This window comes from Lagopus muta, chromosome 1 (genome assembly GCF_023343835.1).
Source record: "Lagopus muta isolate bLagMut1 chromosome 1, bLagMut1 primary, whole genome shotgun sequence".
NCBI classification, from domain to species: Eukaryota; Metazoa; Chordata; class Aves; order Galliformes; family Phasianidae; genus Lagopus; species Lagopus muta.
Genome location: NC_064433.1, coordinates 97,511,382 through 97,797,783, shown reverse-complemented (window position 1 = coordinate 97,797,783; position 286,402 = coordinate 97,511,382). Strand labels below are relative to the sequence as shown.

General features: G+C 38.6%; 5 protein-coding genes across 16 annotated transcripts; 3 read left to right on the top strand and 2 right to left on the bottom strand.

Moving 5' to 3' along the window:
- Positions 1–69,999: 69,999 nt before the first annotated feature.
- Positions 70,000–156,538, top strand: SAMSN1 (SAM domain, SH3 domain and nuclear localization signals 1). 5 transcript variants are annotated; one of them, XM_048966592.1, is made up of 17 exons: positions 70,000–70,100; positions 79,264–79,339; positions 80,176–80,313; positions 90,032–90,072; positions 94,799–94,836; positions 95,515–95,601; positions 99,422–99,489; positions 101,976–102,044; positions 105,825–105,948; positions 107,006–107,382; positions 139,767–139,838; positions 140,406–140,561; positions 142,585–142,705; positions 144,088–144,239; positions 145,809–146,015; positions 146,703–146,853; positions 154,502–156,538. In XM_048966592.1, the coding sequence occupies exons 2-17, from the start codon at positions 79,295–79,297 to the stop codon at positions 154,705–154,707; spliced, it is 2,052 nt and encodes a 683-aa protein (XP_048822549.1). In that variant the 5' UTR covers positions 70,000–70,100; positions 79,264–79,294; the 3' UTR covers positions 154,708–156,538. The 5 variants fall into 5 exon arrangements, with proteins under 5 accessions (XP_048822549.1, XP_048822558.1, XP_048822567.1 ...); XM_048966601.1 differs by lacking the exon at positions 79,264–79,339 and having other exon boundaries at positions 70,030–70,100; XM_048966610.1 differs by lacking the exons at positions 70,000–70,100; positions 95,515–95,601 and having other exon boundaries at positions 154,502–156,537.
- A 25,341-nt stretch (positions 156,539–181,879) lies between these two features.
- Positions 181,880–189,041, top strand: HSPA13 (heat shock protein family A (Hsp70) member 13). 2 transcript variants are annotated; one of them, XM_048943592.1, is made up of 5 exons: positions 181,880–181,942; positions 184,106–184,446; positions 185,164–185,377; positions 185,932–186,099; positions 187,508–189,041. In XM_048943592.1, the coding sequence occupies exons 2-5, from the start codon at positions 184,162–184,164 to the stop codon at positions 188,176–188,178; spliced, it is 1,338 nt and encodes a 445-aa protein (XP_048799549.1). In that variant the 5' UTR covers positions 181,880–181,942; positions 184,106–184,161; the 3' UTR covers positions 188,179–189,041. The 2 variants fall into 2 exon arrangements, with proteins under 2 accessions (XP_048799549.1, XP_048799541.1); XM_048943584.1 differs by lacking the exon at positions 181,880–181,942 and adding an exon at positions 183,476–183,557.
- A 10-nt stretch (positions 189,042–189,051) lies between these two features.
- Positions 189,052–228,651, bottom strand: LOC125692688 (multidrug resistance-associated protein 1-like). 7 transcript variants are annotated; one of them, XR_007376803.1, is made up of 29 exons: positions 227,710–228,651; positions 226,617–226,678; positions 223,187–223,328; positions 221,949–222,106; positions 220,691–220,868; positions 218,273–218,527; positions 216,762–216,827; positions 216,006–216,143; positions 214,515–214,661; positions 213,241–213,325; positions 213,062–213,128; positions 211,955–212,081; positions 211,248–211,424; positions 210,586–210,753; positions 208,998–209,184; positions 207,213–207,282; positions 206,256–206,313; positions 204,939–205,158; positions 204,363–204,517; positions 203,334–203,489; positions 202,255–202,454; positions 201,350–201,476; positions 199,943–200,044; positions 199,152–199,295; positions 198,157–198,315; positions 197,307–197,473; positions 196,176–196,370; positions 194,413–195,693; positions 189,052–194,309 (listed from the first exon to the last, which is right to left on the bottom strand). XR_007376803.1 is itself a non-coding variant. In XM_048943534.1 (29 exons), the coding sequence occupies exons 2-29, from the start codon at positions 227,749–227,751 to the stop codon at positions 195,582–195,584; spliced, it is 3,864 nt and encodes a 1,287-aa protein (XP_048799491.1). In that variant the 5' UTR covers positions 227,752–227,915; positions 228,528–228,651; the 3' UTR covers positions 189,052–195,581. The 7 variants fall into 7 exon arrangements, 4 of the variants coding, with proteins under 4 accessions (XP_048799491.1, XP_048799527.1, XP_048799516.1 ...); XR_007376804.1 differs by having other exon boundaries at positions 195,429–195,693; XR_007376805.1 differs by having other exon boundaries at positions 189,052–194,306; positions 195,429–195,693.
- Positions 228,652–228,693: 42 nt separating this feature from the next.
- RBM11 (RNA binding motif protein 11) lies at positions 228,694–235,258 on the bottom strand. The gene is made up of 5 exons (XM_048943621.1): positions 235,107–235,258; positions 231,455–231,617; positions 230,708–230,786; positions 229,906–230,002; positions 228,694–229,811 (listed from the first exon to the last, which is right to left on the bottom strand). Exons 1-5 carry the CDS (start codon positions 235,206–235,208, stop codon positions 229,479–229,481), a joined length of 774 nt encoding a protein of 257 aa, XP_048799578.1. The 5' UTR covers positions 235,209–235,258; the 3' UTR covers positions 228,694–229,478.
- A 3,614-nt stretch (positions 235,259–238,872) lies between these two features.
- On the top strand, positions 238,873–256,226 carry LIPI (lipase I). Its single transcript, XM_048943607.1, has 10 exons — positions 238,873–239,084; positions 242,229–242,605; positions 243,803–243,911; positions 244,738–244,839; positions 246,171–246,260; positions 247,391–247,558; positions 249,124–249,216; positions 251,737–251,848; positions 252,210–252,383; positions 255,900–256,226. The coding sequence occupies exons 1-10, from the start codon at positions 239,006–239,008 to the stop codon at positions 255,985–255,987; spliced, it is 1,392 nt and encodes a 463-aa protein (XP_048799564.1). The 5' UTR covers positions 238,873–239,005; the 3' UTR covers positions 255,988–256,226.
- Positions 256,227–286,402: the final 30,176 nt, after the last annotated feature.

The following is a 286,402-nucleotide window of genomic DNA, read 5'->3' as shown; positions in this document are numbered from 1 at the left end:
GCAGTGAACTTCTGCTTTCCCTCAGATTTCAGTGGTGGACAAACACTAGCCACTTCCCGTGGCAAGTCCTTCAGCTTGGCTGACCTGCGTTTGCTGTCCCTTAGAGCAAAGAGCAGACTCATCTGTTCTCGCAGACTTGCCTCTTGAGCATGGAGATATGTTCAGGTTTTATTGGAGATGGAGATGTCAGTAGGAAACAAAGCAGCAATAGAGATACATAGCACTCACAGAGAGCTTCCTTTGGAAGTTCGATTAATCCTCACAGTAACCATGTGATACAGGAATATATTGCTAAGACAAAAGTGTGCTGGTTTTTTTCCAGGATGGAGCATACAGGTGTGATGGGAAAATATATAAAATATAAACCTAACAATTATTTCCTCTTGCAGACAAATGGAGAGGGTTACTTAAGTGGTTTACATGCACTTCAGGAATAAACCTTGTCAGAATAAGGTTTGGATGACTTTTGTTCTCAGTCCTGCACCCTCCTGTGAAAAGGTTGTTTTTCTTTTCCTTGCATTCTACATAGGTGTGTAGTGGAAAGAATTTGTCAAAATTCAGCAGCAAAATTCTCACCTGGCTCTGCACAATGAACCATGAATAAAAGAGGAGCTCTGATAAATGTCACATCCCACACAATCTGCCCTTCAGTCCTTCAAATCTAAATGATTGAGCCTGAAACGTCTTGTGCAGAGAAAAGGAAGAGGAAAAGAAAACCTGTTCCAACTTGCAAAGAGATACTAAGGTGAAATAATTGAACTGCAATGCCAGCAAGTGCATTTAGGTGGAATACACCGTACCTACTGTGGCTGAGTGGTAAGATGTAGCTGTAAATAACATGCAGTTAATCAGGGTACCTCTTTCTCACTGCTGGAGAGAGTGGCTGAAATCCTGTGCCCATCACTGGCAAGATTCCCTGTCTTCAGGGAGGATACAGTTTCACCTGCCGTGAATTGACTGGTCTACTTAGCCATGCTGGGTGCACTTTTGAACCAGTCACACCACAGTAGTTTTAACATGATAGCTGTAAAAACTGGCAGGGAACATATCCATCCCTTCGCTATGTGGCTGTGTGCTGCCTGCAGCAGCTGCTGGCTGGTCTGAGCACAGCCATGGGTGTCTGACCGACACACTGAGTGCCAAACGCCAAATCTGTAGGTGGAACTGAATCGTGCTCAGAGTCCCCTGCAGCTCTTTTTTTGTACATGAGTCACTTTGTTCCTCACACTGTGGCCATAGAATCATACAATGGAATCACAGAATGGTTTGGGTTGCAAGGAATTTTAAAGCCCACCCAGTCCCACCCCCAACCCCTGCCATGAGCAGGGCTGCACCCCACCAGCTTAGGCTGCCTAGGGCCCCATCCAACCTCTCCTTGTATGCATCCATGGGGCACCACAGCTTCTTTGGGCAGCCTGTTGATGTCATGGGAAGATTCTAATTCAAAGTGCCAGACATGAGGGGTTTTTGCAATAAGGAAATCCTGCAACAAAAAGAGGTCGAGTGGTTGTTCAACAGCCTGAAATCAGTCTCCTCTGAAGGTGTGCATTTATACCCTCTCTGTGTTTCTCAAGGACGAGCTTGAAAATTTCCACCATGGATTTCTTCTTGTTCCTTCGCTGTTGTTTTCTTGGATTATACATAAGACTAATTACATGCAGAGCTGTCTATAGTGGATAGTACTTAGGCCAGGTTGGTTGATGGAATGTTTTTCATTCGTTGACTCTGCAGAGAAGATGTTGTAGTTTATACAGGGGTAAAAAGGACATGATGTCTGCTTAAAAAGCACTTGGAGTCAAATTTGAGACTTCATAGAGAAGGATGGCAAGACACATGGTGAATAGCTGTAAGCTGAACAGGCATTTTATTGGCAAAACAGACTGCATGCTGATCAGAGCCCACCTTCTTTAAGGTGAGCTGGAAAAGTCGTGTCATTTTTATTTTTTGAGTTAGGCCCATGGGATTGATCCCACTGAAAACACTGTGTTGTGAAATGGACAAGCAGATAGCTGCATGCAAATCAAAGAAAATGTTTAATTAAAGACCCAAGCTCATGCTCTATTGCTGTACTTCTTGTAAGCCAGCACCATGATAGAGAACACCTCACCTGTTTGCTTTTGCTTTTGTTGTGCCATGGCTGTCTCTCCAACAACTGAACTGAAGAGCCTCTCAGTCAGGTTGACAATCACATTGCAGACTTTGTTGGCTAAGCTGGCTACTGAGAGAGAAATCTTTCTCTCTTGGTATTGTCTTGTCAGAAAGTGATAACATATAACTCTATTATAGAATAGTCCTTCTCATCTTCATGTCAGAATTGCTTACTATTTGCTTATTATTTTTCTCTCAGCAGTGTGACTTCCTGCATAAGGAACAAAGAGTGCTCTTGTCTCATGCCTTGTGCCTAATCAAAGCCAGGTAATAAAATATATTACTCCTTATACTCCTTGGTGAAGAGCTGTGAGGCAAAAAATTTATATACACATATAATATATATATATATAATATATATATATATAAATAATATAAAAATGTATATATATATAAATATGCATATGTTTATAAGAAATATATACTGGTTTAAATCAGAGGTACTAATGAATAGGAAAAAGCAACAGGAGTGTTCTGGCTTCAATGTAAGACATACTAAATAGAAAATGAATGAATCATGAATGATCAGATTTTTATTTTTGTAAAATTTCCTTGATTGCACAGCTTCTTCAATTAGAAAAAATAATCTAATGTTTAAGAGCACAGCCTATTTGATCTGAGAATATGCTGCTTCTCTGACACATTTCAATCTGTCCACTGAGACAACAGAGGGTTTTTTTCTCAGATGTGTAATACCTTTTATTGGAATTTTATCTGATATTTTATCGGAAATATCCTTAAAACTTTTCCTCTGTCCACTGTACATTATTACATGAGGTAGATAGTGTTCCCAGTGTCAAGTATTAGAGCAAGGAACTGAAAATAATGTATAAAAAGTGACATTAATAAGAAGCTCATGTTGTTAAGGGTTTTAGTTTTGTTTGGCACCAGGAGCACAGGATGGTATTATGGAGGCAGTTCAGAAATTTATGTTGACTTAACATCTCAACCTCAAATCCTACCTTACTAGACATACAGCCATCAGGATTGCTGGGTACTGTGCCCAAGGAGTACTTCTTTGGACATTTTGAATATTTGTACTAGTACCCAAGATCTGATTTCTGGACGTGCCACAAAAGTCAAATCAAAACACAAAACAGTGATGTTTGACCTTGAAGATACAATAAAATAAGGGACCACAGGCACTATGGAAAAAAATATGGACTCCATAGTGCTGAAAAATCACTGATGGTAGCTCAGAAATGTATGCTTTACATCGCCTTGTAAAAGAATTTTATTATCCTGGTGGAATATATCACTATAGTGAGTTAATATTTGTTCACCATCATGTATAGTCCAAAAGAAAAAGAGACAGATTACAGAATTGGTGATCTTCATAACTTTTCATGACTGTTTAAGGAAATCAAAGTAAACTGTAGTAAGCATGTCAACAAAATCAGAAAGGGGAGCTGAGTCTGACCAAGTGAAGGAACAGCAAGAGTCATCATCTGATTTCTGATTTGTTTTCTGGCTGCTTCCCAGCTTTCCCCACCAAGAAAAGCAGATTTCCTTCTAAAGCATATTATCACCTAAGAGGAAAAATCCCTCCATATTTGTAGTCCCAATTGTAAATGTGACTTGCTTTCTTTATTAGCTGATGCGCACTACACTTAACAAGATGAGTTTATGTTATGACTTAAGATGTTCTTGTTTACAAGTGCCCTGTTCCCTGAAGAAGGGTAATTTTAATGTCATAAGAAACTTCATGCTTTGTTTCCAACACTGATAGCCCTAATGTAAACAGCCCTCCCTAAAGAGGAGATGAAAAAAGGAGGAATGCAAAAAGCTCTGCATAAAAGCTGGGTTAGGACCAGGCTGAGCTGCCCTTTCTTCCCAGTGGTGATGGGCACAGTGCAGTGCTTTCCTCCTGCCTCCTGCCATTTTCTCCTTTTAGGGTAGCAAATCCCAATCTGCAAAGTTCACGGTGGCACAGGAGCCACAGCCAGTTCCAGGAATTTGCTGCGGCTCCCCGGGTCAACTCAATGTTTCTTTCATCAGAAGTGTCACTGCGATGGAGAGAAGTTGTTAGAAAGAGTTTCAGGAGGCACTGACATAATCAGGTCAGCTGGAGGTGCATAAACAAGAGGGGGGGTTAAAAAAACCCATGGAGAAATGCATGTCTCTCCACCCTATCCCTGGGAGACACGAAGCAAAAAGGCTTTGCTTTCACCTGCTGGCATGGCATTTTTATTCCCTGCTTTTGTCTTTTTGACTGTAAGACGTTTTCTACTCTGCTGCCTGACAGACCCAAGGACGTTTTCATCTGTCTCATGGTTCTTAGGAAAATTTTCCCTTTCTTCTTATTATTATTATCAAGCCAGGCAGATAGTTTTTTAGCAGGCTGCTTTGTGGTGATGTGCTCCCTGCTGCCGGGATGTCTGTCACCGGGAGGGAGGGGACTGGGCTTCTCTGGAGGCTTTGGGGCCACTGGGGAGGGCAGAAAAGGGAACTTAAAGGAATGACATGTTTTGCAGGGACATCCAGGGAGCTTGTGCCTCTCTAACAATGAAAATGTTACCAGGCTTTTGTGTTTTCTCATCTTGTGAGCCCATTGAAACTACTTCCTGACAAACAGGATCTGAAGAGAGCTGGGAAAAATATCATGTTATGCAGTTTGCATCTGGAGATGGCACATGTGGAATGAAAAGTTTAGCAGCAGGCTGCTCTTACAAATGAGGCAGAAAAACATACTTTTTCGACTTGTCTTGTTTAAAAAATTAATGAAATTTACTGGAGAATCCACTTGCTTGATGTGATATCAGCAATATCTAAAGTAGGGCCTACAGTCCTGGCTGGGAGATAAAGCACCATGCGTTTGTCAGGCATTTAGAGTGCATACATGCTAACATACGGGCCAGTATTTCATAGAATCAAAGAATATCCCAAGTTGGAAGGGACCTATAGGGATCATGAAGTCTAACTCCTGGCTTCACACGGCACCACTGAAAAATCAGATCCTCTGTTTGAGAGCGTTGTCCAGACACTCCTTGAGCTCTGTCAGTCTTGGAGCCATGACCACTGCCCTGGAGAACCTGTTCCAGGGCCCAGCCACCCTCTGGTGAAGAACCTTTTCCTAACGCCCACCCCTGACCCTCCCCTGACACAGCTTGATGCCATTCCCTTGGGTCCTGTCACTGTCACCAGAGAGCAGAGCTCAGTGCTGCCCCTCTGCTTCCCTCATGAGGAACCCATAGGCTTTAAAGAAATCCCTAGCTATATTGTTTTAAGATAACTGATTTAATGGGGAAGAAAGACAGCAGATTTTCCCCTTTATGCTGTCACTGCTTCTGAACAATTTGTTTTCCTTTGGAGGGAGGAGGCTTGGAGAAGATGACAGAGTATCTCCATCAGCTAGGGCTACATCAAGCATCCAAATTAACCAAAATAGGAGGAGACTGCTTGAGAGAAAGGTGGGAAATGCCTTTTGTTCATCACAAGCTGCATCTTTATGATGCACAAAGCACTGAGCTGTGAGAACTCACAAATTAAAGGGGCTGGTTTAAGTAGTTAAGTTATCCTCACAGAATGCTGAAGTGCTCTGAGGATAAGATACAGTTCTCAGGTTGGCCACTGTGATCTTTTCTATCCACCAGTGCTGAGCTGATCACTGTCTGTGACATTAATGGGCAAAGATCTGCAGGAGTTTTGGATAAGGCTGATGCTTTTGTAAGTACAACCTCCCACTTCTGTCAAGAGAATGGCAGTGTATTACTCTCTGTATTTGGATTATTACTGTGCCATCTACCTACTTACACTTCACTTGCAATTTAGTATAAGTAGAGTCATCATCTTCATTTTATGCCCCAAGCCTTTGTCCGGTACAGCTGTGTGGTGTTAACAGCTGCTGGTTTTCATCACAGAAGTGGCTGCATTTTAGGAACAGGCAATGAGATTTCTGCTCTCCAGCTCGTTCAGCTGGCTTGTGAAGCACTTTGTAGATCCAGGTGTGTACATAGTACTTCATAATACTGATCTTCATTTGGTAAAAAGTGATGATGATCCACATTTTGATGTACAGTTTACTATTGGTTTATTACACAACTTTGGGTTTATGTTTCTGAGCCACACTGAGCAAAAACCTAGGCCTAAAAATTAGATTATTATTCTGTGTTTCAGACATTAAAATATAAGTACTCTATCACTTGTATTTACATTCTTGTTGCAAATCAGGTCACCCTGACCTCTGAGCTCTGTTTTCCACAGAATGGGCCAAATCCATTCCCAGTGTTACTCCCTTGACTCTAGCACAGTTGCACAAGAGATGACTTTAGCTTATTAAGTCTGTAGTAACTCTGTTTTGATTAGGGATAAAAAATAGTATTTGGGAGGAGTCTTTATCTTGCTGGCATAATATATGCTTTAATTTTTTTTTTTAATGGACATTAACAGGAGCTGGCATAAACATTGTTTATATTAGAAAGACTGAGAAAGAGAGAAAGAAGGAAATAAAAGATGAAAATGAAAAAGAAAAAGGCATACATTTCATCTACTTTCTATCAACTGTGCAGAACTAAGACTGTAAAGAATAGCAGTTTAGGAGGAAAAGCCTAAAGCAGAAGAAAAAATAAATATCACATCTTAGCAATGTAATTCTTTGGTGAAAGCACAGATTTATTTAGTTCTGCTGCAAACAGAAGAAAAGATCGGGTCCCTTTGGTTTAGTGCTCTCTCTCTGAGCCGGGAGCATGGGGTAGCCATTAGCATGGAGGGGGATATGCTCACCCCAGCACCCCCCAGAGAGAGTCCAAAGTATGAGCACCAACAGGCTGCTAGGGGCAGGGGGAGGAAGCAAAGGGAAACAAACCTTGTGTGCTTTGTGCAAGTGGGTCACAAGCAGGGAGCTGCCTGCCCTGTGTGGGAGGTGAAGGGGAAGCTGTGGGGAGAGAGCTGGGGCTGGCTGGGAAGACAAATAAAAGGAATTAGATTATTTATGGAGTGTGGGATTGAAAGAAAGGTCGGGTGAGGTGCCTGGGAAGAGGCTGTGGGACTTGGTGCAGAGAGGGGATGGCTGGAATCGCCCACGCCATGTAGCACGAAAGCTTGCAATGAACAACTGATTTAATTCCCTATCCCTACACGACAAAAACTGGCCGAGACAGAGCTGTCTTTCTGTTATCTTGTCTCCAATTACTTTGCCGTAGCCAGGGCGCTGCAGTGCCCCAGTCTGGGTCTGGTGGCAAATAAATAAATCTGATGGACTAGCCCTGTTAGCATTAATTCTCCGGGAGTAGCAGCAGAGTGGCATTGCCCTTTGTACATGCAAGGGCCAGGAAAAATATACTGTAGCAGTTTTCTTCCTGATGTTTAGCCTCAGCTCCTCCCTGCAGGTCATTAAGCCCCAGGAAATACCCTGTTACTCTGTCATTATTGCTTAATTATTTTCAGCTCTGTAATCTAATTTGCAGTTTGACTCTCTGTTGATTCTAGCTGGCGTATCATAACCTTTACAGTACAGGAAGTGCAAGGCAGAGCTGGCTGTACTGGCGTTTAAATCTCTTGGTGAAAAGGGCCTTTTTCTAAGCCTACAGCTTCAGGAAATAACTCATTTTCTGGAGAGTCTAAAACCTTTAACATTATTGAGATTTCACTTTCTCCTACTTTCTTTTTATGATATTTTATAGAGTTTACAGTGCAAAACTGAGTAATAAAGATTATTTTATTGAACATGTGCCACTACTCCTTAGCTTTAAAGGAGGATGCTAGAAAAATATGTCACACAGAGGTGCCGTTAACATATTCCCTTTATTTTAATTAAATATAACAGATACTTCAGGTGTTCTGAAAACAAGGACATCGTAAACTGATAGCTACACAGGGAAGCTCTCTGAATATAGAAATTACAAATGAGATAATTCAAGTAATTTAAAGGCTGATGTTTTATTAAATAGATGCAGTCTAAAGCAGATAGTTTCATTTCAACCAGAAATAACTGAGTTCACGTAATATCTCCTACCTCCTTGATTTCTTTAGAAATCTCCACAGGAAATTGGAGCTGCAGGGAGCCATCAGCTTTGAGATTCATCTCATCAAGTCTCCCATTCTTATGTCTGGAATTGTTTTGATAAGAAAATGACAAAATGCAGCTATAATATGTACAGTCTGATATATGGGGTGCTTTTGAGCTCAAAAGTTCTCATAGATGCCTACAGGTCATGCAAGCCTTCAGGAAAGCATTTAATCTGAAATGAAGCGAAAGGTGGAAGGATGGGAAGGGGTCTCTGAAGTCTCTAGGAAAAGCCATCAAAAATGGCACAGAAGGAAATCATCTAGACTAGCAGATGAGAATAGGGGAAGCTTGTGTCAATTAGTGATCAGGAGTCCAGGGACTACATTTTGGGTAAATATCTTAATGAAATATTGCAAACAAGCTTGTATTCTGTTTTTCCTGTAGCCTTTTTGTTTCCAGCCCTTGTATGCATACTTCTGAACCTTGGCTTTCATCCAGGTTAAATGAGCCTTACCATTTTTTTATGCGGGTCTGTTATGTGTTAAGAGGCACTGGGATGAAAGAGGGGGGCCTGATCCTGCATCCTGAGGAACTCGGAGTATTGGAGGTGCAGGGGAAGGATGGGAACATCTGTACTCTCTGAAGTGTAGGTCCATGAAGATGCTTTGAATTTATGCTAGATGGTTTCTTTTGAGAAATTGCCCATAGCTAATGCAGAAAATATTCTTTGTCTGCAGTATACAAGGGAATATAGGCAATTTATCAGGGTGTAGTTCCTATACTCTGTACAAAAACCGGGGTCCAGCCTTGCTGTCAGAATCTGGCAAAGAGATTTCCACGAAGTGAAGGTGGTATGCTCCTGTCTGTTGGACTCAGCTGTGTGGGGTGACTGTGAAAGACTGCATGCTGTTCAAATTTCCTTATATTAGGAATGTGGATTGTGAAAATGTACAGAAGAGTTATGAGAATGTACAGATGAGTTATTTCTGCTCCTCACTTCTCTGTCATATAGCTGAGCCTGCAAGCTCCAGCATCTCAGCTGCCAGGAGAACTGTTGTTATCACCACAGCAGGGCATTTTGGGGGCTGGTGTTAATACCCTGAAGTGACTGGTGCTCACTAAAAATTGCAGTGAAAAAATACAATACTCTTGAATTAACTCAAATTTGTTCAAATGCATGTGTGCAGAGAGGAAGGAAATTTGGGATTGGGATTGACATTTAGCCTCCCATACTCATATACAGAAAAAATATTTTTGTGGTGTCTAGATCACCGCCACTCCAATCCACAGCCCTGCGTCACCAATGTAAGTGAGCCTCCAGCAATATGGAATAGTCACAGCATTATAGTTGCACGACTTTTCCTCTCAAAAAGCTTTGTGGCAGCCAGGCCTGCCCTTTGAATTGAACAAGATATTCTGGTAACAGAGCTAAATGAATTAATACAGTGTAAATGGGGCTGGAATATTCCAGGGTGTGTAAATAAAAGTACACTGCTATTTAGTTGCATTATTCCAAGCTCTCTCTTCATAGGGAAAAACATTCTTCCAACAAACATCTTGAATATTGAACTCAGCTTGGCTGACTCCAAATATTATAGTAAGTTTTATGGTCTCAGCCTGTATGCATTTTTAGACTTAGAAATTCTGACTGAAGTCAGTAGAAGACCTTTGATCCATTAGTAATGCAGGATCAGATCCTCTCATAGGTAAAAGACATAACAAAGGCTAAGGAAATGGCAACTTCCCCTTTCTTCATCATGCCACATGGTGACTTTTTTCTGTGATCAGACACAAGTGCAATGATTGAGAAAGAAAAGTCTTAACACTTACAAGAAAGGCTGAAAATAGAAGATACTCTAATGACAGCTAGAAGAAGGGAATAATGCTGATATAATTGGAGTAGACAAAGGATGTTCACTTTGTGACACATTTTGAGAAGCATCCAGGAGCATTTGTTATGCCAAAGCAGGTTCATGGTTCAGTGAAAATGCCATCTTCTGTTGGAGAAGTAAGCATAAGAGGCAGCACTCCCTGAGCAGACAGGGGAACAAAAATAGTTCAAGGTTCCAGAGTAGATAATTGTATACAAGTATAGACATATTATTGTGATAATTATGCTATGCTAAGTGTGCATACCATTTTCCTTTAGTGGCTGATCCACTGAGGTATCATTTAGTACTATTGCTATTTTGTAATACAGGGATCTTTTAAAATCACTTGAAGACAGCAGTGTTAGGAGGACCTACCTCCTCCTCATGTAGTTGGTACGTAGGAGCTAGAGTATACTTGTGTGTTTATTTCTGTATTTAAAATATATGATAAGAAAGCATGGTGAAGCCTGTTTCTTCCTCAAGCAATGTTTGATGATACAGGAATAATTCAGATTTATTTACTCATATGCTGACAGATCTGCCATAGCAATCTCATTGTAACTCAGTGCTATAACAATTGAAATCTTTGGTTTAAAGAAAAGGAGTTTGGAGAATTTGTTAAAAACTATTTATTAGGAAACTTCTACCTTCCTCACTTAAACAACAACACTTGCTATGAAGTGTTGAGGTACAGGGAGCAAATTACAACACAGACCAACAACAGAAGCCAGAAGAAGCCCTTAGGCTTAAACCATTTTGTCTGACCTGAGGAATAAATTTCATATGTCTTATCTCGTGGCGCTCAAAAGTGTGTGTGTATGGAGATATATCTCTCTGTATATGCATACATATATTTATAGTAGTATATGTACCACTGAAGTAGTCTAATACCCATGTATATTTACATATATATATACTTGTTCAAAGATGAATTATGCTCCTTAAATTGATTAAATTGAAACCTTTGAGGAAAAAAAATGTGTTAGTCCTTGCTGTTATAAGGAATTGAACCTGCTTGGGGGGTGTGTGGTTTAAGGAAAGGAAAGGGCAGGTCATCTAGAGAGGGAAAATCTGCTGCGATATCCTCAGAGAAATAGAAACATCTTGCCATGTGCCACCAGGGCTGCACTGAGTTTGCACCACTAAAAAAATGACTGAGTAGCTCAAGACTAAAAGCAGGACCTGCCTGCCTGCAAGGACAGTGTGGGCAGAAGTGAGAGTGCTCTGTGAACACTTCTTGTGTTCTACTTGGCATGTGAGATTCTTACTTACCTAAAAGTTTAGTTATTTTTTTATATATGTATATATATGCTATTTTACTAATACCTTCATTTCTGAGCATTTTCAGTTTTCAGAACTGATTAGGTCCTATATCCTAAGTAAGGTGAGTACTTTCATGCTATTGTCTAGCTTAGACAATATAGTGTTCTTTGATGCAAGCCCAATAGTTTTTACTAAATGAAGAAAAGCTCCCATACACACAGCCAGTGTTTTCTCAAATGCCCCAGAAAGAGGAGAACCTACATATCCATATCCATGCACAGATTCCTATCTGATTTGACTTTTAACTATATGTTCCTTATTCCTAATAGGAATTACTTAGGCTTCAGACTCCCGCCTTTGTTTTTTTATTTTATTTTATTTTATTTTATTTTATTTTATTTTATTTTATTTTATTTTATTGTGATTTTCTTTGCTAAATCAGTGAGCTCCTTCCTTGCAGGTAAATTCTTCAGAGTAAGGGTCTTTAACTGAAATCAAATCAGCTCCTGAGCTTCAAGATAAGAAGAATAGATGACTTTAAGTCCCTCATTCTGAGACATCTTCTCTTTCCTTCAAATAATGTTTGGATTCTGACTTTAAAATGTAAGCACTAGATCTGCATGTAGCATCCAGGAATATATCTCATTGGTCTGATGTCACCGAGGTAAGTTTGTTGGCCATACTCCTGCTGAATGACCTCTGCTGGCTGCATACAAAAACTGTGTTAGTATTTCCAAGGAAATCGGGTTGAACTGCTCTATTACCTACTGTCATCCTTAACAGAGACACAAGCATGGTATGGCATCTCTAAGGGCTATGCGTGATTTTTATTTCTTGTTCCTCTGTCTCAAGGAATGAACGAATTGCTGTAAAAAGCTTCAACAGTTTAAGGATTATTTTAATTACATTTGTAGATTTGTCAGAAAAAATAATATTGTGGTAGGTCACCTGTTGTCAAGACCTTTGGTATGTTACTGTTGTTAGACAGAAACATGTTTTGGCAAAAAGAATTCAAAATGCAGTTTGAATTATTGCGGCACAGGTGAGCTAATCAGCTGTGGAGGGATCGCATTGTGTGGCGAAGCACGGAACGGCCTCAGCTGGCTGAGGGGCGGCCCTGCCAGGCGGCAGCTCCCGGCGCCATTGTCCTCCGCGTGGCGGCAGCGGTGTGGTGTCACAGAGGCACGTCAGAAGGGCGCAGAGCGGCAGTTTGCACGGGCAGCTCGCTCGGGTCAGGTAAGCAAGGTTGGTGAGGAGGGCGGAGTATCTCTGTCCACTCGGGAGACGGGCTCACCTATCGGCTGCCTCCCAGACAACGAATCCAGTCGTGGTCTCCACTAGGCAGAAAGCTCTGGCAAGGAAGAATGTGGTGACTGAGATGAGCGCCTGCCTGAACACGTGGCGGTTAGGTCCTGTGTTTGCAGTGCGTGCCTGAGCCTGTTGGTGCTGGTGAAGGGCGGTAGGGATTCCACCTGTGTGAGGAGTGAGCACGTGGATGATCTGCTCAGTGCGGTGGTGAAGCTCGAAGAGGGGTGGCGAGATTAAGGGGTATCAGAGAGTGTGAGTAAAAGCAGATGGATTGGTGGAGTAACTCTCCGTTGAACTTGCAAGAAGGACACCAGGGTGATACCCCCCAAATGGTGTTGGAACCTCTCCCCTGGCAGCATCAAGCAGAGGGAGGCAGTTTAAAGATGAGGAATGGAAAAAGGTCCCAGCTTGGCATCACAGGCAGCCTCCATTCTGACTCAGAGGGGAAAATGGATCCTAGCCCAGGGGGCAGGGCTCATTGAGAGGGCTTTAAACTAGATGTGAAGGGGGAAGGAGATAAAACCAGGCTCACTAGAGATGAGCCTAGGAGAACAATGATGGATTTGGGAGTGAAGCAAGGGGTGCAGCTGAAGTGCATCTACAGCAGTGTGTACAGCAAAGGCAACAAACAGGAGAAGCTGGCAGCCATTGTGCAGCAGGCAAACTGTGATTTAGTTGCCATTATGGAAACATGGTGGGATTGCTCCATCTGGAATACTGCAACAGATGGCTATAAGCTTTTCAGAAGGAACTAGCAAGGAAGAAGTGTTGGTGTCACAGCTCTCTGTTTTAGAGTGCTTTGATATTGTAGAGCTTGGGGATAGGAATTATAAGATAGAGTCTCTGTGAGTAAGGATGTGGAGGAGGGCCAGCAAGGCAGGCATCCTGGCGAGGGTCTGTTATAGACCCCCTAACCAGGATGAAGAGACAGATGAGGGTGCTGAGAGAGCTGGCAGAGGTGATAGCCAAGCTAGTTCCCACCATATATTAGCATTCCTGCTCAACTGGAGAGGTCCCAGAGGATTAAAGGCTTGCCAATGTGACTCTTATTTACAAAAAGGGTTGCAGAGAGGATCTTGGAAACTGCAGGCCTGTCAGCTTGACATCAGTGCCAGGAAAGGTTATGCTGCAGATCATATGTAGGGAGATCACATGGCATATGCAGGACAGCTGGGGGATCAGGACTAGCCAGCATGGATTCATGAAAAGCAGATGCCACTTGACCAACCCGATCTCCTTCTATGATCAAGTGACTTGCCTGGTGGATGAGAGAGAGGCTGTTGACATAATCTACCTAGACTTCAGCAAAGCCTTCAACACTGTCTTCCAAAGTATTCTCCTGGAGAAGTTGGCAGTCCATGGCTTGTACAGATACACTCTTTGTTGGGCAAAGAACTGGCTGGCTGGCCAGGCCCAGAGAGTGGTGGTAAATGGAGTCACATCCACCTGGCGACTGGTTGTAAGTGGTGTTCCCCAGAGGTTGATACTGGGGCCTGTCCTGTTCAGTATCTTTATTGATGACCTGAGTGAGGGCATTAAGCGCACCCTCGGTAAGTTTGCAGATGACACCAACTTGAGAGGAACTGTCAATTTGCCTGGGGGGTAGAAAGGCTCTCCAGAGGGATCTGGACAGGCTGGGAGTCGGGACCAAAGTCAATGGGATGAAGTTCAACAAGACAAAGTACTGGATCCCGCACTTGAGCCACAGTAACCCCAGGCTACAGGGTTGGGGCAGAGTGGCTGAAAGACTGTGTAGAGGAAACGGACCTGGTGGTATTGGTTGATGCTTGGCTGAACGTGAGCCAGCAGTATGCTGACATGGTCAAGGAGGCCAATGACATCCTGGCATGTATCAGAAATAGTGCTGCCAGCAGGAACAGGGAAGTGATCATGTATTCAGACCTGTATTCAGACCTCTGTATTCAGCCCTGGTGAGGCTGCACTTCAAGTACTGTGTTCAGTTTGGGGCCCCTCACTACAAGAAAGATGTTAAGGCCCTGGAGCATGTCCAGAGAACGGCAGCAAAGCTGCGAAGGGGTCTGGAGCACATGTCTTATGAGGAACGGCTGAGGGAGCTGGGGTTGTTCAGTCTGGAGAAGAGGAGGCTCAGGTGACCTTATCGCTCTCTATAACTACCTGAAGGGAGGTTATGATGAGGTAAGAGTCAGCCTCTTCTCTCAGGTAAGTAGCGATAGGACTAGAGGGAATGTCCTCAGGTTGCGTCAGGGGAGGTTCAGGTTGGATGTTAGGAAATACTACTTCTCTAAAAGAGTGGTCATGAGCTGGAATGGGCTGCCCAGGGAGGTGGTGGAGTCACCATCTCTGAAGGTGTTCAGGAAACCTTTAGATGTTGTACTGAGAGACATGGTTTAGTGGGAAGTATTGCTGATATGTGGACTGTTTGACTGGATGATGTTAAAGGTTTTTTCCAACCTTGGTGATTCTATGGTTCTATGATTTTCTAGATCTTAGAGAGACTTAGACGTTTGCTAGCTGTATATTCAGCTGGGCTGATCCTTTTGTGAGTTATTGAAGAAGAACTTTTGTGATCCTCTGAATCAGTTTACCCTTTATGACATAGGTAACGTGTTCTGGGTTGGAACTGTATCCTTACAACCTAATATTATGAGCTAATGAATGTTGTCCTGAGCTTCTGTGCTAAGGAGAGTTCTGTTGCCTGATGGGGCTCTTACTTTCTAATGCATCCTTCTGCAGGCTCTTTCCAGAAGCGGCTTCTCTTTCTTTTAAAGAGGAAAGCATTTCCTTCTGAACTTCCCATCTTTCACAAAATCTTAAACTATATAACAAGTAAGAGAGGCTTTAGCGTCCTGTAATAACTATTGGTTGCTTTGTAATAAATGGAAAACTTTTCAACATACTTCTCTTTTTCTAAGTACAAACAGCTGAAGCTTACAGCACTTTCAGTGTTTTAAGCTTTCCATTGTTTTTCTTCATGAAATCTGTATGAACATGTGGACCTACCGGATAGCTCTGTGCATGTGATTCTTAGACAAGTGAGTCCTTAGTAAGAAATGTTTAGCTCTGAGAGCATTAGAGCTGAAAAATTAAGTAAGTCAATGTATTCCTGGCTAAACAAAGAAATAACACTTTGAAAACAACACTTGTTCTTTTTTATTTGCACATTTGAAAATCAGCAATGCTGGTAGAAGATGATGCCAGTATGTAGGGCTATTTTTTATGATTACACTTCTCTAGGCTTCTGCCAACTGTGTTTCTTTATGGCAAGCCAAACTTACCCTTGGAGTTAAGACCACTTTAGTCAACGGATGCATTTGGCCCATTAACTTTAGCCTGCGATAAAGTCAAGGGCAAAAGAATATTCTTATGCAAAGCAGAATCACTGGAGATACATGACTAATCGCTTAGGATTAGAATGAGGATATCCCTGTCCTCGTAGCACCTCTGTATGGCTTTTTAGCCCTGTTTAAACAGCAGAATAACAAGGATTATTTTCTCTTGCTTATGAGAAGAAATCATAGTTTGGTCTATTACTGCAAAGTGGTGAAATGCAATTATGTTTCCTAAATCTTTTAGTACTTTTGTGAATGTGATTGCTAAGTAATAGTAACCCTAATTACAATTTCATAAGTTGCCTATGGGCAAAATGGTAAGCTGTAGGTGAACTTTCCAGTCTACCTGTTTAGGCTTGAATGTTCATATGAATTAATTTAAACCTTCATATTTCAAGGGAAAATAAGTTCAAAACATCTAGGACTGAAATGCTGTTCACCTCAGCTATGTAGAATTAGTCAGTGGAAGTTAGTGGGACCACTTGATTGAATATGATGCTGAATATGATATCTGTAGGCTCTCAAATTTTTAGTGGAATGTTATAATATACTTTTATATTATATACTTCTTTTTCAATCCAAATGCTACTACTGTTGTATCATTCCAGTATTCTGAATAGGCAAAAAAAAACCCCAAAAACAACAACAAAAAAAACCTACCAAACTCAGTATTCTGAATAGGCAAAAAAAAAAAATCAACCCAAAAAAACAAAAGAAAACCCAAACCCATAGTAAAGTATTTCGTTGACAGTGTTAAAGGGGTTTTTCATCAAATTGAAGGTTTCTTCCCAGAGGTCATTAGTGTAGTTTTATTTAGACTCATCATTTGATTTAAGCAGCAAACTCATTTTAGTGTTACATAGATATAGATATATGTATCTGTATATATGGGAACAAGAGGCTTCATTCATAAAGAAACATAGCTCATCACTGTATTTAATTACAATGTTCTGAACTGAAATACATAGCCAGTGGGAATAGGACTATTGATTAAAAACTAGAGTAGCTTCTGTTTAGTCTGTTGGAGACTCTTCTTTTTTCTCAATTAAAGTGTGAAGGAGAGGTCATTCTGATTGCATTATTAAATTAGGTTAGGAAACAGTGTTTCTATCATTGAGTTTCATGTGATCCATTTTCATAAGAAAATACACTGTAGAATACTTTCACTCTAAATTCAGAGCATTTGCTTTGCCTAGCACAAGAAGTTTTTATTTTACCCTTCAAGTTCACCACTACAAAAACAGAGATGCTTATAGGACAGAATACTACAAACTTGTTATTCATATGAGTGTAAATATTCTGTCTTCTGCTATGTATCTGCCTTCAAATTTAGGGAAATTTGTTGTGGTATTACAATGGATCTTACAGAGCATAAGCATATTCAAAGAGCCACACATTGATTTTATGGAAGGGGCTGTTTTAATAATATCTGAGAATTGTTGTGTTCACAGGGACAGCTCTTACCTGATTGCCTAGTTGAGCTGTCTGAGCATCCCCAGCAAGGAAACAAGCAGGTCAAGAGCTGTTGGGCTCTATGGGTATGAGCAGCTCTGTGTTCACCAGTCAGGTGGCTCCATTGTGGCAACAGCTTCATTTTGTGCTGCAGCCAGTTTTGTATATGTCTGATGAAATATGGTAATTAATGGATTGTGGTTATGTTGAAGCATGAATGGTTGGACTAGATGATCTTAGTGGGCTTTTCTAACCATGTTGATTCTATGAAAAACATTGTAAGAAAGACTTTTCAAGAAGGTAATCAAGCTTTGCCTAATGCTGGTTCTCAATGAGGTATGGATGAATACAGAGGAGAGGTGGGGTGGATCCTGAAGGGTTATTCCTTCTGCTTTGACACTGGATCAGCCCTACTTATACCAGCTCTGACAGATATTTGTCAGGCTCGTTCCTAAAAACTGCCAGCAGGAGATTCCATTGCCAGTCCAAGCAGTGTGGCTTTACACTTAGAAAAGGTTTTTCTAATGTCAAACTGAAATTTGCTTGGTGCAATTTAAGGCCATTATTTTTTGTCCTCTTCACAACGGATAAGAAGAATAGTTTATTTCCTTTCACTTCTGCACCAATCTTTTACGTATTTGAAAGCACTACTCTCTCAAAGGTCATATTTTTCGTGCTTCTGGTCATGCCAGAGTGTGTAGTTAAACTTCTAATTACTTTAGGAACGGAGATATATCTACATTATAAAAATCTTGGATTTACAATGCATCTAGATTTAATATAACTGTTCTCACACGTGCCATGTAATTGGCTCTTTATGTATAAATGTGTTTGTCTAAAGAATAACAGTAGTACATGTTAACAGTAACCTTGTGTACCCACACTGGTGGGAGCACTTGGCCTTTGACTTTTGTTTTAGAAACGTATGTGGGACAGATGGGTATACTCACGTGGCATAACATCTGCTGGTGAGTAAAAAGTGTTACAAGGACATAAAATTAATTACTGAAGGTGTTTATAACCCTTCAACCAGTGTAGCATATGCAGTAGTGTGCAGAGCTAGCTGATGGCCTAAAACAATTCCAGAAAATTTGTCCTTATTCTGCTTGAACAATTAAGATATTTCAAATGTTTCTGCCATCTCTTGGCAGCATATGCAAAGCTGAATGGAGAAATAATATAGAATTATAGAATGCCTTCAGTTGGAAGAGACCTCAGGGATTATCAAGTTCCAATCCACCTTCCACAGGCAGGGCCACCAATCTCCAGATCTGCTACTAGACCAGGCTGCCCAGAGCCCCATCCAACCTGGTCTTGAATACCTCCGGGGATGGAGCATCCACAGCCTGTCTGGGCAGCCTGTTTCAGCACCTCACCACTCTCTCTGTAAAGAACTTCCCCCTCACATCCAATCAGAACCTTCCCTTCTTGAGCTTAAAACCATCCCCCTTGTTCTGTCACTGTCTACCCTTGTGAAAAGCTGATTCCCTCCTTTTTATAATCCCCTTTTAAATACTGGAAGGCTGCAATGAAGTCTCCTTGTAGCCATCTCTTTTCCAGGCTGAACAAGCCCAGCTCCCTCAGCCTGTCTTCATAGGGGAGGTGCTCCAGACCTCCGATCATCTCAGTGGCCTTCCTCAGGGCTCTCTCCAACAGTTCCACATCTTTCCTGTATGGAGGCCCCAGACCTGGACACTGTATTCCAGATGGGGCCTCATGAGGGCAGAGTAGAGAGGGACAATCACCTCCCTGTCCTTGCTGGCCACCCCTCTTCTGATGGAGCTCAGAATATCATTGGCCTTCTGAGCTGCAAGAGCACACTGCTATGTGATATGAATAAGAATAATATGAAATAAGATCTTTGATCATCTTAAGAGGAAGATGCTGAAGATGGAGGCAGAGTGCTTGTTAACTTAGGGTTATTTTGGTTTCCATTCCTGTCACACATCTTTAAATGCATGCAATACTGAGGTATCCATCCAAAGTACCATGCCTTTTTTGAGTGGTAAACGAGTACTTTGGTGGTGCAAATAACCTCATCGTATTTAGGTATATATGCTTCTAGATGACAATGAATTTCTACTGAACCACTTATTTTTTTGCACCATTGATTTTAAATGAGTGACTAATTTAAATGGATGAGCTCTGCCTAAGTCACCAATCTTGTCTCTTAGTAGTCGGTTTTCTTTAGAGCTTCTAGAGTCTGAAGTACAGGGTTCATGTTGTGACCTCTTTATAGGAAAGTACTGAAAAGATGAGTAGAGCTCACTGGGAATTGAGTTGTATGACTCTAACGCTCAGGAAGAGGAAGAACTGATACTAGCGGGACACCAAGGGAAAGTCTGTCACGGATGAAACACAGTCACAAAGGGGAATTATACTATCTCTTTCCAAAGAGATAGTGACAAAAATGAGTGAGAGAGAAAACTTCAAAGACTCTCCAGAGAAAACAAATTAAGGAGGGGCTTTAGAAACAGCTTTGGTGGTGACAGTCAGTTGGAGAGATGTTCATAAAATAGCACTGGAAAGATAAATCCGGCCAAAACCATAGGAAGTGATCAACTTTATTTTACCACAGGTCCCAAGGCAGAAGAACCATAAAGAGAGGGAGGTAGGAATTTTCTTTGAACTGATGTTTTCTAGGGTGACCTCTGAGAATTAGCAGCAGACTAGACTAAATGGACTTCTGGAGTGTTGACAGTTGCTAGAAAGGAAGAGCTGGGACATAAACTCTGAACAAGGACACATACAAGGCACTTTGTTAGGGGACTCTGAGAGACAGCTGGGTTTGTACTTCAGCAACTGAAAAGGGTGAGAGGAGGCAAAGGATCTTCATGTTAGAGCTGGAGAGCTAATTAAATAAGTTCAGCTGAAAGTTAAGGAATGAAAGAAATAGAAGAAAATCACAGCAGGTTGCCTGGAGGGCTCTCCTATGCTGCACAAGGAACAACAGCCTGCAATAATACCTTTATCTTGAAGCCTGAGCTGCATAAATCATCTTCCCTTGGGAGCAGCATTGGAGCGTATGGGTTTCTGGGAGCTGACTTAAAGCATGATTCTTTCTATGTTTTCTTTTTCTTTCTTTCTCTCTGTATTACTGCTTACCTGTATTTCTAGCCAATTATATTTTAACTTGTCGTGGTTCAAATATACTAGTCATACATTCTGAACTGAAGGCAGACCTTTGCACGTTCCTTCATGCTGATATTCTCTGAAGAGACAGCAAATTCAAGAGCAATGATATATTTCTAGATGTGAGAGTAGATAACTGACAAAAGTCAGGTACTCTCATGCTTCTATTGAGTCAAACTGATGGTTTTTTCCCCTAAAAAAAAAATAGGACTGTCGCTTTTTGCTATGCGCAGGCTTTTATTAAGGAGTAATTAAAATGTTAATATGACAGACTGCTTAGATATCCCACTACATTACAGCTTTATTCAAATCTAATGGGTACTGGAAGAAAATTTTGTTCTGATTCTAGTTTGCCATTTTATTTTAATTAGTAAGGGTATAATAAAGAAATTTCTCAAAGTTTTGGATTGCAATCTAATGACTTACTTAGATGTCACAACCTAATCACTGACGAATACCTAATCCTCAGCAAAGTATGAATACAGAGTAAAGATTAATGAATTATTTAATGGTGCTCCCTGTCCAGGAAATCTTCAAGGAGGGGGAACTGTGGTTGACAGTACTACCTGTGCTTCAAGATACAGAAATGGGTAATAGAGCTGCTGTCTTCTCAGGCTTGCATTACATCAGGACTTTACTGTCTGGGGCAAATACTGGGCAGAAGCTAGTATTCAGATATTTTAGGTTGTATCTTATTTTCTTTTGGGTATGTATCTTATTCTTAAAGTTGAGCTAACGCCTGTTAGCTGAAGTCTTCTTTTGACAACATTTCTGCAACAAGCATTAAACTTTTGATGCTTAAGATCTAGCTTTACAAATACAGTCTTAGCTCCAGTTCCCACCTTTCTGTAGCTCTGTCTCAGTACTAAGTCCTCAGTGCAGCCAGGAGTGATGCTGCAGCAAAATGACTTCGGTTCTGGGTTAGAAGGGGTTTCAAAACACACCAGTGCATTAGCACGTCTCAGGAACCCAAGGAGCAGATAAAAAGTGGGGATGAAAGCAGCCAGTGGAAAGAGAGAGGTGGAAGCCGGCCTCATCACTGATATCCAAATTTCACAAAATCATACTTCCATCTGTTAGGATGTTTTTCATTGGGTAGGGTGCTTTTGTCTTTTGATTTCATTTTCATCCTACTTTTCTCAGTTTTTGATTTTTCATGCACTGATCTTCCTACAGATCTTCCTTTTCTTCATCACCAATTACAAATATTTCCTAACATTAAATAATAACGTTTATATTTTATGTTTCAGTGATGTGAAGAAGGGCTGATTAGATAGGTAAGCAAGGACAGCACAAGATTTCTCAGGGTATGTAGTTTGCAGTCTCCTCAATAGCAAGTTTCCCTTCAGATGTTTTACACAGTTCACTGATGCACATGGAAAATTATGTTGCTGTAGTTAATAACCTTATTTTTTTCTATTAAATTTATAGCCCTTACTGGGAATTAAATGTGAATAAGTCACTTGATGTTTTTGCTCTTATTATAAAATCCATATGTTTCCTGAGGTCTCCAAATCTCATCATCTGACTATAGTGATAATCGTTTTTTGAGAAAACGACTATCTGGTGAATAACCAAGAAATTTATTACTGCCTAAAACTATAGAGGACATACTTGTTTCTGTTGAAAGCTTAGCATTTTTCCCACATGCCTGTACTCAGTATTTTAAGCACAATCCATTTATGTCTGTTATTTGTTGTTTTTTACAAATCCTGACACTGTCATTTATCTTTATCACACCTGATCTGACATTAGTGATATTTGAGAGCATTAGGTTCAGGTCTTTTTCAGTCTCTCCCCTGAAACAATGATTGGAGAAACCTGGTATCTTTCAGCAATTCTTCCAAAGTAACAGCAATGCTGCCTTTCCAGCACTGAAATATCCTTGTTTAGTGGTACGTTCTTCTTTCATGTAATCAGTGGTGCAAAGTCTAACTTGAGGACAGTCCTTTGTGGTGCACTTCAGGGGTCAGTTATGGGTCCAGTGCTGTTTAGCATCTTTGTTAAGGACATGGATGATGGGGCAGCGTGCACTCTCAGCAAGTCTCTGTGTGTTGCATAGCTGGGAGGAGCTGTTGATAGACACGTTGTGCTGTCAGCCAGAGGGACCTCAGGTGTCTGGAGAAATGGGCAAACAGAAGTCTCAAAGTTCAGTAAAATCCTGCATTTCAGGCACCCATACAGTCCAGATTCCAATGAGGTGGAAAGCAGCTCTGAAGAAAGTTACCTTGGTGGATATCAAGCTGAACAGGAGATAGACCAGCAGTCTGTGCTACAGAGAAAGTCAACAGTCTCTTGGGTTTTGTTAGTAAAAGCATTGCCAGCTGGTGAAGGGGAGTGCTCAAGCATGATGAGGGATATATCTGGAGTGCTAGGTCCAGTGGTGGACTACCCAGTACAAGAGAAACTGGGACATATAGGAGTGAATCAACAAAGATGATTAAGGGACTGGAGCGTCTGTTTTCTGAGGGGCTGCTGAGTGAGCTGGGACTGTTGAGTCTGAAGGAGAGAAGGCTTTCAGATGCTCCCTGAGGGTTGGACAGATTTGGAAGATGTGTATATTTTATGAAAGAGGGAACCAAACTCTTCTTGGTGGTACTTCCTGACAAAGCAGGAGGCAGTTGAGCATATGCTGAAATGGAGGAAAATCCATTTAATGTTAGAAAGAAGTTTTCTACTGTGAGAGTAGTTAAATACTGGAAGAAGCTTTCCAGAGAGACGGCAATGTCATACAAAACCTGAAAACTTCCTGCAGATGACCCTGCTTTGAGCAGAAGGTTGGATTAGATGATTAGATTCTGTGATCTCCTGCCTTGGCTGTTCTGTGTGAGCCTGTGGTTCTTGTTCTTCTCAACAGAAGCCCTACAGTAGGCATTGTCTGAAGGCATTATCTGTGGTCAAAGCTGAGTGTTTTGTTTGTAATATTTCTTCTTCCAGCAAACTTGGATGTTTCCAGAGGCTTGTTGTGTTAATTTTCCAAATTTAATCCTAGTGTAAATGAGTCAATTATTTTCGTGTCCTCTTTGCTCTACTTGATTCTCAAAATGATTTCATGAGCCTATTAATAATTGTGCAATACACAAATTAAAGCTGTTCACATCCTGAACTTTGCCTGACATAACCCTTGGTTCTGCTTTCAGTAGTGCACCCTTAAAACCTGTGGATCGCACACAATTTGGGGTTAGCTGTGCTTGCAAAAGATGAGCTTGGGTCTCTCAAACACAGCAGAGCTTCTTGGTTAAAGGTCAAGGTAGATTCAGGATATTACTGTATGTATGTTTGTTAACCATGGTACAGCTCTGAGTAAACAGCTTATTCTTTAAGCTGCTGTCCTTGTGTGTTTCCAACAGTAGAGTCATATAAGGGCATTGGGGTTGGAGCACCAAATACTAAGCTAATTCTGGTGGAGCATCCTCATGCCATCTTGTGTACAATTTTTAAACTGCATCTTGAGCGTTGCTTTCGTGCATAATTCCAAATTGAATGGTGAGTGCAGCTACTAATTCCAGCTAATTCTTTTTTGCTTTCTGTTGTTAATTAATTACTCTAACGTAGAGAAAGTCCTCTAAGCCTAAAAACAAAACAACAAAATGCTTATATAATTAGAACAGTGATGTTTTCCCTTCCTCTTTTCCCTTCTCACTTAATTTAGAACAATTTTAGTAATACCATCTTCCCCTGGCTGATTTTCCTGCAAGCCTGATTCATTCTGGAACTGGGTGATTAACCTGATATGCTCTGTGGGTATTTTGTCTCAGTCTGCTGATGCTGAGACTGAGGTACCTCTGCGTTACATGGTGAAGAAAGTCTGTCACTACTTGACTTTGACAGGACTCCTATCAGCTACTGACAAAGGCGGTGTGCCTTGAAGATCCTTGTCAAATCTGTTCTTAAAAATCTCTGTTATGCTTTCTGGCTCCACTTGAGCCTACCCATATTTGGCTGAAATCCTTCTCATATTGTACATCCCCTTGACTTGTCTGTTCTTGAATCATGTCCATTTCTTGGCAAGTTTGACTTTGGATATCTTGTAGCTGTTTTTTATATTTCTGTTCCATGATTTAACCGGTCAAGGCAAAACTGTTTTCTCTGATACCTCAAGCAGAGACTGCTTTCATCTGTCATTTTCATAGCATTTGAGCACTCACTGAATTATTTTCCTTATTTACTGCTGGTAGAATCACTGTGTGAGAATGATGCTTAAGGGATGGCCCTGGCCAATGTTAATCAGTACAGACTCACTGAGTGAAGGACCAGGCTCATGTTACTTTCCTAACAACAACAACAACAACAAAAAGTGAATTTGAAGTTACCAATGTAATGGTTTCTACAGCTGCTACTGACCCCCGCTGATCTGCAGATGGGAAGGCAGGGGGAGAGGGAGATTTGCAGTAGTGAAAACAAGAAAAATAAGAATGCTTAGAGCAAATGCTTCTGGCAGAATTTACTCACTCCTCTTCACACCCCCATTTCATCTGCTGTTGTCCTGTGTATTAGCAGGCACAGAGTTTACATAAGGTCAACCCATTCACTTCTGCTGCTGACCTGTATCTTCCTCCTGTAACCTGTTACCCCTCCCTAAGTCTGCTGATAGGAGTGTTCACCAGCTTTAACTATGTTTTGATATTCTTCTCATTACTGCTTAAAATGTTACTCACTTACTGATTTGTTGCAAATGCTCTAAGTCACAGAAATCCAATGTTGAAAGTTTTCAGAAAGTACCAGTTCTAAAAATGGTTTTCCTTTTTTTCCTAAATGCAAGAAATAAAAAAAAGGCCATGATCTGACAACCATCCTTTATCAAGAAGTTTTTGCTTAAGGCTTCTCTATTGTGAACTTCCTGACACATAACCAGGAAAGTCTACTTCTTTAAGCATCAGAAGGTGGGGTGGTGGCATTTGTTTGGCAGTATTAAAACAACAAAACCAGTTAGCAAATATTACAGTAGCTTAACATTCCACCAGCTTTAAAAAAGAAAGCAAAGTCCTCAAGGGAGGAAAGATGTAACAACCAGTTTAGAAGAAATACCATTCCCCATCTGATCTGTAGTTCTGCAGGTCAGCAGTGCTCTCAACTGTGAATGGAGTTTTAACTTAAGTGATTGCATTGCAAATCAGTGGGACTCCCAGGACAAAATCCAGACTAATTCTTTGAAAATATATTCAAAAGTGATCAAAGATGCATATGCCTTACATTATTTGGCACGGAGGAATCTTTCAATAGCAACCAGATCAGTGTAGTTATGAACATGAGTATCTTTTGGCATCTGTCTCACATTCTCCTGAAATTATCACCCCTGAAACTGGTTTCAGAGTCACTTTTTAACTAAGTTCAGGTGCTGGAGAACAGCCATTTCATCTTCATCATTCATCCGGTAAAGCAGCCAAACATTCACCAGTGTGCAAGCAGTTGAGAAATGCAATTTGACTGGTATATTGAAGGTATTTGGTGATCTTTAATCTCAGCATAACTGCTGCCCATTAGGGGCGCAGCAATGTGCATGACAAAACACATGCGAGAAGACGAGATCCTTAATGAGTTTTGGCTGAGTTGGGTATGCTGTACACAGTGTTGTTCAAACTGTCTCAGGCTCCCTGTCAATTAACAAGGAAGAAAATGCCACAAAGTACACTAGCTGTCTGTCAACCCTGCAGAAAGTTTTCTCAAAGACTCTCTTTGATTTGTGAGTCAACCACTATTAAGCTATGGTTACAACCCAGTCTAGAAGCAACAACATGGAGCACCATTCTGCTGTTACTTTAAGTATGAAAACATTAATCTTGAACCTAAGGCTCTAGTATATCAGGATGTGGTTATGTATCTCTGAAAGCCAGAAAGTGTTGTAGAAACAGTTATGGAACTTGGTTTCTGAAGAGTGTTTGGAGTAGGTGCTGGTGAAAGAATACATGGAGAGGTTGTGACTGTATCTCATCTGACCTTATTCATAGAAATAAGAAGGGTTTTATTTTTAGAGGGCAGACTTCACCATATAGGTCTCTAACCTGACCCTTCCACTTAAACAGACTGGTACAAGCCAGTAACCCGTCTGGAAAATTTGCAGAGAAGTGACTTGACCTGTATTATACATGGTAAGCATGATAGGTAGTCTTGATTGGAATAGTGTGGCAATGGCATATCGGCTCTGTAGAAGGCCCATGGGTTTTGTGTTAAGTTGCTAGCAGAGAAATACCATTTGGAACAATTCTGTGCCTGAAAGAGCCTTGTGGGCAGGCACAATGATCAGCCTCAGATTGACAGTGTAGTGCCTTCTCCGTTGGAAGGCAAAATTGCCTATGTGTTTGATCTCAGAAAATATAAGAGAAGTCTGAATATGGGACAGTAATTTTTAGGGAAAATGCCAAGGAATCATGGCAACAGCTGTCCTACACAGCGCTCTCAGAGGTGCTGAGTAGTCATGACAACTGTAGTTACCAAGCATTAGCATGGGATAGTATTCCAGAACTGTTTGGCAGACCTTAAATCATGCTATGGGCTGACAATTGCAGAACTAGTAGATAACAAAGATACATCTGGAAGCCTCTAATCTACAGACGATAACTAAAGATTCAGCCTAATTGCTTAATGGTGTTATATGTAACAGCTGATTGCTGAGAAAATACAGTTACTCCACAGACTAAGCTGCCTCTATTCTAATAAACACTTGCTTGAGGTCTTCCGTGAGCCAAGATATAGACTGAAGATTTGCAGTGATAATGGCAGAAGATACACTTTCAAAAAGGCTGTCACACAAGTTTTTAAAATGTATTTTCTGGATATGGAAAAAATCAGAGCTCTGGCTTCTCTGGTTTGTATTGTTGTAAATATTTAAGCATGTATATGGTTTGAAGTAATAGGTTCAGAAATGAAGACATGAATTGTACTCTAGATTTATAGGGAAAAAAACAACCAGCAAATAGAAAATATGTTTTTAGGGGTGAACTGCTTCTGAGAGAGGTCCATATGAAGCTTCTAAGAAGTTTTCATCACTTACCCTGTTTATTTTTCTTAACACAGTATAGTTCTTTTCTTCCCTTTCCTCGTTTATCCCCGATTCCTGTTCTCACTCCTGTACCACTTTACTGCATATTTCCTTCATTCCCTGTAATCACTACAGTGCAAACTCATGATGAAGCTACTGTGGCTTGACAAGTGAAATGGCATCAGCTGTGCCATCACAGTACATGCCCCTGCCTCCCACCAAATGCAAAGGCAAAACACTGTCATCTGGCTGGGAACACACAAACCAGACTTTGCACCAGCACAGCTGTCATGCAGCAACTTGATCATAAGCTTAATCCTGGTTTTGTGTGGCAGATACAATAGTGTGCAATGTGGAAGTTAGCTCACTGAAAGCTCTAACCAGAGTGGCCACCACATCCATAATAACAAAGTTGACAAACTTCCCGTAGCCATGATGCTCTTTGAGCTAGTGGTCTCAGGTGGCGTGGATTTTGGGAGCATATTGAGGGTGAAGCTCTAGCTTCCAGGGAATGCTCACCAGAAATCTTCCTGTGTGGAAAGGTTAGCATGTGATAACAAAAAAGCTGAAATATTCCACAAGTCTCACAAGTACTTTTCTTACCATATGTGCTCTGCATGCTGCAGAACCAAAACCTGTCACTTCTTAAAGGTTATGCCAACACTATGTTGCTGTTGGAGTCCTGAGCTACAGAGAGTCAGTACTCCTTACTGGGCTAGCCTGGTACCAGGACAGTATAGCCCGGTCAAGATAGTGCTCTGTAGAACAGGCATTAGCTAGAAGTGCAAACTGCCCTGGTGGAATACAGGCTGAGCTGATGCATTTATATTTCTCCTGGTAGCTGAGCTGATTTGTTTGGAGCTGACTTAAAAAGAGTACAGTAGACTGCAACGTATCAGTGGAGAGAGCCTCTCAGTGTGCTTAGTCTCACAGTGTAGCTTTTTAACTATCCAGTTCTTAGGATGGGGGAAATTAGGCACAGCAAACTACCTGTGCCAGCTTGTCTGGGAGGCTCAAGATTAACTCCTGTCTGGAATCCCTCATCTCTTCTCACCTGCAGAATAAGCTTACAGAACCTGCTTAATACAGTTAAAATCCCAACTGCAATTTAGTCATTTATAAGGCTTTAAGAAATGTTATAATTTTGTATCCCCAGGATTTTATTCCTGACTTACGGTACAGTGAGATACACTTGCACATGTCCAGCCCAGTCGTGGGAGCCAGCTCCTTCAAGAACATTGGTGACAGTGTGATTTTACAGACCGGGCTCTGTAAAATAAAAAAATAAAATAAAATAAAAAAAAAAATAAAAAAAAAAAGGAGGAGAGAAATAAACACAAGATAAACACAAAGAAAGCAACTCTCCTCCACCCACCCTGTGCAAAAAAAGGAAAAAAAAAAAAAAAAAAAGAAAAAGAAAAAAAAAAAAAGCAAACTAATAGTGAAAAATAATAGGAAAAAAAAGAAAATCAGGAAGTATAACAACAGAAAACAAGATGAGTCTTTTCCAATTTTTTTTTTTTTTTTTTTTTTTTTTCTTGCTTGCTTGCTTGCTTTTGCCTCTCAGGGTAAGCAAGACTGCCTTAGGACTCTCCTTTTCTCCTTGTCTTGATATGATTAAAGTAGGAGTGGCAGTGTGTTTCCAGAGGACTGGAGAATGTTATGAAGATTGTGCTTGGAAGGGAGGGTCAGTGTCATGTTAATGTCAGTCTGTGGCACAACAAATATCTCATGCTCTGCGTAAGACAGAGGGTCTTACTTTAGCTACAGTTAGTAACCAACTGGAAAAACTAGACACTCGATAGTTCTTTCTGTGAAATGCAAGAAAATGCTTCTGAACTATTGCCAGTCTCATTTTCAGACTCAGTAATTGTCAGCTTCTCTCTGTATTTACTATTCCGCTGCCTTTTGAACTTGGCCTCAGAGGTTCACATAGTATGTATGCATCCAGGCCATTAGACCTCCATAGCAGAATTTCATCCCCTTCCCCCAGTCCCTCTTCCCACTTGTGACTTCCAGAAATTTTAAATGTGCATTTGGCATGCTTTCTAACCTTGACTTTTGAACATTCAGGCCAAGCTCTCGATCATTACCACATAAGCTCGTACCCTTGACATGCCATGAGTAATTGATCTCAACTCTCAATTATTATGTTAAGCTTATATGGATTTAGAAGGATGAGATCCTTCCTAATTAACCTCAAGTTTTTTTTTTATATAAGATTACACTCAAGATTGACATTGACAGTTTGTAATGTCTCTAAATTTCAAGGAAGCTCTTCATAAATTGTCAAGCTGAAACTTCAGATTTATTATAGAAACAGATTTCATAACCCCCAAAAAAATGATAAAATAGGAAAGAATTTTATTAGCAACTATAACAGGGATGGAATATGTGTTAGACTCTACAGGGACAATGTTTGAAAGAACAGTAATGAAAAACATGCAAGAAAGGTTGTTTTTCATGGTAATTAATATGAGCTAAGCTTCACTGATCAAAAAAATACTGACAAGATAGCATAAGAAGTGAGTTTGCAGGTGGTAAAACACATGAAGCCTGGCTTCCCTGTCTCTGGTGATTGGATTTGTTTGGATCTGAGAAGGTTTTTAATGAAGGACTTGTTCTGAGATGAACCATATATACTGTCTTGCAAGGGAATTCTGTGCTGTACTCTATGGTTAAATTCTGTTATGGCTCTCCCACTGTGGCAGTTGTCCCTCTAGCTCTCTCCATAATTTTTTTATTTTTATGTTTTTATTTTTATTCTTAAACTTAGGATGTACTACAGAGTGCTGCTCCTCTTAAAATGTGGTTCTGCAGCTTCCATAGGATTGTCTGGTCAGGGTCAGATTCCCAGTCAGCATTGTTCTGTAAGGGCCGTGATGGTTGAATTAACACAAAATCAGTCTTTTCTAATTCACCCAACTAAGGAGTTAGCTGTAAAAATGTAACTATTTTTTGCATTTCTATAATAATGGCTCTTCTCAGTGTTTCAAGGAAGTTATTTACTAAAAGTCTGAAAAACTAGGGGCCAACTATCTGCTGCTATACACTGACAGGATTGGATTCCTACAGGATAGGCTCACTGAAAATGGAGATGATGTTAGCAGTGTAACTGAAATGGATGACGTTATGATGTGTCACACTGCAAGCAGTGTGACATTTTGTATGGCATGGGATGAACAAGTACAGGCACTGAGCATACCTCATCAGCTGATTATAGGAGAGCTATTGCTGGAAACAGCAGTGAGACTTGTTTTGTGAGATGCGGACCTTAAGATCAGTGTTCAAATAGGGAGGAATGAATATGGATTCAGACAAAATAAGCATTTTCATGCAGAGTCATTTTTGTTTTAGATTGATTAACCTGATCTTCAGTATCTTTCTAGACAGGGCAGTTCTTCCTTCTCACTGAGATTAGAGCATGGACTGGCAGTGAGGCTGCCCTTGTGTGCCACAGGAAGAGGAGCAGAGAATATTAGTTTGTAAGCACTGAGAAAAGATGTTTAAACTCTTCCACAGAGATGTTGATAAGAAGAGCTGTTGATGGACAGCTGTTTCCAACATTATGGTCATACATTTGAAACCTAAGGGAATCAGATACCAAAGTCCTCATAACTGCTGGCATGGTAATTATATATGACAGTCTTATCACTTGGTGTTATCAGCATTTTGAAAGTATGTCTTAAAGATGGAGATACGATAGTCCCCTACAGTTCAGCAGCATACAGTGAAAATATTTAGCACAAAAGATAAATTTTGAGATTGCAAATATATAGGGTTAAGACCTCAATAATATAAAGCTAAGTAATTTTAAAAATGTTATATACCAAGAAAGATAAATGTATTAGAATTGTTATAATGGCTCTGTAATAGACCCAGACATCTTATAGTGATATTACCTTTAAAAGGTTGGTTGCTGTTCTTCATAGTTTTACTGATTAGTATCTTTATCAGTGAAGATTCCCACTGAAATTAATGGGATTAAATGTGTTGGTGGAGCCTGACCATTGAAGTTTTAAGAACATCTACAATATTGCCAGTTTCTGTCTGTTCAAGTGCTTATATGGTCCATTTCACTATCATATTTGAATGCATCAACAGTTTTTTTTTTCCCCAGCCAATTCTGGTTTTACCACTACAGTGTCTAAGTGAAAGCAGTTTAGAAAACCAAATATGTCATTTAGAGTGAAATAAAAATCAATAGCACACAAAATTCTGGGAAACCCATTCTCCAGGAACTATGCATATATATTTTATCTTCTTGATTATGTAGCTCAATAATAATCTATGCCAACTTGTGCTTGTGCTACTGAGATGCTTTCCTGGCTCCTCAACTCATTCCTCATCAATTCTTGATACTCTATTATAAATGACTGTGTAGTTCCCCTCCCTCCTACTTTCCAGACTATATTAACCCACTTAGATTTTGACACTCATTTTCATCCTTAGTTTTACTCTGCTCATAATGCACTGCCATTGTTTTTGATAGCAAAATACTGTGATTATCTCTATGTACATTGAATACATAACAATCCTTCCCATCAAGGATAAAACATTACTTAGCTGACTAAAGATATTTCTGCCTCACCAATTAAACTGTTGTATGTGAAAAACTGTGCACAGAAGCAGCTTCTTGGTCATAGCTGAACAAGAACTGGATTTCAACAGATTCTCTCGAGCTGCATTATGCAGTCTCAACAGGGTCGAAAACTATAACAAAGTTGGTACTTATTACCCAATTTTGAAGACAGCTGTAGGACAAACAGTATAATTTTTCCCCTTCTGATTTAATTCAAATGAATTAGCTCAACTGAAAACATAGCTGTGACAGTTACAGATGGATCAAAGCCTACTTTTTTTCTGGAATAGAACCTTAAATGGGTAAAGAAATAGAGTATCTCCCTTAGTGCTGTAGACTTGCACATACCTATAACTGCACAGGATCTGCTTTATTGCTGAAAGCCAAGGTGCCAAAATTATCCGTGACAGAGACCTAGATCAGCACTTTTTCATACCTGCAACCCAAATGTCTACTCCAGACTGGCAAAACATTTCTGAACTACTCAGAGACTGATGGTGATCTTCAAAAGTGACTGCCTGAGCTACTTTCTTTTTTTCAATATCTCTGATGAGTTTCTGATTTTAATTTAGCAGAAACATAATATTCAGAAGACTGGTGGAGCATGTCTAAGAATCTTGACATAGTCATCCTTTTTATCTCCTTCAGTTTTGGAGTTATTCATTTCCTCCTCAGAATTCCAAGCCCTCCTTCCAGAAGGGGTCTTGAAAAGGCAATAACTGTTATCAAAGATTTATCTGAAGAATAATATACTACACTGGCCTCAATTAGAGAATGAGCATCAGTTTAGCTTTCTTCAGATGAAGCATTTCTTCCACCTTTACTTATGAAAGGGAGCAAAATTGCTGTTTCATCTCCCTTGTGTTATCTGTGATATATAAGACATCTCAAAGGAAATTTACATCAGCCTGTTATGACTTTATACCTCCCCCATCAAATAATGGCCTTGAGTATGGAACAGAGACCTGAGGGAAATATGACAGAGAAGGAAGAGAGCCAAGTAATTAATAATATTTATAATACTTCCTACATGCAATAACCTATGATGAGGTTAGTTCTTTTTTTTTTTTTTTTTTCTCTCCAGTATTTCTTTGCATAGAAGTTGTTGCATCCATACACATACAAATATACATATAAAAGTGGTAAGGAGAGGATTCCTTGTTTCAATGCATTTGTTCAGATTTTGACAAAAATTTAAGGGTGCTTTTGGAGTATAGGAAGAAATAGAATCCATTTCATTTGCTACTGTGCGCTCTGCACAGGGAATCTCTGTGCTCAGTGATCTCTAGACCTTGCTCATCTATTAGTACACAGCAGAGAACTTGGCTGCTTTGCTAACGGCAAGCATACTTCCTTAAATACATCCAAAGAATTGAAAAAAATATATAATTACTACAACATTTATGTCAAAGATAAAAATAACTGAGGTAAAATATTTTGAGTGTAATTAATTAGTAGGTTACCAGACCATCACTTAGATAATACTGAAGGAAAAAATAGCAGAAAATGTAAGAGGGATCACTTGAGAAGAATATACACACTGAATAGCAGATCACTCTATTTGGGTAAGCTCTGTATTAAGGAGGGTACTGCTTAGCATAGAGGGGACAGTATCTGGCTTTGAGGACACAGCAACTGATGTAAAAAGTCAGTATGTCAAGTTATGCTAGTAAGTGGAGTTGATTTTATGGTAGGCTTTTCGCACAGGTGAGGTTACCTGGTTTTTAATTACTGCAGACAGAACGCCTTAACATGGATTCACTGGAGGACATATCAGTTGTCATTTTGCTGGTTTCTGTAAGTGCTCTGAGGTCTCAGTTGTTACTGTCTGCAAAACATGCATTGTAAATCTTATCCTATGTGAATATCCTTGGTTATTGATTCTTCTGTGAGCTTGGCAGGCCTGTCAATAAAGAAAGAAAAAATAAAAAGAAGACTTAAAAGAAAATTACTGTCCTTGCCTTATGCTGTAACCTGAACAGCTCTTGGGAAAGAGTCCAGTGTAGGCATAGCAGCATAGTTAATTAAAGCAGTAACATCATTAGTCTACTAGATGTTCAAGTGTTCAAGAGGCGTCTGGATGACGTGCTGCGTGATATGGTTTAGTACTAGCGGTGGCAATGGTGATGAGGAGACAGTTGGACTGGATGATCTTACAGGTCATTTCCAACCTTGTGATTCTATGATTCTATGATTGGTTCTATGTATACTAGAGAAACATTACTCTAGTTTGCTTCTGTTACTTGGTTTAAATTTTTCTGGGATTACATACAATCTGGGATAAAGGTAGGAATGCTAAGCCAGTCACCAAATGCCTGAATTAAACCTGAGCAATTTTTAGGGAAAATTATTCATACTGTCAGAAAGAACACACTGTTGTTACGTTACATAGGCACCAGAAGGAGGAAGCTGTTCTGAGAAGGGTCTTGAGTTCAGACTTCTACTAAAGAGATATTGGGATCCACGGCAAGGCAGAAGGATCTGAAAACTCCTTGCTCTCCTGGATCCACACAAACAGATTAATTTCTGTGGGTCAGGTTTCTCTATAGTCTGACACAGCACCCTGGTTTATTTATGTTGTAGTTTCATTAGGGAAGTGCACTGGCTTTTGAAGACTTCGTTCAGATGCAAACTGGGAATGTTAAGCAGAAGACCATTTTTTTTTCTTTTTCAGATATCATTAATTAAGTTTAAGATGCATGACATACAGAACCAAGCTATAGAATTATGCTGAACCTCTGCTCTAGTCTCTGCCCTAATTTGTATGGAGCAAGGTTCTCCCAATGCTTCTGCTTAGATGTCACAGAAAAAAAATGGTGCTGACTGAGAAATATAACATTTCTTTTTCAACGCTCTTAAAAACTGGAATAATGACATTTTCAACACCTAACCCAATGCTAGTGTAAACAAAATATCATTCACTGTGTCTTGTACTAACTGAGAATTTGAGAGAAGAATCTGAAAAATATATAGATATTAAATAGCATGGGTCGACATCTGCCTCACATGCATACAGTGATTGTGCTGAAAGACTCATAACTAAACAAGTATAAATTTTGGTCCTTAAGAAATTATTATAGAACCTAGAATAAAATTGGCAAGAATTCAATGCTGTGCAATCAGCAAATTTTTACCTTACTTGGATTTGAAAAAGCAAAATATCTAGACTGTAGCCTCATGCTTGCAATCTGATTTAATTAGCATTTTTATCACTTAGGACCTTATTGTCATGGTTCATCCACTGTGGTATAGGAAACATAAAAATAGCTATTGACACTGCAAACCTAATGTGAGCTCACTTTGCTGCTTCAAGAGTATGATATCCATTGTGAGCTTATGAAAGGAAATGAACTTTTGGATTTTCTCATCAAAAAGATTGCAAAACATCAATCAAAGCAAAATCCTAAGAGAGTCATCCCTTTACCTTTCAGAACTGAGATTGACTTGGGAGTTCTGCTGATGTACAAAGAAAGAAGCACCCCAGGTCTCTGGGAGAAGCTGTTAATATGCAGTCTGAAGCAGGGATGAAGATTATGGAACTCACAGGGAACTTAAGCCAATGAAAAGTGTCAGAGTAACATCTTTTTCAAACTTTATTTGAGGTTTCTCAGAGGTGTTATCCAGTCTCATATACCTCTAAGGCCATATTCAGGATTGATCCCCCTGAGTCCTCATATTTTGTGTATAGATACAATTACATTCAAGAACTGCCCCCTGCTTTGGGCAGACATTCAGCTCATGATTTCTTTCCATCAAAAAGCTGAGAACACTTCTCATATTCACTTCTCCTCAGAGGATCTAAGCTGCTTAGAAATTCATGTTGCTTCCCTCCCAGAGAAGAAGCTGTTATTGCTTATTATTTCTTACTAGAAATGGAAACCTGATTGGGGAGCTATGTAAGGGAAAATGTATTTCCTAGCTGTTCTTTATTTATGCATTTTCCACTGGAAAGCCTCCAGTGTTTTGGGCTGACCCTTCCTGACATTGAAGTGTTTCTGATGAAAAAAAAAAAATATTGTTAAGCAAAAATTTTACAAGGGTTTTGTCCAAGTTTTCCACTTACTTCTTTCGGTTATGCTTTGGAGGTCACCTTCTGCAGTCAAAGTGTGGAGCTGCGGCAGGACAGCAGAGGGAGGTAGTGCTCAAAAGAGGAAGAAAAGCTTGGACTGCCTCCACAGTGCAGCCGCCACCAGTAACCACCCAGTGATTAGCGTTCAGGCCAGCAGCAGCCCTCCATTGGAAAGAAGTAAAAATTATAACTAAATTAATTTGCTCCGTTATGTGTGGATAAGCACCGGTGTAAATAATTGGCAGCTCATCACCTCTCTGCACTTCTCCAATGGCCAACAGCAGCAGCGGCCTCCTGAAATGGGCCCTGCTAACTTTGCTGGTTATCCAGGCAGTAAGCCTGTTGTCTTGTTGGCAATTCTGCTCAGGTAGCGACCTTGCTGGGTTACAGAAGCATGCTGTACTGACTTTATTAAGGTGTGCCCTTTATTGAGAGTGTGTTTAGTTCATGTGTTGGGTCTCTAATTAAAATGCTAAAATATGGTTCCAGGAGAAAGTTTAACAGATTATTATCTTTCCCACACAGAAGAAAGAGAGTGCTAGGACGTATCTGCTTAAAGTAACTGTGCAAATGACATTTTGATGTTCCATATTTATAGTATTATCCGACAGCAACTTGCATATTAAGGGTTAGATTATACCAGAGCTGCCCCAGAAAGAGATCAGAGAATGAATATGAGTCATGACCACTCTCCTCAGCCATCAAGGCTGTACCCTCCTGTGCTTGCACTGGCCAGGGAGCCATTTTGACCAAGATAGCCACAATGCCACCATCTTCCATGCTGATCCCTGGCAGTACAGCTTTTAGCCCCTGCTTTTCACGTAAAGAGTAGGATCAGTAATGTCTGATCTAAAACCCAGGCTCTGGTTTTAACTTACCTGTCCCCGTGTGTTTTGCTCTTGAGGATGTTGTTAATGACATGAGAAGACCAACTCTTCCCTTTCCCACTGCAGCATGTGACTGTGTCATGAGTCATAAGCTCCTGGTTTTGTCAGCAGAGATTATGTGAGTCTCCCTGCATAATTTGTTTCTTGCATTTTATCTTTTAAACTTTCTTACAGAGATTTTTTGGGGAAAAAAAAAGTAATTAGAGATGTTCTGTAAGCTCTCTACATACTGCCAGTCAACTAACTGGCCAGAGGTGGCTGCAGCAGCTTCATTGCTGGTGCTAAATTTCCAACTGTCTTTCTGAAGTTGCCCTTGTTGGTGGCAGTTCTAATGATTTTCAGCTGATGGGTGAGAAAAAGAAAAAAGAAAAAAGAAAAAAAAAAAAAAAAGGAGTGAAAAGAAAGAAAGAATTCATTCCCTTGCTGTGTGAAACAAGTGGAACTTCTGACAATATGGATTTGCTGTCCTGTATCTTCTTTATCTGGTAGTGTTATTCAAGCATTAGCTTAAGTAGGACTACAATATTTGGAGGAATTGCTGCTTTGCAGCAGAAGAACCCAGTTGAGCTCAGTGTAGCAAGATAGAGGCAAACAGTTTAAATTTACAAACAAGTTCCTCTAGAAAGCAGCCGAAGAGTGAGTCTTTTAATGAACAATGTATTTTTGCCCCATATCTCTTCCTCACTTGAAAAAAGGAGTTCTCAGGTCTAAAGTCACAAGTGTATTGGATCAACATTCAACCTCAAATGACTCACCCTCTACCTCATGCTTTAGGAAACAGAGCGTCCTGTTTCTACAGCCTACAAAAAGGATTTTTCTCCTTGGACAAGTCTTTCCCTTTCAGAAGTTTAGACCTTTTTTCTCAGTATTCTCCCCTGATGTACCAGCAGTACTGGGTTTGTCTTCTGCCAGATCATCGGTTTTCATCTGTGAGAACAAGAATAAAAAATGTGAATGGCACCCTTATCCACCAATGAGTTGCTTCATCACAAAGATGGCAGTGTAAGTGTCTTTGGAACATTTTCTGACTATTGCAGGTTTTGCATAGTTCATGCTGATTTTTACCAGCAAGGACATTTTAAAAGTAGAAGACTGACTTTTATTTTAGCACCCAGAGTTTTTATTTATTTCAGTAGGAGAATGAATTTTCCCCATCATTTTTTTCACACAATGTATTTGCACTGTCTGGGAAGATAAGCAAAGAAGGAAGTGGCAATAAGGCAGCAAGAAGCTGGCAATGAGATACCATTGTGATAACTACATTTCTAAAGGCATATTTTTATGGATTAATAAGAGCTCTACCTTCCATGCTTCTGCTATACACTGGTTTATTAACATTTCAGAAAGTTAGTTTCTACTAGAAATTTTTGCATGTGTTTCCACAGGGGGAAAAACAAAAACAAACAAAACAAAACAAAACAGCTGACCTCTGTGTTGAAAGATCAAATTGACATAGTTAAAAAAGATTTAGTGCTCCAATCTTTTGTTGAATAATATTAGACAGTTTTTCTTTGCATTTTCTTACATTAAGCAATTTCTATTATAAAGAGGCAAAAAGGAAGGGTCTTAATAAGCAAGCACATTGCCATTTGAAAGAGATAGCACTCAGATTTGCAGTAAAGTCAGATTTTGGGTTATTTGTCCTAAAATAGATACTCTGATTGATGTTAGAAGGCCACTGAGTGAGAAAAAGAACTCCCAGGTACATCACTAGGTGTTAGAGAAAAATATCAAATTGTTGCAGTCCTATCTTTATCTAAGGTGTACTTTTTGTTTGTTTGTTTGTTTTCAGTAGGAATGTTTATTTAAAGAGAGAGTTAAAAGCAGCGAGGCAGTAGGAAAGATTGTTTTAGTAGGGCTTCTGTTTTGATAAAGTAACATCAGATGTGAATGCTCCTCTAAACACAAAACTTCAAGGAGTTTATTTAGCTTCAGGTAACTATTCAGTGGGCCACATCTGATTCTTCCAGAATCAGCGCTCACCCAACTTTGAACTAAACTTCATGTGGAGCTGAACAGAAAAGAGAGATGGTGCTTTTAGAGCTCCATTTTGGATCACATCATTGAAAGAATAAATCCACTGAAGGAAGGACAGAAAACAGTATTGCAGTGTTCTGTTATCTTTAGGAAAATACTGTAAGGTAGGGCTACTCTGAAAGCAATGCCTCCTATTTAATTATGTTGGCCCACGACGTCAGAGGTGGATGTTGGTGGTACAGCACTAGAGGTTGAACCCTCCTGACAATATTCCATTACTTTTTATTGCTGTGTAACAGAGGGCGGTAGGAGGGCAGTCTGACAAAATGACATCACATGAATGTGCAGATGAAGCAAAGGTGTGTCACTGAGTTCCTCCATGCAGAAAAAATGGCATCAATTGACATTCATCAATGCTTGCGGAATGTTGATGGAGACCAAACAGTGGATGTGAATACAGTGAGGCAGTGGGTAGTGTGTTTAAGCAGTGGTGACAGCAATGTGAAAGACATGCCATTTTCTGGATGGTCTTGCACAGCTATTGCACCACAAAATGAGCAGTGTTTTGATCATGAATCAGCAGAATATGACCAGGGAACCGTGCATGGAGGTGAATATCAGCTTCAGTGCATTGGAAACAGTGGTGGCATTGTTGGAATACAAATAACTTCACCCCAAATGGGTCCTGTGAATGCTCACACAGAAACACATAATGTGCAGTTTTGTCAGGACCTACTGAACCAATACAAGGCTAAAGGTGACAGTTTTCTGGATTGCACCATTAGCAGTGACAAGCTGTGATGTCACAACTGTGAGCCAGAGTCAAATCAACAATCAGTGGAGCATCAAGATGTGAACTGTCTGTTGAAGAAAAAAATCAAGAGACAGCCTTCAGCAGGTAAAGCAATGTGTAGTGTCTTCTGGGATAGGAGAGGGGGGATACTTCTGGATTTCCTGGTACCCAGAAAAAACATCATCTCTGACCACTACATCACAATTCTGACTAAACTAAAACCTTGAATATCCAGAGTTAAGAAAGAAGATGACAACCTCTCTCTTGTACCACAATAATTACATGTCCCATACTACTTTATAGACCAGGGAGCATCTTGTCAGTCTTAGCAGGACTGTCCTACCACAACCATCATATAGTCCAGATTTGAAACATTTTGACTTCTATCTGTTCAAGCCAATGAAAGACAGACTGCACGGGCAACGTTTTCCTGGCAATGATGCTATCATAGCAGTTGTGAAACGGTCACCTCTGCTGGTGCAAATTTGTATGAGCATAGAATACACTCTCTTGTTTACTGATGGTGACAATGCATAGCTGATGGTGGTGACTGAGATGAAGAAAATAATGCTTAGTAGCTAAGAATTTTCTCTATCAATTAGTGTTATTGTGCTCTTTGTTGCAGTTCCCATGGAAACAAACAGGAGGTATTACTTTCAGACTAACACACATTTTACTACTGTAAATGAGAGATGGCTTCAGAAATAGTTAAAATATGTAGGATGCTCATAATCCCTTGAGAATTTTTATCATTTAGTGGTGTTTTCAGTGGGTCTGACTAAGAAGAGATCTGTTTATTTTCTCAATTTTTCTGGTGTGATGTACTTAATTCAATGCCTTTTTTTTTTTTTTTTTTTTTTTTTTTTTTTTTTAAGACAACTTTATCCTAGGAGATATTAAAACAAAAACTAAAATTAAGTGAAGTAGAAAAAATATTTGTAACGCAATGGAAAGCGCAGCAATAATAGCAGGGTAGCAAAGTCCTAGGCTGCAGCAAGTGGGGATACACTCAAATTCAGCAACTGTAGTCACAGAAACAAAAAGAAAAAATTGCTTACCCATAGAAGGCCTCAGGTAGACAGGGATCTCCACTGCCAACCCTTAAATGAGGTCTGGGAAGAGGTGGATCCTGGCTCCACCCTTTCCGGTCACTCATCTGCATTGCTTGCAGCTGAGCTCCCCTGGGTTGGCCTTGCCTTTCCACTAGATGCTCAATCGCTGCTTCAGGCTGTGACTTAGTATTTCTGCTACAGTACTTTAGGAACATGAAACAAGAAATGAGAATGAAAGTTTCTGTGATGTTAAAGTGATGTGAGAACATGCCTGGCTATCCAGCTGAAGCATTGCATTAGAATACAGATGTAAATACAGTGCATGCTTCAGAATATTCATTTTTTCTTGGAATGTGTTGTTGTTGAGTAGAACCAAAACCACTGAAGCACAAATGGTGTAGGCAAATTAAAGCTTTCCTCTGGACTGTACTAACTCCAACCCATCCATTAGAGAAGACTGCAATTTCAGGAGACAGCAGACAGGACGACTGTACAAAGTGTTTCAAGATAACTGATAATTTCAAAGAAGAAAAGAGAAAAAAAGAATAATTCAGATGAGTAATAGTTTTAAGCAGTTGAAGTGAACACCTATTGGGTGCAGACAGTCTGAGAAGTATGAATGCAGGTTATTGAAAATACTAAAGTGAAAGAAACTGCAGCTCATATGTTGAAGAAGATAATGAGAAGCAAATATATGTGAAAATTTACAGCAGATAATGGGGGTGGAGAGAAAGACATGGGGAGAAGGGCAAAAGATGTGAATAAAGCTGACAGCGGCCTAAAGCATACCTGGCAAATCTGAGATCTAGTGCTGGAGAGAGCTTTCAGTGAGAAAAGGAGCAGCTGAGGGCAGGAAGAGAGTGGAAGCATGCAGATTGTAGAACAAACCAGGGGTGAGGCCAAAGGAAGGAGCCAGGGGAAGTGAGATAAAATGATAAAGGATTTGAAGAAGAGAAAGATTATCTGAGAAGTCAGAAAACATGGGAGAGCTTTAAGGAAATAGTGTCCTTAATTTTCATTCTACAACCCTGCAGCAAGTATTACAAAGGGGACAGGCCAGAAATCTTTATTCAGTGGTGATCTCTGTCATAATGGCCCCTTAGAGATTTTGGCAGGCTCCAATTTAAAATAGCTGTGAGATGCACTGACATGAACCAACTCAGCATAGCTTCAAGAGATCTTGAAGCTGCCCTACCTCAACGAGAAGTCTTCACCTTCCACTCTGGGTCTTGAACTCAGCTTTTTATTTCAGTTACTCCAAGCTGCTCCTGGTTGTATAACCTGTTAATCCAGTGATCCTCTTCCCTTAATAATGTCACCAAAGGTAATGCTGGAGGGGGAAAAAAATCCAGAAGGCACACTTCATGGATTTCAGTAGTTGTTGCAAGATCTATTGGCAGTGGGCTTACCAACACCTGATGATTTAGTGCCTTTCTGTCAGCAATGCAAATGTGTTAACAGGTCCTGTCCCTGGAGGTGTTCAAGGCCAGGTTGGATGGGGCTCTGGGCAGCCTGGTCTAGTATTAAATGTGGAGGTTGGTAGCCCTGCATGTAGCAGGGGGGTTGGAGATTCATGATCCTTGAGGTCCCTTCCAACCCTGGCCATTCTGTGATTCTGTGAAAAAGACTGTGGATAGTTATCTGACCTAAGTACAGGGTTGGCTCCTTAGTGTAATGGCCATCTTCTGGCCTCACCATTTAAGAACTTGAATGCTTAATCCTCTGGTACCTTTGGCTTCTTTGTGCATACAGGTTCATAGGACAGGCTTGTTTTCAGAGACTATAAGCAATGGATAATTCTCCTGCGAGAAAATGAAAAAAAATCCTGTCTTGCATAGTAATGTATATTAGGAGTTCTCTTTGCATCTGAAATTAAAAGGAAGGCAATCAGATGTTGCAGATGAAATGCATCTTAAGCTCACCTGATGGCACCTGGCTACATTTTACAGTTTTGAACTCAGGCTTCTGCGTGCTCCTTAGCGGCCAGGTAGCCCCTAAGAATGAGATGCTGGCAGAAATGGTGCTTATTTTGCAAATGTTGTATGTGCTGCACTCCTTCAGAGGAGAAGGGAAGTCCTGTAGGAGTAGTGACACTAGGACTGACTGACTTGCATGCATTTAGCGGATATCAGAGATACAGAGAGATAGTGAGATGAATCATGATTTTCAATGTACCATCATTTAGACATACTGAGATATCCACAAAGGTCAAAGTCTCTCATAAAATCTGCAAGGTCTCAAAGGACGCCTTTTCTCCTGAGTTCTTGGTGAATCTGAATGCATCCGCAAGCACAGCTGCCATCAGAGAAGAGCTGGATAAAGTGCAGAAGCAAACAAAACAAACCAAACAAACAAAAAAAGCGAGTTATATCTGTAAGAGATAAAAATATTGAACGAGAAAGTTGTAGTTATGGCATGTACTCTAGTGGCAATGAAGTGTAGGGAGCCTGCTTTGGCAGAGGGGTTGGACTCAATGATCTCTGGAGGTCCCTTCCAACCCCTACATTTCTGTGATTCTGTGATTCTGTGAATGAAGAAAGAAGTGAACTGTAGGAGTAAATTATTCATTAGTAATGTAATCAATGAATGTTTATTTTTCTGTTCATTTCTTCATGAATTATCTGTGGAAGACACTGCAGTTTTCTCAGTTGTTCCTCACCTTAAACTAATTGTCAAATTGCTCCTGTACATAATTCATACTTTAACTTGTCAGCAAGGTATGTAATGGAAAACTCCTTAATGTGTGTGTGAGTCTTTTAGGGTCTGTGTATCATCTTATTTTCCTTACATTATTGAGTTACCAGCATAAATGAAAAAGAGCCTTCATGAGCCTTGCTCATGAAGATCTGCACCAGTGGAGGTGACACATTGCTTCACAGCTGATCCAACAGTGTCACTGCTAGGAAAATGTTGCCTATACAGTCTCTTTTGTTGGTTCGAACAGACGGAAATCAGATGTCAAATCCAGGCTATCTGGGGTGTATGGTAGGACAGTCCAGCCAAGACGGGCAATGTACTCCAAGGTCTTCAAAGTGGTATGGGCCTCATGTTGCAAGAGAAAGGTTGCCTTCTTCTCTGGGCTGAATCTGGAAGTTTGAGGCTTCAACTTAGTCAGTGTTACAATGCAGTGGTCAGAGTTGATGGTTTGTCTGGGTTCCAGGAAATCAAGAATAACCCCTTTCCTATCCCAAAAGACAGTGTACGTAACTTTACACACTGAGGCATGCATCTTGAACTTTTTCTTTGATGGGAAGTTTTTAAGTCATAATAACAGAACATTCCCTGTAAGCCAAGTTCTATTCTTTTAATGTTAAAAAGAACAATACATTCACAACCACGAGTCCTTAATTTCTTTCTGTCTTAAGAAGGACCCATTCCCAAGAAGCCTGAGGTAGCCTAGCAATGCCTTTACTGAGGCAGCAGTGAGACTCTCTGTTTACTAAGAGAAAAAGAAAAGAATAATAGTTATGAGTGTATACATATATGACTGCATATAACAAGTGATGCACAAGCATCACTCTGATCGGTGCCCAGCTTACCTCCTGAGCGGCAGAAGAGAGAGAAATGAACTCCATCAACTATGAAACTCCTTCTATACAATGTCATATAGTATGGAATATCCCTTTGGCCAGTTTTTCAGCTCTCCCAATTCTGTTCCCTCCCAGCTCCTTGGGCCCTTTGCTGCAAACTGCTTTGGCTCTTACAATACTGTTTAGCAGCAACTATAAACATCTCTGTGTTACCAGCATTGCTTTTCTCTTAGAACCAGACACCGAAGAAAATAATTGTCTTAGCTGAAACTAAGACAATCTCTAAAACTAATATCAAAGCAACTAATTAAAAAACTCCACCCCAGTACAAATGAACAAATAAAAAATTAGACAAAATATTTTATGTATATTAAACCCAAAGATCTCAAAGCACTTGCTTGATAAGTGTGGTTGTTCTAAGCGTTCTTCATTTGTGTTTTGGTAGACATTTTTCTTCGAACATCAAGCATACAACTTATTCTGATTCAATACTGTGTTCATATTCCAACAGATACTTCAATATTTTTTAGTGTGTATGTGTTTGTTTGCTCCTTCTAGTGCAGATAATCCTGTACTTCTGAAGTTAGCAGCTGGTACTACTGAACAATATCCAGTATGTTGGAAATGGCAGGATACAGCTTCCCACAGCTGGTGAAATGAGGATGTAGTTAAGTGATGTACAGCTATATTAGTAGGAATTCTCCAAAAACACTTTGATGAAATCCTCTATTTCTTTGGATAGCTGCACAAGATTGTTGTGTGTGATTAGAAATAGGATAAAGCAGCATACAGTGTTTCTCTTTTAACAGTATGCTAGTGTGGGAAGATGTTTCCCATTGCAGTCTCACCGGTATTGGAAAAGATAGAAAATCTATTGATCTCTTTTCTTCTATCAGCAGGTGAACAACAGGTGTCCAGGGAATGGTACATTCATCATCGTAAGCTTTAGAAGCAATGTCTTATGATACTCTCAAATATACATACAAGTATATAATATTCCTAAGGGAAAGCACTTGCAGTTCTCCATAGAGACTAGAGATTGTGTAACTGTCTGAATCTACTCAGAGTAATACGGGAAAGCTGGAAAGGGAAATCACATTGCTGGTGGAGTGGGGTGGTATTTTCCTAATCACATGCTCTTAATGAAAATTACGTGGCAGGGTCACTGAAAATCAGGTTAGCCATATGGCAAACATGGTTGCTTTGTAATGCGTGGGGCTTGCTAAGGATTAGAAATCTATTAGGGAACAGATTTAGAATTCTATTGAAGAAAGTAATGAACTGCATTTCATTGTAGAGAAAGTAATCACAGATAAGCAGAAAGTACAGTCAGTTTGACAGTGTGCTGAAGAGGTTCAAGAGGTGAAGTAAAAGTCATGCAAAAGCACAAGGAGATACAAATAAAAGAACTTCACCTTAGTGTTTATTATACTGTAGATTTCTTGAGGAGGAGTCCTGCAAATGAAATGCATGCAAGATCAGATCTATTAAAAGCAGCTCTCAAAATACTGAACACAAAAGACTAAAGAAGTACTTGTCTAAAAAGCAGATTAAAAGTCTCAAAGATCATTCAAATAAAACTGATGATATTTTTCTAAATGTTCAGCAAATTATCAGTAAATCAAAATTATATGCAAAATGAATCCACAGGATACTCAGTCAGGATCTATAAAACTATATGACTAGATGATGAGATATTTTATACCTTCATAATCTGAAAGGAGTTAAAAAAAAAAAAAAAGCTTCCTAAATTATATTTTAAAACCAGATTTTGAACCCCAAAGCTACAGAAGGTGTCTCTCCCAGTTACATAATGAACTGCTGGGTGACAAACTGGTTACTCTAGCTGGTTTTCCTAATTTATTTGGATATGACACCTATGCTCCCCCTGAACTGCATATGTACAGCTTTTTTCAAACAAACAGCAATGCTGTGGAAATCAGTATGCAAACTGTATTGCTTCAGTATCACTAGCAGCCTGCCCTGGATTCCAGACTTGATGTGTCATAAGAATTTATTCTCTCTGCATAGCATGTATATTGTGCCTAAATTAACTGTCGGCATAGGTAGATATTTCACTAGTAGTGAATTTTTACCTTTTGTGTATACTATGGGAAGCTAAAACCTTTTCTCTCTGTAATGCTCCAAACTGTTACTCGGCCTTCATTCTTCTTGAAATATCAACTACTTTTGACAAAAATCTCTTTTTATTGAAAATATCCCCTAAATTCCTTGTTTCTTTTTACTTCTGGATTTCTGTAGGAGTCTTCAGTCATCTTATCAGCATGTGAACTTTCTGGTTATCTGGAACGTACACTGAAAAAGAGAGCATGCTCTCTTTCCCTCCATTCTTTGCACTCTCACAAAGTTTACCAGCAAATGCAGGTGCTACTGTTTCTAATAATTACCTTTCCATTTGCAGCCTATGTTGTCGATATGGAACTAAAATTTTGTCATAGTATGCAGCAAAAATGTCACCTTTTTCCTTTTTGCCATCTGTATTCCCCCTAGTCCTGTTGCTGATAGGCCTAGAGGGAATGGCCTCAAGCTGTGCCAGAGGAGATTCAGGTTGGATATTATGAAAAATTTCTTCTCTGAAAGAATGATTAGGTGCTGAAATGGGCTGCCCAGGGAGGTGATTGAGTCACTGCTTCTGGAGGTATTTAAGAAACGTGTGGATGTGGCACTGAGGGGCATGGTTGAGTGGGGAAATAATGGTGGTAGGTGAACAGTTGGAGATTAATGATCTTGGAGGTCTTTTTCTAACTTGGAGATTCTACAATTCTGTGCTATCAAATATAAGCTGCTTATCTTTACCTTGATTATTACTGAGATGCCCATGTTTGTTTCTAGCCAGTAGAAGTACCCAGCCTCCTCTGAACACTAATTACATTCTCAAAACTTTCTTGTGATTGTTCTCATCCTTGGGCAATGATCCCAATACATAAAAAAATTGATTCTATAATGCTTCAAATATTCCTTAAAGTTCGCTTTTTTAATGAAGGCACTGGTGGTCCAACTGCATTCTTTCAAGCTGACCTTAACTGTTCTACATTTTTCCTTATGTAGTTCTGTGTTAAGTATTAATGTCTCTCATACTGCTCTTTTGACAGTAAATGTCATTTACTCTAGGTTTGTGCAGCACATAGTAGCATCAGGCCGTGCTCTATAATTACACCTTTTGAGTACTGCAGCAATAATAATAATAACATTAATAGTAGATAGAGTCTTATTGACATTCAGTCCTGTAAGAACATTAGAAGTAGATAGAATCCTTTTGACATTCAATATTGTAATTAGCACCTTCAAAAATGCTTGTAAATACTGCAGGGATATGATTGGCAGGAAGGTCAAACATTTCCTAGGTTGTTTAAAAAAATAATTAAATATTCAAGTCCTCTTAATGAGCACGGTTTGAGTCTCATTCTCCTGTACTGATTCGGATTAACTCACTGAGCACCATGCGTAACTTAAGATCTTGAATCAATTATTTCTTTTCCTATAGCTAAAAGATGTTGCAGTCCTTCTTGTGTTGATTCTGTTTTCTTCATCAATGTTGAAAAGCAAGCATTCAAGAGAAGAGTTTGGTGAAAAGTTAGACATGTTGCTGATACCTGATTTTAGTGCTGAAACAGCAGCATGATAGCCAGAGATAGTGTGCTGACTCTCTCTCCTCTGTATATTTGCAGAAAGAGATGAGGACTGACTTATTAAAAAGGAGGAGACTTCTGGGAGGAGTCCTGAGAGACAAGGGTGGAAATACAGTTTTGTCTGGAGTATGGCCAAAGATTTTACTTTGAATATCACATTATGCAAACTGTGACTTACATGTGACAAGTGAATAGTCAAGACCTACCTTATATTCATTATTTACTGTTGTCTCATAAAGCAAAAAAAAAAAAAAAAAAATTGTGTATGTCTCCAAACATGTTTAAGTCTTGCAAAACATGTGCAGCATCCTCCCCATCCTTGCTTTGTATTGCTCCTTATAACATGTTCCACACTCCATCCAGTTTGTCATTAAATCAAAAAAAATGCTCATTCAGTGTAGCGCATTTAAACCATCACCAAAGCAGGTTTCTGTACAACAGTCAACTTCTTACCTAAGGCTTTCTAACTGCTAGTTGGCTTTGGATACTTCCTGATTTTATCCAGCCATCTCATGTTATTTCAGAGGCTTATCAACAGGAACTGGTTTTCACGCAACTCTCAACTCGTATACATTTCTGAACAGACTTACATGTTAAAATTTAAATGTTTCTAATCTGATAATCTCTTCATCAAATCCATAATTTACAAAGCCTAGACACAATATGTCTGTGAGTTAATCTTCTGTATCTCCCTGTTACCATCTGTATTTTCAGTGTACGTGTTTGCTCTCTAAGGTACAGTAAACCATAGTTTTAGAAACGAGTGGAGAGTTTTCACAGTTGTTTCTATCTTTCTTGTTTATGGACGTTACTGTATATCCAATATCAGAAAATAATGATAAATGGCGTTTTGGTAAATTAAAAATTTATCTATAGTTCACTATCTCAGCATGTGTGGAAAAGAAGGGAAGTATTGTCAAAATCAAGAAGAAATTCTGCCTTCAAACTTTTTTCCAATGTCTTCCAAGATATTTTCTTTGGATTTTGTCAGTGAGGCAGTCAAAATTTCCCTTTCCCACATTTTGCTGAAACTAACAAGAGAGTCACAGATAAAGTCATAGGACTCAAAGTTGAACTTGCCTTCAAGGGCTTTTGCATTTGCATCCTTTGTATGCATTCCTATGGTGGCTTGCCGTTCAGATAAATTCTTAGTTCCTTCTGTATAGATAACTTCTAGCTTTCAGCTTGTTTCTCAGACAGCCAGAACCTTTCAGTAAAGGCTTTGTCTTATCCAGACATCCCATTTTCAAAAATACAGGCTTTGTGTTAAATGGCACAAAGCTAATCACACAGTAATCATTACAAAAAATCTTGAATTTCTGCAAAACATATTCTGCCAACAAGGCTGTGACTGAAGGTTTAAACATTTCATTATAACATCTTTGAAATTAGTAAAGTCATGCAAAGACTTTACTATTTTTATTATTGACCTTTTGACCATAGTAAAGATTTAAAGACTTGACTGAAGTAAGGATGCAGTTTCCAAGCATGGCGTCTTGCTACTGAGACAGGACTGCCTAGGGACAGTACAGATCTTCAGACACTGAAAATGCACTTCAGTTCCTAACATCCATCACTGAATCTCCATCTCTAATGAACAGTGGCTTCGGGCAATATTTAATTGGGTAGTACAGTAATTTTTGTGATCAAGATATAAACTCATTACACTCTAGATTGCAACTGACAAACTCATTTCACCTATGACCTAAACTGATTATGAGCTCAACTCTTCTCAGGTAGGAAGCTGATGCATAAAATTGTTTTAAACTCATAGCAGGGGATTTAGAATTTTTTGTGATTTAATCTGGGATTTAAACCTGAAACCAGTTACTTGAAGAGCTGGCCAAAACCAAGCTATATGGGCGAAGCATATATTTTTCTACAAAATGGAATCATTTTATTGTTTAAAATAGCACATTTTATGGGGAAAGACAAGACAATATTTTTTTATTTTAGCATTGGTATACTTGGACACAATATCAGAAATGTGTGTCTATGCTATGTTCTTGAGCATCCATTAACATTACAGAAGCTAAACAAATATTATAGTGATCACAACATTCATAGTTTTGTGTGTTTTAAAAGATACTTTCCATTAAACAAAATACAGCCAGCCCTAATGGCAGGTGTTGGTCAATGTCTTTTGTAAAACAGATCCCTAAAAATTTGCCCCAGGTGGAGAACCCAACAGAAGGGGAAGAGAATGACTTTCTCAGACATTTCAGTACGTGGAAATTGGGCAAAGCAGAAATTACATTGCTGCTATTCAATTAATAACTTTTAATTGTCATTAGAAGTCTGTCTTTCTCAACAGAAATGGAAAGCTCCATGCCTAGGTGAACAGATTTTTCAAGAACATTTCACTGCTGTTTTGTAAGCTTACTATTTTAATAGATATTCCCATTGATCACTGTTTGCCTTCCATTTTTTCACTACATGTTAAAAATTGACATATATTTGAATACTTACCATTACACGGTCATTGGAGTTACTCATTTAGTAGGTCAAATAATCATTATATTTCACTGAGATGCTGGATTTTAATTCATTTAACATTTTAATCTTCCATCAGTTTTTTCTTTAAGAGGATTTCAGTGCATACACAGGATCTGTATAAATCTGTGCAGTAAATTTATTCTTTAACAGTTTAATTCTAACATCAGAAATTCATTTAAATGAATTCCAGTCTATATCATATTCACTGCCAGTGTAGCTTTAGGTCATGCTGTAATTGATGCACAAGCAGTGGGGTATTAAAAGAAAGGAAATATCTGAAGTTGGAAAGGGTTCAAAAAGTGAGCCACTTGTAAGGCTATGGCATCATTCATACATGATGGGGATAGGAGACAGTGCTAATAAACCATTCTGATCCAAATTGTAGTACAGTTGCTAATTTCAGTTTTCACTACAGTCAGAATGTGTGCTAAGGGAATGGTTGGCTTTAAAGTTTGAAGGGGCATGTCAATTCAAGAATGGCTTATCAGGGTATAAATATGGTCCCCTCTGTTGTGATAATAAGCCTAGAAGTAAAAGAACAGTGTAGAGATAGCGTTGTATTTGATTTTTCTTGAGCTTCATGCTATACATTTGACATATTCTGCTTTTTTGTTTTGATTATGTCAGTTGCTCTGTTGGTATGGGATACGCAGAACAGTAACAGTAACACATGCTGTTTTCTAAGATAGATTGCCAGTGACAAAGAATTACTGAAAAAAAATGAGACTGAAGTTAGTAAGCAATTTTATCTATGTATATATGAACAGAGAAAAAGGAGGTATGGACAAAAGGAGCATGATGTGAATCATGTAAGTATACTGAACCTTTCCAAGCAAGAAAGTAGGAAAAATATGTTTTCTACGTGTCTATGTATCTATTACCCTGTAATATAAGTAAATAAGGACATACTTTTTAGAATAATAAGTAATATTACTGTAACTGTGACCTTTTGACCAAGAAGTTGAGGTGTTTTACTATGAAGCTAGAGGTACAAGATCACAGCTTGTTCCAGATTCAGATCCTGTCTGTTGATAGCCTTAATGTGAATAGCTTCTTTATCATGTGCATGGAGAAGTCAGAGGCACGAGAAATGCAGCTGGTTGTATAACACTTTCAGAGCTACTAGTTGCAGAAGGTGGAGTGGTATAATCTGAAAACAAAGTGTCAGGAATATATGGGTAACCTATTGTATTGGTGCATTCAATCATTTAACTTCCATGCCCTGAAAGTAAATAGAAGAAAAAAAATCACAGAATCACCAAGGTTGGAAAAGACCACTAAGATCATCCAGTCCAATCATGCGCCTATGACTAATAGTTCTCACTAATCCACGGCCCTCAGTGCAACATCTAAATGCTTCTTGAACGCCTCCAGGGATGGTGACTCTACCCTGGGCAGCCCATTCCAGTACCTGACCACCTTCTCAGAGAAGTATTTCCTAACATCCAATCTGAACCTCCCCTGGTGCAACTTGAGGCCATTCCCCTCTAGTCCTACCACTAGTTACATGGCAAAAGAGACCAATGTTTTAAAACTGACAATAGGCATAAAATAGACAATAGACATTGGCCAAAAATGTGACGAAAAATGCTGGTGCTATGTTCGTATTTGTGAAAGAAAGACTACGTATCTTTATGCAAATAGTTTTATTAATTTCAGTGCCAATATTTATTTCCAGTAAAACAAATTTATGACCATATCTCTGTTTTCTAAAGGAAAAGCATATAGCTAGATCCTTTGTTTCATTTCAAAAGTATTCCCCATACAGTATATCATTGTCAATTTTTAAATTTAGACAAAGGGTTCTTTAAATTTAGACAAAGAGAGATCAGAGATCATTTTGGGGCTGTGGGTGGAGTGACTGCGTGGAGGATGCCAAGGGACGGGGAAGGCTACAGAAGGATATCTCCTGAAATATTTTTTTCACCTCAACCACAACTTGGGGGCCCACGTTACTTGATGAATAACACATTTTAGGCTTGTGATTAAAAGTGTGGCTAAGATTAGATTTAATGTTAAGAGACTGATGATGTCCAGATATTCAGCTGTAGTGCAGTTGCCAAAAGGCTGGTGAGAGCAGTATCCAGCTGAACAATTTATCCCAAGAGTTTTTTACCTGAGTGGTGGCTTGTGAGTGTGGGCCAAGCCTCAGCCCATGTTAGTGGTTAGGGTTAGGAGACAGCCTGCACTTTCTTTACTCAGCCCGATAATCAGTTTTTCTTTTCTGAGAGCACTGTATTCATAGAATATCTTTCTATCACATTTGGAGGTGCACCCTTAGGCTGGTGTGATGACTCTGTGTCTCAGGGAGTTTGTTCCTTCAGCTTGCTGCAGTCAATTTACTTTTGACAACCAAGAAATTTGATTTTTATAATGAGGCATAAATCACAGGAAAGGGTTGGCTATAATGGACTTCAGCAGAGTTAGCAGCAAGAGTGCAAGAGTGACATGAACAGGATTTTGTAATAGATAGTTGCACAGTAAAGGACATACTGTTCATGGGGAAGGAGAATTCAGAGAAATTTTGGGTAGCTAGTTAACAGTTATATACCTTGGAGGTTTAAAAGCCAGTATTGTTCCGGTGTGGTACCTTTTGTTTGCTATATAAGAATACTACTAAGCCAGGACGCTGGCTGAAAACAGAAAGATGGGGTGAAGTGCAGCATGCCTGCAACAGCTGCAGTATGTCTCGGTCGCATGTAAACAGAGCTGCATGTTTATTAAATTGAATTATACCTTTAAATTAATTCAATTGAATGTGAAGCAAATGAATCATAAATAATTCTCAGTGAGGCTATAAATACGGCTTGATAGAACCTACCATCACAAACAGGAAAAGCCTATAAAATATGTTTGCATGTTTACATATCATTCCCCTGTGGTAACTTAGTAAGCAGAAAGAATTCTAAAACCACAGGGGGAAGGTTTAAATAGGATGATGCAGACATTAGTGAATGATTAACAGTAATTTCACAAAGGTGGAGGGTAAGCTGCTCATTTTGGAGAATCTCACAAATGTGTTTTGAACGATTAACCAAATTTGCTCTGCAAAAGTTTAAATAAGGCTGGCACTGATTAACACAGTTCAATGTAGTGTCTAGACTGACTGTACCTGCTGTATAGAAAACACACTGTTAACCAACATGAAGATGTCCAAGACTTCTTTTGTCTGGGCTAGCTACCCCTTTGACACCTCTTCTCCAAAGAGCAGAGGTAGTCACTTGGAGAACATTACATAGTTCTCCTGAAAGCCCTCTAGCAGCCTGACAGAGTCTTCTTAATAGAGTATACCACGCACACACAGTATATATAAGTAGCTAGCTCTGCGGACCAGTGTGTGAGTGAATAGGGTCAAATCCCTGTCCCCTCTGGTGATGGATGCAGTTTTCAATGCTCTTGACATTTCTACAAAGCTGCAAAAAACAGACTGTCTCTTGAGTCTGTAAGTGAACTCAAGGCTGCAAACGATGGAGCTCTCTTGTATCCTCTGCCCCTGCTTCCTCTCCAGCCTGCTCTTCATGACCCAAGCATACACATCCCCTCCTTTCCATTCTTCTTGTGTCTTCATGAGCCTGACTGTAATCTGTCCCTGGCTGGCTACACTAATATTTTCAAATGCTGCTTACTGTCTTTCATGGGTGGTACTATTTTGGCACAGTTGGACTCATGAGAACAAGTGACATCTGTGTCATTTAATTGCTTTTCTTTGCTTTTCTGCCTCTTTGCTTTTCTGCCTCTTTGTCAGAGGCAGAAAAAAAAGACAGGGAAAAAAAAAAAAAAAAAAAAAGTGCCCTTAATAGCTTATGATTAAAGATGATTAGAAAATAAGTATTTCCTGAAATGCATTTTGAGAGGAAGCACAAATTTTCCATAATATATAAATAGATAAATAAATAAACAAATATTTCCATAGTTTTATCAAAACCTTTTTGCCAGTAATTTTACACTATTAAGCATTCTTCCTTTCAACTTTTCATGCCATACTTAATGGTTTCACAGTGAATTTTTGGTTGTCCCAAGCACTGGTGAAGAAGTGTGGATTGCTTGATAATGGTAGTCCAGGTAGATCTCTCTAACGGTTTTTGAATGCAATTCTTCCTTCTACAAAGTTACATGAATGCTATTTAAAATGTGTACACTTGGAAATATGGCACACTTTCATGGTAGATATAGCAACATATAGGTTAAAGAACATCAATAATAAACTATGTTTATTATTAAGTAGACCACTAAATTCCCAGTCAGAATTTCTGTTGTTTCCCAAGACATGACAGAAATGTCTCATAGAAACAGCTCCTTTTGTAACTGAACTGCCTGCTACCTTTATACTTACATCACAGAGTTGACTTGTGCTCCATCCATTGGCTTGGTTCCACACAATGTACTTTGAATGCAGTTTGAATTCACTTTGAATGTTTAATGATTCCAATATACTTACTATTTCACTTACATGCTTCCTATATCATGATGTTAGCAGTCACGGTGTTATTCAAACTGTGACTTTGTACTTCTCAGAAATTCTGACATTACTTTCTTCATTATTTGTGTGAATATCTAATTCTGAAATAGATCACTTGCCTTCTTCACAAAGATTTCCGAAATAACATTAATTAATTTCTAATTTCTTATTACTAAATTTCTGTTATACTAATTCTTTCATCAACAGATTATAAAACAAACAAAAGCATGTTTGGTTTCTGTTTGTATACTTTCGTATTATTATTGCACAAAGCAGTCCCATAAATTAGTCAATTGTCGTCACAGCCACAAAAATTCAAAAGTGGGGATTGGGAAGCACAAATTATGTTTGTTTGGATCAAGTTATTAAGAATGTTCAGTCTGCTTACCTGTTTTGTTTAGTAGCACTTTGTATATTCATGAATAACTATCCCTACTGTCATTGTTTTAAATAAAGGAATAGATGTGTCAGAACAGCTTGCTAAGGCTCTTTTAAAACATTCTGTAATCTACCTGTGTGGTTGTAAGAGCTTCTTAGGCTCAGAGTTGCTCATTAACTTGTTTCCAAAGATATCAGCTCTGAAGCAGACTAGAAAAGGATCTCAAAGATCATTTAACTCCAAACTCCTCTGCTGTGGGCAGTGCTGCCAACTATTGATCAAGGATCAGATCAGGATGCCCAGGGCCCCATCCAGCCTGGCCTTGAACTCTCCAGGCATAGGACATCCACAGCCTCTCTAGGCAATCTGTGCCTGTGCCTTACTGCCCTCTTAGTGAAAAACTTCCTCCAGACATCCAATCTAAATCTCTCTTCTTTTAGTTTTAAACTCTTTGCCCTTATCCTATCACTATCAGACTGTAAAAAGACAGTCTCACCCATGTTTATAAGCTCCGTTTAAGTATCAGAAGGCCGCAATGAGGTCTCCCCAGAGCCTCCTCTTCTCCTTCATAGGAGAGCTCTCCAACCTCTTGATCATCTTCATGGCCCTTTTCTGTACTCTTTCCAAAAACTCCATATCTTTCTTGAGTTGGGGAGACAGGGGCCCTCATGCAGCTGCTTTTTTTTTTTTTTGCTTCCCTATGCATATTTCCCTAGGACGTGGACCCATCATTTCTCTTTGCAGCAGATCAGGCTGCCTTCCAGACACATGCATATTTTTGACAACTAAGAGAAGAGGAATGGAGCCACAGCTGTGCAGCCTGACTGTATGTCTGGAGCTGCTCTGGATCCCAGTAAGCAGCTCACCTTCACGCAGATAATCCAGGGCTCCCAAATGTAGCTGAAAAAGGACATTGGGACAAAGATTTTTCTTCAGCCTGAGCTCAGGAGATTTAACTTAACTTTGATAACTTGGTAGTCTCAGAAACATCTATGATAACTCAAAGAAAGAGCAGGACTTCTGTAATCTGGTTGAGAGATGACATTTGTTTAGCTGGGTTTAGGTCATCAGGTTGTATGAGCTGTATTCTTCAGGTTAGTCCCAGAATATAAGACAGATCGTAAGATGTCTTTTTGGAATTCAAAATAATGAAAGTTACAGAGGAACTTCTTCTCTGGCAGTGTTTTGATGATTTATGGCTAACTAACTGCCCTGGATGTATAGATGCCTCACTGTGGCTGCACATTCTTCAAGGTATCTGCTGCTTCCTGTAAGTATAATCTCAGTTTTGTGAAGGATTAACATTAACCAACTGTTCCACAACCATTTGGTGACCTAACCAAGACACTGGATTGAATGAATTTCTGCGGTGTTACTGAATGTAGGTTCTTAGATGGATGCAAAGAAAAAAAAAAAAGCAACATAAACAGTTCATTGAAGCAGTTTCTTTCTATGCATTCACTTCTTCTCTTGGGAGCAGCTGCTTACGCTCACCCTCTGAACTGAGCAGTCAGTTTACTCCAACAGATATTAAATCAGTCCCTTTACCCGTAATGATTACAGAACAGGCAAAATGCACACCTGATAAAATGTGGAGAAATCAACACAAAACTTAAGCTTCCCTCACAGGTTAAAAAAAAATGAGCCCTAACCTGGGCAGGTTAATGGCTAACTGCACCAAGTAAATTCAATCTGCAGTATTAAAGCTGAATCAAAAATGTTAGGCATAATCAATGACATGTTTAAGGTAAAATTAGAAGAATGCCTCAAGCCATATTTGTCAGCAACTATTCCTGCATAAAAAGTGTCTCATAATTAACAGAAGATTACAAATGAGTTAAATCTTAACACTTTGCATTGCAGATTTTCTGTAAACAAAGTGATTAGTTTGGCTTAACTCACTGTTGTAAGCAACCCTTATGAAAGATCTATTTTCCTAGAAACTACCACCTATTTCCTAAATGCAGCAGTTCTATCTGACCTGCTTCCCTAAACATTCCACTTTTTTTTTTCTTCCACAAAGATTAAAAAATACACCATAGAATGAAATTATCTCAGCTTTGAAAATATGAAATTGCATCTGAAGCAATGATTCAGTATGTAGCAATTTACTATGGTAGCTCTAAAGCACAGATGGGAGAGTGCAGAAAGAGGATTAAACTGCTTTCCATATCCTAAACTTTATCAGGGATAACACAGAAAACTGTGTCATTCATTACTGCCTGGAGAGTTCTTAAGTGTTAACAATTTGTCTAGCTTATGCATTAGAAAAGCTAGCAAGTTTTATTTTTTTCATTAGCAATAGCAGACTGCAACTGAAATGAAAGCCAAAGTTGCAATGCAAGGTTTATGCACATGCCAAACAGAGGAAATGAATTGCTTCACCTGGAAATATTGATCACAGTGCTTCTAAGTGCATGGACCTACAAAATAGACTGCTGAGAAATGTATTCTTTCCAGCCTATGTTTCTAAAAAGGTTGTTTTTGCTGTATCAGAAATAAAGAATAATGAGGCACTATTTGTGGAACTTTATGTCGTACTGGGTTTGTCTCCATACACCATGCTTCACATTACAAAATAATGACTTACTGAACTAAATTATTTGCTTCAGGATTAAGTCCTGAACCTATTAAAATTGAAAGAAATACCCTCATTAACATTTAGCAGACTTTGGATCAGGCCTATCCAAAGATTCAGCTGGTAATACCGATACATGCAAGAGATTACATCCAAAGTCTTGTTATCCCTTGTAATTATATCCCCTTGTGTTTATTTTCACTTGCATGCTCTTGTATCTTTTCCAGACACTTCTGCTCAAGTTATGGATTTAGATTTTGCAGAGCTTCCAAACTCCATAGCTTCTCAATGATTTCTAAATTTCTACAAATCCAAAGTGATAATGTTCAAATGGCAGCTTTGCTGTGATTTTGGGTAGAACAGATGACATCACAGAGTTATTGTTCGGTTTGTCAATAAACCTATTAAGATAACATGCATTTTCATAAGACAGAGCAGCAGATCTATAATTTCAGGGTTTTCTAGTTGTTATTTTCAACTGCTTTACAGAATAAGAGTGTATAATTCAGTGTGTATACATATATATATACATATATATATATATACACATACTTCTCTGCCTCACAAGTATACCCTTCATCCTGAAAGAGAGAAGTTTATTTAGAAATTATCCGTAAGGTTTCTCTGTGAAATTCAAGTCAGACTTCTGTATGAAAGCTGGAAATACCATAGAGAGCTGCCTCAAATCTCATTATTACATGGGCTTTTTGCCTCAGCCCCCTTTGGAAATGTGTGCTACTAGATCTATTTCTCAGCTTCTACTTTCTGTGATATTCATCTTTGCTCCCACTGGCTTTTTGTAGGCTTATCTTTCTGTCTTATCTTTCACCAATAGAATTAATATAAAATCAATAGTTTATATGCAAGTGTAGGATACCTTCTGATGGCAGAAAAACATCTCTTGAATGCTAAGACCATGTCAGCAGACATAGTGCTAGGGTACACAGAGATGTGTGAACAAGAATGGATGAGGATCTGGTCTCCAACATTGACTGTAATTGTTATTTCTTATTAGTCATATTCAGAAAGATAATTCCAGCCCTCATATTGTGCTTTTTTTTTTTTTTTTTTTAGTTATCTAATCCCATAATAATGTATTATGCTTTGATTGTGATATGTGGGATAAAGAATACATCTTCTTTAAGTAAGTAAGCGTAAACTGACACCCAGCAGAGCTATGGCTTCAGATAGCACTGCTCTTAGTAGCAGTAGCAGTTTATGCCTCTGTGCTGGGACATATGCACATGTATTTATCCTCTCCTACTCAATTTGCTCATGGTATTGTTTTCTCTTAAGTAAGATTTCCCATATCCACTCAATCTGACTGGGATCCACGGCAGGGGATTGGAGCTCAGTGATCTTTAAGGTCTTCTCCTGTCTAGCCCATTCCATGATCCAGTGCTTCTGTAATGTAAAGGCAGTAGGAAGAGAAAGTCCCGTCCACACCCTTTCTTGTATTATCTACAAAGATTTTTGGGGTATGTTTGCTCTGAAGAAGGCAGCTGGATTAATTGCTGAAGTAATACAGAAACGTGAATACATAGATTACAGATCTTAATTTAATTGAAATGTAGGGTAGCTGTCTAAGTGCTAAACAATGTTAAGATTTCTAAGGAACTTCCTCACAGAGACATTTTACTTTTCTAAGTATGTTTCAGCCCTTAAAGAACAAGGAAGCCATTCAAACTGAATGTTTGAAAATGGGTGTTTTGGATTCAGGCATTCTGTGTTCAGTGACCTCTAGCAATGTGTCTGTTTATACCTTTCAGTGACACAGACAATAGGCTCAGCTGTGAGATATCATGGGAATATTACTACTTTCCTTGTCATAGGGATTTTCAAAGGGTAGGTATGCCCAAGTTTGTTAGGCTTTGGATGTGATAATAATGATACCATGTGTGAGTCAATGATGTACGTCTAGCAGAGCCATCTCTGAAGTTCTATTTGCACTATGAGTACATAGGGTAAAACCGCTGTAGAACTAAACGACTGTGTGTATGTGATTCAACAGTCTATTCCTGGTGAACATCTGTAGCTTATTTGTTGACATAAATTTCTGCATTCAGCAGTGGGTTATTTTTTTTGTGTGTGAGCTGTTAGAGTAACAGGGCAGTCACAGGGGGCTGGGTAATAACCTTTGAAAATAGGTCATTGATCTGAAACTGTACCTACTGTATGTACCCTTTTTGTAGGTCTCCAGATTGTTGCATTTTCCCATAGATTAAAAAAGCTTCAGTAGTCAGGTAGAAGTTTCTATGCAAACATAGCAGTAGTGCTGTGCATGACAATCTCTTCTCAGACTCTCAGTCCATCTATAATTCATTACTATGATAAAAAATGTTCCTGTTGAAAGACTCTGTTCTACCTAAAGCAGAATAACACTGAAAATACCTCGACAGGTCTTCTTCTGGATTGATTTTTCATGTATTTTCCAGTTTTCAAGTTTTTCAAGCTATCCATCTTGGGTTTTTGGTGGATTGTCCGGTGTAATCATGTTCTTCTAAGTTCGTTGGGGGGAGGGCTATAGGAGACTCAGTCCTTAATAAAGTTTCAGGAACTGCCATCTCCAAGTATGTTGTTTAACTAGAATGAATTTAAGTGTGTGATAATATCCAGTTACTATCTCTGAGACAATTTGGCAGTCTGAGGTACCATGAGGACTCAGCTACATCAAGGAAGGCAGTTCCCCCCTGAAAAGAATATATGCTGGTATGCTGCCAAGGTTATTCTAGGGCTGCAGATGGCATCTACGGTTCCCACTGTACAAGCCCAGTTTTAATGTGATTGGTGGGGACAGTGTGTAGCTGATGTCAGTTTTGCTGGCATGTGATAATCAAATTTAAATTTTGTTTTCCCCAAATATTTTAGAACACACTGATATCCTATGTGTAGTTCCTGTGATGTCTCCTGATGGCAGTGCACAGACTTCTTCCCCTTAGCATCCATCTTTTCTGCATACTCATTATCTTAATAAATCCCAGTAACTTGTACAAGAGTGGATACAGATAGAGCCTATTTTGCAGGAGCATAAAGGAGTGAATTGCCACAGGGAATGAGGGTTGACATTTGTTTTTCAAAAAGGGTCCTAAGTGGCAAAGAGAGTTCGTCTCTCACATGGCACAGTATGTTCGTAGAAATGAAAGTGCTATAACACATGGAGAGTCAGGAAGACAGTATACCAGGGTCATGAATAGTCAAAAATGAGGACACTCCAAGCTGGAGGCTCCGCAAATCACATGCACAAAGATGTAAACAGCTCAAATTGCCACTGCATCAGCTGATGTATTCTTGCCTCTAAAAAGCAGCACTGCTGTAAAAATTAGCTGCACAGCAATAACTGTTTGATGACACTGGGTAAGCTGACATGTGAAAACAAACACACTCATGTCAATCTACTAAGAATCTATTCAGGTTGTTTTCTGAAGACCATAAGAGTCTGTCCGAACAGTGGGTAGCTGTTGATGCATTGTGCAGCAGGGTGTATTTCTTTCTGATACATGAACAACTTTATGTGGTTAACTCCAACAAACAGGTGTATTTGCAGTAGTGAAGTGTTTTAGACAATTGTGATTTAAGCAAATTTTGTACTCCTTGATTCATTTGTACTCATGCTTTGTAACTGGTCTAGAACATTGGGTTTTATCATTCTATTTTACTAAATACAGATTGAAACCTAAGTTGCAGAAAGTTAGAGAAAAGCTTTATTTGGCACAAAAACAGCTGCATAGCCTTTAATGTATAACTAGTATGGATTGCTGGTCTTCTCTGACTGTAAAAAAGAAGAATTGTTCTTTATCAGGAGAATGGTTTTAAAAAGCTATTGAGCCAAACTTAGAGTTAGTGTGATCAAAATGCAATGCTTGTACAGCAGAATTTGTTTGGAATGATTTGTAGAAGAACTACTGCTACTGGCAGCAGGTGCATATCTCAGTCAGCTATGGAACCATGAAGTATTTGAAAACCAAATTAGGAATTTCTGAGTCTCTATTTTCTGTTCTCAAAAAGACAAAACTCACACAAACATGAAAATTAAAACACTTAGTAGGAGATCACCAATAAAATTGGTAAGCTTCAGTTTTTCTTTTGTTGATGCTATAGTGGTTTCATTGGCTTTCGGTGAATTCCTCCTGATTTGTATGAGTGAGAGCAGAGACAATACCAGAGACTCAGTATAGACTCCTTAAGGACAGAAAGGGATTTTTAATCTGGTGTTGTATCTACAGATACAGGCAGATGCAAGTTCAAATTGTCTGGCTATGAACCAGCTCCAGGCCAGAAAACTGCAGATGAGATGGTGGTGTGGACAAAATCATAGAATCAGAGAATCATTAAGATTGGAAAACACTAGTAGTTCTAACCCAGCCATCAATCCATCACCACCATGACCATTAACCATGTCATTCAGTGCCACATCTACCCTTTTCTTGAGCACCTACTGGACGGTGACTGTACAATTGTATATTCTGGTCCAAGGCTACTCATCTGGTTGGCTATGTAAGCCAGCTGGCTCTTTTCTATTTCACTTGGAGTTTGGATCTTTCAACAGCTGCCTGTGGGTATCTCCTGGAGGTCAGGCAATGTGTGAGAATAGGAGTAGGCTACAATGGGTGTAAGTTAAAGGCTCTCCTCAGGCTGCATCTGATTTAGCATGTACCCTCTAACTAGTAGAGGAACTCTACTCTATTTGAAGCTGCCAGAAGTACTCAGTCCAATAGATGGATTCCTTTTGGCTTCATTTAGCTTTGGATCAGTCCCTCAAGGAAGGAACAGATGATTAAAGTCCTTAACTTAAATTCTCTTAGGAAAAAGTGATGAGGCAATTTTTCTTGAGAGTGGATTAGAGAACCTTTCTTTGCTGGCCTTTCAAAATTCTGTTCTTAAATGCCTACACAAGGACTGGCTGGCTACAAACTCAGAGGGCAGTGATGACAAGAGCCAATTCTTGCAGGGTGATCTTGTTAAGGCAGTCATCTTCATCTTACAAGAAAACAACCAACCAACCAATCCAGTGCTAACCACAAAACAAATAAAGTAAAAGGGAAGTAAAGTCAAATGTTTACAAAATGATCTGTTTCTTTCAATTTTCTTACCCATTACATAACAAAAATGTATTAACTGTGTGATTAAGAATACTAAGTACAAAAACCAATTCTGTTTAGTGAGGGTTCAAATCCCCTTGAGGCTTTAAACTGTTTTTTAAGGTCTAAGGAGGTGGAGGGTTGACATCTCTTCTATAAATGCATAGAATTACTAAGCACAGGGGATTTATTTAACCAGGAAACTTACATTATTGAGATTAGACATCTCGTTTTCAAGGTGCTCCTGGAAGATAATGACTCCTATACCCATAATTCACCATAGACATCAGTTTTGTCTGGTAATGTATAAATTGACCTGAGGAGAGAAGCTAGCAGTTTTCACTCTAAATTTCAATATCAAGATAGCTATAAAGAATGTTTGGGCCTGATTCATGGAGTTTCAGTAAAATTATAGAGCAAAGGATCTGTCCCTCCCTTTTAGGAAATACACTTCTTCTCTCTCAAACAGTGATTTTTTTCTTTAATTAAAATATAACTGCTACAAAAAAAATATATATATAAATCTTCTGGGGCAGAGGAATGAACAATGTGATTGTTTATCCAAAAAGGAATCTTGGCTTCCAGATATCACAGAGTATTGTAATGAATACATGGGAAACACCATGTGCGTTTATAATGTTGTGACTAAATGTAATCTGTTAGCAGAAGGTACATGAAATTCTGATTGCACAGAATTTGGTGGGAATTTTGCCAGTGACTTCAATAGGCATAGACCTTCTGGAATTCTGGAAATGTGAAAGCATTCTACTTTGCCTCTTTGACTTACTGAATATTGGCTCTCTGTGTCTTATTTTGCTTGATTTTCTGAGCTGAAGTAAATGTTATGGCTATTTGTGCTGACTGAGCTTAAAATAATCTTTAACTGAGCTAAGCACTGTTGTAGATTCTTGTTGCAAATGTGTAAAAGCTGCTATGTTGAATCAATCATTTCATCTGTAAAACTGTATTTTCAAAGCAGAAAGGGAGGACTGCAATTTGGCAGGGGTAAGTGCAGTTGAGAAGCATTTTTCTTACCAATTTTTAATTATTTGCTGAATGTAAAGGGAGGAAATGAAGAAGCTGTCTCTAAATTGAAGGAGAGTCTAAAAGAAAAAAAAAATCAATAACATTTAAAGAATCGGATTTTTAGTTAGTACTTCATGAGACCCTTCCAAACTATTAAGTAGTTGTAATTTAGAGACAGTGATTGGAACACTGAAACATTTGATTCTGGAATATCAAATGTTAGTGTCAATTAGAGCTATTGTTGTGTTTGTGGTCTGAGATGGAGCTCTCTACCATTTGGAATACATTCAGAGGATGTTCATGGTAAAAACTTATTTTATAACAGCAGTTTCCAAAGATCAAAAAGTGGTTTATCAAAGAGCACTCAACATGCATAATGGGTCAACATGAAAAGTATTCTGCAAATAACTTAGTTATCTTCATGTTGAAAGAGGTAAAACAAGTCAGGGGATTTTACTCATTTTGTCAACACGAGGTTGCCTTCATATGTTAAAGAATATTGAGTAGACATTTGCTGAGTAGACACCTGTAGACCTTAGCAAAGCCTTTGACAGTGTCTCCCACACTGTTCTCCTGGAGAATCTGGAAGCCCATGGCTTGGATGAATACAGTCTGTGCTAGGTAAAAAACTGGCAGGACCAGAGAGTGCTGTTGAAGGGAGTTTCACTGGGAGTTCCACTGGTCATGAGTGTGTTCCCCGGCGGTCAGGACTGGAGCTTATTCAGTTTGGTATGTTTACTGATAACCTAGCTCAGATTGAGTGCACTCTCATCAGGCTGGGGGGAAGCATTCATCTACCTGAGGATAGGAAGGCCCTCCAGAGGGATCTGGACAGGCTGGATCAGATCCTGAACTGGTGAAGTTCAGGAAGACCAAGTGCTGGGTCCTGCACATGGGAGACAACTACTCTATGTAATGCTACAGGCCTGGGGCAGAGTGGCTGGAAAGCTGTGCAGAGGAGAAGGATCTAGAGGTATTGGTCAATGCTCATCTGAACATGAGCTGCTTCTGAGCTCAAGTGGCCAAGAAGGCCAATTGGTATCTTGGCTTGTGTCAGAAACAGTGTAGCCAGAAAGAGCAGGGAGGTGATCATTCCCCTGTACTTTGCCCTGATGAGGCCTCATCTTGAGTATTGTGTTCAGTTTTGAATACCTCACAATAAACAAGACATTAAGGCCCTGGAGTGTGTCCAGAAAAGAGCAACGAAGCTGGGGAGGAGGCTGGAACACAAGTCTTACAAAGAGCATCTGAGGCAGCTCGGATTGTTTAGTCTGGAGCAGAGGAGGCTCAGTGGAGACTTTACTGCTCTCTACAACTCCATGAAAGGAGTTGTGGCGAGGTGGGGGTCAGCCTCTTCTCCCCCATACCTTGCAATAGAACTAGTGGGAATGGCTTCAAGTTGTTTCAGGGGAAGTTCAGATTGGATATTAAGAAAAAAACTCTGCGAAAGAGTGGTTGGACATTGGAACAGGCTGCATAGAGGAGAGGTGGAGTTACCATCCCTGGTGGTGTTCAAGAAACATGTAGATGTGGTAGTAAGGGACTTGGTTTATTGGTTTATGGTTCTGTGATTCTATGATTTTGTGAACGTAAATACACAGCCCGTTTCCAAAGAAATGGCAGAACCAAGAGGAAGCCTATAATTGACTCATTATTTTTGAATTTCTTAATTTTTACCAACAGCCTCTGGAGCAAAGTAGTACTGCACAACATTTACTTACAACTCATAATGAAGTAGTAATTCACTTTTTTTATGTGGAGGAAATAAGGAAATGTGGATGCTTACCACCTGATTATATTTAACACTCATACTTTATCTGACAATAGTATGGTTAATCTTCATTTTAAATCTATGTGAAGAGACTTGGATAACAAATAGGTGATGATCAGAGAAGTAGATGCACATTTTCATTAAGAATAGGTGTGCTGTAGGAGGAAAAAGAGAAGGGGGAAGACAAAGGATAATTAGTTCCTGCTTACTGAAATGTGTCTGGGTTAACTATTATTGTATATATTATTCTAGGGGGTTTATTTGTCCAGAAAACCAAATAAATCTGTGAGTCACACAACTCTGCTGGTGGGTTCTCACAGTGACAGATGAAACTACACCAGTAGAATGGCTAGCATAAGTCTAGGAGCCTGCAGCCAAGACTGAATTTCAGGTATTTGATTCATAGCTTGACCTTGACTACTTGTATGACAGGCTAGATTATATGTTGCCACTTACTGTGAAACACAGCTGGTACCAAGCCTCCTGAAGAGGCCAGTGATACCCAGAGATCTCAACTGTGCAGTGTTTCCATTGTGCAGGAATAGAAACCTCAATATATGAAAATCTCAGTTTGTGGGCATTTTTTATTTTTTAGTGGTGTTTGAACAACTTGTGTAGATGTAAATCCCAACTGTTTAGAAACCATGGATTGGTGAATAAAGAGAATTAAATAACTGTAGTGCAAGATAAGAGTTAGAAAGTGAGGGTTTCACATGGTTCCTGTTTGGTGAAACTGATTTCTCTACCCCTCTTAACGTGTGATTTTACTGTTGCTGTGTGTTGCTGTGTGGGAATACACGAAAAACTGTTCAGAGCAGCAGCTGTGGAGCAAGATAAACAGCATGAGAACCAAGGACACCTCTAGAAGAAGAAAGAATATCTCACAGCTCTGATTGGATAAGCGCCTGTGTGAACGGTTGAAGAGTGTTTTGTAGAATGCTCTGTTGACACTTAACGGTGGATGAGAAAGTTGTAGGGGTGGATGGGAAAGCTAGAAAAAGAAAACTTGTGAAGGTATAGAAGTGATGTGAGAACTTGTAATAAACGATTTGGATCATTCACATCTGAGTCTGTGCATCAGACACTGCATTGCTGCTGCAGCAAATGGCTCTATTTATGCCAGATAAAATTAAAAACACTGATTTTACCTTCTAATTCGTTCTTTTTACTTTCTAGGTTTTGTTTGTTTGTTTTTTCTTTATAAAAATCAAATTCTCTACAGAGACAGCTGTGGTGTTGAGTATCATTAAAAACTCATGCTAAGTGTTTTTTTTTATATTATCCATCCTGACCAACAAAATTGTAAGGTACTGCACCTTATTTTAATTATCATAATAGATGATTCCTCACAGTTGCTAATTTATCCATTAGTTCAGCAAAGGAATCTGATGAGTAGTGCCATCTATAGTTTAGAAATATCAACTTGTCCCTCACAGATGGCTGTATGAGTGAATTAGTATAGGTCTAAAATGTTAACTTTTTGTAAGAGTCATCTATAATTACTTAAAACCTTTAATAATAAGTTTGCATCCTTTTGTTTAGGGGTCTTATTGGTTTAGTATCTAGAATATCTGTAGCTGTGCTTTGGCATCCCACTCGGAATCTTTATTGAAGGCTATTGGTTGTAAAACTTTACCACAATGGAATGGAAATTTGAAGTTTAGTTATCTCTGCTCCTTAAGCAGGATATTTGAACTTTTTTTTTTACAATAGTGAACAATATTTTACACCCAATTTGAATAACTTCAACTCAGTACTGCAGTGTTTTCAATATAGATATATAGAGATAGCTAGTACACTTGGAAACTGAAGGATTAATCCACCACCACATGAAATGAGACAAGTTGGAGATCTGCCTTTTAGAGAATGAAGAAAGGAATGAAGGAAGATAAGCCATCTGGGTCATCCACTCAGTAGGCATGTTTGCAGAATCTAAACCTGTATGACTTCTGGTTTCAGTCTCCAGCTCGCTTTTGAGTAAAGTCTGCTTCTGCTTTTCACATTTTACTTCAGTGGACTAGTGCCTAGCTCACATGATTTCAAGCTTAATGTGATGAATTGCACCTGTCCACATGGTTAATCAAGAACAACTGAAACAAGATTTGGCCCAATGCCTTAGAAAGTTACTAGATGAACATTTCTCTCTCTTTATAAAATATTTTCTTGTACAGCTCTGCATTTTTGCCTTGCTATAGTACTTCTTGCCATATATGTGTATGTCTGTAAGCATGGATACAGGCTGCTTTTTTATCTTTGTTTTTTTATCTTCAACTGTGCTCTTTTCAGTGTGTCTGCTCATACAAGCAAAATGTAAACTGAATAGCTCAGTTTAACATCCAGGCTCTTAGCAATGCTTATCTTGAGGATTTGTAGTATAAAATCTTCATCTTTAGTGCTTGCAAGTAAATATGCACAGCCCCTTCAAAACAAACAAACAAACAAACAAAAACCAAACACACACACACAAAACAAACAAAACAAAACCTCAATCCCAAATCCAGAGATTAAAGCAGTCTGAATGAAAAACACATCCCCCTGAGTTTCTTGGGGTTTGATTGCATAGTGTATCTTGTTATCTTACTAGCTTTCTAGTCTTCCTAGTGTTTTCCAGATAGCTGTTGCTATAATTGATGTTTTTTAGAAAAGTAATTCTCTATAATTGGGTCATGGTGCTTTTCATTATTACAGAATCACATAATTCTAGGGGTTGGAAGGGACCTCAGGGGATCATTAAGTCCAATTCCCCTGCTAAAGCATGTTCACCACTATAGATCACAATTCTTTCATAGTACTTTGCACATGAAGTTTTTGATATTATTTCATTTTTTTTTCACCTAAAGAAGCTGAGGAACAGGAATGATCAAAGTCTGTTAGTGTTCCTAAAATTATAAATGCAAAGAAGGCCTGGAAAAACCTTCAAGACTTATATACGTCACAGCAAACAGGCAAAGCACAAACTGAATATCTCATTTTGAAGTTGTGAATCTTATCTGCTTGTGTCTGCCTTCAGTGCCTTTATGTGAGTCTTGTTTGGGTTTTGTTCAGGATAGAGAATATGTTAAAATTTATTTATCTTGCTAAAATTGGGGGCTTTGAATTCACTGCAGTGCAGAATCAAACTGCAAAATGACTGGAACAAACCAATGTAGTGAGATGTATGAGCAATAAAAGAGATATTTGACATTTACAGATACGAATTTCTACAATAAGAAAAAGGAAATTGAGATCTTGGTCACAAAATGAGAGCATCTCAGAGTGTCTCTCATTTTGAGGAAAGTTCTGCTTGGCTCTTTGGTATCAGCTACTACTTATTCATGTATCCAAATAGCATCATGTTCACATATAAGCTGTGGGAAATTAACTGGGAGGGAACATTATTCCAAGAACAATATAATTCTATGTGTTTCGTAATCTGAAACAACTTGAGACTCACAGTCTATTTGTCTTTATTTCTTTCTCAGACTGTAGTTCTACTTCATATCAGAGAAATACATAGGAATTCCTTTGTATAGTGGTATTTTGTCAATTTATACAATGATATTTTTGTTGATTTAATCACATAGGCTACTGTTTTTATTTCTAATTTCTTATCTCTCATCTGCTTTCCTATATATACTATAATGCCTTTCATTATAACCCATAAATCAGCTTTGAATACGTTCAGTTTTTTAATTTTGTAGCAAATTTGTTTTAGTCCTAATCTGCATAATCAAGCAGTCAACACAGTAACAGGTTTGGTAATTATTCTGTCATATACAGCCCCAAATTGAATACTTTTTTTTTTTTTTTTGAATAATTTGATCATGGCAAGTAGGTTTATTTTTAAGGTATATAAGTAAGATGCTTCCATTCAAAATGCAGTCAACAATAGCTGCTGTATTTTATAAATTAGTTTATGTAGAAATGTAGCATTGTCCAAGAATTTTTGTGTCTGTGGAAAATACGAGCAAGATGAGAAGATCTGCTTTGGAGCTAGCTATATGTTCCAGTGGTCTTAAGCATAAGTAATTTTATTTCCGTTACATTAGAAACTAAATGGAAACAACAGCCTGCAAGAGAACATATCCCGAGTCCATCGTAATCATTCAGACCATGCTTTTGTTCCTGCAACTGTAAATGTTGTTCATTAATTCAGAAAACTGCTTGTACTGTCCTGAGAAAGCCTGTCTCATTTGATAATGGGCTCTGAATCCAGTGGATTATTGCAGGGATTTTATCTTGCAGTAATCTCCAGAGAGAAATGTACAAACAGCTGGGAGAGTAAGGAGGAACTGCATTGTGCAGCAGGAGTTCTCTGGAGCAGAATTTTGGGGTGCTGGAGTGGATCTCAGCAGCAACATGAATCTTTTCTGTTTTTCTCTGGTAAGTGTACCACCACACATTTTTCTTTACTGGGCTGCTGAATTGTTAATCTGAACTGGTGGGTGTGTATGGGAGGAAAAAAATCAAGGTTTTACATCATCAATTGTGCAAGGATTGTGTAATGACAGTGAGACCCTCTAGTATAGAGGAAAGACTTTATGTATGAGAAATTATACATAACAAATCATGATTCGGCGAAAATAAGATGAAGGAAAAAATTATTATAAATATGCTGTGTGCTGAGACTATTACAAAAATCTGCAGATTTAAACATGAAGCATTTGATCCAGCACAGTGAAAATCTCATTATGTGTCTTAAAATTGCTAGATATGTGTAAGCAAGAATTTGCTTTATGCTATTTTGTTTGAGATAGTGGTGTTTGATTTCCTTCTATAGTAGTCTGGGAAAACTGCTAGAACTTTTCAAGCCTTAGTTTTCTAATAGCCAGGTGTGAACACATAGCCATTTGGGCTGATCCAGGCATATGATGTTATGTACTCAAGGACAGAAGGGTTGATCTAAGAATCTAAGACCCTCTCCAGATTTTCTTTGTTTTTTTTCTTTCTTGCTTTCTTTCTTTTTTCTCTCTTTTTTTTTTTTTTTTTTTTTTTTTTTTTTAGTTGTCCTTTCTTACTCCAAGACAATTGCTCAGAATGAACAGGTAAATGAGGATAGGAAATCCTCAGAAACTGTTTCTGTTTTCAGAGCTTAACCATCTGCCAGTACCAATGCTCAGTATTAGTAGTGGTAATTAGGTGAGTGTATTTGCTGTATTTATACAGCAAAGGAGATCTTTTGGCCCCTTTTCTTATCTGTTGTACAGATGTTTAGTGTATCTTCCCCATGTGTTTAAAAAGAAAAATAAAAGTATTACAACCACACTGATACAAATTCAAATAAAGGAACCGTTTCGTGTACCATTGTTACTGGTTGCTAATGCTATCTAAGTGCAGAATATGGGTGCTCTCCAGATCATAAGGATTAAAAACTGTTTTGGAGTACTTAAAGTGCAGTGATATACTGAGATTCTGTGATGTGTCCCTTCATAAAAAATAATGCCATGTGAATTCAGGGATACATTTGATCACAGTTTAATGAGTCTGTGACTTTGTTCAAAGTTAGCTTTTTGGTACAGTCTGGAACAGCTTGAAAACAATCATTTCTGCAGTTCTTTGGGTCAGAATTATTCTATTAAATTTTTATTGTTCCATTGGGGCAGCTTCTTGCTTTCTGCATAGTTCATTTTTTAAGTATGTATTGCTCGCCGTATCAGCTGAGAAATCAGCTTATAGATACAATGTGGGATAGAGCAAGTGTGGGCGAGAGCAACTCGGGTCACAGTTTCCCTGTTCTATAGGTTGGGCAGCAACTAAAGTTTCTGTGAGTGACATGCTGAGTGCAGTAATTATGGATGGTTCAGACAAGTGAAAGCTACTGTCATGATAGTTTCTGTAATGAAATAATTAGTTCTGTTTAAAGATTGCTGCTAAGAAGATAACCTCCCTTCTTTACAAGCTTTCCATGGGAGCCATTCTGTCCGTTGCGGTAATCTCTGGAGCAGCTGGCAAAACATCTTACAAGTTATCGAGATCTAAAGATAATTCAGAAGTCACTAGCATGGATCTATATTTCATAAAAATCAGAGCCCCGTGTACTCCTCCCTGTGCATGCAACAAAAGCATGCAATTGCTGTCTGTAATCAGATTGTCTAGCTTGGAAATGAGCTAGTGACCCAAGTACGTACACACTGGCTACTTTTACCATGTCAGTCTGTGGCTGTGAAAAAGCTGGCAGCACAGGGTTGAGCTAGCAATCAAGATAAGATATTTTTCTCTTCGAGAAAGGCAAGTTAAAAATAACACATAATAACAAAATAATTAGGTTTAAAAGACGCTAGAGGAGCCAACTCTTTTGCAGATGTAAATGGACACCAATCAATTGAAATCACTTCTGATTTATACCAAGTGAATACCTGGAATAAATATTGAACCTGAAACCACAGAAGAGATTCTCTGACTGCTGGCAAATGGAACAGAAAGAGTTTTGCAAAAATGGTATCTCATGAATGTTTTCCTCACATAGATGGAGATTACTGCCTGCAGTGAGTGTGTGCTTGTGTGTGTGCATGTACACATGAATACTTATTTTAAAGACATTGTTTTATAGGTTGAACAATAATTTTCTCCCTTACTGAGCATAAAGTAAGCTATAATCTTAGGGAATGCCAAGAATGTTTTGTTTAAAGGTATGGTAGAAGCAGCTTTTGGCAGATTCGAAGTGGTGGAATAAGTGGTAATTAGAGGAACAAGATCGGTTTATACAGTCAGGTTTGACTTTCTTTGGATTTGCTTTTGGATCTGTAAAAACCTCTGAGAGAGATTTTTCACATCAGAAACCCAGTGTGACAGGCCAGTCCTGCAAGTGATGTCAAGGAGGCTGAAGAATACAGTGAAGATTCACAAGGTGGCTGTAAGCAGTTGGTCAGCCTGGATGGTGCTCTGCCCTAGCAGATAGAAATTATCCCTGCCTGTTGCTGTGGGAGTCCAATGATCTCCAGATCTTCTTATTATTATCATTGTTGTTTTTGTTGGTGGTGCTCCAGCATGGGTTGTTTCCTCAGCAGTACATCTTGTCCTGACAATTTCAGAGTGATTTGGCTTGTAAATTGAGATCAACTTTGCACTGGATTCCTTAACTTAGTCTAAGGAAATCTGCCGAAAAATTAAATTTTCCTTCAAAACCTTATGTCCCTTTTCCATTTTATGGAACAGTCTAAAGTATAACTGTCTCTGTTTTTGTAGACATATTATGTTTAAATATCAACCTTAGACTCCAAATTTGTAGTGTCTTTTACACCATAGGGTGCTTAGCATGTCAAATGATTAAATCAGAACAATATTGTTTGTTTCTGGACATTATATAGAGAGGTGCCCAAATCAAGTAGTGCTTTTGTATCAACTGCAAGATGTTATGTCTCCAAATTATCTGTTTTGATACCTTGTCTACTAAATTACAGCATCCTACAAATCTGAGAAAGATATTATTATAATCCTTCAATTAAGGTAGATATGCTTCATATAATACTTTCTCGTATCAAGTCTTTAATCATTGCTAAGAGAGGTACATCCAGATATGTTTCTGGTTCAAAGAAAAACTGAATTTCAGGAAAGTTTCCATATCCAGAAAGTGGATATGTGAGGAACAAAAAAAACCCCTTCTTATAGATGGTGATATTTAAAGGATAATTACAACCTCCTTTAACGGGGAACAGTATTACTAGCAATGGAAGTGATGAAAACAGGGAAGAATTTCCAATGCTGAAGTGCTGCCAACATCAAATATGTCAGAAACCTACAAAAGAAGGGAGCTAGGGAAAGTAAACAACACTCCTAAATTACATGGACTCGAATCAGATATTCAAGTTGAGCACCAATTTGGTGTAAGCCAAATAGGTTTCCTTACTTTTGTCTACTTCTCTTCCATACGGTAGCTTTCTAACTACCAGTTTTGCTAGTGAATCATAAAGTACTGAATGAAAGTCTAATAGTCTTAGTGATTTTCAGTAGCATAGAACTAGTTATGTGTTTTATTTTGATAGCTGATTGAAAGATGTGCTGACAACTCAGTAGAAAATGTATTATATTTAAAGTTATAAACTAAAACAGCTGTTATTCTCTGCGCCTTATGATCCATGCAGTCTCTGCACACGATGATACAAATAACATGCAAAGTAAAGAAATGCAGACAATTATTTTCCTCTAGCTCTGAATTAAGATCTTTTCTGCCATAAAGGAAAAATAGCAGGCACTACAGAATTGAGCTGTTTTTTTCCTGTTATCTCTCGCGTTGCCTTGTGCTGTTTAATGTGCTCAGAACTACTGAAGAGTTGAATAAATTCCAAGTCTGCATGAGCTCAAATCTGTAAATAATTTTCTCTCATTAATTTTGGGGGCAAAGGGCAGTCCTACAGTCCCTTTCTTGGAGGCCCTTGCTAACTCTGCCCAGCTCCTCACCATCTAGCTTTCCCTCTCTCAATTTCTCTCCCACATGAACTTGTACAGCCCCATGTATAACAATGCTCTTTCTAGTGCCCTTGTGTTTGCTTTCTTACCGATGCCATCTCTTCCTTTTGTCTCCTCACTCTTTCCTGCATAATCTTTCTTGCATGCTTTTCTCACGTGCTTTCTCATATGCTTTTCTCACATGCTTTCTCTTGCATACACACACTCTTCTCACATGCTTGTTATCTTGCTCTCTCTTGGCCACATTTGCGTGTTTTTACTCACTTTCTTGAGTGCTCTTGAGTGCTCCCCCTTATTGCAGCCTTGCTCCTTTCCATGTCCTCACCCTTTTTTTTTTTTGCACCCTCTTTCTCATGCTTTCTCATGCTGTCACTCTCCCTCCCATGTACTTGCTGTTTCTCACGCGCATGCTCTCAATCTCACACACTCATGTGTTCTCACAGGATTACACCTTTTCTTGCACCACTGTGCTCACCCTTTCTCATAGAAGCTTTCTCTCTCATCCCGTTTCTTCCTTTTGCCTTTTCTCAAGCACTTCCCAGTCACTGCTCATATCTCACACTCTTTCTCTCTCTGCTTTTCTCTCCCTTGCTCTTTCTCTCTTCTTCCTCTTCTTTACCTTCTCATAGAATCATGGATGGCTTGGGTTGGAAGTGATCCCAAGGATCATCAAGTTCCAACCCCGCTGCCACAGGCTGGGCCACCAACCTCTGGATTTTTCCTGCATGCATTCTTTCTTGAGCATTAACTTTCCCTTGCATTATTCCTTATGAACACTTGTTCTTGCTGGTATGCTCCACTCACACACTTTCTTTCTTATGTCCTCACTTTTTCAATACCTTCAGTTTTTTCAATCCCACATCTCACATGGAGATGATCTGAAGATGGTGAATGGGTGCAAGACAGAATGAAATAAGGATGTCCCTTACAGGAAAAGTAATTGTATATTCACACTGTACAGATTAATTTATGGAATAAAGGAGGTAAAGATTTAAAAAAAAAACTCACAAAAATAAATAGAAAATGAAACAAACAACAAGAACAAAACAAAAGAAAACAAAAAAAGAACCCAAAGCTTGGCTGAAGATGCTATGACTTAAATATGTATCCAAACTGGCATACTTTTTTTGTATGGTAGAATTTCTTTCTGAAGTAATGTGTAAGTCTGTAATTTAAGGAAAATAGTACATGTGTTATCTAAAAGACATTTGTGAATATCTAAGTAACTTTTAAAGATCTGGAAATTATATAGTGTGCATATATAACGTTAACGCTTTACAATATTGGTTGTTTTGTGCAGAGATTGGAATCCCATATTGTTCGTTTCCTTGATATTAGATCTGAAATGCAAATGTTCAATATATTTTGGAAGCAGTACTTTCATTGAGGATGTATGCCAGCATATTTGAGAATTACAGGTAATGCCATTTTCACCGACCACAAGACAGTGGTATTTTCAGTGAGTGTAACAGTGCAGGTAAAAGCAGTGAAATATTTTTCTAGATGTTGATACATTTAAGACTTGAAACTACTTTGAAAACAAAGTAAGTTTCATTCAGTGCAGTTACCTTCTTATACTGAGATTGCCGGAGACAAAAATATGCCCTTTTCTAATGAAATCATCAGAACTCTTTTTTCCCCTCCACATCTGTTTATTCACGTGATCAGCAGATCTATAAAAGTGACTATATTGGATGATGCTAATACATTTTGTATGCTTCCAACAGCTGCCTCATTTACTGTATTTTCACATATCTATCAAAAATATAGTAATAAATTCTTTCTTAAAAGCTGTGCTAAAATAATTTTAATGACTTGATTCACATGTGTGGTGTTTTATAATTTGTATCCAAGTTGAAAATATAAGAAGGATGTAAAACTACTGTAGATCATCCAAAGAAGGGTGAAATTAAGAAATCTATCTTCTTGTTTCACCTCTGCATTTCACTTCTCTTCCACTCAAATTCTCTCTTGCCAAACATTTGGTCACCAAGGCAGTGCTGATCCAGTGGTGTACTTGACGAAAGAAATGATCTGCTCTATAAACTAACTCCCCAAAAGCCTGGCCAGCTTTCAGCTTTCCTGCTCACTACGTGGATGTGCACAATCTAGGGCAGCAGTCAGTCTGTGGCAATGCTGCCTTATGCTTTCTTTAGTTGGTTATTTCTTGCACTGCTTTCTTGGTACAACACATAGGGTTTAGGTTGTTAAATAAGTGAGATTTAAAAATATAAGAGAGTTGCCAAATTTATATCTGTTATAATCTTTCTGTAACAAGAAAGGCCAAATATCTTCCCAGGTCTTCTGAACAGTGTTCTCTGATTTTCCAGAGAAGGCCTCCACAAAGCACTTGTTTTCTCAGACCCTTGGTAAATGTTAGCCCAGAAATTAAACCAAGAGTTACTGTTGCCTGACAGCGTGGAGCAGTATCTTGTGAGCAGTCGTACTACGAAGGTGGCATTCTCTTTCTGAGTCTTCAGTAATTAAAATGCTGCTGTTTAATTAGTCTCTATTTTCCCTCAGAAGTCAATAAGAAGAGCATTCTCTGTACATGCAGCATGCAAGCATCATCCAATCTTTTACTCTCTATGGCTAAGGGTCTAGAGCTTCACTGTTACAGAAAACTGTTAATTTGATGTTAGAGAACAATTGTTTCTGTTTCTTTTTGAAGACAAAATGAAAACGTGATCTTTCACCTGAATGAGTAAATGAAAAGGACGTGGCAAGAATTTTTATTATTCTATTATTTTATTATTCTAACCTCCTATTTCCAGAAATACCTGTCTGTGAAGTATGAAGTTATAAACCTATAAATGGGTGCTGCTCTTCTGCATCTGCTCTGTCAGAGCCACAGGTGCATGTTGGGCAATGCGGGGCTGCTTCATGGGAGCTGCAGGTGCATGTTGGGCAGTGTGGGACTGCCCAGGCCCCACAGTTAGCTGATGTTGCTGCCAACACGGCCATGGCAAAACACTGGCTGAAATAATGCACGGCAGCCCCAGGATCCTGCAGCTCAGATTCCTGTGGGGGCTGGGCAAATGCCTGCCACACTGAGTGAGGTGTAAAAGTCGGTGCCTTGAAGGGCAGAGTGTTGTAAGATGGAGGAGTTGAAACCGCACCCAAGATGGGGCTGCTGCTAAGTGGCAGCAGGGAGGGGGCCAGAGGCTGGCACTCTTCCCTCTCTGGTGCAGCAGCAGGCTCTGGTGGAGTTGCAGCACTGCCTGTTTGAGCTTGGGTAGGAGCTTTCTTCAATTGCTTGGCTGGAGGAGGCCCCATGGGTGGCACTGTCTGTGTGCCTGCTTGTGGATCTGCTGTCAGCAGGCTCTTCTCTGGCCCAGCAGCCGTTCCCTCCATGGGCTGGGCATCTGGGCTGCTCCTTGGAGGCCCCTCGTTCAGCTCTTCCTGTGGGTTGGGGGCAGCCACAGCTCTTCTCTTTTGGGCAACTCTGTGCTTGCAGAGTTCCAGCAGCTCTGGGTGATCTTTTCTGAAGTATGGGTTGTAGTACCAAAGTAACTGAAAATACAAAGGAGAAGAGCTGTGATTTGAAAGACAGCGAGATACAGAAACTTCAGCTTTTAATTGCTAAAGACAAACATGGATATTAAAATGTCTGTCATTTTAAACTTAGGCTGATTAAAGCAAGATATGTTGAAGTAACAGACTTTATGTTGAAGTAACATACTCTTCATACCCTCATTTATTTATCTTTCTGTTCTATGGGCTCAGACTCGCTGGATAAACCCCAAATATATTTTTCCCACATTTCTAGTAGTCAGCAATGCTACTTCTAAAATTCCTGCAAACAGCCAGAGGAAGAAATTAGGATCAGAATGTTTACTGTCATCCTCATCTCCTCTGTTACCAAGGCTTATTTTATTAGACACTCCCCCCCCATCTCTTCCAGGAGAATATTATGAGAGTTGGTTAGTGTGTGGAGCAGCTGATGTACATTCCTGTGAGTCACAAATGCCTCTTCCTCTGCCAGAAACTCAGGAAGCAAGGGAGATCTTTTGGAGTCACGCTGAGCTTTTGTGAATCTGTACACATTGAGCTGATGAATAAAGTTTTTCATGCATCCCAAACACTCTCAAAGATCCTTTCTTTCCCAGTACTTCAATCTGAAACATTTCTTGGTCAGTTACAATGCAGCTTCCATTCTGACCCCACCAAATGCTCTTAAATTGGTGACTTTCAATCAGTACCCAGAGTTTCTCAGGAAAAGTGAGAGCTGCAGAGATAATAGTGCCTCTGCATGTGCTCTCCTTGTAAGAAGCATGAGCTATACATTTGATTTCCTCCTGATGAGGATAAGTTAGGGCATCCTTTTCATCCATTTTTGATGCCCAGGCTGTTCCTCTATCCTGACCCAGAAGATCAGAAGGAGAGCCTGGGAACGCAGCCAGACCCTCTGGATCAGAACCGGAAGTTCCTACTGTAGACAGCTCCCTTTCAGTGTCTACTGTTCTTAGTATGTGGTTTGTGCTTGCAGCCAGTTCTGCAGGGAACTACAGGGAACTACCCTTTGCCCTGCCAGCTAGCAAGTGAAATCCCACAGAACTGTCAAGGGGTTACAGGGGGAGAGGCTCAAAAATCACCATGGTGCCCATGTGTCATCATGGTGACATCACTGCAGTGCTTATGGGCCCATCTGGTGCAGCAGCCAGAGCAGGCGTTGCTGACCTGCCCTTGTTGCTGGTCCTGCACAGAGCCATGGGTATTTTCACTTGAGTCAAGGAGCAAATAAAACTGTACCTGAAGGGGATCACTCCTTGTCCAGACCTTGCTTTCCCTTCCCTGTTTGGTCCCCTGAATCTCTCCCTTCTGGACTCCGTGGTGTCCCTTGGGTTCTACAGATGGGAGTGGAAATCATTTTCTGTGCAACATTAACAGAAGAAAATAGCAATCTCTTCTCAGTCTGACACAATTTCTTGCAAATGCTCTTTTATTTCAATTGCACAGCTTCTGTAAGGGAGTAGCTGTGTGCACAGGCAATGCTCTGCCATGTCAGTGGTCTCCCAGAAGCTGCTCTGTAGGTCCAACTAGAAAAAGTACAAAGTACATTTTGCTGTTTGAATAAACAGGAAATGTATGACTCCTCTGTTCTTCTAATTGGTTCCTGTGTTTTTATTTGATATTTTAGAAATTTAGAAAGCAGTCCCACCAAATCAGTGATGTTCTTGAAGCCATCTGAATTGCAGTCCTCGTTACAGGATCAAGTGCTGTATCTTTTATTCATCCTAACAAAGCTGATAAAGCATGGGATAGATGAGTAGATGAGTGGATTGAGAACTGTCTGACTGGCCAAGTTCAGAGTGTGATGGTCAGCAGTGCAGAGTCTGGTTGGACACCTGTGACTAGAAGTGCTCCCCAGGGGTTGGTGCTGGGTGCAGTCTTCTTCAGTGTCTTCACTGTCAACCTTGATGAGGGGATAGTGTTCACCCTCAGCAAATATACTGACAATACGAAGCTGGGAGGAGTGGCTGTCATGCCAGAAGGCTGTGCTACCATTCAGCAAGACCTGGACAGGCTGCAGAGCTGGGCAGTAAAAAATCAGATGGGGTTTAACAAAATCAAGAGTAGAGTCTTGCACCTGGGAAAGAATAACCACAAGTAGCAGTACAGGTTGAGGCATGATCTGCTGGAGAGGAGCTCTGTGCAGAAGGACCTGGAGGTCCTGGTGGATGACAGGTTGACCGTGAGCCAGCTGTGCCTTGGTGGCCAAGAAGGCCAATGGGATTCCGGAGTGCATTAAAAGGAGTGTGGCCAGCTTTGCTGATACATTATGTATCAGCAGCCTAGTTTTGAATGTGCATCTCTATTTATCTTCTGTACTAGAGTATAGTACATAGAATAAATGTTTTTATATAATATATCACATTAATTTCAATTGCATTATATGTTTTTTACAGACAGAGGAAATTAAGTTTTTTGAAAGATAATGGAGGAAAATCAGTCTTTACATTTTACAAATCACACAAAATGAATGTTTTTGTTTGTTTTTAAGTGGATTTACAAGTATTCATCTTTATAAGACTATTTCAATTTATTTTAGGAGGGTTCAATGGACAGCTTGTATGAGCCTGTCCCCGAACGTCAAGAACCCAACGATACAACCAGTACTTCCAGCCAGCCCAGCACTCCAGTGAGCACACGTGCAAACTGTGGACTGCCTGATAGGTCTATGTCTTTGGTAAGTAAACTGCAATTGTAAAGAATGAAGTGTACTTTGAAAAAAAAAAAAAGAAAAAAGAAAAAAAAAATTACTGTGTATCCAAATGCATGTGTGTTCAGCTGGCTTGGATTTAGTTTGAAATATTTAAGCTTTTTATAGCCAGCATTCAGCCATGGTCAAACCGAGAGAGCCAACTTGAGAAGAGAGGAGGAATGGCAGCAGGTCCTAATTCAGTGATGCAGGCAGCATCCATCCCAACCTACTTTGGTTCCTCAGGTGCCTCTATGTAATAGGTTTGAAGCCCTGAAACTAGAGGGTGAGGTGGCTGAGAATCAGGTGGAGGGATGGCCTCCAAGCTTTTCTAAGGAGAGGTGGTCGGCTCCATGCTTGAAGACTGCCTCCTCCAGTAAACAAAGGAGGGTGATAGTCATAAGTGACTCCCTTCTACAAGGAACTGAGGGCCCAATATGTTGGCCTGACTCCACCCATAGGGTAGTGTGCTGCCTCCCTAGGGCATGGGTCAAGGATATCTCTAGAAAGTTTTCTGGTCTTATTCTCCCATCTGATTACTCTCACGTATCGGTAGTTCAGGTCGGCAGTGATGATGCTGCTGAGAGAAGCCTGAGGGCTATCAAAAATGACTTCAAGGGACTGAGGAGGGTACTTGATGGAGCAGGCACGCAGTGGTTTTCTCTTCTATCCCTTCAGTGGCAGGGAAGGATACTGAGAGGATAAAAAAAAGCCCTCCTCATCAATAAATGGCTTAGAGGTTGGTGCAGACACAAGAATTTTGGTTTTTTTGACCATGGGGCAATTTACTCAGCACCTGGCATGATGGCTGCAGATGGAACTCACCTGTCTGCAAGGGGTAAAAGGATCCTAGCCCAGGAACTGGTGGGACTAACTGAAAAGTGTTTAAACTAGGTAAGAAGGGGGACAGGGACAAAGACAAAGACAAAATGAGGGCTGCTGGGTTGAGTGGGTAGTTCAAGGCTCAAAACAGAGCTTGATGGGTGATGAGGGTGGAGTTCAAAGGGATGGAGAGGGGCCAGGGGAATGCTGCTTCCCTAAAGTGCCTGTAAACTAATGCGCACTGTATGGGAAATAAACAGGAAGAGTTGGAGATCTGTGTGCAGTCACATGGCTATGATCTCATTGCAGTCACAGAGACATGGTGGGACATGTGACTTGTGTGACTGGAATGTTGTCATGGAGGGCTATGTGCTTTTTAGGAAAGATTGGCTGGCAAGGCGGGGTGGTGGAGTTGCTCTTTGTGTGAGAGTGCAGCTAGAATGTATTGAACTCCAGTTGGGGGAGAGTGGTGTAGCAGTGGAGAGCTTGTGGTGAGAATCAAGGGGCGGGCTGGTATGGATGACACTGTTGTGGGTGTGTACTACAGGCCCCCTGATCAGGAGGAGGAGGTTGATGAGGCCTTCCATAAGCAACTGAAAGTATCATCATGATCCCAGGCGCTGGTGCTTATGGGGACTTCAATTATCCAGATATTTGCTGGATGCAATATATTGGAAGCAATATGGCCAGGCACACATGGTCCAGACAGTTCCTACAATGTGTTGAAGACAACTTTCTGATGCAGGTAGTGGAGGAACTGACGAGGGGAGGGTGTTGCTGGACCTTATTCTCACTAATAAGGAAGGGCTTGTCAAGGAAGTAATGGTCAGGGGCAGCTTGGGTTGTAGTGACCATGAGAGGGTGGAGTTCAAGATCTTGAGTGGAAGAAGCAAAGCAAAAAGTAGGATTGCTACACTGAACTTTAGGAGCTATACATATTTGGAACTATCCCGTGGGCTAGGGTGTTAGAAGATAAGGAGGCCTGTGAAAGCTGGACAGCATTTAAACAGCTCTTCTTCCAAGCTCAGGATCAGTGCATCCCTATGAGCAAGAAATCAGGAAAGGGTGGCAGGAGATCTGTGTGGATGAGCAAGGAGCTCATGCACAAACTAAAAGGGAAGAAGAAGGTCCATGAGATGTGGAAAAAGGGTCTGACCACTTGGGAAGAATATAGAAATGTTGTCAGGGCCTGCAGGGATGCAACGAGGAAGGCTAAAGCCCACCTGGAATTGAATCTGGCAAAGGTGATAAAGGATAATAAAAAAGGCTTTTTTAAGTATGTTAACAGTAAAAGGAAGGCTAGGGAGAGTGTGGCTCCCCTACTAAGTGAGGGGGGTGTTCTGGTAACGGGGGATGCTGAGGAAGTGGAGATACTGAATGCTTTCTTCCATCTTCAGTGAAAAGGTTCTCTTAGGTTTCCCACGCCCTGGAGGTCAGTCTAGGGTCTAGGGAATGGAAGACTTCCCTTTAGTCAGGAAAGAGACAGTCCGAGAGCACCTAGGCAACACCAATGTTCATAAATCCATGGGACCCAATGGGATGCATCCATGGGTGCTGAGGGAGCTGGCAGAGGTGGTTGCTGAACTGCTCTCTGTCATCTTTGAGAGGTCTTGGAGAATGGGGGCGGTGCCTGAAGACTGGAGGGTAGCCAATGTCACTCTGGTCTTGAAAAAGGGCAAGAAGGAAGATCCAGGTAATTACAGGCCAGTCAGCCTCACCTCTGTCCCTGGAAAGGACAGCTTGTGCTGGATGCCATCTCCAGACAACTGGAAGAAAAGGAGGTCATCAGGAGTAGTCAGCATGGGTCATGCTTGACCAGCCTCTTAGCCTTCTACAATGTTGTCACTGGCTGGGTGGTTGGGGGGGAGAGCAGTGGACGTAGTCTTGATTTCAGCAAGGCATTTGATACTGTCTCCCACGACATCCTTATAACAAAGCTGAGGTGATGTGGGATAGATGAGTGGACAGTGAGGTGGGTTAAGAACTGGCAGAGCACAGAGGGTCGTCATTGGTGATGCAGAATCCGGTTAGAGGCCTGTAACCAGCGGTGTTCCTCAAGGGTTGGTACTGGATCCGGTTTTGTTCAACATCTTCATCAATGACCTTGATGAGGGGATAGTGGCCACCCTCAGCAAGTTTGCTGATGATACGAAGTTGGGAGGATTGGCTGACACGCCTGAAGGCTGTGCTGCCATTCAGCAAGACCTGGACAGGCTGGAGAGCTGGGCAGAAAAAAACCGGATGAGGTTTAACAAAAGCAAGTGTAGAGTCTTGCATCTGGGGAGGAATAATTGCATGCACTGGTACAGGCTGGGGATGACCTGCTGGAAAGGAGCTCTGCAGAGAGGGACTTGAGTGTTCTGGTGGACGACAGGTTGGCCATGAGCCAGCAGTGTGCCCTTGTGGCCAAAAAGGCCAATGGCTTACTGGGGTGCATTAAAAAGAGCGTGGCCAGCAGGTCGAGGGAGGTGATCCTCCCCCTCTACTCTGCCCTGGTAAGACCTCATCTGGAGTACTGCGTCCAGTTCTGGGCTCCCCAGTACAAAAAAGACAGGGATCTCTTGGAAAGAGTCCAGCGGAGGGCCACAAAGATGGTGAAGGGCCTGGAGCATCTCTCCTATGAAGAAAGGCTGAGTGAACTGGGTCTGTTCAGCCTTGAGAAAAGAAGACTGAGAGGGGACCTGATCCAGGTCTATAAATATCTAAGGTGTGGGGGGCAGAATGGCGAGGCCGGACTCTTTTCAGTGGTGAGTGGAGACAGGACAAGGGGAAACGGCCAGAAACTGCAGCATAGGAAGTTCTGCACAAACATGCGCAAGAACTTCTTTACAGTGAGGTGACGGAGCACTGGAACAGGCTGCCCAGGGAGGTGGTGGAGTCTCCTTCTCTGGAGATGTTCAAGACCTGCCTGGATGACTACCTGTGCGACCTGCTGTAGGGAACCTGCTTTGGCAGGGGGGTTGGACTCGATGATCTCAGGAGGTCCCTTCCAACCCCTGTGATTCTGTGATATCTCATCCCTGTACCTAATCACCTAGTTTCTGTGTTTGTCCAGCTAGTTTCTTTAGCTGTCCTTTTTATTAACGAAAACACATTTTTAATGAGTGAGTTGTATGAATTTTGTGAACATTAATAAATTTTGTAAAACTTTTGTGGGATAACCATTACATTTGATTAAAAAATCATTCAGCAAACATGAAGGAAATTGTCTTCTGTATTTTTTTTCTTCCTAAGTAGCAAGAATAATAGGGATAATATTACATTTCATAATCTCATTTATTTCATTAAATAATTTATTTTATTTCATTTAATAATCTTTTTCTTTTCTTCTGCTTAACGGTGCCTCCTTTATTTGTAATTACTGTCTCTAACTTTGCAAAATAGTGACATATGATGCAGTCTCGGGACAGAATAAAAAGAAAGAATAACAAGAAACCAGAATGTTCATTATTAAAGGAAGAGAGACTTCTGCCAGCACAAATTATGCCAGGCTTTACCCTTGTGTGCTGTGGTTTAGTTACCACGTACCTATATGTCTGTTGGGCCTACGGTGTTGCAGTGATGCGAAGCAGATTTGTGAATGGGACTTGTGTGGAGAGAGCATCTGAGCAAGTGGAACAGGAAAATGGCTGGGGAATTGTTGCATGTGTTTTTTGAATCCTAAAGGAATGGAAATAACTTATTCTTCCCGGACCCAACTTACTCTGTGCATGCTCTCTTCTGGATTATCGTCTCGATGCTTTGTGCAATGGTTTGGTTTTGAGAGCATAGTAGCGCTCAAGTAGAGTAGAGATCTCAAGAGGCCTCATCACATCAGCACAGATCTGTGAGCCTGGGCTGTGGGATGTGCCTGAGTTACAGTTTTGTTGGTAGAAGTTGGAGATGCTTTCTTGTGTGATAGGTTTGTCTCCATTATCTGGTTGTGACCTCGTTACTAGAAAAATGAGCCACTTCTACACCATTTCACCTAAGTGTTTTTAATCATGGTTGTGAAATATGGCTGTGACCTGATCCTAGTGTGCTTCCAGTATTTCAGATATGTAAGATCTAGCTTTTTTGGCTAGGGCTGTGGTATACAACAGCACTGAAGCATGCTGTTCTTCTAATGAATACGTGACATTCAGCTTCTACATCCATTCAGAATGTTTCTCTTTCTGTATGACGTCAAGCCAGCTGACCAACTAATGGCAGCTATGCTATTTCTTTGTCCCTTGCTTATCTGCTAGGAACTGGATTTAGATAAAGTGAAGAATAGAATTGTCCTTTGGTTGGTGGACAGAATGTGTACTTTGCAACAGATAACTACCGTGACTTGTTCTTTATCTTGCCAAGGTATGGGAGAGTCAGATCCATAACACTGTGCTCAGCACTAGGTTAATTACAGTGTGTAAGACTAAGAATTAAAGATGCAGTGACCTCATGCTTTTTATTTCTTACTTTTTTTCCTATTTTGCTCTGTTTTCTGATTCAGCAACTTTCCTTTACCTTTATATGAAGTGAAACTTCATAAATTTTAAACCCTATACAAGTAAACAACCTGTCCAATGCAGCTTTATTTTCATTGAGCCAGCCTAGAGAAGCAGATAAGTTGCGAGTGTAGGATTAGAAGATGCTAGATATCAATCTGAAAAAAAAATGAAGAAAGTTGTTCTTATATTACTCAGAGCTGTTTCTGTGGTATTGCCTAGACCACGAAGATATAAACAGCATTGAATAGAAGAATCCAGCGCTTTGTTTCTGCTATCTCTAATAATATATTTCTGTTTTCCTAAGGGAGATATTTTAGTGATGGCATATTTATTCATCGTAAATTTAAATTCATCATCAATAAAAGCAAGGGTAAGTGGGAAGCAATCTGTTGGCTCACTAAATATTAACAAGAAGCCCCGTAAGACTGGCTGTGAGCTTTATTTTTTATGTTTTGAGAGAATATTCAGCTCAGCACTTAACTAAAAATAACAGCTCAATGCTGTGTCACTGTGCAGGCTGTAGAATCAACGTGGTTATTTATAAAATACTCTCTAGAAATGGAAAACAAGATTAGTGATGACGTGTCAATGGTAAGACCTATGGAAAAATGCTGCTAGGGCCAAAGGACTATGTGTAATCTTATCTGCTATTTCTAGCATGTGAGTTATTAGACCTACACCTTGGATGAAGCCGTTAAGCTTATTAACTGAGCCCATTTGTACTTCTCTCCCATTTTTAATTCCGTCACTTAGTTCCATGCTGCAGGGCGGCCCCCATAGCATGATAAATTCAGCGCATTATTGGCTCCCTCAGGCCCTGATTCAACCATCTATCATTATTCAGTAATGCATATACTTAAGTGCATCACTAATGGGTATGGGCTTGAGAGTATGTTTAAATGATCGGCTGAGCCATGGCCATGTAGATTCCACAGAGCTTATATTTCCTCAGGATGGAGCAGCTTGACATGACACTTCTCTTTCTTGGGAGAATTTTCCCCCTTTCTTTTTTCCGTATTACAACATAGCAGGCATTCAAGTTCTGCTCCCCTCAATTCAGAAGATGGAAGTTAGACCTAGTGGAATTTTTTCCTCCTGCTGCAGCAAAGCAGTTATTTTCTTGCTGTTATCTTGTCTCTTGTGATTTGTCTCAGTCATAGTTGGGTTGTGACGTTCCACCAGAGGCGTGGAAAATACAGGGTGTTGTGGCAACTGGAGCTGTGCAGGACATAATTCAGAAAATACACTCACTGAACACCTTTTTGAGTGGTGATTATTTTTGCATCTGGCTGCATGCCATCACATTGTTTATAAAGAATAATCTTTCATGTACTCTTTTTTTATCTTATTTAGTATATGAAATGTTTTGCCTGAGGTGTTCCCAATCTGGATTCCTGTAGTAATGGCTTGTGCATGTTATACACACCTGTTTATTGATTTTAATTCTCACAGGGGCATGACTGTTAACTTCTGGGGTACTTTCTCAGTAGTTTTTCAGTTGACTTCTCAAATAGAGAGCAAAAATTAAATTTACGGAGCTCTTTCCGAATCTTAAGTTTAGCAATGTTGAAACAAGCCTTCCTCAGATACAGCTGGTAGCCAAAAGTGCATAATGAATCATATGGGTACAGTTTGTGTTCAACAGTGTTATTAACTGGGAAACTGAATTTCTTCATATTCTACCTCATGGCCTGTGTTAAGCTTCACAAGAAAAATCTTCTACATTAAAAATATTTTCATACATTTCCTGTCAGATTGAAATCACAGATGTCCACATATTTTTCAGCTGTTAATTGTGATATGATCAACTACCTTGTGTATCAGAAAAGTGCCAAATAATTTATCAGTCTTTCTAAGTTACTGTCATCAAAACCACAAGCAGTTACATTACCTACTTTATAATTGGCATTTGATACCACTGGGAGAAAGAAGAGGGCTGGTTACCTGAAGTCATTATTTGCCTGCTGAAGTCTAACAAACAGAGGAGCTCTAGCTTTTTCAGCTTACTTGTAAACACCAGAGGTACTCATTCCTTAATTCAGAGCTATTTGATGAAAGCAGGGAGGAAAGGACTTTATTGCAATTTCATAATGCTGAGTTTCCAAGTACAGTTAGTTTATTTTTAAGAAATAAATCATTTGTATTTGGGATAGGGAAACTTTTCTAATTTCCATTGAAAAGGTAATGACAAACTTCAGAGAATGTAAAGATGAGATTTTAGATGAAACTTTCTTTACAATTAAAGGTAAAACATGTTTGCAAAACTACTTAATTCTTAGTTACAGATCACAGTGGTAGGATTTTCTAGTGTATTCAAGTAATGTAAAAACTTTAAGTACTAAGAAGAATAATTTATTTTGTACTCCAATCAGACAGCTGATTCAGACATCACAAAAAGAGGTGCACTGAATAAAAGGAGCCATTTTAAATGCCCATAGAATCCCACCATCATATTCCATGGTGACACTGCATTCCATTATATCTAATGAATTCTTCATTATTGCCTCAACATGTGAAGCAGTGTGATACATGCATCTTTTACTGCATTTTAAGAAACAGATGGTGAAGCATTTGTTTGAAATTGTAGAGCAAATATTAAACCTACATGTTCCAAACCAGATATTTGGCATGTCCAGACTTGAATTAATCATGTTTCCAGGTATGAGGCCACACTGAACTTCAGAGAATGCCACATCTGCAGTTTTTTGCTTTGGTTTTCATAGAGATTCTAACTTAACAATGTTCTCTGTATGGTCTCTGACCTTCATGCATAGCATTTCCTTTAATGAGCCTTCTTGAGATAAAAAGGTTGATGTTTTTAAATGAGATGTTGATGCTACCCTTTTTAAAATCACTTTTTCAACATCTTTCAACCATTGAAAAGATTTGTCCCAAGACATGCTGAGAGGTTTGTTTTTTATGTCGGTAAGAACTTTTTCTTCCATTGCTTGCAGTATTTCAGGGTAAAAGGTATACTCTTTTGATCCACATCTAGTATCTGAGAGTGAAACTATACTTGCAAAGCTATTTTGTGGAAACTGCATACAATTATTAGCATTCACAGATTGTGTCCAGGTACTAGTGGGGCCTCCTGCACTCTGCTAAAATAAACTCAATGCAATAAAACAGCCTTTTCCTAATGGAAAAGCCTTTTCAGAAGAATGATGGATTATACTAAGAGAAGGAAAAAAATATAAAATTCTCAGTTATACACTTGCATCGTTTTGTGTAATATGTGTTCTGCCTTTTCATCCTGCAAGCTGATTGGTATTTTTTAAATTACTGTGGTCAGAGCTGTGTAGATGATATTACATAAAGGAAAAAAATTAAACATAAGAATATGAGAAATAGATCTATAAATTGATGTTTTCATATTTATTTTTTTAAATGTGTCTTGTTGCCCAGCAGATCTAAATGACATTCATCATGGATATTTTTACCCCGGTTTCTGTTTTCCAGGCTGGAAGAAATAGATATGAAAGTGATATATTGCTTTGATACTCTGTCTTAAGAAATATCACCTACAGTTCCCACTAAACCATGTCTCTTGGTACATCGCCTAAACATGTATCTAAACATTTCCTGAACACCTCCAGTATTGGTGACTCCACTACCTCCCTGAGCAGCCCATTCCAGTGCCTGACTACTCTTTTGGAGAAGTAGTATTTCCTAATGTCCAACCTGAATCTCCTGTTGCACAACCTGAGACTGTTCCCTCTATCCCTATTGTTAGTTACATGGGAGAAGAGGCCTCCTCCGGACTGAATAATCCTAGTTCCTTTCGCTGCTCCCCATAAGATTTGTGCTTCAGACCCCTCACCAGCTTCACTGCCCTTCTCTGAACATGTTCCAGGGCCTCACTATCTTTCTTGCAGTGAAGGGCCTGAAACTGAACACAGTACTCAGAGGTGTGGCCTCACCAGTGCTGAGTACAGGGGGATGATCACATCCTCTGCATGTAAGGGAATTAGAGAGTCTGCATCTTTCTGTGTCCATTAGAAAGATTCATCCCATTGTAATTTGTGAGCATTTTATCCTCATAAAATTTACATTATGGAGGCAGTATTAAAAAGAATCATATTATGCTGGAAATACCCATTTTTGATGTAAGAGTACTGTGCTCTGATTTTTTGTCCGTATTACAGCTGTCAGTGTCAACTTCTTGGGAGCCATTGATATTGAAATCTCTGAAAATCTAGGACACTTACTTATGTATATTCTCTCCTGCACTGTGTCCTCCATAGTTTCACTTGTTGAATATTAGTGGACATTAAAAACACATATCAAATGTGCATAAAGCCATCTTGCATTGTCCTTACAGTGGGGAAAATATTATATTTTGATTAAAAAATTATGATTTTCATATCTTTTCTCTGTTTTTTTTTTTGTTTGTTTGTTTTGTTTTGTTTTTTAAGGAATTTCCTGATTTTGAGAACACAGTGACCAAAAAGAGAAAGTAAGTTGAGACCAATTCAAGGTCTACACAGTGTCGCTATATTCATCTGTTTCTTTCACCCTTGTTGTTTTGTTAATGTGTTTGCCAATGTTACATTAATTTTCATAGCGTACATGTATTAATATTGCATTTGGGAGCCAAGTAACAGGCGTGTAATATTAGTAAAGCTTTCTTGCTGTGAATTTCTTTTCATATACGTAAATCTTACAAAATATTGGGACAGGATAGCTGAAATCAAATGCAGTTAATCTGAGCTTGTTTTAACCGTATGTCCACTTTTCTGAAAGACTGAAGTAACCTATTTTATGGAACGTTTGTACCATTGACCTGATAATCTTCTGAAGAGTTGTGTTTTTTAATCCAAATAAAAAATTAGTTTGCAAAATGATTCAGATTAAGCAGGACAAACCTTATTTAATCAAATACATTTGAGGCAGCAGCATACTTCATGTCAATTTGTTAAGGCACAATACCAGTTTGGACTAATCTATTAGCAAGCAGAGTTTATTTTGAAAATTTTCTTTTTTTGTCTTGAGATTAGCAGTTTTTGCATTACCGATGAAGTTCCCTTCAGATGAAATCCTGCCTAATGGAATGATAAACACAGATCTTATCTGTACAGCTGTGGCATGAAAATCCTTGGATGTCATTCTATTTTTTTTCTTTCTTAGGATGGGCATCATTAAATTCAGATCATCAGTGCCATCTCTCTATGTTGCTAATAAATTTCAAAATAGATAATAACTTCAGTGAAAATCTCATTTGTCTTAATAGACAGTTTTCATCTGTTTTTCGTTGTGAAAATGCTCTTCCTTTCCAAAATTTCATTTATCTAAGTACGGATATAACTCCATTATTCACATTTTTTTCTAATCATCATTTAATACTTTTAAGGAAGCTAAACTGCTGTGTATGCTGGCATCGAATTACCACAGCATAAATAATTTAAAGTAGCTCTACCAAATATGATGCAATCACCAAGCTACCTGAGACACCTGCTTAGTTCAGTACCAAGACTACCCTAGTGATAGGAATAGTAATCTCTGGCTCCACTCTCAAATCTTACAATGCAAATAATATTATTTTATTCTAAAACTAACTCCATTCCAATCAGAATCAGAATTTAGAAAGGTTGTCTTGATCACTTGAATAATCAATATAAATAATGAATAAGATTAAGACAATTTCTCCCAATGTGAATTGCATTCAAATCTTATTTTGCTGTTAATGTCCAGACATCACTGTGCTGCTTTCTTGATTCAATTTATAGGAGGGAGATGAGGTTCTTTTAATATCTGCATACCCGGTGTGAGATTAACAAACAACGGTTCAAATGTTGATCTGACCAGTTTATTATAAATCCTAATCAGGGAGACGGGGAAGGGAAGGAGGGCGATAGAAAAGATAGGAAAGAAGCAAGAATTGCGTAAAGTAGGGAGAGTCACCACCAGGATCCAGCAGCGTCCCATTGCACAACATTTTGAAGGTCTGAGGCAGAAGCAGCAGGGGGGAGCAGCAGTGTGGCGGGCCTTGGGCAGCAAGCAGGTAGCAGGAAGAATTCGCAGAGCCAATCCGGGAGGAAGCAGCAGGACTCAGGTAGCAGGCCCAGGAGAGTGTTAGCATGCAGGAATTCCATAGTGAGAAATCTGATGGCAGACATCTCGGTTCTTCTTCAGCATGCTGGTAGAGCGCAGAGCAAGTCCAGGAGGGAGAGAGGCAGGTCGTGAGGCTTCTCGTGGCAGAAACCTCTTCTTCATGAGGAATCTGTTGCCGGAAAACCTCAACTCATGGTTGTAGGTTCCCTTTTTATCCTTCTTCTTCTGCCAGTGTGGCATTTTGGGCACTTGAGCAAGAGTCACATGCAGCACCTCCTGAGATGGCCATCTTCCTTGTGATAAGCCCCCACAAAAGACCTCAGCCATTAAGCTTGTCTTATTTCTCTCTGCCCCTGGCCTTGTCCATCTGTGTCCCTCAGACAAAGGATTTCTCAACCCTTGCCCAGGACTTGCTTGGACTTGTCCATCTGTGTCCCCAGCAAGCTTTGAGACAATGATGTAAAAGAATAATCTCTTACAACTGGTATCAAACTTCTACTTGATAATGTAGAAATTTTTGATTGGCCTTTTCCATAGATATGGAGAAAGTCAGTGAGAAATCACAGAATCACAGAATCATAGAATAGTTTGGGTTAGAAAGCACCTTTAAGATCATCTAGTTCCATCTCCCCTGCTATAGGCAGGGATACCTCCCTCTAGACCAAGCCCCATTCAGCCTGACCTTGGATGCTTGTAGGGAGGAGGCATCCACAACCAAACTGGACATCCTATTCCAGTGTCTCACCACTCTCACATTAAAGAATTTCTTCCTGATATCTAGTCTACCCTCTTCCAGTTTAAAACCATTTCCCCTCATCTTCTCACTACATGCCCTTATAAAAAGCCCCTCCCCAGCTTTCCTATAGGCCTCCTTTAGGTACTGGAAGGTTGCTATAAGGTCTGCTCAAAGCCGCCTCTTCTCCAGGCTGAAGAGTCCCAGCTCTCTCAGCCTGTCCTCATAGGGGAGTTGCTCTAACCCTTTGCTCATCTTTGTAGCCCTCGTCTGGACCTGTTTGAACAACTACATGTTCTACTTCTGTTTAGGGCTCCAGAACTGGATGCAGTACTCCAGATGGGGTCTCAGAAGACGGGCAGAATCACCTCCCTCAACCTGCTGGTGACAATTCTCTTGATGAACCCAGGATACAGTTTGCTTTCTGGGCTGCAAGCACGCATTGCCCATTCATGTTGAATCTTTCATCAGTACCCTTAAATCCTTCTCCTCAGGGCTGCTCTCAAGCCATTCTTTCCCCAGCCTGTACCTGTGCTTGAGATTGCCCTGACTTAGATGCAGGACTTGGCCTTGTTGAACTTCATGAGGTTGGCATAGGCCCACCTCTCAAGACTGTCCAGATCCCTCTGGATGGCATCCCTTCCCTCTAATGTGTCAACTGCACCACTCAGCTTGGAGTCATCTGTAGACTTGCTGTGGTTGCACTCAATCCCACTGTCCATGCTGCCTAAAAAGATTTTAAATAACACCAGTCCCAATACCGTGAAGAATGTCACTCATCATCGGTTTCTACTTGGACACTGAGCCACTGGCTGCAATTCTCTGAGTGCAACCATCAAGCCAGTTCCTTATCCAGAGGATAATCCATCCATCAAATCCGTTTTTTTTTCCAGTTTGGTGACCATGATGTCATGTTGGACAGTGTCAAACACTTTGCACAAGTCCAGGTAGATGATATCAGTTGCTCTTCCTTAATCCGCTGACACTGTAACTCCACCATGAAAGGCCACCACATTGGTCAGACCTGACTTGCCCTTGGTGAAACCATGGTTACCACCAACCACCTTGTCTTTAATTTCCATGTGCCTTAGTAGAACCTTAAGGAGGATCTGCTCCATGATTGTGTCAGGCAGACAAGGTGTGCCAGGTGAAACTGACTGGCCTGTAGTTTCCTGGATCTTCTTTTTTTCCCTTCTTGACAATGGGGGTTATGTTTCTCCTTTTCCAAACAGTGGGAACTTCACCAGACTGCCATGACTTTTCAAATACGATGGCTTGGCAACTTTGTCAGTTCCCTCAGATCCCAGAGATGGATCTCATTGGGTCCCATGGGCTTGCGCACCTTCAGATTCTTTAGATGGTCTTGAAACTGATCTTCCCTTACAGCAGGCAAATGATCATTCTCTTCCTTACATCAGGGCAACAAGGAAGAGAACAATGAATATCAGTAGCAGAAGTAACAGAAGTATGCTTTCTTTAAACAGTAAAATAATAGTGAATCTCTGGAAATGAAAAAAATTTCTAAGCAGTTTCAAAAGGAGCTACTGTTCACAGACAAATCAATAGCTCAGTTGTATCCTCTCATTCAGAAAACCCTTTGCCACCTGCTTGAGTATGGGAGAGGGATCTCAATTTTTGTGCGCTTTCCCTTCTGCTTATTGTCATAGATTAAAGAGTCTATAGATAAAAGATAAAGACTTATAAAGTGTTGTCTTCTGGCTTCATCCTCTAGCTCAAAAATTACTATAAGTTGTTTTTGTTTTTGTTTTTGTTTTTAATGGGTAAAGTGAAACAAATTAATATACAGGATAAATCTGTCTTCATTCTGAGATTTTTTTTCTTCTATTAATGTGTTCTTTGTGTATGAATCTTTGAACCACTCACTGCACATGGAAGCATGAGTTAGCACTGTATCTTGGTATAAACATGCGAAGAGGTCAAGGTTTGTTGGAGCAATAAAATGTCCCCACATAGTTTGTGGGTTATGTATGTTCTTCTGTAGCTGTTTGGTTTAATTTATTATCATGTCACCAAACTTCAGATGGTAATTTCTGTAAGTTGCAGGACATTTCAGATCATGTCTAAAGAAATGTATCTCTTATTCTCCTTCTGATGGCCTCCCTGATTCAGTCATGAGATCCCTGTTACAAAAAGAAACTTGAATAAAACACTTCTACAAAGTGAAAACTCAAAAGATTTCAGAGCCCTCTGTGGCATGTGGAAGTAATGACTGGGTGAATGAAGTAAGACAACTAACTCCAATTGAAGCCAGTATGAATTGCACAGCCAAATCCCTGGGAATTGAAGAATTAGGTTGAAAATAACCATATTTGATTAAATGTGCTTTCATTTGTCATTCTGACTTTTAGCTAATGGTTAATTCTTTTAATTCTTTTAGATCCATCCAGAAGTCTCTGTCTGAAAATGAAGCGTTTGGTTAGTAACTATTTAAATCATTCACTATATGCTTATTAATCTCACAGAGCCAAATTTAATTAAGGGTCTGATTTGCTTTACAACCCTTGGAGCAAATGCAAAGGAAAGGAAGAATACACCTAAGATATCAATGTATTCCCCCTTCTTCCCCCTGCTTTCTACACATACATTGGTTGTTACATACTGGAACCAAAGCTATTTTAATTTCAGTTTAGTTCCTATACTCAAGAATCTATAATGGAACAGCATATGAAAATACTTAGCATGTTCAGTGACTCTTTAAACATTTAAATAAAAAAAATGTAAATCACTCTGATAGAATCAAATTCAGTCTTTTCAGTGCAATTCCTGGAAGCAAATAAAGGCACATGTGTTCTATGGGCTGCTAGGTATTAAAACCAAGGTTAAGATAAAAATCATTCTGATCAAATTTTAACAGTGTTAGATGAGGTCCTAGACAGGGACAAAAGACAACAAAACTTGAAGTCTGCCCAAATCTGTCAGATTTCCTATATTGCAAAATCATCTACTTATTTCCACTTACTATTGTTTGAGCAGATTCTACAGGATTCTGCAAGCCCATTTGGTTTACAATCTTATGCTATTTTTATAGACCTTCCTGTTATTTCACAGGTTTGCTATGAATTTAGGTGACTGCTCTCTGTGCTTTTACTTTAGACAGGAAAAATGTGAATGGCACACTTTGGCAGGGTTCCAGGAAGCTGGAGAATGATTCATACATCAGAAGGCCCTGTCAGCTTGAAGGTAATTGCTAAATGTATTTCAGCTGATTTTGCATTTTTTCACAAAGTATTTTAAAATGGCACCTAGGAAAATTTCTTGTTTTTCACAAATAATCAAACTAAATAATTTGTCAAATTCTTTTGAGATCTACTTTGTCCTAATGGGGGGAAAAAGTAGTTTAAATAAAGCTTACTTTAAAACTGGGAAGCTGAGAACATGCTATGTGAACAATTCTGTCTGTGGTCCATGGGCAAAAAAAGAATTCTCCTATGGTAAATTGTCATTTTTGGGTTGTACAGGACTTAGCAAATGTAATATTATCCTATGGTTCCCTGTGTACTTTACACTGCTCCAAGTGCTAGGTACAAATTTTCTAGGCTACTCTTATCCAGTTTGCTTTTTAAGGTGCATTTCAACTAACTTTAATTGAAGCAATCATACAGGGAATTTGCTAGTGATGCTGTAAGAACTGACCAGTATAAATTCATTAAATTAGAAAAAATAACATGTGAGCATTCACATTGTTTATTTAAACTACGCTTTAAAAAAATCAGAATGTTTTGACAACCTGCTTAATGTTGCTTCCAGGAATTGAATTTGTATTTGTACTTTCTAAAGCCAAGGTAGACCCAATACGGCGCTTATGAGGCTAAAGCAGTCAAAGTTCAACACTTGTATTAGCATAAACAGAATCTTTGATATGTGAGATAAAATTGGATGTATCTTTCATTCTCTACTTAAGCCAACACAGTGGCAAGAGGGGAAGTACATTTATTTTTAGTAATTCCTGTAAAAATGGTCCAGAAATCATCCATTGTTCAGTGATTCTGCTGTTAATAGGGTATGCCAAAGATAGCAAAGGACGAAGTGCCAGGTATCCCTCTGGATTTGCTTTACCACTTGAAGATGAATTCTTAAATGCTTGGAAAATAATGGATCTGAAATTGTAAACGCTATTGCATTTGCTTGTGTATGAGTAGGCTGGATTTCTACAAAGCAGAGCCAGAATGAAAAGATCACAAGAAAATTTACAGAATCAGAGAATTCCAGACTCGATTCAGATGGAAGGGACCCTTAAACACCATCTAGTCCAACTCCCTTGTAGTGAACAGGGACACCTACAGATAGATCAGGTTGCTTAGAGCCCCATCCAGCCTGAACTTGGATGTCTCCAGGCATAGGGCATCCACCACCTCTCTGGGCAACTTGTGCTAATGCTTCACTACCCTTGTCATAAAATACTTTTTCTCATATCCAAACTAAATCTCCCATCTTTTAGTTTGAAATAATTTCTCCTTGTGTTATCACAATAGACCCTTCTAAGGAGGAACTCTGCCCTTGTGATGAACTGACGGGCAGAAAAGGAGTCTCACTGGCTTCAAAGGGAAAGGATTCTAATGATAACTGAAAGAAAAATTAGAGTTTCTTTCCGAGCAGGTCTTACTTTTAGCAAAAAATATTTCAAAATTCTTCAACCTACTGTACAGATTGTCAGTTTGAAGGTGGAAAAAAGTTGAATCAGAGAAGAAACTTTTTGACCTTCCTCCAGTCCTTCCTACTCAAGACTTTTTTTTTACCCTTTTAAATATCCAAAGCATGCAAAAGAAGCAGTGCACATTTTAAAAGCTGACAAGTGTTGTAATTGAAGGGCAGGCGCCCAGAGGGAACAGGAAGCAAAGCTGGCAGCTAAATAAAAATCTCCCTTTCCCCCTCTGCAGTAAAATTATTAAAAGGGAAGTCCCCTTCACACAGTGGTGAAAACCATTACAAGGAGATTTAAAGTGTTTCACTATTGATCAAGATAATTTGTCACTATTGATTAAAACCTTCTCTTAAGAGAGATAATCCTTCAAGGTCTGCAGATCTATTGCATAATATGATTTTCTGTTAGATGCAATAGGCTGTGTGTGGTGGCCAGCATAGGCTCCTGTGCTTACTTCAGAACTATATTCATGGGCCTGATCCAAACCTGATCAATGAAAAGACATCCAATGACTCTGGTAGCCTTTGCATTAGGTCCCTAATGTGACTGTGTGCAAAATCTCTAAAATACCACTTATTCTTATAATAGTACAACATATATATCACATAAAGACCATATATATATCACAGACATAATAGTGGGAATACCTATCTTCACTTACAAGCCCAAATCCGAATCATCAGTACCAGATTTGCCAGCCTGAAAATGACATTGTTGAAAAAGTTGACTATGAGAGTCATAGTCATTGAGCTTCCATGCAAATGCATTCCTGAGACAAACAGAAAAGGGCTGACACCTTGCAGAAATAGTGGACATGACTCTCCCCTGCTCCTAATTCCCCCTACACTAAAGTGACCAAAAACTTCCCAGTTATGTTAATCTGACTGCATAAGCACTGCTTGACATGAGTTGCAATGCCTCTAGAAGTCTAACTAGCTCTGCATTCAAATAAATGGGTGGGTTATCAGACACCTGGCCCTCAGTCACTTCAAGGAGATTTGTAGGTGCTTGGGACATCTGGTCATGTTAGATTTTGGACTCTAATATGCTTATCAGAAAGTTGTTGGTACTGCTGTAACAATCAGGTATTCAGGAGAAAGATACTGTCTTCTAAGTTTATTTAAACTCTTATAGAAACCTCTAAAACTCACTAAAAAAAAAAAAGAAGTGACTAATTTTCCTTCTTACTTTTGATGCGTATGCTAAATAAAGGAAATTGCTTAATGGGGTTTCCTGTGCAACTGACCTATGGTTTGAGGGTGGAAATCATGTGTGAACTGAATTTTGCTCTTTTATGCCTGATGCTCAGATCATAGTTTGTGAATTTTAACTTAGACTTTACAATATCCAAGTAGCAAAATTACAGAAGCACTGAATGTTGTTTGTTTTATTTACAAAGGATTGTCTTTTAAGAAAATTAACAATACTAAGTATGTCTCTTGATGCAGAATTTTCTTTATAAATAACATAAAAATATAGGTGTTAACTTGCCTGTACAGTGATGCTTTGATTGTTTCACTGACATGAGTTTACAAGTTTTTTTGATCAGCTTTATTCACCTTCTGTTTTTGTTTAATTCCAACATAAGTATAGACATTTTGAGGACTGGGGTAATAATTATTACCAATATTGCAAGGCATTCCTCAGCAGCAAAAATAAGACCAAGTTAAGATTATTTTCTGTTAATTTTGGAAAGCCAAGGTAGCACTTAATTCTGTGATTAGAAAATCATAATCAGGCTGATATGTGTATTGATGGAATGTAATCACTAGGGTCACGCACTAGGTGATGGTGGATGCTTTGCCTTGACTTAAAAATGGAAGTGAGAGTAGATCTTTCGAAATAGTCTTATTAAAATGTAGACTTTTAAAGTCATTTGACTAATTATTGTGCATTGTTGTAATGAAAGTAAACATTCTTCCCAAACAAAGCATTAATTTCATGCTCATCCAACTATTTCAAAGATTGAAGTTAAACAGATCTCAACTGCAATGACCATTTTTGTCTAGGGAGTTCAAATTTTTATATAAACATTTCACATGCTTCTGCACTGAGATACTGGAGGAAGTGCTTGGTGGGATTCTGCATTAGTAAGCTGAGGACTAAGTTCAGATGAAGAAGTAAGCATGAATGAATTATATTTACGTACATCATCTTGTTCTTACTTCAAAGTACTTCAATCTTACTTCAAAGTAGTTTGAGATAAAAATGCATGTTTACATGATACAGGGTTAACTTCAGAGAGTCAAAATGTCAGCTCAAACTATCAAGTGCAATTCAAATGATATTCGTCAGAAAAAAACCTGAAAGCAGGACATTTGAAAGCATGTCTTTTGTTGCTTTTTTCATTATTCATAGAAGATAATATTGTTGGTGATGGGATACATTTCCTGCGAGGAAAGAAGATAGAAGAAACAACATGCCAGGTAAAAGAACTACTCTCGAGCTTCTAAAATTTCAATCAAACAAAAAGCATATTTCTTGCTTCCATTCTGTATGAATTTTCAAAGCATGCACTTCATGGTCAGTTTACCTGTATGTATTTCAGAAGTCAAGTTTAAAAGATCTTGGCTATCTGAGCTGTGCACCATTTTTATTATGCAGAACAAATAGGTTTTATCACTTAAAAAACTTCCTGTCTTCTTGAACAAACACATTTCTGTTAAATTGATGTGCTTGAATTGTAACAGCCAAGACCTATAGTAAGTGTTTGTATTAGTTTTGTGTGATCCATGTTGGCACATGTATTTCTAATGCTATCTTAATTTATATAAATGCATACTGTGTCTCTTCTGAATATATTAATTAGGCCACTACTATGAGCAATTAAAGAGTTCTGACCCCTGGGTTTGTATAATAATTGTAATATAAAAGTAGTTAACAACACATCAGCTGGTGAGAAGTGAGCAGCAGAGAGCCAGAAAAGAAAGTGATGTACCAGAGGGATTATGCTGCCCTTCAAAATGGACTTCAGCAGTTCTGAGAAATGGCCCAAAAAGAACCTCATCAAGTTCAATAAATGCAAGTGAAAGTATTGAACCTGGGGATGGATGACACCTTCTCCCAGTACAGGTTGAGGGGTAACTGATTGGAAAGCAGCTTTACAGGAAAGGACCAGTGTGTCCTGGTGTACACCAACTTCACCATGAGCCAGAAAAGTGTTCTTGGAGAAAAGAAGGTCAACAACCTCCGGGGCTGCATTGAGCAGAGCATTGCTAGCAGGCTGAAGAGGGTGATCCTTGCCCCATGTTCAGCATTAGTGAGCTGACCCACCTCTTGTGAGTGTTGGGTCCAATTATTGGCCCCCCAGTCCAAGAGAAGTAAATCCTCTTAAGGGCCACAAAAATAATAGAGATTGAAGCATATGTCATACATAGAGAAATTCAGAGACCTGAAGCAGAGAAGGCTCAGGGAGATCTGACCCAGGTGTACAAATACTTTCTGGGAGAGTAAAGAAAAGAGAGTCAGACTCCTGTCAGGGGTGGGGTACCCAAGAACAGTACAAGAGGCAATAGAAACAAACTGAAATATAGAAAATTCATTTTAGCATAAAGAAAGTGGGTGTTTTTTTTTGTTTGTTTTGCTACAAAATTGAACAAACACTGGAAGAGGTTGCTCAGACAATCTGTGGAATGTCTGTCATTGAAAATGATTGGAAATGATTCAAACCTTCCAGGACACAGACCTGGGCAACCTGTTCTAGCAGACTTGTTCTCGCTAGAAGTCCCCAGAGGTAACTTCCTGTCTCAGCCATCCCAAGTGCATCTGTGATTCTATGAAACATAAAAGAGCCAAGTTTACAAGAAAGAGCAATTAAAGAAATGAGCATTTTTGCACTCTGTCTCTCAGACAAACAGGCTTCTATAAGTGCTTCAGGAAAACTGAGATTCCCCATCCATTTCTCAAGTAGATGCTCATTCCATTCTGTTCTATTCAATTCCATCTTAAAGCACTTGCAAAAAGAGGCTTGGAGCAGAAGCACAGGTTGACTGACACAAGAGCAACGCTGTAATAGTTGAGCTTTACCATAAGAAAATAACTGTACCTTCTGAATTTATTTTTCTTTGCTCTTGTTTGTTCAAGTCTAGCAGGGCTCCCTCCATGGCTCAAACCCTTTGTAGCATATTGAGAAGGACATAAAATATGAAGTAATGCAGTCTTTGGGCTAATACATTTTCAAAAATGTTTCATGCCTCATTTCTCACGTAAATTCTTAGGTTGCATTCAGCCTTCAAAGTGTCATTCATATTCATGAAGAAAAAAAGGCTGGCATTCATTACTTTCACTGATAAGCTATAAGCACTGTCAGGCTTGCCCACCAGGGACTGCATCAGTGCCCCAGGGAAAGTGTATTCTCCTGATGTTCCTATCATGAGGACATTGTGACCAAGAAATGGATTATGAGCAGATGATGAAAGAGTATATAGTCTTGTCTTTGCTTAGTTCTGAAGATCCTCCCATTTTCTCTGCTTTGTTAATCCAAACCAAACTCACACCCCTGGGGCTCAGCATCAGAGGCAAAGTTAGGCAGACTGAATGAGGTTCTTTTTAGAACTGCATCAGTGACATTTGCTCCTCAGCTGAGGAGTTGATGCTGAAGAAAGAATTGGGGTTTTCCTGCTCGTAGAAAAAAAGAGGATGTAGAATGCGATTCAAGCATCCCATGGTATAATGTAGGCAGCATGATGCTTATAGGGCATCCCAGGCAGCTGATGAAATGAAGACAGCTTGGTTTCAAACTGATTTCAATGTGTGTCAGCCGGTGTCTATCAGCCATCACGTTTGTATGCACACAGTGTTTTGTTGAAAGACTGCTGATCTTTCAACCTTCATTTAATGACATGATAGTAACATGGTAATTTATACTTATCTTATTTACATTGGATTTCTTTTAACTTTTCTTACCATCTAGGTGATAAATTATGAGCAATGGATTCCACCACGAGTTTACAATCCAAGAGTGGCAAGTAATGGTGAAATGGTGAGTTGCCACGAATATTGTTCACTTTATTTCAACAGTGGCTGGCAGTCATATGAAGAACATGCTGTTTTAAAATGGTTTCCTTTACTGCATGTTGCTTTCCCAAAAGTTGAAAGATCTTTATCCAAAATCCATGCTTTTAATCATGACGTTTCTTTATCTTTTATAGAATAATTTATAATTGCTCTGTGGTTTCCCAAGGGAAAAACTATCTAAACTTCTACCAGACCGAAATGATGGGGATATTTAAAGGTCAGGCTGATATCTATGGCCAAGAGCATAAGAAAGAAGTTTCCACAGTACTTGTCTGTTTATTGGCTGACTGTGGCTTTACTGACATTTTTTAACATAAAGTTTATCCGAAATCAGTGCCTTTTACAGAGCTGACCCTTTGTATAAATAGAGCAGAATGTTCTCTATTCCAGTGTACTATTTTAATATTCATTATATGCAGCAGGGATATTACTGGTACTTTTGAAAAATTTCTGTGGTACTGTAACAGTAATACTACGGACGTGATAAACACATAGTAATTTTTCTTTTCTTGCTATTATACTATACTCTGAATATGAATGCATAACTAATCGTGATTAAATCATTGCAGTTTTTTAGGAAAGACAAACAGTTCAGGGAAAATCACAGAGACTTGGCTCTGCCGTGACTAAATTCTTTACACTGAGAAGTGACGTGCTGTGCAAGTACCTTTATTGAAATTAATGCAGTTAACCCAGGAAAAGGAGTGCTCAACAGGACTGAGATAGCTGGAGTCAGGCCAACAGTCTTTTTCATTAAGCTTTCAAATTGTTATATTTCTGTCACCAGGTTAATCCTCATAGCATCTCTGTGAGTAAAGATTTCTGAGGTATTTAGAAAGCATTAGGATAAACTACTGTTTGTCAGACACAATTTAGCTATTTCTGTCTGCAATCCATTTTTATAAGGACATTTTAAAATGTACACTTTTGACCATAACTGTTCATGTACACTTCATGCAAATTATTTTCAACTAAAATGCAGCTTGTTATTTATTTTCTTAGACAATTTTATTTTTTTAATTCATGTGACACCATTTTTCATGACTGAAATCCCTTAAGCATGGAAATAAAGAATATTCTTGTTCATGAAAGAATCCTTTGCTTACAGATACCTTTATCCACAAATTGTGTTGTAATCACAGAATTGCAGGGATTGAAAGGGACCATAAGAAATTATCGAATCAACCCCCTGCTAAAGCAGGTACCCTATTCTGACCCTAAAACTTGAAGGAAAAAGAAAGTTAAAAGTTCTTTAAATGTGTTTGAAATTAACAGTTTTTGCAAGTACAGTCTTATTGCTCTGTGAACTAGGTTTCACTATCCCCCCAGTACTGCTAAATATCATTCTCTTTCTATAGAGAAAGAAGGTACTGGAAAGTAGCATACTCCAAATTAGTAAAACAAATTACTTGTCCGGTCAGTAAAAATGTTCTTCCTTCTGTCATATTCTGTACAGTAGCAACCAAAGATGCTAGCTTCCAGATAACACAAACAGTGAGAAGAAAATTGCTTGAAATCACAGAATAAAATTTAAGTTTTTCTCACTTTTATGCATGTTTTCAAAAAGTCTGACTGAGGTTGGTCAAGACAACATACCAAAACAATGAGAACAAGGACAATCAGTACACCTATCTACAGAAAATGGTGTTTTACTTCATTTACCATATGAGTAGGCAGCTAAAATTCTGGATTTTGATACTTACGCAAAGCAAAATAAACTGTTTTAAATTTAAAAATTGTCCCATCAGTGATTCTGTATGAGATTATATTTTCTCTGTAAAAAGGGGAGTTGCTGTATTTCAGTACATAAGACTAGCTAACAGTGAATGCTCTTAAAGTAAAGAGGATTAGAGTTTGCCATTAATAAAATTATCTGAACAGATTATCGTTTGTTTATCTTCATGTCTCCGTGATGGAAATCCTAGATCATGTCATTGTGTTGCTTTTGTATCATTACTTACAAGTGAACAAATAATTATTTCTATGAGAGTTCTTATCTAACTGAGCCATATTAGCATTTTAAACCCATTGTGATTAATTTTGCAAAGACATCTCACAATAGGAGACTGAAAAATTACACCTCCATTTCTATCTTTAGATAAACTAAAACTGCAATCCTGCTCTCCTGAATTTGGAGGATGGAAGAAGAGGCTTTAAACAAGTCATGACTAATCTAAGGATGTTTGCATTTGGCCCACAGTTGATGATGAATATTCAGATATAAGCTGTAAAAGGACTGTAAGCTGACAAAGCTTAAAGGTGGATCTGCCTGGTCCTTATCCTACAAGATCCTTAAGAAGACAGAGATGGTTTGAAACTCAAAGACACTAGATCTTATTGGTCTGTGAAATAATTAATTCTTCAATTGCCAAAAAATTGAAGGAACCAGTTTTTGTCTGTTATCTAGCAGTGGGAAATATAGGTGTCAGACCAGCAGAACAGTCCATTCTGAGGACCTGATGCCCAGGGACTGGGTGTACCCTCACAAGTTTTCTGGTGACAGTAAGCTGAGATATGACAGAAAGAAGGGACAGAGTCCAGAGGACCTGGACAGGCTCGTGAAGTTCAGAATCTCTCAAGATCCACCCCTAAGTAGCCTACCTAATCTACATTAGACTGTACTGGCAAGCCTCCCTGATGACTTTGTCTCAAAAGATTATGTCTATGAGAAGCAGAAAGGAGCTAATGTGTGTGACCTAATTGTTGGGGAGAGTGCAATAAAGGTTTCTACATTCCTACCTTCTGGTGACATCAGCACTAGCACTTAATCACTCATAATATCAGTAAAGATATATTATTTAAAAAGGCCAAATTAATTACTGATGTAAATAGATGAATATACACGGCAGCCATTATAGTCATTGCTGAACTGTTTTTACGCACTTCTAGTACATTTACTTTTCCTTGTTTCTAATGAAAATCAGATATCCTATGTGAAACACAGCACATGGCTATGGAAGATAAGTTATTTGCTGTATGACATGTCTCTCTTAAAGAGAAGTTCACAGTCAGATTGGAAGAGAACTTGGAGTATTTCTAGACTGTTGGATTATTGCAGCCAGAGGGTTACGGTCAATGGCTCTATGTCCAGGTGGAGGCTGGTCACAAGTGTATCCCACAGGAGTCCATCTTGGGATAGGTGTTCTTTAACATCTTTATCAGTGATCCAGAGAGTGGAATTGGGTGCGTGCTCAGCAACTATAAGCTGAGATACAACAGAAAAAAGGGACAGCATCCAGAGGGACCTAGACAGGCTTGAAATGTGGGCCAACAAGAACCTAATGATATTTGAAAAGGCCAAGTGCAAGGTGCTGTCCTTGGATCAGGGAAATCCCAGATATGTATACAAACTGGGAGAAGAACTCATTGAGAACAGCTCTGTAGAGAAGGTTATGGAGGTTCTGGTGGACGAAAGGCTGGGCATAAGCCAGCAGTGTGCTACTGCAGCCTGGAAGGCCAATGGTATCCTGGGTTCCTTCAAAAGAGGGGTGGCCAGCAGACAGAAGGAGGTTATTGCCCCTTATATGTTGTTCTTCTAAGACAAAATCTGGAGTACTGCCTCCAGGCCTGTATCTCCCAGCAAAAGAAAGATGTGAAGTTGTTGGAACAGGTCCAGAGGAGGGCTACAAAGATAATCAAAAGGCTGGAGCACCTCTCTTATGAAGAAAGACTGAGGTAATTGGTACTTTTTTTCTATGAATTTTTAATAGTTACTTTTGTATCTTTGTTTTTTTTTTTTTGGCAGGGTGCAGAACCAAATGATAAAGCAGAGTCCATGGGAACATTAAAACGATTGCAGAAATTGGTCCGAACCAAAAAACCCAATACACAAAGCTTGGAGGATGTCAAACATGTTTTGATCCCCCTTAGTAAGTAAGACATCAGAGCAGCATTCTTTCCAATATGTGCCAAATGTCACTGTATTGAACATAACTATAAACAATCCTCTCCTGATCTGTCATTCACCACCCACGATTTTCAAATCCCAGCTGAGGTGTTACTGTGATAGCACTATGTGGTGACATCATCATAGTGTGAAAACCTGTTTGCTGTCACACTGGCTTGAGTTTTGTAACAGTATATCTTGCAAGTAGGAATTTCAGCTAAACAGTGGGGCCTCCATGCTAAGGACAGTGTCTCCAAAAGGAGTTTGTTGTTTTGTATCTCATTTCATATCAGGAAGGCAAAGCTTACAAAAGCAAAGTTAACAGTCAGTGTTCATCCATGAGTCAGTAGCAGCTGGGAGTGCAAGAAAGTTTGTTCCACCATTCAGTCTCTCATCATACCTGATTGCCTAAGATACAATGCCTAAGGTATGATGTTGGATGCCTAATGTATGATGTCAGATCCTACTGATCTGACTGTGCAGCAGTCCTTTATCTGAATTTATTTTGCCAACATTTATTTAACCATGCATGCATTTGGTATAGATGATATCTTTTAAACAAATACCAGTAAGTGACTTTTAGCGATCTAATTAATTACTACTCCAGTCAAATAATTGTGAAGAAATTTAGATGTGGGATAGATTCAGCAACTACTTTCTAATTCAAACATACGTAACAGAAAGGAGTAGGAGAGTAATTATCTAGAAAAACCCTCTGAACTTTTTCAGTATTTAAACTAAGCATATACTCTCTGCAACTATTGCAGTAATATGACATTAACTTAGTAAATTTTCGTATTCATTTCAAAAACAGTAAAAATTTCTAGGATTTTGAGGGAACACAAATAAGCCAAGAGGAGAATAAATCTTGGTGTTGGCTCAGATGTCTTTCTGTCTTTGTAATTATGATTTTTTTTTTTTAATGGAGTCTTCGGCTGTTTCATTACATAGAACGCAAAAGACAATATTTAAGAAAAGTATTATGCTATTTTCTGTATGTCTTGCAATATATCTTAACAGAAGTATTTGTATTTTTAAAGATACATTAGAAGATACTTATCTTTCAGAAGAGGATGAAGAGGCACTAACTTCCTGCATGAAACTGGCAAAACCTCAGGAAAAGAAAGCCTGGAAAGACAACGTGAGGAGAAAAGAAGAGACTGAGACTAGGGCAGAGTTTATTTCTGCATCTTTGGGCCGATCGTATACTTCCAAATTTAGTAACTTAGGAATGATTTCAATCCATTCAGAAACTGAATTTCATTTGTGGAGTGACTGGAAGCCATTTCCTGATAACCAGCTCTGTCCTTGTGATTTCTTGATTTCAAAAATAGAAGAATGGGAAAAATGTACTTGCACTTCTCATCAGCCACATCTTGCAAATTCCCTAACTGATATGGATCTGCAGTACTCTTGGGTAAGTGGAAGTGGTTCTTTTTGTACTGAAATGGGTAAAAAGTAGAAGCTTTTTGCTCTGGTTCAGCATTAAAAGCTGCTGTCATTTTACATATAGTTCAGAAATGCAATAAATCAGATCTGGATTTCAGGTAAATGGACGTGTCAGTCAAAGTAACACCGGGGGTTCCTTATCCTGAGGTCGTTCATTTTCTGTGCAGGCATTGGCAGCATTGAACCAGGCTTTAGATCATTTTGTTTCTCATCAGACACACTGGATTTTTCAGCTGTACATTAAATACTCATCCAGACTTAGAAAACTTTTTGAAAGTCTGGAGTAAACTGAAGTCAGTAAGGGTCAATGAAACAAGTGGTGTTGGATCAGGCCCCTAGAGGTCACTGCAATTCTAGTAAGGGACACTAGAGTTATTTGGAGAAAGGTCAGAGGCTGAAGAAGTATTGATGTATCTGTCTTCTTGGATCAGGTCAGCTGGTGAAACCTGTTTTTGCAATTACCTTTGTGGCAACAAGTTCTTAGAGATGGATGCAGGAGAGCAGAGTTCGATCTTGTTCTGAAACAGACTTTCTGAACAGCTATCTAGAGAAGGCTTTTCTATTTCAACTACTGTTGTTGGGTTTTTTTTTGTTGTTGTTGTTGGTTTTTTTTAAGTGCAATTTAAAACTAGAAAACAAACAAACATAAACTTTAGTTGGAGAGATATATAAACAGTGGACACTGCAATGAGGTTTTTCTGCCCCTTAATACTGGAAACAGCAGGTCTTCTGGTATTGCACATAGTGATTGTAAACACGTGGAAGGTGATCAACTGACTGAAAACTATCAGGAAAAAGCAAACAGCAGACTCCTTTGCCTTTTCATTCATTCTCTCATGCTATGCTCCAGGGACAGAGATGGTTCACGCTCTGCAGTAACACCAGCTCCCAGGAATGTGAATCTACATCACAGGAGTCAAGATAGCCACAGGCACCTGCGAGTTGGGTGTGCAAATGGAGACCTGAGTAACCAGAGCCTGATCTGAATCAGTTTCTGGCTCTGACTTGGTATATGCTGAAAACAGCATTTTCTTTAATGTGTGCTGTATATCATTAGGAAAGGTACACACACATACGCATCATTGCTGTGTAGTAGGTCAATATAGCAACCGTATTCCTGAATATATTAAAGTAGTCATTCAGATTTTTTTAAATGATGTAGTAGGCCAAACAACAAAAAGCAGTACCTGATATGTGGGATTTGAATAGCAAAATGTAGCATGGAAGATTTTCCTGGGATTTGGCACAGAAAACACAAAGGCCAAAGCGTTGATTGATGATTCCGTAATTAGGACAGAAAGAAAATTGTTCCCCCAAAAAAGATAATGAAGGTGCTGCAGTGAAGTCCTGGATGGCCTCAGCAGTGCTGACTCCCAGGGAGAGCCCTGTAAACAGACTTTTGGAACAGAGTTTTGGTAGAAATAGGATGGAAGCTGTGCACGAAAGACTGCTGTGCTGTGTGAGTCCCCGTCTACAAGTAAGCAGGATTCCCTGTAGAAACCAGATTGTGTGAGGAATGCCAGGCTCCATCATATGCTTTCTCCTAGTGAAAGAAACTCAGCATCTCAAGCTAAGACTGAATGAAACCCCAGGGCAAAATGCTAATAGTATTGATGTGTGGATCAGATTTATGAGAGCATAAATGTTGATTCAAATAATTCTATTTCGTTTTGCTGCAAACAGTCTGTTAACATTCTCTACAGTGGTGAGATTTATCCTACCCATTTTACTATTAAGTGCCAGCAAGAGCTTTAGTGCTTTTTTTTTTTTTTTTTTTTTTTCCTTCATTATTGTTTATTTTGCCATCTGCTTTCCTGATGGACAGTTTGTTTCCTGACTTTAATGTAACTCTCTGGGCTTAGTCTCTTCAGATTTAGATTACAGGCAATAGTAAGACATCTCATTCTTTGCATTTGCAGTCTACCAACTGGCTCAACTGAAGATTATGAAGACTGGATTTTCAGTTTTGCTTTTTAAGAATCAAAAAAGCCAGCACTGATGGTTTTGCTATGAGAGGATTAGGGACAGAGGATGATGCAGATGTTCTTTCTGATGTTGATTTATTTACTAGAGTAAACCCGATATTTTGCATAATACTCTTTCTGATTCTAAAAGTAAGGCAACATTTCATTTTCTTGGTTGATCTTGGCTTGGCTACTGCTCTGTTGTCTGTAGCATGATAGGGAGTAGATAGTCTGAGGTAATACTGAAATGCTAATAATTACATCCTAACTTAAGGAAAATTGTCAACACTGGTATATGTAAGACTAAGGTTCAAGACTTTCCTATTCTCTTAGCAAACTGTGGCTGATTTAATTTGGGGCAGAGGTAAATCTCTAGGATGCATATTATCTCGACTCATCTTGTTAACCCATACAAATCTAATGGAGCCTAGGATTTATAAAGCTTGGTGTATACATAGTAAATCATTAATGCTCTCCCATAATCATAAGAAAAAAAGGACCTGGATCTCTTAGAGAGAAACTGCTATTTAGAGAATAATTAATGATCTTAATTGCCTTCTCCTAGTTCCTTCCTCAGACTTCTTTCCTTTCTTACTCCCTTGCTCTTTACACAGCCTTCCTTATGGCGTTCTGTATTGCCAACGTTTGTTTCACCTAAATCAGCAAAAGGCTGGCAGAGGTCATCCAAACTGGTCACGTAAGCAAGAACTGTGAGAACTGGGCTGCACTGTCAGCTACAACACTCACCAAACTCCTCCAGCTAGTCTTCCTTCAGAGCACACATTAAATGCCTGTGTTAGCTCCTATCTCACCCATCCTGCCCACATGAAAACATTTTAGAAGTCTGTATTTCTGGCCTTTAATTAAATAATGAACCAAATGTGCTATGTTACCATTTTATAGCCACAGTGCCACCGTTAGCAGCTCTCTGAAAAGTTAGATTAGACATAGGTCATTTTTTTCCTGGATTGTTCAGCTGTTCACAATATAATTGGGGACTGGTCGCAATTGCGCTGAAGACATCACTGCTATTTTAGGTATAAAAAGTAACTTGTAAATAGTTCTTCCATGGAATGTAGATGAATATATTTAAGAAAATATTGAAAAAAGCAAAAAAGAGGCAATTTCTCCTAGATAAAGAAACTACTATGCTGCAGATTGTTTTATATTACCACAGTATACTGGAGAGAGAAATAGCCTTGTAATTACTGCTGTGGTTTTCTATTTCATTGACCACGTGGCTTTTTGCCCTTCTGTTCTGACTTGCTTGCTTTCCGGACAAACCATTTCTCATCATTACCCTCTGATCCTTAGTAGACATGCACATTCTGACACTAATTTCTTTGTTGAAGAAACACTTTTCTTCTCAGCTCTTTTTACTGACATTCAGACTTCTCCAAACATGGTCTACTTAATAGGCCCTGATTCCTGATCCCTTCTCACAGCTTTGGTTGCTTGGTATGATTGTTCACATCCTGCACTCTGTGCCATGACTGCTCTCCTGATCATCACGGCTCTCTAAGAGGTGCTGTGTAATGCCCAGAGGCCTAGGCAGGTTGTTGGATTTCTTGTGTACTAGGGATCATTATTTTCTAGGTTAGTGGAGTACGGAGGAAAGATACGAATGTATGGACAGCCAGTAATGACCAGGGACAGACAGTGCTCTTCTCCAGCAAAATGTGCTTCAAAATTGAAAACTGCATTTGACCCGTTCTGCTCAGAGAATAGCTGAGGGATTTCTTCTTCATTTCAGGCAGCAGTTTTTCCTGTGCCCTAGAACTACTGTTTTTAATGTGCTTTTTGTGTGTGTGTGTGCTCAGTTTTCTGAGGAAGTTTCACTGTTTTCTGATCGTATTTCTTTCAGTTTATGTCCTTCTGTTGAGGGAGGCCCATACAGATCTTAGCAAAGTTTTCTCAGTTATATGTAGAATCATTATTTGGTGCAAACATAATACCATAAGAATGCCTGGAATACATAAAATTGCATTTCTGAGACACCAGTTTTAAACAGTTCCAGTCTTTCTAGCTATTTCAGTACCACTAATAAGTGGTATTTTTCAAATCTGCAGCTCTTGTTCTATTTCAGTGGTGGAATAGGAAGCCAGAGCCTCACCTATTATGAATTCCTTGTTCTGTTGATGTTATGGAAGTCCAGTTCACTTGTACCTTTGTTGAGGCTCAAAGTCTTTGCCCTGAAAAGAAGCAAAGAGCTGCTGAAAGGTTGGCTGGAAAGCAGTCAGGACCATCATGGGTGTTCAGCTGGTAAGCTGTGGCTGAGACCTGAAAGAAAACAAGACTGGTTTTCTAAGAAATGTAACTGTCTCCAGCTGCTTCTCCGTCGTATCTTCACTTGTAAGCCCCCATCAAGTTTCCTGTTTCTTTTTTGACCTCCCCATCAGTGCACACAGCTCAGCCTTTTACCTTTTTTACTTCGCACCTCTCTTACAGGGCTGAGAGACAGCTAGAAACCCCTCGGTGTTTTTGGGGCTGATAGACAAAAGAGAATATTGCTACATCTAAATCTATCATGTGGTTAAATTCAAAGGCACTCAATGTTTACTGATTCAAACCCTGTCCCATAGCTCTGTTAAAGGTTATTTTGAATTTTAAGCCCCGTGAGTAGGATGGGGATTGAGATACATTTATATGTCTGTTAAAGGCAAATGCTTGTGAACTTGAAGTGGCACTGATTTTAAAATTGGAGAAAAGTCAAGATCCATGGCTGAAATTTCACCGTTTACTTTTCTTAGAAATATTAAGCAAAACATTAACTTACCTGAAAAGACATGAACACCAATGAAGTTGAGAGCTCTTATTTTTCCTAATGTCTGCAGTCTTTCCTGATGTCTGTAGATCTCTCATTTCCAGCATCTATGGAATCTTACTACATCTCCTATCATCGGGAGCTTTATTTAAGAAAATGTTATACCAGGAAGTTGTTAAATATTGTATGGATTGCTTCAGTACAATACACAGAGTGAAAATCACCTCTTAAAGTGAGAGGAGGACTCATCCCTCAGGCTTTGTATATGGGGAATGGGAGTTTGGGATGGCATTACTCAATATTCACTCTTCCGGCCTAGCTATAGTTGCATCACTGAGCTGTGCTGGTATGGCATGCCTGCTGCTGTCGTTCTGCTTCCCAAATGATTCTAGCCACCTTCTTACATAGCAGTATGAAAAATTTAGAAATGTAGTGTCTTTCTCTGCAATGACTTGAATATGCACTCTCAGAGCAGGATTTTAAAAACATGAAAAATTTGATGCTACAGCTCTTCACTATGGTAACTGTTGTCCTACTTTATATTTTTAATACCTTACTGAAATTTTCATAGCTATGTAGGGAATTATGCCACATTTTCTGTTAATCTTAGAAGTATATGTACCCAACTACTAAAAAGCTTAACAATTTCAAACTTCTCCTTCTAAATGTTGCTGGGCTGTTCTGTATGTTTTGATAGGTAGTACTTGCTAGAATATATATGGCTAAATGAGAATTAAGTGAATTTATTCACAGTAAAGATACTTTAAAATACCACAGCATCTTTAATATTGTTTCAGATAGCTGCAGAAGAGCATTTCACTTCACCTCAACTGATTTCATGGCGTTGCTTTCAATGTAGCTGTTATGTATTGCAGAGCTATAGCTGGAGAGAGAAATGAAAGGTTATTTTTGATTGCTGTTGTGCATAAAGTATGAAAGGAAATGTAATTGGTAAAAGTGCAGGGAAAATTGTGCATTTCAGATATTTATTATTTGTAAATTTCATATAAATTCATGATAGGAAAAAGAAATAGTACCTGCTTCATGAAACATGATTAAGAGTTAAAATATAATTAAGCTAAGTGCATTTTTTGATAACCAACTGTCTGATGAAAGGATTACTTCCTGTTAGCATTCTTTAGAATTGCCAAAATGATGCATTTTTGCATACCAAGAGAAAATTAGATGTATTGCCTGTCTGCTGCTTCATATACCTATGCTATGATAATATTATCTGTCTTGCAGATCGCTATCTTCAGTCAGTCCAGTATTTTATAAATGGCTTTTTTTTTTTTTAATACTAAAAGATATTAAAAGTTGTCCCTTCTTCCCATAGCAAAACAAAGTATATGTTACCCTGCTTGAGCAGTGTTCCTATTGAAATCAGCTGCTATAGGCTGTATTCTGGTCCTGTGCTGTGCTAATGCATTAGCTCCTGATGTTGGCAGGAACGTTCTGACCAATGAAGCCATCATGTGCCTTGAGATCTACCCAATACTGGAACTTTTTAAGTGCAATTTATCTCCTTACACAGCGTAATGAAGTTTTACTTCTGCATAGATTCACTTTTGAAACTTAAGTTTCGGCCCAATTTTCTGCTTACTAAATTGGTGAAAAACTTCCCTTCTGTAGTCAAAATATTAAATCTTTATTAATTCAGTATATCTTATTCTTGACAAACTTGGTAGGGATTTGACTGAATGTAGGACTAAGGAAGCCACAACCTAGGATGACTCAAGGATTCTTATTTGCCTTAATTTACAAGAATACATAAGTGGTAGGTGCATATAAAAATGTCTCATATTCCTTGTCTACTTCCCTGACTAAAGTAAATGACTCCATTTAGGGAATATTAATTTTCTGGAACTACTAAGTTGGCTCAGGAGATGATCATGTTTCCTGTCTTGTTTTGTGAGTGTTGATTAGGCTAGTTATTCTCTTTGGTAAGACACCTTTTTATACTTTAAAGTACTCTGCTAAAGGTTATTTGTGAAATAAGCTTTTCATAAATTAGAGGAAATTGGCTCTGATTTTGTCTCCCTCACATAGAAGTGTTGGTAATGTTGCATGATACTAGTTCTCATCAGCAGCATAAATGGATTAGCAAGGATTTTCAGTACCAGAAAGACATTAAGATTTCCAGGGCTGCTGTGTTATTAGAATAAAAGTACAGGGCTGCTTCAAAAGGAATGCCTCCTATTTTATTATGTCAGCCCACAACATCAGAGGTGGATGTTGGTGGTATGGCAGCAGAGGCTGAACCTTCCCACCAATATTCCATTATATTTTGTTGCCATCTGACAGGTGGCAGTAGAGGGGCAGTCTGACAAAATGGTGCCTGACATGGAAGTACGTTTGAAGCAAAGGTGTGTCACTGATTCCTCCATGTGAAACAGTGGCACCCACTGACATTCATCAATGCTTGCTGAACGTTTCTGGAGGCTAACTAGTGGATATGAGCGCAGTGATGCAAAGTGTGGTACATTTCAGCAGTGCTGATAGTGACAGTGGGTTACTTAACACTGGTACAGCTCTTCACAAGTGTGGCATGCAGGCTTTTGTTCACTGCTGGTGAAAATGCATAGCTAAAGGTGATGACTGTGTTGCAAAAATAGTGTTTTGTAGCTGAGAATTTGCTATATCAAATAGCATTATTGTACTCTTTGTATCTGCTGTTGTTTCCGTGGAAATAAATAAGAGGCATTACTTCTGGAGTGACCTACCTATTTTTGAGTCCAGCTGCAGAAATTCTTCTGTTGTGACACTGTCCAAAAACAGGGCATTTTTTGCATAATTTCAAACATCTTTTTAGAAACTGAAAATGGAATTTGAATACTGGTTTTTCATCCAGCTTTGAAAAAATAATTGTGAGTAAAATAAAGAACGGCTTCTAAATAATAAGATTTGAAATGAAATGTTGCTACACATTTCTAATTCTGTCTTTTAAATATGATCATTAAACGATAGAGCCTAGGTTTGTTTTTTTCAAAAACTACTAAAAACATAGTAAATTACTTCTATCTGAATATTATTTTGAAAGGAATTCATCTATAGTAATGAAATCTCTGGACTGACTTTCTGTAGATGTTTAATTGCTTGAAAAAGTTCTCCACTAATATACAGGGAAAATGAATTGGAAACTTTAAGATAGCATAATTCTTGTTGGAAGTGCTTACATTCTAATCCATTTAAAGAAATCTGGCTGACTATTTTTCACAAAAGAACCAAATAAATTAGGTAAGTGACATGAAAATTCTTTTTCACTTCTACTTACAACTTAGACTTAATAGCATACTATAAGAAATGACAACAAATAGTGTGTGGGAAGTGGGAAAATCAGGAGTTCAGATAGAGGCAGGCTATATTGTGTATCTTTATGGGCTTTCAATATTTAATTCAGGGTTCTGTAGGTGTTTTAAAACACAGTTTCTTTTCTCTCAAATGAACTGTGCTTCCTAATTACTCCTGTAAAAATTAATCAGTGTAACAATACAGGAGTACATGTGGCCTCGGTTATTGACTGTTGTGTTAGCCACTGCAGTGGTTCACATGACAGATCACAGATACACACAGACGATCGCTCACATCCTACAGATAGATTTATACAAGTGGAAAATGATGAAATCAATTGATATGGATGACATTTTAAAATAACCAATATGTTATTCAGATTTTTCAGTCCAAAAACCTTGAAGTCGAACACCTAAAACTTTGTTTGCAGTTATGTGCACTGAAATTTTCTGCATGTCCAACCACAGGGCCAAAAACTGAGGAGTACAGCAGTCAGTCAATGATAAATGGTGAGGTAAACAAGTAGGAACAAACTTTCTTAGCTTTTCATTGAAAAATAGTGATGAAATAAATATTCCGGTACTCCATAGCAGCACTCAGCTATCTTAACTCAGTGAATCAAGATCCAGTTATTAAGGATGTAGACAATGCCAATTCAATTCCCTGCACTTCTACGACCTCCTGTGTGATATTAGACAAATAACTTATCTGCCTCAGGCTTTGTTTGGCAAATGGAGACAGCATGTTATTTTACACATCAGATAGTTGTTGCACCAGCAAGAATGCACATTCCAACTTGTGGCATAGGCAGGAGTTCAGACTCTGACACCTCCATTCAGATTAGTCCTTTGCACTGAATCAAACAGCAGAGAAAGTATGGTAAATAATGACATTATTAAAACTTTATCATAGAACATGTGCAAAGGAGTGAAACTGAAGTATCACAGATAGCAATTAGTTCTGCTTTCCCTAAGTCCTGCATTCTTGGGTTTGATTTTTGTTTTTTCAATCTAATGGATTAATGTTACCTGAGAGTGCTATTTTTTTTTTTTTTATAATTTAGATTCGTCGGGGTGCTTGAACTCAAACTTGTTTAAAAGATTTCCTCTCCAGGAATTCCTGCTGTGTAGCTCAGGAAAGCTTGTAGCAAATTGTGGATCTGTTGGAGGGATAAGTTTCATCTCTTTTACATCAACTTCTGCTTTCATTGGCAGCAGCAAGGACAAGGAGATAGAAAACACACAGGACAATTTGTGTAGAAGAAATAACAGGAATCACATAAGTGAGAATAAGAAGTAATTAGAAGACTCCTGATTTGCAAGGATTGAGTTTAAAAGCTCATATTCTTTGTAGGAAAGTGAGAAGGGAAGGAGTGAATAATACTCTGAAAAAAATCAAGGTTGATAAAGGAAATCCTGAAGAAAAGTGGGGGGTTTGTGAAGGGGCAAAACATTCCATCTCTCTCTCCACAACACAGAGTTTTGGAGATATCCTCCCTTGCACATTCCCTTCTCTCCCCAAAGACAAGTTACTGACACGTAGGTCATTACCTGACAGCTACTGAGTACTATGACTGTCCCTTTGAGTGCTTTTAGCCAACAGACAGCCTCAGATAATACACATTATCTCAGATCTTAATGAAACAAATGTATGAGAATGTGTTTCATCCCACTGATGGGCTAAGACCATTTTTCTTCCCTGCCAGTGAGGCTCAGCTGGGCCGGGGCAAATTGCTCAATTGTGATCATTCAGCCTGAAGTATCCCATGAAGACCTGAGCAACACAAGCAGGGCAAAACCATGAGTGGCAAAGGGAGACATCACCTGGCAGAACTCCAGCAGGAAAAGATCCTCAGCTTCTGCATGGTGAAACTCAGCTGGCTACAGATTGCCCACCGTGTGTCAGCGTTCACTGGAGAGGTGGCTGACAGATTGGGTGAAACCTTTATGCCTGCCAGAGCAGAAGACAGAAACCCCTGCATTGAGATTCAGGCATTGAAGTGAGAGTCATGGACAGGACTGCCCCCATCAGCTCAGGCTGCCCAGGACCCAATCCAACCTGGCCTTGAGTGCCTGCAGGTATGGGGCACCACAGCTTCTATGGGTAGCCTGTGCCAGTGTCTCAGCACCCTCTGAGTAAAGAATTTCTTCCTAACAAATAACCTAAATTTCTCCTCTTCTAGTTTAAAGCCATTCCTCCTTGTCCCATCACTGTCAGATTGTGTGAAAAGTTGGTCCACCTCCTGCTCGTAAGATTTATATGTAAACCAAATTTGTCCCTCTCTTTCACTTTCAAATTTTATTTTCTCCCACTTTAAAACGTATTCAAGGAATAAAGGAGAAATAACCTTTTCTTTGGTTAACAAAATGAAAGTGAAGCCCTGCAAGTAAATGCCACCCTTTATTCCTTTTCATGTTAGCATCTAAAGAACCATCCTAATGCTGTGGTGGCACAGCATCTTGACATTCTGACATGAGTGAAGAAATTCAGCAGGAGGTGTTTACTAGTAAAAGATGGCTCAAACTACAGAGTTTCCTGACAGCAGGCTGCACAGTACAGTTAATCGGAATTTACTTTTGTTGATCTTGATTCTAATCAGAGATAGGCAGACATCATGTACATACCTTGAGAAAATCCCCTGCTGCACTGACAGTGTTGATGCATTAAGCCGGTCCTCTAAATGCTGAATGAAGCATGTCATGTTCTGTGTAAGAGATTAGAACAGAGAGCCTAAATTTATTGTTGTATCTGTTCCCTTTATCTCAAATCTCATATTTGAGCTTTCTGAATAGATACACAAGGCAACTGTCATTCTTTATCTGTAAATGGATTTCTGGGAGGCTAAACATCAGCTGAATAATTATAAAACAACAGTTGTATAAGCCTGCAAATTATGTGGAGTAAAATGTCCTTGTGTCTGATTAGTAATCTCAGTGTTCACTAACAGAATCCACTGAGATGTCCCAGGCACAAACACTGCAATGTAGCTTTGAGCTACAACTTAACATTCACTCTGAGAAACAGCATGCAATTCACCAGCATGCCTGATCCCACAGCAGCAGCGTCTCGCCACTTACTTTCTATAATTCACAGGCTGTAAACTGTGCTCTGCTTACAATAAATTGTACAAGAAAACCACCAGTGACGCACATATTTCTGCTGAAAATTACTACACAGATGCTGGGTAAGCCTGTGGCTGTTTTACAAGTTACCAACCTTGCTGACTCTGAGCTTTCCCACCAGGACTACCTGGAAGAGATAGATACAACTTTGGCTCTACTCTTAAAGACAATAAGAAAGGGATTTGTTCAATAGGTGAAACCCAATCTCCTTGAGAATCCATCTGTCAAAATAGTATAGATTTTTATGCTAAGTTGACATGGTGCAGATATGACTGATCTGTTCATCTACTGCTCATACAAGACAATGTGCTGGGATCAAAGTTTGAGATAAGTTCTTGGTGCTTCATTTTCCCTTTAGGCCAGGTAATGCTGGGAGCATGCCAAGGACATAGTTGGAGGGCCTGGCCTTGAAACATCTTTTTTTTTCTTACCCACTAGGCACAGCTTTTTGTACTAGACATGTCTTTCAATTCAGTGGAGCTTTGGTAGTGATGTTCTACAGCCTGTCCCTGCCATATTTCTTTGTGACTCCATTGACCTTAAAGGCAAAGGATTAGAATAAGAAAAGAAAGAATTGTGAAAATATTTTTTCAGGTAGAAAAGGAAGCCTGAGAGTCTCAGGAAAATTGAATTCACAATTCCCAAGACTCAACATGATGAGGATATTCCTGCTTCTCTGTGCCCTGTTTCTTAAACAGGTTTGGAGTCCACTCTGTTGTTCCCTGATGCTATTTCAGTAGGCATTAAGAAAAAAAGCCCTGTTTCTAACATTAATTATTTGGAGAAGACAAAGTGTTTGTAGCAAACTTCAGTTATTACGTGGGTCACTCCAAAAGCAATGCCTCTTACTTATTTCCATGGAAATTACAAGCACAATGACACTATTTGATAAATCAAATTCTCAGGTACAAAACACTATTTTTTGGCATTCTCACCACCACTAGCTATGCATTTTTTCCATCAATGAACAAAAGCCTGCATGCCACACTTGTGAAGAGCCGTACCAGTGGAAGTGCTCCTCTGTCGCTGTCACCACTGCTGAAAGGTACCTCTGCATCACTGTGCTCACACGCACTGGTTGGTCTCCAGAAACATTCAGCAAGCATAAATGAATGTCAGTGGCTACCTTTTTTTTTTTTTGCATGGAGGAATTCAATGACACACCTTTGCTTCAAATGCACTTCCATGTCAGATGTTGTTCTGTCACACTACCCCTCTGCTGCCATCTGTCTCACAGCAGCAACATGTAATGGAAAATTGGTGGGAAGGTCCAGCCTCTACTGCCATACTGCCAACATCCGCCTCTGATGTCGTGGGCTGACATAATAAAATAGGAGGTGTCACTTTCTGAACAGCCCTGTAGTTTGTTGAATAGCCACTTTATACAGGTTTCATAAGAATTATCATATTTAGTACAGGAAGTGAGTGTTCTTGATATAGTGTCAACCTTCTGCCACATTGAGAGCATAAGCCTAAAATATTTTTATCCTGTCTCGTCTCTCAAAGATTTTGAGTTTATATTACTTCATTTTTTCCTCATGACAAAAAGCACCGAGGAGCCTATTCACTAGGAAATTACAGACCTCATTTCATGAACAAAATCCTCTAGGCGTTATGGACCAATTTTCAGTACTGGGTGCTGACAGTGATGAGACTGCACTGAGTGCTGGATAGATACAAAGATGGAACTCCAACTCCATTCCCCAGAAGCTCAAGGAAAAGTCAGAGCTTCAAGGTTCAGTGTTTAATTTAAATACTTATACAATCAACGCAGGCAGCAGTATCTGGCTTTTTTCATGGGTTATTACTGTGGGTGGGAAGGCTCAACTCTGCTTTTTCACAATTGTTTCTTTACTTTCTGTTGCATCTTTGCTGTGGTGGTTCATGGAGAGAGCTGCACTGACAAGTAACAGTGGCTACAACCGTGACTGGCTCTTGCACAGATTAGACCAGGAGAGGGAAGTATCTAGCTGTGTTATGACCCATCATTAGTACATACACTTAAGGAAATTGTGTTCTGCTCCTGAACATTCCTTGAGGAAATAAAAAATTGTTAAGTAAATTATTCACTGCAAATTATTCTCTCAGTTCCATTTGCTATTCTGGGATTTTCTGCTATATCTAGGCAACCTAGGCCAGACACAGTATAGGCATGGACATAAAAGCAAAGGGTACATTACAGAAGCCCTGTGTTAACTGAAATAAATAGCCTAACACACTTTGGAATTGCTTAGCATAAGGGAAAGCAATGTAAGCTATCTAAGTCTCCATTTAAACTTGGGCCAGATTTCTGTGATGGACTGATACAAAATTTTCATCTTGTTTGCTTTTTGGCTACTGTGCTAAACTCTTTATTCTAATTTTGCTCTACTTTTTGGTAATACAAAAATAATCAAATACTGAAAGCATGAGCTTACAGTGTAGACTGTAGGTAGTTTCTTCTTTCAAGGTAAGATAACTGGATGGAGCCAGTGAGGACTTTGACACTGTTGTGGCATTTGATACTGTGTGGGTGGAAGACACATAAAGCACTCGAGTATCCAGGACTATTTATCATGGACCACTCATTAAAACTGAATAATGATAATAATAATAAGCGATAACGTATATTGCCTTTTATAAAAGGAATCATTCTCAAGGGGTCATCTTAATTACTAAGTGGAACACTTTTCTTCCCATTGGACTTTGCAGAGTGGAGAGCAGCATTACCTGGGTATTTCAGGATGGAGGACTCAAATCTGAGCCCAATAAAATTAATCTTCAAAACTTCTATTGATTTTGCTGCAGTTTGGATGAGGTCCAAAGACCAGCAAGGAAATGGAATAAGTTACGTGCAATCATGTCCAATAGAAAATTAGGTATGAGAAGTTTAATTGCTATTTTACGTAGGTTTTCATTCCTCTTCGAAAATACATCTTGAAATACAGAGAATACAAGCACCAAGCTTTTTATTATTTTTTAATAGAGAAGAGCCCTCTTTGAAATGTATTGGTTAACTTCCTGTTATACGTTTGTTTTTTTTTCACTTAGTTACTTTTTAAAACTAGTGTGGGTCAACCTTCCAAGGGCAAGAACATAATCAGGTCAGCTTTCAAGCTGCTATAATTTTTCTGATATGTGGATGAGGAAAGGAAATAGATATGGGTGGGCACTATATCTCTTGAAATGGCCTCTTTCTTCCTGTTTAACAATAAATATTCTACAGAAAGGAAGCTCATATATTACTCTTCAGATGAGTTCCCATTTTATTAATCATGAAGATTTTAATAGTGGCCTGAGACAGGAAATCACATTCTAATGATCTGCACAGTCTTATTTAATCCTCAGGTTTGGATCAGATAAAAAAGAAAAGCAATATACTGCAATGTACAGCTATGTAGATAAATAATAGGGTTTAATTACTGTAAAACATACGTACAGCATTTTTAATAACATATGGCTTTACTGAATTACTAAGGCTGATTAAATATCAATGGTAAAACCTCCTTAGGGTTAGAAACTTAAATAGACTTTGCAAGTGCTGTTATCAGATATATGAAAGAAAAATATACCTTAGAGTTAATAAACCTCATCGGTTTTATTAACAATTAATTATTATTAACAATAATGATGGATTATATATCCCTTGGAGTTTATAATAATTATTATTAATAATCAATATTTAATGAATAATAATGCTGATGAACTCTGAGGGATATCATATTGATAATAAAATTCAGCTCTATACAGAAGGAATGTAGTTCTAATGAAAATGTGAAGTAAAACATTTTGGGTGCTGGGCTAAGGTTCAATACATATACAGAAAAAACAGACAGGGCTTTACCAGGGTGTGTGCACTGAGTGTTTGGATCCACAAGGATTCATGAATTGCTATCTGATGGAAGACGTTTTCACAGGCTTTCTAAAAGAAGTTTTAACTGCAAAATGTATGAGGAAATTGCTTCAAATAGATCATCTTGAAAACTATTTTTTTTTCCTGAAAAAATGTCAGAAATTTTTGAAAAATATATATTTTTTTACCCAATTCTTCTTCACTTTTTCAGCTCTGCAACTTATTTAGAAATAGTTTTCTTTGTTCATCTGCAGCATTGAAACTCTGTGGGTGGCTCAAATGTTTTAAGTTTGAGATTTGCCTGAATCTTCAATAAAAAGGCAGTGGGTTTTTTTTCGTAGTTTCAGATTTTATACTCCATGATTCACAACAAACTAGTTTTCTGTAGGATACTCAATACTTGCTTGTTTGAATTTGGCAAATAATATCAAACAAGATGAAGCAGACAATCAGAGCTCACTTAGTATCTACTTTCATTGTAGCCTCTCTGCTGTAAACCTCCTGCTAGAGTTGTTCTTTCTCCCTTCTACTTTTCACCTAATCAGTGACAGCAGAGAACTGAAAAAGCTATTTCAGGATGTCCAAATTCTCTGGCAAAAAAAAAAAAAAAGGCAAAAAATTATTTGACCATGGAAAAGAAGACAGCCTTAGAAATTTTCTCTCCCACTTAGTGGTCTTTAACCTCGCTACATTTATTGAATGGCTGTAGAGCAGTGAGTGGGAGGAATTAGGAACCAGCTGGACCATGTGTCACAGCATAGCACACACCTGCTGGGGAATAAAATCCTTGGATGCTTATGAGTGCAGCACTCCTTCACATTCGAGTCTCAGCACAAGTTGAAATGAAGGGTGCTGTTAGTGCCATGAGGTTGAGTGGGATAAATGAGAGGGGAAAAGAGACTGATTTCTTGAGGTTGTGCAAAGTCTTCCTGAGGTCTGATGGTGACATAAAGGAGAATACATATGAAAGAGTTTCTCACTCTGCACTCTGTTCTCATTCTCAACTCGTCTTTAGTGCACCTCTCTCTCTGCAGTCACTTCCTCTCCTTCCTCACTCCCTCCCAAACTGCTATTTCAGCTTGCTTGCCTTTTCTACAAAGCAGCAGCACGGTCACATCCTGACTGAACAAGGAACTGCAGTGAGCGGTGTACCCTTGTGCGGTACGCGTTGTTATCTTTGTTAAGTTGCAAGCTTGTAGACTTTGCACATCAGTCAGACAATCTTAAATTTAAAATGTTGAAGAGAAAACCATCTAATGTGTCTGATAAGGAGAAAAGTCAAAAACCTAAGGTAAGAATGTTTAATTTTTATTGCCAGTAAATTATAAAAGGAATTCCTAAAAGGAGGGCTTAGGTACTTGAAAGGCCCAGGACTGGTTGTAATGCAGTGGAGCAATTCCTAAGGTTTTGCAGCTTCTACAGAAAATGTGAAGCTGAAAAATAAGACCTTGAATGCTTCAGGATTTCCTCAGCACTCTTTCAGTAATGCAACTTCAACAATCTATTTTTATATACTCACTTTATAAATGTAACGGTGCAATCCAAGAAATCATTACAAAGCTGATGTAGTGTTGTTGAAGAGCCTTGCTACGGGAGTTTGTTGTTCTTGCATGTTCTTTGCATGTTCTTCATCAGTCTTTTATCAGAGACACTCACAAAAATTTCCTCTACCCCCTGAATTTATGACAAACTGACGCTATCCTAAGAAATAAGTGAGAAATAGTTTACTGATCCTTCTTGTCTTTGTTTGGGAGCACACTTTTCAGTGTGACATCTGTATCCTGAGAGACTATTGCAGGCAGTTCTTCAGAAGGAATGTCATTTGGTTTTACATGACATTGGCTTTTATGTGTCCCACTTGCAGTTTTAGACTATGATTTGTTAACAATTAATGTTTTTAGTGTTTTTTTTTCATGGATATGAAACATACTTTAATTACTTTCTCCATAGATTTACATGCTTTTTAAGCATTAGGCTTGTTTGTGGTATGTATTTTCTTTTGTTCATATCTTAAAGGCAGGGAAGAAGTATAGTTAATATCTAGCTACGCTGTAGGTCAGGTGAAAAGATCACAATAGAGCCTGTAGATGAGCATTGTTTTCCTGCCCACTGAATACTTGCAAAATTAAGTTTTGGTTACTTTTTTCTTCCAGAATAACATCTTCCTTAACAAATGGTATGATTTGAGGGACATGGTATAGTAGGCATGGTGGTGATGAATTGATGGCTGGACTAGATGATGTTAGAGGTCTTTTCCAACCTTAATGATTCTATGATTTATTTTTTTTCCTTTCACACAGCTGGTTATTCATTCATGAATTCACTCCATGCTACTCAAATGCCAGTGTTATGGCTTCTCAAATCTGTGAATCTATGTGAATATAAAGTCTCTGAATATGGTGTATATATACATATATTGATTCACTGTGTGTATAAAGCAGGGATAAAAAGAGTCTAAACACTTGACTGATTGTCAGACTTGCATGATCTTGCTGCACTGACTTCTGGTAAATTTTTATGCAAAAAATGCAAGGTTTTGGTGAAGCAGATCAGGATTTCTTTCTGCCTTAGTAACATACTTTGAAACACTTCACCTACTGTAGTCCCATTTTTGCACAGAATTCTGTAAACTTTCCACAATTGCAGTCTTTTGCTGAATGTGCTATTGACAGAAATGTCATGGGAGGAAACAGTTTCCCCCTCCCATAGAAGAGAAATTTTAGTTTTTTGTTGCATGTTTGGAAATATGCACTGTGTAAGCAATGCAAATACCTAACTTGCTCAATACAGAATTGAGTAACATGGGGTGCAAGTCTTCACCTCCAAACAGAAATTACAAAATTTCACAACTGGGGCCCCTGGATGGTTTCCTGGCTACCACTGTTCTGCGTAGGCAGTATTTGACGTCTTCCTGTACGCACAGGGAGGGATGTCATCATCAGTGTGGAGGTCTTGGGCTGTCTCACCTCTTCTTCAGGTGGCTGTCCTGGATATAATACAGGAGAAAGTCATCAGTCTAGATTATCCAGTGAAAATCTGTATTGCTGCCAGAGACCTGCGAACAGAACAACCAAAATATCTTTTTAGGCAGCTGAGTTTTGCTGATAGTGACCACTGGTCTGTATCACGTTTGTGGCAAGTTCTGTGCATTATTCAAGTGTTACACCTAGATTTTATTTTTAATCCTCCTGTTCTTATTGTTTTCTAATGTGAAATTACTTAATGCCCATGAAGAGTATCTGGCATACAGTTATGCCTTTTGATAACGATGGAATACCATGTAAAGCTGATGCTGAAACCTTACCCCAGTCAATTCGCTGTCCCATGGTACAAAGCCACTGCTAGTGGTGGAAAGGTGGCCAGTGGAGCAATACAGATTCTCAGTATTTAACTGCCTGTTCTCTGTGTGCAGTGCATTTGCTTTATTATTGTGTTGCTTAAGAGACTTCTGCAGATGTGTAAGGTGCTACATAGGCAAAAAGAAACATCTTGAAACTCTTGGTGTTTATTATTAAAACTTCAATACCTGTCCACTGCCATGAAGAACTGGTGTTGCAGTTTTTCCTTACACAGCAAGGATTTCTGTAGCACCGCAATTGTGTTCATAATTTCTATGCACATCTTGCAGCTTTTATGTATGCATGTTTTTGCATACAGCTACTATATGATTTGTATGTAGCAGAAACTAAATAATATTCATTTGTGAGCAAAAAAAATCTACACCACTTGTCATTCCAGAGAAAATGGGGAGATAAATGCTTTCAAAAGAGGCACCAAAAGAGTGATCTTTGCTGATGTTTGTCCTTGTAGCTCCATGTACTGCTATGGGCCTGCACACACATATTTTACAGAAGCTGAGGCCCAGATAGCTGAATTATAAAGTAGAAGTACTGAGGCTTAAAAATACTCAGTCTAAAATAGAAGAAATTCAACCTTATCAAAGGGCTAACCTCTCTATTTCAAGCCTGTCCTCTCCCTAACACACCCCTGTCTGCCCAAGTCCTGAAATGACTTTATATCATGGTGCAAGCTGAGTGCTTCCCATCAGCCCATCCACCACAGCTCTCTCTTGGTGCTTCACTTCAGCCCTCACTGTCCTTTTCCATCAGCTGAGATGTGACTCAGTTTATACCGTGCGGCTCTCTGGGCTGCACAGTTAGCAGTGGGCAGCTGAGGTCATGCGCACAAGGTGGAGCACCTAGCCTTGCAGTCGGTGCCCACAGTGCTAGGTGGAGTGCTGTGGGCAAAGCATTCCTTCTGCACTGCTGCAGCATTGGTAGGAGAGGTCTGCAGCAACATATTGCTGCCAGATGTGTTTCAGCCAGGGCTTGGTACAGCCTGCCCCAGAGTGCTCACAAAGCTGGGGGAGAGGAGAGTGGCTCACTCAGAAGATGTCAAGGACCCCCACATCACCTGGATTGTATCTTCACTGCACTTATGGCACTACAGATCTCTGTGCATCTGGGGAATAGCACGAAGCAGGTTTAGAAGAAATTAAACATGGTCTCTTTGATGTACTTCAGGCAGCACTGTACAAAGAAAACAGTGCTAAAAGAAAAAAAGAAAAACATTTTGCAGCAAGGGTACATTCCACTTTGCGCTGTTTAACACTTTTGACCAGGTGTATATAAGAGTGAAAGGTGCAAATAATCTGCAAAACATCCCTGCACTGCACCGTGCACTTCACACAGTGTAATGTTCTGGGCAGCAGGTTTTCTTTTGTCTCTCTCTTTCAAATTCCTACACACTGAAAACTTGAGAACTGCCTGATGATTCTTGGCTTTACTTCAAGCTGAAGCAAATAAGATTTTTTGCTTTTTTTTTTTTTCTGGCTTGACTGAAGAAAGTCTTGTGTCATTATTTTACATGACAGATGATCTATGTTTATGCTAAAGGTTTGAGACGTTTTTGTTTCCTTATTCCACTTCCAGATGTGCTTGATGCTTGGAACTCAGCTTACTTCTGGTGTAAGACAATTCAGGGTCAATGCATGTGCATTTTGTTCAGGCAAAAATATGTCCAAGCTTCTAATTAAATCAATAATCTCTTACTGATGTGATAAACTATTACTCTCAGCCTCATAAGAAATTAGTGGCAAATCCAGTGGAAGGCAATTTTTACTTCCATTGTGTTTACACACATTACAATTTAAATGTGTAAACTGCACACATTTACTGTGCAACCTTATTCCCTAGTAGTATTTCATATCATTCATTTTCCTTTTTATAAGCTTCACACAAAACCTTGCTCCACAAAAATCCATGCACATTTTGGCCATAGACTTAATGAGTCCTGGATTTCACTTTTGTATATATTCGTCACAGAAAGCCTGATCTCCAAAACATGTAAATGAATAAATTAGCTGTGATCCTATTGATTTCTATGGGCTTTGTAATCTAAGTCATGTTTATCACATGTGTTTGGAGTCTGTACTGCAGACAGATGCTATAAGCAAGTTTTGTGGTGCAGCTTTCTGAGACAATGGCTTGTGCAGTACTCTGTGCTGGGAAATACTTGAAGAGACAATAGGAGATAGGTACAGCAAATCTAAAAGCCCAAAATAATTCAGCATATAATTATATCTTTTGTAGGACAAGATCTGCAGTGAATAGATTGCTCTTTGCTAATGAATATTAACTAGGTTTTATCTTTGAGTGGTAAAAGCTGAGGTTTTTAATTTTATTTCAAAGGTAAGGATGGGCAGAGTTCTGAAAACATAGCAAGTTTAAAATTCGTTTCTTTCTCCCTGAAATTTGGAGTGTATCATAAATGAACTACTGCTAATGTCACAGATGCTAATTTTCACAGCCATGACTAAAGTGATGTTCGTTTCCATTTGCGTTACATTCTAACAGCGATGCGAGGCGATGAGCTGTTTGCACCATACTGCCCGCTGTGCAAATTTATGCTCATAGGCAAAGATGACACGTAGTTCTGTCATTAAAGGTCTTTACTCCATTGCCTCTTGAAGAAGGAGTGTTTGTCAAAATCCATTTTAACATTGTTAAATAAGCAGAAGCAGATGACAACATCTGGGGAGTAGTTTTAAGAATCTGGTTTGTAGTGGAAATACCTGTGGGCCTTTCTCAGAAAGTGTTCAGAGAAAGAAAAAATGATACTGTTATAACCATGTATGAGCAGACGGGGAAAAAGGGATTGCACGTCACACGTCAGAAGGTGTTTCCTGTCTCCCTCAGACTTCAGAAAAACAAGAACAAGGTTAGAGTTAACCTTGGGGTATTTTTCTTGTGTGAGTGGAAAGTTCTCCAACCATACTGCAGCTCCTCTCATAACAGTTTTCTTTTTTTCCTTCTTTATATCCACATTTTATTTCGAAAAAAGAAAAATCTTTTGTCTTTGCTCAGCCATGGAAAGCTTTGTTTCAGACCTTTTCTGTCCTAGCATATACATTAACCTATCTCTTCTAATAAGAGTTTGAAATTCCTGGAATTTGATTTTCTCACTAAACATTAAGTAATGGTCCAGGGTCGTTGTGGTGAAACAACAGCCATCTCCCTCCTCTTTGTCGGGAAGCTGACCAGGATATACAGACCATATTTTGATGCTCAGATCAACATAAAGGTTCCTTTAGGACTCATGTAATTATTGAGTAACTCTCATATAAAATAACAGAAAAGGCATCTTTGGCCTGTTCTCATCCTGGCCTCTTTTGTGGCAGAGTTGCCTTACTGTGGCACCTATAATGTGAAATTTGCTTATAGTGAAAAACACTACAAGTTTTGTTTTGTTTTGTTTTGTTTTCCAACCAAGCAATAGCATTTTAAGAAGCTTGTCCAAAATTTCATTCTCCACATATTCCTGGAAACTCAACTCTGTCACAACTGTGACTGTACTCTCTGATAAGTGTGGTGGGATAAACACCAAGGTGATATAAATCAGTATTAGTTCCCTTCTAATTCTTTAATTATCTTTACTGAGCATTTGATTGCTTCAGTACTGTGTTTCTAGGAAACACAAAGTACTCCAAATGAAACACTGGTGAGGATACCCATCATCGCTTGTGAAAAGCAGTAGCTGTGTAAGGGCAGGATAGAGGATGTGCCCTAAAGTTCTTTGTAGGTTTCAATACTTCTAGTAATCTGTGTTTTGTATAAATCCACACTGAAGTAATTGTAAAGCTGCAGGTGTGAGCCATTTGGGGGTGGTTACAAACACTTAAGCCAGAAGAATCAACCCCTTGCTGTGAAAATCTCTGGCAATACAGAATCACAGAAACACCAAGGTTGGAAAAGACCTACAAGATCATCCGGTCCAACCATCCACCTATCACCAATAGTTCTTACTAAAGGAGTTCTCACTCACTCCAGGAAATGAAAATAAAAGTCTTCTGGGCCTCTGAAATCACCATGTCCCTTAACTTTTATCTTCTAAAAGCTTATAAGAGTGACAGTGGTTTTATTTCAGTAGTTAGAAATAGTTTTACTCACTTCCACAACTTAGCAATGTCAGTGGTTTTGCTCTAGTCATTTTTCTGCTTGGTACCAAGCTACAGATTACATGTGCTCTGAATAGTTAGCAAGTCACATGTCCTCAGAACCATCATAATGGAAACCTTTGCTTGTACTTCAGTGAAGGAAGGAATTTGTGTACATGTGTTTTGGTATTCCAGAGGAGGATGAACGATCTCTTACTTTTTTCCCAAGTGAAATCTTTCCTGTATTTGCTTGCTTATGCAATTCTAGCTGTTTATATCTTATTATATTGGCACAGTGGACATGCATAGACTTCTTTCTTTTTTTTTTTTTTTTTTTCCTCAAACTTGAGACTGAAATTCCAGTCCTGAAAATGTCTGGAGATTTTGAACTTCTGTGAAGCTGCTTCTTTGACAATATGTATTGTAAACCATACTGTCCCTTTTTATTTGGTTTATTCTATGGATGCACAAAAAATTGGATGATTTCACTTGTTTGCAGACTTCAGGCTGCTTAATTGCCAGTCCTAAGATCTACTGACTTATTTCTGGTTTGCTGAATGTCAGCAGTGAAAAGATCTTTCATCACTACCTTTGAGGCCAACAAGAAAGCCCTTCTCTGAGAAAAAGATCTAGAGATCCATCTAATGTTTGCACCTTTAGATCTTTTGAATGGAGTCTCAGTCCTTTCCCTACCCTTTTATGTCTTAATCTCTTGTCTTCACAAGAACAACCAAGTAACCCCACGCTTGATTTCCATGAGATGCTAAAAGGTTAATTACTGAGAACTGTAGGAAGTGGTGAGCTCCTCTACTTGGTCATGCTGATTACATTCAGAAGGTGTGGTAAGTTGGCTGTGCCTTCGTGTATGTTGACACACAAGCGAGAGCTGGGGCCGATACTACATTAGCTTAAGTTTTCCTGTCAGGTGTCTAATGGCTTCTTCAGGGATAAGAAAAGCTCTGTAGGAGCATTGCTTGACGAGAAAAGCATGGAAAAGCTATGGTGCTGTCTCATATTTTGCCTCTGCTGTTGTGTTTAAGATTGAGATGGATCTTTGTAACTGTCAGCCTGCGGTAATAAGATAAAGAAATCAGCTCTGCTTTGGCAGCACAGCCAAATACAGATGCATGAAGATGAGAAGACAAAGTAACCAGGACAGCTGAATGAGTTTACAAAGTTTGACTCTGCTGCTGTGCAAAAAGGATGTTGAGTATTACCACTCATGAACTGCTTTCATTTTCCACAGCTGCACTATTTCTCTCATTCTTCTGTGTGTCTGCCTCCTTTTAAAGATCATATGTTAACTCCAACAACTGCTTCACAAAGCTGAAAAGGGGATATGGTTCAGTGATGTATGAACAGCTCAGAGACTGTGTAGTGAGTGCTTGAAATGACTGATGGTGACAGAAAGGTCATTCAGCTCTATCCACAAGTACCTGGCAAGGCTCTGCTGACATTGTCTGTTGGTTGAATTTCCATGATTTTCTTTTTCTCTCTAATGGAGTTTATATTTACTTGATTACTGTCTCTTGCTAATTGTGTCTACATGTGTAAAAATTTGAAAACTATTTGTTTGGGATTTTGGTTATTGTATGAAGGCATGGAGAAAAGTAGATGTTCCTACCATTCGTGAAAGCTTGCAGCCTTGTAGCTAATGCAATTCACTTTACAGTGATAGGCTAGATTTGCAGAAGATTTCAAGCATAGCTTTGAATTTGGACTTCATATAACCCCAAAGCCTTTGCTGCTATCTGTGCCTTGGTATCTCTCAACTATGCATGGTTTTCCTGGAGGGTGCAGAAGATTAGCCTTAATTTTGTCCCACATCAGAATGAAAAAAAAAAAAAAGCAAAAACAAAAAAACCCACTCCAAATGTTTGGTGGATTTGTTTTTCATGCAACAAAATTTCAGTTTTCCACTGAACTGTGCTCACAATCACCCAACTGCCAGATACACCCAACAGAGATAACCAAATAGAGAAAGGGGAATTGATGATACTAGATGAGTACTATTTGCCATAACCAGTGCTCGCAATGAGCTGTTGATTCCATTCATTCCTATCTGGCATGAAAATGACCTGAACAGAATCATGATGCTATCTTGCCTTGAGAGACTAGACATTTTTACCCACCCCAGGACTGCAGTGACAGAACTTACGCTACAAAGAATACCCAGAACCTACGTATCTCATACACTAAGACAATGCTAAATCAATCGGAAAATCTAAGTTGGAAACAGTTTTTCAGCTTACTTACTGATTCAAAACAACAACAAAGTATTGAATTTATTTATTTACACTCAAAATTCTAGTAAGCATGCCACAGATTTGCAAGGATATTTTCTGCAAGCTTGTCTAGTTTTTGAAGCCTGTAAGGCTGTAATGAAATGCTAATCGTACTTTATTCAAGTGGACAATAAAAATAACTTTGGCCAATTGATGGCAATAAGCCAACACTGGAGTTCAGCCTTCTGACAAGGGAGGTTATATGAAGGGAAGAAAAAAAATTGGTGACACTGGTTATCATTTTAAAAGAGTGAAAAGGTAACCCACTGTAATGAGAAAAGTCTTTTCTCTGATTTTAATTGTTCTCCAAGATAAAACTAATATAAATAAATGGACATATAGTTTCGATGAAACAGTAAAATTCACAGTGACTGATGATAGATACTACACTATGTTTTGCTTCTCCACTGCACTGCATCTCCATTAAGGTAATTTCAGCTAATCTCACTGTGGGTTCATTAATCAAGTGTAGTCAGGATGTCTGAAGGGAGATAATGAGGGGGTATAGAAGTTGACCTACTGTTGGGATCTTATTCTTCAGCAGTTAGTTTGTTTCTCATGTCTCATAATACATGTATACCGATAAATAAGTTCAAGTTGCAATTAGTGGTCGTAACAGATGACTAAAATATCTTTATTTACTTGCAAGTTCAAAATGATTCTGTAAACACATCAATTAACTTTGTGTTCTCCTTTATGTTACATGCCTATACAAATTTCCAACTGGCAGCATCAGTTGACAATGAAATGGAAAGAAGCTGGACCAGAAACATTTTAAAATTTCCCCCCTTTTAGCCAAAGGTGGAAGCATTGATGGAGCCTAACTGCCAAAGTCCTTAATCTTTTCCTCTAAGCACTAGCATCCTAAATCCACACTGCAGTATCAGCAGTCTCTTAGTGACTTCCAAAATTTCTCCTCTAAAGAACCTAAGAAAAGATTTGTTCATTTTTTACTCATTTTTTACTCATTTAGGATTATATACTGTATATCTGCCTCACATAAAGCTGTCGCTGTATTACTCCAAAAAAAAGAAAAAGTTTAGGTTCCAAGAGCCCAGTGGGGCTGGAGTCTGCTGAAGATGGGAATGTTTATAAGCTCTGTGATATTAACTGCAGCACTCAACCTCAGGTGACATAAAGCATGCAAAAAAGAACTTTCTGTCAGTTTTATTATTTCTAAAAAGGTTCCCCTTGAAAGAGAAGAGTGACCTTGCTCTGCTGAGCTGACATATGCCACTGAATTAATGGCTAAGCTTTGCTGTAGGGAAGCTTGCAGAAACATTACAACTCCAATGGCTGACTTTGCTGTGAACATTAATCAGAGGAACCAACATGATGTATCAAACACTCATTTAAAAGTAATAAAAACTAACTCCCTTTCCTCCCTCCCTGCCCCCCAAGTTTCTTAGAATTAGCTTATTGTTGGTCATTACCTGTTGTCAAGGGTAAGGCTGCAGGACTGCAGTAAAACTTGTACAAGGGCTTTCAAAAGTTTGCTTACTCTTCAGAAAAACAAATGAGCTTTCGGGATGGTCAGATTTAACCGTAACTTAGAGGTCATTTTTTCATCTTGTTCCCCTTTGGAAGGTCATGTGAAGGAATACTCCAGCTGCAGGAGCTTTTGTGATCATTGCACATAGCAGACTCCTACCTCTGGGAGGGACACTAGCCAGCACCCACCCCACGTCATGTGCAGGACAGGCACAGGGCTCCCTCAGAGCTGGCCCCCTGGGTATTCTTTTGGCAGTTATATTTTCATACTCTCCTAAAGCCCGTCTTGCAAACATACATGTGAGTAATTCCTCTCACATGAGAAATCAAATGGAACACTGCAAGGTCAGGGCCTGGATAATGCACAGCATTAATAAAATCATGCTGTATATGGAAGTAGAGATGGGACTTAAATTGCAATAAGGTAATTTGTTTTTAAAATACAAAAATTTGCGTGTGAATTTCTCTGATTTGGGAGGAGGAAGGTTCAGGATAGGGAAAAAAAAAGTTATTTAAGGGATTATATTATTACATTATTTAAGGGATTACAGACCAAAGCCTGCCATGCTAACCCAGAGTTTAACCCCTCTTTGCTCAGACAGTGCTGCTCCCCTTTGCTGCAGTCAGGGCTTATGGAAGGTGGATTCCAGGCTTCGGTGTCTCTGCCCATGTGCAAGTGAAAGGTGGAAAGGGATAATAGTGCAGGAGAGGTGCACATCATGCCAAGTCCTTAACTGTCACTTTCATAGCTTCTCTGAGTTTGTCACACATCCTTAACCTTCTTTTAAAGTCATTTTCTTTTCATGGTTTTGTGTGCCACTGAAAGTCACTTTTAATTAAATGTCATATAAATAATAAAGTCTTAATTACATAATTATTGCAGATACCCATGTGCACGCTCCCAGGGTTGGACAGCTTGCCAGCAGAGCACTTGAAGTGCCTTTTCTCAATGGGATCTGAGAGCGCTCTGCAGCAGTGCTGCTGGTTAACATGCAGGGCCTGTGTGCATTTAAAGGAAGACGCAGGCCTCTTCACTTCCCCTTGCACATTTTGCAAAACTTGGCTGCAAACAGACCGTTCTTAGTGCTGCGATCGACATTTTTTAAATCGCTTCCTCATTTTGTTCCTCACAAACTAGTTTCACCAGCAGAACTGGTGAAAATCGCTCCTTTTTTGCTCAGCCTCTCCGTGCATCTTGCCCCTTCCCAAGGAAAACTTACAAGGACAGAGCTGACCCTGTGAACTGCTGCACTCTTGTTTACCCTCATGAACAGCAGCTCAGCCCCAGCTCTGTGTCCCATACCCACATCCTCAGGACCCGGCCTCTGATATCACTGGAGAGCTGGTGTTTGGGTAGAAGCCCTGACAAATGGATCACCAGCTGTGGTGCGCTGTCATTGCAGGCTGGAGAGGACAAGTACCCATCAGAGGTCTTGATAAAACAGCTGCTTGGTGTTTACTTCCAATGTGAAATGCTGGGAGAGCATTAAGTACGATTGATTTGTTGTTTTACACAGCTTTTATTTTCCAGTCATTTTCTGCCATTAAAATTAGGATTTTTGCTCTGAAGTTCCAAGGTAGCAGCCTTGCTCTAAAACCGCTCTGCTCTCTTTGCTCCCCACCTCTGCAGGAGCAGAATACCAGATCACATTAACAACCAGAGTCTTTTATGGAGTCGTTTTTAAGCCAGTTAAAAATGCCATTTCAGTAGATTGCCCTATTTGAGTTAGCAGGAACAAGCTGTATCTTTTTTATTGCTTTTGACTGGCCAAGTACAAGGTTTAGGCCATGTTTCGTGTTGACTATAAAGTTATATTAATAGCCTGGTTAGTGGTAAGATGTTCTATATGTGTAACTAATGTGTAAATAGGCAAAATGTCTGAGGTAGAGGGGTCATAATGTCTCTTTTTTTTACTTCTTTATTACACTTCTGAGTTACTAAATCTTGTATGCAAATTCCCGTTCTCTATAAAGAAGTGAGAAGGGCTCGTGATGGTGGTTTGTATTTTGTTGTGTTGTTTTTTTTTTTTTTCTTTTTCTTTAGAACATCCTGAAAGCAGAAATTTACATCCTTGCCTTCAGGGAATGTAGGAGATAATTTTCGTTGATTATCTGTGACAGAAGTAAGATGAGGTAGCATAGTGATTATATTCACCCCTATGTTGATGACTCTTAATTTCATTCCCAGCATAGTCCCCTGATTCTGAAGGGACTAGTAGCATGAGGGAACAGGTGAATTGAATCATATCCTGAGCTCCACTTATCTTCATTGATCCAAGAAGCAAGTGATTGTCCTCCTGGGAGCTGCTGTGTCTCCTTCTGAGCAGAGAGGGAAGAACACAGGTGTTTGAGGCAGGTGAGGAAACTTGCAACAGGCTGAAGTCTCTGTTACTCTCAGCAACTGCTTTTGCCCCTGTACAGCTTACGTGTTCTGAGTAGTCTAGGGATGAATGGAAGCTAAAAATGAAAATGTTTGCAGGAATCTGAAGAGACTTATTCATGTAAGAGGGTCAATACAAAACCATTGCATCATGCTGAACTTAAAATCTATTTTCAGTGAGATTGAAGCAAAAAATAACGAGCCAGAATTTCTCACAGCAGGGAACCAGATTTCTGAGCAGTGTAAATTGTCCAAAGGAAAATATGAGATGAATATTACCCATAATGATTACTTAGCATGATGTCTTCTGTCAGTTTTGGTTCGAAGGTTGTCCTTTGACAATAACTACCTGACTTCTGTGATGATTTGCTCTATAGTGGAAGGATGCATTCACAGAATCATAGAATCACAGAATTGTTTGAGTTGGAAGGGACCCTTAAAGGTCATCTAGTTCAATTCCACTGCAATGAATAGGGACACCTACAGCTAGATCAGGTTGCTCGGAGCCCCATCCTGCCTGGCCTTGAATGTTTTATAATTTGAAGAGATGGTTCTCAGAACCTCTTCTTGCTGCTGCTTTTCTATTTGTATACTGTACTGTTTTCTGGGGAAAATTATTAACTATTTGCAGAGAAAACAGATCACAAACTGCAGACTGTTCAAATTAAAATCAACAGCAATTAGATGCCATTTACCTCTTATTAGATGCTGTTTACCTCTTTTAAAATTATTATCTAAAGTTCCTGGATATCAGAGAAGTAAATATATTGGAAAGGACAGAAGACTGATTTGAAATATTGAAACACCTGTGACATTTTTCATTATGCTAACAAAATATACCAGAGAGACAAGGATAAGGATTAGAGCTTTGGCTTCTAGAAATCAGTTGATTGGTCATCGTGTGGAAAAATAAATATGTTCCTTCACCAGGTCCCTGGCCGTGTCTCCATTAGATTTTACTGAGCAAATTTGTATTTGCTTAATGTATCCATTGGTAGATCTTCCATGAATCCAGCCAGTTAAGTCAATTGATCTTATAGGATGCAGAACAGTGGTATCAAAAGTCAATGCATATTTTCTCCTCGTAGCTTTGCATTTACATTAAAAGCTTCCCTGCAATTGGAAATAAGGCCTGGTGGTATCTTCACAGGGTTGATGTTCCCTGACATTAATGCAGTGACTGAAACTACTGAAAGTCACTGTCCTGCTCCCCAGCAGCCCATAGCTTCTAAATCAGCCTTTTGTTATCAGTATAATGGGGTTGAATACATTTTTAAAAGGTGGTAGCTATTGATTACTTAATGGAAAAAGTTAGTATGGAGAAGTGCTGAAGCAGCCCTATTTCGTACTCTCCAGTGCAATGAGACCATTATCTAGAAGAGTGGAAATCATCCCGTAACCCTTATTAATATTTAATAGGGATGAAGCAACACTGAAGTATTCTACAAAATAGCCCCAGGCTTCTGCCCGTGTAGGATATAAGGTTGTTTCAAGGGTCAAAAAAAGAATAACTGATTTCCCTGTGCTCAGGCTGTTTATAGGTAAGATCAACAAAAAACAATGTTTTTCCTCTTGTTCCTTTTAAAGTATTTGCAGCACATCTGCACTTTAATATACAGTTATTCCTACTAGACATCTTCAAGTGATTGAATGCAACAGAAAGGTCAGTGTATGTTTAGAGATCACTGTGTGAGAGAGACGATTTTATACTTCCCCAATATTGCTGTGAATCCCAGCCTCTTGCTTCGTGCTTCAGGGCACATTTGGCTGGGTTGACAAGCCAGTGAAAGGTGTTAATCCTGTCTAATAGAACCATAATCCTTGGGGCTGGGTTTTCATATCATACTATTGAGCTAACCCCCTTGTCACAGGATATTGTTAATCTAGTGAATAGTAAAGTTCTACGTGGAAATTTTAGATGAAATTAAGGTGTACAGTCTAAATTGCCCTTTTCAATTTCATGGGGTAAAAACAAACAAACCACAGTGTTGAGCTAGCAGAGATTCCTTGGGAAATTGCAATCAATTAAGAGGAGAGCTGTGTGGTTTTCCTTTTTTCTTTTTTTTTTTTTCTCCACTCCAGTGAATAATAAATGCCATTTGTCCAAAAATATTCACAAATCTGGGTCAGCATCTACAAATAACCTTTGGCTTGAAATATTTTCCAGGTCAAATTGGCCCCAAAAATGTTAGTGAAAAAAAAAAAAAAAAAAAAAAAAAAACCCTACCATGAAAAAAAGAGATGTAAGGTATTATTTCTTTTTCTCTTAAACTCCAGTGGTTAAAACGTGGGCCCAAAATGTGGATCCTCTCCTATTTAGTTGTGCTCGGTTCTCTGCCCTTGCTATGTTCAAATGGCAACAGTGAGGATTTTTTACTTTCAGCTGTGCTTCAGGGGAGGCAAATTTTTTCCTCTCTAACAGAGACAAAATATTCTCACTTGGCTTCCCATAGCTTTCCTTCGTCTTATTGTTTTTCCCCTCTGGTAACTATTTTTAGTTTAAAAGTGACTGTGTGTAAGCGATAAAGAAGCTAATATGGCTAGTAACCCTGTGATTTATGAGCAGGGACAGAATAAGATGGAGTCCTTCCTGGCTGGAAATACCCAGGGGAGGTACGCGTGTGCTCTGCGTTGCCGGTATCATTTGGATGAACTCCTTCCTTAAGACCACAGTTGTGAAGCCTGAATGCCAGCTCATCACCCTGCACAGCATTGGGAGTATGACAGCGTTACCCATGAGGCCCTCAGAGGACTAACTGCTGCCAGAACAGAGAGTGTCAGGAGGCAGAGCAGCAAACAGCAGCTTGGTGTCTGTGGGCAGAGCTGGCACTCACAGAGCTGCCAGAAGCTGAAATTGTAACTTGCATGTCAGCTCAAAAAGGTCCCTTCCTTACAGGAAAGTCTGAAACCACAGTCTGAAACCACTTAACTAAATCTTTCAAGATACAGTCTGCTTGTGTATTACTGTGTAGTTTTTACCCCTAGAAGGCATTTTGAGTGTTCAGAAATAAACAGGAATGATATTGCATATTATAGGATAGTAAAGCCTCTTTGAGAAATCTGATGCTCCATTAAAAGCTGTTCATTTAGTATGCAAGAGTGAAGAGTTTTAAAAAATGGATTCATTCTAGATTTAGCTTTGACTATTAGTGAAGATGTAAAAACAAGCCGTTAAAACACTGTGTAGTTGGTAAATTCTGGCTATTATTAGGGGCACACTTAAATGGATTTCTGACATATCAGCAACAAAAGCGTGTGGCCCGATTATTCTGCTGCTCTCCCACAACATGTCTTTTGGCCAAAACACATTCCTGCTACTTAGCAGTCCTTGCCAATTCCTGTTGGTAAAGAAGCCTGGACGTTCTTCCCAGCCACAACCATAAACTTTAACAATGGTTTCCACCACCATAACCAGCTGTATGGCTCCTCTTTTACTTATGCAAGTAGGGATTTTTTCTGAGCTCACAGACAGCTATCTAACCCAGAGGCTTCTCAGAAATATCTGCATATAATTAATATGGAATGGATAAAAAGAACGCAAATCACACCCGTTATCTAATTTGTATTTGAAGTAATATTGTTCCTCTCGTTCATTTTTCTGCTTCCAGCAGTAAAGACATAATTCTTTTCCCTGCAGTCACCTCCTAGTTTGTTTTTGCTGGATGTAGCAGCTCATGGTTCACTGACTTGGGAGGAATTTTTAACAGTGACTTGGAGGTAGTATTTAAGTCTTCATAACAGAGCAAATTACCAACAGTGAGTCAAGGTTTGTCTTCTTTTCTTCACAGCGCACCAGTAGTTTTGGAAGCTTTGACCGTTTCAGATATCACTCAGTATCAAAGACAGATGATTCAGCTGAGGTCTGTATCAAACAAAATTTTGCTTTCTTCAGTTCTCTTTCCCCCCCCCCATGAAGACTGTACAAAAACTTTGGGTAACCACTGTGTGAATTTTACACTGGGAGTACTTTGCTGGTGTACCTAGGTCTGTCTGGATGATTGAGTTCTTGCCAAAATGAGCATGAGAATCACATTTTAACATTGCTGATTCAATGTGAATATCAGAAGCAACTTTTCAAAAAGGCAAAAGTGCTTTTCAGTCTGGTGTATTCCCAAATTAACCTGGATGCAGCCCACAAATGTGTCATTTTTGTTTTAATCAACCTGCATAAATCCCCACAATTGTTTGGATGAAAGACAATAAGCAAAAGGAAACAACATTTCCTGGCATAAAATGTATTTTCTTTCTGACATTCACAGTACAGTGGTATGCTGCAAACTTGTTTTAGTATTCCCCAGTAAAATGGCTGTGATTGACTTTTGTCATCTTAATTGCATTGGTGTCCTTAAATTTTTTCTGTCATTCTTGTTTTTCTGTGCCAAATTTAATTTTCATGGTATGTTGCATACATTTTTACTTCAAATCAGGTGTCTGAGTTGGAGACTGTAAGTGATATTGGAGATGCAGCACAAACCAAAGCAGCGTATAATGGAAGAAGCTTGGGAAAGAAGATGAGAGCCATTTCCCTTACCATGAAGAAAAAGATGGGTAAAAAGTACATCAAGGCACTCTCTGAGGAGATGGTAATTACAGCTTAAGAATCCTTAATAATACACACAAAATGAAAATGTTATGTGGATTTTACTTTTTTATGCTTCAGGCAGCTATCAGTCATGAGACTCCATGAAAACACTGTTACAAGTATTGAATTAAAATAGCTTTTAGTATATAGCTTTCCTTCCCCATGCATGCTTACGTACAAACACATGCACAGATACCATTACAGCATCACATGGTAAGAATCAAGTTAGACAAAGGATTTTTATATCATTGAATTTTGCTTTGTCATCATGGAACATTTGTGTAAGCACAAAAAAAATCTCTTAATATGGAAACAGGGAAATACTGGATGAACTTAGTTGTCAGTCTGATACTCAACCTGTACAAAACATTTCATTAGGAGAATTAATCTTCAAATACAGTTTTGGTTTTTTTTCCAAAGTCCATTTTATAGAGGTCAGCCAGCATCCTACAGCATGACAACTCATTTGACTTATCTGCTTTTTCCTTATTTAATCCAAGCGGAGCTATCTTCATTAAACATAAAAACATTGTCTATTTCACATATATCTTCTGTCTTTCAGTTCTGAATTTTGAAGCACATAAGGAAAAATGAAATGTCCCTAAAAAATCTAGCTGATCTGTATCCTATCTCATACACGTGTCAACATCAAATAACGAGGGAAAGCAAGCAAAAAACTTCAGAAATTGAAAAATACAAAGTGTTGAACAGGATTTTGTTAGGCAGTTTTAGAGGTCAAAGACAAGGGTTCACAATTCATTTGCTTAGTTGTTTTTTTTGTTTGTTTGTTTGTTTTCTAAAATTCTGCAGGGTGCAGTGCATGAATTTTATAGTATAGAAAAGAAAAATTAGAATTGTGACATTTAACTTGTGGGCATTTACAGCAACTATTCACATGACAGGAATTCAATGAATTGTATGGCCGGACACACATCTACTGTGATCTTCATTCCTGCAGTAGACGGTGGCAATCAATACTGGTCCACTGATTAATCGATGGCTTGTGCCGATGATTGGTGTAACAAACACTGCCCTTGCTGAAAACCATTAGTCTTTCATTTTAGTGCTATGCCTTGTATGTACCTGCACCTGTCTCTTCTTCATACCTGCTTGACTCCATGCAAAAGGACTCCACCAGTGAACTGATGAATGGTTAACATGTTTCGAGTATGATGTAACATTTTAAGTACTGCATGATCTTTCAGTTGCGTGAAGATATTACGCATGTTGACAATGTGATGCAATCTGCTAAAGAACGTCCTACTTTTGAAAGCTCATTATTAATTTCACTTAGCTGTTACATCATCCCTAACTCAGCTGTGATTGAAAAACAGACCTTCTTGTTTTAAATTCCTTAAGTGTATAAGCTGTGATTTCTGAAGCGTGATTTAATGTTACGAACTCCGGGGACCAATTTCATACATCATTAGATTTTGTAAGAGAAACACGCATCTGTTAATTCTGGAATGCCCTGGATTTTGAGGCAAGTGTAGAGGTTGAGCAAGGTAGGGAGCATGGTGCAAACACTGATGCTGTATGTGCGTGCAAACTGTCTCTGAAATGCCCTTGCTCAGGTGCCAGCACACCTCTAAGTGTGCACAATTTTCAGAAGTTCAACACAATCCATAGATGTCTCAGCTTGCCCTTCATTATGAGCTTACAGAATTAATCTTTATACTTCTTCTTCAGAGACAATTAGAAAAACCATCTTATCTGTCTACCTGTAAATTACTCATTATAAGCCTTTGTGTTGCTGTCATATATTGCATCTGCTGAGATGGAGAATTACTTGAACAGAAATGAAATTGAATGGGGTAGAGAAGAGACAAGTGCTGGTACTGGGCATCCTTGATTCTGGATAGATCGGTACTGGATAGATATCCAGACATCAACTTCTTAATAAAATGGTTCTTAATAAAATGTAATGATGATTAAATCCTCAAGTGCAGTGACGATTGAAAAGTAAAATAAAATTTTCTGAAATACATCTCTTGGTGGTTAACAACTGATTCTTTTTGTTACAGAATGAAGAAGGAAAAGATGACAGTGATCCTGGTGGTGGAATACACACTGAGAAGGTCTCCCTGAAAGCCAGTGACTCTATGGAAAGTCTCTATAGTCTAAACAGTGGCCAGAGCTCATCCAGTAAGTACAAGATATCCAGACTTCTTAGTCAGTCACAGCTTCAATATGGTTATTTCTGAATTCTGAGGTATAAGAGCCAGCGATTAAAAATGTGATACTAGTGCACTCTTCAGTCTGGCAGACAAAAGTATAATCTGATCAAATGGGTAAGGAAGAAATTCCTGAAATAAACTGAGTGTTTTTAAGAGTGGAGATATTATTATTATTTATTTTTTTTAACTACATGGAATATATTATAGGGAATGATACAGGTATATATGCCAGGAATGTTTTTGAGGGCTAGCACTGCTGGAGTGCTGGCACCCACAGAGTTACAAATCCTGAGTGTAGCCACAGAAGCATTTTCTCTAACAGTAGCGTCTACGAGTTCATTCTTCACTCTGAGGATTTGAGACTGACAGTGTGAGAAATAGTCTGAGTTGAAGAGTGATGAGAGCCTGAGCTGGTGGCTTCAGATCATGATGCTGACACAATCTGCTTCTCTGCAAATCCACTAAATCCCGTGCCCCAACAGAGCTGTTGGAACTTCTGATGAGAAGTGGAGTTCACCTCCACCAGTCTATTCATTGCTCAAATGTGGACAGTCATTGGGCAGCAAGTTACAGCAGTCCATGGTGACGTTGCTATGCCATCGCTGCAGGCTTCACGTGAGCCCTGAGTTGCAGTCCCAACCATTTGTACTTAGTCTTTTATCTGGCCCTGAGACAGAGCTGCACACTTAAGCAATCACTTCAGACAAAACCATTTTTATGATCATTTTATATGATGTGATTTGTGAAAATTGTATATGAGAGTTTACTTCCAACACACTGCTGCTCTTATCTAAAAACATATTTGGATGGGATATTGCAGAGCTTGCTCAAATTTGCTTGAATTACTATGCTGATATTTTATTGCTCAACTTGGATAAAGTGACGGGCAGAAATGTTGATAACATTAAGATTTCCCTCTGCAATGCAGGTTCCTTTGGTGCTCTAGCTCACTCTGTAGTGAAATAAAATAACTTCTACACTACTTGTTTTCATTCCTCTCAATAAACAGGAGAAGTTCAGCAGAATTAATTCCCTAAATTGCAAATTTAGAGTACATGATATTTATCTGCAGAGTGATATTTTTAAAAGTCTGTGTGTGTAAAATGTGTAATCTATTAGTATCATCACCAGAAAAAGATTATTGGATGGAAGATGTTAATGAATGATCTCCAACTAGTCTCTTACAGTATGGTTTTTTGCATGTATTTTGCCTGGAATGTGTCAAAACCATGTGAAGTATGTTCTTTTTAATTCTGTGCCTTTAAAAACCTCCCTCTCTGCTGCCATACAGAATGGAATGTCTGCACAGTTAGTGCAGGAGATCTCAATTTCCACTTGAATCTCTTTAAGGTGGGGTGACCAGCTGCTCTGATGGAACAAGCAACAGGGATAGCCTCCGGTTTGATGATGAAGTCCCTTACAGTGGGCCATTCTGCGGCCGAGCCAAAGTGCACACTGACTTCACACCAAGTCCTTATGACACGGACTCTCTGAAAATTAAGGTAAGACAACCATCAGGATTTCTCCTTTTCTGGTGAGAACATCAGAGATGCACGTTTTATGTCTGAGAACACGTTAACAAAAACATTTTTAACCGGTAAACACACGTACCACTCTAAAAGCAGAACAGATCTGCTTCTGCTGAGCTTCCATAATGACTGAGTTCTGACTGCACGTTTTTAAGGCATAGGTTCAGCAGGCACCTCACCGTGGCTTTCCTTGCGTAAAATTCATGTTGCTCCCTACACACTAGGAGATCTGGAGGAAGAAAAGCATGAGTCTCATGGGATGTGAAGTTTCTTCCCCAGCTAGGATGTCTCAAAATCGTGGTGGTACTCATTGATTTTAATGCAAACAGCCCATCTTTCCACTAGGCCTTCATTTAAGCATACTTTTGAATTATGGATTTTCTCTGGCTCTGATATCATGGCAGAGGTGTCCAGAATGAGGGAGTGAGAAAAAGGAGATCCAGATACATGAACAGTACTAAGAAGATCCAGCTTTTTTCTTCTTCATCCGTGCACAGATATGATCAGTAATATTATTGTTCAAACTGTGCACAGCTATGTAATCTGAACAACTTTCTTTTCTCTCTGTAAACACCTTCCTACCAAGACTGCATCCACACTTCAACATCTTTTTCTCTTCTTCATAGCCTCTTCTCATCCAGATCCTCATTCATATCTCACTGCAGTCTTCTTCTTTTCCTCTCAGGCCTGTACTACAACAATTGCTCAGTGAATAATTGCAGTTTTCACCACATGCCCTCCACTTCCACACATGCCCATGGCCTTTCTTTCAGGACAATCCAATTCCCACATCTTGGTGCGAACACTTTTAGGAACAAGCCTTTCTGAAGTTGCTGTATTGTTACTCATCTTTTTCCCTTGCCTTTTTGAGTGCATGAACAAACTTGGAGAACTGAAGTTTTTAGGTCTGTCTGCTGAGGTATTTTCCTTATTTTCCCACTCATTTTCAGTCCTTTGGGAAGCATTCTCTTGAAGATATTAAGATATTTAGAGAGTTAAATGTTCTTTATTGCCTTTGAGAAAAGTAGCTGGTGTTTCTTACCAAAAAATGGGTAAGAGTCCATCTTTCATCTACTTCAGCTATTAGTTTTAGAAGATCCCTGGGACAATGGATATTAAGATAATTGCATAAGTGGATTAGGGTAAAAGAACTAGGTGAGTAACTGCGTAAAGCATTTGGAAAGTAACTTCACTGTGCTCCCCTGCTTTTTGCCAAAGCTATGCCCATTATTGATGGCAAAAGTTGCTTTCTGGATGCAATGCTATGCCTTTTCAGGGACAAAGTGGAGCACAAAAGGTTGAAAGGTGTTGCTTATGCTCTCTTCTCCTTCACAGAGCTCTGGAGATAAGGACTGGCTCTATTTCCTGTAACGCTTTGCTGGGATTTTATAAAAGCAAATAAACTACATGCAGATAATTTTAAAAAGCTACTTCACAATGCTTAGTTAAGATTCTGTGCTGCCTGTGTGCATTTTGGTCTACAGAGGAAATGTCACATAAACCAGGAGTTAAGCAGTGGTGTGTTTATTTCTGTTGTTCTAGAAAGGAGACATTATAGATATCATCTGTAAAACGCCCATGGGGATATGGACAGGCATGCTGAACAACAAAGTAGGAAACTTTAAGTTCATTTATGTGGATATTATTATGGAAGAGGAAACTGCACCCAGGAAGATAAAACCGCATAGAGGAAGCAAAAGGAACAAGCCTAAAACACTGCAAGAACTCTTGGAACGTGTCCATCTGCAGGTCAGCAAACATTGCCCTCTTGTATCTGAAATCTTTAATTTCTGTGCGCTTGGGTTGGATGTAATTTACAGGCAGAAGTAGAATGGGAATGGCGGATTTCAGCAGTTTTTCAGGCAGCCATGCAAAGAAGCTTTGTCTCTGATATGTGGCATATATAACAACATTTTATCACAAGATTTTGCAAAGCTAAAATACTCCATGCAGGGAGACACAATGATGACTTGCTAAATCATCGTTAACTTGCCTGTGACTGTGTGCCTTAGGGCAGGAGACCTGTGACTATGTGGAAATCTTGGGCAGAACTGCAGTGCAACTCAGCTGCTAATTTAGAATTTAAGTTTCCAATTTTGCATGAACTGTGGGAGCAGTAGGTTTTTTTTGCGCTATGCTCTTGTTGTGCCTTTCTCCCTCAGTGACTCCCCAGGTCCAGACCCTATCTTGATCCAATCTGCTGCCAGGCTCTGGTAGATAACTCAGATGCAGGTGAAGGATGGTCAAGAGGATCTCAAGACATCTCTGCCTCTGTCCTCTCACTCTCAATCTCTAATTTTGTTCGAAAGACATTTTCAACTGGCTGAAAAGTAGAGCCCATTTCAACCTGATGAAGAGGAAAAGAAAAATTGTGCCTATTCGTCTACTAAACATAGTGCTTGTTTAAGTGATGGATTTGCTCATTTCTTTTTGTAGGAATACACCTCAACTCTCTTGCTAAATGGCTATGAAACTCTTGAGGATTTAAAAGATCTACACGAGAGTCACCTGATTGAATTGAATATTTCAAACCCAGAGGACAGGGCAAGATTGTTATCAGCAATTGAAAATCTACAGGACAATGACAGTAAGTGTTTAAGCATTAAGAGTCATGTGCCCATTTTATCTGAAGAAAGACAAAGAAATAGTGATTCTCACATTGATCTATTTAATGATTTTTCTTTTAAATGTGAAAAATCGAGTTGAATAGTTTCCTTATTTGTCCTGATGGATAACTACATCTCTTCTAGATATATACATGATTGCTATCCTAGTAACACATAAATGATTTAAGATTTTCCGTTGATAGGTCCTAATCTAAAGGTTGACAGCAACTGCTGCTTGAAAGCAATTCTTTTTCTAATGGGGAAACCAAACCCAAGAGAGGTTAAATGATTTCCCCAAAGTCAAAAGATCTCTGCAACTGCAGAAAATCAAACTTTCCAAACTCTGAGTTTAGTACTTAACAAGTACAATAAAGAATTTATGACAATGGCTAGAAACTTCAGCTTAACTAGATACTCAGCCAAAAAATTGTTTTCTTAATCTTTGTGCATACTCACCTCCATCATGAGCAGTTCTTTTATTCTATGTTCTTCTCAACTGAGAAGCATCTGAAAGAGGAAAAAAGGATACCTTTCCTTCCTGGGATGTTTTAATATTAGTTCTTGTTTACTGCTTGGTTTTTCTGTCCTCAGTATTGGTGGCTTTCCATTTCTCACTCCAGAACATGTGCAATACATGTGTACATACCTGAAGACACAGATATATTCAAATTCTTCTGTACATTAATCTTTCTGAATTTCTAAGAATACTTCTGGCTGCCTCATCCATTCAACTTCCCTCATAGATTTTCTCTAATTTTCTTGGTTTCTTTGCTGACCATGTTTTTCATTCTACATTGGGGTCTTTCTTTTCCCCATTTCTACATCATATTTCAGCATCCACAGAAATATAAGTTTCTTGAAAAAAACATTTGAGAAGCATTTAAATGGTGTTCTTTGCCCAGCAGGATCAGTACTACTTTCTGGTCTATAGCTTTGTGAGACGTGTGGCTAGAAGAGAACTCTTGAAGGTCTGTCTACATAGAGGCTCTGATAGAATGAATGTGGGAAAGAAAAGGTTAAATTTCCCAAGTATTGTGTTGCAGAGGTTGAGCTGGAAATCATGTAAAAATACATTAATTTCCTTAGTTTGCCCTTGAATAGTATGTACTTCTCGTTAGTTACAGCTTTACCACATTTTCTGCACCTTTTACTGCAGGTGCTTCTATATCAGTGTTTAACAAAAAGAATTACAGAAAAATGCTCATTTGTGAATTTACAGAGTTCTGTATCAGTGTGAAAAACAAAAACAAAACATATGATTTTTAACAGACAACCAAAGTGTCAAACTATTCTGGGACTCTGAGGATGTGGTTTACTATTTATACTCCCTGTAGAGCAAAAAGTGTTGCAAGCAGGCATGTTGCATTTTTAAAAGATGACACCAAGGTTTTCCTCTTTTGAAAATGTCTTAACCATTTAATATTCTACATACACTCATGCAAGGAGCACATTTTAGAACGTCCTTATGTATCCTGTACATTGAACATTAGCAAATTTACCTTAGTTATCAAAATAGAGTTCTTACAAATTGGGAGCATGGGATTAAGTCACTTTTCTCCAGCAAGCAAACAAACAACAACAACATTTAACAGCTTGCTCTAAAAAAAGAAGATATTAAAGACTAAAGTTGATGGAAGCCATCTGTCAGGTAGTTATAATGAAAGATGGAGAGTCAAGATGATCTTGGGCAAAAGCTCAGCATGTGTCTGACCTTGTCCAAATCATTTGACCTCTTTGTGCTTCTGTCAGTCCAATTGGAAAATTGAGTTGAAAGAGCTGAGTGTTACTGTGAAAGTGAATTCTGCATCTGAACTGAACTTTCCTAGGTCAATATTTTTTTTCCTAAATGGGCATGACTGAGTCCAGCATAAATGATTTCTTAATTAAAATTGATTTTCTGCACTGCTTAGAAGTGAGCAGCATAATTACACACAGCTACAAGGTAATCTGTTTACTGGCCTAGAGTGTTCTGGATAGAAGTTCTGCACTTTTCCAGGCAAAAGTTGATTTTTCTAATGAGCTTTGTTTAAGAAAATAATTCTAAGGTCATCATAGATCATAAGATCATATGATCTGTGACCTTAGAATTATTATTACTATCCTAATCCCATCTTTCTCACAGAACTTGGAACAGTTCCATGTCTTTGGACTATATCTGTGCTTCCATGAAGCATGTGTTTAATTCATGGATGGAGTCTCATCCATGAAGGTACGCTCCAGATTTGAAATGCAAGGTTTATGAGTTTTTGTGACTCTATTACTATTCATAAAGGCTAAGTATGGAGGAAGGTAGCCTCATTTTTCCTGATTCTACTATAAATGTAATTGAACATGATTTAGTATTTCTTCAATGCAATACCTGATGTAGTGAAAATGGACAGTTGTTTTTACAGGCCTATTCATTTTTTTTTTCCCTTTTTTGTCTTTTTTTTTTTTCTTGACATTTATTGTATGTTATACTAAGTAGTTTCCTTATGTTGTAGGCTTGGAACTGTAGAATTCATATTGCAGAATAAAGTTACAGTGTTTTCCAGCAACAGTACTTGCACAAATAGTTTCCATATTATGTGCTTCTTAAGACTGTTCAAAACACAGTATTCTGGGCAGTAAGAATTTTTCATCTTACATTTGGTTTAGATCCAAATGAATTTGAGAGTAGTAAGTTTGCTCGTCTCACAACAGGAGTTAAAAACTAACTTTTATTTAGAAAATGCCACTACTCTGTGTGTTTTTAAAACAGTTTTTTTCTTCCTGATACTGCACTGCCTGCTTTTTACCTTTCCTATGAGACAAGAACCAAATTTACCATCTTCAAGTATGTCATATAGCAAGATTACTGTAAAACTGCAAGGTCTTTTGAGCTCCTCTTGACCTTCCCCCACCCCCACAGATCTCTTTTTAGATCTGCCATAAGTTGATCAGACCTTATATATTTGGCACAAAGTGGTTGGCTTCCATGAATTCATGTCTGGAGAAGAAAAAAAAAAGTTCTTTTTCATAAAGTATTTCTTAATAGCTTTTCATTCTTCTCCCAGATGGCTTCTAGACAGGAGATGGATGTCTGTGCTTTTGTAGGATGCTATTTTTAAAGTGAAGCAGTTGCTGAATGGTTAATGAGTAAAGTAATAAAAGAAGTTTGCAACTTTTTATTTTCTTGACTGCTTCCCAAGACGCACATTTTTGTGTGTGTAAAATAGACTTGATTCCTTTGGATATATGCATGCAGTTCATATATAGAAAGAAAAAAAAAAGATATGTACATGCAATCTTGGGGATAATTATTTTACTCTTATCTCCCTAAATCCACCTCCATATTATCCTGTTCAATTTTAAGTCTCTGATCATACTCCAGATCCCGCTGCCAGTGTCATATAAGAATTGTTTCTTATTTATTGTATTTGAACAGCAAGTTAGCTGGTAACACAACATTCAGTTCTCAGCTGCTTTCCTTACACGAAGACCTTAGATTTTCCCAGGAAAAGCAGCCTTGTATGAATATTAGTGTTTTTCACCTTTTTCCAGACATGTCTGTTTGATTCCTGAATTTAGAGAAAAAGAAGCTTCTCACCTCTGTTTCCACCATAGGCTCTCCCCTCATATCAGTTCAGTATCCCTCCCACATGTACTCTGAATGCTGCAGAATCTTTGCCAGTGGGAAGAGAAGGGCCAACTGATGCCAGAGCAACCTCTGCTACTGAAAGCAGAGAATCATCATAAATCACAAAGTCATAGAGTAGCCTGTTGGAAGGAACCCCCAAAAGTCATAAAATCCAACTCCTGGATGTGACATTGACTTCACAAGGTGGTTCTTTTCACCTTGTTTGTCCGTAATTACCAAAGGTTTATTCCCTTGATTCTCTGAAGTACTGCATGTTTATACGGTCCCACTTCACATTTCTCTCCTTCAGGTACACTTACTACTTTAAAATGATCCTTTCTGAGTTTGGTGCTTTATTAGTTTTTGTTTCATCCTAACATCGAGTGGTCTCAGTGTCACAGGCTTTGCAGGTTGGTATGTGTTCTTCATACCTCACTAGGAGGTCTAACTTCTGCCTTAATGAAATGTATCATTCTAGTTATTCTGTTGTGCTGCTCAATAGGTCACTACTGCACCATCCAGGAAGGCAACTCATCCTAAAGTATCATGCTCATAGCCCCTTTCACCTTCTGGGCTAAGCTCATAAATGCAAACTCTCAGAGGGCATGGCCATGAAATACAGCTTAATGCAGGCTGACCTTCTTATTTCTCCAAGACAAAATCTAAGCCTCCCACCACTCATCTGGTTTAAACTGACATAATAATGGCACTGGAGTTAGTGTGACCTCAATATATTCTTGAGCAGCATTGACTTACTCCTAAGCTTAAAGTGCTTTCAGAACCAGGACTCTAACCTGATTTTAAGAAGTGGGAAAAGCTGATGAAGGAAAAGGGAAATTGTCATCATACACTGCTGTGCCACTGGATAATAAATGTTAATTTCCAAAATCTTAATAGCAAGGAAGATACACATGTGTCACGTATTCATTATCAAGTCTAGAGCCCTAACATTTTTTTCACGAGTCTGCATATAATCCTGCAGTCAGAAGCAGTATTAGAAAATACGTATCAAAATGATGCATATTTTGGACACTTTTGTAAAATATCATTGATAACAGTGACTGAAAGCTACTTATCTTCTACGAAACTGCTTTACTGTAGAAAAATACCAGGGCTTCCATTTGTTGATAAGGTAGTGGTTTCTGATGATTCTTCAGCTTTTAACGGCAGTTTAATTTTATCAATTCCTGTTTCCTGTGCGTTATATCTTTTTTCTGATGTCCAAATGATTAAGACAGTAAACTTACCTTTACTAGTGAGGGACTTGAGCACGTATTTGCTAGGGAAAGGAGTTAAATAGAACTGAATGTAGAAGCCAAAAGCAGCTGTTTTTCTCAGAACACCTAAAGCTGTACGCTACACATATTTATAATACTCAGTATCCTTTTTAGTTGTTTAGCAGTTGCTATGCTATATTTAAGTCCAGTCATTAAAAGAATGAAAAGCCAAGAAAAAAGCTGAAGAGTGATTTCAGTCCTTTCTTCTGAAATATGTTCTTTTTCTTCAACATTTTCTGTGTGTAATGAAAAGCAAAAATACAACATTTTCACTTTCTCAAACACCTGAACATTTTTGGTTTTCAGTTTTTGATGTTAAAAAAAAAATCTGATAGTATTTTGGGAGGAGACAGAAGTTTTACATGCCTGCATGTTTCTTAAATATACATTCTCCTGAATATTATTTAAACTTAGATTTTAAAAAATCTAAGTTCCATATGAAGCCTCTGTCTTTTTCCCTGGAACGCAGAAGGAAAAGCATTGCTAAAAAATAAGACAGTCTGTTCTTCATGTAGGAAACTACTTAGATGACTGCAGCTCCTTGCAGGCTACTAATATACTGACAGCAGCAGATGAGTTACTTGGTCTTCTTTTCCACTGCAAAACAAACAAAGTGAATGGAGATTCCACTTTGACCTTGAAAATGTAAACAGGATTAACTCTTTTTAGGTCACTGCTTTCCAGGGCAGCAGATGATGCCCCAGAAGCTGATCAAAGTCCTAGCAAGCAGCATTAGGGCTGATCGGGGATTACAGCAGGGGGAAGGGGAGCCCTGCCTGCAGCCACCACCTGAGCTCTGTCAGCCCACAGTGACCGCGGCCTGGGACCTGTTGGCACTGGTGGAATGGGAGCAAGGGGCTAATGACACAGTTTAGAAGGGCTTTAGTGGGGCATCTGCTGTTGTTTGTGCTAAACTGTTGGTGTTGCTACTAATAGCAGCAGTAATACCTTCAGTGGTGTCATTCATTTTGTAATTCTTTTCTGACTTAAATCAGAAATCGGTCGGGGCCTATCTCATCACGTATTTTCCCTACAAAGATAGGTAGCATTTGATGTGGTGGGCTACGGTCCCTATGTTGAGAAGGAGATCAAATAGTTACAGACATCTATTGAATTTGCTGAAATGTGTACTTGTATGTGCAAGTGCAATTAACCATTAATTTATGTGGGGAGAAAGTAGGACTTTTATTCCTTGGAAAATATTTAAAGCAATCAGAAATCATTTTTTAAAATACGTAAGGCTATGCTGTAACCTCAGACTTAATGCAAAAATGACTACATTGAGACTTTGCATTCTCTTCTTCAAAATTTGGATTAGTTTATTAACTTAATTAGGTAATTAAAATGTAGAAAATATTAAACAGAATTGATAAGTCCTAACAAATCTACCAGAGTAGGTTCATGAGGACCTGCAAGTGTTCTCAAATATATCAGAATGCCTTGTAAAATGATTTCTCTGGGATCTCGTGGACACGACAAAGAAAGGCCCCATCTATTCCATTTCAACATTTTCAGAGCAGGTTTTAATTTTTTTTAATTTCTAATTTATTCTTAATTACACAATATTTAAAACAAACAAATCACAGTGAAAACCCTTCTCATGTTGTAATTACTAACAGTTTAAACGAATGTTTAGACACTTTCCTTTCAGAAATGTAATAATTTTAGGCTGTTATCCTGGAACTGAACTAGATCTAGATTTTCAGGAGGGATAAAATCCTTCCTCAGCTAGGACTTCCATACTGCCTGCACTTGAATTGAAACAACTTAAATTTGACCAAAGATTCAAAACTAACTGCATAGCCATGAAGGAACAAGTTGGCTGAAATAAAAGGCCTTTTTTTTTCCCAAATAAAAAAGGTACCATTTTCTTGAGGCTTGAAATCTGAGGTGAAGCAATCTATTCCTGTATTACCTGGTTCTCTTTCTTTGATTGGAAAGTAAGACGCAGCTTGAAGTAAAAACACAGTTACAGGAGAGCCATAGGGAATGAAAGAGAATGGGAGAGAGAGATGTAACATTTTATAGCTTGTTTTCTGAAGAAATTTACTGTGACTGAACATCACGTGTTTTACAGAAGATATGAGCGTGAATTTTAACCACGAGATACATTTGATACATGATACACAGGGATATCCTGTCCACAAAATGCCGGCTCACTGAGCTCTTCCTGAGGTGCAGATTGTTGTGTCTGAGCAGATTAGACATGCAGCAGTTAAACAAGGACAAATTATTTGCAAGTTTATCTGCTTCTACTTAGTTTTGGGACAGTGTTCAAAAAACATGCAGCAAGAATTAAGTATCTTGGATTTCTCTGAGGACTTTGTGTTTTGGAAAATATCTTTTTGGACACCAAAAACGAAATTTCTAGGAAGTTCCTATCAGCCATGCATTCCTATTGAGAAGTCAAGTGCTTTTGAAGATCCAATTGCCACACACCTTCAGACTGTGCATGGTGACTGGCGCACCTGGGCACAGCCTGAAGGATGCAGGCCAAGCCTCAGGCATTCACATCTGAGCAGCATAGCACAGGATCAAAGCCAACCTCAACAGCAACTTAGGTGCTTGTGTCATCACATTTTTAGTTCTTTGATGCTGTTTTCTGTTTCCAGTAGACAGAAGATATCGATCTAGTGTGTGTATACTACTAACTCTGTTTCTATGGTTCTTCAAGATCAGCCACATTGCTGTCTCAAACTGTTTTACAGGATACTTATTCTGACGCTTCTTTCTTTCTTATTTTGTTCTTTCCAGATGAACAAGAGCAGATAAGCGAGGGTGGTCAGGAGACACAGAGCTTAAGCCCTCAGCACAGTTTTGACAAATCACAGTTAAACGACTGCCCAAGAGATTCCGGCTGTTACATCTCATCAGAAAATTCAGATAATGGTAAAGAAGAAGTAGACCCAGAAACCCTGTCTGACATGGTGCAGTCAATAACAATCACTGAGTCAAACTGATTCTGTTAAGCTGTTTCTGCAGATGCTCAGAAAAGACAATCAGATAAGTGAAGTTGATTTGCTGGTACAGAAGCAGAACACAAAATATTTCTCAACACCGAAAATCTACTTCTGTCTGATATATAATGCTCTAGACTGCTTAATATGCGGACATTTGAGAACTAAATCTTAGCTGATAATAACAGTATCTCATGCTTTTCAGCGAATCCACCGACATTTCACTGAAAAAGTTCATGCATATATATTTATATATATTTGTACAGCAAATGCATTTTGTATAATGATAGGGAATTGTTTTGGATAGCGATACATTGTCTAAATATTAAGCTGTAGAACTCTCCAAAATGTAAATACTGTATATATTTATTTTTAAAAGATTGATTAATCGTATTGTCTCTTTTTTCAGATGGGTTTTGCTGAGATTTGTACAGAAAATATTTGCATTGATGTACCATCATAATAAAAAACTGGATGCATTCACATCCTACTTTGAAAAGTACTAACCTAATTCCTGTTAGTATTAAAGCCTTTTAATGCTATTCTTCTCCAAAATGGTCTCTGAAGAGGCTGTCTTACATTTTATCCTGGATGAACAAAAGCACTGTCGTGTCAGTCTGAATCAAGCTCTTTGTGTTTGTCACCTTCTAGAGAGTGTAGCCATCTGAATTCCTCATGCACTGCCAATTTGTATATTGTAACTTTCACAACTGTTCTCATTTCTTTCCAAGCATTCTGAAGACAATGCAGGCTTGGAACAACAACAAACAAACAAACAAACACAGTGGTTTCAATGCTATGCTTTTGTTATTGTTTTTTTGTGTAACTCTTGCCTTTTGTGCGTGATGTCAAGCTTGTTCACTGGGTATTTTTGTTTGTGTACAGAACGTGGAAGCTAACGTGGTTATCATGCACTGTTGTCTTTTATATGGGATTTAATTGTCATCTCCCACGGTATTTTGCACTGGAATACACATTACATCCGCCTGTCTTCTTCCTTCAAAAATAAACAAAATCATACATTTGAGCCCTTTAAAAACTGCTTGATTTTTAATGTGGTCATTACATTTTAAAGATTGCTCTGTTCTAACACTAGCACAGTAAATGGCAAATCCACTGAGCATTTTTATCATGCGTAATCATCTTGGTATCAAATCAATACAGAAACTTCCTGCTCACCAATTAGTCACACCATTTTCATAATTTAAAGCATTTTGCATTCATGCTAAAAAGTTTCCACAGACTCCTGACAATTTAAATCACTTTCACAAGAGATGAAACACGGAAAGTTCCACCCCAGAAGAGTACTTCTAAAGAAACTGTAAACAAGTGGAAAATTCTTATCCTTTTTCTTCCCCATGGGCAATGCTTTCTGCAGTTTCCTGACTCCTCAAAAGAGTACTGCTGTCAGAGTCCTAATAGACAGATCTGCTTTGAGGGTTACAGTATAAAAACATTAATTTTAGAAAATCGAATAAATTTCAAAGACTTGGTGCAAATAAACTTGGCTTAGTAGAATAAACAAGCTTGAGAGCTGCTTGATTCTGTTCTGTTTTTAAGTCTCCTTTTATGCTTTGGCTGTCAACAGTTGTCATTATTTAGCAGCAATTACCCCACATTTCCAGGTGTACCTGGAAATGAACAGGCCTTTCAAGGGATGAAATTTGTGACAGATTGCATCGGGCAGCTGTATTTTCTCTTAAGTGTTTCTAACCTTTATTGTGTCATCACACATTGTGCTGACTTAATATGAATAAATTTTCCTGAAATAATGTTGCTGAATTAACTTCTGCCATCTCTTCATCTTAGAGAAGTACTGCTGAAAATAACGCTCAGTCTTTGTACTCCTTCTCTAGACATCTGTGAAAATACTGAACGTGTAAAAAATACCTTCAGGTGTATGTAAACATGATTCTGACACAGCTATAAGCTAGCTGGATCAAGGACTAACCACCAGATTGACCAGAGATGTGCAATGACGTGCTCTGAGGAACGTTTATTTCCATGAGTTTGCAAACGAGAATAGGTCTCCTTAACTGGTTACAAAGAGACAGGTGAGGCACCTACAGAGCAAAACACCCAACAGCTGTTATTTTCTTACAGAGTCAAACCCTGCACAAACTTAGACTGATGGCAAGAGGTTAACTAACATCTGAGGTTAACTAGTCATTAACCATGAGCTTAAGCTTTTGTTTAACTGCTTCAGCTTCTAACTAGCAAGACTTTGTCCAAAGGGCTTCTTGTTGAGATAAATGTATCAACTGAAGGCTTATTCAACGCATCTGTAACCTCCTGTGACGGCAGAGCAGATTAGATCTCAAAGTGAGAAACTTCCGCTCTCTCAAGCTATTCCGAGAAAAAGAGGAAATTTTGTACCACAAAGGAAAAAAATGTGTTTTTTACATGAAGCGTACCAACCTCCTTTCATCTCTCAGTGGTCGTCTTAATCACACTGATCTTGGATTACGCTGTCTGAGCATAAACAGTTCTCTGGCTGGCTTTCATGCTGACTAATCTGTATAATTTATATGTAGATAGACATATGGAGTTCTTTTTAAACCTGTTCCAATTCTAGGATCTGCAGGAGAACTGAGCTGCTTTTGAGGAATCTTTGCAACATCCCAGAGACTCAGAAAAGAAGTGAGTGGATGGGGTTTTGTTCCTCTCTACCATTTGCTCAGTGGTGTCAAGCCCCTATTCATTTTTATAAACCTTCTTCTGTGATTGAGAGGGACTACAAGATCCTTAAGTCTTTCTTTCAGAGGTAGCTGAGAGTCTGCTCTTCCTTGCACTCATAAAGCATACAGAAAGATGCAAAACCAGCCTGGAACTGTAGAGATGAAGCCAAGAAGGCCAATCTCTCTGCGGCCAGCGGTGGGCTTCAGCTGGTGGGGATTTCCCCGCCACAGAGACTGCAGTGCAGGTGCAGTGACTTCCACTGGGGCTGTGGTGCAGGGCTCACTGCTGGCACGTGTGCAGCCGCTCGTCCTCAGCAGAAAGCCAGTGGCTACAGAAAGCAAAAAATTTGAGGTGGTGATGACCCCACATCCTCAGGGGTGAACCACCTCTGGTCAAAGTTAACATTGCTGTTTGCAGCGTTGCCTCATGTTCAGCCCTGTTTGCCATCAAGGCTGTTCTGTCACCAAAAGGAATGGCAGTGTGCTGGACCATAGTCCCACAGTCAAAGCAGGCTGGCCTGCAGGTCCTCAGAATTAGCATCCCTTTCTCTAGATTTTGCCACCAAAATTCTGAAGACATAAAAGATCAGCACAGAGGTTAGAAGTGAGGAGCATTTGCATTCATATTGCAGAGTTATGAATGAATACTTGGATGCAGATATTCCAAAGGAAAATCTACAGGAGACGCTTTTCCTTTATTCTTTTTCAACTACTGCTAGAAACACACAAAAGCAAATAATCTAAAAACAAACAGGTTGAAGAGGAAAGCTTGAAGCATGCATAAGTGTATTCGGAAAGTTGTTAAGTAAGGAAGGACAAGGACTGTGAAATGAACAAGGTCATTCTTAAGCTTGAAATTCCAGAAATTGTTGTTGAAATACAATAAAATGCATTTGTATAAATCATATGCAATTGAAATTCAGAACCTTCCTTTCTCTTGCTATACAAAATACACTGTAAGTGTTTTCATTTCACAGTTAACCCAGATGTGGGGAGAGCTGATTTGAAGGGACCTCTTTTGATGAAATTGCTTATGAAAACAAACACATACAAACATTACTGAGCACTTTATTATAGTTGAACACTTGGAATTCAAATGTAAACATAACTCTTGCCTCTTGCATTCATGTCATTTATCTCTGTTTCAAGCTTTGTGCCCATCACTCCCCTTTCCTATTGCAGCAGAGCACAAAGTGTATTGGTGGATACCATTGCAGTATACCAATACTTCTAGTACTAGTATTGCTAGTACATCAGATCAGAAAGTGCAGATTTCCATATTCTCTGACAGCCTTCAGCAAGTCATTTTTTTCTAATACTTCATTGTCCATATGCAAATCTGAAATGTTTTCAGTGCCAGGAAGCCTATACATTCTTCCATTTCTCACTGAATTTTCATCAGAAGAAAACTTACATCAGCCAACTATGCATTCTATGTGCTTATTTGAACTCCACTGCAATAATTGTGCGCATATTGTGCACCCAACCCCATGCTTCACTTACTTTGTGGTCCTCAAGGTCTCCCTGCATACAGCTTTCCACTATCCAACAGCACATTGCTTGCTACTGCTATTACGGGGCAATACCATGCCCATAATGTCAAAATGTAATTTACATGAGAGGTTCATATCCTTACTTTCTAATGTACATTTGGTATCAAAGACTGCCACAAATGATCCTCTACAGATGTTGTCTATACCTTTACTCTCATCATAGAACAGCACAGCAGAGGTAGGAAGCAACTTTTGGGGGTTTCTAGTCTAATTCAGAGATCTGAGCCTAGCTAGATCTGGTTTCTCAGGTCATGTCCAGCAGATCTTCAAGGGTGGAAATCATAATTCTAGGCAACATATGCCAGTTTTTTACCAGCTTTATTTTAAGATCTCTTTGCTGGCTCACATTCATCTTCTTGTCCACCAGGACACCCAGGGCCTCTCCTGCAGAGCAGCTTCCCCATAGAAAGTCCCCTACAGAAAGTCTGCTCTATTGCACGGAGTTGAACTACTTCTTCACATTTATTTCTGTTTACCTTTACGAAGCTCCCATCAGCCTACTTCTTCAGCCATTCAGGTACCTCTGAAAAGCAGCCCTGCCCTCCAGGATATTAACCAATCTCCTCCAATTTGGTGGTGTCCACTAACCTGCTAAGAGCACACTCTATCCCATCATCCAGATCATCAATGAAGACATTAAACTGCATTAGCACCAGCTGGTCTCTGAGGGACTCAAGTGGCCGCCAGCTGGAACACTTGCACAACCCTTTGAGCCCAGAAGCCCAGTCAGTTTTGCATTTCTCTTATCTCCCAGCTATTCAGCCCATAATTCACCAGTCTGGTGAGGGAAACATAGGAAACTGTGTCAAGGGTCTTGCTAGTCAAAGTACCCTGCTCTAGTCCATAATGGCAGAAACACAAGTGGAATCACTGTCTCCCATTCAGCGATGAAGCTGGGAGAAGATAATTTGTACCCTTTGTAGATGAACACATTTGCACCCAAAGGTTGCTTAACATTAGGATGAGAAATCGGTGCTAGAAGACAAGACTTGCTTTCCTGCAAAAGAATATTTTCGAAAAATCCTTACTTTCTGGGTTCCCTGACGCCTCCCACTGAGTGATCAGTTTCTCCTGTGATGTGGGGAAGTCCACAGCTTACCGTCTATAAAATGAAAAAGACCTTCATAACAAAGTCACAGTGGCAATCAAAATAATTTCTGGTATCAGGGTACCTGCGTGATCAGTGATGATGCCATTACAAAAGGTGGTGCTGAGAGCCCAAGACAACGCTGAAAAAAGAATAATACCTCAGGTGCCTTTGACCAGGCAGCCTAGTTTCTCAGAAAACTAGGTTCTGAGAACAACCTGCCCCTTTCCCTAGCAGTTAGCTGTTCCAATAAGTCAGGGTCACTCTAGCTCTTTCTGTCCACAGGAGCACATACAAAAACACACACGGAAAACTTTGTGATGCAAATATAATGGAAGAAACAAGCCTTTTCAAAGCTTTGTTAGCAGCTTTGAGTCTATCCTAACAGTCTTAATGCCAGTTTCCCAAATGATTCATATATCATCATGAATAGTTTCACCTTCTTTAATATCAGAGGGAAGTGGTTCTTTCTTATCTAGTAACAGAATGGCAATGCCTCTGCCTCCTATTCACAGCTCAAGACTGAGGTTACAGGTTACACTACACACTGAAAGGTTATCTGCATCAAACTGTTATGCCTGCTGGCTGTGTATGCTGTACAATTGCTTTATGCAATGACGGTCTTTGATCAATTCCAGGAATAAGTTACTTAGGATGAGTATAAGCATATTTTGTCCAATATTTCCTGCTGCATGGAGTTTCCATCCCTGATCTTTTGTGTCTGGTAGGTAATGAGAGCACATCATCCCCTACAACTCAGGTGAATGTGGAAGAGGCTGTAAAGTGAATGTGCATGGCATTCAGCTCGTATTCCTCCAGTATTTTCTCCATGTGATGGACCTGTCAGTCTGTAGCTCCTTGTTTGACCATGATGTCCTGAGGGCTGGCCTAAGGGCTGGCAGTAGCATACTCACTGCACGTTGACAACCAGCCACTGACTCTGTCAAGCTCCTTATTTTACCCGCTCTTAAAACTACTCACTGGAACGCAAACAGAAGTGGTGCAACAGTTATTTCTCTTTAAATACTTCTGTGGGGAAAATGTACAGAAAATACTTCTTTTATTCTTTGACAATGTCTAGCTATGTGGCTATTTAAAGACAATGAAGTAGAATCGGAAAGATCTAGATTATTAGCGTAACTGATAGCTCTGTGCCAGTGAATTAATGCCATGAACATGCCTACAGGACATCTACCTTTCTTCTTAGTTCAGCTTTATTTTTAGACTAAATTTATTAGCAATCTTTTCTCACTTCAACTTCTTTCAGCAAAATGTGCTTTGTAACCTAGAAAAGGCTTCTACCTGGGGCTTTGGAGGGGTACTTCTTATTTCTTTCTGGAAGTGAAGAGAAAGGTGTCACTAATGGCAGTGGCCGTATGAATAGCAACTTTGTCAACCATTGTTTCCCTTCATTAAAAAAAAAAAAGGGAAAAGTGACTGGTTTGTACAAGTAAAACATCAATGCCATGGCTATATGTTTGTGAAGCTGTGCAGATGGTTAGCGAGGCTTATGAAAGGAAAGACAACAGCTCGGTGTCCAGCAGAACACAGCAGTATATGAGAGCAGCTGCACATCTTAACTTACTTATTACTTCACTTACGCTTTTACATAGTGGTGAATGCACGTTTACTATATCACTGATTTGTCCTGTCAGATGGACAAGCCACCTATAATTCTGGCATTAGCTCTGTCCCTACAACACCACAATCTCATGTTTAACTCTGGGAAAAGACCTGAATCTTGTGCAACTGCCAGAAATGTTAGACATTATTTGCCAAAAATTAACAAATTTGTGTGAGAGGTGAGTCAACAATTTAAGATCCTAGACAACAGGATTAACTACATACTGCACAGTACTTCACAATTTCCAAATGGAGTACAGGAGATCATTTAATTAAAACCTATTCAACTGAAAATCCTATTTGTCTGAAACAAATGTTTGTCCTATCTGTAATATCAACAAACTATTCACATGAGCAACTAGCAATAAACAACAGAAAGATGCACAATGAATGTCAATTAACACAATTTGCTTTCAAATAAACTTGTGGTTTATGTATATAGCTTTAGTACTGTCCTGTGTATCCATTATAAAGGTCAATTAACCTCAATTGCAGCTAGTCAGCTTGTTCTAAAACAAATTCAGCATACCTTATTTTTTATTTTGTTTTTTTAATCATCATCTCAGCACTTTATTGGCTGGGACTGAAGAATTTCTAAATAGCTAGAAGTCTTTGCTAAAAGTTTTATGTTAGGAAATGTCAAAAAAGAAAAAAAGTTAAAGCAAGGGTGTCAGATTAGCTGAAATTGGTAAAGTGTCACAGTGTAGCTGGATAAAGCTTTTAAAAATATTCATTATTCAGCATATAGTCATATGGATTCTGAACAACAAGGAGCTGTGATGTGTGTGCCTCAGAGGATGAAAATCTCCCTAAGTAAAGATTTCAATGCATACACTAATCCAAGACTATACTAACAAATCTCTTGAAATGGAAATCTTTGCTGAAAATGGTCTGTATGCATTAAAGACTATCAAAGTGTTTTTTCCCCATGTCCCCCTTTGGCTGCAGAATGTCAGCATTTATGGTAAAAGTCAATCAGGTGCTCAGTTGTTCTGCTTAATCAGGAAGAAATGGTATCACGTGGCTATGGGAAGCTATCATCTGGAATTATACAAGCATCACTAACTCAAAGGACCATCAATGTTGTAGAAAGCAAAGGTGAGTGGTGAGAAGCCCAACATATCGGTCTCTGACAGAGGCAGATGGTGACATTTCAAGTGAGAATATTTTACTTGCATTCACGAAAATACAGAAGAATCACTAGACAAAGAGGAAGGCTTTCTTTATCAGATGTAAATAACTACATTGCTCAGTTAAAAAAATAATAACAATAATAATAACATCACAAAAACAAACTCCAGTATTGATTATTTATCGTGCTACGTGGCCCAAACAATTGGCCATGCCAGCCACAACTACTGAGTCACACCACTCAGGCTGACCACACCAACCACCAAGTCAGGCTGATTTCCAATTGGTCTGTGTTAATGTGAAAGGAGGTGGTTGACATAATAAATCACAATTGTGGCCTTTTCAGATGTTTTAGAGTCTTTTTGATGCTGATAGTTCTTATAAAATTACAGCGGTGTCTTCTCTCTTTAGAAAAAAAAAGACGACACATACAAGATAGTACAAAGACCACGGGAAGAAAGATTGCTTTCTCAGAGTGTACTAAAAACTTCATTCACAGAAGGTCAACAGGGGCTCTGTGCCTTCTGTGTCCTATACAAACTTTGTCTTTGCTGCAGGCAGACAGCAGTCTGTGCTACAGTGCAGTTTTCCTGATGCTACTGCTACTGTGCCTCATGTAATATCAAAAAAGTGTGCTACAACATGAGAACATATCGCTATGTTCAGACATAAAACTGTAGGAAAATTGTTTCCTAGGTAAAATTCATTTGTGTCCCTAACCTAAAGTCTATGAAATACCTGCCTACTACAGCAACCTGAGAACTACAAGGTCTCTTAACTACATTAGAGCATCTAGATTCATTGGGTTTTTCTGCTTCCAAGCTCAAGTCCTCCTAAAGGTGATCTTTGCACACCATTTTATTACTATGCAAGCTTCAAACTCCACGGCACTATTTAAATTAATTATTTAATTAGGATTAAACAACAGTAATAACAGAAGCACATAACCTGGCAGATGGATATGTGCTTTCAAAGTTCAGCTACAAACAGGAACATTATTGTTCATAACTGCTAGAGGAGAGAAAAACTTAATTTTATTTTGTTGGCAGAGCTAAAAGATGCCCTCCTGAAAAAAAGGCAATGTTTGAATCATAGCATTATGATTTTAACGTGATAGAGAGAAAACAGATGCTTGGATGAACAATTGATCCGCATGGACCAGGATGCATACCCTTAAGTTTAGTGAAAAAAAGTTGCAACATATAGTTATTGATAAAGAATATGCTGAGATTCTTCAAGTGGAGAAAAAAAAACAAAATTACTGTGATTCCTCAGTAGTTGAAATACTTTGCAATGAAACAGTTTTGTACCCCTGTCAGAACTTTTTGCAAGAGAAAAGCATGCCTCATAAACCATAGGATTTAGTCTGATAGAGTTATAAGAAACGGACCATCTGAATCAGCTTGGAGTAAGGTAATACCTCCTAAAAGGCATCCTGAACATCATCAGGGTCTTGTGAAACAACATTTTGATTATCTAAGTGAAAATGAATCACAGGTGTTGGCATACAGCTATGCTATCATTTTATTCAAAGAATGATCAATTGGTAGCAGAGCGGTGAAACATTAAACAAAGATCAATTCAAGACATTATATTCTTACAAGACTCCTAGATCCTCTACTCAAGACCTGATCATTTCCACAAGACTTATCAGACATGAACGATAATTACAAAGATATGGTAATTGAGGGCATTAAATCAAGCATGCACGCTAGATCTGCTGTCACAGCAAGAATTTCTTCGTTGAGAACTGGCAGAGAAGGGTTTTCTTTTCCCTCGACTGGCACAGAAGGATTGTCATCCAGCCCCTGGCACAGTAACAGGCTCCACTTTAAATCTGTCCTATCTGCACCCCGTTGAAGTAATTCAGTTAATTGCACACATCAGTCTTTGGAGAAATCTTTCATACTGCTAGTTACGTTCTTGGAGTATGGGAGCCATCAAGCACTGTAATGGCAAGCGGCTGCCTGTTAGATTTGGAATCACTGTTACCGAGCCAAGAGTCCACTTAAGCACTGAGGAACTAAGAAGCCACGGGATCATCTGAGCCTTTAAATACTATAAATTACACAAGAAGAGATGTACTGTAAGCATAAATGCTCAATGTGGCACATAGCGCTGTAGAGGAGAAAAACTAGCCAGAGCATGACTTGACAATTTAGAGAATTTGATACTAATATTAGTTTGTGAAACTTCTTTTTTTTCAGCCTTAAAAGAAGAAGGAGGAGAAAAAACAACGAATACAACCCAAAGAATTGGAAGGAAGGCCAGACAAAGCATTCACCCAGACAGCTGAGACAGTTTTTTTGTAGACTGTGCCAATACTGACTTCCACTTAAAGTGCTTTTTTTTTTTTTACAGGAAAGGTTAACATTCCACAGTTTACTTGCTCATGAAATGCAAGGTGAACAGAGACACCGATGTAAATGATATTAAAAAATGCATTGAGCCAGGAAATATTCAAGGTTCTAATATATTATCTTTTAAGGTCTGAGAGAATGGACAGTGCTGTGCCATCACACATACTGGAATAGCTAACTATATAACTGGAATAGCTGTATTTAGAAGGAAGATTTTGAAGCTGGTCTTTAACAGATTGAGGGCCTTCTTGTCACACTCACACTTTAAAGATTATTATTTTTTTTTAAGTTATGGATTGCCTATCAAGTTGTTAAGAACTGAGTATCAAAGTAGACGTGGCCAGTATGTATTACTGACATATTTCAAAGGAGCGTGGTGTACAACAACTGTTTGATCACTCCCCGTTCCACAAAGGTTATCTCTGTCACTTACAAGTGTGGGGAGAAAGGCCAAGTTGGTTTGGTTAGCTGTTGACATGGACTCAGAACACCAGGCTGTGGTCTTTCTGCTTCCTCTATTGCACTGACAACAGTCAGAGAACTAAAAACAGGGAAGAACGGTGTTTGCACGTTACTCATTTGAACAACAAAGCTTTTCCACTTCTCTTCCCATCCCAGAACACGAGGCAGACACATTCACAGCCCATTCTTTTATTTTTAACTTCTATTCCACTGAGTCAGAGAATTTGAACTCTGAACACTGAAAGTCTAAAAGAGCAGTAAAGAAATTCCCCCAAACTTCCCACTGAATGGGGAGTCCATGTGTAGGTGTCAGGTCCCAACATAACCTGTGTCTGCATGAAGCAGACCCATATGGGGCAGCAACACTGCACCATGTCTCTGTGCAGGCAACTATACTCTGCTGTGACACGCTTATTCTTTCCTATTTTTCAAGAAACTAGTGTTGTGGCAATTAATTTGAGTTAAGCCCCAAACTTATTACAATATTCAGGTATGTATTTTGAGTGGGAGGCAAATCTTTGCAAAGAGGAAATTGCTAAACTCCACAATCAGAGAGTTTAGAGATGGCACGAGTATGCACAACACAAGAAGTTCTCTCTATAGGGCTGCCCCCTCAATAGTCAGGATTACAAATTGCCAACATTCGCTGAGATGAATGAAAAGGTTTTGATACAGTGTTGGGATGGTCTTTAAAATGAATTGTACTTATCCTCTGAGTAAAAATCATTGTCATAGAATCATTAAGGTTGGAAAAAACCTGTAAGATCACTTAGTCTCCAACCATCCACCTGCTACCAGTACTATCCACCAATCTATGTCCTTCAGTGCCACATCCAAATGTTTTTTGAGCACCTCCAGGGACTGGGATTCCACTACCTCCCTAGGCAGCCCATTCCAGTGCCTGACCACTCTTTCGGGTAGTAATTTTTCCCTAATGCACAACCCGAACCTCTCCTGGTGCAACTTAAAGCCAATACCTCTCATCCTACCACTGTTACCTGGGAGGCCAACCGTCACCTCACCACAACCTCCTTTCAGGTTGCTGTAGAGGGCAATAAGGTCTACCCTGAGCCTCCTCCAAACGGAACAACTCCAGTTCCCTAAGCTGCCCCTCATAAGTTTTGTGCTCCAGACCCCTCACCAGCTTTGCTTCAGAGCCTCAGTGTCTGTGTGACTGGCCCAAAACAGGATCAGAATTTTGATGGCAGGAGAAATTCCCCAGGAGTTGTATTGACCTTGGCCAACAAGATATGCCAAAAAGATGCTGGATTTGAAAAGTCTGGGGACACCTTTCCTGCTTTCAGTCAGTTTTATTTGCATCCAGCATCCCACACATACAAGTCACTGCACTGCAAAGCCAAAAGAGACAGCAGACTGCAGACAGATGGGTCTGTGTTTCATGGTTCCTTGCTCAATGCATGAGGTTTTTGCTAGGGCCATGCAAGCTCATCAGTCAAGCGCAGAGCAACCCAGTCATCGTGTCCTCACATATTCAGGTGCTCTTTACAAGCCACAGTATTTTAGCACTATGCGGTGTAACCAAACCTCATTTCTATTTTTTCTATCAGAAAATAAATCAGCAGTAGCAATTTCTGTAAGTACACTTTCCCAGTCATTTCAGAGTCAGTAGGTAACGTATATGGCCAGTTCCCTAGCAAGAATAGCACTTCTGTAGTATCCTACCTATCTAGCATTTAATCGTTCTTTTTAATTTATCTGAGAAAAATAACTCCCCTGGTATCTAGTCTCTTCACGAGGTGGCTTACTTCCTGTATAATTTCACTGTGTGCAGTATGAAAAGCAACTGCACTGTTCTATCTCCTAAGCCTTAGCTCCAAGGTACAGAGCGTTGTAGCGCTGCACATTACGCTAGAGGTCTATTAAGCAACACACTGGTGCACCGATCTGGAAAAATGTAGCAGTCAATGATGCCACTACATTCAGCACGAGCCTCGTAAATCATGGGCATGTTCTCTTCATTGCTTATAAGGTGCTGAGGTAAAAGGGAAAAGCTGTGCTACCTGCATGCATGAGTGATTGTCAGCACCAATGCACACCTTCAGGCTCCTTTGCCCCTTCGCTTTGAGGGGCACACTGGTAGGGCAGGCAGAGATGGGCAGGAGAAAGTAAGGCACAGGGAAGCACCCAACCCATACCACTATCTGCCCGTACTCATTGTGGCTACGGCCTTGGAGGAGGTGCTGAAGGCTGCATGCCAGAGCAGCTCCTGGCAGCTGCACTGTAGATCGAGAGCCAGGCAAAGAAGCCAGAGTGCCTCGCCCTCTCTTGGCAAACACAGATTCAGCAAAGAGAAGGCTCTAGGCCAGCACCTCTGCTGACTGCAGGGACAAGGAGGTAGGTGGATTTGTGCCCTTGCATACTCCCTCCAAATCCAAAAGTGAAACATTTCATCAGGATTCATTCGCTGAGTTTTTAATTATTTGCAGACAAATTGGTGTGTCAGCAGATTAAGCCTTGCTCTCTGAAAAAAAGTAACCTGCAGCAGTATCTTCAGGTGCGTGGATCTCCAGGGCTGAGTCTAAGCTCAGCAAAGGCAATGGGGTGTCTGGGTCCAACCCCAAAGCCTGGTAGGCATTTAATGTCACAGAGAGTCTCTGGAAAGCACTGCTGTCCCTGCATCACATGCATACATTGGAAGGTAAGGAGACCATGTTTTGGTTAAGACTCCAAAGTAAAATGGTAGCAAGTTGACATTACAGTGGGATATCAGGGTTCTTTCTCCCTGCAGGGGAGCTCTGGGAGTTTTATCACTGGCAGGAGAACTGGGGCAGGATTTAGGACCAACCTCTCAGCTGCCTGTGAGGGAATCCTGCAAAGGTGCTTCCACTGATGAAGCATCCACTTGCTGCGGCACCTCAAAGCCCAGAGCAGTTCCTCCCAAATCCTTCCTACTAGAGTACCCAAACAAGCATCAGGAACGATGCTTAGGCAAAGAATTCACAGCACAGACATGGAAACAAAACAAAACCACAGCCTTGATAACCATTTCAGAGTAAAGATAAAGATAAATGCATCCTCCACTCCCTGAGTGTGACTCAAAACAGTAGTGTGCCTCTTCCTCCTCTTGCTACTATTTCTGTCACTAGCACACTGGCTGCAGCTCTCCAGCCTTCCCTTCCTTCCCACCTCCCCACCCCCCAGACCTCTGCTCATCTGGTCATTGCAGGCTTCCACAGCTGCAGTGGACTTGGAAAACAGATGGCCAAGTCACAAGGCTTGACTTCTGACATGTTAACAGGGGTGCTTGCCCAGCACCAAGCAGCTGAACTGGAGCTCTTTCAAAGGCCAAACCTGCAGATAATCCAGAAGAAAACAAACTAAAGACCAGCAATGTCATATGGTGGGTGCCTTGAATTTCCTAGCTAAAAGCCTGCACTTTATGTGGAACAAAGAACTAATTGCAGTCCAATAGAATTAGAAGCATGAGGAGCACATTAATATATGTAGGTCACTCCAAAAGTAATGCCTCCTATTAATTTCAGTGGAAACTACAAGAGATACAAAAATCACAATATCCCTATTTGATAGAGCAAATTTTCAGCTACCAAACACGATTTTCCAACATAGCCATCACCATTAGCTATGCATTGTCACCAGTGATGGACAAGAGCCTGCATGCCGCACTTATAAAAATCTTCACCAGGGGAGGTGACCCACTGTCACCGTCACTCTGCTGAAATGCACCACTCACCATCTCACTGTGCTCACATCCACTCCTTGGTTTCCAACAACGTTCAGCAGGTGTTTTTAAAGCCAATGGGTGCAATTTATCATGTGGAAGAATTCAACGACACACCTTTGATTCAGAGGCGCTTCCATGTCAGATGCCACTTTGTCAGACTGCCCCTCTGCTGCTGTCTGTGACACGGCAACAAAATGTAATAGGATTTCAGCAGGAAGGTTCAACATCTGCTGCCATATCACCAACATCCACCTTAGACATTGTGGACAAACATCATAAAACAAGAAGCATTACTTTTGGAACAGCCCTCAAACATCAGCATGCTAGCTCCTCTATCAATGTGAAAAACAGGCAAGCACCTTTGCATTATAGAGGCTGTATTCTTTTACTCTTTAATGAACTTTTTTTTTCTTTTAAATACAATTCATTGCTGTTTCCTGCATTTATGATAGGTTGGGTACAAACAAACCCAAGAGCAGTGGTGAGTCCTCACTAAAAGTTGCTGTGTGAATGGCTGATGCTTGCAGGTGGGCTCTCAGCAGTGCTGCCCAGGCATCACTCTGTGCACTGGGCTTGCAGCCTCTGTGCACAGGCTGCTTGCAGCAGCCATCCTTACCACGTAGTTGCATTAATGCACTTTCCTTCTCATGCATGCCTGCAAGTTTGTTCAAGCTGAAGCAACATTGCTGAGCAAAACCTGGTGAAGGCTGGCAACTGTCACTACTCTTGTCTACTGGGGCCATTCAGAGGAGCCACAGACGGCAGAAAGAGGCTTTGGGGGACATGCAAGAGGAAGGAGTGGCAGCCTAAGGCCCCATGCAAGTGTAGGGAGGAGGAATGGGAAGCCCCAGCTTTATGGTGAGGAGCACCTGTGCCTTGCGGTGAGGGATGTCAAAGTCCACTTTGTGGTTGTCAGCAGTGTAAGCCGGCAAGGAGGGGAAAGCCTCTCCTTTGGAAAAGGGGATAATTAGGAATTCAGTACTTAATCTATTTTTCTTTGCTGTAAAAATGTTGCATTGGCGAGCTTCTGTTTTCTGTGGAGTTATAAAGGATGATAAATGGGACGTGAGTCAAGATCACCAAGCTTTCAAAGAAGAGGTGAGAGCCGTGTTCAGGAGTGTCTCATGTTAAACAAGCAAGATAATTATTCTGCTCTACTTAGCATTGGTTAGGCCTCGTTTGGAGAACAGCATTCGTTTGAGGGCACCACTTTTTAAAACAGACAGAGAAATTGGAATGAGTTCATGTGAGAGCAACAAAAATGATGAAAGGGTTAGTAAATAAGACCTCTGAGAAAAGTTGGAGAGAACAGGGCCTGTTCAGTCTAGAGAAAAGAGGACTGAGGGGAAGCATTACTGTCTACAAATATGTAAAGGGTTGTTATAGAAAGGACGTAGACCAATTATTCTCATTAGAGAACAAGGACAGAACAAGAACTAATGGGTTTAAGATGCAGCAAGGAGTAATTTAGATTTAATATTAGGAAAACACTATAACTATTTGAAAAGTTAGGCAATGGAACAAGTTAAGTGAGAAGACTGCAGAATTGCCACTACCAGAGAAATATGAGGCTGAGAACAGACTCTCATCTGTCATGGCTAGTTTAAGACTAACAGTGAAGTTCAGAATCCTTCTCTAGCATATAAGGATGTTCTTGACTCCCTTGCAGACAGACAGAGGCATTGTAAATAGAAAACCATCCCACAAAAAATGTGGGGTTCATGTATATGAACATGTGCACATACATGAGTACTGCTGATGTTATACATGTAAGAAAGAGCTCTTGATGGTCACAGACCTTATTGTTTTGTCCCAAAACACCATGCCTTCATATCAATCTTTCTCTAGTGCTATTGAAACAATGACACTAAAATTGTCACTACATTTTTGGATCCCAATTCTGCTTTTATGTCTCCAGAGGATGACAAGCTCAGTAAGGGACCAGTAGTAGCTCCAGTAGTAGCTGGAGCTGATTGCAAACAAAAGAACATATAACATGGAAACTAACAAACTACTGCCATGGGACATATAGCTGTAGCTCCATCATGTTCAGCCTTATGCCTTGGTCAGATACAAGTGCAAAATGAAAACCAGATCCTTGCCACTCAACGATTACCTTAAATGTAAGCCAGAAATCATGAAAGGTACAAAAAGGGAAACCGCAGATGTTAATGGAAGCACTGAGTCACTCCTATTGCTACCTGTGGTGTTTGAAAACTGCAGAGACTGCACTGATAAACAGCACTTTCTTGCTATGAAAGCAGCATGAAAACACAGGGAAATAGTAGTACCTTAAACTCAGATACTGTATTACATTTGCATGATCACTACCACTTCTGTGAAGTCCTAAGTGCTTTGAAAATCAACATAAGAAACTGCTATGCTTCAGAAGGTAAATAGCTGTCAAGGTGTTTGGTGAAATATTTATAAATCATGAATTTCACCCTTTGTCATTAAAAGACTGTCCAGTCCAGAACAAAAACACACACCCATTCCAGTGGATCTTCAAGGGCTATTTGAATCATTTTGATATTTTGGAGTAAATAATTCAATTAATCGTGGGCAGGCAGTGTATGCAGCATTTAGACTAGAGTGAGGGTTTATTCTGGAGTTAGAAAATCATTTGAAAAATGAAAATGGGGATGAAGGTATTATAAACGAACTGTTGGCCCAACCACGAAACACTGAAAATGGTGACAGTGTAGCCAAGTGCAAGCACAAACTACTTATTTGCTAATATGCAGGAGTCATTTGGAAAGGCGCCTCTCCTTGCCGTAGGTCAGTGCACCACAGAGGTTATCATCACTGCCCAAGCTCTTTGCAGCATTTTTGAGGCTATCATAAAGGCAAGCAAGCAGCATGTGTTGATAAAAAACTGATTTGAAATGTCAGCCTTATGGGAGAAAGTGCCAGCAGAGCTAGCTAGCTTTGTTTCTAATAAGTATAAGAGGATTAAAACCTGCCTGGTCAAGAAGCAAACCCTGAGGAAAAGCAGACAGAAGTCTGACAGGTTTGCGAATCTCATAGCCATGGCAATAATTTTGGAAATGACTAATAATAAGGAGTCGATAATCCAAAGGACAGTCTCTGAAGTGGAGCACCAAATTCCTTGAGGGAGAAAATCAATTATCTCCTATGCAGCTTTGTAGCTGCACAGCCTACAGTATGTAAATGCACAGAAGTTACCATAGTCACAGAAACCTGAATATCAAACTTAAAAAAGGCCATGGAGTTTTACAAGAATCACTGAAAGAATATCCTGCCCATGAATGGATGCATATGGGCTTTATTGAAAGAGATACAGTGTTATTCTAATGTTCTTCATTACAAAGGCTGACAGCCGTCTAGAGATGTCAGCTTCTATGAAAGAGATGCTGCACTGTGGTGAAAGCGGAACGGGGTGACTGGGTCTGGTAGGCAGTACAGAAATCAAATTACCATCAAATACTGTGGGCTGATTTTTAACATCTTTTCTCTCGCTGAGTGGTGTCTTATTCTATAACTGGGTCACTGAAATTAATGGAACTGCTTGCAAGTAAAACACTGCTCAATGCACCTTAAAGCACCAAAGCCTGACACACAGTACGTGTTCAAACATCACCTTAAATTTTAATGTGTCTCAGACTTGAGGGTTTTTAAAAATTATTATTAATTTAGAAATACATTTGTTATTGGGATCATGCCTTTTTTATTTTTCTGTTTTCTATCAGGCACAAATACCTGTAGAGGAAACGTCTGAGGATTTGGCCACTTGTTATTAAAAACTTCATTTCCATGCATGTGTAATCCATGTTCCCCACAGGTTTTGAGAGCAAGGAGTTTATTGTTTATGAAAAGGGAGAAGTACAGCCTGAAGGCTGTTTGGGAACTCCAGAGAGATAGAGGCCTCAAAGGGGAGGTGTTCTGCTCCAGCATCTGAAGGTGAGCAAGGAAAGGGATGTATGAGACAGAATTCATTTACACTGCAGTAAAGTACTGGCTTTGAACATGTAACTTAAAACATATTTGACTTTTGGATTGAAGGGTCATGAAATACTGTTATCCCTATTGGGAGATAATTGTCCAAAGAACTGCATCAATTGTGCTTGGAATGGTTTCCCTAATTACAAGCACCGCCTTTATGACCACACAAGGGAAACATCTGAAAAGGATGAGATCGAGATAGGATAAGGAAAGTTTCCTCAAGAACAGACTCATAGGGAGCAAGGATTCTTCTCAGTTTTGATGTATCACTGACATTTTCTGAAAATGGACATCACCTCTGAGATGTTAGAAAAAGCTGAAATTACTTGGACTCCAGCCATGGAAAGAGAGCAACCCATTGAGGAACATGGATAAGAACCTCCTGGCATTATGGAATGATGAGAGAATGACAGACTCTTCTCTTGGGGTAAAAGAGAGACAGTGAACATGAGAACTGCAGTTACTCTTTTGGAGCGGCATTGAGTTATGTGCATTTCCTTATGATATGATGCGTTCTAAGGTTAAAAATATGTACTTGGAAATAAAAATAAACCTCAAGGTTTAGAGGTTACCCATGCAGCTGGTAATTCTCTTGGTTTTGCTCACTGTTAATAAAAATTACCATTTTTGAGGAACACACTGGCCTATCTAGTGCAATGAGCAAAAGAGCTGCCTCTGGAGGTGCTATGAAACACTAAAATACATAAATTCTTGGAAGGTATGTATAGCATACGAAGGCCCTAGAAAAGTTAGTCCTAATGCTTGTTTTATACAAGTTGGCCAACACTGCAACTTTAAAGTCATCGCTGCTTATATTTTCTCTTACTGTCAATCTGAAGGTCCAGTCCGAGGCATCCACAACTTTTAGTCTTATACAAGACAGCTCACATCAAGAATTCAGTTCACTTGGTTTTGACAGGTACTTTTTTTTTTTATTGAATAGCACAGGGAGTTTATATATATATATAAAGATAACACAGGAATTGGTTGCCTTAGTAACAGGATACCTCATCCACTGTGTTTAGTATTTACTCAGAACTGGAAATTTATACTGTATTGAGAAGAAATGTGGTATTTTTGTTACTCTACCCACTATTTATGCCATCAGCAGCAAATGTATGCTGTGTAGCCAGACTTTCCATTTGTAAACTATGTGAAACCTCTAAGAAGACAGCATGCAGAAATGAAACCAGGGCACCAGGTGTAATGTGCTTCTGTTGCAAGTATTTTAAGAGAAAAAAAATGTTCTGAGTGTTTAAAGCACTTCACTGAAGATATTCCTTGTCTTGTAATTCTAACCCCATCAGTAAAAGCATTTATTTCCCATGGTTTCATATTCCAGTGAAAAAAATCTACAGAAAATAGTTATGAAAGAGTATATTTCTATGATGTCAGTTTCCACAACTGTCATAAAGTGCAATACAAATTTAAAATACTGTTAAATACTATGTTTTACCTGTCATCTATGGGGGGAGAGGAAGTAAGGGAACACTTAAAGGGCTGTTTCAAATCTTCGTCAGCCTTCTTCTGGAAGAAGCAAGGAATTAGTTAAAGCTGCATCAATTAAAATGCAGGAGAAATTTGAATTAAGCAGAAAAAAATCCTTTTAATTTTAAATATAGCCAGGATGCCAAAAGGTTTATATCCATTCTGCAAAAATGCCACGAGATTTTTCATGCTCCCAGCAAACCTTCAGAGACTAAGCAGGTCCTACCGCCTGTAGTTGCCCCACGGGGCCCTGGGAGGAGTGATTTTTTGGGGGCAGTGACACCTATTGAAGCACCGAACCTTGCTCATAAATCTAAGTTCCACTTCCTCTGCCTTTGATGGATTTTAGATCAACTCCTAAGGACAGAATCTGTCCATTCCCACTTGTCCAGAGAGAACATGGGGTGGTGAAGGAGCCACCCGGGGGGGCTGGCAGCCCCAGGCACCACGGCTGAGGCTGGACAGGCACAAGCAGCCCCAGCTCACCTGGCAGCCCACTCCTGGTAATGGTCTGGGCACTGCTTCTTGCTCATGGGACTATGCCAGTGAAAAATCCATTCCCAGGCTTCTCGCTCATTATAATTTCAGATAATGTAAAATGCTTCTATATTAATATCAATTTAATATCTGATACAGCCTCTTTCATGGTACTATAGCAGCTCCTTACAGGATGATGGACTCCAGTCTAATACAGCTTTTCCTCCTCTAACGACTGTGATCTTCTATCCATTTTACCATTCACACAGAAGAGTGCCTGTTCAGACAGAAAAGCAGATATTAGAGTCGCATAGAATAACTTAAATGTAAAGGCAGATTGAGATCATTTATTCTAAATTAAAAAAAGAAGAGTTGGAAAACAGATGTAGAAAGGCATGGTGGTGGTTAAAATACTATCCAACAAGTACAGTCTTTTTCCTTCACCGTGAACAACTTTCTTCCTGATCCTGACTTCTAGAATTTTGTCTGGCTCTAAATACTGTTGCATAGATGGGTTTGCAAAGGGCTGGTTAACTGATGAGTAATACAGTGCTCCAAAAGGAGCTAGGCTGCGTGTTACTGAGGGTGCTGCACTCCTTCAGAGCAGCAGGCAGGTGAATCAGGATGCTGGGTGCACAGAACTTCCCATACTCTGCGAGCAGGAAAGCTGCTGGCAGCACGCAGCACTAGGGAGGGTGCAGAGGCTGAGCTGCATGGAGACCAATAGTAGGAAGAACAGAGGTGCAGAAGAGTTTCCCAGAAGAAATCTCTTCCCTGAACTTGTGCATAAAAAGAAAACTGCTATTGTTTCTGTTGCCTTTGCTGTCCTTTTGGACAAGGAAAACATCACACTTCAGTCCAACAAAAAAAAAAGAGATTTTATATATTGTTTAAAAATGCTAAGCTTGTTTTCCTCACAGACTTTCCATGAATTATTTCATTAACATTATCATAGGCTGTAAACAAAACTGCATTTTTCTCAGGACATCCTTATAGAGGAAGACCTCTGCTCCTAAATGTTGATCACAAATTTCAGCTAAAATCTATCAATTTGCACTTACAAAATAATAATAGCGCTCTTCTGAGAACTGGGGAAAGGTTTAAGTTAGTGAAGGTTTTGCCTAATGAAAATTCCAGAAAAAAAAGTGGATGTGCTTTGCTTGTCTTGATGAACTAAACTAAACTATATAAACCACTCACACAGAAGAAGGCTAATCCATAACATCTGTACTCACACACAGAAGTCAGAAGGAAGAAATGGCATGGCAATGAATTACCAGCCTCCAGTGGCTGCAGGTAACTCTCAGTTCAGTGTTATTTTATGGAAGATCTACCATAGGATATTAAATTACCAAGAGACTTAACTATTTGGCTCCTAGTCGTGTACTCTTTGGAACTATCTAGACAAGCCATATTTCCCCTTGGATTCAGCATGAACATTTAATACAACTTCAAAAAGCTGCGTGTTACTGACTGTGCACACACAGGATGATATACGATGCACAAATTCTGTTTTCCTTTAAATGAATGAAATAGCAGCAAGGATTCTGATGCAGATCTTTCAGTTCAGATTGTTTATCACTACTGAACATGCAAAACCTTCCTTTATCGTTTGTTTTATTTTGCTGATTCACCTACAATACCAGTATATCTATTGCAGGTACTATAGATTTGTAGCTGCCAACTTTTAATTTTTTTTTCAGTAAAGCATCATTATGTGTCTACATCTGCCCTACACTTTTCCTGTCATACCTAACTACTTTTGAAATGAAAGCATGGAAGTTGGTTGCTGTAGCACACAGCAGAGAGAGGACAGATAGCACACTGCATTATTGCTTGGATCCCTTTTACTGAACCGAGGCTAAGGTACTGATGTTTCTTGATACAAACTGAATCCGTGACACCTTGCGAGAGAGAAAGCTATTGGGGGAGGTAACAGGTAAGGAGAAAAATGAAATGTTTGTTTTTCCTGCAGCAGAAGCTGTCAAGGTCCTTGGGAAAGGGAAAATCTGAAAGTATCAACATCCGTCAGCTCTGTTCACTTTGGGACTGACTGACAGCAAGAAATGAGCTATTATACTGAGACTAGAAATATTTGGAGCTTGTCCAGACATATGAAGAGATGCATTCTCTGCCCAGCAATTCAGTGGAAATTAATATACTTCTATTACATTCTTCTGAGATTGTAAAATCCCTCTATCTCCCTCATTCTACTGTTTAATTCTTATTATTGGTACTGTGGGAGCACCTAGACATGCTGACAGCCCCAGGCCCTTTTTTGCTGTGTGCTAAAAAGAGCAAGAAAAGAAAAACAGACCCTCCCTGCTCAATCAGACTGTTTGCACATTATCAAAATGTTTCTCAGAATGATAGCGTAAACATAGTGCTACATTTTTAACACTACTTTGTATTCTGCAAAAAAATTCTGAAGCTTAAGGGCTCAGTGCCCACAGATCTGCTGGCACGCAGATTGCACATATCTTGTAAAGTCTACTACGGTGCTGGTGTGTGCATACGTAGCAGCTGATTTTTCAAATGGGCAGAAGCATGCACTTGCATATCTGAGCAGCAGGACTGAGCCAAAAGCACGAGGATGAATTATTGGCTGTAAGAAGGTATTGATGCAGTCCAGCAGACCTATACACAGCACAATCATTCGAGAAAGAGAGGGAGAGCTGGCATGGGGCTTTTATTTTATTGTGATTGCAAAGAGAGGCTCGTTTCTGCTTTGGTGGATGGATCATTTTCAGCAGCAAAGCACTCTTTTTTTTTTTCTAGAATGGCTCTAACTTTACAGTATCTGCTTCCAACAAACTTTTCTCCAGGCTAAACAGACACTTGCTACTCACATGACAGTGTGTAGGGGAATGATGTTGAGAAAAGAAGACATGCTGTGGCTAACATCTTTGCTTGTCTTGTAAGAGTAATCTGACTAATGTCGGAATGATTCCATCAACATTGTCAGAAATAGGTTTAAGAACCCTGCAGGTACGTTGTAAGCCTCAGCATAGGCAAAGGCTCATGCAAAGCAGACATCAATTGACTAGAGGTGCTGGGAAGGTATGAAGCAACATTAAGGACCTTGACTCAGGCTGATGAGCTTGAGTCTTCTTTTTCTGCGCTCTCAAAATTTCTTTCTCCATTTCAGATAGACTAGAGTACATAAGAGATGCTGTGGGATATGCTGTCCACATATGTGGGATATGGTTCCACATATTGCTCTCAGAAATAAAACCAGACTGAGTTTGTATAGTGCTCACATCGTAGTCATATTTGAACTATGTATTGGTTACACTGAAGTATGCTGGACATTCAGAAAATAATGACAACTCCAGTTCCTGCACACAGCTCTAGTTCCTGTACTCTAAAGACAATTAGGAAATGCCATTACCACTTTCCCCAAAGAGCAATGTATAAATGTGAACACTTCCGACCTAATGGGTCTTTGATGGCTACCTTGATACAAGTCCCTTTCCTTAAAGGAAAGTTGATTCTGTCAGGACCTCTCTTGAATGGTATTTGATACAGCTCACTTCAAGCCATACTTGGTCTCCACGCTCACTGTCTGTTCTTGAGTTGTATAGTCAATTTCTGCGTTTCTCCAGTGCACACTGTGCAAAGAACAACCTATTCTATTCTATTTCTTATTGCTTCTTTTGCATACTTAGATTAGAAATAATTTAGGTCACGGAATAACTCTTCTGTGAAAGTAGGTATGACATAGCACAGTTGCTCCTAGTGTACCAGAATACTATTTCTAAGTGTTAAATGAAATAGACTTGTCTGTGCCATCAGAAAGACCCAAATGTTCTTATCCCATTGTATGGGAACTGCTGAATCACAGCCTGAACCTCTGATTGATTACCTGAGGTGAGCCATGAGTCAGCCAGAGGAGCACAGGTGAAGGCAATTCATCCGTGCTGCCGGAAGGGGTGGAGCCAGGCTGCACCTCTCCTATTTAAGAGCTGGCTACCAGTATGAAAGAATGTCTTCTGGAGATCACATCTGCTGGTGTTTGGTGGGTGAGCCCAGGATAGGGGTAAGCCTTCTATTTTTTCTCTTTTGTTATCATGGTCTACTTTGCCTAACTCTCTTGTTTATTTGTGTGGTTATAACATCCTAATATTCTTTGATTATACACCCATGTACAAACTCTCTGATGTCCTCTTGGTGGTACTTTCAGGAAAAGAACAGAATCACTGTAAGATAAATATTCTGAGACATCAGCATCAGTACCCCACAAACAGAAAAGAAGGATTTTTCTCTATCCAAATACTTTGCAAAACCTTTCAACCTTGGCCTGGGGAGCTGTGTGCTAAAGTAGTTATATCTGAGCGCATTCCTCTGTTTATTCTTTTGTTGTCATGCCCAATAGATAAAATTGATATGTCTGACTGACATCTGTATGGATTTCGCATACACATCACAACACGAATGAGAAAACGGTCTCCTGGGAGACTCTAGGACTCTTGTTCATTATCATTATCACTCTCATGATTCAAGCAGATGATGAGACTTCCAATCGTATTCTCATTCCCGTGCTCCGGGTTGTGATATGCAGCACATTGTTTCCACCAAACCACCGTACAAGTGATTGATTTTCCTGTCACACAGTTACTGCAATATGGCTGTCCCTGCTTCTAGATGGGACGCCTTAGCAGAGCAGAAGTTGAATTATGTGCTCCACACCTAGGGACAAATTTAATCTAAGATCCAGGCCCACCAAGTCAGGCTGCTGGTGGGTGGGGAGGAAGTAGCTGGTCTCACAGCAGCACTTGGCCTTGCAACATCTCCCTTAAGTGACACTGCAGTGAAGCAAGAGAGAAGCTCCCAGTCATTAGGCCAGTAAATGCCAAACTTGTCTACTTGTCTCATCTCTTAAATAAAGGGGTCTCTGCTTTTAGGGTTTTTTTTCCCCCAACATCACAGCAAGCTGTAATCAGTGTGTAGACCAACAGAAATTCAAGTATTGAGGCAGGAGGGAGACCAGTGAAAATCCCATTCTGCTTGCAGACTTTTTTTCCTGAACTGCTTCTATGACTGCAGATGTATTCATGAGAGAGGAAATAAAATTTTCATTGTTAACCTCAAAATGATTTCATAAGGGTTCAGTGAAATGGAGATGTTAAGAGAATTAAACAAACTGCACTGAAAAATGAGACACCATTTTCATGACTTATGCTTTTACAAGAATTTGGATAACGACTGCAAAAGGTTAATATGCTTTATATGAATCTGCAGGTTACCCTTAAATATAAAAAGCAATCCTGCATAGCAGGGACATCTGCTGGAAGCTTGACGCCAGTGTCTCACCCCTGCTCTTGGCTATGAATCTCCGAGCAGCCCTGCAGCAACTCACAGTGCTGCCAGTCGGAGAGCCAGCTTCTGACTCATTAACGATTCCCTGCACACCTTCACAACATCCAGGCAGTGGGAGCAAGAAATCTTTAAGCTATACTCGGGAATTTAAATGGAAACTTTTGCATCTCAATTGAAGGTTATACTTTTCTTCCAAATGCCTGACATTGAACTGTCTGTCACGGAGGAAGATTGGACACTGATGAAATCCTTTCCTTCCCCAACTAGATACAGCCAGAGAAGGTCAATGTTTTAATTATGTAGAGGAGACAGTAGTCTGCAATTTTGGTATGATTGCACCAAGGCTAAGAAGCCACCTTTATCGAATTTAAAATTCAAACATGAGATTTCATATGATAGCATTTAAGTAAATTGTCTCTTTCCTCAAGGAGACATTGACCACACCCCTCCACCTGGGAAGCGGCTTCCAATCTCTCTCATGCTTGCTCCTGCACAGTAGGATCACTGTTGGATCAAACAGTACTGCTGGGAGCAAACTCTGGTACTCTGTGTTTTGGTTTTGGACAGTGTTTTGGAAATTACTGCAGTGGTGCTGAAAGAATTCACTGAGTCTTCCCTAGGAAGAGGAAGCCCCGTTCTGTGCAATGGCAGGAAAGAGAATGCTTTGCAAACTCAGTTTCCTTTTCTCGAAGTGCAGGAATACGGCTGATGCAAAGCATTCTAGAAATGAAAACAAGCTTTATTTGATTCAACAAATGCTTGAACTGTCTTTAACACATCATAGGTCTGTTTTCATGGGTATTCCCTGGTGTAATAGTTTCTTCCTGCAGGTACTAGTTCCCATCTGATGGGAGATTGCTTTAAAACCAGTCTCTGCTCTTACACTGTAAGAACAATTCTCCCCCTCGAGCTATTTGTAGACATAAACATGTTTACCTTCACCTGTTAAAGCACCAGGAAAAAAAAAACATTATCCCCTTGAAGGAGATTAATCCCCCAAAAGCTTTTGAAATGTTTTAAAAAGCTTACTACCAGAATGAATAGATACACTAATAAACCTAACTAGGCTCTTGGCCCAGACCCCCAGAGACAGGTTACATGTCTACCTTTGGCTCACATCAAGTGGCAGGTAATGTTGATAGCCTGGTGTGCTGTCCCCAAAGGTTTATCGGCGCTGTACAGCCAGCACAAACAGACAAATCAGCAAAGATACCAGAAAGTGTCACCAGAGGCCCTGATCTACTGGATTTGAGGTGTATGGTCTGAGCTTGCATTGCCTACCTTTTGGTAAGTGCTAAGCACTGCAATATAGGCGTTGCCTGCCATTACAGGGATGTGGCTAACACATCGTTTCAGGAGAAAAAAGATCTACCTTCCAGTGTCTGCTCCCTGAGGTAAGGGAAAAAAAAAAAGGAGAGCTGTGTGAGCTGTGAGGGTAAGTAAAAGAACTGGCTTTAACACCACTAAGAACTCCATCCAGAAGACACTCTGATAATTCCCCAGAAAAAAAAATGCAAGCTTGCTAGGATTATTTCTGCCTATTCTGCAAATGCAAGAGGAATCATCTTTCTGTAGGTCATGGATTAGCCCTGCGCAGACCCAGATACGTCATGGAGATGTAGGATTAAAAATAGGTGCTTCTGGACTTCATTTAAGTTCAGGTGCTGAAGAACAAAAGTTGCCTTCAAAGTGTCATAGAAAAAAATGGGCGGATACAGGCTTCAATGAGACAAAAGTCAAAAACAGACACAAGGAGGCAGGTGTCTCCTGAGGAAGCGGCTGGTGTGATGTGCAATTGCTGCAGTGAGCAGCGATGTTCTCCTTGGTTTGACTCCCAGGCAGGTGTCCTGTGCTGTGTAATTCTGTAGGGAACAGGCAGGCCTCCTGGGAGGCAGTCAGGCGGGGAGGCGTTGGCTGATCCGCTGTGTTTATGAGGCAGCTTTATTTTGAGGAGATGGAACAGAAGCAGTATAGGAGAGGGCATGTGAATTATCTCCTTTAGCATGCACCTCACTGAGTGACCCCAATGCCTCAGGTATAAAAACAGAGCCTGGCCTGCGCTTCAGAAAGGATGAAATCTGTCACAGTATTTTTAAAGCATCTGTGCAAGTCAGTCTTCAGAAGTGTGAGATTTCAATGGGGTCCATATGTACTAAAGCACGTGGTGACTATCAAAGATAAAAATTTCAGCAAACTCCTGCCTTTGCTATTTTACTATATGTAAAAGTGCCTGCTCGAGTTATGTGCTTGAAGAAATACTGTAAGACGACCACTGGCAGACGCAGCCCAGGGAGGAGGTGGGCTCACTGTCCCTGGAGGTGTCCAAGAGCCGTGTGGATGTGGCACTGAGGGACGTGGGCAGTGGGCATGGTGTGGTGGGTTGGTGGTTGGACCAGATGGCATCAGTGGTCTTTTCCAGCCTTAATGATTCTGTAATTCTATGATACGAGCTCTCCTCCACAGTTTTAGAATGGCCACTTGTACAATGATGCCATTTAAAGAGATGCAATGGAAGTTTTCAACACCGGTGTTGGGAAAACAAGTTAGACAGGGCCCATAGGGGCTGCCTGTCAGCTCGTCGCCTCACGGCGGCGTCGCGAAGCGTGCCTTCCCCGCCGCAAGCGTCAGGCCGCGGTGATGGCCGGCGGGCGCAGCGCCGCCCCCACAGAACTACCACTCCCAGTAAGCACCGCGACGCGGCAGAACCCGTTCTGCGCATGCGCAAAATGGGTAGCACGCATCCTCCCTACCGGCCCTTTGATTTGTGACCCCTTCTCCCAGCCCATTGGCCAGCACCAGCAGGAAAGGGCCACGTCCCCACGTGCTTCCTGGGAGGTGTAGTTTTTTCCCTACAAACAGCCCGCGAACACCGGCGGGGCGGGTGGGAAGCGCGCACTACAATTCCCGGCGTGCCGCGCGGCGCGGCCCGGAAGGACCCGTCAGCAGTCGGAGTTGGCCGGTGCTGCGGCAGCCGGCGAGCAGCGATGGCCGGGCAGATGGCGGTGCTGGGTACGTGCAGGCAGCCGACTGGGGGCCGGAGCAGTGCTGGGGTCGGCAGGAAGGCGGGCGGGTGCGGAAGAGTGGCCTGGCCTGAGCCGGGCGGGTCTCGTCTCTGGGGCTGTGCAGGGTTTGTGGGGGCGTTGCCGGGATGGAGCGGCTTTTCGTGATGGCTCCGTTATGGTTTCGGGGTGTTCCCTTGCTTCTTGTGGAGATAGGCGTTGTGCGGGGAAGTAGCTGACAGAAACCTGCGCTCTCTGCTCTGTTGAAAGACAGCCGTGACCGTCCTAGCCACGTTGGATTTCTTTTTTCTTTCTTTTTATTTATTTATTTATTTATTTAGTACGTCGGTTACGTGTAAAATGGAAAAATCATTCAGTGTTCCTAAACTAGGTTACTTGTTTGTTTTGAGGCGTAGGAAAGACTGAGGGCTGTGGGAAGGTGCTCTTAGGGAGCTGGGGCTGAAGCAGCAGTGAGCATGTGTGTGATTTTTGTACAGTCTCATTAACTAGGTCTCCTATGAGAATTGTTCAGAGTTGACCTATTGATTTGTCTTTCAGGCTCGGCAATTCTGGCTCTTCTGCTAGCTGGCTATCTAGCTCAACAGTATTTACCAATGCCCACACCAAAAGTAATTGGGATTGATCTTGGCACAACTTACTGCTCTGTAGGTGTCTTTCTTCCTGGAACAGGGCAGGTGAAGGTTATTGCAGATGAAAACGGGCACAACAGCATTCCAAGTATAGTGTCTTTCACGGACAGAGATGTATACGTCGGATATGATGGCCTAGAACTTGCTGATGCAAATCCTCAGAATACTATATATGATGCAAAAAGATTCATTGGGAAAATCTTCACTTCAGAAGAACTGAAGAGTGAAAGTAGCAGGTATCCATTTAAGGTGAGCAAACATCATCTTTGCTTCTCTCCAGGCCAGTGATATGTAGGAAGCTTGAAATATGTAATGCAGAACCAGTTTTTCTGACTCTGAGTCATTCGGCTAAATCTGATACGCCTGGAAACCATAAGATGTACCCAGAGAGAAGAGGAGGAAATGCTGGTGGAAGTGGTGTACTTCAGCATGACAGCTGATGATTTTCTAGGGAACCCTGTTGTCCACTGTGAAATGTGTTTCTAGGTTATGTTCCAGCATAAGCTCCAACTCAAAATTTTAACAGTACCTTATTTTACTTTGAGGTATGTACTAAAAAAAAGGTGTAATGATTAAGAAGCGTTACTGTCATCTTCAAATGTGCGGTTGTATCATGTAGCATTAAAGATGATTAAGCAGTTGTTTACAATCAAGGAATAAAAGTAATTAATAAAGTGAAGAAAGTACATAGAATCAGAGATGTAGAATGGTCTGGGTTGAAAAGGACCTTTACTCATCGAGTTCCAACCTCCCTTCTACAGGCAGGGACACTTCCCACTCATCCATGTTGCTCAAAGCCCCATCCAGCCTGGCCTTGAATGCTTCCAGGGAGGGGTTATAGATAGATACATCCATATCTTTCCCAGAATAAATGAGCAATATGCGAACCTAATATTTGGTGGTAGCAGAGGAGGAAATGTAAGAAAAAGATGTCTTACATATGAGTTGTGTTGCTTTTCCTCATAGATTTTCAACAACAATGGATCAGCTGAATTTTCTGTGACAACTAATGAAACCTTTCGTGTCACTCCGGAGCATATCGGCTCTCAGCTGCTACTGAAATTGAAGAGAATGGCAGAAGACCATCTTGGTGTGCCCATTTCGAAGGCAGTCATCTCTGTGCCAGCAGAGTTTGATGAAAGGCAACGGAATGCCACTGTTAAGGCTGCTAACCTTGCAGGTATTGTCTTTTTATTCCAGAATTGTTTTGTGGAGCCTTACATTATGTTTATTTCACTAGTAGTAAAGTCTAGGGAGAATAGAAAGCCTTAGAATGGATTTGTTTTTTTTCTTTAAGACTGCTAACAATTATGAAGAACAGCACAGAACTATTGGGTGTCAACAGATGCAACAGACTAATGCAAGCATAGGTGGCTAGGAGAATTGACCCTTCATCTAAGGATGTTATATTTTTTTTTTGTCATCTCCAAATAGAGAGAACATACAGAGCACAATTGGGCAATAATTAAAATACAAATAGGATGTGGAATCTACTTAGCCAAAGGGTCTCTCAAGGAAACATATTTGTGTAGATGCCTTCATCCTGACAGTGAAATAGTATTACTTCTGGCTGAAATAAGGAAAATAATTTTCTAAGCAATAATACTTGATTAATTATTTCCACATAGCTGACATTTCACTTAAGGTTAGTTCTAAATAACTAATAGTAAATGTTGTGACAGTGAGAAATACAGTTTTTGGAATTGTACGTGACTATTGCTTTGCTCTTTTTAGGGCTAGAAATCCTGCGAGTAATCAATGAACCCACAGCTGCGGCTATGGCTTATGGACTCCACAAAGCTGATGTGTTTAATGTCCTGGTGGTAGATTTGGGTGGAGGAACTTTGGATGTGTCTCTGCTGAACAAGCAGGGAGGGATGTTCCTCACACGAGCCATGGCAGGTGAGAAAAATGCTTTATTTTTCTGAAGGAGTAGTAGGAAAGGAAAGGTAACACCTCACATCACCTTTAGGGAGGTTATTTAAAACATACCAGTCTCACAACAAAGTGCTCGTAATTGCCTTTCATATGCAACCAGGTCTGCAATTGGTTTCACCAGTTAAGAGAAATTCAGTTTTAAAGTGACTCCAAGTTATAAACTGTGGTTTAATTTTATCCGAGGCTGTTGATATTTACTGGTGTAAGTGCTGCTGCTTATGGAAAATACTTTGTTGTAAAGCATTCTATTACCTTTGTTTGAGCTGAGTATTTACCAAGTCAGTTTACTAAAGCTGAGTGCTTTACAACATCACTGCCTTGCATTTGGCTCCAGTGCAGTTGTGTAGGACTTGATGACTGCACTGTGTTAACCCAGAAGTTTTGGTTTGTTTTTTTTTAATACATATATGCCACAGTGATTCATCACTTGGGAAAGAGTTTTGGCAGCAACGTTTAGTAAAACTGGAGTGAATGCACAGCTGCTTTGCAGATGACCCAGATTTGGACAGATCTGAGATGCTCTTAGCATTGCCTTGAATGAACAATGTTTGATGTCCAGTAAGAGTGGAATAACAATGCTTAACTACTTCATTCTGACTTATTTGGATGGATGTCCGTTAAGTGAATTCCCGTTTTCACTCATAGCAGACAGGTAGAAACTTTGAGAGTACTATTCAACATAGATGAAAACTGCCAGGCCACTTTTAAATCTGTTTAATGTAAAGCATGAACAACTCTTTGAAAGGTTTTGGAAATAAGGTGCAAGAATAATCTTGTAGAAGTAATACAGAGTACCTTCTCTGAAGGCTAACGTAAGACATACCTATTAATAGAACTTGAACCCCACTACTTGCATTTACTCACTTTCTTTTGCTTTTTTTAGGATATTTCCTTATGCTTCAATGGTACGCAGCTTTTTCATGTGAATGGATGAAACCATTGGATAACTTGAAAATGTTAGAACAGAACTCCTATAAAGCTGCACTGTGGTAGTACTAACAGAAAAATCCATCTGGGCAGAGAGAGAGAGAGATGTAAATTTTCTGGGAATCTTAGCTGGGAAAATAATTTGCTCTGAGATACTGCACTTCAGTGGCATGCTACCAGCTACAGATTTTTCTTGTAACTTATTTTTGTCTGTAGGAAAAAAAAAATAATTAAAAAAATCTGGAAGTTACAGTCAATCATGTACTCTTCAGTGGATGATAATTTGTTAATCTGTTTTCCTAGTTCTGTTAGCTCTTGTTCGGTGCTTACGGTCCTAGTATTGTTGTTCTGGCCCTGGAGTTCTATTTGCCAGTAAAGAGGAGATGTGACCTGCTTTCTGAATTTTCAGAGGTGATATCTGATGCACTGTATTCTGATGTTTTAGGTAATAACAAACTTGGAGGACAAGATTTTAATCAGAGGTTGATGCAGCATTTATACGATCAACTCAATCAAGTATATGGTTCTCTGCCATCAAGAAAAGAAGAAATACATCGCCTCAGACAGGCTGTGGAAGCAGTTAAGCTGAATTTGACTATTCATGAGGCATCTACATTAAGGGTGTCATTGACTGTGCCAGAAAGGAAGCTTACAAAAGAACTGCCTGAAAGTGATGTAAAGCCTAATACTGTTCCTAACAGCAAGCCTTCACAGAAAACGAAAGACTTGCAAAATCTTGGAGATGCTTCAGATGGAGAAAACAGCTTTGTCAAAGTTGTGTTTGAAAGAGAAATTTCTAGGAAACTATTTGAGATGTTGAACGAGGACCTTTTTAAGAAAATTCTTGTTCCCATTGAACAGGTGTTGAAGGAAGGCCACCTCCACGAAGAGGAAGTGGATGAAATTGTGTTAGTTGGGGGCTCCACCCGGATTCCTAAAATACGTGAAGTTATTCGGGATTTCTTTGGAAAGGAACCCAACACCTCCGTAGACCCTGATCTAGCAGTTGTAATGGGTGTAGCTATCCAAGCAGGAATTGTTGGTGGGTCCTGGCCTCTCCAAGTAAGCGCAATAGAAATTCCCAATAAGCATTTACGAAAGACTAATTTTAATTAAAGATAAACTCTTTCCCATTGCATCCCATTTCTCCGAAAGCATACTCGGATGGTGCATACTTATCTGACTGTCAGTGGAGCCTAACCTTAGCCATATAATATTCTTTTATTTTTATTTTTTTTTTGTAATCTGTTTGAGCTAAATGTTATCTTAAAGGTACAAGTGATTTTTAAAGCTCTGAAGTCTTTGAAGTCGTATTTGCCTCTAGATTGGATACAGAGTGAAAATCCTAAAGATGACACACTCATATTCTTTTGCTAAATTTTATTAGCAAATCTGGAAGAGGTGTTTGTTTAAAAATTAAAGAGAGTGTGACCAAAGTTTAGAAATAATGCAGCATTGTAGTATGGATGTTCCTGTGTCAAGTATATTTTATTTAGAAGAATGTGAAGCAGTGTTAATGCACATAGCACTAGCAGTGTTGAGCTAAAATTTATTTATTAAAATGAGTCATTTGAGCATTTAAAAACCTTTCTAAAAGGCATACTGCAGCTTGAATGAGATTTATACATTCACTTGAATCTTCTGCTGTTCATAACAGCATACTAGTTTTATGAAGACCACGTGGCAAATTACTGTCTCATGTTTGAGTCAAAACACATTAAGAAATTTAGCTCTTGGTAATGTGGAGTTGCTTAGTGTGTCTACAATGGCTAAATTCCTGAAACATTCTGGATGGTTAACATAGAGGTGCTGCTGTCTTACACTTAAGAACAAGTGCGTATCACCAACTGTTTATACCTCTCTCCACATTATTTGAAAACCATATTAATTTTATGTATCTTGAAGCTACATGTGTATATTTTCCTTTGAATTTTACCAACCTGAATTAAATTGTCGCACAATTACAAGTGTATGACATCTTCCCACTACCCCCCCCCCCCCCCAGCTCTACTGTTTTCAGGGGAAGAAGTGTGGGACCAAATGAACTGCTTAGATGAAATCTAGTTCCTCTCGTTGATGAAAACTCATCCAGCTTTGTTTATACATTTTAGCTAGCATCTCTGCTAATATCTAGTATCTTTAAGTTGTGTCATATTCCTACTCTAAACTCAGCATAGATAACAGATGGTAGCTGTTCATCTGAGAAAGAAGCAGTGCCTGTATCTAAGGATTAGAGGTAAAGTTTCTTCAGCCTGTATTTTAAGCAAATACTTTGCCACTCACCTATCTAGCAAATGAAAGAGGAGAAAAGGATGATAAAATTAAATTTTTTTTTTTTGAAAGTTAAAACATTACTTAATGAGCCAAGGGATTTTCTATCTGTTTAGAACTCTCAAGTAAAGGCATTCAACTCAGGATTGTCTTTATCCATCAGCGCAGTATCAGGTAAGCTCTAGTAATAGGTGATTTTAAGCATTTTCTTGTATGCTCCAAAAAATAACTTTGATAAGCATGCCAAGGCATCAGGTGTGGGCTTAGATCTATGGTTTAACCTTTGACCACATTAAAATAGGCCTATTATTCTCCTGGCATAGACCAGATCTATGGCACTGCCTTCCCAGTTCTGCTGATGCAGCTGTTTGCATAGCTGTGGTCTAAACATACCTTTGAAGTAATCCTACTAAAAACCTCTTGAGTTTTAGTTTTGTTTAGCCATTCCATGGGTGGTGTTTAACTTCACAAAGATTCCCAAAATACCGATAACATTTAATTTCACTGAGTTGAAAACTAAAGGAACTTTTTGGATGCTTTTTTCCCTGCCTTTATGCCTTTGAAAATCACCTGTCTTTACATCTATATGGGAATTCTAGTAAAATCTGATAATGTATTAAAATAAAATACTGCATGTTTATAAAACAAAAGGGAGTGAGGTAAGGGACCAAGGTGAATAGAACTAAAACTCCTGAGTTGAAAGAAGTCTTTTAGTGAAGTTGGTGCCAGTATGCAGTACAGTTCTCATATGCAGTTGCCTTGCAGATATATTTGTGTACATTCACTATATTTTTTTCCAGAGTATTTGGAGTCATTGTGGCCTTTCTGCTGCCCTGCTGTAAATTCATCTCAAAATACTGTGGAATTTTTGTAGGACTTCAGGTTTTTTATTTGTTTAATGCAGGTCTGCTTATTTTACACAGTGTAATAAAATAGATTAAAATAAAACCACGTTGCAGTTGGGCTAAACTATTAAAAGCTTTTTGCAGTTTTAGGACAAGTTAGGCAGAAGTGAGGGTGTAACTTTAAACTGTTTAAACAATGCAAATAAAGGAAGTACTTTAGCATATTCCTTCAGTCTAGATGAGATTAAAAACAGTCTCTAGTTTTAATCTGGGTAAGGGTAGGATGAGTTGTTTATTAAGAAAAATAATTTAAAAAATCACAAAAGGGTATTTATTCTTTCAGTTTTCTACGCAGCTTGAAGTAAAAAAGCTACTGTACATCAGATATCTCCCAATGCATCCTTATTTATTTTCTGAATTCTGCAATCAAATTATCTGTTTTGTCTTTGATCTTACTACTGTGTCATATATTAAAATATATTTCATATTTGAAAGATGAGTAGGACACTGCACTAACTGGATGTTTCTAGATATGCAGATATACTGCTTATCAGAAGCCTTTGTTTAAATAAATTGGTATTCGAAGGCTGGACTCTTTCTACAAGCTCTCCTGGAAATCTTGAGTACGGTTACCTGTGGTGTTAAGTGTATGAGAAGTTCATACAGTTAAAGCTTGTGTTGCAAGTTGAAATTCGAAATGGCTAAGCTGCCTCACCAGCAGTATGTTCCTCAATTGTTTCCAAATGCAGATGATGAAATGCATTTTATAAATAACCTTTTAGAATGTTTTTAATAAAAATAATTTCTGTCCTCCAGCCCTGTCTTGTTTCAGTTTCCCAGGGAACTATTTTAACAGCACTGTTTCCCTGTTTATTCTTTGAATTGTGTCAGTCCAGTAGTAAGTACAAAAAACCTTTTTCTCCCCCTAAATAAATAAAATTACCATACATGACTTTCTCTGTACCTTGCAAGAGATGTTGGTCGCTGTTGGTACTGAAGTCATTACCTCTCCTAGTATTAATCCTAAAACATTTGTTTAGGAAATAGAATCCAATTTGTGTTTTTCCAGTTTCTTCTGTGCTACTTCTAGGAAAGGGTGGGTTTTGGGGCAGTGTAAAGGTAAGTAAGAGATGGGACCCAAGAAGAGCCTTTCCTGGGCACCTGACTGCTTTCCCCATTTGAAATGTTGGTATGGTAGTTTCTGCTCTACAGGGAAGCCACTGCTGCCCTCAGGTGGGGGACAAGAAGAGGGGAAGAGATGTTGTTTCTCACCCTCTTCCTAAAACTGCAAACTTTGCTTGCATTGATGTGTGAGCTAGCAGTGCAGGCAGCAGGAACCACCACAGCCCCACAGCTAAAAGGTAGAGTATGTGTATTTTCATTGCCAGCCTGGGGATCCCTACAGCAGGCACTCAGACCAAAGTACACAGGTAGAGGCACAGGCACCGTGTCCATGCTTGGTCCGTGCTGAAGAATTACAAGCCTACTGTTTATACTTGTTGAGGTGTAGTTTAGTTCTGTGTTTTGATCTTCTCCTTAGTAAAGCAGGGATCTGAACCATGTTTAATATGTTACCTATACATAGATGTTCTACTTGTCAAACACTCAAAGAATAAATATCATTTATGTATTTTCCTTTATGACTACTATCCAAACTGTGCATTGCCAGCTGGAGCGTGTTTACAATCCTCCTGGTCAGTCTTCTACTTTTAATCCATTTCTTCCTCCATTTGACCCCCTTTGTTTGAGAGACCACTACTGCTAGGGGTGGCAGTGTGGGAGAGGGTAATTTACAGAGGTGAGTAACATGTAGGAAAAGGAATAAGTATATCCCTACAAGATTGTTTTGAATTAAATGTCTCATTGAAGGCATTGAACTGCTCGGCTCACCAGGCACCACTGGTAGATTGTTTCACTTGAGGTATTAAGTCCTAGAGATGCTGAAAGTCATCCTCCATGCTAGCTACTCCATCAGTAATGTTGGACCCATGCATGCCTCCAAACTCAGAACAGCATTTTATGTTGTTGAAGTGGGTGGCAGACCACTGCAAATCGATGTTGTAAGGTTCTTTGGCATACAGCCATTATTTCCAAATTTAAGGCAGCAATTACTTTTAATGTCCAGTGTAAATATTTCATGGGAGCCTGTGTCAGATGTTCTGTATTTGCTACCTGAAAGAATAAGAATAGAGGCTAACCAAACTTGAGTATTTACATATTGATCTTGCAGAAATATACCTAGGGTATATGCTTGTAGTACAAGATTACGAAGCATGATGAGCCAGCCTGTAACACAGGAGGAAAATAGGAATGTCATCTCCTTTCAGTAATACATAGTCTGTTATACCAACTCCTTCCACTGATATTATTCTGGGTTTGGTAACTTTGAGATTCACACAAACTGAAGTGCTACAGCCTGTGCTTTTTCACAATGAACTTCAAGTTGGTGGTGGTTCATGACACCAATACTATTATTCCAGTACTACGGCTCCTAGGTAAGACATGTATTCATCAAAGATAGATACCTGAAATAAAATAAAGAATAGCTTCCTGTATTTTGTTTGGATTAATTGCCCAGCCTCAGTCCTGTAAGTGCAGCTACTTAAATTTCTTGTTGCGACTCCACTGTAATCAACAGATAATCAATAGAAAGGTAAACAACTGAACATTAGCCACTTTCATTTGGTGGCAAATGGAGAGACTTTTTATGTCCCTAAGATAGTTCTTGAAAAGTATATTGCTTTTCTTGCCTGATAATGGCAAACTGGCCTTAGCTTTCTAAACCAATCACTGTTCAAAAGAAAGCATTAGCAAGATCTGTTATCACCTTTCAGCATTGTACATTTTTGTTAATTTTTTCTACAAGAGTAACTATGTCTAATACCATAACTGCAAGTGTTGGGTGACTATTTGATTCTCTATAATCTACAGCCATTCCCTAAGTACTGTCCGATTTCTGAACAAGTCAAATAGGATTATTACAACAAGTTGTGGCTTCTTCCCACTTGTTGAAGTGTCTGGATGGTTTGAGTAACTTCCTCTTCTCCCCAAGATGTAATATTGTTTTACGGTCACCACCTTGGCAGGCATGGGCAGCACAGTAGGATCCTTTGGGAACCCATGCAAAATATATACAGATCAAATAATATATAATATATCCCACTTGCAAAGACCCAAAGCAGAAGTAATTGTTTAATGTTTCAACTGTCCATCCTGCCAATGCACTGATACCCCAAAGATAATTGGGGCAATTAACACTGTTGTGGTAAATAGAATAGTATTTACTATTGTTAAGGCAATCTCATTTTATAGGGCAGGGATTGGATTTGCTTCCAGATCATGGATCTGTGTGTGGTTTCTTTATCATTAACACTGCTACATGATACAGAATTTTCGTCTCCAGTGTCTACTAGAGCTAATGCTTTTAAAATTCCTCCAGATCACCACCTGATAGCTCAAAGAACATGGGATCATTGCTTTCCCTCATGGTAAGAGGCTACAGTAACAGTAGTGCAGGGGACCTGCCAAACTTTAATTTCTGCTGTTTTGACATTTGCTGCCAAAGCATCTGCTGTGCTACTACCACACCCTGATCTAATTCTGACTCAGACTCAATCTCAGAATCCAAGGACTCACTCAGAAACTTCTATACTGTTCTTTGGGATCCCATGAAGGTTCCATGGAACTCAAAACCATTTTCTATACCTGTGTCTTCTGCAATGCCTTGCAGTCCACAGCAGTGCTCTGCTTCAGTAGTAATTAGTTCTTGTATGATGGCCATCACATCTTATAACGTCTTGACTACCCTTTCGCACGCTCTCATTTTACTCCACAATGCAACAACTTCACAGTCATGAGCTCTAAGACTGGCAACAAACAACCATCCTAATCTTCATGGTAATCCATACACAGCTGTCTCAATCATCTGGGGGTAACCACTACCTTGACATCTGTTTCAGGCCATGGTTCCATCAGAGTTGTGGTAGCCAGGAAAGTAGCCACACAGCACCAGTGCTCAGTGCTGGGCCATTCCAAAATGTGGAAAGTCACCTCTGGCAGTTCCGTGATCCTATCAACTACACCCAATATGTCAAGTCCACACAGGCAGCAGAAACAACCACAGACTCACTGCTGAAATACAAAGAAAAAATATTTTTGTTACTTCACCAAGCAAGGGATTCACAAAGCAGCACCTGGGTAGAGGCTCGCAAGTGCAGCTGCAGGCATTGCTAACCTCAGTCCATGCTATTGGAACCTGTTGTTTTCACCTGCTGATCAAGGGTTTCTGCAGATGTTGTTTACCACTATGCCATGACCTTCATTGTGGTCTGATCTTCTCTGTAAAGGCAGGGGGCTCAAGTTATTCAACAGGTGCTTCCCAGTCTACCACACACCTGTGTGATCTATATACAGATGTTCTACTTGTCAAATATACAGAATAAACAACAGGTACAATTTATGTTTCCCTCCATGCTGCAAGGTCACTTGAGCATGTTTACAGTGCTTCTCACTAGTCTTCAGTTCTTATCCTCCTCGCCAACCTTTTAACACATTCCAACCACAGCTAGTATTGAAGAGTTTAAGGATGTGTAGTAAAAATGGCAATATTTAGATGGCTTAAGCAGCACAGGAATGTTTAACTGAAACTTTCAATAATACACATATTCTTTTGAGTAGCTCTAAATAGTAGAGTTTCGCGTTAAAATCTACTAGCAAATAGCTGTACCTATTTTGTAGTATTCTTTCACAATGTGATTTTGTAAAAACAATACAAGAAAAGGTGAGAACTGTTGGAGAGGGTCCAGAGGAGGGCCACAAAGGTGATCAGGTACTGGGAGCATCTCCCCTACAAAGACAGGCTGAGGGAGCTGGGCTTGATCAGCCTGGAGAAAAGAACTACAGAGTGACCTCATTGCAGCCTTTTAGTGCCTATAGGGAGACTATAGAACAGGAAGAGAGTCAACTCTTCGAAAGGGTAGATAACTGCAGGACAAGGGGAAATGGTTTCAAGTTGAAGGAGGGAAGATTTAGGTTGGATATCAGGGGGAAGTGGATCCACAGGCTGTGGATGCCTCATCCCTGGAGGTGTTCAAGGCCAGGCTGGATGGGGTCCTGGGCATCCATCTTCACTAGTGCAATATTAAAAAATTTAAAATATATCATGAAAATCATTCCTTCATTGTGTTGGTCCAGTACCAATATAATAAAAATCAGTGATTTGTATAAAAACAGGAAGTTGATTTAAGAAACCTGATCATTATGTATGGACTGTAGTCATAGTAAACAGCAGTGTTGTCAGGAACTTTCAAGGAAGTTCGTAACATCAGGAATGCTGCATATCTTCGGAGAGTGTATCAGTTCAAGGAATTCTCATCTTCATAAGAATTTATTCATTAGTTTTCTTTATCTTTTTATACCCGCCTCTGCAACCATTTTAGAGAAGGCACCTTTTCGTTGTAACAAATTATGTGGTGTATCATACTCTAGAATCCTTCCTGCATCCAGAACAAGCACTCTACAACACAAAAGCATAAAGATTACAGGAGGTAAAAAACAAACAAACACAAAACCATATTTTCCAGTCCTTCTACAGATACCTACTAACTAGAAATCTTACTTAGAAGATCTATCATTGCTTTCTAAAACTAGTTATACCCATATTAATAAAGCCTTTTGGAAATGGAACGTTTGTTCAGCTGGTAAAAATTCTGCAGTGTGTCCCTTTGTTCTAGAAAATTAAGTGTTCATAACAGTAGCTAATACCAGTGCAACCAAGCAGGAAAAAAATGTAATTAGAACATAGAAACAGAACACAAGGTTATAGAACAAGGTTATCAACCTTTAATTAAGACTGATACCCAAGTCTTCTGTGATACACTGGGTTGTACAGATACAAAGCTACTACGGAAAAAATTAGAGTAAATATCATAGGTCTGCAAACTCATGCATCTAAAAGAAGCCATTAATTTTTAAATGGCATATCAAAACTTAACTTACCTTTCTGAATCCATGACTGTATGTAATCTGTGGGCTATTGTTAATATTGTGCAGTTGTAAAACTCTCTTTTGATGGTGGACTGCACCAAGTTATCAGTTTCCATGTCAACAGAAGCTGTTGCTTCATCAAGAACTAGGACTTTTTTCTTTCGTAGCAAAACACGGGCCAGACAGACCAGTTGTCTCTGGCCAATGCTGTTAAAAATACATCAAGAAGGTCAGGTTAGGCACTTTGAGGAAGGGCGGAATGATCTTGTTTCTTCGCTACTTAGACCTAGACACTGGAACAGATGTTGTTGACATAAAGCTGGGACTAGTATGGAGCCTATCTATTCCAACTTCTTCAACAACATTTTATACTTCTCAAAACTCTGAAAAAAAATATATTCACCTAATTTTGAAATTCTTTATTCCTTCCCACACTGTGTACCAACAGTAAATATGGAGTGACTTTTAAACCTAGCTTTGCCCTCAACTTCGGTATTCATATTATTATGGGGAATCTGAATAAGCCAGACTGAATATAATAACGTTCAAGATAGAAGTCTGGATATTCCTGTATGTTACCTCTGGTGAATGCCTTGCAGATATTTCTGAAAATAATCTGTCCTAAAAAACTCAAGTTATTTTTCAATATGCTCCATTTAAATTACTACTTGTCCCTTTGCTGCTGAAAGCTTCACTATTTGCATGAGTCCTTATATTTTAAGTGTCACTCTCCCTACATTTCTATGGGGTAACATTCTACAAATTAAAGATGAGTTGCTTTGCCTAACTACATAGAGCAAAAAAGTTCACTGTTGTTTTGCCTTCTTTTTTTTTTTTTTTTAAAATAAGTGAGTAAACAAACATTTTTCTTCCAGATCTAATTGGGTGGTATACGAATGTATTCATTTATACACTTGAGCTGAAACTACTCCACTTCCTTTGTTTCCCATACAACATACAGTACAGGACTTCATATAGTTACGAGCTCAAAGAAAACCATGAAGAAACCTACTACCAATAATTCTATTCAGAGTGGAGAAGGGTAATTTTTATATTGACAATTTCTGTAATAAGTTATGTGGAAAGAAAACACAGTTTTACAGTATCAGAAAATTACTACAATAGCACTTGCTATTTATATACCTGAGATTTTCACCACCTTCTGAAATCTCATGAAGGAGCTTTTTTGGAAGTGACTGGACAAAACTCTTCAAGTCACACAGTTCCAGTGCCTCCCACAGTTCATGATCAGAATGTTTTCCAAGTGGATCCAAGTTTGACTGCAGTGTCCCAGAAAACAAGACGGGATCCTAAAATAATAGCAGAGTTTGAGTACAAAGTTCCAACACAGACTTAAAGAGTACACAACATTTTATTAGCGTAGGAAAATGAAATAAATAATTTTGGATCTGTTGTCATTTCCATGGAAATGGACAAGAGGCATTACTTTCAGGGCAACTTACGTACATACATGATTCCTGATTACATATTATTTAATTCCCTATGAATTAGTGATGCAGTTAAGTCTTGAAAACAGCATGCATAGACTTACAGATCCTGGAGAACACAAGATATTCTGGCTAAGATTGTTAAACTAAATCTGGCACAATAAAACTTAATGTCACTCTTTTGGTCTGACCTGTTTTGAGGTTTCTTCCACATAAATGCCAACATGCAATAATCACGACATTTTTTCAAGAGAGCACTAAGCAAGCATTACTAAAGATTAGTGTTCAGTTGAAAAGCTAAAACTAGTAAAAATTTGGCTATAAAACCTGACATGCCATTACAGAATCTGTATGTAAAGCAGTAACATTCTATCGGAGTTTTATGCCTCTGTCTTTTGGCAGTCTATAGACTTCTGGCTTGTAGTTTCTCAAAAAAAAAAAATTCAAGTCAACGAAGTAAAAAAATACTCCACAAAGCTTAAATGTTTTGTGTTACAAGCACACACACACACACACACCAAAAAGTCATCTCAAAAACATCTCACCTGTGGAATAATGTTAAGATTTCCACGCAGGTCGTGGAGTCCAATAGTTGATATATCAACTCCGTCTATAACTATTTTGCCTCCAGATCCCTCCAGAACTCTAAATAAGCAATTTGTGAGTGTTGATTTACCAGCTCCTGTTCTCCCTACAATTCCAACCTGGAACAGAAAGTTTTCTGGTAAAGACTATGACTTTCTATGCTGAGTGCTGTACATATAAAGTGACTAATAAATTCAGTTTTAACTCTCAGTTCAAATCTTCAGTTTATTTCACCAACATTATAGGTAGATAAAATTGTTTAAAACTCACTCTTGACATGCTTACAATCACAGCTCTGCCTCCAGCCTATGCCTCGTTCAATGGGAAGCCTTTACTTAAGCCTTCCTTTTGTCTAGCACTCCTCAGTTGAACTACTCAAAATGAGGTCCTGTTTAGTGTTCCTTGATCCCAAACCCAAAGCTGCTTAACTCCAATCATATATATGATTTTAATATAGTTTTCAATAGAAATATTCAGCACAGTGGAAAGAGGTTTTATTTCAAATTTAGATCTTAGAAGTGTCCAATTTGGTTGAAAAGTCTAGAACAGTTTCAACGTAATCTTTATAACAAATAACATTAAAATAATTAGCATAAATGCTAGAAGTATTTTAACTGTAATATTTTTCCCTATGCATTTTTTTTTCCCCCCTAAAGTTAAATAAAGCTTTATCTCAGATTCAAGGAGATACTTGCCTGTGATAATATGTGGGGAAGGGTGGGAAGTAAAACATTACCTCCACTTCTGAAAGGGATAAGAACTTTTACAGAGTAGGAGAAAATACTTTCCCTTTTTTCATTTGTTTTTTCTTTAATACCTTAATTACTTATTTTTTCTGTTCAACATAATCTTGGTATATTTAGTATTGGAGTCTCTTTATTTCAAAAATATCTCATATGAAAAGTCCAGAAACAGAAGTTTATACATCTGACTTATTTCTTATTATATACAATACCTTCTCTTTATTCCGTGTCTGAAAGGAGATGTTATTCAGGGCCAAACCAAGATCTTTCCTGTACTGAGCTTTGTAGTTAACAAACTCTATTATTCCTCTATCAGGCCACCCTACTGGTGGTCTTTTTGATGTAATCCATGGTTCCTAGAATTTAAAGCACTGTTATTTTAGTATATACCAGGAAATAATCCCAACTCATTAAAAAAAAAAATTATATACATCTAGAACTCCCAGTAGTTTAGGATAATTCCATTGTGATATAAGGGAAGGAGAAATTTCTTCAAATGATGTATTTTGCAACAACATTCAACTTATCTGTTTGTTTGTTTTAAGAAGATTATATAGTCATTCAAGAAGCTGAACTGTATAGTTGCTAGTAGTTCCCTTATTTGACTGGCAAGGAACTGAGTTTTATCCATAGTCTAATCTTCCAGGTATTTCCAACACACATTCTATGAGAAACATTTTGCTTTAAGGAGTACGAAAGAAAAGATGTTAGCATAAAGAAACAAAAACATGGGGGAGAGTAAAAGAAAAAAAAACCACAGAAGAGGGACTTGTTTCTGAGACAGTCTTTCACTTCTCTGGGTACTACTTTCAGAAAAGCACAATAACCAAGGCCAAGAGACTTGAAATAAACGCCTCCTCAGACATGTGAATAACAATGCCTCTCTTCCCTGTTTGCCACTCTTAAAATGCTCCTCTTGGTCGCACAAAGCATGGAAACTCAACCTGAGCTTTCTTTGTACACAAATTAAACATCCATTTACTATTGCAAAAAGAATGCTCACCTCTTTATCCATGTTTGCATATTCACAAACTCTTTCAATTGAAACCGCATTGGTCTCGATTTCACATGCTTTACGCACCCAAAAATTTAGACTCTGAATTATCTGGAGAAGAAAGTTGCATTGTAGAATGTAACAATTCAACTGTACTGGAACATAGCTTAATGATTTCAAAAATTACCCAAACTGAATAATTTCACAAGCACACAGTAATGGTATAACACGTGAAAGGAAGCTACAACATGTGGCTCATATTGTGGGCATATCATTACACTACTTCCTAGATAAAGTACACTAACACTACACACATAAAATAATCTATATTGGAGATAATCATCTGATCTGTTGTGCCTGCCAAATTCTTCAAACACATGGAATGTTTCTGCAGACAGAATCAGTACGATTTTTGTGTAATCGAGTAAGTAACAATTCTGTCACTAAATACAGGGGAAAAAAGTGAGCCCAAAGAGTTTTTTTTTTTTTGTATGATTCAACTGTTTTGAGATTTTCTATGTAGCTAAATAAAGACTGGTTTGAATTTCATGTTAGATGAAGGTGGAACACCATGCAGTACCTGCCACTGTCATCACTGAGTACATAATATAAATGACAGTTATTCAGAGAGAACAGTAAGGAATGGAATTATTCTAAGTCGGGGGTGATGTAGGTATAACAGGATTGGCAATTCTTTTTCTCTTTCTCCTTTTTTTTTCCCCTCTCTTACTTTTCCTCCCCAGGCTCCCCCCCTGCATGTTTCCCTTCCCAGTTTCTATTATTTCTGAAGCATTTTCCATGGTGAGAATCTGGACGTTGCTAGGCTCTTAAGCACCACACACTAAAGAAATTCTGGATGCTTTAGTCTGAGTCTATATGTGATACTTAAGACTTACCTAAATTAGAAACCTATCAATACAGTTCATCTTACTACAAGACACTTTGCTAACATAGCTCTCAATTTTTTTTTTTTTTTTTTTACAAGCACAATGCAAAAAGTAAATGACTTTAATTAAAATTAATTTTAAAATTTCAATATTTTAAAATAAAGTAAGTATCCCCACATAGTATTCAGTAAGCGAAGAAGAACAAGAAACCAAATATGAAATATATTTGAGTATGACCTGGTTTCTTACTCTTGATTTAACATATAGTTAAAAAGTAAGCCATATATAGTGTGATTAACTTGATTTTAAAGTATATTCTAATAGTTCTTATTTCATCTAAATTCAGGGTTAAAAAAAAATAATTACTGTGAGGCTTCCCAGAATTAAAGGAACTTACAAAACAAAGTTTTCCTTGTTTCGGGATTTAGTAACTACCCCCACTGTATACATTATCTACTCAACTTCACTGTGCCTATTCCTCCCTTTTCATAGGGAATGTGATAGCAGCAAAAAAAATTCCATGACTTACATTTAGAGCGTATGATATTGATAAACCCACTGTAGAAGAACTCACTGTGTTTCCAGCCAGTACTACAAACAGTGCAGCAAAGAACACCATTAAATTCCCTAGAAATTCAAGCCTGACAGATAGCCACCTGCAGTAAACAAGTCAAAGAAAGTGAGTTACCACAAATTTTTCTTTTTCTTTGAGTGCAGTGAACATACTGCTAATATAGTGGCTCTTCTAGAGCTGTGTCTCAACTTTCCTTTCAGAGAAGGTATGTACCAGCATTCAATTTCACAGATGGTCTGGGGAGGGAATATGATGATATAAAACAAGTAGCACAGTTAAGAACAAAATGCAGTCTCTCCACAAATGACTAATGCTCTCTTCACTACTCATATGGCTTTTCAACACCTCCTATCCAGATAAAATTCAAGTATATGACTGAAAACTACAGTTTAAAATCATCTTCATGCTAATCTCTATCTGTAGATTAACTGAATCACAAATGTGGGAGGAGAAATGCTCTTATTCCCTTAAACCTGAGATTCCATTCTCAGGACTGTAGGTATAAGCCAGGTTACTACTACAGAACTACTACAATATAAGATTCATTTGTAATTCATTTATAAGCTTGTTAGAGGAAGTATTAATTGCAATACAGTATATAGTCCATGTTTATAATCCATCTGTATACTTTTGTTGTTGGTATTCTCATCCTAAACAGCACATGCATACTTTCTATTAACCTGCTAGTTTCTGGTACACAAAGAAGAAATCATCCTAGTGCTCAGACATCATCTGTGCACTCATTACAGAGAACACTAGATAAATTGTTCTTGTTTCTCAAGTAGCTTTGCTCTGACTAAAGGAAACAAAAATCATTGTAGAATTCTACAGGCAAAGGTCTCAGAGATGCTATAAAGTACCTGTTTGAGATGACATTGTTGTAGAAATAAACTAAGTTCTCATATACAACATCATTATTTTTTCTAATGAATCTCTCCTGGTGGCCAAATGCTCGGATTGTTGACCCTCCTAGGATAGTCTCCGTGAAGTGGGAGATGACAGGAGAATGTGATGCTCCTGCTAGCCGTCGAATCTGTCGTGAGCTTGCTATGTAGTATCGCTAATCAAACAGTACAGGAAAAATAACAGACAACTTGTTACAGTTTCCTTTACATTATTTTAAATTATTTAATATTATTTTATATATTTTTTTCCAATTCTGGAACAAAGCTGTTAAATAATTCCTGGAAGTGTTGCATATGAAGAAGTTGGAAAAAATTACACCAACATTTTAATGCTGAAAAATGTTATATGTATTACTGGGAAGGTTGAATTAAAAGCAAATCATTCCCAAATTATCTAACAAATGTGCTATACTACAAGAGGCACATAGCAACCAACTAAAATTTCCACGTAAACTTGAAAAACAAAATGCTCTGTTTCTCATTCACATAAAAACTGTCTTTTACTTCTTTAATGTAGTAATGCCTGCATTTACATTCCTTAGTAGAGACTGAATCCAGGCTCTCTTTTCCTTCATATACCTTCTTATTTTAAGAACACTGAAGGTCTTAATTACACATGTACTTTGAGCCTCAAGAAATAGGAATGCAACTGTTAGTCTTTCTGAAACATTATCTTTCAGTTTCTCCATAGCATAACTGACACTTTAGCAAAAAAATATCCCAGCAAAGGTAACAAGGCATCAGCCTATTTTTACATCATTATTGTATCCATCTAAGAAAAGAAAATGTAAGGAGAAAAAATACAAATTGTTAAAAGTTCCTAAGCACTACAGGAGATATTCAAGGACTGTTCTAATTCCCAAAGAAGTTGGAAGATTTTTTTGTGCAAGTAAATTTAGATGCATTCTGTAGATTTTTTTCCCCCACTGTAAGTAATAATTTAAGCCTGTAACATTGTGGGTTTTTTTTTGTTTGTTTGGTTTAAATCCTCTGTACATACAACTAGAAAACATTATAAAGCCTAATGAACTTACCTGGATAATAAAATACAAGTATCCCAGGGGAATAACTACCACTATGAACAGTGGTGAGGAAAACGTGATAACTAGAATGGTTCCAATAACATCTAGTGTACAGTTCAGCCAACTTCGTAAGTAGTAATGAAAACGTATGTCCACTATAAATAAGTCCTGTAACAGTGCACAGAAGAATCAAGACTTTTGAGTAAATTTTGCAACTACATCAAACTATAACACCCTCAATGTAAGTTAGGAATGCCCCCCACCTGATTACATCCTAATGAAATATTTTCATATATGAATATTATTTTTCTGAAGGTGAAGTAGATTCAGTGTCTTTTAGAATACTCACAATATGTCAGAGAACAGGCTCTTCTATGTAAGCCAGTTAGTAACTCTGAAATGTACTGAAATAATTTCCTACTGTACACAGTAACACAGTTTCAAATCTTGTTTATAATCTAATGCTATTAAAAAACAGAGGCTTTAAAGAAACCTGTATGAACTGACTTCTTAGTGTATTACACAGATAGGATCAGCTCTATTCTAAAATACACAGCCCTCAACATTTACTGCATTTGGATTAATCTGCTATGCATCGCAACAGTCTGAACAAGCTATTTTTGACAAGACCAGGAAGTATTAAAATCATAGTGAATAACATTTGTCTGTTGTTGGCAACGACATCCAATTCTGATATGCAAACGAAGATCACAGAGCTACTTATTAGAAAAAGTGCATTAGATTTAGGTCTAGTAAACTCACTGTACTGTGGGAGTAAAATTTGACAAATGGCATCCTAATGATCATAGACAGGTTCTATACAGCTTTTGTCAATAATATATTTTGGGAATTTCGCATGAAAGTAGCTACAAACCTTTCTGTAAGTTCTTATGCAGTGAAGCAGCTTTCAATCGTTAGATATTGTGTTCATTTACTTTGATATCTTTTATTTTTTTTCTATAGTACTAAACAGGATTAAATCTGTAGCCACTCAAGCTTCATTTTCTTAAAAGAGAAAATACTCATGAGTTTTCCATTTACCTTCGTGAACCTATTGAGGATCTGACCTACTGGGTTAGTTTCAAAATGCTGAAGAGGAAGGTGCAATACACTGTCCAACAGCTGATGATGTAATGTCCTAGAAGCAGCAAGGGAGCCCTGGGTGAGCACGTAGGCACCGCAGCAAACAAGCAGACCTTGGGAACAGATGAAGTAAAAGACAGTCTGAATGGTAGGGGAGGGAGAGGATTTAACTTCATACCTTGGTTTTAACAAGTTTTTGTATTGGCATTTTGTTGATAAATTTTACTACTTTGTAAGCATGTCCTCCCTGCAATTAAGTCTCAAGCTAGCACACTTCCCTCCCTAACATGCTAACATACATAACTTCATTTGGTTACATTCAGATGTTCTAGAACTCAGAAGTATAAAAGTTAAAAAGCGTTTTCTACTCTGCTGTATATCTGTTCTACTGCTCCTCTCCCAGGTTAAACAACTGCATCATAATGCACATAAATCTGTTTATGGAACAACTTGTATTATTTCTCTAGTAATAAAAATTTCAGTAGATCAAAGTTGGCAAATGGTAGGAAACCAGTCATAAATGCTCACGCTTACCTTGTAAGAATCCCAAAAGCCCATAAATACCAAGTTTGTAATTTCGTGACTGTTGCCATTCTGTGAAATCACTCATTTTTGCTGTCTCTGCAGTCCAGGTGCTAAGCCACAGATTTTGCCCAATGGCTAGTGCATTTTGTCCTAAATAAGCAGCCACGGTCAGCCACATCCATCGCCAGCCAAAGGCTTGAAGGTATTTTAAAACAACTGACATTTTCATCTGAATTATAAAAATAATTGTTAATAATAACAACAATAAGAATTACTCATAAAAACAGTATCATTGTTGAAGACAAATAGATATTATACAATGGAAACTGAATATATTAAATTCACAATAAATCCACAGAATTTCTTTATTTCTTAAATCTGCTAACTAAGGTATATAAAATCATAGTGCTAAAAGGTTTCACCACCGACTACATTCTGTTTTTAGATCGTATGTATCCTAGGCAACCTTGCTTGTGACACTTTGCAGCAACAGACTTCAATAATCTTAGATACGCAGATTATTAAACAGATAAGCAATCAAAAAACACCACCACTGCTACCAAAAACAAAACAGGAAACAAAAAAAAAAAAACACCTCAGCGTGCAGTTTATTTAAAGCAAATATTACTCCTGTTCCTCACTGTAGTTAGAAACTTTAAAACTGCTTCTATGGGCTATTGAAGCCAAGGGAACTTGGCATAGCAAGATAGAGTTTCCATCATCCCTGTAAATGAAGTTATCAGGGAGAAACTTGGGCCAACAGGAAGGTAGAAGTGATAGCAGTAATATAGGTTCTGTGCCTATGTCTGCCTTCTCTTGCTGGAAACTCAGTTCTCATCTACATCTCTGTTCTTATTTCCCCAGGAAATTCTGATCTTCTTCACATTCTACTTCATTTGTTCTTTTCCATCTCCCTAGCAGGTGGCAGACTTTTTTTTTTTTTTTTTTGAGGACTGCATAAAGTACATTTCTAACACAAAACAATACCGAAGAACTAATAACATGCAAGATTTCTAGCCTCTGCTCCAGCACACAGGTATTTAAACCTACAGATGAGACAAAGATTTTTTTCCAAAGTAAGATCTTTTAAATATCTTCTTTCTGGAATATGCAAAACAGACAGCCTAGAGATCATATAAGTAGAAAATATCAGGGTAAATTGCTAAAGATGAGTAAAAAATTGTAAGATTTATTTTAAATGCAGCAATTAAATGCCAGGAAGTCCTAACAAGGAAGAGGAAAGTGAATTGCAAAAATAATATATTTTTTCTTATGTGTAAAAAAAAAAAAAAAAAAAATAGAGTTTTTTCTATTACTGATACTTACACCACCAGTGGCAACTTTTTCTTTATTATTTCTGAGTATTTTCCACTGACCTGAAGAACTGAAAGTAAGAAACACACTTTCAAATCTCCTTGTAAACCACTAAAATATATCCGTTTTTATTCAAGTGTAAAAATGTATACTATGAAATCTTGTAAATTTTTCTTTCTTACAAACAATCCATTCTTAGCTGTTAGCTGTTCTAATTTTTTGTTTAAAAAACTTCAGAGGACCACACTAGGTATATACTTTTCATTTCTTGTATTGTCACATACAGATAAAACTAAGCTTGACCTGCACTGACGGACTCTGCAGCTAGAAATGTAATACCACTCTTTTTTGAAGCACGCAAGTACGCTGAAACTTGGATCTCAGCTCTTGTCTGAGCCAAAGAATAGGGCTAATTATTTGCTATGATTGTTTCTACTATATCTGATCCAAGGTGATTAAGCTCAAGTGTCCTGCATTGCCTCTTTGTTTGGTGGAGCTTTGCACTATCTCCTCCCCTATAGATATCCCACTAAAGGGCATTACAAATTCATCAAGGAGCTCATCTCACTACTTGAAAGACCGCAAGTTTTTTTTTTTTTAAAAGATGGAAAATGAAAAAAAAAAAAAATCAACATGAAAGAAACGACATAAACAACTTTTAATATACTAGAAACTCCAACTCCTGCCAAGGCTGAAAGTGCCCTTCACTCTCACTCAACATACTTTAGACAGGGAAGCAGCCCATGAACTAGACCCCCTGAACTCATGCAAGGGCATCAAATGCACTTCTCTCATGCAAAACTAAACCAGAAGATGAGCTCCAAGTGCATACTCTGCAGCCAACTGCTAATGGGACATTCAGTCTTAACCTATGTTTTCAAAGCAGAGGATAACGACACAGCCTACAGAACTTAGGGTTGCTCTAGCATTGCACCAGATGGGCAATGGCTATTGTTTTTTAATACTTACTGCCTGGGTTTCAACAACTCTCTTTGCTGCAGACTCCTCCCTAGTTGGCACTCTTCATTTGAAGAACTCACTGCAAAAGTGAAAAACAGTAAAATCGTTTCAATCATTATACAGTGAGTAGATGGGCACAGTGAAAGGATCTAGAAATAAAAAGGAAACACAGTGATGAGTGGGTGGGTGTATTTTAAGTTATGAATCCTGTAAGTCAACTGGTCTTAATACAAGATAGACATGAGGCAACAAGGAGCCCTCACAGCCCAGAAAACAACTCTTTCCTGGGCTGCATCAGAAGAAGCAAGACCAGCAGGATAAGGGAGGTGATCCTGCCCCTCTGCTCTGCTGAGACCTTGCATGCGGATGTGGAGTCCTGAGGACAGGAGAGACATGGATCTGTTGGAGAACATCCAGAGGAAGGCCACGAAAATGTTCCAAGAGATGGAACACCTCTCTTACATGGACAGGCTCAGAGAGCTGGGGCTGTTCAGCCTGGAGAAGAGAAGGCCCCAGAGAAATCACAGAGTCCTTTCACTATATAAAGGAGGGCTATCAGAAGGGGACGGACTGTTTGGTAGGGTCTGTTGTGGTAGGACAAGAGGAAATGTTTCAAACTAAAAGAGGGGAGATTTAGACTGGATATAAGAATTTTTTTTTTTTTTTTTTTCTTCACAATAATGGTAGTGAAACACTGGAACAGGTTGACCAGAGATGTGCCCTGTCCCTGGAGGCATCCAAGGTTTAGGCTGGACAGGGCTCTGAGCAGCCTGAGGCAACTGTCAGTGTCCCTCCCTGTTCATTCCAGGGGAGCTGGACTAGATGACTTTCAACTTCTTAGAACTCAAACAATTCTATGATTTTAATAAAATACTAGAACTATGGCAGCAAGTAAATTTCCCTCCCAATATGAAATTAAAAAGCATATTTAAAAAAAAAAAAATTGCAACATTATAGTTTGCTTGAATGTCTGAAAGGAGCAACTTAGAATTAACAACAGTTAAACATAGTATCTTTACTCACTCTTCATGGCTAGATCATGTTTTCTCACACCACCATCTCTACAGTTAGCCCAAGACTGCTTCCTGCTGCCTCTTGCAAATTTGCTGTTCTGTCTTCCCCCTCCTCCCCATCAAATCTCAGCAAATATTTGGGTGTGCTGGCACCAGTATAAGGCCTGAGGAGCACATACTGAACAACCAGGGTACAGAACTGAATCTGAAACCACACAAATGGTTTGTAAACATGCTTCTTCAAGGTATTAAGTTGTTGTTTGTTTATGCTGTCCACTTGTTGGCTGAAGTATCTCTTAAGAGTACAAAAAGCTTCATTTATTTATCTTCTACAAATGGATAATATTTTCCTATGCCTTCTACCTTATTACAGCAGTCTAAGATGAAAGAAATCGGAAGTGTCCAGTATAAGTCCTTGACACTTGAAGACAAATTTGAAGTGTCCTCTGGATATTTACTGAATAACATAACCTTTGTAAGAGAATCAGGTAATCTAGCAAAATATTTAATCAGTATATAATAGCAAAAATATTTGCTTAAGGCAACTTGATCATACATCTTTTAATTGAAAGAGTAAGTCATTTGATCTCAGAGAACTAAAGCCTGAATTCTACTTTAATTTCAACCAATAATTTTATATCAAAACACGTATGAAAATATTTTACATTTTCCAGAAATTATTCAGTTTGTTACAAGGAAGGGGAAGAGGAATATTTTAGGAAGCTTGAATGAAAATGAAAAATACAAAATAAATACATCATACTATAATGAATGTTCTCACCTTCATTTGGGGTTGTCTTTTCACTTCTGTTCTCTACATTGAAGACTTCAATAAGCTCAACAAATTTAGCTCTCTTTGAAATGAGTTGTTGGTAGCTGCCCATTTCACTTATTTTCCCCTCTTCCATTACTATTATAAGATCAGCATGAGGCAGGAGTGTTAAGTTATGTGTCACCAAAACACGAGTCTGAAACACAGTGTTTTCCATTTCACCATATAAAAACAAAGCAAGTATTAAAAGTAGGCATTTTATTAACATAGAAGTTGATTTTTTCTTGGATTTTGGTTAATTATCTACCTTATTACTACAGTCATTCTTTTTTGCCAGCTTTACTACATTTCTCCTTAAATTGCCAAGTGTAACGTCAAATAGTTTATGCTTATAGCTATTTCTTATTACTTGTACTTACCTGTTTCTTACTCTGTACGCTATGTTCAGGAATGGTTTAGATTCAATCATAAAGAGAAAAAGCAGATACTACAGCTGTTAACATACCAGATATAGTTTGACAGTCTTACTGTTATATCTGCCAAGAAGCCTATCATTACTGGAGCTCTTTCTTCTGTCAGATATTATCAGCCATGAAGCAGGCAAAGTAAGAAAAGAGGAAAGGTACAGCGGGGAAGTGAAAGACATACTTTATAATAAGTAAAGTATTCATAATAAGCAAGCATTTCACAATGATACATGTGTTTTGCAGGAATAAGCTTGAATCAGCAGGACTAATCTGCACTAATTCATACAACCATCTTACCTTCCCACGTTAACAGTTCTTACATGAAAAAACTTATTTCCTCTGATTCCACTTTCTCTTGTGGAATTTCTTAGTCAACAAGCCCTTCTTTTTATAATCTATGCTGGCTATAACTTCTTCACAGCAACAAGGCATCAAGAGTAACCACAAAGGGTTTCATCTTGATTTGCCACGCCACACACATTACTGCACTTGTCAACAATCGTCAGCAAAGTGGAAATGACCAAATGTCATAAAACTCAAATTTCCAGGTGTATTGGAACTGTTGAATCACAGCCTGAACCTCTGACTGATCACCTGAGGTGAGCACTGAGTCAGCTGTGGGAACACAGGTGAAGGCAATTCAGCTGTGTGACCAGGAGGGGTGGAGCCTGGCTGCAGCTCTCCTAGACCCCATTTAAGGGCTGACTGCCACTGAGGAAGGATCTCTCTCTGGAGATTGCTTCTCATGAAGTTTCTTGTGAACCTACAACACCAGTGAGCACTCTCCATTTATCTCTGATTATTTTTTCTAACGTGATAATCTTACTAATTAACTTCTCTGTATACTTATTGATCATTCAATACTTTACAACATCTGTGTACTTATTGACCATACATCAGGTCACGCCAGCTCTTAGCTATTTTTTTTTTTTTTCCAGTCTGTGCTATGGCCACTTGACAGGCTTCAGAGCTATGGATTCATCTGTGCTGTTTATTCCCTTAACTCAGAATGATTTTCAATACAATAGATGAGAGAAACTTTCTCAGAATGACTGAGAGAACGCAGTTATGTCAGTTGAATTATACAAAACAGTTAATCTCCAACTTAAGAAGCAGCCACCCTGCTTTACCTTGCTTTTTAAGAGACCTGAAGGCCCAATGAGCTTCTCAAAAAGGTGTTTTCCAACATGTACATCTACAGCAGATAGAGGGTCATCCAGAAGATACAAGTCAGCATTGCTGTACACAGCCCTAGCAAGACTCACTCTCTGTTTCTGCCCTCCACTTATGTTGACACCCTAAAAAAAAAAAAAAAAAAAAACAAACAAAATGAAGCTGAAACAATTCACATTTTAATACAAAATACTATGAAGACCAGTTCATTACAGGGAATTTGTTATATTTTTTCAGATACCTAAAGTTTTGTAAAATAGAAAAGTAATTACTGGAAAATCCAACTTATGAAAGTTTGTCCTTTGTTGATTAGCTTACCATTCCAAAATGGACAAATGTAATGTACCTTGTTAACTGCTATTTACAGGCATTATTTACAGTATACAGAGAAACCCTTGGGAAATAAAGAACGATTCAAATATCTGCATAGAAAAGAGCCATTTCAAAAACTAATGAGAATTCAGTACTTGAATAGAAGTTGAAAGCTAAGTAAGGAGTTGAGCCGTATGCACTTGTTTGAGCACTGAAGTCATCAGTATAAATTATCAAATGGATCACAGATAAAAACAAAAGCCATAAGTTGAATTATCAAATAATTTCTGACATGTCAAACTCTCACCCTTTCTCCAATCTCTGTTTGATCTCCATTGGGTAATTGTTCCAAATCTGGCAGCAAAGCACAAGACTCTAAAACAAGCTCATAGTATGACCTATTTAGATCTGTGCCAAAGAGAATGTTTTCCTGTAAACTGCCATTTTGAATCCAAGCTTGCTGAGCAACATAAGCCACTGAACCCTAAATAAAGAGAGTTGAAAATTAATTTTATTTGGGCTTTCTGAACACACACACACACACACACAAAAAAAAAATCAGTATTTAAAAATATGTTTGCTATTCTAGCTTTATCTCAAAGTAACTAGACATTACTTACGTAACTCAAACGTTATTAAAGTTTTAAAATATTTACTAAGACAATAAAAACAATCTGTTTAATATCATTATACAACAGCTCGCCTCCAATTACTGTAAGTGCACATACTTTCAATAAGCCTGACAGAGCTGAGACCCTAAGTGAAGTCTTTTAGGAAAAGATCTCAGTGACAATTAGGGGCATCCATTTTAGATAGAAGATGTAAGAAATGAGAATAGCTTTGCAATTACTTAGATTGAAAGCAATTGTAGTACTAAAGCTTCTATTGCCAGTATTTTTATAGTCACAAATAGATGAAAAGTAAAAGCTGCACTTCGAAAAGCAATTCTGCTTAATTTAGTCAGTGGCTAGTAGGTTAGGGTGGGAGGATGGAGGGACAGACAGACAATCTTACTCTTCTATGAACTGTTCCTTCAAGTTTCTCCATTTCTCCAAGAAGAGCAGAAAGAAAAGATGATTTTCCGGATCCAACCTGTCCCACAACAGCAACTAAAGAGCCTGCAGGTATGCTGACACTCAAGCTGGAAATATTGAGGAAGAAATTAGTCACCCTCTTCTTAAATACTGCATCATATGTTTAGGATGTGGTCACTGTAAGAAAGAAATTCTGCTTTACCCTCAGAACAATGACAAATCAGTGCATCAGTTTACATATGTTTTGATATGCAATAATGAGAGTAAGTTTACCTGTCTGCAGATTAAGAGCTTGTGCTCTCATCTCATCACAGCACAATTAAATGGCAGAATGTGTAACTAGTAAGTTACACATACTTACAAGTAAGTTACACACACTTACTAGTAACTAGTAAGGAGGTCACTTACTGCATCTGTACTCCATGCTATGTGGATTTTAGCACCTACTGCTTTAAACATCCCATGCTAAGATAAACATATTTCCTTCAGATCGGAGTCTAAAGAGCAAATGAGATTAAGAAAGACTTTACACAGAGACTATATCAGACTTTAATTAAGGCTGATGAAGGTAGTTTATGCCTGGATATTACACTTCAGGCTACGCTGTCTGAGATGTGGACATCCATGCCGTATCACAGGAAGTCATCTCCTCTAACCTTGAGATTAATAAGGCAGACAGCACGGTAAGAGAGTTAGACTGGGTAAGCTGTAACCTCTTTATCTGCCCTAGCAAAATTTAACAGAGGTTATCAAACAGAGTCTTCACTTGAGCTTGTTTACTCCATTTCCTTACTAACACTCCAAGGACCGCATTGTATAGCAGTTTAAACACAGCTGAATTTACACCTAAGAAATGACTCACTAAGATGCTAGGAAATCACATGCTATGAGACTCCTCTTGAAGCATGAGGGAAACCAGGTCAGATCTGACTTTCCAAGCAGATTACATGGGATACCCTGGAAATAATAATATCCTTCTATCCATGAACTAGTGTTAATCAGTATACACTAATCCTGGAAAAAAAAAAATCTTCATAGATCTCACATTTAGCTAACAGAGCTCATAAAAAAATAATAAAAATCTTACTTTTTTAAGACTGGCAGGCCATTTTTCTCCCAGCAGAAAGAAGCAGCAGTAAGCTCAACAGCATGGTCTGTCGTAGGAAGGAAAAAAGAGCAGAATTGCTAATCCATTCCATCAGCTGAGATTCTTAATGAAAGCCATGTAAACTAGTGTCCAATTACAAATGAGTAACTCCTGCTTACTTCCACTGTAGTTTGTATCAACATCTTCAGGGTTAAGATCCTCAGCAAACAGAAAATCCTCTAAACGGCTCAGAGAAACCTTGGTCTGCAAGAAGAATACAAAAATTTATAACAAGCACAACATGCCTGCAATGCCTGAATTCTTAAATAAAACATTAAAATACTTTAGACAGTATGGAAAGATATATTCCTTGTTTTAATTACAGGCATTCAAAAGAGGGTATTCACCTGTTTAAAAATTTATTTTGTTTAAAGTACTGAACAAACTAGAGACATAAGTAAGTGTTGCTTCATTTTTCCCTGAGAATGTGCTGCATGGTAATTAGAAAATAACAAAACATGCTCAAGTAATCAATGTTAGAAGACATAGTTAATCTTTGAATGGCTGGTTCTTCCAACTCAATTAGATTGTTTTCAAAAACATATGATGAAATATATATATTTTTAATGCAACAGTGTACAGTAACTATCTTCACAGAACAACGAAGATGAAAGTATTTTACTGTGAGTGCATCATGAGCAGTCCATGACTGTGCTGTGACATAGAATGAGATGACCTTTCACTAATTTTTAAGCTAACGGAACTAGATCTCAGGCAGATTCATTTTTGATCTAACACGATACAGACCACGGAGAAAACAAATCAGCATAGGTAGCTGCTTTCATTGGTCTCTATCCTTACAAAAAGCTGGGCTGTATAAGACTGTGACAGTGTACATTCATGGGCAGCTCATAGTACGTTCCTAACAGAGTCTTAAAAGCTAGCAGCATCCCTACTGGTATACAATTAGAGCTGAAATTTCTTGATGGGGTACCCTCAGCAGCTTTACTCCTTTTTTGCTCTAATTCTTTCGGTGGTGACTGGAGAAACATGCTTCCCACACTGGGCCTCCACCACTTGGTACAAAGGGTTCCAACATATAACAGGTTGTTTAAACAGGTGCAGCCCAAATAGGTTTCACTTTTCATTGGACTGCAAAGATGAGAAGTTGAGAGAGTAGGAGCAGAAGATTAGTCTTGACTACTAAAAGAACTAAAATCAGAAATGGAAAGCTTAGTACCAATCAGCTGTGATACCCCACTATCACTCATTAAGTCTGCAAGGCACTCTTTCAACATCCTTCATGCTTCTCCTACAGTGTGCAGTTTTATCTCAACTAAACATAACTATAGATAATTAAATGATTTAATCATTCACAGTTATAGATGAAGCAAGACAAGATCAAAAGGAGAGTAAACATCAGCTTTACAGCACTTACTCATAATTGCTTTACCTGGGCAACAGCAGAGATCACAGATGGTAAATCAAACAAGGGTAGTCGCAAAATGTTAAACAAAGAAATAGATGTAAAAACTTTAGCAGCTGTTAAAACATGTTCCTTATCCAGATAAAAGTAGGCCCCAAATGTAGACAATGAAACCTTTTAAACAAACAAACAAAAAAAAGCAAATTCATGGTATAACTAAAATTTATGCACATATAATTTTGTTTTTGTTCTGTTTTGTTTGCATTTCAAAGATGTGGACTTCTGTTTCTGTTCATAGTTAAGCAGGGACTTGTCTGCACCTGCTGCACTTGGCTGCAATGCTGTGTGCAGAAATACTACAATTTCAACAAGTAAAATACCTGCCTACTCTAGTTGATCCAGCTGGATCTGTACAAAACTGTATGAAATAATTTTCCTACCTCAGGAATTGATTTCTTCCCCTTAAAAACACTCAAATGATGTTTCAGGAAATTTACTTCGTTTTTAATTTTTCCTGTTGCTGTGATACCAGTCACAGTATCATAGTAAAATTATTTACAACAGATATTTTTACCACTTGGAAATTTTTTTCCCCCCAAAATTATAGTCTGTCATCATCAGAAATTACACTGGCCTCCTACACAACAGACGTTCAAGCCTTCAGAATCACCCAGAAAAGCCTGAAGTTAAGAACCTGCCCTACGGGTGTCTTGCGCTTTTTCTTGAGTACAGGAGGAGTCTTAAACTCAACTAGGAACCCTAAACAAGATGGAATCATACAAAATTGCTAAACAATAAGTTGATAATTTCAGTATAGTTAATTTTAACGTCACGAATTTTTCTGACCCACTGCTTAAAGTATTTCAGTTATCAACATTAACAGACTGGACAGCCTTAACCCTCCCTTTCACTATTCCTAAGGAATATTCCTCCTCACCTGTTACATATTACAAGTTAAGCACTTGAAGATTTCAGCTGGTGTAGCTGACCTGAAGAGTGTTCATTTATATCTAAACAAAGTTGCAGTTTGATCCTTTTACTTTTCATTGGAGTTTAACAGAGAGACAAAGATTCAATGGCACAAATGCTTTCCTGAATGCCAAAGACAAAAATGCCTTCCAACCCCGCTGAAATAAGGCTGGGATGAATTTGTCTCATATTCATTTTATTTTTTCATTTATTTAGCAGGTGAGCATTTGGGAGGGGACTGCCACGTTTTCAGATTGAAAATGCATCTTCTTAAAACAGAAGAAATATAAAGCAGAATGTTTCTATTGCATAGAAAACAACTGCATGATTAAGATAGCAAAATGAGCTTCGTGAGATGCGGATTTGATTTCTCGCTTTTAAACAGAGGTCTCCTAAAGCTAATCCATAATCTCTTTGTCTCATTCCACTTTCATCACATACTGTATTTTTGTGAAACTGTGAGGCAACATTTTTGAACCATTCAGCAACTACAGCAACTGGCAACATAAGCAACAGTTCTGCTTGAAAGAATACTTTTATAAAACAAACCATAAAGGGAATACAGGTCAAGGTTAACACGGAGTAAGTCTTCAGATATCCTGATGACTTCAGAACATCCACTTCACGTTCTCTGATATCCATGACCTTCCTTTGATATGAAGGTTCCCATGCATAAAGTTTGAGGATCTACTTGAATGAAAGAAAATGCAGTGATCATGCTTCACAAAATAAGCTTAAGCTCCAAATGCCATTTTCAAATATTCAGCAACATCAAACTGTAAAAACTTCAATGTTTTATAAGAAAAAGTTAGAAGCAAGATAACTTAAAACTAGGCTGTTCTTATGGAAAATGTGTTCCAGTTTCCCCTTATCCTACACATTTCAATATATTCCCAATGTATCATAAACAATAAATAAGTTTACTTCCAAACAGTATAAATAACAAATTCAAGTAGTCTACTTTAAGATGTATTTTCCCTGCATACCAAAATTTCACTCTGGTACAGGTTTTCAGAAAGCTATCAATACATTTTAGGCTCTCATAAAAAAAATGTGATAGTAAAATTAATGCATAACGGGTAATCAGTTTTTGAAGTCAAATCCGTAAATATTTTTCAAAAAAAAAAAACCACTTTAAGTACACTATGTTAAAATGTTTTCTTTTTTAATTTCAATCAATATCTGCTGAAAGATTACTCAAACAGCCCTATTTTTTTTTTTTTTTAAATTAACTCGTCTTCAAAGTTCAAAAGCTAACAAAACAAAGCTAAAACAATTTTCACAGTTCATTAGTTGTAGCATTACCTTTATTCCATGTAACATTTCACTCAGTAACTTGACGCGTTGATCTGAATATTTCATCTGGCTTTTCTGGTTAAAAGACAACAACATTCCCATTTTTCAGTGAGGAAAATAACATGTAAAATATGTGGTGTATTTAGTGAATTCATATACTTTATGCTAGCTTTGCCTGAAAAAACACACCAGCACTGCAGTTACACCATGTTCAGATACATGTGTAGTCGTACAATTCATTACTTGAAGCCATTCCCTCCATTACTAATACCTTGTTATTGAAAGAACCAATCAAAGGAATGAAGAAATTTTTCTCACTCATGTGCTACACAGTCTGTTCTGCATAAAACACTTATAAAATACTAATTAAGCCCTTTGCAAATACAAGTTGCAAACACTTGAAGGTGTAAAGTTCTAAACAGTTATTTTGTTGTTCTTTATATTTTTTCCTTCTCTCTTCACACAGTAGGGATCTAAGTGCAAATGCACCTGCTGTGACTGCAAAAAGAGGTGAGGGCTTTTACTGCAATGTCTGTATATTGCTTTACAAAAGAATATACAGATCCACAAAAGAGTATTCACTGGATGTTGCATTACCAAAGGCAAAAATAACACCAAGACTGGTATTTGTCTTGGTAACAACAAGACAACACTTAGCATTATAACACTTTTTCCTCAGTTTTTCACAGAAGTCATCAGGCAGAGTAAAAAAGCAGTGCAAAGAACTGTAGCATGAGAAAAGCAGAAAAGAAATAGCAGCACCTCTGGGGGATTTCCCATAACCTCAGGAAAACGTGCTAAGTTTGAAAGAGCTGCTTACCCCAAATAATAAGAGGTGGAAGAGGGCCACCATCTCATATAAAATCCTTTATTTAAAATAATTAACTTAAATGGAAAAAAACATAACTGCTCCCTACAGTGAGTCATATAGTAATTGTTACTAATATAAAAGTACTGTTTTAGTATAACGAAAAGTTAGGCATTGCATAATCAAAGAATATTAGGATGTTATAAACACAAAACAAACAAGAGAGTCAGGCAAAGTAGACTACAAGGACAAAAGAGAATAAATGGAAGGCTTACCCTTATCCTGGGCTCACCCCAAAAACACCAGTAGAGGCAATCTCCAAAAGAGATCCCTCCCCATTCGTAGCCAGCTCTTAAATAGGTCTAGGAGGTCACCGGCAGCGCAGGTGAATTGCCTTCACCTGTGCTCCTCTGGCTGACTCATGGCTCACCTCAGGTGATCAATCAGAGGTTCAGCTGTGACTCAGCAGTTTCCATACAAGCGTGCATCTAAATTCTAATTTAGCTATCAAATAGATGGTGTTTTTACAAAGTTGAGCTCCCATTCTCTCAGTAACAAACTTCTGCAGCTCTGGGTTGCTTATCGCTATGTTTTTAACTTTGACATATCAATAGTATTTCTATACCATTAAACAATTTAACACTTCCTCTCTTCTTCAGTCCTGCATTATGACAATTAAATTCCTCATTATCACGCCTATTAAATGTCTCACCTGCAGAGTTTTTACTTTGGCTGCAATAAGTGCATTTAGAGGTATGACCAAAAGAAGCACTGCCACACCGGCTAGTACTGAGGGGCCAAGTTCTTTCCAGAGGAAGATGACAGCCATGATGATCTGAAAAGGTGCTGACCACAACAGGTTGATGTTTACAATTAGCTCCATGAGTTGCTGAGCATCTGCTGATATCAGGTTAACCATCTCTCCAGTTGTATACCTTTGTCGTGAGGAACTGGCTAAAGTTAAGGCCTGTAAAATACAGAGGGTAAAAGTTGCAAAAATCAAGAATTTTGATGGGTTTATTTTCCCAGGAAAAGCTAAAAGCAAAGGATGACAAACAGTAAAACAAAGCTGAATTTAGTGAAACACACTTGTAACACTTAATGATAAATAAACAGATACCAGCTCATAGAAAGCTCAGAAGATCTCAGCTTTGGGCTGATGTGGGAGGCAAGAACAGCAAGCTTCATAGCAAGCACAGGTATAATCCCAGTGTGGCAATTTGACATTACATGGTGTCTGGGGACAGATACACAGACAGACCACCAACACACACTCACATCTGCTCTGAGGACCTCATATTTAATCACTGTGCCACCTGCAACTCCTGCACATAAAAAGACAGTGCCGCAGCAACTCACTCCACCATCGTTTTGCATCATTCCAGAAGCAAAGCAAAACCCGATCTGGCATTCACTGACTGATTACATTCAAAGAGTGAACCAAGTTGACTCTCCACCCTGTAGCTATGGAAACTTGCCTGAATACGTTTACCCCAAGTGCAGCCTCATACTATTCCCTTGCTCATGATGTGATGCACTGACATACCCTCATATGAGACATGAGAGAATGAATTTTCCTGTTTTCTTGAGTTGCAGCTAACAAGAAAACATTGTATACAGGTTCAGAAAACACCTGAGAAGTCTATACCAAAAGACTTGTTTAAATCTATTTGAGAAAAAGAGGCAATTTAAGAGACAATTTTAAATTTAAATTTAAATTGACAAATAAATGTTATTTATTTCAGATCTGGATTGTATTTATTTCAGGTCTGGATTGTGTCTCATCTTCCCTGACTCTTGCTTCACAGACAAATATTGCAGTACAAATTCCAATGTGTCACGTTCATAAAAAAGCTAAGGTGCAGCCCTGAGAAACCAGCTTCATCTCAGATGCTATGTATTAGTAGTATAATAAATGCTTTAATGTTATTTTAATTTACATAGTAAAAACAGTGATCATATATGTCCTTGTTTTTTCCCTGGACATCCAGCCTAACATGATTTCCCAGTTCATTCAGTAAATTTGGGAAGATTAACTCATGATCACAGAATCCTAGAACTGTTTGAGACGCTTAATGATCTCTCACTAAATAAGACTGCTCAGAGCCCTGTCCAACCCAACACTGAAGATTTCCAGTGATGGGTCACAGACAACTTCCATAGGCAACCTTTTCCAGTACCTCACCATCCTCACTGTGAGAAACTGTTCCCTTATATTCAGTCTAAATGTAACAAAAACAGGAAGAGTTCAGTTTCCACATTATCTGCCCAACATCATCTCTGCACAGGTGGCTGACAAAAGTATTTAGTTGCATGATTAAATAAAAGTATTTAACTAACACAATTGTGCTCTTGCAGCTTGGAAAGCCAGTGGCATCCTGGGCTCCAAAAGAAGAGGGGTGGCCAGCAGGGACAGGGAGGTAATTGTCTCTCTCTACTATGCCCATGGGGCCCCATCTGCAGTAGTGTGTCCAGGTCTAGGGCCCCAGTACAGAAGAGATGTGGAGCTGTTGGAGAGGGTCCAGACAAGGGCCACAAAGATGATCAGAGGGCTGGAGCACCTCTCCTATGAAGACAGGCTGAGGGAGCTTGTTCAGTCTGGAGAAGACTGCAATAAGACCTTATTGCAACCTTTCAGTATTTAAAATAGGCAATCAGTTTTTTACAAGGGTAGACAGTGATAAAGGGGAATAGTTTTAAGCTCAAGGAGGGAAGGTTTAGTTCAGATGTCAGGGGGAAATTCTTCACTATGAGAGTGGTGAGGTGCTGGAACAGGCTGCCTGGAGAGGCTGTGGATGCTCCATTCCTGGAGATGTTCAAGGTCAGATTGGATGGGGCCTTGGGCAATCTGGTCTAATACCAGATCTGGAGGTTGCTGGCCCTGCCTGTGGTGGGGGGTTGGAATTCGATGATCCAACCCAAGCCACTCCATTAGAGCCATATAATAGAAACACTGTTGAAATTCTAAATTCTTAAACAAACAATTGTCAAAATACAAAGTCAATCTGTTAGCCTGTCACGTGTTTGTTATATCTTGGGTTCTGATCATACTGGTAAATACATTATCTTTAAACACTAAAGTGCATATTTTAAATTTTTGTTGTGAAAGAAAATCAGAAGATCTTATCACCTTCTTGTATATCAGGCCAACAACTGCAGTCTTGACTTTCACAGCAGTAAGCATGTTGTTACGCTGGTATAACTGATGCAGGAGAGTTTGTGAGAGAACTACAAAAAACAGGGCAACAGCATAGCCATATCCACTCCCATGTGAACTCGTGTGATTTTCACTTACAGTTATCATTGATCTGAAAAGGAAGCAAAATAATTTTAGAATTCTGTGCATACAATCAACATCTGACAATAGTAAAGGAACACACTGGCAACTTGTTTAATTAAGTCAATTTATGGTGGATTTAAGTCCAGGTATGGTAGAAGGTCACAAAAAAAGCCACATTAAAAACGGTAGTTCTTATCTGTGCTTTCCCACTTGGTACCCTAGACACAATCCTCAAACACCATTCTACAAATTAATCAGCTACCACTGACTTCACAGAGAACAAAGTACAAGTAAAGAATGGCAAAGAAAAATAAAGACATTTTAATTAGATGCTTATCAAAAAAGCTTCTAATTATGTGCTTATTAACCAAAGCTTCTAATTCCAACCTCCAAAGTGAGATAGAGAAAAAAATCTTAAGGAAAACTAATTCTTATTTTGACGTTAGTAAAAGATAGTCTTAAATAACGAGCAACCACAATGTCTTCTAACAGATCTTATGGTCAATACTTTTGCTTAACATCCCAGGTTACAACAAATTACACTGACACAGGATGTAGTATGAAGATTAACAATATTTCTGTTCATTACCATTTTTCTTTGAAAAATTCTTAACACCTCTATGCTAAGCAAATACCTAAAGATGACTTCCATCGGCCTCATGCTACCAATAATGTTACAGCTGAGTTGCCACACTTTCCCCTGAAATGTTGAAACTGTAGGTATGAATGTATATTTAAATGTTTTGTTGAAAAATAGAGATCCAAAAATATTGACAAAAAGCAGAAAAGTTACATGTATTTTTATATATATATATATATATATACATATTTTAATATCTGATTTTGTATTTGATTATATTTAGTGCCGTGGAAGTGAGTCTTATACTGCTTTTATCTCAACTGTTTGACCAAGAAATTTCTTTGAACTTTTCTTCACTAGATAATTTACAGATAATCACTGAAAAACAAACAAACAAACAAAACCCAACAGAGAGCCCACCTAATCATTACATCTAAGCTGTTCAGTTTGGCTTTGATATTGGCAATCCTTCAGCTTTACTTCTACTATTGTTCTCTCAACTTAATGTGAAATGCATCTAAAACTTACTTCATTATTTGTGGACTCATGAAAGCCAGGATGTCAGCTGCAGCTTTTAAAAATGCAACTTTGAGCAACAAAAACTTAAATGTTTGCCACAGTGGAAAAATCAAAGATGGTTTATAGAAACTTCTTGACTTAAACAGCATTCTTTCAATATAAGAATCCTGAAAGATTACAAGAATATGTACAGAATTAGGAAATTATTTTACCCCACTAAATCACATTATTAAACAAGTGTCCACTTAAAATCATTACTGTACTTATGTTCTGAAGGACATTTCTAACAGTCAGAACAGAAGAACTGCTTTGGGGTAAGAAATGAACTTTGGTTTTACTAAATCTGGCTCAAAAAAAAAAGCTTTGGCTGCTCTTAATTATCACAGTAATGAAGGACAGAATATTTTTTACAGATGGATAACAACATAATATTAATATCAGAATTAAAAATAATCCTGAATGAATTAAAAATAATCCGTAATGAAAAGTGCTTTTGAATGCTTCAGCAGAAAGTGCATCAATAGATATCTCAACAGTAGAAGAAAAAACAAGTCTAGAAATAAATGAAAAATACTCAAGAGATGCAGTAAAGCCAGACTGCAAGAGCAGCCCTCTTTTCAGTAGTTCAAAAATAAAAGTTACACTCTTACTGGATTTACAGGTTAAACTCTCTCTCCTGTGAATATCCTGGCATTGTGCAGCAGTTAGCATATTTTAACATCAACAACAAAAGAACAACCCTGACTGAAAATCCCAAGTTCTTATATGAAAATCACACAGGCAATCTCGAGCAAAACAAACAAAATATTTGTAAGACTCAATATTGATGAAATTAAAGGAAACTGGAGCTTGCTTTGTGTGTTTTCCAGTTCACAGCATCCACTGGTGAACAAGCCGATAATGGATTTCTCTAAACACCAGACGTACAGAAGTAAAGACAAACCAGGAAGTGTAAGACATTTAAAATAGATGGTGCTTAATCAACAAAGCAGAAGTTGTGGTAATTTCCACACCACTTGACACGTTAAAATGTAACTGGATTTTTTTTATAAGAGATACGCTTGGATTTGTATAACAGAAAAATCCTATTGCCACGTTAGAGATCACAGATCACGATACTGATTGGTCTTTGCAATCTACAGCAAGTAGTCTCTTCAACAAAAAATAGGAATTTAAAAAATCATCTCTAGCTTCTAGTCTCTTCAAATTCAGAAAAGGATTTTGCTTATTTTCAGAATTGTCACTACCGTCAATCCTGCAGAAGACTTCTGGATTTCTTTTCTCCATTGCTTTTCAAAGTTAGGACCCACACTGTACGGTGAATCACTTTCATTCAGTTCAAACAGGTCATCTCTTTCCAGAGGCTTTTTATAGCCTATAGATACTAGTCTGAAAAAAAGGAATGAATTTAGACAGCATGAAATACAGCAAACTAAGCAAACCAAAACAGCAATTCAAAATGTAATGATATCATTTAGGGTATCTAAGTACAATCTATATTCAAAATAATAGACGTAATCCTGACAACTGAAATTGACCTGACATATGGAGAGCCCAAACACACTGTCACATCTGAAGAGCAAACTGAGGAAACTTTCTACTTTCAAAGTCTGTCTGCATTTCTGATCTCATATATTTCCACATGAAAATAGAGTATTTAATGAATAAACTTGTGCAGCATCACTACCCAGTTACTTTTACAACTGGAAATTAAATACCCCTTTTTAATAAATCAATAAATCATCAGACTGCATCATGTTGCAACTCATTTTTAACCAAGGTAACAACCTTAATGTGCTGGGTTTCAGCACAAGTATGATGGAAGTTTCCTTACAGCAGATCCTCATGTGTTATAATTTTGTTTCAGCAAAGTACTGTTGTTCACTTGTTTGTTAAAACAGATGACAAATTGTTCTTGAAAATGGTAAAATAGGGCTGATGAACATGCTGAACCTACAGGAACTCCATTTCAAAGAGTAATAGATGATGTGTATTTTCTGATGAGCAGACATCTCAGAGAACTTGAAGAAAAGCAATGTCCCATTTCTGAGGCGGAAAAAATGCAAAGAGATTTATGTTGACAATGTCATCTGTCTCAGAGAAAGCCCTAAACAGCTAAGAAGGAACAAGAGACTCATGCTTGGATATGTGCGGGGGACCTGACAGTGGCAGCACTAATGCCTCTGCACTGCTGGGAACTTCACTCTCTGAGGGCTGAAATGCAGATGCAGAGTCCATCTTCTCAAGAGTGCACTCCCAGTGTATGCCTCTCTGCCAGAGCTGGGCTTCGTGCTGATGTGTGTGCCATTGTGCTTAGCAAAGGATGGAAAATAAGATTCAGAAAAACTTTGGTAACAAAATTTGAGTGGGAGTGGTCTTCACTATCCCCATGTGTCCCCCAGAGAGAGGTACAAGTTTATACTTAACAATTTATTGCTCGTGTTTGCTTCTGTTTGGGAAAAATGACCATACCTAACATTTACACTATTAGTTTGACTGTATCCCATTAATTACTTCACAGTGAAGCACACCTTCACTGATCAGAACTGAAATCATATTTCCCTACATCTCTCCTTTCGTTAACCATTGCACAAGTGGTTAAAAACCACACAAGATATCCCAGCTTGGGCACCTTGGTTAACACTGTGACATAATCACCAAATATCGTTTGAACATGTTGCAGTCAGGATACTACATACTTTCATATATATGGAATGCAAGAACTGCTGAATGGTGTGGACAGAGTTAAATTCAGCTGGTGTCCAGTTACAGGTGGTGTTCCTCAGTATTGGTACCCTCAGCTAGTCCTGTTTAATATCTTTACAGACAATCTGGATGAGGGAATCGAGTGCACCCTCAGTAAGTTTGTAAGTGGCACCAAGTTGGGAGGAAGAATCCATCCACATGGGAGGAGAAAGGCCCTACAGAAAGATCTGGACAGACTGGATAGCTGAGCTGAGGCCAATGGGATAAAGTTCAACATGACCAAGTGCTGGGTCTTGCACTTCAGCCACAACAACCTCAGGCAATGCTACAGGCTTGGGGCAGAGTGGCTGGAAGTCTACGAGGAGGAAAAGGATTTGCTGACAGCTGGCTGAATGTGTCACCAGTGTGCTGAGGTGGTCAAGAAGGCCAATGGCATTCTGGCAGGAGCAAGGAGGTGATCATCTCCCTGTACCCAGCTCTGGTGAGGTCGCACCTCAAGTACTGTGTTCAGTTTTGGGCTCTTCACTACAAAAACAGACATCAAAGCCCAGGACCACATCCAGAGAAGGGCAGCGTAAGTGGTTTGGAGCTCAAGTCTCATGGGGAGCAGCTGAGCAAACTGGGATTATTTAGTCTGGAAGAGGAACAAGGGAGACATTATTGGTCTCTACAATGACCTGAAAGGAAGTTGTAGCAAGGTGAGGGTTAGCCTCTTCTTCCAGGTAACCAGTGATGAGAGGTAAAGGCTTCAATTTGCACCAGAGGAGGTTCAGGCTGGGTATTAGGAAAAATGTCTTCTCAGAAAGAGTGGTCAAGCACAGGAATGGGTTGCCCAGGGAGGTGGTGGAGTCACTTGTCCCTGGAGGCTTTAAAACAACATGTAGATGTGGTATTTAGAGATATGGTTTAGCAGGCAATATTGGTGGTAGGTTGATAGTTGGACTAGATGATCTTTCAGGTATTTTTCCAACCTTAGTGATTCTGTGATTGATAAAAAGCATGGTTACTCAGAAAATGATGGCTGAACTCCTAAACTCTGGCCCTGTTGGAGTTACACTCAATGCATTATACAGTCTGATTCTTTCAGTCTCGGCTTATAAATTACAGATAACATTTTCAGCTTTTGTTTAAACTAACAATATTGAATAAAGCAATAAATACTTACGACACTCAAAATATTTTCTTTTCAATTACAATTTTTATGTGGGTGTGATTCAAATGATTTAAAAGGAATAAGAAAAACATTACAAACAGTCACAAGATGTAACACATGAGCTTGTTTCAACTACTGTCCAAAACACTAAGTGACAGGAAGCTGTATGGCTTGATATAGCTGAACTTTCAGTTCCTATTTTTTCTATTCTTCTTTTCCTATTAATTTCTAAGAAGCAGAGGGACTCTACTGGTTTTTCTGAACAAGGGTTCAAGGGTAATGGCATTTGGCCTAACACGTAAGAGAGAGGAAAATAAGTCTGACATTGGCTACTTCATAAATGCACTGAAATGAACTACTGAATATTTGTTCCTGGAGATCTAGCAAATAAAGCACAAAGAAAACCATTATTTATTCATTTATTTATTTTTGTCTATTACCAAATTTTTACAAAATAAAAGTAACAAATCAAAAAGGAAAGTCTAATTTGGCTGTTTAAATCCTGTTCTCTAAAAGTAGCTTCTGTTGTGAAAAGAACACTGATTCCAACTATCAAAAAATCATGTTTTAAATAGATACTAAATAACATATAAAGTAAGTATCAACTTTATACATTACATATACTATATATACATAAAACAGTATTCTATAAAATATTTGAATACGATCCCTAAAAATTGTAAACTTTGATTTTTATACAACAAGAAATCAGCAATTTTGGGTTCAGGCTACAGATCCAGTCTGAATGATGGAATATGTGCACCCTTTTATTGAGAGAGCATCAGTAAAAATCAACGAGCTGTTTATTGAATTCTTACCTGCTAAACCAGGAATACGTTAATTTATTGAAGAAAGAAACATTTTCTTCAGGGCTGCATTTCTGTTATTAAAAAAAAAAAAAAAAAAGAAGAAAGAGAAGTGATAAAAAAGGGAAAAATTATTAATGTCACTTGAAATACTAAATAATTTTTTTCCTCATTTTATTCTTTAATCCTTATCAGGATTGGTTTTTTTTAATTAACAATTGTTAATTGTTTTCAGGAGATATTTAATTGCAAGTATATATTTATTCTTTTTTTCCCACACAAGACACGACAAATGTATGGACTTGCAGTGCTGTGAGAGGATTTAGCTTGTGTTAGCTTGTGTCAACTTAGCTTGATTTTGTACTGTTTATGTACACTCTGGAGTACTACACCAACTGGAAAGCATGTCCAAGACACACAATTCTGACAGCTAAAAGTGTGGATTGTGGATTTGTGGATTTCTCCCCCCCCCCCCACTGAAAACCTGGCTATTGAAAGTGATCAATTGCTAATACCTGAAGAGCAGCAGCCTCCTTTCAGGCCGTAAGGGATGGAGTACTTCCAAGTGCACTGTGCAGACTGCTGCCCACTCCTACCTCACTGTAGATGTAGGGAAACACATATGGGAGGAAAACACCTATGGGCTTTCCCTCGCCTCTTGAGAAACCCGTATGCGTGCCAGGCCGGACTCCAGCAGCCCCAGGGTGTGATTCCTGTTGCTAAAGAATTCAGCATCACCTCAAAAAACCAGTCGCTAACAAGAGATGCAGTTACGGTTCCATTCGATAGGTGGTGTGAAAAAACCACCTATTAGATGCCGCTGGTGCTCTGACATATTCATATGTTGTTTTTTGTTTGTTTTTTTTTTCCCCCCAAAAAATTTCCTCGTACTTTCAGTGGAAAAAAAAAGAAGAAGAAAAAAAAAAACAACCTCAAAACGACTAAATGGTAACCTAAGAAATAAGCACACAAGAAGAACGCGCTTGCCCCTGCTATAAAAATCGCGCGCCCCGCCATCTTCCACTACAGCTCCCCCGCGGCCGACCCACCGGACCTGCCCACCTCACAACGCCTCCTCCCTCCCGCTCACCCCCTGCGGCTTTACCTTGCCGCCGACGGGGCTCAGGTGCTCGTGGAAGCCGGCCATAGCTGCCACGGGACGCGCATCGCCCGTGCGCGCTACGCGGCCGAAGCGTGGGAGGGCGGTACGGTCTCCGCCTCCCCCGGCTCTAGCAGCCGTCCTGGTGGCGGATCGCTCCCCGTCGCGGGACCCGCACCGCTGCGGCGAGGCTCTCCGTGCGATTTCTGCTTCTGTAAAGCAATCTGCTGTATTTTACTTGTGAAGGTTTTCCTTTATTGTGTCAGTTTTTGAAATCAGTGGCCTACTGGTATAATGTCAGCACTATCTTGCAGCAGATGTGAAATCACACCTGCATAGCTTAATCCTAGTTACTGGTGGGGAAAAGGAAGATGAAGGGGCATGTGTTGGTGTGGGAGGAAGCAAAAGTGGTTGGACACTTAACAAGTTTCTCAATACATGTGGTATAAATCTAAGGCTTGAACTTCTAAGTTTTAGATAGAAGCTCCTTCTAGAAAGAGTTAAATTCAATTGCTAGTGAAATTTTAAGGGCGCCATATCATGGTGCTATAGCAGTAATCTCCTAAGAATTGTAGAATCCTAGCATGGCTTGAGCTGGAAGGGACCTCAAGGGTCATCAAGCTCCAACCCCCCTGCAACATGCAGGACCACCAACCTTCGTATCTAATACTAGACCAGGCTGCCCAGAGCCCTGTCCCACGTTCAGGGACGGGGCATCCACAACCTCTCTGGGCAGTCTGTTCCAGTTCCTCTCCACTCTCTTGGTTAAGAACCAACCTAAATCTTCCTCAATTTGAAACCATTTCTCCCAGTCCTGCCATTACCTATCCCAGTAGAGTTGGGTCCGCTTCTGTTCGTAGGCTCCTTTTAGACTGAAAGGCTGCAATGAGGTCTCCTCGTAGCAGTCTCTTCTTCAGGCTGAACAAGCCCAGCTTCCTCAGTCTGTCTTCATAGGGGAGGCATTCCAGCCCTCTGATCATCCTGGTAGCCATAAGCTCAGTTATTTTTCATCCATTTATTATAACTAATGACTGGAGTCTCAAATAAGCAAATTGAGCACTGGAGAGTAAGTTTATCAAAAGATCCACAGTGAGTATATTGAAAGATCCACAGTGTATGCAGGTCTAGTCAGAGCATAACCATAAAGTACATCACTTTGAGAACTGATACAGTATGTAAGCCTCGTAGTTAGTGCAAATTTTTTTTATCTTGCATTTATTACTAGAAAAAAGAAAAGTTACAATAAGTGTACACACTGATCCTAATGCAACATAAGAGCAGAGATAGATCAGTAAAGAGGAAAAGTTGTAGGCATTGATACTTCAGCGATGAGCAAATCTTTACTAGGGCACTTAGAATTTCTAGTCCACTCAGTTCTTCAGCAGCTCCAGAGAATTCTTAAAGCAGTCACAATAGTAAACTCCACAAATCATCAAAGTGATACGTATGCTTTATGAGTGGCTCAAAGTATGCATTTTCACAGTGTCTAAATTAGCAAACTAACAGACTTTTGTAATTCTTGGAAAACAGAAGCATGATTACCAACGTTCTCCTTCTATAGGAAAACTGTATCTTTTTAAATATTTCCTATACCTTAACATACTTTCTTCTTTTACTTGGTTGAGGTTAATAAAGTATCAGTATAATTTAAGCACAATGCCTTTCAAAATTAATATGAGTCTTGTACATTCCTTTTGTAATAAAGTGCAACAATGAGTGAATTTCTCTCAAATAAAAATAGAAAATATAAGTAAAAATAATCCACTTTTACAGTATTAATGCCTTTTTTTCTTGGCTTTGCACTTATTGTATTTTTGGTCATGATCTCTTTGTCTCATTCTGTCATCTTCAGTACTAGTGTCACTGTCACAACTTTGCTGTTCCCTCCTTCTTTTAGACGTGCTTTCATCCACCTGGTACACTTTTCCATCACTTGAATGCGGCACAGCCAACTCAAAAGAACTCTGCCCACACTTAAAATTTGCAGCTTGATTCTGATAGGGAGGAATGGATAAGCTTGAAGGCAGTGGCAGAGTCATCTGGTAGTAAGGAAATTGCTGACTCACTGGACTGTGTACTGCGTACTGCTGTTCTAAAAAATGGTTCATCTAAAGAAATACAAACTTGAGTTGTTAATACTGTTAAGAGAAACTTTTGAAGAGTTATATTTCACATGCATTACAGCTTTTATCACAAACTCACCATCTTCTGAAAGATGAAAGAGTGTTCCTGAGGTAAACAATTGTTCATTGGAAAAGGAGTAACAGGAAATGGAGGATTTCCATAAGGCTCTTGATACCTAGGAAAAACAGGAAAACATATAAAGACTAGGCTTCTAACAAATACTATCCTGTAGTGTAATGATATTCAGCTGTTGGGCTATTATGAGTGTATTTGAAAGAATAATACAGATATTAACAACTGGACTTCCACAAAAACAAACAAACAAATAAATGAATAAAACAAGGAAAACACTTCCAAAGACTTAACAAGTAATCCTGACAGAGAGTTCTGGCATACTTGCAAAAAAATAAAAATAGAATTTGAGATGCCGAAATATTGAAATTGGGATGTTCAGAATTCTGTTATAACAGTGTGTACAAGTTCTACCTGTACACTCACGTGTGCATCACATTTGCTTGTATATATACACACAGCAAATAAACTCAGTAGGGTAGAAAATGATTATCTCAATTGCCAGATTTTCTTTTCCTCTAAGAACTGCAAACATTCCTAGTACAAACACCATACTTATAATATTTTTCCACATTCCCGTATCTTGCAAAAATCATTAGGATTTGGAATCTAACTATTGGAACCTCTAGCAAGCTAAACAACCAAACATTAACTAAAACCCATTGCAAGTCATTAGTACAGATGCAATTAAAGTGTGCAACTGCCATGTTAATGAAGAGCCTAAAGATTGCCTTACTGTGTCTATCACATCCCTTTTAACATTTTTAAATTATAGTCATACAATTCATTCACAGGAGGTCTTTGTTACCTATATGAAGGTGAATATAAGTCAGCATAGCTCTCAAAACCATGTGTTGGGCTGTTTATTTCTGAAGAGTGTGAACTCCCTGTAAATAAGACAAGACTGTAATGACTATTCAGTTTTAACTGTTTGATTAACAAGTTAAAACACAGAAAGTATTCTGTCACTGTACTGTACTAGTATATCAAGTCTGGCATATAATGGAAAGGTGTCATTTTATGGCAGACAATCTATACCACCAATGAACTGCTTCAAAATGTTTCTTTATCATTTACACTCAGCCACTTACAGAAACATAAATCAGGACTGTTCAATAATCATGAACAGAATCGTTCCCACTGCTTCTGATTTCAGGAAGCTCAGCCATTTTTACTTAAACGATTATTGCCCTCTACAGCCTTCTAGGTAAGGAGTGACACAGTGCAGATCAGGAACAAGTCAATGTTTGGACTGCAAATACTGCCTAATCATTAGCATTCCAGAAGGTTTATTTTCATAAACATAAAATGAAGAATAAGACTTTGATTTGACTGCATTTTCCTAACTACGCTCTCTTCCAATTAAAATAAAACTGATAGCTTCGTGGCTTTAGTACAAAAGCTTTCAAACAGCTTGATAGTTGCTGCTCTTAACTGAGACAGAACTGCAAGTGAAAGTCACTTGTAGGATTAAAAACTAGTAATTTTAGAAAAACATACTTCAAAAAACGGCTTTAGAAAAAGACTTAAGTAATCACTCTGACTGCAAACCTACCAAACCGATACCGTACTTTAATTGGTCTTCCATACAAACGGATTCCATTCAGCAAAGCTATTGCATAAGGCACTGATTCTTTGTGCTTAAAGCAGACAAATCCAAAAGACTTAGGTTTTCCATCCTTATCTTTACAAATCGTCACTTTGGTTAATGGTCCAGCCTGAAAGAAATCTGCGTTATTTTTCCACAGAACTTACTTTAAAAAAAAAATAATTAAAAAATCACAATCATTTCATGATTATATATATTGCCATAGATTGTATTAGGCTCCTTTGTTTCGGTAACAAAGGTCAACTCGTGCATGTACAGTTTCTAGTACAACCATTACAACAGTTTTTGCACAGCTAACACAACTATGCAAATTGATAATACCAGCTGTGTAAAACCAAAGCAATCCATTAGTCTGATTCTAGGAATTTAAGGAATATAGAAGTGGGAAGCATCAAAACTGTTGGAAAACAAGCTTAAATAGAGAATAGTTCTTCTGGAACCACAACAAAACCTAATTTTCTATACTACCTAGTCCTATCACAAATGCATGACAAGGAATCAAGAGAATCTGTCGTCATCTAACCAGAGACAGTGTACTGTTACTGACCAAGAAAAACAAAAACTCAACATAAACCAGGGAACAAAACCACTCCCTCTTCCCCCTTAAGAATGTTCTGTTTGGACTCGATGATCCTCATGTGTTCCTTCCAGCTCAGGATATACCACGACATATCTTCATTGAAAAGAAGTCCCATCTCTGCCTACATGCACCATTAAAATCCTTGCCCAATACTTCTAGAAGAACAAAATTAAAGCAGTGATATTACATAAATACTGGCTCCATTTTCAAATAAATTGTTATTTTCATAGCAAATACCAACATCCTTCAGATACAGTAACAAAATTTCTGAATGTCTAAATTACCATCATAGATGGAGAATTCATTGTCCTGAATCAAAAACTAGCACTCAGCGTTGGCAACAGCAGTGGTAGTGAACTCTATAGAACTTACAGAATTTTGAGTTCTATGTGAACTCAAAAGTAAACTACAACTTTAGGCAAACACACATTAATTAAATGGCGATGATTTGGAGCCATCTTCCTTGACTCTAGCCATTGTGATGTTAGATTGAGGATATGAAGGACTGTCATCAGTGATAACGTTTGATTGCTGTATGCTTTTGTTATCTGAGTATAAACAACTCCTCACTTAAATATAATGTTCTTCCTAAAATGTGAAAAACACTTCCTCCTCTCACCTCAACCTTGATGAAAGCAAGACAGCCATACAGACAAAGGATCAAAAATAAAGTGTCATTTTTATTATGAGAATGAGGATGAGGTTATATAGCAATGGATACTACCTAGGTTGACTTGCGCAGAGAGTCTTCAATACGTCGATTTCACCTTTCCAAGTATCTTCAAATTTGATGTGTTAGTTTTTTTTGCTTTGTTTGTTTTTTAAGAGGGGATTTCAGTGATATTCTGAACACGCTTGGTTTTACTTGATTTGGTTCTAAGGCATTTTTCTGTTGTTCTGCACTACACTGCAGTTTTTCTAAAAATGGCATATATCCAGTCTTCACATTATTTGCCTAATGAGGAGGTCTGGATCTTCAAGAACTAGAAGTAACAGCTCTAGAAGTAACAGGCTCAAACACTTTGAAGATCAGTCTTAAATATGTAGTCTTCCTGTTCATAAACAAAAAATATTAATAGTTTAGAAGTACTAATAATAGTACTAATAATAGTAAAAATATTAATAGTTTAGAAGTATTAATAATAGATATTTTATCCTAATTTCATGAGGGGAACGCTACAGCTCAGGAGTACATTTTAAGGGCTGAACTACATCACGAATATAATCTGTGTACTTTCCAAGAAAGGACAATACTTAAAGGAGAAGCATGTGCTATTGCAGCAAAAGCAGAGAAACTTGAGTGAGAATATGAAGAGAAGAAAAAAATTAAGTAGGTGTTATTGGCATGATCTAAAGACCCAGATAAAAATTAACATTTCGTTGAGTAAAGCAGATTACACAAAGATTTGCATAAAACTGCATTCGGAGGACATCTGTTTATTTTCATTGCTTTTGTGACAGGATTTGTATGGTAAATTACTCATGTCTCCTGGTAAGTTGAGCATTTTTAACTTAGCTTTTACAGCTAAACGACAGAATACTGCTTACTGTTGGAAACAGGGATACTGCAAACAAAAATCACAGAATCACAGAATGACCAGGGTTGAAAAAGACCACAATGATCATTTGAATTTCAAATCCCTGCTGGGGGTAGAGTTGCCAACCACTAGACCAGACTGCCCAGAGCCACATCCAGCGTGGCCTTGAATGCCTCCAGGGCTGGAGCATCCGTGACTACCTCTTACATAATTTTAGGGAAAAGTTACAAAATTAGAGTTACTAAGAAACTGAAGAAGCTAAAATGCTACAGGGCTGGAATATATCAAGAAAAAAGGCTTTCCAGTGCAAATAGAGTAGTCTGCTGATACCTCGCCTACTTAAGATGATGAATATCACATTAATCAATGGAATAAAAATGGTAAAAATAGTTCTGGTTATTAAATGAAATAGCAATGGAGCAGATTAGTCTGACGCCTTCTTTTTTTATGCTCTTTATTTTTCAAACACACCAGAAGGCAGCAAAGTTCTTTTTGCAACTGGGAATAATCAGTATTAGCAGAAGCAAGTGTATCATCACACTGCTGGCAGAACTGCCTAGTGTAAGCTAGATACAGACTGTTTCAGGCTAGCAGAAGTTTATCATCATCCATTGCTGTCAATCCATCCCACAGTTTGACACAGTTCTCCATTCCACACACACCTGCTTTTCCTTACCACTTTCAGATTAGTAAGCCTGGCTTAGCCAAACATTTTGTTAATAGAAAGTCAAAACTTTAGCCAAGTCGGTGTCTTAAAATAGACCACCCCTAAGGCAAGTCTTTCAGGTTTTGGGAGAGAACAGAGAGAACAGTTTGGATCCCACCAGCAGAATATCGTCTCAAGCATTAGAAGACATTTTGTCATAAAGGTTATAGCAGTGGAAGTCCCACATCCCACCTGAAAAACATTCCTATCACCTGTCCTACTCTCTTAACACTTGCAATCTTCTTGCAGATGGGTGACAGAGGGGCCGCTCAGCCTAGCAGTACACCGAGCCTTCAAAGCCAAACAGAAGCTGCCATGAACATCACGAGCACAAGATGCCACAGAACTGCATTTGGTTTGGGTTGGAAGGGACCTTAAAGCTCACCCAGCCCCAACCCTTGCCATGGGCAGCGCTGCCCCCACCAGCTCAGCTGCCCAGGGCCCCATCCAAGCTGGCCTTGAGCGCCTCCAGGAATGGGGCACCACTGCTTCTCTGGGCAGCTGGGCCAGCGCCTCACCGCCCTCTGAGTGAAAAAATTCCCCCTAACAGCTAACCTAACTCTCGGTTTTCAGAGACTGCAAGGTACGCCGGACCACGGCACGGCCGGCTCTCACCGGGGCTGGGTGCTGTCAGGCCGTGGGCAGCAGTGCGGATGCCAGCCGGCGCTGCCCGGCGCTGCCCTGCCCTGCCCTGCCCGCTCCCCAGCCCGAGACCGCTGCCCTGCGGCGCCTCCAAGCCGCTGCCCCGCCCCGCCCCGCCAGCCCGCCCGCCACCTGCAGGAAGAGTTCGTAGAGGATCTCCTCCCGCACGCGGCTCTCCAGGTTCCCCACGAACAGCGTCCGGTCCGCCTCCCCCGCCCGCCCCGGCCCCGACATGGCACTACTGCTGCCGCCACTGCTGCCGCCACTGCTGCCGCCACTGCCGCCGCCGGGCGCCGCCTAGGGCGGAACGGGAGAAAGGGCCCCGCTGCCGTAAAGGGCTGCACGACAGCTCGTCGCTAGGCAACGGGATCAGCGCCCTGCAGAAATAGAGCTAAAATGCTCCTCCTGACCTCTTGTGGGGTCGGTGGGTACTGCAGATGCAGAGGGGCAAATGCTCCGAAACGCTTCGAAGCCCTCAAGTATCTAGTCCTCAACACGATAAAGCGCTCTGACAGTTACTAACAAAACATGATTGCTACCTTTAGGCTTGCACTCTAACCCACTGTCACCTAGAATCACAGAATCATCCGAGTTGGAAGGGACCTTTAAAGGTCATCTAGTCCAACTCCCCTGCAATGAGCAGGGACACCCACAGCCACATCAGGTTGCGCAGAGCACTTCCAGCCTGACCTTGGACATCTCCACAGATGGGAGACCACCACCTGTCAGGGCAACCTGCTCCAGTGTCTTACCACCCGTATTGTAAAAAACTTCTTCCTTACTCCAGTCTAAATATTCCTTGTTTCAGTTTGAAACCATTTCCCCATGTCTTATCATATCTTTTTCCTGCCAAAGTGATTGTCCCATTTTTTCTTACAGCCCCGCCTTTAGATACAGAAATGCCTCTCTCAGGTCTCCCTAGAGCCTTCTCTTTTCTGGGCTGAACAGCCCCAGTTCTCTCAGCCCGTCCTCACAGGAGAGGTGTTTCATCCCTCAGAACCATCCTGTTTTGTGGTCCTCCTCCGGACACCCTCCAACAGATAGATCCATGTCTCTCCTGTTCTCAGGACTCCACATCTGTCCACAGTACTCCAGGTGGGACCCCACCAGAGCAGAGCAGAGGGTCAGGATCATTGCCTTCAACCTTCTGGCTATGCTTTTTTTGATGCAGCTCAGGAAGCAGTTAACTTTCTGGTCTGTGAGAGTACATTGCTGACTCATGTACAGCTTGCCACCTACCAGTACCCCCAGGTCCTTACCTGATTGCTACAATCAGCTTTCAAGCATGTACACACATATAGCAATATAGCATTCAGTACATATTTTTAAAGTTTTTTTTTTTTTTTTTTTCTGAGTAAATTCCCAGAGGTCATCTTGATGACAGCAGCATAAGAAACCTTTTCATTAAGTTTATTCTTTTCTCAAGCTTTGACTGTGTGCTTTGCCTCAATACCATTAATTTCTCACAAAGGTTCTGTTACTGACCTGTCAGGTCTCAGCTAATAACTAGTAACAGACCACATGTTTTCCTTCAATCTGTTTAGAAAGGGATTATCCATTTACAGGTATTATAAGCCTTAGTGTAGAACCAGTCATGAGATTTAAATTTCTTCCAGTCAGTCTATTTATTTTTGTAATCTTTAGAGGGCTTTTTAAAAAACAAGTTTGATTTCATCTTGCCTGGAAGGAACTAGCACTCAAAAGCTCATGGATAGAGGAGGGTCAATGTTTGTTCCAGAGAAGTGCCTTGGTTCACAAGAGAAGTCAGAATTCTTGTAAGAATATTTTTCAAGATAAGGACATCCTTGAGTAGAAGGGGAAATACACGTGACTGCAGATCAGGATGTTACAATTTTCATGAGAATTTGATCTTAATTTTGAAAGCCATGCCAGGATTCCGTAGTACTTTTGGCTGTTATTTTATCAGCATCTTGGGGGGAGGGAACTGAAGTCTAAGTGCTCTTTTCTTATCTGTAAATCTAACAGTCTTGCACTGCAATAAAATTTAGCTTTTAGGTATTTTTTAACTTGAATTCTTGGCAAGTCTTTTGTGTTTTTGTAATAGCTGATGCACTGTGGGCTCTCCCAAATGCAACCACAGTTCATTCAGGAGGGACTACCTTTACACTTCTGAGCTCTTGGGACACAAGCAGAGTACTTATGAGACAGTACAGTGATCCTCAAGTGAGAGAAGCAAGAAGAATGTAACCCAACAAAAGCATCATACAGAATATGCAGTGAAGAGGCATGAGTAAAACCTGAACTTCAAGGCTCTCACATCTACTAGTGAACTTGTTATCTGAAGCTCACTGTTCTTTTGGAGGATTTATGATAGGATGCCAGTGGAAGCCATTCTGTAAACAGTAGTTCAGATTTATGGATTTCCAAGTGGAGTGTCACTGTTGGTGAACAAAATTCCCCTTTCATGTGACAGTGGTCTGTCCCACAAGTACTAGTTCAACAAGCTGATTAATATTACATTTTCTGAGCCTTCATTTGGTGCTAAAAATGTTTTCAGATCTTGATTTCCGAGGACTTAAAAAATTTAATTTCTTTTTAATGAGTTGCTAAATTAGTGTAGGTGATATATTATAGATTCTATCAACATAGGCAAAGTACTTAACATGCATGTTAAGTACTGGGCGTATTGGTTTTTACCTTAGAAGGATCTTTTTTTTTTTTTTTTTTTTTTTTTTTGCTCTGTTCATATGTAAAAGAGCAAAGTATAGATATAAGAGCAATGGCATTAGGTATATGCAAAGGTCCATATATAAGATTTTCTCCTAAGATCAGTGACAAGTTGTTACATAAATACAGCAAATCATAGAACAGCTTAAGTTGAAGGGGACCTTAAAAAGATCATTGAGTTCCAACCCCTGTGCCGTGGGCAGGGTTGTCAACCAGTAGAACAGGGTTGCCTGTGATTCCATCCAGCCTGGCCTTGAATGCCTCCAGAGATGGGGCATCCACAGTCCCCCAGGGCAGCCTGTGCCAGTGCCTCACCACTCTCTGAGTAAAAAATTTTTTCCCAACATCTAACCTAAATTTCTCCTCTTTTATTTTAAAGCCATTCTTCCCTGTCCTATCCTTATCAGGCTACGTAGAAACAGTTCTCTTCCTGCTTATAAGTTCTATTTTAGTACTGGTTCTACATTAAGGCTTATAGTACCTGTAAATGAATACTTCTTACACAGGCAAATAGGATAGGGAACAAGGGGTAATAGTTTTAAACTAAGAGAGGGGAGATTAAAATTAGATATTAGGAGGAATTTTTTTTTTTACTTAGAGAGTGGTATGGCACTGGAACAGGTTGTCCAGAAAAGCTGTGGATGTCCCATCCTTGGAGATGTTCAAGACCAGGTTGGATATGGTGCTGGGCACCTGGGCACCAGCCTGAGCTGGTGGGTGACAACTCTGCCCACAACAGTGGAGTTGGAACTAGATGATCTTTAAGATCTCTCCCAACCTATAGCATTCTATAATTCTATGATTCTTTTAGTTGAAATTGATGATCCTTGCAGGTCCTTTCCAACTCAGAATAGTCTGTGATTTCATGACTCTCTGATTATTTTCAAGTTTTTATAGAACAATTCTTCTGTCACCCCAATGACTTTCTGTGGCAAGTTTCTTGTATCCAGCTCAGTATTCCTAATTACAAGTGAGTGACACACTTGAAAAAAGCAGACATGGTGAGCATCTAATGTGACGTACACCTAGTCACTCTGCTTCCTAAGCTTCGTGGGTGTAATAGAGTTGTCAGTAATATGTAACGTCAATTGCTTACGTGTCAACCTGGTGATAACCAAATAGAGGGGGAAATAGATTAAAAAAATAGTCCCAACTCTGAATGCCCAGAAACCACCCTACCTTCTGAAGTCATTCAATAGGAGGAGTCATGAATTGCAGAAGTTTGAATACAGTTTTACTTTCTGCTTCCTAATCTACATGTCACCTACTTCATCAGTAGCATTCAGTTAAGTTAAAAATACAGCATGCTATAAGGAAGCACTTAGCTTGTCAATCATTTCAGAATGTTACACAGTACTTTTCTCCGTTTCTGCATGTTAAAATTGTGTTTCTTCATCTGTTTGGTGTACTGGGTGGAATCAGGTAAGAACTATAATCTTATTGTCTGTGATATAGACTCATGGCTTTATTAAGGTATTGAAAACTAATATTTCTTTATTTAAGTTGGCCAAAAGACTAAATCCTGTGTACTGTGCCTAATGAAGCAGAGGGCTGGTAAAGAGAATTTGATCACTTTGAAACTGAGCCAAAGGTTCTCATTTTAAAGTAAATAGAACAAAGTCTGATACTTTATCTCTTGCTGTACTTTGTACAGAGACACGCTCAGGTATTTGCAACTTGTACAGAGGTAATTGTAAACGAGTTCTAGCATATTAAAGTAAGTTTGAAATTTATTGGCAATTTACTATGTTGACAGCTTTTCAAGTTAAGTGTTGTATTTTAAATAGTAAAAGTTCAGTTACGGGGAGGCACTGTAAACTTAAGACGCTTATGATGGCTACAAACATACATAGGAAAGTTGAGATTGTATTCTACCTGAATTAAACTGCATATTTAACTGCCCAACCCCTGTTTGTATTTTCTCACTGTACAGAAAAATGTATTTGAGTACTCCCACAAATGTGCACAAAGGGCACCTGGGTACTGCTTCCAGGTGTCAAAGACAAAGGGACATTTGAAAAACGTCCCCTTAATGATTCATTACTAAACAATTCAAAACAGTAAATCGGCACGTTTATGTATTACCTAATTCACAGTAATGTTTTTATTCTCTACTCATGTTTCACACAACGATTCTGCTCCCATTTCTCAGCCTTAAGTAAATGAGTTTTATTCTGTTTGATGTTTCTCAGCAAGTAAGTAGGTTTCATCAGTTAAAATGCACTTCTTGTGATAGTTTTTTCCTTTACATGGACCAGAGTGCATCTCTGTTGTATGTCAGCGTCATTCGATTGATTTAGAAAAAATGAACTATTATTTTTGCCAACCAAATAATGAATGATGCAATAAGAAATCAAAACATTTAGAGTGATATAAAGGAACTCATCAACTTTTACAATATCTTATTAGAATTCTTTTGTATGTATTAGAAATGTAGGAGTGACATTGCAAGCATCAGGAACTCAACTTGGATTTGAGAATATTAGGAAAAAAATGAAATAATTTCATGCTGTACCTATGAATCTGAATAGTAAAATTGTGCCTGTTCTTTTATTATGTAGTTTGCATGTGATGCTTGTGTGTTTGAATTTCTAGTTTTGTCATCATGCATTATTGTATGAAAACTAGAAATTAAGCATGAAATGTCCTTTTACCATTTCAGAATCATATCAGTTGTATGGCATTTTGCCAGGTTCCTGAATACCACTTTTACTGAATTCAAGACAGCTGAACAGTTCTTGAATTCAGAATTTTTCTTGGATATTTTTCCACAATGAATTTGAGTTGCTTTCCTGTATCAGTAGTTGGTTAATAACCAGTCCAGTAATCACAATAGAAGTTATTTAAATTATTCAATGTCTAAATTAAGAGAACTGTGATGTTAGCTTTGAAATATGGGCAATTTTAACATTTTCCAGACACTATTCTTACAGGCATTGTCATTTATTATAAGACAATGATGGGCACAAAAATTCTGTCTTGCACTTTTTGCCAGTGTGAGACAGGAAGTTTCAGGCCATTTTTAAAATGCTGTAACTTCAATTTCATTCAGGTTTGCAAATATCCATTATTTTTTCTGATACTCATTCCAGTGGTGACTGCTGATGTCATTGTAGACAGTTGGTTTGTCCTAGAGGCGATTGGTCTTATTTCCTCAGATAGTGTTATTTGAGGAACTAAGTTAGTTTTCTTAAATTAATGTTTTGTAAGTTAGTATTATTAGTGTTCTCACTGCATCTTTCCTGCATCTTAATTTGGCAGTTAAGTTCTGCAAACATTGCTTGGTTTTTAGACCTCCACTATGATATCAAATATCTTTTTCAGATAGCTTGTAATGCCTTGTGCTTGCATCCTTTGCAAGATGTAATAAATACAGTAGGGGGTTTCCTGTCTGAGAAAATGTGCAAATGTAGTGAATTTGATTGCATGCTGGTAAAAGAAGAGCTAGAACTGCCTCCCCCTTAATTAAAAATTACTAAGAAAATCTTTTTTTTTTTTTTTTTTTTTTTTTAAGGAACTGAATAGGCACTATTCCTCTTCCTAGTTTTGCTTTCTAGAATTTGACTGACTCTTGTTTCATAAAATGGGTAATACAAAGAATATTGTCATGGCTGCAATCAAATGTCAAACAAAAGGTTTATATAAAGTAGCCCACAAGAGGTCCAGAGGCTGGCCCAAATTTATTTGCTCATTAAATGGCTAAATGTATAGAGAATCTGGAGTGATCATATGGAAGAACTATGACAGGCAAAGGGGTTGTGCCCAGAATCCTGAAGCTGCTTTCCACACAGTATCACCTCAATAGCCAAAGGTTCCTTTCTAACTCTTTATGTATTAATATATACACAGGGAAAAAAGAAATCTTTGTAGACTCTTTTGGAAATCTCCGTCCTTATTTTGGTCCTGTCTTATCTAAAGCTTAATCTGTTGTACCACAATTGTCTGAGTACAGAAATGCTAAACAATACATTTTTTCTTATGTCCTCTATATGCAATGATCTTACAGCTTCTGATTTTTTCAGATCCAGAACAGTATGCTTTATTTCTTTATTTGTTGGTAATGGTGTCCTTGTGGTGCTCCATAACTAGAGAAGGATGCTGGATCATTTTCTACTGTCAGACTGTCTCTTGTTCACATATCAACCAAAAATGTGTAAGATTTAGGAACTTTCACACCCCTGGCTGAAAAGAGGAAGAAAAAAACACAGCAGTCTTCCTGTTTATACAACACACACTGGTTATGATAAAGGAAGAACATACATTTGATGGTTAAGCAAATGATTTTATTGACACTAGCTGTTAATTTGTAATTTATAACAACTATGGTTCAGAAATAATTGGAAAGATTGTTTCATATTTGTTTGAAAGAACATAGTGATATCTGCAAAGTAAATAGTTTAACTGTGGTTCTTTGACTTTCAGTACTCATTCTGGCACCTCGTTCCCAAGACCTGTCGTGAATACAATGCGGGTTATTCACCTTTAGTGGGTAAAGAAATACAACAGGTGATATTTCATGTGATACAACTCTCCAAGTTACTGTATAATTTTATTTTTTGTTTCCAGATGAGGAGGAAAAATGTCCTGAATTTACAGATCTTAATATAGGCTATGCTTTGTCTGGAACAGAACTTCAAGTCCAGCTACTGCTATACACAAAGGAAAATCAAAATTGTTCTGAGAGACTCATTGAACATAATGTTACTGCATCTAAGTATCTTAATATCTCCAAGAAGACTATCTTTGTTATTCATGGCTACAGACCAACAGGGTCTCAACCGGCATGGCTAGGTGAAATGAAGAAGCTCTTACTGTCTTCTGGTGATATCAATCTCATTATAGTCGATTGGAATCGTGGTGCTACAACTGTAATTTATACAACTGCTGTTGACAACTGCAGAAAAGTTGCAGAAATACTGAAGAACTATGTTGACCAGATGCTGGTAAGGTGTAGAGCTGTATGTGTCTTAAGAAATTTAAATAGCATAGTTTGTGTGAAAATGAATATTTAAAATATAGTTATGTCTAAAGAGGAGCACAATGAGCAATACTAAGTGATGTGTCTTTAACAAAGTACTTACTAACTTTGCATGCAATTTTTATTTCCCTGACTGCTCATTTCTCTTTCACTGAAAATATGTATGAGAGTGCATCTCATTTCTTTAGCCAGCTGGTATTTTTAGGTCTTCCGGAAACAGAGAAAGCACCAGTGGGAAGGTACAATGAGAGATAGTCAAGTAATACACAACAATAAAACACTGCAAAACATCACACATTTTTACCATTAATAAATTACTGTAATTAAGGATTTTAAATGAAAAATCACAGACTGATACATAAACATTTGTCTCAAAGTCACATACGCTTTTGAATTCTAGGGTAGTTGATGAAACAATTTTGGTACCAGAGTTCTTCAATGAGCCTTAAATTTATGTATTTAATCAAATGAATAAAAAATCTTGAAGCATCTTTTATTCCATTTATCCCACAGTGATCTGTTCCATACTTGCTAGCTGTTGAAAGGTCTGTGGTAATTCATTTTGAGATGCTTTAAAATTTCAGATTTTACTTGTCATCCCATCATTTTGATAGATATTCTGCCAGGTGGACTGACCCTATTGCAGAGTCCTTCCGTAGACAGTGGATTTTAGTTGCTTTTTTTCTTTTTTTTTTGGAGGGCTCTGGTGGTTGGGTGAGGGGAGGGGTTTTTTAATTAGGTACTGCTTTCCTTGGGGAATGGCCCTGAGCTTTGTTAATTGTATTGTATTTTTAATCTATTTTACTGGAAAGATAAAGCAGAAGGTTTTTTCCCTCTAGTTCATAGTTTTAGTTCATCTCTCTTGTATCTGGTAAATGTCTTCCACTTCTGTCTCTCTGTGCTCTCCTTCTCCAAATAAGACTTCAGACTGTTTGGAAGAAATGTGACTCAAGCTTCCTTTCTACATTCTTATAGTCATTTATAGGTTACTACATTATGTAACCAGTACAGAATTTCAAACTGAAACAAAGTTTGTAATTTCCATTTGTTTTTTAAAGTTACAGAGTTAGATATGGAACATCAACCAAATGCAAACATTAAATCAATCTCCTGATGTCTAGTTAACTGTGTGTGCGTTTTGTTTTCTATTGTTTTCTCACAGGCAGCTGGAGCTTCTCTTAACACTATGTATATGATTGGTGTTAGTCTTGGGGCTCATATTGCTGGTTTTGTTGGACAAAAGTATAAAGGCAAACTTGGCAGAATTACAGGTAATGCTTTTAATCCTGATACATGTATTCTAATATACTTTGCCTGGTTGTCATAGTTGTGGATCGTAGAGATGCTAGAATTAAAATAATGACAAATAAGTACTGATTATTTAGATACATACGATAAGGAAAATGCATCCATTGTGTAAGTTAAAAAAATTCTTCCTTGAGGACTTGTAAGTTACAGTTTTAATTTCCCAATTCGTTCACTTCTAGTTTCCCAAATGAAAACTGAAGGCTACGTCCAAATGCCACTTAAGCAATATGTTGAGTTTCTGCGTAGTTGATGGAGTCTAAGATTTTCAAATCTCCTTCAGATGAAAATGTGATAAAAAATTAGTGTTTCACTTATTTTCCTATAACACTGTTATGAATTACAACACTAACCCGTGAAATGATTGAGGTTGGTTGAAGCTGTCTCCATCCAAGCTATCTCCATCTTGAGTTCTGGTGGCAAGAGTAGTTACACTTCACTTTTTATTCTTATAAAATATATAATAGGAATAATATTTTCTGAGGGAGAAGAGAAAATGAGTTCACCTGATTTCATTCTTAATACAGTTTGCTTACAGTTCTGGAGAATATGGAGATGAGCACAACTTACTAGGAGAGAGAGAAATTCAAGGATCTGAGTTGACAAGTGTTGTGCTAGGAACTCATGCTTTGCTTAGCATGTAGAGGACTGGAAACTGTGTTTTTTTTTCTTATTATTATTACCCCTAGAAAAATGCGTGAGTCAATAATAAATAATGCTCTAATGTCAGTCTTGAGTATAACTATAGAAACAGACTTTAGGATGTGTAATGCTAGCATTATTTTCATGTAGGTCTTGATCCAGCGGGCCCTTTATTCACTGGAGTACTACCGAAGGACAGATTGGATCGTACTGATGCACAATTCGTTGATGTAATTCATACGGATGCTGATGGTAATAACAAAACTTGAACTTTACTATTTCAACTTGAGGAAAGGCAGGAAGGGGAAAGGGAATGGATAAATTGTTTTGGGAACATCTGTAGAGTGTTGCAGTAGTTTTGTGTTATTGTGTGGAATGCTGGGCTGTTGATTCCTGACAACATGTATACTGTTAAAGTCTCTTGTATGTTATCATGCCTGTTTATCAAGTAAATGAAACTCATCTTCACTGATGAATTAAGCAATCATGACCTGTTATTGACTGATTTAGTTTCATAACTGAACCTGAAAATATTGGAGTAACTCTCAGTTCCAACAGCTAACTGAAGGCACATGTAGATAACCAGGGAGTCATGAATCCATTGAATGCCATGCAAATGTAGTCATTTATGTCTTGTTTGTTATAGCATATGCCTTCTGAATAAAAACAAAGAACTTTGCGCATTGAATAAAACATTCATAGTGAATTAATTTGTGATACTATTCTTTGCAGTATAGTTTAGCATAAACATCCTTTCACTCTGGTAGTGTGTATGAACCTAAACGTTGCAATTCAGTCATTATCGCTGAATTAAAGCCTGTTCTCAGAAAACCGGTCTCAGTGCTGTCACTGAACAGATCTACTGCTTAAAATTCAACATGGAATCTCATCACTGTTAGAATGTTGTAGACTACAATCTATCTGTACAATATTCTGGTTTTGTTTTCTTCCCAAAAATCTAAAGTAAACCTTTCAAATCTACCAAACTTGTCACAAATTTCTTATCAGTTTCCTTAATGGTACTAATATGTAGCATCTTACTATACAAACTCATACATGAAGCTGTAAAATACCAATTTTTGTAACACTCCCATTAAATGAATAAAAGTAAGGAAGCTAAAAAGGAAGTTAGGCCAGATAGAGCTAAATCTCTCTGTCATAGGACAGAAGTTTGGATTTTTCTACTTCAATGTATCGTTTATAATAGTGTAGTTCAGAATCCAAACTTGAGCAAAAAAATGGGAAATCGTACTCAATTATACATTGGTAAATAAATTTTGTTGCTACAGAGAACATGAATTTTATACATTTCTTTGTGCAAATGTGTCATATCTACAGTACTGCAGAGTTGCTTCTGTTCTATCCATTTTATATTGCTTAATAGGAGTCAGTAAGTGTGAATAACTTTCTTAAAAGAAGGAAAAAAGCCATGAATTTTAACTCAAGATGAATCTCATTTAAAGAAAGAACAATATATTTTCAAATGCTTTTTTTTTAGATCTCCATATTAATTTGTAATGCAATCAGATAATAAATCGATCACTGGGTAATTCTGCTTATGTTTTAATTTGTAATGTTTTTAGCACTAGGTTTCAAGAAACCTTTAGGAAGCATTGATTTTTATCCAAATGGAGGAATGGATCAGCCTGGTTGTCCACAAACTGTATTCAGCGGTAAATAAAGGTTTGCTCAATTAAAGGGAAAAGACTCCAAAAGCAAATAAGAGAAGATTAACCTGAGTTCAATAGACAGTGCACATTCTCAATAATATGGGGTCTGAGAGCATTTATTTTTCCTTTCCCATTCACATTCAACAGATGAGTGATAACAAAGATATTGTGGCTTGTTTGTTTGTTTGTTTATAAAGAACTTTCCATAAGCATACATATTCCATTGTATCTTTATTATTGTGTACATTATCTGCAGTAGTTATCATTATCTTCCTGTATTTATATATGGCCAAGTATGAGGGAAGATGTTGTGGGGGAAGATGTGAATGGTTTGGACTAGGTTACCTGCATATGACATGGAAAGCAATGTTTCTTAGGTTCCATCTGATTGGCAAAGATGTCCGAGGTTTTGAACAAGGATTTTTATACTCATCAAGAAGAAAGCACTTTATTGCACGATCTTTTCCTGCAGAATTGTTCTTGTTTCAGCCTCCATAAATCGGAAGAAAAGTTGCTATCATTTTTATTTACTCATTTTTGGTATATATCGGAATGTCCATATTTCTATTACAAATCTGCATACTGCTGGTATGAGTTAGAGCTGCTTCAAAAGCACAGGGCTTCCACGTGGGTGCCTGTGAGTATGGCACATCCCTTAAGAGGGACCATCATTACCCATGCATTTCTGTTTTGCTAAGAGGGAAAGGATTTTATTACCTAAAAATTTGGATGAAAGAATTTCTAAAGTAGTACTCAAAGTGGCTCTTCTACCTTGATGTTACACATAGCCAACTGAGCACAAGGCCAATTGTAATGCAGGCTCAAGCTTGATACTAAAGTGGTGACAATTTGTCAGAGTAGTAGACAGACTATTTCTTGCATATAAAATCCCACAGATTTTTTTCTTCATACCTGTAACATTCAAAACAGTCCAATTTCTTCTTGCTGTGTTTGCGTATCCATTTTTTTTTTTTTTAAATGTTCAAATAACTTATAAGGTCAAATAAACAGGAATAAAATCATGGCTAACAAAGAATGACTTAGTTAAACTGAAAACCTGGTTAATATCTTTTCTTTCCTGAAGAAAAAGGATGATATATGTATATGATTATTTTATTTCTTCTTTCCTGAAGGTTTTCAGTATTTTAAATGTGACCATCAAAGATCTGTCTTCCTCTTCTTATCATCTTTGAAAAAGAGGTGCAACATAATAGCATATCCTTGTGCCTCGTACTCAGATTACAAGAGAGGAAAATGTCATGACTGTGAAGTTTTCCAACCATTATCCTGTCCAGTACTGGGTAAGAATTACTCGGTCTACTTTGAGATGGGTGAGATTTTCCAAGGAATTCAGACTTGCTCTTTCTGGGCTTTCTTCAAAGATCTGTAGAATACTGTTAAAGAATCAACAAGATTGGTTGGGTACAGAACTGCATACTGTTTTAAACCGTTAAAAGTTTAAGGCTTTTTCTTCTTCATAGTTATCTCTGTTAGAGTACTGAATGTTCTTAACCTTTATTGGGCTTTCTAGCCTGAAGTGGATTCAGAATGCATTTTCTCTTTATAGAAAAATTGCTTCTACTTAGTCCATCATGTTAGGCTTTCATACTGTGCTCTTGTTTCTAGAGTGCCTATGTTTTTTGTTTCAGAGTAATAATATCTATACCAATTTCATGGGGTCTCTGGCTCCTCTTTTTGAATCACATTCTTATTTGTAGACACTTTAGTTGTTTGGGGCTTTATTACTTATTATTTTAGAGAAGATCTAGAGACAGTTTGAAAGCAGCTACAGTAATGTGAACATTTGCTAGATGGCAGAGCAGGATTTTCACAAAAATTACATTTTTATAATATTCAAATAGAAGTTAACTTTCAGTTCATGCTTTATCTTCTTCACATCCTTAAATACATATATGAGATCATGTCTGAAGAGAAAGCACAGACATATCTGTATCCTACTTTATAATAAGAAGCAGCTATTACAGTACTTTATAATAGGATGAGAAGACTTGAGTGCTTTCCCAGAATGGTTACCAGCCATGTTTGATGCAAGCTGACAGAATGCCTGAGCTGGAGAAGGAGAAATATGTGACCAATCAGCTGACACTTTTTTTTTTTATTATTATTATTCTTTTTAAATACCCATAAAACTAATGAGGAAATGGCAGGTTGCTGCATCTGGGAACTGGGTAGAAAAACAGCATTCTTCTGACACAGGCTCTTCCACTTGCTGTCTTGCAGTGATCTCTGCAGACTAGAACTAGCCCTCACTGTCCATTCTAGTCAAAGAAATAAGACAGACAAAATGGCATCAGCTATTTTAGAAATAAGAACTATTGTCAAGACCCAAAATCAAAAAGCAAGTTGCATAAAATGAAAATACATTGCATCCAAGAGCTCAGGTCATGTAATACATGTCTAATATTTTATTTATTCTATCTTATTAGAGAATACCCACAGTTATAGACTACAGGGTTTTAAAAATGCTTATTTTAACGATTCAAGAAAGAAAGGAATTTTACTAAATGTGAACCTGTTTTGTAATTATTCTCTCCAAATATGTGAACTACCTTTTTAGGTTTGTTTTTATTACCTTGTACGGTTTTATAAACACTGTTCTTGTGAACTTAGCACTTAGACTACATAGATTCAAAATATTGGATTATGATAATTTTAGTATTGCTGACGTATCAGAAAAATGAAATACATATATATTACATTCTGTTATACTTAGGGGATTCCTGCATTTTGCGAGTCAATTATTTTCTAATATAATGTTTTAGAAAATTAAAGCCAAATCTGTCACTTTTATATGTCATTATATTGCTAAATATCTGAAATAAAATATTTAAACATTCAATTTCAGGTTATTATGCTGATAGCTGGAAAAAACAGTTAAATCTCAGGAATTCACCAACGAAAGCTTTTTTCGATACTTCAGATGAAGATCCATTCTGCAGTGAGTGACTGAATACACATGTATATATGTATAATATGTAATATGTATATACACATATTCACAGCAAACTCGTTGTGAAGTTTTATGGTTGCCATTTGTTAGCTGATTTGAAGTGAATGCACGTTAAGAGTAGAAAGGTATTGTTCACTGCAGTATGAAAGGGTGGAATAAACCGTGAGTTAAGCAAAAGTTTGCAGACTGGGGCACGGAGGAGAGTGATTATGGCAGAAGAGTTAGAACTGAGAAAGAAATATGACTTTAAAAGTAATGAGCTGTACTGTCTGAGGAATAAGGAAGCCAGAAAATGAGAATCGAGTGACAGTGAAAAAAATGGACTGAGTGAACCTGCCTAGATGGAATAATTCGTAACATTTTCAGAGAGCGATACCCTGGTGCTGTGGTTGGAGGAAGGAACACCTGTATGTTTCTCCCTAGCAAAGGAAGTGTACAAAGTAAACTAGAGCTACTCTTGCTTTTTAAGTTCCATATCTCTGTGTGAGGAAAACAGCTGAGTGAAAACCTAGCTAACTTTATTAGGGTAATGCTACAATGGAATGAACACTGGTGGCATGGGGTTTAGCTAGAACAGTTTAGATATTTACCTCTCCATCCAGAGGGTTACATTCTCATCTAATTTCTGTTTTTATCAAGAGACTTTACACTCTTCTAATTGATAATGTTACAAGTTCTTTGATTTGGTATATGAGGATGAGCTTAGATGGAATTCAAGTGAAATCAAGTTCTCCTGTTAGCTTTTTTCATAATCTTGGCTAGTTTTGTGACTGAATATCTCTTGCTGCTATGTTAATTGTGCTTACTTGTATCACGGTTTCTTGCAAAAGGCTTGGGAGAGGTTAATGAAGTTGTTCTAGATACTACATAGCATGGTGGTAGGGTTATTTATACAGCTGACCAATAAAAAAAAGTAGTCTTGGTGTGCAGTGAAGAAGTTTTGGATAACAAAGCCCAAGGTACAAACTTCCATTTGCTTACATATATGCATTCAGTGTGGCAGATGGAGTATGAAGAACATTTGGGTTGCTGATTGCATTTCAAGTGTGCCAAGCTTAATATTGCAGAGGCTCCAGAGTCTTCCTGATCCTCCTTCACTAAACCACCCAAGTCAAATCTTCTCCCATTGGCCCTTCCTGACCCACAGAAGAAAAACAATTCCTCTTCCCAGTGATCTTTCTGCTGAACCTATACGCTTGCTAACACCACCCCTCTCCCCCTATCAGGTCGGCTTGGAGTTTGCTCTTTTATGCTCTTAAGGCTGAATGGGCCACTAGTTCTCCTTGCTTCATTCCTCCCAGAGAAAAATGTAGCTTGGCTTTGCTTTCACAATTGTTAATTGTCTGGGCATTTATCAGAGATCCAGGTAGGGAGAATCCTGGTTCTTCCTCGTGGAAAGAAATAACACAGAATAAAAAGGATTACATACAGTAGTCTAGAACAAGGGTGACAGAAGAGAGAAAGCAGGGTAATACTACCAAACACAGGAGATATATGGAAAGGAATAAAAGTGTTGTAATGACAGGATAAGTTTTAGGGAAAATATGCAGAGTCATAAATAAAAATAAGTCTAATAAACTGGTCTGAAAAAGAGGGAATTTACTAACTAACCTTATTTGAATTCTTAGATGTTTAAAAACATGAGAAAATAGAAATAAACAAGAGTCTGTAAACTAAGCTAATACTGTAAACCTGACAAGCTTTTCATTCAAGGTGAGGCTTGGTCTCTTAGGAGGGAATTTTAAAGATCAACATCAAATTAAAAAATACAAAAAAAAAAAAAAAAAACCCACAAAAAATTTGAATTGGCTTCCTTACTTAATAAAGCTGTATCTCCTCTGGATAGCCATAGCACAACTACAATATGAGTGCCGGCTGCAGAAGTGCACTAGAAGGCCAGATCAGAGTTTCTTAACATGTGGCAGGACAGATCAGTGCTGTACTCCAGAACAATGTCTCTCTTCAGCAGTTGCATCATGAGTAATCTGCTCGCCTAACTAACCTCCTACCTTGGCAATCCATAAAGCTTGCATGAATGCTGTTCCTCCCTCTTCCTGCTAATGTACCTCTTCTATTTTTTGGACACTTTACTTTTGCAGATAATGTGGTAGTTTCACCACATTAGTAACTCAAACATCTCCACTTTGCAAAGCTTGCCAAGTATTTGAAGGTGCCAGTTAGGACTTAGTTGTGCTTTGTTTATTAAGCTGGTCAAGCTCTTCATGTTAACTCTGACAACAGGGTTTTTCTAATGCAAATCTTTTCCATATAAAAATTGGAAGAAATTATGCATTAATTACACAGAACTCTAAGCAGCCATTTGGAAGAAGCTACTTTTTTTTTTTCTTTTCTTTTTTTAATAGCCTTTTTATTTTGATTTGAGCTGGTATCTTGGAAGTAAAGGATCACTATTACTACCCAGTAAATACTTTTGGCAGAGTGCTACTAGCAGTCATAACTGTTGAGGTTCATTCCTTGGATCTTACTATTTCCTATTTGTTTTTGCAGTGTACAACTATTTACTGGATATTACTACTTGGAATAAAAGCATTAGAAGAGGTTTCATTAAAGTTAAAATAACAGATTATGCTGGAAATACAGTAGAGTCACAGATGAATAGGTATGTCATAATTTGTCTCTAAACCTTTTGTTATCTATTTACCAAACCAATTTCCTGAGTTTGCTAATCCTTGCTTCAGACTTATTAGTCTAAGTCTAAAGTTATCATCAAGTTATTTAGTCTTGGCCACAGCTCCTTTTCTTGGATTTGATATGGCTCTGTGTCACAGGCAACACTCCTCATACTGAAATGATCCTCTTTCCCTTTACAAATTATGCCCCTGAATCCAGTTCTCGGTGTCATTCTGAATGCTCTCAGGTGATCCATCCTGCAAGACCTCTGCTCTTAGTAATAATTATTAATAATAATGAATATTTCTTAGATTAAAAAAAATCTGACTGGAAATGATATTTTTCTTTAGTGAAGTGACAACATTTCAGCAATACAAAAGAGTGAAAATATTAACTGGATTTTACCAGGATTTTGAGAAAATATCCAAAATTTCATTGACCTTTTCTACGAAGACTTTAGTAGGCCAGAAATACAAGCTTAAGATTCTTCAGATGAGACTGAAAGCTCTCAATAATCCAGAAAGGTAAGTGTAATGTATCCACGTTGTGTATCTGCCAGACTGCTCAGGATGTTTCCCCAGAAATTTGTACTTGCCTCTATTGATTTTTTTATTACGTATTCATAAATGCATAAGTATCCTTCTAATCCTCTCTCAAATTCATCATATGGAAGAAGTGTTCTGTACATCAATGTTTAATGCACCGCATCCTCAGTTTATATCTCTTGAGCCTGTAAAAGTCATGCATGTTCCTTATTACAGCAGGCTGTTGCTGCTTTCAGGTCTGAGGGAGCTCTTCAGGACCACTTATGTAGACCAGCCTGACTTAGAGCAGGAAACTACATGGTGAATTCTCTTCCTGCAGATGAATTTTATGAAGTACTTTTCTGATTTTAATTATGTGTCTGCACACATCTTTTCACATTCAGATACAGAATGGAGCACTTTAGATACTTTGATGACTGGAATAAGCTTTTAGTCCTGTGGCTGATGGTAAAGATCCTCCAGACCAAAACATACAGTCTGTGCCTGTCTACACTTAAAATGAAATAATCAGTGCTTATTGCTGATTACTGCTACTATCCTTTCATTATTTATTTATGTTTTCAAATATTTTAGCAGCATTACTGTAATTCATTTTTTAAGTCTCAAAGTTACTTGTACCGTAGCATCAGCAATTACGTTTTTAATTTTCAACTTGTGATAATAGTGTACTGCAAACAATAGTTAAGAAATGCCATGGAGTAGCAGCATTACTGTGTTTTAGAGTTATTACATATATTTCTTTCATATGAAGGCAGATTCAACAGAGACAAAATTTAAAATAAAATGTGCACAGTGGCTATTAGGAAAAGTTTCTTTACTATGAGTGTACTTAGACACTAGAACAAGCTTCCTAGAGAGGTGGTTGATACCCCATGGATGTCACTGTTCAAGAGGAATTTGAGCAATGCCCATGGTAATATGCTTTAACTTTTGGTTAGCTCTGAATTATCAGGCATTTGGCTTAATGACTTTTGAATGTCTATTCCAGTCTCCCCTTTCCTTCCCTTCTGATCTTCTTTTCCCTTCCAGTCTCCCCATGTTCCCTTCCCAAATAACTAATGAGTGGGAATATTCATTCATTTATACTTATATTCTACTTACAGTGAATATTCCTTTTTGGTTTTGAGTTTTCATACCTGTTAGTCAGACTCTTGTTAGTTTTAAAGTGAGGTGTACTTGGTTTAATATAAGATCCCCTAAAATCCTTATGGAGCTTTATCAGATGGCAGTCATATAGGCTCATTTGATGTTTTAAGATAATGGTGGAAAGAAGTGTGCTGAATCAGCATGTGAAGGTAATTTAAATGCAGATGTTACATTGCCATTTTTTAGTATAATTACATAATCGCTCAATGTAATTGTAACTACCTATATTTACCTTATTTAGTTACATGTAATTAGACCAATTACTTGAATACAGGACAATCAACTAGAAACTAGTTTAAAAATATTTAAATTATTCACATAACAAACTAGTAGATGAAAAACAGGAACAGATGCAGAGATAAAAGACAGTAGGAGTCTCACTCTTCTCTGATTTGAGTTGATAGTGAAGCGTGGGATATCACTGAAAATTGTTTACTGACCCATTATTCAAAAGGTGTTGTGTAAATGTGGGTTCTAAGGAATACATGTAATTTTCTGACTCTTTTTCTAATTTCTAAGATAAATCATTCTGGCTCACACGTAAAAACAGCTTTGGTAACTTGTGTGTGTCCTGGTGTCAGTTCTCACTAAAACCTTTTGAATCTGTCAGTCAGGTTAAATTCAACTGACAGAGAAGGTGAGTCTCAAAAATACTTAGCCACTCTTTTTGTTTTGTTTTTTTTTTCTTTTAATAAAAGCAAGAATAGGTATAACAGAAAAGATGACCTTATTAATATCTCTACTGAACAAAAGAGTGGACCAAGCCCTTGCTTTTTAGGAGACATAAGAGAAGCCACATGGAGTGAAAGTTTCTGAATACCTCACTTCCCCAAAATATTTGTGTTTTGTTCCTTCTTTGGAGAACCAAACCTACTCACCACAATCCCATTCCTTGTACTTGATAATGACAAACTTGGATGGATTTCACTTTAAATGAGATACAATATGTTGGAAACTACGTTTTTATTCCTAGCATTCATCATCTTGTCTAAGTACTATATTCCCTGTGATTAGATAGAATCCTTCCCATATTACCTCTTTTGGAGAACAGGCTCTGTGAACATTCTTGGCTGTTGTGTTGCAATTGTGCAGCAATGTGAACTCAAATTAAACTCAAGAAATGTATCCAAGCAATAATCTTACATTATTCGGGTTGAAATTTTGTCCTCTAAATTTTTTCACAGGCTTTTTAAGGATTTTTAAAATACTTTCAATTTCTGTGCTTTCATGTCTTTTTTTCTCCCTCTACAAAAATAATACAAGACTAAACCATTACATTCAAATCAAAACAAATCATGGATGAGGGACTGCATTAAATTCTATTTTGCACTGTACAAAATACCAGAATTTGTCTTGATCATCTTAGTTGTGAAATCTACTGCCTTAGCTTTGTGAGGACTTTGATGAGGCTCAAAAATCTGGCAGTATCCCATGCAGGTAGGTGAAGCCATCACTAGTTGGAAATCTTACACCAATGGGCAACAGCAAAGGTGCACCTTCTTTCTTGGCTTTTCTCCCTTGAGTGTTTCACTGTATGTGCCAGTTCTGTGTGAACTGTGTTGTACAGCCAGTTCAAACCAATGCAGATAATTTTGAATAAAATAAGTAACATAGTTTATGTGCCTTTAGAGGAAAGGATGTGCTAGTCATTTGCTTGTCCAATCCAGATCACAGTATTTATCTTTAGTAGGTCATGAAGGACAGAGCTATCATCTCTGCCCTAAATGTGCAGTTAGCTTCCGTTGACATCAAAAGGTAAAATTCTATCTGTGAGAGGCACTCTTCATGACATCTGTATGTGTTTGTGTAGTATTGCACAGTTCTGGATTTTCTAGGCATTTGATGACAAATTACCATTCTGCATGAAACTTTCTTGCACATGCTCTCATTACATCTGAAAAACAGAAAACAGTGTTAAGATGCTTTCTTTGGAATGAAAGAAGAAAAACTTTCATAGCTAGGGAATTCAAAATAAATTGAATTTCCCAGTGTTCACAGAAACTGGGCTGTGCTTGGACCATTGTTCTAAATAATTATTTTTAACTTTTAATTTTAATTTTAATTTTAATTTTACTGTTAGTAGCTTTCAGTTCAGATTAATATGAGACTCTTCATACTCATGCTACTATGCTTCATCTATTTCATGTTCTGATTGTTTGTAGTCTGGCAAAACTATGCTAGTGATGTATTATATAGGGTATAAGCTTAGACAGGAAGACATTTTTTGTTGTCCTGAGTACCATCTCTGAGAGGTGGTAAATATTGGAATTGTAATTCAGATGCTAAAAGATTTTTCAATTAATTTTAAAATTTCTGTTATGCACATTTTTTCTGTTTTTACTTTCATAGGCTACAGCTGTGCAGATATGATTTTGTACTGATGGAGAACATTGAACTGACCTTCAAACCTATCCCCTGCCCAGAGAGGAGCACATGAAGAGAGAGAGCTTCTACTAACATAATTTCTCTCATGGCAATGACATTTTGATTCTTCCTCAGGATAAAGACTGCAACAAGAGGAAATGAGATAAACTAGATTTATTTTCAAGAGTCTATGTGGTAATATGCATTACTTCCTTTGAGTGCCTTAGGGTGAAATTCATTGAAATGTTCAGATACCTCTGCATTTTGGAAATTTTAATAAAATAAATGTATCGTGGTAAAGAACATACAGTGATCTATTAGTTATTATTTGTTAGCAGTGAGACAACTACTGAATTAAAGATGAATTATCTGCATAATCTTGGCACATTATTAATCAAGTCATACATGTATTTAATTATTTATTATTTATAATGGATTTTACATTGAAACATAATTATCTGTCTACTAAGTGAATTTAATATACTGTACATGTGATCTACAGATCTAATATACAGCAGTTTTGCTGTGCTATGTTCACTGGATAAATTAATCCACATTTTCTCATTGTTTAATGTCTCAGTCTCTGAGAACTGGAACAATAAGATTTGTGAGCGCATACATAAATTTGCTGTTTAAATCAATTATCTTTATCCTCATCCAAGACGAATATCATTGCACCCACTCAGATCTTTTACTATTAAAGTTATGGACAGGCAATGATGTTTCAGATATGAAGTAATTCTGAAGTCTATTCTGAAGAGAACAAAGATGAAATACATGCGTTTATATTCTATTTCAGTTTGGGCCTCTTCCGATTAGAACTGCTGCTCAGGTTAAAATTGATGACAGTTTTTCACTTATTTTAAGGATTAATCCAGTTCAAAAAAGGTTTTTCAATGCCAGCTTGCCTTTTTTCATGATACTGATCATTGAAGAAAAGATACATATATTATTTTTCTTTAAGAATATTATATGTATTTAATCCTCTTTTCTAATGTAAGTTCTAGGCATGTTTTCCTTTTCCTCCTTTTCTCATGCCCCTAGTGCTCCTGCTCTTGATAGCAATACTTGGTTGAACCTATTGGCCAATTTCACCTGAATGTCAATAGTGTGGGATGTCCAAAACCTATGAAGAGTGTTTTATTGAAAGTAAGCAGATGAGTTAGAAGGCAAATTGAAGATAGTGTCCCAACTACGAAAAAGTGAGCTGTAACTTATTTTTTATAATTGCAAAAGGCCGCTCCAACATGCAGGTTAATGTGTGCAAAGCTCCAAAGCTGCTATTGCACATGCTTTTACTTGTCTAGACAAGACAAGCTGGGATACATCAAGACAAATATATACACACTTGTGGACAGAAATCTCATTATTCCATGGAAGTGGGTTATCTCAGGTGGAGTCTCACTCAACTTTGGCATTTCATTGTATGCTTTTTTTGTTTTGTTTTGTATGGTTATGTGAAAGTGTTTTGTATTTCTCTATTTCATTCTACTCTTTTTTTTTTTTTTTTTTTAATCAGCTCCTTGTTTTCATTATGTAGTTTTTCACACACTGTCTCTCAGCACCTTTAGAATCCCCTGTATGGGTTCTGAGCCACTATTTTTTTCATCATCTTACCTCCCAGTACCTGTTACTCATATCGCTTAAAAGGAAGCTTACACACCCGAAAGTAAATTTCACATGGATCAAACAGAAATATTGTCATGGGTGACAGACTTTCAGGCAGATAAACGTTTCAGACTGCCTAAGTTTCCTTCAGTGTTTCCTTCTCTTTTTAAAATTATTATTTATTGCTATTTTTGCTCTGATTTTATGTCCTACTGAAAGGAACTGAAGTACAGAGCATGATTATCAGTTTGCATATAAACTTGTATTTTACATGTCAATTGCAAGTTACTATCCAGAAAAATTAATGAAACTGTATCATTTGTAAATTGACAGTGTTATGGACAGATGGATTGCCCTTTCCAGTACCGAGGCCTTGTTTACTACTACAACTGCTGTTGACTTAGATGTCAAATGGCTGAGATTTTAACACTATTTTCCAGGTTGTTTTCCCATATGAGCTTAATTTTCAGCAGCTTTCTCTATTTAGAATAGAGACACAAAAAAGTCTGCCTTTTCAGTATTTGCTGTGATTGGCATTTTCACTGTAAAATATATTCTTTGCCTTTTACTTGCTCACAAAATAGGCAAGAACTCTGGTGTTTAAGTCCTTGGAAAGGGCAACTTTCTTTTAGGCAGTAGTCATAACTCGTATATACAACAGGCTGCTAGCACCAGGCATTCCTAATTTATCAAGTAAACATACAGACAAAATGGTGCCTGCACAAGGAATCATAATATATTGAATTGTGTGTTGGAGTGTAAGACATGAGGAACTAAATGTGAAGAACTGAAGACTAAGATACCTTTCTAGGCATTTTCCATTGTAAATGCTTGTAAAAAAATGCCAGCTAAGATGCTTCTGAAGATACAAGGAGACGTGGTAAGGTATGACTAATGCTGTTAAACCACTGCAGTATAAAGCTAATGGTAATATTTTTACATATTTTAAACATACCTACATAAGCTATGGTGAGGACCATACCTATATATAGAGCAGAAAAGAAATGATGATTTTCTTCCTTGTTTTAAGTAAATTTTGGGTAAAGAGGAGAGGAGCAGTGGGGCTGATCAGGAGGCTCCAGTAATCAACACGAGACATAAATACTTTTTCTAATTTCCCAGTTTAACTTGTAATTTCCATTTTGTAAAAGAGACAGTTTCAGGCAGTGCATTTCCAGAGCATAATTGCCCTTCTCAAGCAGCTAAGCACTTGAACTACATCCTTGTATCTCCCAGCACCAGCAAAAATGTGCTGTAATTGTTTGGAAATGCATTGCTTTTGTGGCCCATTGCCACATGCTACTTTGTACTGATTCTGTCAACTCTCTTAAGCACAGCAGAGGATGCCACAGTCAGGCAGAAAATGAAAGTCTTCCAAGGAGTTCCCTTTCCTGAACCACATGATGATGATAGCTCAGTGAACAAACTTCTGCATCAGAGCCAAAGAGGGGTTGGGCTCATGATAGTACTATTTTGTATTCTCTGTTAGATTACTAAATATTCACTAGCATTTTTCATTTTTACCACAAGAAGTTGTTCGTATGTCTTCACTGGGAAGATTCAGAATGCACTGAAAACCCCAAGTCAATTTCCATTCAAAAAAATCCAAAATGAAGAAATAGGGTTTTTTTTGGATTGTTTTGACTCAGAAGTAATGAAGTATTTGCTTTATAGAAGTACACTGAACTCTGTTTTTTTCCTGGGTCAGTATTAGGCTGTAAGCACTGGCCTGTTACCTGGCCTGGTGATACCTCCATGCTTCAGTTTTTTGGGTTTTTCCTGTGTAATGGAAATTTGTCCAATAAAAAAGAAAATCTTCCCAACTTATAAATTGTAAAATTTATTATAGTAGTTTATTTATAGACAACGTTTGCAATTGTAAGGAACGTTCTTGATACGTATGAAGAAAGATATATCCCCACAAGTTCTGTAATAAGCAGCTTCTTGTAGTGGTACCAAAGTCATCTTGTTAATATATACTTATAGCAACATATTCTAAATTATTACTGCCAAATGTGACAAGTTTGGAATGTTTTATGCAGTACTTATATTTAGTGCTTATTCACGGGAAGATGAAAATGTTAAATGACAGATTTATAAAGCTAATTTGAGCTTATTTTTCCCATATTTGCATGAGACCTGGTTTATATGTCATAAATGCATCTTTTCTTTTAACCATGCTACTTTAGGTGTCATGACATTAGGGATATGTCAAGAAATTCATTAAGCACTTGTAAGTGCTAGAGTAAGTAGTAGTTGACTTAGAGGAAAGATGACATGCAACGTTAGAGTTGTTCACTGTGTCTCTCATACAATTCGCAAAGAGGTTGAAATGGCCTAGGTTAAAGATATGCACAACAAGACCATTTGCCAATGCAATCTGAGATGGCTGTGTTACTTTCAGTGATGCTATAGGCAGTTAAGGCTGTTTTTTATGGTCTCTGCCTCAGATAACTTCAGGATTGATTTCACATTGGAGTTGTACAAGGTAAAGTGCAGGTGTAAGTTGCAATTACAGGCTAGGTTTATATGCAGCTAAGTTGAAAGCAATTCTGTAAGGAGAGGCTGAAAGGAAGGCAGGGAACACTTAAGGAAGAAGAAAGATCTGTAAATACATCAACTCTTTCTACATGAATGTTATAAGCAGTTACTCCTAAAGGGACATTTCAGAATAATGAACAATTACACAGAACTCTGGATTGCAAGCGACCAGTACAGCATAGCTGAAGTGAGTGAGAAAGGAAAGACTCAGATGTGGGGACTTGAAGAAGTGCTTAATCAGGATCTATGCTATATACAAAGTTATCCACTGCATTTGTCAGCTGCCACTGTGGGCACTCAGCGTGTACCTCAGTTTTCACTTTGACATTTGCAATATTTCTTCTGAGAAAATGCAGATCTGAACAATTTGATGCTGCCTCTTCTAGAAAATCAATGCCTGAAGTCATTCACGCACCTCTCCCTTCAGCCTAGTGGGTATACGTGACACACACGAAACACTTTGGACAAAACTCCACACAAACTATTGAGAAGGATTCTACCTTCGGTTTAAAAAAGAAAAAAGAAAAAAAGTGTAAGGAAAATTGCACGCTGCTGCTCCCTAGCTGATGTAGTTTAGGATAAAAAGGTCATTTGGGAACAAATTATTCAGCCGTGGTATAAGGGACATCTAGATCTACATGTCCAGATTCCCAAGGGGGTGCTTTTGATCTTATGCTGTAAGCTGCCCTGGGCTGGGTGCACTTTTTCCCCTCCTCTTGCAACTGTGATGATGTTCAGAGTGGGGCCAAGATTACCTGGGCTAGAGAAAACAAATGGAAGCTCATCAAGGGGAGCATTGAATGAGAGAGGACCTCTTAGGTAGCAGTCCTTACTTCAGACGCCATTGATACGTTTTTTTTGTTTTTTTTTCTTCACATTAAATCATCGATTAGTTAAATGAGCTTACTCTTAAAAGTCTGTGTTCATTTGTTCTCAATTCCAATGGAATTCTTTTTCTTTTCTAAGAAAGAAGCCTGTATACCTACTGCTGCAGAGCTCTGGATTAACTGCAGCCCTGAGAGAGCCTCTGCACTGTGACACTGAATTCCCTTTTTAATTTCAACACTTGCATCTTTCTGTGTACTGTAGGAGTATAGGAGAGAAACATTAATAAATATCTTTATGCCCTAAGAAAAGTAATGTGGTAGCTTTTAAATAAGCTCAGCTCCCAGGTCCCTGACCTGCTTCAGCTTCAGTGCATCTGCAGAAAGTGGATGTGGTCACTTAATTTAATTTCAGAGCAACCCACTCTGTGTGCGCAGAGATGGCTCTGCAATGCAAATTAGATGTGGCTAAGTAGGAAAGGTTGTGTCAGAAACACAGGCCTGGTTCAGACCCAAAGGCTTAGGCAGATACTGCCAAAGTGCCACGGATAAATATATCCACACTGTGCCTCAGAAATTGTGAAGGTGACACATTTGAGAAGTGAAAGCATGACGCCTGTGGCGAGTGATATTTCTACCATGCCTCAGATTACCAGTTGTCTGCGTACTTCCTTATTTGTCTGTTTGAGTAGTGGAAGGGTGCTGATTTTTATCATGCCTACTGGTTACATGCAGTTTACATGTTAATTGCAAACTGTATGTATTGTTCTTACTTTTACATTTCTTATGTTCTGTTTCCCTCACGCTGGAAAGGGATAATGATCTCATTAATACAACTTTCAGAGAAACAAACAATAAAGTATAATTGGAAATGAGAAAATGATGCTAAGAATTTAGAAGAAACAAAAAAGTTGTCAGAAGAGGGCAGCCTTTTCTCATAAACTATAAGTTAATAACAATAGAAAACAAATTATTCCTTTCACTGTAGCCAGGCATGTCAGCATGGGGTTAATCTTCTTATGGGAACTGCAGCATGCACAAAACTAGATCACAACACAAATGCTTCTCTTTTGTGCTGCTTGGTATTCAAAGGACAGAGGCTTAAATTTGTAGAGTTTTTTCTGTTATGTTGGACAGCGGAGTCAGAAATGTTTTTAAGATGAGTCAGCAAAAGGAAGTTGATCATTCTTTGCATACTGTGGATAATAAGGCTTATTTACTCTAAATATTTTTGCACAGAGTTAAGCCAATATTTCATAGAATCACTGAATCTGAGAATGGTTTGGGTTGGAAGGGACTTCAAAGTCCATGCCACCCAAGCCCTTTCTGTGTGCAGGGCTGCCCCCACCAGCTCAGCTGCCCAAGGCCCCATCCAACATGGCCTTGAGTGCTTCCAGGGATGGGGCACCACAGCTTCTCTGGGCAACTGTGCCAGGGTCTCATCACTGTATGAGTAAAGATTTTCCCTATAACATCTAATCTAAATCTCCTTTCTTTTAATTTTAAATCATTCTCCCTTGTCCTATTGTTATCAGATGGTTTAAAATGTTGATCTCTCTCCTGTTCATCATGTTCCTTTGTGTATTAAGGGCTGCAGTGAGGTCTCCCGAAAGCCTTCTCTTCTCCAGACCAAACAATCCCAGCTCAATAAACTAGTAAATTGAATTACAATTTATTAATGTTTTTAAGCACTCACTATGTGTCAAATGCAATATTTAGTCATGAAGACTGTTCCAAATAGGGAAATTTATATCAGAAGCAATTTTGACGGACTAAACTGATTTTACTGACTGCCTTGCATCTGTTGGCAAACTCCAGCTACAACTAGTCTATCATTTATCCAGTGAATGTATCACAGCATGGGAAAAAAGAGAAAACCTAAAATCTCAATGACTATAATTTGTGAACTGATACAAAAGATTTTGAGGTTGTGTTTGTTTTAAATTCTGATTCCTGATTGAAAGGAGCAGTCTGTGGTTGTGTCTTTGTGACTAACTGAGCTCTGAGGTCAGGGTGACGAACAGAAAATCCCAAACTCTAGGTAAGGTATTATGAAGATCACCACTAATGTAAGTAGGCATACTTCGTAAAAAATGAACACAAATATGACATCCTCATGCATTATGTATCTGTATCTCTTGGAACTTTTATGCAATAAGACCTTCCCTAAAACCCAAGTTGAAATGTCCAAAGTCTCAGCAAAGCTTATTAACATACCCATTGTTTCTAAGTGACTTGAATACAAAAGCTATCTGATGGCTCAGAGCAGGAGTGGAGGGAGCTTTTATGTCATCTACTTGTAGCTGCTCATCTGCTGTATGTGGAAAGGGTAAAATGTAAAAGATGAATACCGGCCAAAGAGGTTGATGACAACCAGCTTTATAGATAAAACTTAAATCAGTGGTGTTTCCTGAACATACAGGGATTTACATCAGTGGAATGCAATCCATGTGTTTTTGGACCCTCTATTCCCTTAGGAAGTGCAAAAGTGGTCTGTAATATAATTGCTGTTGAGCCACAGAGCATGATGCATCTATCTCTTTTTTGTTGCTTTTGTAGCCTTTCTTGGGAACAGAGAGATTTAGAGCCTCCCCATGCATTCTGCAGAAGAATGAGAAATAATGAGTAATAGATGAGAAGTAGAATGAAGTTCCTATTGTTGTTTAACTTCAAGATGGGTGTAAAAACGAACCAAAAATTATATGCGGAATAGACATCTGTTATGTTCTAAGAACAGAAAACCCACCTGCTTGCTATGCAACACTATGCGTGTTTTTTTATTATGTGGCTAATTGCTTGAAGATCAGTGATTTCCATAGTGCTCAAAACTATCACACAAGATTTAGTTTGGGCATACTATGCAAACCTGTGTCTTTGTTACAATTAAGAAACAGATATACAGAGAAAAAGGAAGGAGCAAAGGGTTTCTAAAAGCTCTACTATTCTTCTCCCTCCCACCCATCTATTCCATGCTTAAGGATACTTAGTTTGTAGTTTCCACCCTGCTGGCAAGCCTAAGGGGAAGAGAGTTAATCGTAGCATGACATACTGCTCAACTTTAGGTGCATGTATTGTTATAGACTGAATGCCAAGACACTCCTCTTCTCCTACAAATTATAGCAAGACAACTTCACTGTAGATGCAGAGCAGATGGGGATTTGGCTTTTCAGTGCTTATACAAAACAATTTTTTCACTTTAAAGGCTTTTTTAAAATTATTTATTTCTAACTCATTTTCCTTAAGGAACAGAGGGCTGTATGAAATGTTTCAGATCTGAACTTACAATATTGAAAGTGCAGTAGTATATATGATGCAAATTGTGGTATTTTAAAATAGCTGAATTTTGAATATTCCTAATGTTTTGACCAGAAGAACACACAGGATCCTGGCATCACCATGTTATTGAAGAGATACATATAAACTAGAAAATTTCCAGAAACAATATGACTCTCCTTGTCTGTTTGATCGATCTCCTCCTGAGCCAGGTTTCGCTGAAGGTAGTAGTCTGTGTATGCATATATATATGCAATAAACTTTTCAGCCTTCATATAGGTTATTGTTAACTTGCCGATAGAATCCCCAGACTACTCTTAATAATCAGTAAGAATCTAGTAAAAATCCACTAAGTATTTTCCTTTTTGCATTTTTGTCTTCCATTCTTTCTGAAATAAAAAAGGAGATCTGTTCTAATCAGCAAAATTACCAGATCTACAGTGAAATTGTTACCAAAAAAAGTCCTAATTTTCATGAAATATCTTAAACTAGAATGAATTTTTCAAAAATGTAAGAAAGGGTCAGGTTTTCAGATGATGTAGTATTTAGCTCTACCAAATGAATTACTTGTAATGGATTATATTTTATCTTGTCCATATGCCCTTGCTTCTGCAAACGGAACAGATTTTCCTAATAGCTTTTGAATCTAACCTATTTTTTGTTGCTCTCTTTCTAGTTATTCTTTGACATATCTGTATCTAAATTCTATTAAATGTAATGAATGAAGGGAAGAAAAGTAGTATCACTGGATGAAAAAAAGCCCAACTGACTCCTGATCAAGACTACCTACCAGCTGTTCAGCAACTCAAGAAAGATTATGGGTTATCGGTTGTTTTGGTACGGTTTTTTGCTCTCTTTTTTTGAGTGAGTAAGATTGGAGATGGCAGGACAAGAATATATAGATAAACCTCTTTACTGGAAATGGAAATGACAAAGACTTAAATCCCGTATATCCAAGTAGGTGTCAAGACTGGAACTGAAGCTGATATACTTCACTGACTGAAGTACTTCCCTGAGGACTGCTATACTAAATGCAGAACAATGTGGACAAAGAGCAACTGGTCATGGAGAAAACTGACAGATATCTGCTGGTAACTATTCAGGCTTTTGCCTTTCCTACAAATACAATTGCTGCCCAATCTATCTGTGTACTTTAAGTGATAGCAAAGACCTACCGTTTTAATTGCTCCAGCTAAACTGTGTCATCTTTATTGGAATATGTTAGTAAACATGAAGATTTGAGAGCAGTGCAACTGCCAGCAGGAGAGTGATGAAAAGTCCTGAAGAATGGAGCCAGAAAGAAGGAATACAAGTCTTCAACCTAATCAGCAGTGTAAAGTGACAGAAATAAAGAATGTAGGGAGATTTTCAGAAAGAGAGAAAATTAAAATAATGACGAATGCAAGCTCTGGAAGAAGTTGAGTAAAAAGAAAGGAGGGCAGTGTTATCTGTACAAAGAGCTTTAATTTATTAAGGACGGACCTGTCCACCAAAGCAGAGCTTTGTCATTAAACATAGCTGCATCCAGGGCTGAGCTAGATGGGGTTCATCCCAGTTCAGATGAGTGATCTTTAAAGTTAAAAGCTGGATCCTGATCTGTCTGTCAACTGAAGAGATGCCACCTCCAGTAAGCTCTGCTCTCCAACCTGGTATGCTTTCAGCTGGGAGCCATGCCACCCAAACTTGGCTCTGTGGGCAGCTTCTCCTTCCCTTTCCCACTCATGCACAGAACAAGAAGTCCCCATCCCTGGAACTGGGCACAAATATCTGGCAGCTCACCCAATCTTGTTTCTACCTCCAAGACTGATTTATCTTCCTAATAAATACAACCCACATGACAAGTGCTACTTAACTGTTTGATTACTAGCAGACATAGAACAGACATACAATAAATGTTCTGCTTAAAAAAATGCGTGTGTCCATCTCAAAGAAAAGATCACAATGAGCATTATTGACATTCTCCAGAATGCAAAAGTTGGAAGGAGAAAAAATGAAACATTAGAAAATCTACTTATGAATGAGCTTTATTTCATAACTGAAGAAAGGAGTACTGTGATTAAATAGTCTCAGTACTTCTCAATCCATACTTTCACTGTGTATTATACAGAAGTATTCAGCAGAGTCTATGGGAAGACTCTTGCTGATCCAGTGGGTTTGAATGAATCCAACATTGATGGTTCCCTCACTGGAAAAAAAAGAAAAAAAGAAAAAAGAGAAAAAAGATCAAGAAGAAAATAACAGGCTATACCAACATCAAATCTAAAGCAAATAAAGAGAACTCTATAAACACATACCTATTTCAGGTACAATGTTATTGAGACTCTGAAAATGCAATTCATTTTAAAAAATAAGGATAACATTTTAAAAAATAAATAGGACTAGAGTTCTTTCAGCTGTTTTATCTCATTATCTGCAGGGCCATAAACATTCCACTTGATTTCTGTCTCAAATAAGTCTTTGAAGAAAATATAGGGCTTTTCAGCATATAAATCAGTAGAAAAAAGATCCAAGATTGAATGAAATAAGCATAAAATGATTCTCTAGATAGAGGTACAGCTTTTGCCTACAGTGTTGATATATATAACAGTTTGGCATCTCTAAATTATAGCTGTGAAGAATGCTGTGAACCTGCTAATTAATAAGACTTTTCCTCAGACATTTCATTAACCTAGACTTTTTAGTTTTCTGTAGGCATGCATGCCTTTTTTTAACCTTTGTACAATGGTTCCTAATGTTATAATTAATTTATTCCCACCAGAAAAAGAAGAATATTGGGTAATTGAAGTAATTCAAAATGAGTCATGCATAATTTATACTGATCAATATTTTTGAGTATAGTACTTTATTTTCTCTGATGACTTTGAATTCTATAGAAACTCTGTTCTTTTAAAAACAAACAAACAAACAAACAACCCCCTCCCCCACACAAAACAAACAAACAAACAAAAAAACTCCCCTAAAACCAGAACTCTACTATTTTAGAATCATAGAATCATTTGAGTTGGAAGGGACCTTTAAAGGTCATGTAGTCCAACTCCCTGCAATTAACAGGGATACCTACAGCTAGATCAGGTTGCTCAGAGCACTTCCAGCCTGACCTTGGGTGTCTCCAGGGAAGGGGAAGCCACCACCGTCCTGGGCAACCTGTGTCAGTGCCTCACCACTCCTATTGTAAAAATATTCCTTATATCCAATCTAAATTTCCCCTTGCTAAGTTTAGTTAAGTGGCTGTGAAAAAGCTGTCAGGAATAAAGAAAGGGCATTGGAGTAACAGTATTCTTTGAGGCAGCAGGGTAACACATAACAGTCATCAGATCTTTAATTTGCAGCCAAGGATGCACTGAAGGATTGCCACTGTGTCTGTGGGCCGATAAATACTCTCCCAAATAGGATGGGAGTGATCAAAGGAGGAACAATTTATTGCTGAGAAATATTCCCAGATTTAATGAAGGTGTCACATAATTAAACTACATCCCTTGTGTCTTGTCCTTCTTCCCTTTTTCCTTATTTTCTTCCTGTTGTCATTACTGCTCATGCCATCACTTCGCAGAGATCTAGGAGGGGAATTTGCTAGGTCATTGGATATCTTCCTCCACAGGAGCCCAAAGTTACAATGCTGATGCTAGATGAAACAGAAGTACTGTTCCTTTAATAATTCATCTGTGAAAAGCCATTGGTTAATTCACACATTTTTCATTAATGATTAAGATTTTATTACCTGTAACAGATAATGAACTAAATATAGCTTTTATGGGCACTACTTCAGTACAGATACCAGGTGACGTGAATTTTACCACTGTTGTAGTTCCTCCTGAAATGAGGTTAAAGTTCTCATAAGAATGAGATCTTTCTCTATTGGACAAGGAAGGCAAGGAGTCTATATTTTGGAAAATAAAGGATATTTTTGTGTTTTAGTTATGATAGCTAGGAGTGCATTATGTTAGCAAAATGGAATATGAAGAAGATGGATTGATACCAGTTAGGAAAAGGGTGCAGCAAGTGCTATAGATGCAGGCTGTTGCTCTCAGTGTTTTACATACCTGTGGTTAGGGGGGCCACAGAAAGAAGATGCTCAGTAGATCCTAATGGGCAAGAGAAAACATAGTTTTCTTGCTATCTAAATTATTTGGGTTCCATTTGTCAGTGAGCAGACCAAAACTTCTCATTTAAAATAATTGACTGTATGTTCTCTTATTCTCACTTCTTTTCTTTTGGAGAGTTTTGTAAGAAGAATGTTGTTGTTACAGCATCCTTTCCCCTGATAAAAATAGTTTTTCAGGCACTCAGTTAGGCACACACTGTTTTGAATTCCTGTTATTTTCCAGTGTGCAGACACTTTTGGTCCTCCTGCTTTAGAATTCATTTTGTTATTCAGCTTGTGATGTTTCTGGCTTAATTGGTGTTTATTACATAGCACTTTCCTAATTATACGCTTGCGTATTGCAAAGTTTAGGAGTTTAAATGTCTATTATATGCTTATTCTGAAGCAGCTCACATTTTTTTTTTTTTCCAATATGCTTTGACACTACAGACTTTCCAGAGAATATCATTAAAGTCCTCCTTCATGTCTTTTAACTTGTTAACGGTCACCCTTCAAGTCTGTTTTCTTTGTTATTCCTTTTCCATATTTTCATTTAAAAGTTTAGCAAAACGAAACAAAAATTGCAGAATGGTAAGAAAAGGAAGCAAGGCAATAATTAACTACATTGCATGCTTATGTTGTGAAGTATTGCACCCCATAAAGCACTGTGCAGATTTGTTAATGAGTGCTTATTTGGAAGTGTGTATGGTTAACTTTTTTTTTTCCTCAAGAAATAGTTTGTGCATGCATTGATCTGCTCAGTTCAGAGTATTCCTTGCCTCATTACTTATCTGTTGATTTGTTTGTTTGTTGAGTAATGAAAAAATGAAATAAACTGGAAATCCTGTTCAAGTAATGCTTAAGGTATGATTTGACAATATGATCAGAGCAGGTGAGGAAACAGACTGGCTTGAAAGTAATTGAAACAAAAACAGGACCTGGCTTAATTCTGAGGTACAGCTGATAGGTGACACTCACAAACCATCATTTTGTTCATTTTGAATTCCTGGTTGCTGTGCCTACAGCTACCTGTCCCAAATCTAGCTAGTACAAGGCGATGCTACCACAGCTGTTGAACAGACTGTAAGCCTGATTTGAGTTCAGAAATCTCTTCTGTGAATGGAGCAGTTTGCCTTCATAGCAGTGATGTCAGCTTTCCACAGGTCAGTCTCTTCAGCACTTACATTTTCTATTCTGTTTTTATTAAACTGACAAGCTGGCCTGAAACATCCCATCTTGACTTTTCTTTCCCCTTCCTCACCATAATTTATTGTTCTCACGTTTCTACCAGAATACCATTAAAAAGGAAAAATGAGATGAATGGAAGAACAAACAATAACAAAAAACCACCACAACCCTACATGGCAAAAACAAGCTAAAAGATATTTCTGATATATATTTTTAAGAAAATTGAAGAAATCAGTCTTACTGCACCTGTTTCCAAACAGTTCTATGGAATAATTCCAGGAAGATGAAATGAAGCAGAGAATGGGAATGGTCTGGTTTTACTGCAAGAAAGAAACACCTGTGAAAGAGCACCTTCAGTCTGTATTTCAGATTTGCTTTGAAATCATTATAGCTAGATGGTAAATAGCAGGAGTTTTGGGAATCAATACTAAGATGCCTGTGGATGTGCTTCTCACTGTGTTTTCATTACAGCCAGTACAGGAGGTGTATTTCCAAAGAACGTAAAAGGTTTTCTTCTGTGGTGAATTTATTTTGCTACAGATCTTTTCCATCTGAAGATAACATTCAATTTTTCTTGTTGATTTTAGAAAAGAAATACTAATAAGAAAATATTTCACATATTATGACATGTCAGTAGGAGCTATTGCTACTCTGCTGCCATTTGATAATGGAAAAAAATACAAAAAACAAATACAGAAACAAAACATAAGATTTGATTTTCAGTCTACTGTTGTATTACAGCACTTTCTAGGACAAGTTAAAAAGTTTACCAACAGCAAATTCTGATTTTGAAACTGTAAGATTTTTTATTGAAGCCGATATATGTTTAGAGTAAAACGTTTTTCAGCAAGAAGGCATTCATGATGTAGGTGTGTATAAATAAACAAGCATTCATACAATAGTGATCTTGGGATTTCATTATATATTTCACTGTGCTGATACCTGTGAATTTTTTGGCTTTCTATTAATTTGGCTTTCTGTATAAGTTTTGGTTTTACACCATTTTCCAAATCCAGCGCAACCCTGATAGTAGAGATGGCAGTAGATCTACTTTCTGTACCTCACTGTTTTCTGTCAGACTCTATTAGATAGATACTTGTTTAACAGCTTCCTTTCCTGTGTCCGTGCTTTCCATAAGTGTAAGTTTTTAATATCAAAGCACTCTAGCCTTTTGCAAATTTCTATTAGAAGGGATAAAAATTTGCCTGATTGCAAAGAACCTTATCTGAATGCTGCATAACAGCTCTTCTTATCTTTCAGGCTTCCCAGATTGAATTGTGCTGTAAGAGTTTTCCTTTTTTTGAGTTAGAATGAGCCCATAATTTTATTTTTCAATTATCTGCAATACAGTGAAGGAGTTTTAATTCCTGAAAGAGGAAGAAAGCAGAAAGCATTTTTGCAGTACAGATTCCTTTTATCTTATTAGGGCCATGCAGATTGTAAAAACAAAAGGAGAGGCAAATACAAAACAAATTCCAAGAGACTGATCATTATAATCAGTTTTTTGGTTTTTTTTTTAAGTTGAAGTGCTAAAATTATCAATGTGAGCAATGACTAGCCCTGATTACATCCACTTGTATTAAGAATTCATAAGCAGTACAGGTTTATGACATGAAGATTTTAACCACAAAAGTTCTAGTCAGAAACAATGTAATTTATTCCTTAAATGTATATGGTTTTGATTTACCCAGTAGAAAGAAAGACTTTAAAAACACACACGCACATCACATTTTAAGCTACAGACAGGGAGAAAAGATGATAAAGAGTGCAATAGAGCTGGAGAAAAGATCAGAAATCAGGAGTATAGAAAAAATATGACCTATACAGGCATGCTATAATTGTGCTGTATACAGTGTCTGTGGAGAATACCATTCCACAGAAAATGCTGCAGCAAAAAGCAAAAGGTAGTGGAAATGTGCCATTTGTATACTCTCATATTGTTTTTTTCTCTAATGGAATCATAAAGTATGTGTTTGGAGGAAGTGATGAATTCAGGTGTGTTTATAGAAGGCCAGGAAACAAAACATTCTGCAACATTCTGAGTAGATATTCCCACTTACCCCACTGCTACTGATGACACAATATTTCCTTTGCTAGCAATGGCTTGAGACAGTGGGGCCATAACAATCGTTAAGTTAGTAAGGACTTGTAGCATTTTCTTAGTCTGCTCTCCAAGACAGTTTTGTGGCAAATCCTGCAGAAAGAATCTCCAGTCTGTGTTCCATCCTCAAGGTGATCCCTATCAGCAGCAAAATACCATATAATTTGGAGCTTATGAGACTCCTGTTGTTACAAGAGGTGTTTTCTTGTGGAATCAGGATGAATATGAGGAACAGAGGCAAGGACACTAGTAGTGTACATGAATGATTATGAATGTACTACTGTATTTGTGAATAGCTACATGTAATAAGCTGTAATCTGTTCATCTTCTTTTGTAAGAAGCCACCAGCTTGACCAAATCAAATCCCAGGCTAGGCATTGCCTCATCAAGGGAGAAGATGTGATTTTGATGGATGTTTTGTCTGTATCTCTTGCAAAAGGAGCTACTGCTTTTCTAACATTAGGGCCTAGCTAGCCACATGCTTCTCCCAATAGCTGCAATAACAGACCCCATAAAGATATGTGTGTTTATTAAAGCTATGAGCTCATCCTTGGTTTCAGGCCTTTGTCCTGGTTTCAGATAATGCTTTTCTTATCGAGCATAACATTATTTCAAAAAGCTAACAGTATATCTTAAACTCCTATATATCGGCAAAAGATTCTGCAGAGCTCTAGTTGCCAGGAAAGAAAAAAAAAAAAAAAAGAGGTTTATTGCATATTACTGAGAGATAGGCTTCTATTGTCAGCCCACATTAAAGACAATGCTGACCTAAGTGGATCTGTAACAAGGTAGTCTTTTGTCTGGTTTTAAGTGTCACTTATTCCTAAACACCACCCTATTTGCTCAGCACTTGGGAAAGATTTTGACCTCACTAGCCCTGTGGGTCCTGTATCCCAGTGTCCAAAAGTTGCTTTACATGGTTGAGTCAGATTAGATCAAAACCATGTTGGACATAAAGAGCAAAGCCTATCATAACTGTTTTTGTTTGTTTGTTTTTAATTGTTTGGGAAACCCATCAGAGGCCAAAATTTTCAGAATAGACTTTTCTACTCTGACTTAAAATGATGAGTAGCAGGAACTACTGAAAGCAGTTCAGCTGTCTATAAGCAATACTATTGTATCTCCTAGACTTTTTAAGGAAGGAGATCTCAGCATTGGTCCCTCAGGGAAGGAAAGAAGAATATCCTACATTTTCATAATGAAATGCTACTAATGCTTCTACCTAGGACTTTCCATAGTCAGGAAAAAAAAATATGATAGTAGAAAGTAAATCCTGGTATTTAGGGCAGTGGCCTAGCAACCCAGAAATGACAGTTCAATCTCATGGCCATGGAAAAGCATTTCACATTCTCTTACTCTGCCTCTGTTCTCCAACTGTAAAATGAAAAACAGTGGTCTCCCTCTGCCTCCCAGAAGTTCTGTGGATGCATTAAGACTTGTGGAGTGCCTGCTATTTAAAAATGGGGAATGTGAAAGTACAGAGTTCTCAGTGGAAAAAAAAAGAAGAAGCTTTTTGCTACTAAGAAATTCTCTATTGCATTTTACCTTTAGTATTCAGTTTAATCTAAAAATATTTTACTAATAGAGCTCTCAGAGGTTTTTGTGTTTTTCTTTCATTTTTTTTTAATTATAAGTACAATCGCAATTTCAAGTTAGGATAAACTGTGCTAGAATGGATGTCAGATTAAAACCTTTACCTCAAACAAAATCTCTGCATTCACTGCCTTTTATAGTTATCAAATAGATTATGTGTCTGGACAGAGTATTAACATACATAACCTACCCCAAGACAAGTTCTGTGAACAGAATTTGTCTTCCCCTTCCTCCCACACACTTTCCAGATTTCTCATTACTTTATCATTCATACCAATCAGAGGAAATAATCTCATAGGCCATCTGTTGACCAAGGACACTGCTGGAATCAAACACTTGATTTTATAGGTAAGCAGTGGAAGCTTTTTGGATAACTTGAGGGGAACGCATATGGGGCACAACCTCCAGTTGATCAAAATGTGCCCACATAGAGATGCCCTGTGCATAACCACTGATAGTTTGGATGTGGTGATACAGGTTCACACACCACAGCCTCACCAGCCCTAGGAGAAGAGAGATAAGGACACAGTGCCTCCTTATGAGGGGTTCTCACTGCAACTGGTGCCAAGATCCATTCTCTGCTCCACCCATCCCCCCCACAGCTGAAGTGCTTGGTAACCTCTAATCACTGAAGCAGATAATTCATTTAGCAAGTAATGGAAATAAAAACACGGGGGTGGTTCTCTTCTGTTGCTTGTGTAACTTCTTTGTTTGCAGTTTTTAGTGGGAGGAGATCCATCAGTGCAATAGGAAAATCAGATCTGTGGTAATTCCCATCTCTGAGAACAGAGTGACTGCATTCAAATCAGCAATATCAAGCAGGCAGGAGAGCTCTAATTCCTCACTACTTCTGGTAATTGAATGCTGTGTTGGGGAGGATGGTAGCATTAAGCTGTCATGGACAACACAGAATCAAAGCTTAAAAAGCTTAATAAAACACTGCACATCAACTTGGGTGGCAGATCAATGTCCCGGAGCCTGAAGAATACAACCCTGTGGCAGTGGGCACGGTCTCAGGGATGTCAGACAGGCATAGAGAGGCCTGTGCTGGAGCAGCCATCAGCCCTGGCTTTGCCCTTGGCTTGGGCACCGTTTGGACCCTGTTCCTTCCCAGCCATGCCTGTGGCCCACCCTGATTACTATCTCCAGGTCAGCACAGTTCACCTTGAAGGGGCTGTGGGACAGGCTGGTCAGGGAGGGAGGGAATGCCCACTGGCCACAGCTGCCCTCAGCCTCAGCACCATGAGGCATGGTGTGATCCACAGTGCATGTAGTGTTCCCTTGAACAGTAGCATTGCAGAGTTTCTTGCAAATAATATTTCCAAGAATTGGTAATTTCAGAGGGATGTAATTGGCTTTCCCTGTCTTCCTAGGCAGCAACGCCTGTTTTATTTGTTTTTTTGGATATGTTTCCATGTAGATGAGAGACAGCTGCTACCAAATGATGATGGGCTCTCTGTTCTGGATATATATAGCTGTACAGGTGATGTTAAGTTCCTGTACAGCAGTGTCAGGAATGACAGTGTCATGGTGTGAACAATCTGGCTTTGAGCTCTGGCAGAGATTTAACTGCTGAGAGCAAGGCCTTCTAATCGACTTGCTGTGACAGTACTTTATGGCACATTAGCTTTCCAAATCCTTTTGTGAAGAAATATTCTCTGCATAGGACCTGAAACAGAAGAAATAACATTTCTGAGCCTCTGTGCTATTTCACAACTGCACTGTAAAAAGATAGAGCAGAACTCATTTTTGACAGTGAAAGAACTTGACACGTATTTTGATGGCTTCTCATCCAGAATTTTCATGATGGAGCATTCTACATCAGGAATACTGGATGAGTAAATGGTCAGGGTTTGGTCTGTTACCATATGGATTTAAAGCTTAACTGTGTAATGTAGTGGCTTGAGGCAGGAATAATTGTCTTGAGTGGATTATTTTGGGCTGTTGAATATGGTTTATTTTAACCTTCCATTTCAAGATTTTTTGTAAATTATTTCACATGCACTATGTTATAATAGATACCCAGTTCATCATTGGTAGGGATAAACAAATAGACCAGAGAATGAAATGTGCTAAAATGCTGTACTGAACAATATGTAATTCTTCCTACAGAATTAAACAAATGGAAGCTTGTCACTTTAAATATATGGAAATCTCTTGACTTTAATGATACAATTATAAGACTTTCCTGCAGCAGCAAAGCACACACTAATCTGGAGAGAGTCTTTGAAGTGCAAATTATACATTTCCCACCAAACACTTAAAGTAAAAAATGGGAAACATCAATTCACACTACAGAAAGAAAAGAAAAAAAAAGAAAAAAGACTTCAGATTTTCACGAGAAGAAAGGTTTTAAATTTGCAATTTTCATCTACAAGATAAGGTGTTAATGAATTTTATATTTTAGCCAGATGGGTATGCAAATTTCTTCTGAACTTTGTTACAGAGCATGTTTTGCACAATGACTGAAAAGGGTGGAGACTGTAATCAGTTGAGGAAGAAAACATCTAATTTGCCTTGTTGTATTCTTTTTTTTTTCTGTATAAGAGGAATATTCTGTATTTCAGTTTCTGCTGTCCCTGGCCTCTTTTCATGGCCCTGGATTTTTATGAGAAGAGTCTGGCTTTGCTTTTTTACCTTTATAACGCCTATGTAATTACGATGAAATTTTAAAAAGTGTTTTTATTTCCAAATTGCCATAAGATAATTAATTGATTTATATTCTAGACTTATTCCATTTCCTTCACCAATTTTTTCTTGTAGTTTAAAATTTTTGTTCTGTTGTATGAAGTTGTATTACAGATACAGGAATTACGCTGCATAAATCCTTTGTTAAAATGTAAGCAGCCATCACCTTTACAGAACTATTTTCTACCAGCCCACTGCTAAGAATTTCTTCATAACTGCAACGCACATACTTGAAGTCATAGGTGGCAGCATATCTCTGGCTCTTCGTAGTAATGAATTCTTGAAACATTTAAATTTTTTTACTCAGGAAAGACTCTTCTGCCATGAATTTTATCTTCACTTACTAGGAATGTTTCAAATATGGACCATTTTCTAAGCGCAGAACTGAGTCCAGCCTAGATCTATCTCATCTATGGAATAAATCACTAGGACAAATTTCATGCTTGACTACAGCAGTGTAAATGTAAAGTAGATTCATTGAAGTCAGCTGAGTAACTGCTGATTTATGCTGCCATTAGTGAGAAGTGATTTGTTGGAAATGTTTGCTTTTTTACTTCCTCATTGCTGTAGTTTATTGTTGAAATGTGTAACATTGGGCCTTAGTAACACTGCAATAATTAAACAACAAAAGACATAAAACTTATGCAAATTAAGCATAAATGTTTATTTTGAGGGCTACCTTCCTGTAGGCAGTAGGGTCATGGCCATCCTGTCATCCACCAGGACACCCAAGTCCTTCTCCACAGAGATGCTCTCCAGCAGGTTATGCCCTAAACTGTACTGATACTTGTGGTTATTCCTTCCAAGGTACAGGATTCTGATCTTGCTTTGGTTAAACATCATCTGGTTTCTTACTGCCCAGCTCTCCAGCCTGTCCAGGTCTTGCTGAAAGACAGTACAGCCTTCAGGTGTGTCATCCACTCCTTCCAGGTTTGCATCATTGGCATACTTGCTGAGGGTGAACACTACCCCTCATCAAGGTTGTTGATGAAGATATTGAGCAAGACCAGACCCAGCACCAACCACAGGGGAACACTGCTAGTCACAAGTCTCCAAACAGACTCTGCACTGCTGATCACAACCCTCTGAACTCAACCAATCATCCAATTCTCAACTGACCTCACTGTCTACTCATCTATCCCACTTCGTTTTCAGGATGTTGTGGGAGACATTATCAAAAGCCTAGCTGAAATCAGGCTAGACAACATCCACTGCTCTCAGTTTATCTACCAAGCTGGTGATGCCATCGCTGAAGGCTACAAGGTTGGTCGAGCATGATTTTCCCTTTGTGAATCCATGCTGACTATTCCTGATGACCTTCTTTCTTCCAATTGCTTGGAGATGACATCAGGAACAAGCTCTTCTATCGTCTCTCTAGGGACAGAGATGAGGCTGTCTTATTCATTAATATTTATTATTGTAATAGTTATCAAGACTGGTAATCCTATACTTCTACTTTGACAACTATTATCTCTATTACAGCAAATGCAATGGATAAAAAGCCCTACTTTAAATCAGCAGATTGATAGTGTACTTCAGTTTATTGCAGTCTTACTGGTCTGCAGTGCATATCTGCCCCTTCTCTTCTTTGGAAAAACACCTTAAATCTAGCCATTTATTGCCCAACACAGCTTTAAAATGTCATATAAAATTGGATTTTAATAGACACTGTAACAATCTATGACCTTTTGGGAACCAATAAGTGGTTGCAGACAATCTTGCCTGCAATATCTGCAATAACCCTGTTCTTTCTCCAAATATCTAAATGGTTACCCCAGGAATTTAATGAAAACTTCACAGACTACTAGATAGAACAAATAGTTTGTCTTGCCTTATGATTCCTGTACCTGGAGAGAAAGTTTTTGCAAATAGAGAAAATGTGTAGAACAAATTGTATAATTATGTGTTGTGAGAGACCATGTACTGAGCCACTGTGTGCCCTGTCATTGCTGAGGTTGTTGCTGCCCTGAGATTCTAAAGTGAAGTTTCACAGACCCCAGCTAATTTCTTGTGGGTTCATCTGGTTACATGGAGCAGAGCCTCATGTTTTCCCTGGCAGTGTACCCCCCCCCTGTGGCCCAGGTGATTTAATACAGGTAAAGCTTGAATGATGCTCTGAGTAGTTAGCTACCAATACCCAAACTAACAAGATTAAATTTACTCAAAGTCCAAACTTTGGATTGTGTTTCAGGTAGAGACTGAAAAGATTCATCTACGTGTGCTTGTACTAAAAATACCAGTTTATGCAAATATTTATGCAAGTTTAGAAAATGTTTGCTAAAACTATTACGTTAGGATTGGTTTATAGAAAGCCTCTCATTCTCTCTCTCCCTCCTTGCAGCGGAGTAAAAAAGATAATGGGAAGAACAATAAGAAGATAACTGATCAAAATGAAAACAGTTTAGTAGATGAAGGAAGGATAAGGGAGGAATAGAGGGAGGGAGGGAGGCAGGAAGGAGAGAAAAAAAAGAGAGAGAGGGAGAAATAGAGAAAAAAAGAAAAAAAGTTGCACAAGTAATCACGAACCACCTCCTGGCTAGCAGACTGATGCCCAGTAAATCTCTGAGCAATGATTGCTTTGGAATAAAGACTAACCCTTTCTCCACCTGCACCGCCTTTTTTTCTGCACCACTGTTTTTATTCCTGAGCATGATGTTTTATGCCATGGAACATCCCTCTAGACAGTTAGGGTGATGTCTCATTCATGTCCTCTCCCAGCTTCTTGCCCACTCCAATCTACTAATTGTGGAGGCTATGTGGGAAAAAGAGAAAGCCTTGATACCTGTGCAAGCATGGCTCAGCAAAAGCAAAAATACAGATGTGTTGTCAAACGCTGTTTTACTCACAAATCCAAAATACAGCACCATACAGACTGCTGTGAAGAAAGCTGATCTTCTCACCAAGACAGCATAATCATGGAGAACATAAAAGATTGATATCTGTGGTGAGGTTTTGCTATTCCTACAGTAGGGGAATCTTGGTGATATTTGTCCTAGATTGAGACCTGTAGTTAAAGAAGAGACGTTCAATGCCCAGCTCTTGATGTTTTCTAACTATATGAAGGAGCTGGAGTTTTAACTGTCGAATGATCTAGTGAAGATGACAATAAAAGCAGATGTGAGATGCCTTTGGAAGGGGTTTTGATACTTCTCTGAATATTTTTAAGTTTCTTCTGTGGAGACCATTCTTCAGTTTCAACACAAAATAAAACATAAGCTGCAGATCGAAACCGTCAGAAGTATATCTTACCATGCATTTGAAGGTAAAAAAAATTAATTAGAAAGAAAACACACAGATTTATAACAGTTTTTGATCCTTAAAATTCTTTTTATGTAAGACATGAAAGTTATTTACTTATTTAGCAAATTCTTCAGAGGGAAAAGTTATCAGTATCTTTTTTTTGCGTTTTATTTATAAAACATGTTTGTAGTACTATATATACTACTGTGATAGTCTACTACAAATAATTATGTGGCAATTAATGGCTTGGTAAGACATATTTTTTAACAAAAATTTATTCAAGGGGAATTTTAAGCAGGTACTTTCAATACTCAATTGAAAGTATATCTTGGCAGATACAATTTGTCTGCCCCACTATTTGAAATATAATTAACAAAGTTTGATACATGGCAGAGAGTATTGAAAAGGATGCACAAAACACTAAATGGAAATATCCAAATGCACTGAACTCATCAAAATGCACTGAAATACATCATATTACTAATAAGGTGCCAGTAGAAGGAAGGTTTTCTGAACCCAGAGTACAACTGGAACCACTAGAATACCAATTTTACTCTGGAGAGATAATCATACATTTCAGGAGAGCGAAATAAGTCTAATTCAGATTGACTTCCTAAAGCATAGACATTTACAAATAAGGTGGATTCATCTGAATATATTTCAGGTGTTAAATTCTTACAGTTGTTTTTAATGAAGTTAAATCCTGGTTGAGGCTAATTGATTTTTTGACTGGTTTGTTGATTTCAGTGAAATAGCATTGAAGTTTTTTGACTTTCTAAGCAAAGCATATCTTAGTTTGATCAAGTTAGATTTGATATGCACAGTAGTCATGACCTGACAATAATGATTTTGTCTTGTATCACACTGAGTGAATTGATTTCCCTTAGTTTAGTTGCTATGAAGGATTAAAATAATTAGTAAGATCAAGCTTGTCCATTCCTTTGCTTATATTGATCTAGTTTTCTGGAATTTAGTTTTTCGAGTGACTATCATTAAAAGGATGGCTGACTACAGGAGAACATCCTGCTTTATATTCTTCATTTTTTATTCAGATTAGTTGCAGTTCTTAAGAGACTCATTTGGTATGAGAATCCTATGTTCTGACAGTTTCTGCTAGTATTTATTTATCAGTTAACTTTCACTATAACTTAGAAACTGCACTTTACTTTCTTCTTTAATGACACATCTTTCAGGGTAGAAATCCTTAATGTTAATAAAATATTGTTTCACATCAGTAAAATCATGGAAATTCTTTTACCTTACTATAATAGATGAAGTAATGGCATCACAAAAATAGAAGCTTCATTATTTATTGGCATTTAGACTACATCATCTAGGCTGTCTGAGTTGAAAAATCTGATCTGTATAATGTCCTATATTCAACAATATCAACTCTTCAGAACTCTTCAGATAATTGATTTATCATTTTCTGGCTAAATGCAAAAGAATTAAGAGGAGATGTGGATGGTGAGTTTGTTCCTGGATGTTGGAAAGAGCTCAAGCAGTCTACATGTAGCCCTCATGTATACAAAACTGAATTGTCACAGTCACAGGAATTGAAATGTGAATGCAACAGTGCTAGAGCCCAAGCATCTCTGCGATCCTGCCCCTACATTAGTAGCAGAGAGTCAGTGAGGTGCAAGAAGAGCCACTGCTAAGAGTACAAAATTTAAATTACATTTCTCTTTAAGAAAAAGAGAAAAAGATTTAACATTCCATGAAATATCTTCCATTAAGATTAGTGATGGGTTTCCCATTTGCAAGACACAGTCAGAAGATAGACACAAATCATAGATAATAAAACTACTTCACCACTGCTGGGTTTATTTATCATTATTTATTTAATTAGCAGGTTAGTGTGCATAGTAAGTATAGACACTGCCATACCTACATATTTGTGAAGGGTGTTTGCTAAACTGCAATTAATTAATAATTTTTAGCATTTCATTCAATTGTGTAATCAACTGCTGTTTTTAACTTCTGCTTCTCTTACCAGCTGTTTTTTCAGCAAATGTTTTCCTTACATAGCCTTCACTTTACTATTTCAACACTAATGAAATGCAGAAAAGGACTCTTAATGAGCATTTACCCTAAGGCTCCTATCCCTTTAACATTTTTTTGAAATATAAGGAGTGAGGGCTAGAGAGCATTGTTGGGTGAACCTTGTTTCTTCACTAAATAGAGAAGTTGGTAAAATAGAAGTTTGTCAATCCATATAAAAAATCCTTTTTCCCACTCCAGCTTGCTAGTTTTACTAGTTGCTTTGCATTAAGAATATTATTTCCTTTGCACATAAACTCAATCACAGTGTCATTTTTAACAAGCCGTTCCTAGTTGCTTTGCATTAAGAATATTATTTCCTTTGCACATAAACTCAATCACAGTGTCATTTTTAACAAGCCGTTCCTAATTTGTTTATATTACTTTTTCTGACTTTGTTAACTCTACTTTCTTACTTGAAATGTTATTCTCAGGGTAATGAACAATGTTTTGAATACATCATTTACAGAGACTTCTATGTAGCCTGTGATTGGCTACAAAAACAAGTCCTGTTTGTTTTGGTTTGCATTATTTTCATACCTTAATTTGTATCAAAAAATAGTCACATCCATCCATACACACCTACTGTTAATGGAATTCATACAATGACATGTGAGTCCAAGCATGCTTTTGGACACAAAAAGCAGAAGTGTTTTATCAGCTTCTGTGAGGATGATTTGGGTCTGTCTAATCTAACTGTAGAGTTTCAGCAACCCTGAGGTCAAGGTGGATGATGAGAGAAAGGGAAACAGCAAGAGAAAGTAGAAAACCATTAACAAATTGGAAGAGAGGTATCCATCCTTTGGTAAGAGAGAAAGCCTGATTTAAAATATATCAAAGATACGACTGAGAATTTATCAGGAAATGAGAGCAAAATGACTTCTCATACACTGGTTAAAAGGAAAGTCTGGAGAAGTTGCCTGAGGCAGGACAGAATTATTTTTGACACAAGGGAAATAGGCTTTTAAAGCGTATCTGAAGAATAGCTATAGATTGTGAGATTAGTATATATATAAACCAATGTTAGTAGATGAAAGGAAGCTGTGAAATTAGTTTATACGGTGGACTAGAAAACTTGGGAAATAGTACTCACATTTTCCCCAATTACTCTGTTAATCTGTGGCTATTTTCCCAAAGTTTCCATAAACATTCTTCTGACTTTAGACTTTTGTTTGTATATACTCAGAAAGAGGAAGAATGAAGTTTAAATATCCCTTTTTTTTTTTTTGCTTTCTTTCTACTTAGCTAAGTGAAGTGAATGGAATAAAGTCAAATCTCTCAAAAATGCACTAATTCAATTGTGAGGTACCAGATCATTGAAACCCAAGTGTATGCTGACAAGCACTGAAGATAAAAACATTTTTTAAGATAGGGCACGAAACATTACAGTTTCTTCCAGGTCATTACCGAGTGTTATGGGATGTTACATTATTTTCCATTTTATGATGACTGGTTCCATTGGTTTTTCCTGTCATACGAAACACATTAATATTTTTGGAGTAAATATTCATTTATTCCTATGGTACCTTCTTCAAAGCTTTCTACTGATTTATCCTTTTCATCTGTCATTCTCAAGTAATTGTTCCAGCACTTATGATAAAGTTAAAAAGATAAAAGTTTTTAAAAAACTTTATTCCCTAGATTCCTGTTGGCATTGATTTTTTTCAAATTTTTTTGGTACTATTTTGCAGAATTAACCCTTTTGCAACTTTTTTTTTTTTTTTCCCCAATATGTATAATGAGAAAATCTAGAGCAAACATTTTTCTTTCAATTAAAAGACAAAACTAATAAGAGTAATGCTGCATTCCCAACTCTCTGTCTTTCAGAAAGATATTAATGGTATTTGAGTTTATCTCTTAGGGAATGGTAGCAAAAAGAATTGAGGTTTCTTTGAATGTACTAGCTTTTTCTCTTCATTGCTTTGAAGTAAAAAAGGTTTATAAAAATCATTGAAAATCTAGTTTCACTTTCAAAGGGATTATTTTCCCCATTATGTCTATCCCTTCTCTTTATTATCCCTTAAGATGTTTATTTATAGTCCTTTTAAATTCTGAAAGTAGCCTAGTGACCTGCAGTATCTGTAATGGAATACCACACTTAGAATTTTTGCATTGTGTGCTAGCAAAGACAATTGCACATCTTGAAGAATTCACATGGCTTCCAGGTGCTTTGATAGTTTAACAGCCAATAGGAACACCTCAGAAATGCATCATAACTTGGATCTGTACTGAGTTAGGTAATATGGGAACAATAATTAAAATTTTTATTTTCCAATAAATCTCAAGCAATAGTGAGATACAGAACTCTGTACTCATCTCTGCTCTAACATGGAATTGGATATTTGTCCTTTCTACATATGCAGCAAAGAAAAATGTATTTTGTCAAATCTGTGAGGCATACAAACATTATTCTTTCCTGTCCTTGAAACGAGGTAGCTAGTACATAGGTATCTGAAATGACTTGCCCTGCATGAAAGGACAAGGGAAGAAAATCAACTTTCTCTGTCTAACGCCAAAAAAATCAACACACTTTCTTCTAGAAATTTGAGTGTGTATGGAATTGTAAGTGGTACATCCTATAGTCGCCTAAAGTAATGTAAAAAAAAAATCAATTACTACTCACTCTATTGAGACTTCTATGTCTTTAGTGTTTTTTAAGTTTCTGAATCTTGCCCTAGCAATAACGCTGTTGTTTCAAAACACCCCTTTGAAAACAGAGGTGAGGAAAAACATATATAATATTTATTTGTAATAACCATTAAATGTCATAATCATGTTCTGTGGTAATATATTTAATAGAATCATAGAGTGGCTTGCATTGAAAAGGACCTCAAAGATTGTCTAGTTTCGACCCCCCTGCTATGTGCAGGGTCACCAACCACTAGACCAGGCTGCCCAGAAGCCACATCGAGTCAGGTCTTGAATGCATTTAAAACCATTCTCCCTTTTCCCATAACTATCTACACTCATAAACAGCCATTCCCCTCCCCCCCCCCCCATTTATATGCTCCCTTCAAGTATTGGAAGGCCACAATGAGATCTCCCTGGAGCCTTCTCTTTTCCAAGCCAAACAATCCCAGTTCTCTCAACCTTTCCTCATAGGAGAGATATTCCATCCCTCTGATCATTTTAGTGGCCCTCTTCTAGACCTGTTCCTGTGTCTTTCTAGTGCTGGGGCCCCAGGCCTGGACGCAATACTACAGATGGGGTCTTACAAGAGCCGAGTAGAGAGGAACAATCACCTCCCTCTCTCTGCTGTCCACTCCTATTTTAATGCAGCCCAGAACACAGTTGGTCTTCTGGGCTGCAGGCACACACTGCTGACTCATATCCTGCTTCTCATCTACCAGGACTCCCAAGTCGTTCTCCACAGGGCTGCTCTCAAGAAGGTCTTCCCCAGTCCGTAAAAATAGCTGGGATTGCCCCAGCCCAAGTGTAACCCCTTGCACTTGACCTTGTTAAAACTCATTAGGTTCACATGTCTTTCAGATATATGTTTTCATACATTTCTTAATCCACTACCAATGGAACTTCCACATACCCCATGAATAACTGCCTTCATTGTGCATTGCTTACTGAAAAAAAAAAACAGAAGTAGCATAGCTTCCTTCTTTCCTGCTCTTGATGCATCTTCTTATTTTCAGCTCTACTTCGATGCCTAAAATCATTTCCTTTCCACCACTATAAGTAGTAGTTGCCTGAACAACTCTTATTAAGAGCAATCATTTGTTTTTTCAGCTATTAAAATTCTGAACACTTGTCCATCTGTTCACTATAACATCTTTTTCACATTTAGCACAATAAGAGAAGGAATCCATGAGATTCTTTCCCTTCTAGTGCAGCAGACACTTGTTTTTGCTACAGTACCGTACTCTGCCATCCAAGCTGGAACAGCCACACTTGTGGCAGCCCCTGCCTGGAGAACACCTAGAGAAAGCATTAATTTAAATGGATAAAATGTCTTGCTTCCTTTTCTGCTGTTCATATTTTTTGCCTCTGAGGCAGTAGAGGAATTTGTTGTTGCTGTTGTTCTTTAAATTAAAAAGTTCAAATATTCACATTGTCACTGTGTAGGGTCAGATTAATAACTGATACAGAAACTGTATTGACATTTTATTTTTTATGGGAACTTTGGCACTGAAGAGCTGAAAAATGTGCAGAGGCTTTCAATAGTTGGTACAATATTCAATCTCTTTAGGAAATGCAAAGCAAGAACTAGAGCTTATTTATGAATGCTATTGGTCAAAAGAGGTAAAATTGTATCTTTGTTGCTAGTAAATTCTAAAAGAAACCTTACATGCTGACTCACTACTTGAAGTTAAGAATAAAGTGTTCAGAGCCAACCAAGACAGGTAGATGCTATGATATCCCCCTGGAAATAAAATTGTTTCAAGCACTAAAATGCTTTTAATGTTCATCCAGGGGTTGGGGGGAGGAAGTGCTTTATCTTTGGAGAAAAAAATTGACAGTCTAACATCTAACAGCTTTGCTTTTGGTATGAAAGGCATTTGACAAGTGAACCCATTACGATAATCAAGAGTGCTGATCTAACAACCGCTGTCAGGCAGAGATCTTCTGTTCTTGCTCTCCTCTCTTCCTACTTCTTTACTTATCAGCTAAATTCAATGTACAGACACAATCTGTAAATAAAAATCTTTATTCACTAGATCCTTGAGCCTTGGCTTTTGACTTCTTTTCTTTCTTGTCCTCTCTGAAATTAAAAAAAAAAAGAAAGAAAGAAAGAAAAAAAAAAAAGTCCTTACTCCTAAACATATTGAACATATTGCTTTGTATACAAGAACATATCAGAGTGGAAAATGCCCACCCAATCTGACTGCAGCTGCATCACCATAGTTTAATCTTATATGGTATTAATGAAAGAAACTATAATATGTTGCGTGTGTATTTCTTACGTTTAAACATTCCAAAGAATATATTATTACATTTTTTTTCAATAAAACCATGCTTTTACCAAAATAATTTTCCTGCTCTAGTAAGTATGTACTGACTCACCTATATGTAGATGGATTCCAGCTGCAATACTTTTAAGTCTGTGAATTTACAGATTATGGGGTTATTTTGCATGTGGCTTTTGGTTAAGCACTGATACCAAAATTGGTAGTTGTGAGAGTAATTAAGATCGTTATCTTACTATTGAACATTTTCAAAACAAAGTAACTGAGACCAAAATTCAATTTCCTTATTCCCCGCAGTTTTGTTTGTGGTTTTTCTTTCCAATTGCAAGTGGAGCCAAGTCACAGAATATTTCAATAACTTACAGTTGATGACTGCTAAATGTCATCCCCTTGAA

Coding starts and splice junctions, on each gene's coding strand:
- LIPI (XM_048943607.1), top strand. CDS start 239,006: ATGTTACACAGTACTTTTCTCCGTTTCTGCATGTTAAAATTGTGTTTC. Junction 239,085..242,228: donor GGTGTACTGGGTGGAATCAG/GTAAGAACTATA, acceptor TTTTGTTTCCAG/ATGAGGAGGAAAAATGTCCT. Junction 244,840..246,170: donor AATTCATACGGATGCTGATG/GTAATAACAAAA, acceptor TAATGTTTTTAG/CACTAGGTTTCAAGAAACCT.
- LOC125692688 (XM_048943534.1), bottom strand. CDS start 227,751: ATGGCCGGCTTCCACGAGCACCTGAGCCCCGTCGGCGGCAAG. Junction 207,283..208,997: donor AAAGACAACCCCAAATGAAG/GTGAGAACATTC, acceptor TCACTTTTGCAG/TGAGTTCTTCAAATGAAGAG. Junction 200,045..201,349: donor CAATATCATACGCTCTAAAT/GTAAGTCATGGA, acceptor TTTCTTCTCCAG/ATAATTCAGAGTCTAAATTT.
- HSPA13 (XM_048943584.1), top strand. CDS start 183,533: ATGGCCGGGCAGATGGCGGTGCTGG. Junction 183,558..184,105: donor CGGGCAGATGGCGGTGCTGG/GTACGTGCAGGC, acceptor TTTGTCTTTCAG/GCTCGGCAATTCTGGCTCTT. Junction 186,100..187,507: donor CCTCACACGAGCCATGGCAG/GTGAGAAAAATG, acceptor CTGATGTTTTAG/GTAATAACAAACTTGGAGGA.
- RBM11 (XM_048943621.1), bottom strand. CDS start 235,208: ATGTCGGGGCCGGGGCGGGCGGGGGAGGCGGACCGGACGCTGTTCGTG. Junction 230,003..230,707: donor TTATATTCACCTTCATATAG/GTAACAAAGACC, acceptor TGTTTTTCCTAG/GTATCAAGAGCCTTATGGAA. Junction 229,812..229,905: donor CTTTCATCTTTCAGAAGATG/GTGAGTTTGTGA, acceptor GTATTTCTTTAG/ATGAACCATTTTTTAGAACA.
- SAMSN1 (XM_048966592.1), top strand. CDS start 79,295: ATGTTCTTGAAGCCATCTGAATTGCAGTCCTCGTTACAGGATCAA. Junction 102,045..105,824: donor TGGCAAGTAATGGTGAAATG/GTGAGTTGCCAC, acceptor TTTTTTTGGCAG/GGTGCAGAACCAAATGATAA. Junction 139,839..140,405: donor AGACAGATGATTCAGCTGAG/GTCTGTATCAAA, acceptor ACTTCAAATCAG/GTGTCTGAGTTGGAGACTGT.